Genomic DNA, 220,017 nt, shown 5'->3' on the forward strand with positions numbered 1-220,017 from the left:
TGATAATGATGATGAAAAATATATAATTACGACCAGCATCATCATTGCTAGGTGATCTATTTTGAATTTAAAATTAAGGTAAGTGTAGAATTGTTAGTTTTCCTAAAAAAACAAATATACGACCTTGGTGGCTAACATTAGAATCATGGTATTCATACCCTAAAAAGAATCTAGCCTTGTTGTTAATGATTTGAGTTGTGTTTGAGTTTTGCCGAATTGCCACCCAGATTGGTTGGAGCAATAATCTTAACAACCAAACAAATGTCAAAAAATGTAGGGATATTCTTAAACTTTTATGCCAAATTAATTGACTTTAGTGCTACTCGTAATTCAAAATTCTATAATCGTTCCAGATTCGTTGTTATATTATTACTTGTAATTCAAAACTCTATAATCGTTTCATTTACCAAAAAAAAAAAAAAAAAATCCTTCTCTATTAATAATTTTCTTGATAAATTTTTTTTGTAAGATTTGTTGATTTCAAAAGAATTTAGACTACATTTATATGCACGCGATGTGTGATTTAAGTTTCTAAATTAATACCCACCAATCATTTTATATTCCATACTACAAAATAAATAAACATATGTTAGGTATACACCATCTGTTTCAGAATAATTGACAGATTTGACTTTTTTCAATATTCATAAACTAACTTTAACCATGGATATTTTTTAACGTATTTATAACAAATTTTATCATTTAATATGTTATTAGATAGATATCAATATAACATTTCATAGTATAAACTACTCCATTATCCCGTATATAAAATTTGACTACATCAATTGTTTTGCGTTACCATTATCTATTTATTTATCTTGCATTCTTGCCCAATCAAATAAGAGCAAGATTAGCGCAGTCTCATCTTAAGACTTTAATCCATTGACACATCAATTTTTTAGATTAAGTTTAATTTTTTTTTCTAATTTATAATTATGTTAAGACTCCTTAAGGCTTGATAAAATTTATCTCTTCAATCGCTTAGACTCATTTTTTTTACATGTAAATTAAATTATTAAAGTTTTTTTTTAAAAAAAATAAATAAATTAATTGAGTGTTAAATTGAGTCTGAAGTTGAGTCTTGAGTTTTCACGACTCCACTTCAGATTTTGTTAAGACTTAGTTTCTTAAATGCATTAAAAAAGCAAAGTCTTGTCTTAAGATCACAAAATCAAAAAATGATGATGTCTTAAGACTCAGGGCTAATCTTGCACTAAGTAAAAAAATTGGCATTACAAGATTATATATATATATATATATTTGCATTACAAGTTTTTTTTTTTTTTGGTTATCCCCCTCAAAAAGAAGATAAAAAAAATGATTCGCAAACATAAAATCTTGCACCACAAAAAAGATAAAAAAGCTGGGGGAAAGCTGAAAGCTGAACTTCTTTTTTTTTTTTTGTTATCCCCCTTAGGCCATGTTTGGGGGAAAGCTGAAAGCTAAAAGCTGAAACTGATTGCATTAGTTGATTTTGACTAGCTGATATTATTAACTGATTTGACTAACTTATTACATTAGCTGATTGTATAAAAGTGTTTGGTAAATAGCTGATTTTTTAAAGCTGTGTTGAGTATGCAAAATGACCAATAAGGACATTGGCATATTTAATTTTGAAGGATTAGTTATTGCATAAAAGATAAATATTGAACAAATTTACATGTTATGTATACATATAAATATATAATTGAATGTATAATTTTATTAAGGAAGTTGTGAGATCATTTTATTATATGAACAAATGTTGTAGACTTGTAGTCCAATTTATAAGGTGGTTGTTGGAGCTATATTGGAAATTTTTTACAGATTTATGGGTGATAAGGAATTGGAAAATTTTAGTCAAGATGGAAATTATTTAGAGGAAATAAGGATTGCTAATATTTGGATTTATTTGTAAACAAATAATTTTTTACAAAAAAATAATTAACACATGTACAATTATTAAAAAAAACTTAGAAAAAAAAAATTAAAAAAAAAGGAAAGAAAATTATGGCAAAGATAATTGAGAAAGCTTACCTAGAGATCTACTATGGAGTGGGAGTGCAGGAGTAGTAGTGGTAGGGATGTCAATAGGGCGGGGCGGGGTGGATGTTGGCCTTCCCATCCCCATTCCCACCTAATATTTTCATCCCCATCCCCGCCCCACCGGGTACAACTCCAAAACCATCCCCGCCCCACCCCCACTTGGATATCCATCCCCACCTTATCCCCACCAAAGACCCGCCTAATCCCCACCCAAGACCCACCTAATCTCCGTATCTCAAATAAAAAATCTTACATAATTAATACGAATTATAAAATAAAACATTCTACACACATTTTTGTGGTATAATATAAGTGTCATACAAAGTAGATTAATATTGTACTAGTATTTCAAGTAATTATTTTATAAATAGTATAAAAGTATGTAATTTTGCTTTAAAAGATATATAGATGTAGGTATGAGGTGGGGATGGGGCGGGTATGAAGTGGGGCGGGTGGGGCGGGGCGGGGATGGGGCGGGTACAACTTAAAATCCACCCCCGCCCCATCACCCATGGCGGGTATGGTTTTTATCCCCATCCCCGCCCCACCACCCGCCAAACCGAGACCCATCCCCGCCCCACTGACATCCCTAAGTAGTGGGAAGTGAAAGAAATTAAAGTGAAATGATTTGTTTGGGTGCTTAGTATAAATAAGAGGGTAAGTTTGTCATTAAACACAACCAACCAAATCATCTTTTCAAAAATGCTGCTATCACCAACGTTTTGTAGATTAGCTTATTGAGGCAAATAAGCTTTTTCAATAAGCTTACCACCAAACACCAGAATTAGCTTATTTGACTAGTCAATCAGCTAAATTTAGTCAAATAAGCTATTTTATCCCCAATAAGCTGTTTACCAAACATGGCCTAAATATAAAAAATGACGTGTGGGAGAGAGAAAAAGCAACTGTCAGTCTGGCAACCGATGACGAGTTACGAACGCAAAAACGGTCCTACATACCACCACTCCTCCTCCTCCTATACCATCATTCATTCATTTTTGACCATTTTCTCCCAATTTTTTCCATAATAAGTCTATAATTTCCTCCGAATTCTAATCATCATACTTTCTTCCTGTTAGTTTTCCTCACTTTTCTCTAACTCTCACTTCACCCCAATATAAATTCTATTTCTCTATCCTCAATTTATTGAAATTTTATCCCAATTTCCCCTGTTTAATCCTCATTAAATACCCATAATTTCAATCTTTTAACCCCATGTTCAATCTACAACAATTACTCCCAAATTTATAATTTTTGTGAAAAAAATCCTGTCTTTTTTGGTGGGTAATTCATGTCTCGGAGATTTAAGGCAGCCAATGCTGATAAAATTAATGAAGAAGACGACAATGGTGAAGACAGTATTAATAGGAGAGAGAAAGAGATTGCTATTAATGATGATAGTAATAAGCAAAAGAGCAAGAAGAGGTTGAAATTTGGTGGGTGCGGTTGCAAAAGTGCAAAGAAGGTTGTTCTTTCTCCTTTCAACAAAGTTGATAAATTATACAAGAAAATTAATGAAAGGTCTTCTTCTGCTTCCAATAATAATTTTAGTTCCAATTATTCTTGCTGTTTATGTATGTCAAATCCTCAAAATATGGACATAGATTTAGAAGGAATTGATCCAAATGACTCTAATGTTAGTTATGATTATATGAAGTCTTTGATTGAGAATAATGATTTTTATTCTAAAGAGTGCAATACCCATATTCTATGATTTATTGATTGATTGGTTAGTTATACATCATCATATTGAATGAGGTTATTGGTTGAGGCTCAATTGTCATTGCCCTTATTGGTGATTGATTAGGTTAATTCTTGGTGTAAATTAGAAAGTGGTTTGATTGTATCCAGGAGCCGAGGCATGATTATACCCTTTTGGTTGATTGATTGGTTCATTCATGTTAAGGATGATACAGAAATGTGTTTTTGTGTTGAGGCTTAATGAAGATGGGCATGACATTAGTATGATTTGGCCTAATAAGCTTGATTATTGGTTTGTTGGGTTAAACCGATTGCCCGAGTGAAAGGAAGACCATAGTATAGGATGTTTTCCTATGGATGTAGAAAGTTGGGCTGTTGTTACTATGGAAGGGACTCATCATCTCTTGGGGTGTTGTTAGCTCCTGCGGTTCTTAATCATGAGTGGTTTCGATTGTCCTCTTTTGATCGCGGCTTCTGCATATCTTTAGAGGTCATTGTATATTGGATGCACAAGGAGGAAGATTCTACTTGTTAATTTGGTCTTAAATTTTTTGGATGTACATCATTTTTGGAGCTATGGGGACCTTGTAGGTCCAGGAGAGTAGGGCAATGTGCTCTCATTCCTCAAATGGGGTTTGTGAGTTGGTTGATATTTATCGATTAATTGATATTTTTAGTTTAGAATTTCTATTTTTTTACTGCTATACTGTATGCTTATTCTCTGCATACCGAATGTCAAATGTAAATTCAAATTTGTAAATGAAAGAAATATGTTTTAATATTCTGGGTTTGTTCTCTATTACTTTCTCTGCATATATGCACTCTGTAAGTGGTGAATATATTCTTTTCTGATCAGCTGATAAGTATTCTAGGTATATACTGTGGTGTTAATATATGAGGAAATTGTTTTGCTATCTTTACCCCAGCCATTGATAATTGGCAACTTGGTGTATATGGTCTGATTCTGTAGTTGTGAGGATCTTGGTTTGAATGATATTATTTGATGATTGATTGCTGTGCTCGTGCTACATGTTATCTTGAGAGGTCAAGCAGAGTCACACATACAGGTTTTAACCTTGATGGTGCGGTTGGTGCCATCTTCATTTGTGGTTTTACTTTATGCCTTCTGATAAAGTTGATGGCTGACTCTTTTGTTAAGTAGAAGCTCTTAGTTATTAGTTTACTTTTGCTTCTGCAGTGGACTTCAGAATTACTCTTCACCCTTAGAAACCTGAAGAATTAAAGAATATGTCACCGTCACTGCGTCTCACTTTAATCTGTAGTCGGACCGTTTATTTCCATTCTCCTATTTTTCATGAATAGAGCTCTTGATACCTTGTTGACAGTCTGGACACATTTGGAAGAGAAAGTATGAAATTGATTGGCTTTGTGGCCAAAGAGTGGAAAACTAGGTGAGAGATTATTTTTCAGCAATAGTCCCTCAGAGTTCCTCATTCTTTAGCACCAAAAAGGTTCAGTATCCATCTATGGAAGAAGACTTTCAAAATCCTGCTTGAACTCTGAAGTAATGTCCTTCTCTTTTGACTGTTCACCTGTCCAAAAGCGACTGGACTGGATTGGAAGTAGTGACAGATTACCTCTCTGCTTGGATTGAAGGAAATGGAGGGAAAAGAATGGATAGAGTATTTTTCATTTGGATAACAAAAAAGGAAGAAAGGGTATTGGAGGGATTTAACTGTAAGAAATTGATATATGCAACAATGGAGAGATTTGAAAAGAAAAGTCGTCATTTTTCCCTCCCTTCCCTTCATTTCCTTCCTCTTTTTTTTTTATCCAAACACGAACACTGTTTTGTTCATCTGAGGTCAATCACATCTTTTCATCTTATTCAATTCACTTTTGCTGTTAGCCTTAGACTGCCAGAGCGTGTGTTCTATGTTTTTGTAGCATGTAGTGGTCCTTTGACTAGCTTCCACTCCATTGTAATTATTTTATAACCTTCTATGTGCAATTTACATCCGATAGAATCAGGGAATCAGCAATCCTTGTGATGTTGAAACACTGCTGAGAATTTGATCTCGGTAGTTTGCATTTGCTTCTGTAGCTTGTGTTAATTGCTGTGGCAAGTGGCACTAACTTTGTTCGTGACCTTTGTCTATGCATGCGCGAGAATATTGAACATGTACTCTCATTGGAGCTTCAAGTTCAGCCCTGACGGAATGTTCCTGCAAGTGACTTTAAGCGCAGTCATGGTAGCTGGTACAAGAATCTTAGTATACATCTATTTCATCCCAACTCTCTGACTCACTGTCTTAAGTTAAAAGGTTTGCTGTGTCATTTCTACCCATTAATTTGCTGGATTTCTTATCATGTTAACTTTCTCAGTCTGTTCACTTGCCTTCTCCTTCTCACTGTCTTAATACTTTTGGCATCATAGTTTTCTAGAAATGACATCCTGTTCACGACGCACGCTATGTCTGAATGTCATTTGACTATGCAGTGGGACTTTTGTGAGAGTATTACTCTCTTCTTATGGAACTAATAGTCACATATACCATTAGTACAAGACTTAGCAATATCCATTATTTACTAGAAAAGTGATAACATTTTGTAAAATTTTCCATTATTGTACTAGAAAAGTGATAAGATTTTTTTTTTTTTTTTTTACTTTAGTGAGAGTAAGAGAGGATATAGATAACATTTTGTAAAATTTTGTCATATTTTTTTTATTAATACAAGTTCAAACAATGTGACAACTAATCATGAGTTACAAAAGTAGTACCAGTAGCTATGAAGTTATGCCGCGGTGATTAGCATGTCCAAATTTCCTTTAATACTATACTGAAAGCTTCCTTCCATTGTTTTCCGAATGCATTTGTCACACCTGTTTCCAACTCCTAAAGAATTTGGGAGAAGTGGACATCAAATTAATATTATGGGTATGACATTAGATTACATACAACTTCACTCAATCGACTAAAGTTGGCTTTTCTTTCAAGGGAATTAGCTTGTTGAGTTTGGAATTCTCAGGAGTTTGGACTTAGTACTGCTGATGCAAAACCTTCTGGAACACTTTTTCTAGGCTGATGGAAGCTATCTATACAATTGAATGGAAATTTCTAAGTAGATAGATGACACAAACTTAATATTGACGTGTTGGAAGTTCATTTTAGATAATATTTGGGTGTGAATTTAACTAACAGTCAAATCACCGAAATATTATTGATTATGAGGTGTTATTTAAAACATCGTCTTTTACATGTGAATTGTCCAACATTATAACCACCTTTCCAAAAACTCGAGAAATCTCTTTTGGGCTTGATGGTGGCCCAAATCCTACTGTCTATTGGGTTACTCGTGCATCCATATTATATTCTCTAAAAATTGGTCACTAAAATATTTTTGACCCTTTTCTCCCTTTCCATTTCAAGTATTTTCGTACGAGATGGGTGGGTCATTGCAATTTGGGCCAAGACAAGAAAATGACCTTACTTGCCTAACTTGGGTCTTTAGAGTGTGAAACGTGATGAATTGTTAATGCAACCTTTATAGTTTATAGTTTATGATGAATGAAAGTAAAATATTGGATGTACTTGTATTAGTCTAGATATGTCAATGGAGTAGGTGTTGTAGGTCCAACATGCTACAGTAACTAACTAACTATAAACTGATTGTCTAAGGATTTGAGAATAATTAAGAACATCTTAAAGGCGGGGCTAAAAATACCAATAATAATAATAATGACGGTATAAACTCAATGTCTAAGTATTTAATGTTTTAGAGATAAATACAGTTTATTTAAGGTAAAACGTTACTAAAGTAATAATTTTATGATAAAACTAAAGATAAAACAAGTAGGATTAGTAGTGCATCACAAAACTCAACAATTTAACTGGTGAATCATCTTTCTTTTTTCTTTGTATTTAAGTGAATTTAGAGCCCTTATTTTCAAGGGCCATGTGCGCTTGTGCGGTCATTCTTCGCGCACATGCTTAGAACCGCCCATAGAATATATACGAAGTATATAGTAGAAGGTTTTGTTAGGATTCTATTTATTACGTGATAAAATAGAATGAAAGTGATTATTTCTTACTTAAATCCATAAAATCTTTTCACTTATTTTTAAAAATAGTACATAGGTTTACTAGAGTTCTAACCAATTACTATAATTCTATAACAATAATAGGAGAACAAAAGGGATTAAGCACGCATACGTGTAATGGGGGGGGGGGGATTGAGAGAAACAACATTACTACTTTGCATTAGATAATTGGGCTCCATACAAGTGGGATGAGAATAAAGGGCTTGACATAAATAGAATAAAGCATAACAGATCAGACTTTAGGTAAAAATGGTTGAAAATCAAAAGTGAGTAAGCTTAGAAAAATAGAGGTAGCAAATATACTTTCAACACTTCTCATTTCATGTTTACCAATGCATTATTTCGATCATCATTATTAGTAATTTACATTTATAAGAGTATATGGTGAAGATAGCTAAATGTGTGTTGGAATCACATAAAATGAAGGCTCATCAATCGTGACGCAATCGACCTAAAGGATAGAATAATACAAACTTTTGGATTTGGATTATATTATTATCGTATGAAGTCTAGATTTGTCGTCAAACAAATTCAGTATGCGTCTCTATTTTACACTCGGATGTATAGAGTGTAAAAACTGTAAATGACATATTCCTATGTAGTTACTTTTCATCTTACACGATGACGATGTAGGAAGAAAATTACGGAGTATGCTAAATTGCTAATACCAACGGAACTTGTTAAGAAAATGCCAACACCCCCCTTAAATGTTGTAATCTTGTTAAAGTTTGCTTAATGTAGGGTATTTAATCACTAATTATATGCATAGGATACTTCTTTGGAGAAATCATGAAAGGTAACCCCATTGAATAGAAAGGTTTTTGGTATAAATGATTTATTTAATAGCCTCATGATTATTACTTTATAATGGAAAATTAAGATTGATGATTGTACTGAATTAAAAAGATAAAAATCTTGTCAATATGTTTGATATTCAATATTACAACTTAAAAGTACTGTACTAGATAAGGTTAGTGACTACTGATCGAATAGCAACTTTTACTAGTGATTGACTGATTGTAATGAAATTGAAACTTCCTAATATGCTCTATCAATCAAATAGTTGATTGTTAGTATTCTAATGAAAACATTTATTTATTTATTTATTTATTTATTTATTGGTGGTTAGAGAACCATAAGAACGGATTATTAGAATTGAATTCAGGTCGGATCTCCTAAATTCGAAAGGAGAGCTCTAACCATTTGAGCTATTCCTCACTCTCAGTATTCTAATGAAAATATGCAGCTATAATATTTAGTTAATACGAGTAGTTAATTTTAATAAAAATAACTTAAGAATCAGGTTTTCTCCTTGGGAGAGTTTTTTGGTTCCCTCTAGGGTTTCTCCCTTGGGAGGGTTTTTCTAGCCTCTATTGCTAGATTTTTCTTCTTTGTTTGAAGGTTTTCCTTCAATCTTCTCCTTCTCTCTCTTTCTCTTCATCTCTTTTCTTCTGATCTCAATTGTAAATTTTTGTAGGGGCTTCCATCGGTATTTTTACCGGTGGTAAGCCCCAAAAAACTTTTTAATTGCTTTCAATAAAAGATCACATCTTTATGATGGAGTTTGATCTACTATTAGGTTTAATTTATTTGTTTGTTCGTCTGTCAAAGTTTGAAGATTTAGGGTTTCACAATCTCCAAAAGTGTCTAGAAGGCCATATGAGTTTTTTCACCTAAACAACTATTCATATGTGGATCTCAAGCCGAATTAGTGCTAACTCACAGATTGTATTGCTTCAGATGAAGATTTTTATAAAGGCGATCGTTGATCAAATCTGCAATGTAACTAATTCTAAGGTGAATTGTATTTGTATTGGAATTTTAGATTTCCTCGAAATTGTTTGTAAGTGCCGTTTGGCTATCTTTCATTAATGAAATCCTTTCTCTTCTTGTCAAAAAAAAAAAAAATTATATACTCATCTTATTTGATGCTTGATACTTTGATAGTTAAGTTAACATATAAAGGCAAAAAAGAAACCCTCTTTAAAAATATTTGGTACGTAGACCATCAAGAGATGTGCTCCTAGGCTCCTAGCCATTTATAATTTATCTATTTTTATTTGAGTCATTTTCCCCTTTTTTATGCACCTCATTTTCACTTTTATTCATCTCACTATTTTACTATTTTTATTACTCCTCAAAAAATATACAAGTACTTCGTATACCTTTCTCAATTCATTTGTTGTCTTTCTTATAAAAATCGTGTGAACTTTATCTCCTCAATGATCTTTTGTTTAAGTAATTCTTTAGAATTCTCATCACTAACCTTTTATTTTCTAAACCAATGTATGTATGTATCACGCACTTGTTTTGTATATGTACTAGTTTTATTTCTAATAAAATTAAGAGCGAAGTTAGGGGGTTTTGACAAGGGTTTAGATAGGGGTGTTCATAATCGGTCCGGACAAAAAAAATGGACCGGACCACCTTAGATCGGACCGGGTTGAATTAATCGATCCGGTCTTTGGTTCTAGAAATTTATTTTTCCAATCTTCGCTCCACTCTAAAACTCTATAAAAACTGGTCTTGGACCGAACCTATTTTTATTAAAATTATGCTTGAAACCTTAAAATGGTTAAGATTATCCTTAATAAGCTTAGAAAACTTTAAATTTATGAGTTTTTTTGTACTAAATGTACAGAAAAAAAAAAAAGTTAAAATATGGATTTTTCTTTTTTCGAGTTTTGCATAAAATTATTAAAAAATTAGAATTCTTTTTAAAAAAATTCTTAAATCGGTCCAAAAGCGGTGCGGCTTTTGGACCGATTTTTTCAGTCCGTCTTGGTCTCAGCTTAATCGGTCCAGTTTTCGGTTCTTAAAATTCTAATTTTCGGTCTTTGGTCCGGTCCGATCTTGGACTAATGACTAATGAACAGTCCTAGGTCTAGTCTGATAAAGTATAAAACATATTCCTAAGTCTCAATTATTAACTTAATCTTTTAATTGAATTGGTCCACATGATATCAAGAGTTAGCGTGACACAAATATCACCAATTGAATCACATAAGTAGAATATTAAATGCAGAAGCCCATATATCAAGAAACCTTAGGGAGAAGAAACCCAATAACCAAAGAAATATATCTTGTGGAACAACAAAAAGGGTGGTCAGATGAGGAAGCTCGTGGGCTGGTGGCTCGTGGGAGTAAGGGGAGTATGGGTTGATTCACTTGATTGGGTGGGTCAGTCGACACAACCAGTGAATCAAGGGGTGTGCACGTGATTTAGGCATGGGGGGCTTATTTCTTGCTTAGTTTGCGTGGCATTATTTAATATTTATCGTTTAGTTCCACCTCCTCAATTCTATCTTTCCATTTTTAGCCCATGTTCATCACCCCATTTTTCGTCATTCCCTAATCCCTTTATTTGGATTTGTTTGTCATTATACGCTTCGAGGATACCTTTTTATGTATCCATTAAATTAAATAAAAGAGAAAGATGTTATTGAATCAAAATATTTCATATATAAAATTTGATTAATTGAACTTTATAGATCTTATTAGACTCCTTATAATATAATTAATTGAACTTTAAAAGAGAAAGATCTTATTGAATCAAAATATTTCATATATAAAATTTGATTAATTGAACTTTATAGATCTTATTAGACTCCTTATAATATGATTAATTGAACTTTAAAAGAGAAAGATCTTATTGAATCAAAATATTTCATATATAAAATTTGATTAATTGAACTTTTGCTGATGAAAATTGTAAAGAATTATCATGATACAAAGTCTTTTTTTTTCTTTTTCTTCCTCATTAATTAGACAATTTACTATCAATGATTGACTTATCTCGACTCATCCAATTATCAGGTGTAATTGATAACTACTTAACGTAATATAACCCCTATTAATCCATTTGTTCATTAAATCTTTATAAAACACTAACCAAATAAGCCAAGCTTTGTTTGATCTATATGGGTAACTTATTTACGTGTAAAATAAGATATACTCAGTATTATGTAGATGGATTTGTATAATACAATACTATTTCCTAGACAAGAAGTGACCCCACAGTAGTTGCCACTAGTAAGGATAATAGAAGCCCATTCTAGACATTATCCGTACATAAATTACTCAAGTTAGTAATGCTACCCCATGTTACAAGTTTTTTCTTTTTACAATTATTTGATGCTGCGCCTACTTCTTCAAATCTCAATACCAAAATGAAGAATAACATAATTTTCTTCTTCTCCCCATAAATTTTATACTATTAACTTATAATCTGACGCATACCCAAATCAATTTGCACACTTACACTCCCAACAATGACGAATCAAAACTCTTTTACATGTTTAGCTTTGGTTGGTGTTACTCTCTGATCATCTGATTAGCTTCTTTTGCTGAAAAATCTGCTCTTTTATCCAAAGATTTAGACCCCAAATTTTGTTTTTTTTGTTGAGATAAATTTTGGGATTTGAGTAAATTTTTCTGGGGAATTGTTGTTGGAAGCTTTGAATTTAGCATCTGGGTCAAGTGGGTTGAGTTGGGTTTGTTGAATTTAAGCTGAAAAAATTGTCCATTTTTTATTTTAAGGTGGTTTTGCTTGTTGGGTATTTTGCACTTTGCAGCTTCACTTCAGATTTTCTAGCTGGGTCTTCTTCAGTTTGAAGCTTTGCTTCTCTGAAAGGTTAGATTTTGATCCTTTCTGCTGAACTTATATATCTTCTGTTTCTGCATATTTTACTAGGTAGCTTAATTTTTTTGTTTAATACTATATGTCAAGTACATGATTTACTCCCCCCCCCCCCCCCCCCCCCCCCCCCCCCCCCCTCTGTCCGAAATTAACTAGGACGTTGACAGTGTAATTTGAATGAGTAATGTGACAACTAAAGCCGGACTTAGTAGAGGTAGTAGTGGTACTAGTTTATAGAATTTGGAAAACTTTGGAATATGTATGATTAAGTTGTGATTATCACTCTGAATCTTCTTAAAAGGGTAAGTACTAAGACTAATTTCTTTTTGATACCATCTTATTTTATGTTTATGGTGTTATGGGTTGTATATAAATGTATGTTTTTCCAGTAATTTGTTATGGGGACTTTTGCACTTGTCACATTCTGTTTCAACTGAATTATTCTGCAATTAGTAATTATTGAATTAGTTGTGTCTCAAGAATTGGGGGAAATTATTCAGCTGTTTTGGGTGACTGCCACCACCCCTTTTGTTACTTTCTAAAAATGGATTTTAGGGAGATATATTTAAAAAGATGCTACCAAGTTCAAATCAGAATTAAAAAATTGTAAGCAAGTTCAAATTGGAGAATAGTTTCTTTTGAAATGAATTTAGCTGAATTAAACTAAATAAACCGAAGTTGAACGTTTAGGATGAAGTTGACAGAAATTATGATAACTGTGGTATGCAAAATTAAGTCCAGATTTATAACTGGTATGCAAAAATTAAGTCCCAAAGTAAACCAAAATTATCAGAGTGATATGGTTTCAGATTTACAGTTATACTTGGACAAAATCCAGTAATATTTCACTAGGAGTTTTACACTGATGTTCTTGACTTCTTCCATGATAATCTTACTGTATGTCTGTATATGCTGAATGGACCGCAGTTCCTGTTGGAGGATAAGAGCTTAATCACAACTTATCTTTGTTACTGCTTGAATTTCTGAATATGGTTTTGTCCTTTTGTTTTGTTTTATTTTTTTTTTATTTCCCTTTAAGTTGCATTTTCTTGATTTTTTTTTTTTTTTTTCCTCTCTTTAAGTTGCATTTTCTTCCATCTTTCTTTGATTTGCATTTTATCTTGGATCCTATTTGTATGGCAGCTTATAACAGTTTTTATTTTTGTTATTATTAGATTTTGTCAAATAATGTCTTCGCCAGCATCAAATCAGGGTTCCAGCAGCAATGCAGGCCAATCAAAACATGGTGCTAGGATTATTGCTCAGACTATTGTTGATGCAAAGCTTCATGCAGATTTTGAGGATTCTAGTAGTGAATTTGATTACACCAGCTCAGTTCGAGCTACAAGTTCTAGTGGAGGAAACCCACCACCAAAGTCTAATAAGGCCACCTCAACTTATCTTCTTCAGATACAGAAAGGAAATCTGATTCAGCCTTTCGGATGCTTGCTTGCCCTCGATGAGAAGACTTTCAGAGTGATCGCCTTTAGTGAGAATGCGCCTGATATGCTAACTATGGTTAGTCATGCTGTCCCAAGTGTAGGTGATTATCCAGTAATTGGGATTGGAACTGATATAAGGACTATATTCACTGCTCCAAGTGCTTCTGCACTGCAGAAGGCCTTAGGATTTGCTGATGTTTCTCTTCTAAATCCTATCTTAGTTCATTGCAAGACTTCTGGAAAGCCTTTCTATGCAATCATCCATAGGGTGACTGGCTGCTTAGTCATTGATTTTGAACCAGTGAAGCCGTATGAAGTCCCAATGACAGCTGCTGGTGCCCTACAATCTTACAAGCTTGCAGCCAAAGCAATTACTCGATTGCAATCTTTGTCTAGTGGAAATTTAAATAAACTTGTCGATACCATGGTTCAAGAAGTGTTTGAATTAACAGGATATGACAGGGTAATGGCATACAAATTTCACGAGGATGATCACGGGGAGGTTATATCTGAGGTTACAAAGGCTGGCCTTGAGCCATATCTAGGCTTGCATTATCCGGCAACTGATATTCCACAAGCTGCACGGTTCTTGTTCATGAAGAATAAGGTCCGTCTGATATGTGATTGCCGTGCAAAATTTGTGCAGGTGGTGCAGGATGGGAAGCTTCCTTTTGATCTGACTCTATGTGGTTCAACTCTTAGGGCCCCACATGGTTGTCATGCTCAATACATGGAGAATATGAACTCTATTGGGTCGTTGGTTATGGCTGTTGTTGTTAATGATGAGGATGATGACAACAATAGCTCTGCTGCTCCCCAGCCCCAGAAGAGGAAAAGGCTATGGGGTTTAGTTGTATGTCATCATACCTCTCCTAGATTTGTCCCTTTTCCTTTGCGCTATGCATGTGAGTTTCTAGCTCAAGTCTTTGCCATCCATGTAAATAAAGAATTAGAGTTGGAGAACCAGTTCCTGGAGAAGAAAATCCTCCGTACTCAAACTCTCCTTTGTGATATGCTGATGAGGGATGTTCCTTTAGGTATAGTGACACAAAGTCCAAATATAATGGACCTTATTAAATGTGATGGAGCTGTCCTTTTGTACAACAATAAGATATGGAAACTTGGAGCCACACCAACAGACTACCAAATAAGAGATATAGCTATGTGGCTGTCCCTTGATCATAAGGATTCCACAGGGTTGAGCACAGATAGCTTATATGATGCTGGGTATCCAGGAGCACTTTCTCTTGCTGATACTGTTTGTGGGATGGCTGCTGTGCGAATTACTTTGAAAGACATGCTCTTTTGGTTCCGCTCCCACACTGCTGCAGAGATTAAGTGGGGTGGTGCCAAGCATCACCCAGGTGAGAAAGATGATGGAGCAAAGATGCACCCGAGATCATCATTTAAGGCATTCCTTGAGGTTGTGAAGAATAGGAGTGTGCCTTGGAAGGATTATGAGATGGATGCAATACACTCGTTGCAGCTTATTTTGAGAAATGCTTTCAAGGATAGGGAAACGTCTGACTTGAATACATCTGTCATTCATTCCAAAATAAATGATCTCAAGATTGATGGTGTCAGAGAGCTTGAAGCAGTGACTAGTGAGATGGTTCGCTTGATTGAAACAGCCACCGTCCCCATTTTTGCTGTTGATGCTGATGGACTTGTCAATGGTTGGAACACTAAAATTTCTGAGCTGACTGGTCTCTCAGTTGCAGAAGCTGTTGGGAAACATATCGGAGCACTTGTTGAAGACTCTTCAATTGATATAGTCAGAAATGTGTTGCAATTAGCTCTCCAGGGTATGTCATCCTACTTTTTATCAATTGAATTTAATTTAAGATTTATTTGGTATCTAATTTCAGCTGTCATGTCAAAAGAGTATCAGGGCTAGCTTAGCTCTTTTGAAGTTGATTATTCAACATTCTGTAAAGCATTTGAAGTCTTAAAAATGAAAACTGGAACTGAAATAACATTACTTAGATTTGCTATTAACTATGGTATATCTTGTGATTGGACTTCCTGTGTACATGTACTATGCAATAGAGTCATTTTAAGTACTGATTTTTTTTACTTTCATCAGGAAAAGAGGAAAAAAATGTTCAATTTGAGATCAGAAGACATCAGACGATAGTAGACTCTGGCCCCATCAGTTTAGTTGTAAATGCTTGTGCAAGCAAAGATGTGAATGGACATGTTATCGGGGTGTGCTTCATTGCTCAAGATATAACTGGTCAAAAAACAGTTATGGACAAGTTCACACGAATTGAAGGTGATTACAAAGCAATAGTACAGAATCCAAATCCCTTGATTCCTCCTATATTTGGAACAGATGAATTTGGATGGTGTTCAGAATGGAATCCTGCAATGTCAAAGTTAACTGGGTATAAACGTGAGGAGGTTATTGACAAGATGTTACTTGGGGAAGTTTTTGGGACTCAAAAGTCATGTTGTCGTCTTAAAAATCAGGAGGCATTTGTAAACCTCGGTGTTGTACTCAATGGTGCTATGAGTGGCCGAGATACAGAAAAAGTCCCTATTGGGTTTTCCACTCGTAGTGGGAAATATATAGAATGCCTGCTTTGTGTGAACCCGAAGTTGGACAGTGAAGGTTCAATCACTGGCGTGTTTTGCTTCTTGCAGCTTGCTAGTCAGGATTTGCAGCATGCACTCCATATACAACGATTAGCTGAGCAAGCGGCTTTAAAGAGGCTAAAAGCATTATCTTACATGAAAAGACAGATAAGAAATCCTTTGTCTGGAATTATGTTCTCAAGGAAGTTGCTTGAGGGTACAGAGTTGGGAGATGAGCAAAGGCTGCTATTGCATACAAGTGCTCAATGCCAACGCCAGCTTAACAAGATCCTTGAAGATTCAGACTTGGATAGCATCATTGATGGGTATGTATTTAACTTCTGATCATGTATCTCTTATTCAATGAGTTATTAATTTCTTTGCTTTCAATCGATAGAAAATTGAAGCATGATTTTTTAAGAACAATCCTTTGAAATAAAGTCGAGTTTATTTATGTATAAGTAAAATATCAATGTTCTATTGTGATAGTTATCTTGAACTGGAGATGTTGGAGTTCTCTATGCAAGATGTACTGGTTGCCTCAATAAGTCAGGTGATGACAAAGAGCAACGAAAAGGGAATTCAAATAGAGAACGAGTCTGCAGAAGATTACATGAAGGAGACCTTGTATGGGGATAGCTTAAGGCTACAGCAAGTCCTGGCAGATTTCCTGTTAATTTCAGTGAATTTTACACCTGCTGGAGGTCACATTGGAATTACCGTTCGTTTGGCAAAGGATAAGATAGGAGAATCTGTTCAGCTCGCTAATTTGGAATTCAGGTAATGCATCACCCAAAACTTTAGTTATTTTATACATAATTCCAGGTTTTATGGAGTTTTTGTAGTTCTGTTATTGTTGGGAAAGTAGTTGATTAATAACACCTTTACTAAAACTTCCAAAAAAAGCCATATTGAATGTGTGTATCATTCAACCCTCTTTGGCAATTGCTTTATCCTTTTTTCTAATCTTGACTAGTTAAGGGCGAGTTGCATACAACTTGACCATTTCAAAACCTGCATTAGTTGGAGTTAGAGCTAATCAAATTGCCCTGGTTCGATTTTTGCTGAGTTTGCAAAGTTTAGGCCTGGGCAATGTGCCATGCTGAAATTGGTTTTTTATTTATTTTTTTCCGTGGCTTGGCCCATGATATACTTCTAGAAATCAACGAAAGGTTAAAGGAAATCTAGTTTCAGCTGACGAAAGCTTTTGAACTGAGGTGAAAAGAAAAAAAAAAATTCAAAGTAAAGTGGGAGCTTTATCTTTGTCAGGAAAGCGAATATATTGTTGTTCGCTGTCATGATTTGTGTGATTTATGATGCAAAACCTTTTGAAAATTCTCTCTTAGGAAATTGAATTGTAATCAAACTGAATAAGATATGTGTACTTATCTTCATGAGAATACTAAAACAGTCTACATCTTATCTGCAACGAGTGATGGACCAGGAATAAAACCACTGATAGAGCTGACAGTAAAATATACAAATAACACGCCAATAACACACAATTTAAAAGTGATAAGTTCTACAGGGAGACATAATCTCCGAACTTTTATTTCTTGCAAATATAATGATATCACTAATTTTGCCATAATCATTAGCATGTTATCTGTGTGGGTATAATTTTTACTCGTGTTTCTGTCTTGATATTCTTTCTGTATCGATACAATGCTGTTAAGAATTGATCAGACTGGACCAGTCTTATTTTGGGCAGACCTGGTTTTCCAGCACTAATGATCAGGCATACTTTGCAGTACAGTCAATTTTAACATTGCATGACTAGACCTGTTTTTGCGAGGTTGGACAGGAATTTTTACTGAATCCCGATCCATGATCAGCTCTATTCTACACAATCAAGTTATATGTTCTAATTCTTTCTGTGATGATTTAAATCTTAGTCTGACGAATATCACTTGTTTTGATTCAGAATATTACATACAGGAGGAGGAATATCAGAAGAATTGCTAAGCCAAATGTTTGAGAACAACGGAGATGCAACAGAAGAGGGTATTAGTCTGCAAATAAGCAGGAAGCTAGTGAAGCTAATGAATGGAGATATCCAGTATCTGAGATCAGCTGGATCCTCGACTTTCATCATCTCTGTTGAACTTTCTGTAGCTGATGACAAACCAAGGAATTGATTTTTACAGTTCAAATTTGAGTATTTCCTGTTTACCTAACCAGTTAAAGGGAAGATGATCGTAAAGGAAAAAAAAAAAAAAAACAAAAACAAAAAAAACATACAGGAATTTACAAGTTTTGGGTAGGCAAAACGATCACTTTCCCTGAGAGTTCTCTGTTAACAATTTTCATCTGTTTTGTCTAAGAACCATCCTTCTTTAACTATGTACATATTCAATAAAACAATATCAAGTTTCTTTGGTTATCTTTGATTTGTTGTACTTCTCTTTTCTCTGATGTATTAACATTTACCATTATAATTTCGGAGATTATTCTTAGTCTTCAAGACTTTCCACATTGAACTATATATACATTAAGGTACGTACAGTTTTACAGGCATTATTGTAAAGATATCGACTTATTATGAACGTATAATCTCACGCTCTAATCCAAGTAGTACTTCGTATAAGTTATTTTTAGCAATTTAGGTGTATTTTATGATGCAATCTACTGTACTGTATTTACTAAAGTCTACTTTTGAACATTGACATTATAAGTCGGTTGTAAAAATAAGTGTGGATTATATTTCATGGGTAATTGTTTTTAGAGTGTTAGAACCCAATTTTATTTTACTTTTTTTATTTTTTTTGAGAGAAAAGTAGGTATGTAGAAATGAAACAAACAAGGTTGAAAATTAATTAGAAATAAGCATGAAGACATAACTCCAAATTTTTACACAACATAGCGTATAAATACATGACAGCAGATGTATAAGTACACATAACAAAGATAAAACTAGTACGATAACAAAGATAAAATTAGTACGGTAACAAACTAAGTTTGACCTAATGGTAAGTATTGCACCTTCCTAGACACAAGGTTAGGGTGCAATCCCCACTAGGGGGATCACACTTTGAGGGTAGAGATAGATCTCTTGCCCTTCCCCACACTCTCAAAGTGTCGTCTATTTTATTGAGGTTGCTATAGAGAAAACCAAAGCAAGAAAACAAAGCATACTAGCTAGTGAAGGCCAGTCGTGTACAACGACATAGGTTGTTCGTTAAACACATTTTCCGTTGAGTGGCCAAGTGCTGTCGCAGGTGTATCCGGGGCAACACTGATCCAAGGCACCACAAGTACCACCAGCACTAGGGCACCACTCGCACCTTGCATCTCCTTGCCACATGTAAATCTTGCAACGGTTTCCAGGGCAACACCCGTTCATATCATTTAAGCATGAAGAGCCACCTCCAATGCAAGTCAGAGTCCCTGCTGAGAGAAATGCTTCAGCCATTATGTTTGATATACGAAGCTGCTGTTGCTGCTGCTGCTGCTGCTGCCCGGGAATGTGATCACCAAATTCACGGGCAGTCGCAACGCTGCTCATCAGAGTCACCATGACAGCAACAGTAGTAAATACTAAGATAACCTCGACATATTTCATTTTTGATTAAGCAGGATTTTAGTTTGTAGATTATTATTGCTGAATGATGATGAGATGAAAGCTTGGGTGAGTGCCCCTATTTATAATACTACAATAATTTGACCTCTAATTAAATTACATGCAACGTAACATGCATTACCCTTAAACTAATTAATCAAATACATTATTAAGATTTGATTAAGATCAAGGCATCAAGGTGGAACTTATTTATTAGGATCTCCAACTCACTCTGACAGACTGTTTATTTAGTTTTAAATTACTAATGTAGATATTATTAATTATTATATCCAAACTCTTATCTTCAAATATTATTTAACAATGGAAAACTAGTTTTGTAAATATCTCCCGGAAAAATTCCAAGCTCCAAGGTACGATTCAATTAAGTTTCATTAACTTCGCTATGTTCATAACTTATTTAAGTTGATATCATTCTATTTTAGACCAATTCAGACCAGATCAAATGTTGTGTGTCTTTTTATTTCCATTCATTTATTGTTGAATTTCAGATCATGAGAAAAAGCTCAAATAAGTAAAGACGGCATTGGGGCAATTTAGGCCTTATCTTATGCCGAGTTCATGTATCTTGGGGTTGGATAAGTCCAAACCACGGCATAGCCATTCAAATACGTGTCGTGTCACAAAGTTATAATCAACCAGACCAAAACTCACGTGTCCATTCTGCCTAATAATAAGACGCGCATTAACAAGCATGAAACTCCTAACGTTGCAATTAGTATAATAGAATTACACATAAGATGACAGTGCAACTTGACTACCATGAAGAACTCGCGTGAATTCTTTAATCTTCATATCTTACTTGAATCTCCAACTCTCTGACAAACTACAATATAATACGTAGTTCAATATAATATAAATTCAAAGGCATGCATTGCGTGACACCTTCCGACGAAGACATATAGCCATTTCTGAATCTGCCTTCCGCTTAGATAGGTTAGTGTTGGTCTTGGGGGGAGTATACAGTTATAAACCATTACTACTACAATAAATTTTCTGTATTTTAGAAATTTATCTAATAAATGAATACTTTGTAAATCACGTTCTTTTCTGTCCCTTTCAAGCATACTTTAAAATTTAGGACCTGTTCTGATTGACTGAACTAAACTGAACTCAAGAGAATTGAATATTTTATGAGAGAAGGAAATTAAGAACTGAATTGAAAATAATCTGAAGAGAACAGACCTTACTCCCTCCGATTCACTTTGATCCATGTTCAAGAAAGGTAGTCCTTTAACGGGCTTATCAGGTCTAATGGAAAAGACTTGATCATATAAGCAGTGTTTGTTCTGAATGTTCACCACAGTCAACTTTCACGCGCCAATGAAAGGAACTGCAGTTGACGGTGCCGAATGCTTGGAGCCTAAAACTACACACTGCAGACTAAGGCAGCATGTTTTTCAGTCTGATAACGACTGAAAGCTGGTGATGAACGGATTCTACACCCGTTTCCTTGTTTGAAAGAGCCAAGCATGCACTTGTTTACCAGAAAGTCAACCAGTCCTTTGTGAATATGCGTTCTGAAGTTTTGAAAGTTAATCAAATGAGCGTAAATTTTGCCAAACATCTAAGGAAAATTAAAAATTATTACTATACGAAAAAAAAATACTAGTAGAAAATACTAAGGATAAAAAATTATGAAATATTGATTGATATTGATGAGAAGAAAATTATACGATGTACTTGATCTAAAATCAGGTAACTCAGAGAGTGAGGTTTGGTTCCCGTACCAGATTTAAAATGGTAAAAAAAACTCGAGCATTTGCCACCATTGCACAAAACTGAATAAATCCATAATAACTATCACAATTGCCTACAACAGTTTCACCTCTCATTTGTAAGTGATAAGTCTTTTGTCACATAACCTAAACTAGTTTAGCAAAATTGAACATAACTCTCAGTGAGTTGCAGTCTGTCTTTCTACATAGCTCGCAGTGAGTTGCGGTCTGTCTTCTCCAGCATCTTCATGTTCAACCTGCAGAAAAGGAAAACAAACAACGATTCAATGTAAAATCAGCATATGTGAGAATGACAGGTCTTAGGTGTGTATTGAAACAACTGAGCGCACAACGGGCTTTTACTGGAATGCCATGAACCTACACCAAAACACCAAACTTTGGGAAACACACAACAGTCAACAGTCTCAACACCAATGTTTTTGAGTTGGTCGAAAGAGAGAGTTGGTCGAAGGTTCCAAACAGTGACACCAGCAACAGGGACACAGCTTATGATGGGAATTATTGAGATCTCATACACCATGGTATTCAGCAACACAAAGTAATAACTTTGAAAGTAAAAATTACAGCCCCGAGTTCTTTCATAAAATATCTAATGCCCTAAGTTTCATAGAAGATATGAAAAAAACACGAGGAAACTGGAGAAAAGAGAGCTGCATTCAAATATTCAATCCACTTCATATCATTAAGGGAGGAGAATTTGAAGAAACAGGAGAGGATACAGTGAAATGATGCCAAAGCATTTCATTGTAATCAACACAAAACTAGCTTCTTTTTTGTTGCCCCTAATTTCCTCCCAGCAGAGTGCATAGATAAGATGCAGAATTTTTCAAATGTATAATTTTAACTATGGTAGATAGAGAGCATATACAGAAAAAAGATTAGTTTACACCGATTAGAAAATATCATTTAACCACAAGAAGGATGAATGCGAGTTCTGCAAGAGCTAAGCTTATACGTAGTGGTTCACAATGTACACTATGAAACCAAATAATCAAATGACTATCTTGTCAATATAAATAGGGCAATAATCATATCTACTAGTATACTCGTCCGAAAGAACCATACAAAAGTCGCAAAATATACCTCAACAAGAACCCTTGCTTTCTTCTTTGACTTGGAAACAGGCTCGTCCCTGTCCATCTTCTTCGCAGAGTATTTGGATTCTTTTCGGCTCCTCTTTTTATCAGAAACATGTGAATCTTCATCATCTTCATCCACGTTGTCTGTTCCAAAAATAACAATTATAAAAAAAAAAAATTAAAATAAATTTCCAAAAAAAAAAAAAAAAAAAAAAAAACCTTGTAGAATGTACCAACAGATTATTCATGAACAGAATTCAAAATAAAGCCAACATGCAATAAAAAAATGAACAGAGGCTTGGAAAGGCTACCTTCACCATCATCACTGAGAGGTTCATTCATTGCAAGACCAAAATCCTCCATATCATCTTCCTCTTCAAGATCTTCAAAGCCTTCTACATACTCTACCTCATTCTGATTAATCCAAAGGTCAACATAAAGTCATTTAGCAATAGAATTGGACGAAAAGCACCTTCATAATCCGCGGCTTTTTAAAATTTGGAATTTCCATTATCCACATATGAGTAAAGGGAGGAATTTCAATATTTTCTTCATCCTGAAAAGAGCATTTAAAAACATACCTCTTCATCATCTTCAAGCTCCTGTTCAGGGGGTGCGAGAACTTTTTTCCATATTTTTTCATCAACGTTGCTAATGTCATCATAGACACCTCTGTTAAGGCGTTCAAGCAATTCCTCCTCAATTTTCTGCAACAAACACCAGTTAATATAAATAACTTCGAAGACCATTACAACAAAACCCTTCTGCAGCAACACATTGTTACCTTCTCAATTGCTGCAGCTATCTCAGCCTTGTCTAATCTTCTGGCATCCCTCTTCATCTCCTTCCTAGGAGTTGTCATAATCTTTTCCCTGTAACACATAAAAACTCAAGTATTTATTACTGACCGAAGAACATGGCAAGAATCCCCCCCCAACACACACACACACACAAGGGTAAAGATAAGCAGTAAAATAAACGAAGAAAAAAATTTATCCGTTATGAGCCAAACCCAAAACATATGCCCAATAAGAAATGTTGCACAACTTTTCTTTTTTCCTACCTCTAATTTAATAGCATGCGAAGTATATAACAAAGTCCGCAATACAGAGAGGGTTGATGCTTGAATTACATCGCCGCGCATCTATGGCAATGGATAAAGAACTTACAGAGTAATGATATGTGTACATACATTCTACAAACATAGAATGTGTGGGAAAATAAATCTATCAAATATTTGTATAAGATAAAAACAGCATCACACATGAAGAAAAGAAAAGACGGCCAAAAAAAAAGTACAATCATACAACAGTGTCAGTCCAGTTAGAGCTCTATCTTTTTTTAATATGGAATTTTATTAGGTTAGAGGAACAACTAAAAAAGGCCATAACTTAATATGAATTCCATACTTTCAAAAATCACAAACTATTCTATACAATTTAAATCATTCCACCATTAGATTACCAGTATTCATTTTTACTTTTATCATCTCTCTACAAAATACTACATTATTTACATCTAAAAATTCTTGAAAAAATCTCACTGAGGTCCAGGAAGCATGATTTTCACTACCTATATAGTTATTATAAAGTTACTGAGATAGGTTAAGTCAGTATAATTACAAGAGTCATGTTGATTTGCTGGTCCTTGTCAACAAAACAGTGGCAACAGAACATAACTCAGAGTCAGAACAAGCCCAAGCCCAAAACAAATTAATAAAGCACGACATTTGATCTTGTCTGCTGGCTATTTTCAAGAACAATTGCTCTTGATAAACACAACCAAATCAAGTCACACAATATGACATCAGAAAGGTTATAAGTAACTTTAACGAAACATGAACAAATGAGAAAACAGAATCTTGTGACTATATAACGCTGAAGTTGCCAGAACTGGGGCAACAACTTCATGACTACATATGAAACCAGGCCTTATAGCCAACGAGAGTACGAGACCACAAGTATCATTAGTACAAATGTATAACAGTAACACTGGAAAACAACCAAATCACTTCCCTTGCATAGGAAACAAATAAATACAAGAGGAACCCCCATATAACTGTGAACCTACACCGGTCACAGTTCGAAAATGATTCTTAAGTATATACATCAACAGCATCATTACCACAATGCTTGTAAGAAAGCTCTCACACATATATCTTCAGCAACCATTACCATTAACCCCAATGACTCAATATAGAGGCCCTCTCCCACGAAAGAGGCCTCGGAAGCTCCACAATAAATGAAACATAAAGAAAAACTTTGAGCTTGTCAAATTAGAAAAAAGGGCACCTTGTTTTTATAGCAAGCCTCCTCATCCGTATGCGCATTTGATGCATCTTGGTCAATCGCTGCTTCACCTTATGCACGAGATATTTCGGCCAATACATCTAGAAACATCACCCCCAAAATCAACGATATATACCAAACAAATCGCGTTCAATCAATAATTCAAAGTTTCAAACTACTTAGACTAGAAAAACAGAAATTGAGTACCATATGCTTATCGATAATCTCGAACGCCTTATCATAATTTAACGGCAACTTAATCCTTTGCCACAACTTGTTAGGCATATGAGCTCTCTCTATAGTTTTCATGTACAGATAAAGTATCCCTGCATTTCCAAACCATAGCATAAATTTCATTCACATAAAAATCAACCCACCAAAAATTACAAATTAAAATCACAGAAATCAACAATAAAGCACCTGTTTCTTTATCTTCTCGAATTGTGGCATATCGACTATTAGCAAGAGGGCAAGAGCTCCGGTTACAAATACCAGTCGCATTATACGGATTTCGGCAAAATAAACCCGTTTCAATTCTAACCCATCAACAATACGCAATAATTAATAAATTAATCAAACCAATACCCAGAAAATGAAGAAAAAATTAGGGTAAAATTTGAAAATTAGGGTTCATACTTGGACATAAAACTGCAGTGATTATGACGAATAACTTGCCAAATGACCTCATCGTGCTGCATCTTCGATCAAATGCTTGTTTAAACAAGTAATAATTTACTGAAAAAGAGGGAAAATTGCAACTTTTGAAATTGAAGGAAGAAAAATTAGGGTTTAGGGTTTTGTAAACAGGTAATATATCAGAAATAAAGAGGAAAAGTTTAGTTTTCTCACACCCAAAAATATTGAAGTTTTACAGAAATTAGGTATACTGTAATGGTGGATTTGTGACAGCAAATTTTCTGAGTGCGAGGTGAGTTGGTCCGGCGGGTTGGCCAAAACAGAGGAGCGTTGTGCAACTCCAGGGTTTTGTACTGCCCAATAAACCTTAGAATCAAGTGAAACGACATCGTTTTGTGTTTTGTATTTTTTTTTAAATAATAAATTTTCTATGTACTAAGTTTATCGTAAGAATAATATGGAGTACTCCGTATCAAAAAAGTAAAATTTGTACTTGAATTTAGTAAAGGATTTAGGAATTTGCCTTTATGGGTTCGAAATCTCCAAACACATACAATGAAATCAGATATCATAATTCAATATAAAGTTTTCAATTGATTATTCGAGTGTGCACAATACATGTCAATTACAAAGATAAAAAAATGCAAGTTAAATCAAATTACAATTGAACTCAAACTCTTTTACATAATATTATGAGGAGAAAAACTTGTTAGATTATAATCGATGAGATTATGAGAGAAAGATCAAGAGAGTAAAGATGGCGATGGGGCTATTGGGTCATGTCAAGCCATGTCTTATGTCAAGTTCATGTGTCTTGGGGTTGAATAAATTTAGCGTACGGCATGGCCGTAGTCACGTTGCAATTTTCTAGCCAAGCAAACCAAACCTCAAGTGTCCATTATACCACGCCTCTTCATAAGATGTGCATTGTCAATGTGTAATTCAAAACGTTGCAATTATAACTATAGAACTGAGCACAAAATCGATTATTGATCAAGCTTACGATCTAGGCATGACAGTGGAACTTGGCTACCACGAGGAACTCACGATAATTCTTTAATCTTCATCTTACTAAAATCTCCAACTCACTTTGAATAACTAACTACTCTTGAATTCTTGATGATGCTTCTAAATTAAATGCCATGCATTGATGCATGATTGCATAACACCTTCCGACGAAGGCATATAGCCATTTCTGAATCTAGCTCCCGCTTAGATAGGTGAGAGTCGGCCTAGAAGGAATTCTTCATTACTAGGAGTACTATGTATTTTCTGTATTTTAGAAATTAAGCCTATTTTTTTTCAAAAAAAAAAAAAGAAATTAAGCATATTAAATGAATACTCTATAAATAACGTTCTTCTCTGCCCCTTTCTAGCATATCTTAAAATTTCCTCCCTCCATTCACGTAGATCTGGAGCCGTCGATCTCAGTCCTAGAAAGGCAGTCCTCTGATTGACTAACAGGATTATTAGGTCTAATGGGATAGAGTTGATCATCCCTTCTTTAATATATTAGTTTTGGAGTCAAGCCGGTAAAGGAATGACTTATCATAGGTCGATCTGGGCATCTGGCTGGGGTTAAGGTGCAAAGAAAAATGAATATGGTAGGTATAGTATAAGGTATACAAGGGAAGGTTATCCCATGTCTACACTATTTTGGTAGCTAATGTAACAGATTTAATCTGCACCTTTGATTTTAAAGATGTAATCTCGACCCTTCACTTGTTTGACAGCTTTTATGCAACACCAATGCCCTTGAGGATTGATTGAGAGAATCCCCTACAAATATGGAGCATATATCATGTCTGGCTTGAGGAAAATGACAATTTCCAATCTGGGAGCATTCAGTCCAATTCACCAGGATAAAATACCAACATGACATTTAACAGCTAATTCATTCCGTCATACAACATAAGTTTAAGTGCTAATTCAAGCTTACATGAACATGAAGCAGCACCTAACTCAACAGCAGATACAAGAAGGAAAGATACTGCATATTTTGCCAACTATCCATTTACATTTGCAGATGATCCTTCTGAGTCCTAAATTAACAACCGGGGAGAAATGTGGCCTCAATGGAATACAACCTGCCTGCAAAAGAAAACGACATGCATATAGCAAATCAAACAAAGATAACAGTATCCTAATATCGAACATGTGGTGTTTGATTTTTCTTATTGATCTGTTCTGAAACTAGAATTCTAAAATACTCTGTATAAATAAATGTATCGGAAAATTTCTACTTACATGAAAGACAGTCTTGGTATTATAGCAATTAGAATCCATGCAGAGGGAATTCTATTTCTTCTTACCACCAGCCTTCTGCTTTTTGTTTGATATATTCTTTGAGGTAGAATCCACCGTTTCCTGTATAAAAACACAACCACCCAAACAATATTACACTTAAATTACCCAGGGATTAAATTGTCAGCTTAAGGTTTTCTCATGCAAAATTAAAATGTGTTTCAATGTGCCTATGACATAGCACCCAGGAACATTTCATCTAGCAATCATCAGTTACCCAGAAGGGATATGCCTAAAAAAAAAAGGAAAATAATAAGTTTTATACAAGTATGATTATTCTGAGAGTAGCTTTACCCACAGCCAAAGTGCAAACACTGTGAAACACACACACACGCAAATAGACATACTCAGATGGTTTTACAAGCTCAAGCCTATCAAACTAGATCCGTTGTGTAGACAATATGCTGAGGGTGTAAGAGAGCACATCTTCTAAGACAACTTCGAAATAAAAAAGATTCATTATCTCAATATTCCCAAAGCCCACCTGCCTTTTACTTAGGACAACAACGTGTGTGTGTGTGTTGGGGGGGGGGGGGGGGGGGGCGGGGGAGATGATCTCAACAAGGAAAAGTTTTCAAAAGAATAATGAGAAAGGATAGAGATCGACACCACTTCAACATATCTCATCATCTCCCCAACCCCAAATTAAAAAACCTCAGAATTACAAACTCCCTTTCCCAATTGTTTTTAAGTTATTATACTTCGGAACAACTAAGACTAACATCAGTGGTTCTGAAAAGTTCAAATAGGCTTTCTGCCATGCACAGAACTCCATCCATGGATTTGACAGCAAGCTACACCAACACAGCTATAGCCATCAATCGGGATTATGATCACCAGATTCGCCAAAATCAAGCTCCAGTAACCACATACAATGAATCATCACCCACAATATTACAAATTACAAGGGACCATCTCAATCATACAACATAATGAATCTCAAGTCCTCAACTGTGGTCTAATGACCCCCAATCACAGAAAATCAAGTCCTCAACCATTGTGCGTTCTGCTCATGGCACCATCTCCGGCACAGAACATAATTTAACACTAGTTCTCAACCAGTGTTTAATGCGCTAATATTGCATGTGATGCCTTGAAATTCTACAAAACTGATGCAGAATGCCTGAATCCCTGAAAATTTATCACAAGTTCTATCCATCCAATAAAAGGTGGCTCCTCTCAGACTTCTCAATACTTATCTAAAAACAATAGGAATTCAATTTCATCTTACAATTAAAACCCAACAGAGTATCGCCAAGCATGTCACTCTGGAAATATAATAGTAATAACTCCACATTAACAGTTCTCAATATAATCAGTCCCATCAGATAACCAAATGCCAATTCCTAGGAGTTTTAACTCCATTCCGTCCCTTAAATCGCCAGGACTCTAACTTGAGCAGTTGAGCAACATGCTCCATTTTCCGTACCAGAAGCATTTAAATACTTCAAGAACATTCGCGTCCAGGAGAAACAGTAGACCTCTAAATAGGATGAATAGTAAACACAATGATACAAATCTACAATCTAATCTCCATATGCATCCATCCCAGAGCTAGGAACACAAAAATCATTTAGTGTTCAAGCTATAGTATAAGCCTATGTTAGTATCAAGAACAATTAAAGGACTGACATTGGCAGGTTTAATATTTAGCCACTACGCTTGACAAGTCTATGTAAATTATAATTCAAGCCTGAAAGTAGGTTGTCTCATAATCCAATCAGAAGATATATAACCAACTCATATAGATTGGGTAGTAGGATCTCTCACATAAATTTATCCCATAACTAATACCCAAACCAGCACAGCCCTTAGAAACAAACTGCCTACTATTTGGCCCAATATTGGTTAGCATATTAACTTCTTACTCAGCTTGATAAAATACGAAATGCGAATCTTGGTGCTACTTCGAAATATTAAGGAACAATTTATGGCTGTTCATACGTTCAGATTTTGTGCTCTTATTGTTCTCTTATCAATAATGTACAAGTCCTGTATACTCATTGCAGTTAAGATTTTTTAAGGATCTGAAATTAGAAGAATAAGCAATGTTTGTTCTGAATGTTCACCAGGGGAGTCAGCTCATGCGCCAAAGAAAGGAACTGGAATTGATGGTGCCAAATGCTTGGAGCCCAAACCTACAGACCACAAGCTAAAGGCAGCATATTTTTCAGTCTGATAATGACTAGCTGGTGATGAATGGATTCTAGACCTGTTTCCTTGTTTGAAAGAGCCAAGCATGCATTTGGTTCCCTGCCAGCCACCATACAACATTACAATTCCTGATTACATAAACATTTAATGGATGATAGTTGAAGCCTTGAAGGTTCTAGTATGTTTTTTTTCTTGCCATTGATTCTCCTGCCATTTCTATTTTATTACCCTTAAATGTTTGCCAGATGATATAAGAATAAAAAAATATGTTATCCCTGTTGAAATACAGTTTCAGACATTAAGTGTTTTTTTTAAGAAAAAAAAAATCAAAATGGTACTCCCTCTATATCAATATCATATCCACTTGGGTGAGACATAAGGGTCGACTAAATTTAATTATATCTCTCTCCAATTACTAATTTTATCTTGCTCTCTCCACCTTAATCTCATCTCAATTAACAAACAGTAAACAGCACCCAGTACGTTAATTTTGTTATTCAACTATACTCAACAAAGTCCCACCGCCATTCTCTTTCCTAAATATGTGTGCAAATGAGAAAAGGAAAGTTCATATTGGGATGAAGGGAGTAATATTAATTTAGCTTTAACTCCCCCCCCCCCCCCCCCCCCAAAAGCCTCCTAAAATTCAATAATCCACTAGGGGCAAGCATTGAGATATACAAGATCCCATTTTAGCATGATTGAAGTACAAAGATTACTTTTGTTTTACTGAAGCTGAAAGCACAGTTATAAATGTTCACTAATAGATTTACAGTCTAAGTAAAAATATTACTTTCATTCGAATCGAAAAGGATTACGAACTTTTGAAGAGAGCAGTATAAAGTAACACAAACCAAGCAATATCAGACAGTGATGAAAAAACGCAAAAAAACTAGCTAGTGCTTGTCTACCTGATACCTTAATGGTTGGATGGAAAGCATACTGGTGATTTTCTATAGTTATATGCTTATATCTTATACGTAATTCATAACTAATGCAGACATACCTTCCTTTTGATTGGAACAGAATTAGTCACAGTTGGCTTAAAGAAAGCCTCCAGCCTGCAAGCAAATAAAATGGCAATGTAAACCAGTAAAGAAACAAGAAACCAATGTAAGGATTTCACAAACTCTTTAGTAATTACTTACCGTCCCTGTGATGACTTGCTCTTAGCTGCCTTAATTTTTTCAATTGCCTGAAAAAAGAGATTAAAAAGGAATTAATCTAATACTATTTACTTTGGAATGGATCATAATTGCATGCTTAACCAGATAAATAGAAACACTCCTGGAGACAAAGATTACCTTTGTTACTCTATCGATATTAAAGCCATTCTCCTTCACTAAAAAGTTCACCAAACCCTAAAAAGAAAAAGACAACCTTATAGAGCAACTTCTTACCAAAGGAAAAAAAAAAAAAAAAAAAAAAAAAAAAAAAAAAAAAAAAAAAAAAAAAAAAAAAAAAAAACACTAATACTATAAATAAATAAAGTCAACCTCCTCGTCAGGAGAGCTCCACTTGAGCTCAGGCTCCTCGTTTCCAGGATGCACTAGAGGCTCTTTAAATAACCGTCTGGCCTCCTGATAGGGCCAATCTTCAGGTATTTGGTACCTGCACATAAATACCAAAATTTAGCATTGAATATTACCAGACCAGATCATGAAAAGAAAAACAGAGACAGCCACATTTAACAATACATAATTATGAATTATATATGATAAAGCAATCCTATTTGTAGACACCTACCAGGCAAAGTACTCTAAAAAAAGGATCTCAGGGTAATTGAAAAACCACATTAACCATATTTCAGCATATATAGCGTCTGGAAGTAACAAGTATCCATAAAAATTAAGGAAAAAAAAATCTGAGAAATTCAAAGCTTCTTTGGATGTGTTTACACTGCGATGTCTCCATGGAATTCCTATTATTTTAAAGGTTGCTTATCAGTAATCAGTGAAATAAAAGTAAGCAAGATATGGATATAACCACTATACTTTCACCAGCAGAACCAAAACATCAGGACTATTTAGCTGAATAAACTATTAAATCAAGGATCAATACAACCAAAAGGCTAGAGAGCTTGTAGTAACAACAACCCAATTAGCATAAAACATATCCGTTAAAATAATTAAACTAGAAATAAAATAATAATGAATGAGATTTTGGAAGTTCAAGGCACAGGATTCAAATGTACCTCTCTTTATTTATGTTTTCTAGTATATTCTCAATAGATCCATGTTGACGAATGAGCTTCAATGCAGTCAGTCCACCAATACCTGCAAGTTAGATTTCAATTACTAACTACAAAACGAGAAAGACTTCTAGGCAAGAAGCATTCTTTACCAAAAAAAGAAGATAAACAATCGTAATTACCATATTAAATTGTCCTCATATTCCCCGTCCCCCCCCCCCCCCCCAAAAAAAGAAAAAAAAAAAAAAAATATATATATATATATATATATATATGTTGCCTCTACGATTTCAAACTTAGCTCAATGATCCATTGTATCTTTTTCTTTTGAAGCAAAGAACACGGCTCTCAAAGCAATATGCAAGACATTACATTCCCTTCACTAGATAATCTTTGCTATGAAGGAAATTAATAATGGCCCCGATTAGGAAGATCTAGTCATTTGTCTCCAACCAAATCACACATTCACGGAGGGGAGAGGGGATAGAGGAGCCACTACTCCTTCCATCCCTCATTCCTAACAAATACTCCACAATGGCAATAGGATCAACCGATAACACCACGAATACAAACACAAACCCTCCATACTAAAGAGCTGGTTCTGTTAAAGGAAACCTCGTAAAATACAAAACTAGTGGTTGCACGTCTCATGACTCTCATCATTATCCAAACATAACACACCTCAGGCAATAGCGCTTTATTGGGTCCCCAAACCCGGGGCATACCACTAGCACTGAATTTCTCCAAGATCACTGCCCACCACTTCAGGACATTACCTTCCCTAAAGACAAAGGGAAATTATCTGTGTATTTGTGTCTTATGAAGATAAAAAAACTGCAAGAAAACTCACCACCATCAACAGCTAACTAAACTCCCTCATCAGGAAAATCTATAAGAATAATAGATTCTAGAATACTCCAAGTTTCCAAAACAAGCTTATGTAACTCATAATTCAAAAGATTTTTCCTGAATGAAACTTTACATATAGAAGTCCCACTTGCCAGTGAAACCAAGAAGAGATGGATGCATGGTATAGCACATTTTTGTTTTATTAAGGTGTCAATTTGATAACCTTTTGGTTATTTAATCCTTAATACAGAAACAACTCAAATACAAGAGTCACACATTTTATTCTACATTCATACAGCAAGACAATTTTCACTGTAATAACATATAAATGAGTTCAAAAGAGTCTCTAGTTACCTTTAATACTCTCACAGTAATCACATCCAGAAAGAATGCACAAATCAATGAATTGATCCATTGTAAGATTAAGCTCCTCCAAGACCTGAATCAGAGATACTGTAAATAGAGGACTCAGCCTAACAACTTAAAATGAACCCCAAAAGTTACATGGTCCCCAACCTTAGCTGTTTCAAATTCCATGACTGGAATTTTTTTTGAGCTTGGATCCATCAAATGACGGAGAAATTTAGGAGCTCCAAAGGTTAAAGAATCCATATCTTCAGAAGCCACAGCATAAACCTGGAAAGGCAAAAAAGAACAAAGCATTGTCCATGAGATTATGCTAATTAAAAATTTAAAACCAACAGCACTGAATATACAATAACCTATAATAACAAGGTATATATGATGCTTCTCTTCATTCAAACACAATCATTTAGGGGAAGAGGGGAAGATCATATTAAAATACGGAAGTATTGCATACTTTTCCAGATATGCAAAGCGCGGCACACTGTGCCTCTGCTTCAGAAGGAGCCTGCAAAACCAGAAAAGAAATCTTGCTCACATAAGAATGGACAAAGTATGACACAATAAGCAATTTAAAAACTAAGAGAATCACCTCAACCACAGGTACTCCCATTAATCTTAGTAATTTTTTGCAGTCATCATTGTGTTGTTTCGTCACCTGCAACAATGAAGAGGCGGTATTAAAAGTACAACAGAAAGAGGAGACTTATACGTCATTGCTGGGTGTTATTGCTGAAACAATCAAGAATAAGACAATCCTTATAGATATGCCCTCCATAATAAACTAGAGTCTAGAGATTTGCTAACCCATGCAAGTTTGGTTCAAGATAATCAATAATGAATCCTTTCTAATGGAAAGGATTGATATCTAAACTTCTAAGTAATTTCCTTATACATAGATATTAAATACTTAAATTAAGAAATTCTTCTTTGTACAGGTGATCTTTTGACAAATGACATGGATTTAAAGATAAAGTCATTATATTTTGAGTGGGTCTGATCATTTGGAGACAATGAATGATCTTACCGCTGAGAAGGAAACACAAACAAAATCAGCTACAAAGTGAAAAAGTTTGATAAACTATTTGCATTTCTGTCTACGTATTTTTCAAGTAGTCATGGAACATCTTAATACAATGCAACATAAATACCAGCCCCCACACCCCCTACTGAACTTGAACCAAATAAGAAACCACAGCAAGATCCAAAGACTTCTGATTTATTAATAACAACTATACCAACAAGTAATAAAATTGGATCCCTTATACAAAAAGTTTACATGCAGGACGCAGCTTGCACTAACAGCACTTTTAAACAGAGAAAGAGACGTACCTTCACAGTCCGTTTACTGAACTTCTCAATACTATCTTTATCGCCTTTCTGCATCAATAATTTCACCAGATTTATGGTTAAAGAAGAAATTTACAAGCCCACCAGGAAAAATAGAGGCAGTTTGTAGCAAATTTAGATGTTGAAAAATTGTTATTTGATGAATTAATAATTTGCAGCAATATACCTCAATGGCCTCTGTCAAATCCTCAGTGGCATCTGCTCGTTTGGCATAACTATCATGCAGAGTCCAATTAAAGGATTCGAATCAATAATATCACTGTGTTGAGATCTGATCAAATAACAAATAAAGAGCACCCATACCGTTTAGCAAGTTCTTGTTTCTTCAAATCAGGTGGTGATCCATCAAAGACGTAACTGGCAGGAAAAAATTTCACTCGAATCAAACAAAAGAAACATGATCATTAACAGCGCAAGCCATTTGTCACATAGCAACATTATCTTCATATCACGTTTTCAGTCTATGATTTACAGTTACATGAAACTGTATTTGCTCAAAAATATCCAAAAAGAGCACAAATGTGTGGGAGAACTTACACAGGCTTAATTCCAGCTTCAAGAAGCCTTATGGTCCGTGAAAACATCCCCTGCAAGTGACTGGGGGCAGAATCATTGAAAGCACAAATTACTTAAAGTAGAAAAATCAACACTAAATTAAAAAAAAATTATATATATATATATATATATATATATATATATATATATATATATATATATATATATATATATATAATACATTACTACTAGTATATTAGAAAACATTAAGGTGGCGTTTGGCTAGTGTATTTTTTGGAGTGGAAACGGATCCAATTAAACCGATATCGTTACCGTGTGTTTGGTTAGAAGGCATGGCAACAATTACCTAAGGGTAATGGTTACCCCTCATTCGTTACCTCTAAAAAACTTAGGATAACAAATACCCTTACCCTCAATCACAAAATTCCTATTTCTCTCCTTTCCATGGGTAAACCAAACAAATGAAAAGGTAATAGTTATTTGATTCCTTTCCCTCCTCTTATTTGTTTCCTTTCCACTCCGTTTCCATTATCCAAACCAAATGCCCCCTAAGTGAACCAATGATTCGAATCAACTATCTATTTTCAACATAGTTCGAAGAACCACTAGACGGGAACATTTTGAGCTAAAATTTCTAACGGACAACATCAAATATCACATTAAATCCAGAGTAATAGAATGGAAGCAACAATTTGATCTATCCAAGGGAGCTTTGTTTAGGCCGAACATATTCGACCCTATCAAGTTTGCTTTGGGTGAATCATGTAAAGTAGTGGCATAATTGATGCAATCATCTACAAGTACAAACTAAGGTCTATAACATGAACATCCTTATTGCCATTACTTCATCACCTTAAAAATCAAGCACAGCGCTTACCATCATACATCAGCTTTTCCGCCCCAGTCCACTCCCATACCCACATCCATACAGGCGCCAAATAAACAATACCATGATAATAATTTAATTAATTAAAAGAAAAAAGAAAACAAAAAAGGGTCATTCTTGAAATAAGATTGTAATACCTAGTAACTTCACCAGCCTCATTTGTAAGCATCTCAGTTCCAGTTCTCCCGACCACAATCTACAACAATTAACAACACAATTTATTAATTTTTTTACAAAAATATAAAAATCAATAAAACCCCCAGAAAAAAAGGAATCGAATTTAAGAGTGAAATTGAAAAAAAGTAAAAAGGAACAAACAAGGAATTGATAGATGCTCATGCTAGCATCAATAGCGATTTTCCGATTAAAATAGCTCTCAAATTTCTGCTCTTTCATACATTTGGGTGCATTATCCGCCAGCAACTTCGTTAAACCCTAATTTTAATTTTCAATTATTCACCCAAAAAACAAAACCAAAATTAGAAATTTAGGGTTCAAAATTAGGGAAAATTATGATAAAGAAGATTAAATTCAAACCTTAATTCCCATTTGAAATAAACAAAATCTATAATTGCTGAAATTTGCTTCTTCTTCGTACTTCACACTCTCCTTTTCTCTCTCCTCTTTTTGTTCCGCGGCTCAACTATACTCCGTATTTTTTTTCCCGCCTTCTTCCGAATAGTTTTTCGTACTATTGGCCTTGTATTTCGGGCTTGGGCCAAAAGCCCAATAATTCCATCAAATGGACCGAGTTTACTACTTGACTTATTGGGCCATTTTCAATTTATTTATTTTTTTTCAAAAATGATGGTGGTCTATGGTCTATGAGTAGTGCTTGGCTCAATGATCAATCACAAGTTCACAACATGAGAGTTGTGGTAGTTGTAAATTTGTAATTACAATTTTTTATTCTCCAAAAATAATACACAGTAATGATGATAATAATAATAATTATACGGAGTAATAAATTATAATACTAACAAATTATTTTATACTCCATATGAAATAGAGGGAGTGTTATTTATAAAATTTTGTCTTTTTTATTCATCCTTTGTAGTTTTCTATCAACTTCTAATATCATATCATTGTACTTGTAAATTGTTTACAATAGTGAATGTCGGTACAATTAGTAGCACCGACATTCATGATTGGTAGTGATTGTAGTGTGGTGATTGTAAGATTAGCAAATAATGGTAGGGTGGGGTGAGATATTTAGCAAATTAAAAACTTTGTCTAGGAAGGTACAATTCATTAATAAATGCCTGATCGTTTGTTCTTAATTTGATATCGCTCTTTCTTTGAAGAATGATGTGTATAATTTGGTTGATCGAAGTACAATTGAATAGATATGTCTGTGCATACGACTGTGTTCAAATAACACATACAAGTACTTAGATTAATAATGGCATTAATATATGCTCATTGAAGCAGCCAAGATACTAGGAGGCGTAGCTTAGCGCGCAGTCTCTGGTCAGAGAAATGGAATCATCCTCTTTCACAATTTAGTTTTCACTATTATACGAAGTACTACGTAATTGCCTTAAATATGTATGTAAATAGAGCGAGTCCGAAGTTTTAAAAATTAATCCTTTTCTATATTTAGGTCTAAGATGTATTACGACCTTTCCCAGGCCTAATTCTAAGGCCTTGTTTGATTGAATAAAAAAAATGAAAGAATTGAAAAATCACGGGAATTTAGAAATTGGTGGTTTGTTTGGTTGGCTATAAAAAGTGAAATATGTAGAAATTGCAAATTCATGGGAATTTCCAATTCCTACAAAATATGGGAGATAAATTACCAAGGCCCCCTTGATAACTCAAAATTTCCATAAATTGCAATTTCCTTTATAGCAACCAAACAAATTTATGCAATTCCTAGGAAATTGAATGTGGGAATTTAATTCCAATAAAATGCAATTGCCTATGGAAAATAAAATCCCATATCAATCAAACAACACGTAAATATACCAGGGTATTGGTATATGTACGTAACATCTTATCTGAAGGATGGAACAAAGTTGACAGTTGACATGGTACAAGTCATTTTACATATATAAGGAAGGCGCATAACACTTGCCTAAAGTGGGGGGTAGTACTTAGGAATCATTGCTTGCTTGTGACATTCCACCTTTAATTAAAGGGTTGAAGCTTTATGTTTTTGGCCTCAACATAGATAATTAATTAATAAGATTTGTATCAAACAATAATCACTCTTAATTTAAACAATACTCCGTAGGTTTTAAATTTTATATAAGAAAAACTACTCTATATAACATAATTTAAACCATTTTATATTTTCATGTATATTGTCATGATCTAATAAGAGAAAAAGTAAAAAAGAGTGACCATCTTGTACCACGAAAGGATATGTAAAAAGTCTGATCTAAAAAACATTAAAAGCAAAGGATTATCAATTATCACGTTATCTTTCATTCATTTTTTTAAATAACACGGATAAAAAAGAAAAAAAAAAAAAAAAAAAAAAAAGGACAACTTAATCATTCTGAATAGCGTCTATGTAGTTTTTCCGTATATGCAACTATTGTACATTAAAACAACGGGTCCATGTCCAACAAATGGGACAGGAGGATTGTAGCATATAGTACGTATTTAACTCTAAACACATGCATTATATAAATACACACCTTATAGTTAGGTTTGGTAGGTACACAAACCCTTAATTTAAGAACCTTATCAATAACTTATTGATACACTTCGCTGTAAAGTTACCCACTTTTTTTGCATCTTCACATAAATTTTCTCCATATAACCAAACATCTTTATACTTCCTTCTCAACCCATTTTTCATTTCATTTTATTAGACAACCGCCCCCCCCCCCCCCAAAAAAAAAAAAAAAAAAAAAAAAGAGAAAATTAAACAAGATTATTAATTATGTCTAATAATAGAAGATTAGGGTGGATAATTGCAGTTCCATGTACAAGTAAAAAAGCCCTAAGAACAGATTCTCAAAAGGGTATTGGAGAAATTCTCAACACCAAATTATCAACAATTGTTGAAGAGCCAGAAAATTTTTATGAAGGTATTAATCATAATCATGCAAATAATTCGAGGAATATTAACGCGAAGATTAACAACAATATTATTAACATGAAGTTATGGTTTAAGGAGAAGAAAGGTAAAGATCTCGTTCGTTCCACAAAGTTGTTTAAGAGAAGTAAACTTCAGCTTGTTTCTCGTAATTTTTGTGTTAAAGGTTCTTACATAAATTTTCTTGCTGGTTTTGTTGCTAAAGGTAGCTTAACTGGACTTCCTCGTTATTAGTCAATTAGTGTTTAATTATATGCTATGTTTATAATGTAAATGACGTAAATTTGATTTCTTTTTAATTAGTTAGTTTAATTTAATTATGTTGTAATTTTGCAGTAAGTGGTATGTATTCATAATAATGAGTACAATTTAACTATGGAATCTATGCATCCTTAGTTTTTTCCCTTACTAAACGAGTAAACTTGATCTTTGTTTATGTGATTGTTGAGTTTTAATTTTATTTATTAGTATTTTTTTATTTATCAGCTTACATGTACTAATATAGTTTCTTTTGCATAAAGTGTCTTTTTCAGTCTCTCCTAACTAACAAATTAATTCTTTGAACTCATAAGATCAACTAATTAAGTAGTGATAGGTCACCATTAGAGATTATTGTCATGTTTTGGTAGCGTATTCCATGTAAGTTTTCTGTGTTAATCAAAGGGGTATATAAAAGGAAACATACTAGACAACTAATGAGTTTTTTGAATTGAAGACGTGTTTTTTCAATTTTGACAACCAAATTGAAGATGATTAGAACCGATGTAGTGTTCACATATCTCAGTGATAAACTAGTACGTTTTATGAATCGGTTATGTCATTAAAGACAACCCAATCAAGTTATTAAATACGTTATGAAATGCATAAATAATGCATTTTATCAACTATATATCAAGTATAGTCTAGCTTGTTGTTCAAATTGCCCCTTAATTAGAAAGACCCAAAAAAAAAGCTTTTAATTAGTTACTAACTAGCAACAACTATGTATCACATATGTTTGTTTATGATTTTAAATATTCAATTCAAATTCGAATGAGCAATAACTTTAAAATTGCTTTTTACGACAAAATTATAATAAAATCAAAACAAACTACTTTTAACTAGTTTTGTATGATTGTCTGCTTCAATTATTCTTAACAAGAATCATTAAAGTTTTGTAAGGTGGGGTTTACTTTCATAGAAGCTGGTTTTGAATCAACCATTTATCGTGATTTCAAAAGTGCACGCTTTTCCTTTAATTTTAGACATTTTTTAGTTAGTCTTTAATCATGTCAATAATTTTGCAGAATCATATAATAATAATCCCTGTTAAACTAATCACTAGCTTTTTAAAACTTCTTAGCTATTCTTCTTGTATTTGATGCGAAGTTTTTATTTTTATGCTCACAATTTATAGTACATGTTGATGGATAAAACCATTTCGGTAGAAGTTAAGTTCGATCCAGTGGTTGACACATTGAGGATGAGGATCTGTCAAATTAATCACGAAGTCTTGATCTTCTCATTCATCATCAGTCAACTATTTATACAATCACTTAGAAACCTAATCAACGTAGGATTCTAATTAATCTAGTTTAGGGAAAATTCTATCCTACATAAAGATAATACAATATAATCACATAGATATATAAAATATATTCATTCCCTAAATATACTATCTTATCTTAACATCCCCCCTCAAGTTGGAGCATGAAGATCTCGAATGCCCAACTCGGCAAGTAGTGTCTCGAACTGAGCCTTCCCCAAGGCTTTGGTGAAAATGTCTGCAAGTTGCTCCTTCGTAGGAACATACGAAAGTGAAATCAATCCCTCCTGAATTGCATCTCTTACAAAATGCAAATCAATTTCAATGTGTTTCGTCCTCTCATGGAATACCGAATTTTTAGCAATGTACAAAGCTGACTGACTATCACAAAATAAATTCATATCTTGCGGATGTTGTACACCCTAAGCTCTTAGTAGTTGTTTCAACCATTTTAATTCGCATGTCACAGCCGCCATCGACCTGTATTCCGCTTCCGCAGATGATGTAGCAACAGTGGGTTGTTTCTTGGTCCTCCAAGACACTGGGGAAAAACCAAGCAACACAAACCAACCTGTCAAAGACCTCCTAGTCAAAGGGCAATTAGCCCAATCTGAGTCATACCAACCTTCAAGTTGCAATTCACTATCCGATCGAAGAAGTATCCCTTGTCCTGGATTTTTCTTCAAATAACGCACCACCCGAAGCGCGGCCTCCCAATGTGCTTCCTTCGAATTCTGCATAAACTGAGATAAAATATGAACAGGATATGCTAGATCCGGCCTAGTTACAGACAATTAATTAGACGTCCAACAAGTCGTCTATATTTTTTCACATCCTCCAATACACTGCCTTCCGCAAGAGCTAATTTATGATTTTGTTGCATCGGGAAATCTGCAGGCTTAGCTCCCAACAAACCAGTTTCAGAAATAATATCTAATGAATATTTCCGTTGACAAATATAAATTCTCTGCTTACTTCTCGCAACCTCGAGTCCTAAGAAGTATTTTATACTCCCAAGTCCTTCATCTTAAAACAATCTCCCAAGTATGCCTTAAATTTCGATAAGGCTACTTTTATTATTCCCTGCAACAATCAAGTCATCAACATATATCAACTGCATTTTTTCTTTGGTCAATGTGAACAAAGAATAATCTGAGTAGGATTGCTTAAACCCATATTTCTTCAATGTTACGGTTAATTTTGCAAACCAATATCTGGGAGCCTGTTTCAAACCATACAATGATTCTTTCATCCTGCACACATAATCAAAGTTATTTTTATTGAAACCTAGAGGAATTTTCATGTAAATTTCCTCCTCCAAGTCTCCATGTAAAAATGCATTGTGCACATCTATCTGATGTACTTCCCAATTCTTCACTGCTGCTACTGCCAGAAAAGTCCGTACTGTAGTCATCTCTGCAACTGGCGCAAATGTCTCATTGTAATCAAGCCCTTCAACTTGATGGTTCCCAATATCACTAACCGTGCTTTCAATCTCAACAAGTTTCCGTGCTCATCACTTTTCTCCGTATACACCCATTTACTTCCCAAGGCTTTCTTCCCTGGTGGAAGTTTATGAAGAACCCAAGTGCCTTGCTTTTCTATAGCTCTTATCTCTACACCCATTGCATCTCGGCAACCTGCATGTTTCATTGCCTCTTTGAAAGATCTAGGCTCATTCCCTGTTGTTATAGCTGCAATATACTTTTTATGTTTCTCGGAAAAACATGAGTAATCAACAAAATATGAAAGAGGATAAGGAGTACTTAAGGAAGATGATGTAATTGGTGTGCTTGACGATGGACTATATTTTCGAATTGTATGAGTGACAAATTCTTGTTATTTGTGTTTGGAATTTTTGTCCTTTTTCCTTTCCCAAACTCCTCCTCGGTTTCACGCATCATCACCTCCTCATGCCCCTCCTCACGCTGCTGTTGTACCTCACTCCCTACCTCATCTCTCTACTGTTGTACCTCACTCACTACCCCATCTCTTTGCTGCTCACGACTCCCCACTTTCTGTTGCTGCTCGCTACTGCTTGCCCCAGCGCCAGCTGGAATTGCTACGGGCTGAGTAGTAGCTGGTCGTGGCTGTTGGAAGTTGCTGCCAGCACCCGCTGGGGAGCCTGCGGGCTGGTCAGTGTATGGAGGTGGCTGCTGCCTGCCTCGACCAGCACTTGTTGGGTCTTTGTCGGGCTGATCAGTCCCATGCCAAGGCTGCACCCACTCATCATCATCATTAAACACGTCCCCTGCCTCCAATCTCGATTTAGAAACATTGGGCACCTTATTCACATATGTTTCAAACGAGAAAATGTCTTCAAAAAATAGTACATCACGGGAAACAAAAATTTCTTCGGTGTCCAAATCAAATACTCTCCATCCTTTCTTCCCAAATGGGTATCCCAAAAACACACACTTTCTACTCCGACTCGCAAACTTATCTCCCTTACTTCTTTGATTATGAGCATAACACAAACAACCAAATACCCGAATTACTCGTATGACGGAGGTTTGTTGAATAATACTTCAAATGATGCCTTATTGTTAAGAAATGGGGTAGGGGTCCTATTAATCAAATAACATGCAGTTAGAACACACTCCCCCCAAAATTTCAAAGGCAAATTTCCTTGGAATCTTAAAGCCCTCGCCACATTTAAAATATGTTGATGTTTTCTCTCAACTCTCCCATTTTGTTGAGGTGTTCCCACACAAGATGTTTCAAATAAAATACCATTTGTCAAAAAATAATCTCTCAAGGAATTAAATTCCGTCCCATTGTCACTTCTAACAATTTTTATTACTTGATCAAATTGGCGTTTAATCATAGCAACAAAATTCAAAAACATCAATTCAACATCCGTTTTATTCCGCAATAAATAAATCCAAACACCTCTAGAAAAATCGTCAACTATTGTTAAAAAATAATGAGCCCCACACGAAGAAGGTGTTTTATATGAACCCCACAAATCTATATGAACAAGTTTAAATATGCGACTGACTTTATTTTCACTAATCGAAAAACTACACCTAGATTGTTTTGCCCGAGGACAAATATCACATGCTTTATTATGTCTCCGAAAAGAATTACTCACAGTTGGAATCATTCGCCACACCGATTCCGAGGGATGTCCTATCCGTTGATGCCATAGGTCAAACGATGATGCTTCATCCATTGCTAGAACCTTCACTTGAGGAACACCGCGGAAAAAATACAGTCCATCTTCACGTTCACCCACACCAATCACCTTCCTCGTCTGCGGGTCCTGTATCAAACATATTTTTTTAGTAAATTGCATTGTACATCTGGATTCATCACATAATTGAGTCACAGAAATTAAATTGCAAGTTAACTGTGGCACATATAGCACATTATCAAGTTTTAATCCTTCTGGCAATATCACCATTCTCAATTGATCTGCATAAGCCGATTGCCCATCTGGCAAACCAACGGGACAATTTAGTATTCTCTTCACATTTTTTAGCACCGTAAATTCACAAGTAACATGATTTGATGCACCCGTATCCACAATCCAAGGTATCAAATTTGTCTTCCCTTGCAATTGCTTATTTTTCGGATGTAAAACATCCATAATTTGTTGAATTTGTTCTGCCGAAACACCAATTAAACTTGATGCATTATTTTTAGTGGTCAAAGACCTCTGCGTGTGCATGCTTCCTGCCACTTTATCACCCATCTTCTTCAAGATTTTCTACTCTTTTTTTCACTCAATTTACAGTAAAAATAAAATAAAATAGGGTTTCTTTAACCAGGCTAATGATACCATGTCAAATTAATCACAAAGTCTTGATCTTCTCATTCATCATCAGTAAATGTTAGGAATATTAGGAATTTATTTATCTCATATCTTTTACATATTTATTGTATATTTAGTTTCCTAGTTTATAGGTATAATTATCTTGAGATATCTTTTGATATTTCTTAGGAAACTATGTACTATATGAGATGAATGAATGAATGAGGGTCTCTGAGCTTGGATCCCTAATCGATTTAACAGTAAGCTAAGGGAGATAAATTTGCAGGTTGGAGTCGGAAATGTGTCTTTGTTGGGTATCCATTTGGGAAGAAAGGTTGGAATTTATTTGATCTTGATTCAAGAGATTTTTTTGTGTCACGTGATGTAAAGATCTTTGAAGATGTCTTCCCTTTTCTTGATCCCGTTTCATCAAATATTATTCCGGAAAATATTGTGCCAATGAATGTTGATGTGCCGTATGATTTTGATGATGTGACAATGGGGTTTCAAGAGGTTGAAATTGGTCACGATAATGTGCCACAAGACCAGCAGCAAGTGCGTGAGCAGCCTACGCAGCAGCAGCACGCTGCAGGCGCCCACGAACTGCCCCAACCAGACCAGTCCGCAGGCAGCCTGTGGTAGGAGCTGGCTGGTCGCGGGGAGGCTGCGGACTCTACTGCAGAGCTGCGGCAGCAAGCTCCTGGCAGCATGGAGCAGTCTGCAGAGCTGCAGCAGCAAGCAGATGCATTAAAGCAGCCTTTGAATGTAACAGAGTAGCCCTTGACTGCAACACAGCAGGCTACAAACACTGAACACCAAGCTCAGGTAGATTTGGGTCGTGGTATGAGACAGAAATTTCCTTCTGTCAAATTGCGAGATTATGTTACGCATACAATCATCACAAATAGTCCATCTCCTTCTACATCTACTAACACTTCGTCTCCAAAGCATCCCTCATGTACTCCTTACCTTATAGCGCATTATATTAATTGTGACAGTTTTTCTCCACATTACCGAAATTTTATTGCAGCTATTACTTTTGGAAAAGAGCCACGGTCTTTTAAGGAGGCCATGAAAGATGCAGGTTGGAGAAAATCAATGCAAAATGAAATTCAAGCTCTAGAAAAAAATGGCACATGGACAATGGAAGATCTCCCTCCCGGCAAACGACCCCTTGGCAGTCAGTGGGTGTATAAAATCAAATATAACTCCGATGGAAGTATTGAACGACTAAAATCCAGATTAGTTGTCTTCGGCAATCATCAAAAGGAGGGTATTGATTACACCGAAACATTTGCTCCGGTTGCTAAAATGGTAACAGTTAGAGCTTTTCTTGCTATTGCAGCTTCTAAAAATTGGGAGCTACATCAAATAGATGTCCACAATGCCTTTCTTCATGGTGATCTTGCAGAAGAAGTTTACATGAAACTCCCTCCAGATTTTGAATCATCTCATCCGAATAAGGTATGTCGCCTTCGGAAATCTTTGTATGGTCTAAAACAGGCTCCTCGATGTTGGTTTGCCAAACTAACATCATCTTTGAAGGCATACGGTTTTCGACAATCGTACTCTGATTATTCTCTGTTCACTTACACAAAGGGTAAAGTCCAAATCAATGTCCTTGTGTATGTTGATGATCTGATTATTTCCGGGAACAATTCCGCTGCTTTAAGGGCTTTCAAAGCATATCTTAGTGACTGTTTTCATATGAAAGATCTTGGTACTCTGAAATATTTTTTGGGAATTGAGGTCGCTCGTAGTTCTTCGGGCTTGTTCTTGTGTCAAAGAAAATATACTCTTGACATTATTTCAGAAGCAGGGTTATTGGGATCTAAACCAGTTGGCTTTCCTATGGAGCAGAATCACAAACTTGGTCTAGCTAATGGACCTCTTCTTGCCGATCCGGGGTCATATCGCAGACTTGTTGAACGGTTGATATATCTTGCCGTCACTAGGCCAGATTTAGCCTATTCGGTTCATATTTTATCGCAGTTCAGGCAGGAACCAAGAACTGAACATTGGGAGGCCGCTCTGCGAGTTGTCAGATATTTGAAGGGAACTCCCGGGCAAGGTATTCTACTCAGATCAGACAGTAAATTAACTTTGCAGGGATGGTGTGATTCTGATTGGGCCGCGTGTACCTTGACACGTAGATCTTTGACAGGTAGGGATGGCAATGGATCGGATGTGGGTCGGGTGATGCTTCATCCGCCTCCATCCGCCAAAAATCAATCCATCACCCGACCCATCCATTACCTAATTTTCCTTCATCCACATCCGATCTATCCGTCATCCATGGATGAATCGGGTGGATCGGGTGATAATTCGGGTGAAATATATATATAAATACAACTTTGCACATTAATAATTAAAATTGAGATTTGAAAAAAAATGATCAATTAATTAAAACTTTTATACATCCTTCTAATACTCGTTCCTTTTTACTAAATTAAAAACAAATGTCAATTCCTAACACTACAATAGACATTAATTTATTAAAAAAAATATTTATTTTTATTCTTTTATATATAAATTCAACGGGTGGATGGATGGGTCGGGTGATGGATCGGGTGATGGGTTGGATGTATCATCATCCGTATCCGACCCGATCCGTCACCCAACCCATCCATCATCCATCCGTCATCCGCTTAAGTTCGGGTTTCCATCCATATATTTGGATCGGGTGGATGGTTATCCATCGGGTTTGGATGATATTGCCACCCCTATTGACAGGGTGGCTAGTATTTCACGGTAAGTCACCTATTTCTTGGAAAACCAAAAAGCAGAAAACTTTAGCTACTAGCTCTGCAGATGCGGAGTATCGCTCTATGGCCATTGTTACTCATGAGTTGAAGTGGTTAAAAGGGCTTCTTAAAAGTTTGGGTGTGCAACATCCTAAGGCTATCAAGCTATTTTGTGATAGTCAGTCTGCTTTGCACATTGCAAAGAATCCGGTTTTCCATGAACGAACGAAGCGTATTGAGGTCGACTGTCACTTCGTTCGAGATGCTATTACAGAAGGGTTAATCGATCCATCCTATGTTCCTACCTATGAGCAATTGGCCGACATTTTCACAAAAGCACTCGGCAAATCGCAATTTGATCTTTTGCTTAGCAAGTTGGGCATCTTCAATCCATCCGCTCCAACTTGAGGGGGGTGTTAGGAATATTAGGAATTTATTTATATCATATCTTTTACATATTTATAGTATATTTAGTTTCCTAGTTTATAGGTATAATTATCTTGAGATATCTTTTGATATTTCTTAGGAAACTATGTATTATATAAGATGAATGAATGAATGAGGGTCTCTGAGCTTGGAGCCCTAATCGATTTAACAGTAAACTATTTATACAATCACATAGAAACCTAATCAATGTAGGATTCTAATTAATCTAGCTTAGGGAAAATTCTATCCTACATAAAGATAATACGATATAATCACATAGATATATAAAGTATATTCCCTAAAGATACTATCTTATCTTAACAGGATCCATCACTCCTCCGGCTTTCCCCACTCCTAAAAGTCCTAAAATTTCTAAAAGGCCAAGTCAAAGTCATTAATTCAAACCGAGTTAACTTATGTGTATTCTTACTAGCCAAAATAAATACTTTATACTTTGGATAGATATAATAAATAGTACTATGTTGTCTATGTAGCTATAATATATTTTAATCTATATTCGAAATAAAATTGGTTTAGATTGTTGAATATGGATTAGACATGTATTTTGAGTTAATAATAATACTGAAATCCCTCCCATTAATTAAGTTGAAGTTGAAAGAGTGTTTATAAACTCAACTAATTCATCGAAATTGTCATACCTTATTCTAACGGTAGATTAAACATGAACAACCTCTATTAGCCTTTATATGAACTTATTTATCATGAACCTATCTAAATAAATATATATAATTTGAACTTAGATCCACACTTTGAACTTTGTTTATTTATTTTTTTTAATAGCCCACACTTTGAACTTAATTACGTGAATATTGGCTATATTTTGCACACTCTCGCCGAAGAAGTAAACAATTGGTTGAAGCATTATAAGACCCTTTTTTATTTTTATTTTATTTTTTGAAGAGTAAGTTCGGTTGTGCCAAACCATGCATTACAGAATACAGACAATGATACAAACCTATTTCAAATACCAGAAATTTAAATATTGTTTGGTTTGTTTCCCTATGATTATTCATATTTATTTATACGTTTTTCTTATATTTATGATTACTCATATATGTTAATTTAATAACCAACCTTATATGGTGGAATGTGAAAATGATGGAAAACTAACTATATGACTCAAGGTTATAAATTTGAGCCACTCCTATCTATACATACTTGAGAGTAGAATAGCAGAGGGGCTTCTATTAGGGTTATTTGGGGCCAGACCCCCATAAATTATTGTAATTAATTAGTTAATAAACTTAAATAACTTATATTTACTTATAAAATACTAGGGCGGGTGATTAATTTTGAGCATGCAAGTAATAAAATATTTAAATCTCGGCCCCTCTAATATTTTCACCCAAGATCCGCCGAGTCTCTTAAAATGTGATGATTTGATCCTATTAATTACTAATAAATTATGGTAAGAATGCTAGCTTTGAAGTGCATAAAGCAGGTGGTAAAATAACAATATATCAATCAATCAATAAACTTATACTAAAGGCGAAACCATGAATGACACTTGTCATTTCCTAGTTAAAAATTTTCCCGCCTTTTTTTTCCTTTCCTTTTTAGTTTTTTGACAACATATTTAATTAATCCAATTATATTCAATTAAATTTTTTACATATATTCTATATACTAGGAAACTTTTAGTTACAAAAATACTAACATTGATTAAAACTAATGTATTGGAATATATTCTTTTCCAAATTGTTATAATATTATCAATATCAATTTTTTTTTTCTCCAACTTTTATCATTTGATAATAAAATTTGTTTTAATTAAAAAAAGAAAAATCATTTTGGTAGCATACTTTGTATTAATCTTAAAATTATACGTAACATTTATAAGAACAAAATAAGTTTGTTATAGTATACTTTGTACACAACATATATTGGAAAATTATTTAATTTTTCTAAACATTTATGTGATTATATAAAAAATAAAAACCCCTACTACTCACTAAAGATATATTTAAAAAGTTGATTATTGAATACTAATTATCCTAAAGTAAAATGAACTCAACTAAATTTTCATATTATGTCAATCAAAGTGTGTCAACAATTTAAGGACAAATGTATATGAGTTCGTATATGGGTACTAACCTAAGCTAATATTATAATTTTCTTATATAAAGCCTTATAGCTTCTAAGTTTCCATTACTATATTTATTTATTTATACAATCCAATTCAATAACCTTTACGTATTTAGTATTGGTATAAACACTACTAAAATTCGGTCAAATTACGACCGTTTTTTTACGACCGTCATTTAAACGGTCGCAAAATATAATATTTGCGACCGTTTTTAAGGCGGTCGCATATTTGCGACCGTTTTCAAGGCGGTCGCAGATTTGCGACCGTTTTTAAGCTATTTAACGGTCGCAAAAGTATTTAAAAATGTCTTAAAAATAATATACATGTTAAAAATAATTCTAAATTAAAACAATTCTATTGCGACCGTAAAAAACGGTCGCAAATTGCGACATTTACGACCATTATAGAAACGGTCGCAATTTCGACCATTTGCGACCGCTAAAAGCGGTCATAATAAAGTAATGATTTTTTTTTAATAAAATGGAGTATAAAAGTGCTGCGCAACCACCCTAACCCTATTTTTGTTGGAGCAGCCGTTTCTTCTCATTATTTTCTATCTCCTCATTTTCTCATCTTCTCCTTCCTTCTCCCTTCTCACGCCCTCCTTCCTTCTCCCTTCTCACGACCTCCTTTCTCTTCATCTCCTCTTCTCTTCTCCTCTTTCTTTCTTTCTCATCTCCTCTTTCTTTCTCTTCATCTCCTTTCTTCATTAAGCCATCACATCAAGCCCCACCGTCACAAGCAAGCAATGAATGAACGAGCCGCGCCGCCACCATCCTTTTCAAGAATTTCAGTTTTCATGGTCAAATTCGACCATGAAAACTTCAGATCTGGAGTTTTCATGGTCGAATTTGACCATATAAACCCCATGAGGAAGAAATATTAGGAAAGGTATGTTGATTTTCTGATTTTTTTAAAAAAAATTTGTTTTATTTTCGATTTTTGTTGTTTCATTTTAGTTTTTGTTCGAATTTCTGTTAGAATTTTGGTTCGAAGTTTTTTTTGAATTTTGTTGATTTGTTTTTCTAATATTGGTTCGAATTTTGTTCGAAATTTTTTGTGATTTTTGTTCGTTGTGGGTTTCAATTTTGCCGGGTTTAATTTTTTTTTGTTAAGTTTTGTGGGTTTGATTTTGTTCGATTTTTGTTAGTTTTTGTGGGTTTGATTTTGTTTGATTTTTGTTCAAATTTTAATTAGTTTTTGTGGGTTATATTTTGTTCGAATTTTGATTTAATTTTTGTTCAATTTTCGGTTTGATTTGTGTAATTTTGTTCGAAATTTTGTGGGTAATTTTTTTTTTTTGGGTTTAATTTTTTTTGATAAATTTATACAATTGTTGGGTTGAATATGGGTGGTGGTGGTGGTGGGTAAAGGTGGTTAAGGCTGGGCGGTGACTGGCGGTGTTTTAGGGTGGCCAGTGGTGGTGGGTAAAGAGGGTTTGGGTGGGAAGTTATGGGTAAAGGTGGTTTAGGTTGGCGGTGGTGGTGGGTTAGGTGGTTTCGGGTGAGCGGCGGTGGGTTTACGTGGTTAGGGTCGGCAGAAGTGGTGGGTAAAGGTGGTTTGGGTTGGCAGTGGTGGTGGGTAAAGGTGGTTTCGATGGTTGGTGAGGCTGGATGTGAAGTACAGTAGTGCGATTTTTCTTTTTTTTTTTTGTTTTTTTTTTAAAAATTTTAGCGACGGCTTATGGCGGTCGCTAATTCCAAAAATTGCGACCGCTGATATAACCAGTCGCAATTTTCAATTTTTGCGACCGTTTTCTAAACAGTCGTTGAAAATAATAAAAACGGTCGCAAAAAATCTGCGACCGTCAAACGGTCGTAATAATGATTTTCTGCGACCACGTGAATAACGACCACCACCTTACGACCGTTGACGGTCGCAATTATTAATTGCGACCGTTTTTACTATAATTTGTGACCGTCAGAGACGGTCGCAATTTGGCCGTATTTTAGTAGTGAAACTAATTAAAATTCAAGTTATTTTGTTACAAATAATTTTTTTGGATAAATTATCTTTGAATTAACACCTTTATTTATTGTTTATTTGTTGTAAAATTTAATTATGACCGTGCATGACACGGGACTTAACCTAGTTTTGTCTAAATGAGAAGAAAAAAAAATTTATATATATATATATTAAAACTCAATGGGAAGACATGAGCGTGCCACGTGTCATCATGAATGTGGTGCCATGTTATTTCTTGAATAGTTCTTTTAACCCCAATTTAAGAGCATGTTTAAGGTGATTAATCACCACAATTATTTTTCTTGATAAGTAACTCTCATAACCCCCAATTTAAGATGATGTTTAGGGTGATTATTCACCTCCCTTGATGTTTGGGATTCTTCTTTTATGTTCTTTCATGTTTCTCTATAAATAGAAGAAGTCTTTTTCTGATTTTTAAACTTGAAAAATACATCAAGCATATATAATAGTTTAAACACATTATCTATTGGGCATAAGACCGTAAGTTACTTGGCTCAAACCTTCTACTCAAAAGTGTCTTTGTGTGGAAGTGGTGTGTTAACCTTAGGGTTTGTGTCGACGAAAACAATTGAGCACCTTAGTTGCACTGGGAATTCGTTTTCAAGTCACCGATCGATATTGTTCCATTGTTTGTTAGATCATCTTTTTTATCTTACTTAAATATTTTTATATTGTTTGTACTAGACTATTTCTTTATTTACAACAAATGTAACTAAATTAATCTATATTTGTATTTTATTACATAATTTTTTATTATAAAACCTCATTTATAATATACATATAATGACCCGGGGCATTGCCCGGGCCAAAAACTAGTTAAAAGTAATACTCCGTAAGAATTTCACAAAACAATCCAAAATGAATGATACTTCCTCCGTGTTTTAATAAGTGTTACAGTTTGACTTTTTTCATTCTTCACATAATAATTTTGACTTAATTAATTTACTAATACTACCTTCGTTAAACATTAGTTGCAACTTTGGAATATTTCACAAATAATGCCCGAAAGTTACAACTAATATTTAACGGAGGTAGTGTGTGTGTGTGTGTGTGTGTGTGTAATTGTATATTACATTGTTAGATTCATTATAATGTATAATTGTATACTTTCATAATATCAAATTCTTTATAATTTTACTAACATATAAGTAGATAAATTAATAATCAAAGTCGTGTCTCATCATGCGTGTTTAGTTAAAGTAAAACACTTATTAAAAATACTTAATATTCAAGAATTGAAAGAATACTATTAAACCGATGACATCAACCTAGCAAAAACATCACAATTTGGAATTTTGGATAACGTGTCCAATGCATATACGTAATATAAATAATTAAATATCCTTATTTTGGGCCCTAAACATTTTCGATATAGCCTTATATTAAAGTCGGCTATATTTTGTTCTTAAACATGTACATAAGTCCAAATTAACTTATCTCATTATGTCATGTCCTTGATAACAAAGAAGGAGACTCAATTATATCCTTCCTTAGCGTCATGGGCCCAATGCGGGTCCACACGTTTGGACATTCAGGCCCATTTATCAGACCAGGCCATCACAATAAGGGCCTAGCGCTTTTCTTTTTGTTTCTGTCTCAAATTTGTTATTTTTCTATCATCATCCACAAATACTACTATGTGAAGTGATTTGTGAACGCAAACAAGTTATGTTGTGATTTGTCAATAAATTTTTTATTGAATCAAACCAAATAAGACTTAATAATCTTAATATGATTATGCTAAATTTTATACTTCGTTTATCGAGAGCAATTTATAAGATATTCTAATCTTTTAAATAGTGTCAAAGATTTCAAATGGAAAAAACAAAAAGAATTAGGCCCTGTTTACTTCACCTTAAAAAAAAAAATATTAAGTAAAAATAATTTCAGTCTAGTAAAATTAATTTCAATTCAGTAAAAATAATTTCAGGTCAGTGAAATAAGTTCAGTTCAGTAAAATTCATTTATCTTAAAGAAGAATTATGTTAGAAAATCAGTAAAAATAATTTCAGTTTAGCAAAAATAATTTAAGTTGAGTAAAATTAATTTAAGTTCAATAAAAATAATTTAAGTTTAGCAAATATAATTTTGTTTCAGTATAAATAATTTCAGTTCAGCAAAAATAAGATGAAGTGAATGGGGCCTCATAGGGGGTAATTTATTGAAATTTGATATACAAGATATGAGATCAAATTCAACATCACTTACCACACTCAACTCAAGTGACACTGGAATGACATGAAAACTATAAATTTGTTTATAATATAATGTTAATAGTTGAATAAAAAAGTAATCTTTATTCTGAAAAAATAATTTAAATTTAGCAAATAAGTTGAGTTGATCACAATAGAAACTACATTAATCAAAAGTTCAGCAAATGTCAAATTCATTATTGGTGCTAACAATAATTACCCAGCTAAACATGAATATATTGGGGATTGCTATGCAAAACAGTCATAATATTAGCAGTTTGTGCAATTGTGCACTCCTTTGACTGATTATCTAATCGACTAATCTTTAAATGTGTGCCTCATTGTAGACTTATTAGGAGTGACTCATAATTTTGTTTGGTGTTTAGAGAGCCACAAGGTGGATGATGATAATCGATATTAAGATCTCCTAGAACTGAAAATCAAGCTCTAACCACTTGAGTTATTCCTTACTCATAGTCGTAACTCATACATGAATAGTTGATATTTGACTACTCATGAATGTTTCATTACTATTTTGATGAACTTTTCAATAACTATATTCATTATTACATTTTTATTTCTTTTCACTTCTTAAAGGAACATTAGATTAGATTACATTGGTTTATATTCTATTGAAAACTTTCACAAAATTCCCCACTTTTGAGTTTATATTATATCCATGTCCATTTTTGAGCAACCTAGCTATTCTAGCTCGGTCCAACTAAATAAAGAAACACATTTCATGCATATTTGCATTATATTAGTAACTCAAAATTCTACATATATTACTGCAGCATGTACGTAGTACAAATCATGCAAAACAAATTTAATTTCTTCACATATTTTTCAATAGTTATGCAAAAGAATATTACATAATACGGAGCATATATGAGTATTTGAGACAATAGATCAATCATATAAAAATACAAATCCTTAATATTGCAAAATTCTCATATAGTATACACAAAAAATGTATATTGAACATAGTTAGTTTAATTTTCTCACTGATCAATCATGAATTTCATGATAAATAGATTGAATTACATATTAATGGACATGTCCTTGAAAATCCAAGTTGGAGTAGAACGTTCAAGCCATGGTCATAAACTACTATTATCAAGGTCAATCATTGTCAAGACATAATTAGATTAATTACTACTCATATTGAGCATTATATAGCCATAATTTGACATTAATATAACTGCATTTCATCAATAACCCATTTTAAAATTTCATAATAAAGAAAATAATTATTATTTTCTTTATTTTCCTAACCCAAAAAACAATTTTCAAATAATAAAATAATTTTTTTTTTGTTTGAGTTTTCTCATTTTCCATACATTACAAACAAGAAACCACAAAGAGATAATAAAATAAAAGATGGTACATAAAAAGGAAAAAAAAAAAAAAACCTTTTACAAGATTGATATCTTTGCAAATTAGATACATCTCGTGCATTAACATGAAGACAGTCTAGCTTAGTATTCTATCAACAAGAGAGACGAAGAGCAGGAATTCCCCAAGTAGTAGCAAAAATTAAGCTACTACCATCCAATTCAATCAATCTCTTTACAACTTCACTATAAATCCTAGCAATCTTTCTAGGAAAAACAACCCAACAAGAAAACCTTTTCCAATTAATTTTTCTACACCTTGAAATCTTAAAACCCTTAATAAATTTTCCATTCATTTTCTTCACCCAAAAACTTCTCCTTCTTGGTGATACTATTGCCCTATTCGTGGGAGCAATGAGCTTCTCTTTATCATCATAATCATCATCTCTTAGTAGCTTCTCGTATCGACGTCGTGCTCTTAGATCTTGAAGCTTCATTTGCTTAATCATCATATCAACTTGATGATGATAATGGTGAGAAAATGAGAGGAAAAAAGAGTTATTAATAATTTATTTTAGTAGAGATGAGAATATGTAATAATGTATGATAGATTAGGATTTTGTTGGGTTCATATATATATAAGGAAATACTACTATAAGGTGACAAAATGGTTGTCAGAAAAGGAGCTGGTTATGCAGTTATAAGCATAATAATTTATATATTATGAATTTAATAAAATTATGAATATGAAAATTTTGAATATTTTAGATTAATAGATACAGTGTATTTTTAATAACTGATGCTAGAGTTGTTGATTTTAGATTTTTTTTTCAACCATACAATATACATGAAGACAAAAAAAATAAGCATAAATTATTTTTGAAGTCCTAGAAAAGTGGATTATATTGGTAGTTTTCTAGTTGTATATACTGTTATATATACACAAGAAGAAAATAGTTTTGGTTGCTTGTTTTTATTCACAACTTCTCTTTCTATCCTACTCATAATATTCCGATTGTTTAATACGGTCCTTGTTTATTTGAGTAATAAGTTAATTCTTACCAAGAATTTCTAGAATTTATTTTAATTACTTGTATATGTTGATGTTGATGTTGATGTTGATGTTGATGTTATTGATGTTGATGTTATATCCAATGTCTAAAAAAATTAAATATAATCTTAAGACCTAATTTTATTCTTCTAACTTTATAATATAAACATTTCAAGAAGTGAGTTTTCCAAACAATGGTTAGATTAATTACAATTATGAAGATAATATACATCAGATGAATAGTAGAACAAGTTTTTGTATACGTTAATTTAATGGTGGTTTTTATAAGTTTTGCTTAGGTCTGGATAGAGCGAGAATAATAATAAAAAAATATTGTTTAATCTTCTCTCGTTGAGAATTTATCGAATATACTTGTATACTTGATCCTATCAGACATTATTATAAAGTCATTTGTATAATTCTCTCCCCGTTCTTCTATATTCTTCTTATTTGAATTCTTTTAGAGAGAAAAAAGAGAAAAATTAAAACAAAAGGTTAGATGAGTAGCTCATACACTTGAAAGAATAATATTATAACCCTAAGTCCAAACATATGAAACAAATCTATTTCATACCCTAATTAATGAGCAATAATGCACAATGACTAGATCAAGATACACTTTATAACAATCACCTTTTTAGGTATGAGTAATGAAACTAATTATGAGTTTAAGATCTATTTTACTTTAGATAACCTTGAAATATTTTATTCATTCATAGGTGACATACATAACTACATAAGTGACTATATAGTGTATACACAACATATAAGATACTTCGATATGTAATATTACCCAATATTGTACCGGGCTATATGTTCATCGATCGTTAATTATATAATTAGGATTTCCTCTTTACAATACACAACATATAATTGATATATAATTTGATCTGTAATCTTACCCATATGTACTATCCATCGTTATTTATGTTTTTCTTTCACATATAGGATAAATGACGATGTTATATACAATCACAATACATATAATAGATTCATCAAATGAGACAAAAAGAACTAATAAGCATAAGATTCTTTCTTAGGTTAACACATGGCCTTAGTCCTGTAATGTTGCAACTTGAGTATTACAAAGAGCAGACATTAGAGTAAGAATGTACGATATATAAGCATGGGAGAGGCCATGCATGTATGTATGCTGTGTTGCATGCCACACCACAGGTTGATTTATGTAATGGCATATAAGTGCTAGCCATGTGTTGTGGAGTCTCTCGATCTCTAATTATTCTTTTAATTATTATAATTGATTTTATTTATTTTATTATAATCATTAAAGAAATTATTCTTATATTATTATTTTGCCTAGTTGTGAATTTATATATATGGGAATGATTTTATTAGAAAGAAAGAGAATAATATTTGGTGGCATGTGCAATCATTGATCTTGTAAAATCATTGTGTGTATTTATGTATCTTCTAGTGAGGTTGAGATTTTTGTCTTTTTGTTTTATATTAATGTAGCAAATAAATTTATGAGCTAGCTAGGATTGCTAGTTAGTTAGCTAGCTTCTTCTAATTATTAGAAGACGAGTGTATGTTGTATATATCGTTTGATTAGCTTTTCTATGGTATAGCAATGATTGGCAAATCGTTTTAGCATATTTGATGATTAAGGTTGTGATAAACTAGGTGTTTGTCAAATTATCACCTAACTTATAGTTGAACATATAGAGGTTTTTTAGAGGTTTTTTTTTTCTTTAATTTTTTTTTTTTATCTTATATGATTATAAACAAAATATAGCTTAGGACAAATGTATTCTAATTTTACGAATTACAATGATTTGAACATAAGTTTTCTTTACAGAAGTTCGTCGATTTAAAAGTAGTAAGGGTCTGTTCTTTTTAGCTTAATTTCAGTTAATTCAGTTTAGTTTAGTTTAGTTTAGTTCCTAATTTCCTTCTCTCATAAACAATTCATTTTACCTCTATTCAGTTCAATTCAGTTCAGATCCAATAAGTTCTGTTTAATTCAATTCAGTTCAGTAAATTAGAATAGACCCTAAATCATTAATGACCATGTTCTACATTGTTCAAATAAGTGTGAAAATTGTTGAGTGGGTAAAGCATCTAGCTATAGGGAGTGCGTCGAATCGTTAAAATGTCGTTGTATGTATGACATATTAATTTCTTTTATGTATATGTGTATAAACATCAAATCAGCAACTTAAATTGCATTGTCATATATAAACATCAAATTGGCAACTTAAATTGCATTGTCAAAAAATGGTCACTTGTCACCCAGTCTTTAATCACACTATATACACCTCAAAATACAAAATTAATTTAAGCATATAAACTAGCTAGGTAGATATATTTAAAAATCTTCTCCACAAAAGTTAATTTTCTAACAAATAAAAAAAAAAAAATGCATATATATTCACAGAAGTTAGTTCCATCATTTGGTCAATTCCATGAATCAAGTAGTCTACTTTGTCTATTTTGGATCAAGACACATTAACTTGATTCCCTAATTAATAAAATTAATTTAGTAATAATAATGATAATAAAAAGGGAGATCCATCTTGCATATCCAATGAACTCGACGAAGCTAGATAAATTGGTAAGCCGCAAAAGAAACTAAATTAAATGCATCTAAGTCATCATCATTAAGGACAAACTCAAAAGATTTTTTTTAAAAAAGTTATAATATATAGTATAATATATCAAGGGTTACAAAAATAATAATGTTAGAAAAGGGATGCATATGAATATCAAGTATCAATTAGAATCGATTTTAGAGTGATACATTTTTGGACTGTATCTAAAGACGTAGCCGAAAGAATTTAAAACTGTCATTCTAAAATATATGCGGCCATAATATACCTACTCTACAGGTCTATATGACTCTACGAGTTTATCCTATTATGTAGTGATGTTGTATGCATTATTATTTTATATTTTGACGTTGGATGTTTATTGTTTAGGGTTAGCAATAGCATTGTTGTAGACTTGTAGGTAGTGAAGTGCATGACAATTTGAACATGCCTCCCAATATGAGGCTAGTAATTAAGGGAGAAAATAAGCTCTTAACATACTAAAGATTAGAGAATAATGTTAGTTAATTAAAAATTGAAAATTATTTTTTACACTCAGATGTAAGATGTGTTAAGGTTATTTTTTGTTTATTGGATTATTAAAAGAGCAATAACTATATATTTTACTTTAATCATCAAAATAAGCAATCTTGGGTGTACTGTACACTGGATGTGTATATATATATATAACAACTTTTGATTAAAGATCGGTGTAGAGAGTGTTATAGATGACAAAAAAAATATGTATATGTGAGATTTGAGCTTAACCCACTGTATAAGACAATTTCTTATACTGGAAATCCAAAAAAGCCCAAAACAATTGACAGAATCGCAGCTATTAAAAGCGCTTACAGGAGAAGGGGTTTCTGGCTACAAATCCATCGTAATCGCGGAAAGAGAAGAAAGCAACAACTTTTATTACTTAGTAGGGCTTCAAATGCTAGATGCGTCAAAGAACAACTACAAGAAAAAAACTAAAAAGCTTTTTCCTGAAGTGAAAGAAGAAAACTTCCGCGCCTCCACGAAAAAGGGAGTTGGGTCGTGGGCAAGCTCATATATAATCAACACGTGTCATTTAAATTGAATGAAAAAAGTATAACATATAATGAGTAGTATTTTCATTTAAGAAAGTGTTACACATAAAAAACGACAAAGAAAGTGTAATAAATATAAATCTAAATGTCAGATCTTGAGATCGATTCTTACCCCTACGGCCCTACCCCTGTGAGTTGTGGCTCTCTAAAAAATAAAAAAAAATAAAAACTCTAAATGTCAGGCCTCAAGTGGACTACGACGAATTGGGCTTTGGCCTTTGGGGCGATTAAAGACTGGGTCTAATAATTTGGGCTGAATGAGAGCAACTAGAATAACTTAAATATAGCATGTGCCAACTGCCAAGTACGAGCAAAGTTTTAACCAGGAGATAATGTTCTAATTATAAGCTGGTCACAAATCACAATATTACTCAAGGCATGTACAAAAGCTCTGTAAATTTATTTTGGATTTTAAGCTATGAACCATATAATTGCCGTAAGAGTAATGAGAAATTTGTTGATAGTGGAAGGAGAAATGCATTGAAATAATTGTAGGTTTTTTTTTTTAAAAAAAAAAAAAATATTTTTAAATTCAAATAGATTTGTAAAAACTAAAACTATGGAGTACTTTAGTACTTTTGCTGTTTTTTATTATTTGGCACACTTGATTTTAGCACAGGAATTAAGGAAGGAGGTGAAAATTAAGGAAATAGACTATTATACTTACCTACTCAAGAACCAAGATTGGGTGGAGGTAATAGGGGTAGTATGGGTAAAGTAGAAATTGCACATAACAAAACTTTATCATAAAAAATGTGTCATTTAAAAAGAAATTTTCCAAAAAGGAACATGGGTTAAGTTAACTAAAAAAATGGAGGATGAGGAAGTATAAATGAAAGACGAGATTGTAAAAGTTAGAAAAAGACAAAGAGGTAAAAATTTAAAAAACAAATGTTGATATAAATGAAAGGCGAGATTGTAAAAATATCATTTCACTTTGTCTGCATACTCTACTTTGACCATTATATTTGATTTTGGACCTTTTTTTTTTTTTTTTTTTTTTTGACACGGAAAATGAATGTTATTGTGTAAGAAGTTGTCGGGTTCATCCTTATTGTACATTTTTTAGTACATTAACACCTTTCAATTGTAATGATAACTGATATGAAATAATTTGTACTCGTATCGTTTATATAATTTTATATTGTACTATCACCCAGAATTTTAACTATTTCTCACCAAATATCTGAAAATTAGCCATGAATAACTATATAATGTACTTATGTACGTAGGAGGCACAAATAATGCGCATGCAGTTAGGTTATTGTAACTTACAAGTCCCCTTGATTCCGTGAACCCTTGTACTTTTCATGACTTCAGAAATTTCAGAGCAAGAATAAAAGGAGGAAATCCGTGATCTAAATTAATGAACATGAATACATGGTTTTCAGTTAAGTCAAGAGTACGTTATAAATTTCGATGCTTGGTTAGGTCAAGAATTTTGACCTTATTTTGCCAATTCTTCAGTATTGTAGGCTTAAATATTTGATCGAGCAGCCATATAATGATGGATTAATTACATATATTCTTCTATGTAACTTTTACCAAGTAATTAATCACGGTGATTTGTGTCAAAAAACAAAAATTAATCACAATGACGATTGGTGGATTGGAGACATACATTGAACTAATTTACAACATTTAATTTTATCTCTCCTGAAAGGCTGTAATTTGACAATCCAATTATTACCTTCAGTTGGCTTTTTAGCCAAGGAGAATAAATCAAGCAATTTTCATATTTGATAGGTTATTACATGATTTTATATTTTGTTTTCCTCTAGATAAAAAATGAAAATAAAAAGTGGTATAGTTATTTTGAAGCAGAACAAAACCCTAACTTGATTAAGCCCCGTTATTTTGAGCTAAATTAAGCTTTTTTTTTTTTTTTTTGCGTTAAACTGCTAGATTGAACTGAACTAAACTATATTAAATTAAAGTAGAAAAATGAATTAAGCTTAGCTAAAAATAAATCTAAAAGAATAGGATCCTACTGGACAAATTTTCTTACTTCGTATTACATGAGGACGTACACAAAGTAAAATGCAACTAGATTTCAAGTAGCCATTAATGTAAACTCTAACTTAAGGTGACTATTTGATCGAAAAAGTAATGATTTCAAATGATTTTTGGATGCAAACTGAAAAAAAGGTTAGCACATGTAATTTTTTGATTTTCACAAAATTTTAGCTAATCACCAAGTTTTGGATTCCACTCATCTTGCATAAAGGCCGACCCAATATAGCCTGAAGCCCAATCCAACTCTGCATTACAGCTCAAAGGTCTAATATATGTGTGGTTCAAGACTTCAAGTGTTCAACCAAGCCATTATTTTATTGTTAGGAAAAATAACCCTAATCTGATCTTAATCATCACGAAATTTTTGGTTCAATATCTGCGTACCAAACACGTTGAGGTAAAGGGAAGAGTAAGAGGTCCACCTCTTACATACCCAGTGGCCACTTTATGTCATGTTAAGGCACGTGTCTTACCAGATAAAATACAAAGTGAATTATATTGTTCAAACTTACTGCTCCGTAGCAGCTTAGTTTTTGGAACGTTAACTTGTCTACCAATGGTCAACGGTTCTAATCCCTTTCCCAACATTCATTTTTTTTTTTTTGTTACAAAGAAAATCTCTAACCAACTACACCAAGTCTTGATTGGTGCCTCAATCTAGCCTATAATCGACTCCAAGTCCTTGCTACAACTAACATCAAATAATGTGATGTAGGCAGGATCACAATTCACAACAATGAAAACCACAAACTATTTTTTACACGTCAAACAGCCTGGTAAACAGCAAGATACTCTAACCTTAGCAAATCATCTTTGAGCTAAAAAAAGGACATTGAAATTGAAGATTTTGGCGCAAATTCAAAGTTTTACACCCTCCAAAACAGCTAAGCCAATAATACGTGTATATTTAAAAAAATTACAAAAGTTAAAGGAAGTCGTAGTAAAAGTATGACTCACGGTTCCCTGTATGACTTTTTCTACTTTACTTACCCACCACTACTAATCAAATTTTCTCATCTTACTTTAACAAATTTAGGTACATAAATCTTTGTACACTCATTTAATTTAATTAACGGTTTAAGTATCTTGGATTATTATTATTATTATTATTATTATTATTATTATTATTATTATTATTATATTTCTTTGTATGAGTCTTTTGAGACCTATTACTCATCTAATTTTGTATCCCTAGGTTGACAATTATTACAAACTTTGCTTATATGAGTCTCTATAAATAGTGAAAAGTCACATTACACTCTATATTCATGAATCTATTTCCAAATACTACGAGTTTCTTTTGTTGCATTTTAAGTCAAATAAGATCTTATTGAACTGATAAAAAATGAATTGGACTCAAAATACAAAGATCGAATTTTTATCTAGGATTGTTTTCGAGTTGATTAGTTGAGCCAAAACCAAATAAAGTGAAAAGTAAGCCATCGATCACCCTAGTGTAGATGCCTGAAAGTTTTGTGCATATATAGTGAATTATGAAGTAAAACAAAAACAAAGAAAACTCTTGTAAATTAGGCCCCGTTCTCTTTACCTTATTTTTACTGAATTGAAATTATTTTTACTGAAACAAAATTATATTTGTCGAACTTAAATTATTTTTATTGAACTTAAATTAATTTTACTGAACTAAAATTATTTTTGCTGAACTGAAATTATTTTTACTGATTTTCTATTATAATTCTTCTTTAAGAAAACTGAATTTTACTGAACTAAACTTATTTTGACTGAACTGAAATTATTTTTACTAAACTAAAATTAATTTTACTGAACTAAACTTATCTTTATTGAATTGAAATTATTTTTACTTAATATTATTTTTTTAAGGGGATGAGAGCAGGACTTACTCCGTATTAAAATAAAAAGATCGAGAAGAAGAAAAACAAACAAAGAGGTTACAACTTAACAATTAAGCTACAAGTACTAAAAAATTTGGGAAAGCTGATTGTAAGCCTACAACTGCGTTGACCAACAGTAGTCATGATTCTAATATATTTATTGAGTTAATTAAAGAGAAATAATAGAATATAATTACTCCCAAATTTCCCAAATTTATAGGATCATAATTTCCTCAAATTTAATAAAGTAAACTCAAGTACATAAATCAACGGACCAAATTAAAACCAACCATCGAATTCATACCAAGGGTCTAACATGTAGTACTCCTTGATTAAGATAGAAAACAACATCAAAATTTAGGTAATAAATAAAATAAAATCTAAAAAAAATGCCTTGATTAATTAGAAAATGAGAATGAGATTATACTACGTATTACTCTAACTAGTACGGATTACAAAACTAGTTACTCACATAATTACATAATAACATGTTCAAAGAGGAAAATACCCATCTTCTTTTCGAGCTCGAACTTTGAATATTAATTTTCCTTCGATATTATGTAACAAACAAATTTTACTACTCCGATCCGTATTAATAAAGAAAAAAAAAATCGTCAAATTATCATATATATAGAGCTAATAAAGCTTTTTTACAAAGAAACCATAAAAAAAAAAAAAAAAAAAAAAAAAAAAAAAAGAACAAAAATTACTACTAATATTACTAAAACTACTAATAAAAAATTAATAAAAAAATCCCTCCCCAACTACAAACATATACTTAAAAAAAAAAAAAAAAAAAAAGGTCAGTCCAAATAATAATATTTCTACCAGAAACAAGGAGGAAGACTAACATTAGATCTATGAAAAAACTCATACTTAAAATTCTTACAAAATTTACTATTTTTATCATTAGTATTATTATTGTAGTAATAATACTGATTAAGGAGCTTAAACAACCTTCTTCTTTTATTATAAAGAGCAAACCGAAGACCAGACCAAACCACCTTAGGAAGTCTCCGAACCGACTTAGCGCGAACCCAAACAAGTCTTTTAACCCGAACCAATGATCTCTTGAGCCTTTCACCCAAACTTTGCTTCCTACTAAATTGGTAGCTTCTAAGGAAGAGTTGCCTTTTTTCTAAGTAGTTGGTTTGGAGTTCACAATTGGTTTGGTACCAGGTTCCGGATTCGGTTCGGAATATTGGAGCTAAATGGGTCATGGTTTTTTCTACCATGAAAATATGAGAGGAAAAATAATGGAGGTTTAATTTTTTTAGGAGAAGAAGAAAGAAGAATTTATGAAGAAGAGGAACAACATGGATTATTGGTGGGGAGGAATGGAGAGTATATATTTATTATGGGGATATGTGTCTTTTTATATGGGATAGTTGAGGAGTTATTATAATTTAAAGGAATATATTATTTTGATTTGTTTTTATTATAGAAGTAAAATCTTCAAAGTTTTTTTTTTTTTTTTAATTATTAATATTTTATACTTCCTCCATTTTTATTTAGTTGCAACACACTTCTTTGGCACGCATGTTAAGGAAGATATTAGACTAGGTAAACGGATAAATTAATTTACAAAATTTTAACACCTATAAGAAGAAAGGGATAAATTGCTACAATTTAAATTTCATAACTTAATTCATTTGTTTACTTAGTTTAATCACCTCATCGATAAGCGTGATAAAAGGTATGTTGCGAGTATATAAAAACAGAGGAAGTACTTTTTTTGTTTTTTTCATTTTCTTGCTATTTTCTGATTGTGAATTTTTCACGAAAATTAATAAAATTGAAATATTATATGAGATTAAGGGTCTGTTCTCTTTAGTTTAATTTCAATTCAGTTTCAATCAGTTCAGTTCAGTTCAGTTCAGTTCAGTTCGTAATTTCCTTTTCTCATAAACAATTCATTTTAATTCAGTTCACTTCAGTTCTGTTTGGTAAATCAGAATATACCCTAATTGATCAATATTAATTTCTATGAATAAAAATGGATTATAGTGTAAAAGTGAGTTATTATAATAATAACAAAAATATGAAAATCATTTTGGAATATACTAAGGGCTTATTCACATTTAGTGAACTGAACTAATTGGAGCTGAACTGAACTGAACTGGTTAAAGCTGAACTGAACTGAATATTTTATGAGAGAAGGAAATTAGGAGCTGAACTGAACTGAACTGATTGGAGCTGGAATGAACTGAAATTAAGTAAATGTGAACAAGCCCTAAAAGGAAAACAGGAAAAATATTACGAGTCCAGACTATAAAATATATTTTTATATATTATTTTTTTTAGTTATTGTTATTTTACAAGTATTAATTTATCTTAGAGGGGAGATGGGGTTACTTGGAAGAGAATATAAAGAGGGGTTGGGAATCGGAGAGGATTTAGGGGGTTTTAAAGACTATTTAATGGAGTTTGGAAGTGTTTTTATTCAACTTTTAATGTGGTAAGGGATGGTTGATGGTACACAATACACATGGGTAGCTAGGAGAAAATAAAGCCAAAAATTGACTTCTTTATTCATACGTTTCCCTACTTTTCTTTCATTTTTAGTTTAGAGGGTTCTTATTACTAATTTAGGTTGTAGCCACCTTTATCATGACTAACATACTCAAAGTTGTATTTCTTGATATATAAGTTAAGAGTTTTGTCAAATCATTTAGCTAATTTTGGTTATAAGTCACATAGTATGGATAATGATGCATAAAAATTAGAATTAATGTACTTCTACTATCAATTAAGTGTAAATAGATCATTTTTACGTATGGATCTGTGCTATTTTACATATTATATGACTCTCTTAGTACATATGTATATAATTAGTTACAAATTTCATATTTTAAAGTAAACTAAAGTCTCAATTTTACAGCTTTCAGCTCGCGCAATCGGCTAAATAATAATATAGGGCCTTTCCAAGTTGTATTGAAAACGACTAAAATCGATCATTAAAGTTGTACTCTCTACATACCCTAATTTAAAAGTTGGTGAAAACGCATTTCCACTCGCAACCATTTTCTTTATGGCTTTAATTATTTACATGATTTGAGATGGAGATCTCATCTTTACAAGAAGTTTTATCTTGAAAATCCACACTAAATTTATGATTTTCTTTTTTGTTGGAAAAGTGGTGTGTGATAAGATTAAATAACAACACAAGCAAATGTCATATTTTCTACGTTAATTATAACGACCATGTACGTGGGGCAAACGGAATTCACGTGCCTTACGTTGATTAGTTACAATTCTTTTTACTTTCAACCTTTTCTTTTTTACAAGAAGAAAAAAGATTTTATTAATGAAAGATAGTCAAACGGCACTTACAAACAATTTCTAGGAAATCTAAAATTTCAATACAACTACAAATCATCTTAAAACTAATTATATCGCAGATTCGATCGACGATCGCCTTAATAAAAAACTTCATTTGACATTTGAAGCAATACAATATGTGAGTTAGCTCTAATTCGGCTTGAGATCCACGGATGAGTAGTTGTTTGGGTGAAGAAACTCATATGGCCTTCTAAATACTTTCGGAGACGATAAAACCCTAAATCTTCAATTTTTAGTACACGAACAAACAAAAAATATAAGCCTAATTATATAAAGTTATAAACCCCATCATAAAGATGAGATCCATTTATTGCCTTTTGCTTTCAACCTAAATGTACAATAAATATCTTTTATTGTACATAGTAATTTACTGTACATACTTTTTGCTTTCAACCTAAATGTATAGTAAATATCTTTTATTGTACATAGTAATAATTATAATGTGACCTCCTATTTATTTAGAGGTGTTAAAACTATACCTGATTTGATTCAAAAAACGAATCCGAAAAATATTTGATTTTGATTATCATGACTCCAATTTAAAATAGATCTGATCCGACTCAATTTTACTAAACCCAACTCAGACACTCAAACTGACACCTATACTCATATTGCATGCGTCTATATATTATGTTACATACTTTTATGCAACAAAATTCCGAAAAAATTGTAGATACCTCTTGAATACAATTGGCATGTATAAACTTCATCATGTCAAATTAATTCGGTTTATTTAGATTAATTAAATTGATAATTGAGTAGCAGTACTGAAGTTCTATATAGGAAATAAATTAAAAGCTCCTTGTTTTTAGTCAAAGAGGTTACTTGCATTGTATGTACAATCAACCCATGCATAGTAGTAAAACATTTACAAATGACGAGATTGGCTTGTTAGTTTGTATCATACAAATATGCAATGAGATGTAGGAAAGAAGATGCATCTATCTTTAAGCAAACCTAGAAAAAAAACTAAAAAGTTGACTCAAATTATTAATGTTTTTTATTTGACTTAAAATTGAAGTAGAGTTAAAACTACAAGATCATTAAAACTGGAATGGAAATTACCTTAATTATATGACTAGAAAATTAAAGCAATTAAACTCAAACGGAAAATCACACGATCCATATATGCTACTCGATTGACTAATGAGCCGAATACAACCACTTATACCGTACCATCACTTAACAAACCGTATAATTCACAATCAAATAAGTCGTACAATCCAAATGACTCAATTGCCACATCTTAGCCAAATTCAATAGTTCTATCGCATAAACAACTACTAGACTAGTTTTGATAAAATTAAACGGAGTACTTTGTATTATAGAAGTTTCAATATAAAGACGACGATAATAGAAATTTCAATATGAAGACAATATGAGGATACTAGAGGTGTGGCTTGGCCACGCTTAGTCCCACCGTAGTTCCCCTTTCTCTTTTTTGTTTTGTGCTATTAGTTGTTTGCTTTCGTTTATGTTCTTTCTTTTTCTTTGGATGTATTTCCTTTAAAAAATAAAATAATAAAAAAAAAAATTAGCTTAGCTACTAACTTACTAAGTACAGTATTGTGGCGGCTGTCAAGGCTTGGCAATGAAATATACGAATTAATAATTTATTTGTGACCTGGAATTTATACGGAAAATAAAGTATAATACACTGCTTACTGCCCATAATTTGGCATGTAAGTTTTACTAAAATATAAGTTGAGCAGATCAAATGAGAACAAAGTAAGTGATGTAAATGTCTTCTTTTAATTATTGATGCCTTATCTTATTCCCAAATTATTTTAAAAATATATATTGCATCAACTAGAAAATTATTGGCCAAGAAATGTTATTGGTACAAATATTAATCTTGTATTCATAAAACAACAAAAATTGATGTATTATTTACCCATAAATTGTATCTCAATTATATTGTCAACTCGATTATAATATCTAGTGTACTCTTAGGGTCTGTTCTCATTAACTGAACTGAACTGAACTGAACTCAGCTGAACTGAACTGAACTGAACTCAGCTGAACTGAACTGAACTGAACTGAACTGAACTCAGCTGAACTGAACTGAACTGAACTGAACTCAGCTGAACTGAACTGAACTGAACTCAGCTGAACTGAACTGAACTGAACTCAGCTGAACTGAACTGAAATGAATATTTTATAAGAGAAGGAAATTAGGAGCTGAACTGAACTGAACTGAACTCAGCTGAACTGAACTGAATTTCAACGTAAGAGAACAGGCCCTTAATCAACTTAATTTGAAACCCTGTTTTGTTTATCTGATTTTTAATTTATTTATGGAGTGTTGCAAGGTATTACAATGTACTATCTACAATATCATCTTGATTTTATATAGCTAGCATCAATTAGTAGATAAGAGAATCCGTCATTATAACCTTGAAATAGAAATATTCAAATGATCCAAAAAAATGAATTTATATTGCAATTTACCCGATTTGGAAACACTTACCCTTGATGAACCAGATTCATAAATCTTTTTCACTCTAAAGCAAGAACTAAAATGGTATGAATGCTCACACTTCTAAGGGTTTATTCCTTGTATAAACATAATTTTCACTTACAATATTAGATTTTTTATTATTCTAAAATAAGTGGAAATAAGATGAACATATTAAACATAAGATAAACTTCATAATTTTATAAAAAGGAAGAGTGTTGAAAATCTATTATTAACGTGTATTATATACAAATATTGCTTTCTTTGGAAAGTATTAAGAAATTTAAAGGTATATTTTACGGGCCTGTTATTATTTATTGAACTGAACTGATTGGAGCTGAACTGAACTGATTGGAGCTGAACTGAACTGAACTGAGTTGAAATGAATTGTTTTTAAGAGAAGGAAATTAGGAATTGAACTGACCTGATTGGAGTTAAACTGAACTGAACTGAACTGAAATTAAGATGAAGAGAACAGACCCTACATCATACATCAAATGAACATATATAGGTAGTTTAAATTGGAACTAATTAAAGCTCATATTTTAATTTTTTTTATCAGGCTCTCGTAGAATTCATGTAGTACACCATAATTAAGTATAGAAAATTATAATTTTGAACATTCAATTACTTCAAAATGAGAAACATTTTAAGTAAATTAAAAGTCAAGCTCATTTATTTTCATTAATCTTTACCGCTTTTTTTCTGAAATTACCAAAATGTGTGAATGTCTGATGACTTTAAAATTTGAGAGGATTAGCATTTCTTACCTACTCAGTTAGGTTCCTATAGTCAACTCTCATTTTCTAATTATTATAATCTCCTTTGTACAACTAATATAGTACTGTACTCCGTACTTGTTTTTCAAGTTGATGCATGTGAAATAAAGAACTAACACTAACCAACCATATCATATGTACACACCTTTTATTTACTGTTGAGGATTGTGATAGTTTTTTTTTTTTTTTTTTTTTTTTTTTTTTTTTTTTTTTTTTTTTTTTTTTTATGGCTGCCACTTTTAAATTACGTTAGATTTTCGGAAAATACTAATTAGCATGTTTTGTTCAAAAAAAAAACTGTTAGAATATTCTTTCAACGATGAATATCATTATACAAATTTTTTATTAGCTGATTTTAATTTATTTTTTAAAATTCAAAATTAATTATAAATCATTTAAGGATTATAGAATTTTTATTCAATAATATAATAAGCCTTTAAAATCAAGTGATTGCTGTTTGGGCCAAGTCCATTGTCCTAAGCCCATTGACCTAGAATTACAAAAATACCCCTCCATGATCCATCTCATCATTGATCATTGCAAAGTACAGATTTACCCTCAATCTGTCCAACTAAGTACAACTTCTGACACCTGAAAATACAACTATAAATAGTTCTCCAATCATTAATGATGGTAACTTTTTCCTAATTGTCTCTCCTTCTCTCTCTACTTTCTCTCTCTAAAGTACACTCCTTCTCTATTTTCTCTCTCTAGAGGATCCCCTTGCTGACTTAAGCATCGGAGGGGCTTTCCCGGGTCATACCCCCGGGGCAGCTAACCTTCCTTGTTTTGCAGGCCGAGCTCTCGGACGTGCAAGCGGAGCGCTCTCAGACATCCCTTTGCTAGGCGGAGCCGAAGGACTCTTGAACAATCGGACAAGCTCTAGGACATCTTGATATACCTCACAATCCTAACACTCCCAGGAGCATTCTGTTTCTAGAAACAATTGCTGATTCATTGTTTCTCAAAATGCTATTAAGTAAAGGATTTATACTCCGTATATAAATTTTATTCCGATTTTAAGTAGAGTATCATGCACAGATCCACGAGATTAAGTTAAACTAGATTTGTGAGTTAGTATACGTAATGCATGGCACTTAAAAGTCCGACGAGCAAGAGAAAGTAATTAAAAGGAGAGACATAGGTAACCTTATCTAGGAAATAGATCGAATAATATGTAGATATACATACTAAGCAACTCAATTGCGTGAACGTACGAAAAACTCATGTAACTATCTTTAGTATTACGTGATAAAATCATAAAAGGGTCTTTCTTGAGATATCTTTCTTTAATTTAAAGTTGTTATGTAATTGTTTCCAACCAAACTAATAATTCAAAATACATGCAATAAGGTCATGTATATATCATTAAAAAAAGCTAAAAAAATTCATCAACAATCTATGATAAAGGCTTTTGATGTATTATTGGTAGGAAAATAAAAGTCATACATGCATGCATGGAAAAGTTTAGAAGATAAGAGACGCAAAAATCTTTTGATTTTGGGATGATAAGCATGAGTTAAAGTGACTTCAATTTGAAAGAAAATTATTTAAGTAGATGCTTAATTAAGCCATCTTAATTATTAATGATATGAAAGTCAAAATAGATATGTTTTTGACTTCTTTTGCTGTTAATAGAAGTATGAGTTGTCTATCGAACGTACATCAACACTTGTTAAACTTGCTTTTAATGAAGTATGGGTTGTCAAATGAACATACATAAACACTTGTTAAGCTTCAAGTCGCATATAAGTTTATAATACAGAATCTAACTTGACGTAACAAACTAACAAGTCCTCATAAACGTTTGCTAAATGATAAGGATATTTTAAGAAAGTTGATACTATGGGTCTGTTCTCATTTATTGAACTAAGTTGAACTGAAATGAACTGAATATTGAGAGAACGAAATTAGGAACTGAACTGAATATTTTATGAGAGAAGAAAATTAGGAATTAAACTAAACTGAACTGAAAATAAGCCGAAGAGAACAAGCTCTAAGTAACCTTTTAAAATTCCTAGGTTTTCTAATAAAAAAAAAATTAATATAATTTTAGATAAATGAGGTAAATGGGAGAAATTTCTTGAAATTTTGGTCAATGTTTTCAATTATCTTGGAAAATATCGGTAGGCACATCTAATCATCTAAATATGTTTTGACGGGAATAATGTATTTAAGAAGGACCTCAGGTATGGTTTATTCAATGAGAAATAGAAAGCATTAAACGTGTGATAGATGAAATTTTTTTAAAAAAATATATATATCAAGTAGTAAATAAATTAAGGAATGACGAAACAAGATAATAATAAAAATGTGCTCCAAATCTTTAATGTCTATGTTTGGTACATCGTTTTTGTTATTTTCCCATCGAACCTATTCTGCCAAATAGAGTTAGATTGAGTTACATAGCTCTTTTTGTATGAATGTCATTTGTATGACTATATAACGACCTTTTTGGATCCAAATGTTTAATGTCTACGTACTCGTTTCGTTGAAATAATAGTAATTTTCTCTGTTTGAATTGACTTAGTCTTTTCTTAACGATTGATTAAGTTAAGCAAAATCGATAAATTAATATTATAATTTAATTGAAAAACATACAATGCAAATTCTTGTAAGGTTAGTGTGATGGGAAAAAGTTATATAAAATACAATAAAAATTACTTCTTACAAAAAAAATTTAAAATGTTAATTATATACAAAAATAATGCTTGAGAAACTAAGAAATGAAGATTAAAAAATTTATCAGGCCGTCTAACAAAGGATAAAGAATCAACCCCTTAAAATCGAGATCTTATTGAAAAGCTTGATTAGCATCAAAGCATATGTGATTTAAATGTTTTTTTTTTTTAGTGGTGCAAATAAGAGATTTAGATGGCTGTAATGACATTCCATTGGAACTAATCTAGTAAGATCAACATGATAACATCAACCAACTAGTAATGCTTTAATGGCCATCTACGACAAGTCATGTAACCCCTCAATTCTTCAAATATGAAACAAAAATGATCCACAATTGTCAATACGACAGTAACATATACAAATATGCAGATCATCACAAATTTTGACGTGGTTGGTCACACTACGTGGCCAATTATTATGATTTTATAGGTGTTACTTTATTAGTGTTAATTATAAGGGTTATTTAGTCAGTGTTACTGAATTACTTCGTCAGTGTTATAGGAGATTAGGAGGTTACTTGATCAGTGTTAAGGGTTTACTCGATTAATATTATAAGGATTACTTGGTTAATATTATAGGGATTACTTTATCCGATCAGTCGGCCACATGATGTGACTAGTTGCACACAAACTTGCTGTGAGTAAATTTATTTGAGAAAATAAATTAATTATACACCTAATTTAGAGTCTCAAAAACAAGGCCTACAACAGGAAGAATCTAGCTCTAAGTCCACATGAAGGTTAATAAGTTATTATGAACTTTGAGAGCGGCTCAAACGAATCTATATCTATACTTAGTATTTAAAAAGACAAACCACAAATCTATACTAAGCCACATGTCACCATAATCACTCATATGCCACATGTCACCTCTCTTAATCCTTTCTTTTTAAATTCCCATTTTAATATAAAAACAAAATATATAAATAATGTTTGAGTCTTTAATCTTTATGCATTCTAAAACTTACAAATTTAAGTAAGAACATTAAGTGTTTCATATTCAATATAGTAAATTAAAGTTAACTAATTAGCGTTCATTACATTAACAATAAAATAGTTTTTTCATCTCCTTAACTTAAATATAACTTAAACCAATGTGTCATTTCATACCCTACAATATCTATGTATATATACCTAGCTAAATTCCACAACAACACCGACACTTTTCAAGAAAAATAACCTAAGTAACAAGCCGTGCATCGAACGGGTCAAAAGGCTAGTTAAATTGAAATCATGTTCAATAAGTAAGAAATGTCACTTACCATTCTTTTTAAATTTTTGATAATACCTTGACTACTACTCCCTCCGTTTCATATTAATCGCATGGATAAGGAGTGTACATAATTTAAGAAAATATAGAGTAGACTTGTAGGCTTTAATAAAAAGAAAAAAAAAATGTACTCCCTCCGATTATCATTATTAAGTGCAACAAAGGGGATTGCACAAATGCCTAGTGTAAGTGGGGTTGGTAAGAGAGAGAATTACTAAAATATTTGTGAAAGTGGGTTAGTAAGAGAGATAATAAATTAAATAATAGTGGGTTTTTACCAAATAAGAAAAGTGTTGCAATTATTATGAAACGGGCATAAAAGAAAAGTATTGCAATTATTATGAAACAGAGGGAATATCAAGTTTCAACTTCTAATCTACAACCAAAAAATATAATTTTATGTGAAAAAATCAAAGGAAAAACACATAGCGATTATACTTCTATTCAAAAAAGGGGGGAAAAATTATCCCAATTGACAAATCAATATTTTCTAACATAAAACCTTGCTGTTTCCATCCCAAATGTATGCCTTTCATATCCTTAATTAGTAAGCTTTTATGGATTAGTAGCAAAATAGAAATGATAGGTAGATTATAGACAAATTCCTATTCCAGATATTGCAGTTTTTAGCATTGCCATGTCTCTAATTGTTACGAACAAATACGAACTATTTAAATTAAGTAGTTTTTTGCTGAATCTTACATAACGTAATTTGTATTAATATCTAAGACCAATCCTTAAAAATCAACAATATCAGGAGTACAAAAAACTTTGAGATCTAAAAGGGATTTTAATACAAGTCTACCTATCATTTACACTTCACAATGTCAATTCAGAAGTCGTATGGGCAAAGACAAATGGCAATAAACCATGAAGACCTAGCGCAGTGCAAGAGATCTACATCTAACACACTGATCTGACAAACACCACAGGAGCCTCGTTGAAGAAAAGCGTGGACAAACAAAGCTCAAAGACCATAAAACACAGTAGCAGAAGGTACATGCCAGTGAAACACTCCTTTGTGACAAAGACCGTGCAAGCTTTCATGTAAATATTCACACCATTTCTGTCATTGATGATTTTTGTCTCAAAACAAAGGTGTTTACAACAAGACATTCTGGCTACCTACCTGCAGGCAGCTTCAGACATGTCACCTTTTCGTCGTCTCATCAACTGAAGGAACATTTGAAGGGTAACTGGAAAGGTCTAGATCGATAAGAGTCATATCATACGGAACTGCTACAGAATTCGAAGTATCGACAAGAAGAGAAGTGTTCATCTTCTCTGGGTTTGAATTGTGCCCAATCACAGGGTTCTCAGGACTGCTCACACCAGAGGATGACTGACTAGAAAGTTGAATATCATCCAGCTTGTTCCCAAACATGTGTTTATTTCTTCTGACAGCATCCATCTCCTGTCCGGTAGGTACAAAAGTACGTGATCTATACTTCCTTGGCCCTTCTTCACCCTCACCATGGTTATAAAGCACATACTCATGATAAGTTGGGGCAAACTGCAACATTAATTGAATACAGAAATCAGTTGCCACAGCATATGCAGAAATCACGAAAGAAAAAAGACACCCCCCTCTTACAGATAAATTTGATTTCAATCAATTTAAATCTTTGAATCCTCCAATACACATAACCTCATTGTTTGAAAATATATAGGGGTTCTGGAACTACACCAATTGATCCAAGCAGGATAAACTCGCTTAAAAGCTAAATTATACAACGTTCATCAAGTATATCAAAATTAAGGAACTTAAAAGATTGACAACATCCATCAGCTTGCATCAAGATTAATCTAAAGTGGGGAAAAGGTTTCGCTAAGTACTTCAGCAAAACCTCAGCCCTCAGGATTCCTAGCAATGCTCGATTTTGCCATTTGTTACAAAATTCTTCAGGTTTGTCACAATTAGTCGCAAAAAACACAAAAATAACTCACCTGATGAACTGTATCATGATAAAAGTCATTCAATTTCACCGCATGTGCAAGGCTTCCTGTGAGACCAGGAGAGACGCCTATATTTGCACCAGCATACTCCTTGTAAGGGAATGCATAAAAGTGACCTATGGCAGCCATGAGCATCTCAACACAAATAATGAAATTTTGGACGTCAGCAGCATCCTCAGCATTTTTTATGAATTTAGACTTGGCAGCAAGAAAAACCAAGACACCCTGCAAAAGGCATCAGTACGTAGTGAGAAAATGAACAATCATACATATATCATAATTCCAAAAAATATTAGAATTTCAAATATATATATATATATATATATACATACATATAATTTATTTATTTTTAAAAAAAAAGTCATTTGGTAAAGCTGTTTGGAGTATTGTGTAGTTAAAAAGGTGATGCCCCTTTGCATAGTAAAAAAAAAAGTCAAATCAATTTATAGAAACGGACAGACAACAAAGCATTTAGTGTATTTTATCAAATTATATCTTAGCTTTCTCCCATTTATCACACTTTTATACACCTCCATTTCCCAACAACGGTATATTAATCAAGTAGCAAAGTATAACAGAAGTACACAACCAGCACAAATGTTGAGCCTACTTCAACCATGTATTGGACCAGCTAACTATGCCGACAAGAATGCAGGTTCAATTAACAAGCAAACCAGAGCATCACATGGAGCAATACACATGATTTCCTTTTAGCCTTTTTTAAAAGTCATTGAATCCCAATCCTAATCAGCATGATCCTCAAAAACACCTTTGCAATCTATCATACAAATTTCAACAGATCCTGAGGGGAGGATCTACTTCTGTTGCATAAATCAAAGGCAGAAAATAGGTTAAATGGGCTGGACCCTCATACCTCCCCACCCCAACCCCCCAACAAAAAAATGTTGGCAGTCTAGCTCAACATCCTCATTCCACCCTTGACCAAGAAGCAAACATTTATCGAAAAAATTAGAGAATATTTCTGAGCAATTATAAAACTGTACTATCAGAGAAATAGTAATACCTGCCAATATGTTAAGAAAACAACAGACTTTATCAAAACAAATTTGGGAACAGGATTGAAAGGCTGGAGCAGATCTCGGCATGCCACGTAAAACAAGACCAGTGCATAGAGAGCAACAGAATACGAGATAGTATAAATAATGGTGAAATAGAGGTAAGATTGATTTGCACTGAAATCTCCATCTGCATATTTTCCCTTTGAATAAAGAATAAATGTGACAGCAACCAGAATTGGTTTCAAAATAACAAACTGCAGGCACCCTTGCTTACACCTTCGTATGAAACGCCTGTACAAAAACAAGTCATCAACAACACGAAATGAATCCATTTCTATCAAAACTCAACATTACAGATTATATATAACTATAAAGTCACTATAGGCAGCAATAGTGCATCATTGGCTTAAACCAGCGAAACTCTAAATGATTACAAATAAATAAGCTGTATCTTTCCTTATCTCCAGCACTGGCAGCATATACGTTAATTACATATTGCAATTAATGATACATTACTATTGTTCTTGTTCCTAAAACAAACTATCGCAATGAATAAGGAATAAAAGAAGAAACTCCATCACATAATACGATTACTCACCCATCCAACGGTATAGGTGGAAAGCAACACGTCATCAAACACATTGAGGGCTTTAAAACTCGTCCACTCAAACTTAGCACAACGGCCCCAGGTCCACCAACCCACGCCAAGCAGAGGGATAAGAAATTGTATATAACCCATGCTTCATATCTGGAACATCAAACACAAAATTTAACTTACAATCAAACAAACACAAGCTTAAATATTTGCTGGATAGCACAAAAGAAAACAAAGTGAACCATGGCACAAGTGAAGCTAGAAGCATTTAGTAAAGACTAAAGAGACTAGAAACAACAAAGTCATGCTTTGACAATCCCTAAACCGACCCGAAATTACTGTGCAAAACCCAAACCCTGAATTGAACCCGAACAACCCGAATTCGACCCGATTTGACTCAAGTATCATATTTTGTAATAATATTAACTTTTACACGATAGTTTTTAAGCACACCCCAAAATTAACCCGAATCCGACCTGCTGACCCGAATTGCCGCCTACACACATTGGTCTGGAATCTAATACTGAATCCGTATTTGTAGACTCATCCTGTATCCAGCACAGGTCAGAGGTTCTAACTAAATCCCTTGGTACGTATTAAAGAAGATTAAACTATACTGACCAGCTGAAACCTAGAACCAAAAATTTGCAATTCCTGTCTACTGACATCTTCGTGTGATAGTTTTACGTATTAGGAAAATATAGTGCAACATGTCTTGATCATTTTTTACATTTCCTCTAAGTCTTTAAAGGAAGAAGCCACAAAACCCTATCTGTTCTAACGGCTACAAATTAATCTAATACAATGACACTCATTAGACTTCCATATCAACTCTAAAAATGTTACATGTAAAAGGTTTATACTTTAATTTCACTTTGATCAAGCAAACAAAACCATAAAACGATTTAACAAGACCAGGGACATAAAACAGGTTATAGCAAAAGCAACAGAGTGAGAGCAGCACTAAGAAACCAAAAGTGGAAGATGGTATCCTCCATACTTACATTTCTCTCAGAGAATTAAAATATATGGCTCTATCACGCATGATCAAGGCCAAGAAAGACATTAATGCGTAAACCTGTGCACAAAAGTAACACAGTGATGTAAGGCTTGTACAATATTAGTATAACGAGGTAAAAAAAGGAGCAGAGAACATGGAAGTATCCATGATTAATCCAGCATTAATGCTAAGCTGAAAGGCTGGGGTTTGGGGAGAGAAGAAGAGAGGGGGGGGGGGGGGGGGGTGGTCAACTTGTAACTAATAAAACGAAAGTTCATTAGTCCACAAGGTTAACTATCCTTGGAAAAGACACATGTACATGGAAAACAGACAATACATCAACAAAAGCAAATAGCTTCAGCAGGTGTTGGTTGACCTTGGGCCATTAAACTTTAAGGAGTAAAACCAACTAAAAGCGAAAAACATGGAAATGACACCACTTATGAGAGAATTCATTAGAAAATATGGTAAATTATAATCATGACGACATATGACCTGACCTATAAGCAAAATTAGAACATTCAGAAACTACTCGCAATCCAACAATTCTATAACCCAGTCAAATTTCGCATGTAGACTATACATAAATACATCATTCTTCTTGTGAAATTAATTCTAAGACCCAAATATCAAACCTTTAATGCATTCACTGTGGCCATGCTCATGAAGTGTCAAAATCCTCCTAATTCAATATAATCTTGTTTCACACGTTTGAAATCACCAATTTATTGGCCCTTCACTAGTCAATATTCAAGTGACAATAAGTTGGGTTCAGTTCAAAATAACATATAACTGAATTTTTCTGCATTTGATCCTAAGCTAATCACGTATATTCTCCAAGGGTAATAGTAGTCAAGAAAGGGTAGAATCAACAATAAAGAAGATACTTATATTATATTGTTCTATTTTCCAATATTAGAACAGGGAGAACAAAGTACATCATTTAGAGACTAAAAATCCTACAAAAGACACAAGGCGAACTAATGATACTAAAGAACATACCAATTACCTTAAGTCCCCACAAGCAAGACCAAATGAGATATAAGGAAACGATAAGATTCCCTATGCCTATCCAGTTATCCTATCTCCAATCCAAAAGGTTGCAACATTCATTATAAACTATAATCAAAGCACGTCATCAATACAAACATCCCCCAGTTCCTCCCAAAGCCACCAAACATCACAGTGCTCCAAATAAATGCCCAGACAAATCCTCTAAACTTTTCACTTCAATCAATAGGTCCCACAACTGGGATCCCACATTGACAGAACAGATGACTCCATGTTACCAAGCACACAGAGTGTAACTCCTTTGTGAGAAGCATAATTAAGGGAATCAAAGGAAGTCCAACCAGCCACATATTGTGTAATCCGTTTTAAGAGTAGTAAAGTTTGCACTAGGTTATGTTAAGCATGACAAGCAGTTTGGATAAAAGGACAAGAATTAGTCAGCAGAAAGAACCACACTGTAATGTCAAATTGACCACCTCAAACATTAAACAAAAGTATTAGTTATTACATCAACTATATAATGAACTTTCTTTAGCCACTACATCTCAGGAGCAACGATTCACTCACAAATCCTTCCCAATTTATGTGATTGATAAACAAACTTCTAAACTCTGCATGTAACCTATCAATCTATGTGCATAATATGTTCTAAACTCTAGAGAATCTTACTACTTTACAGACATGCAGAGCATTTGTAAAAGGGTTTACAAAAAAAGCGAACATTAAAATGTGGCATGCCGGAGGACAAGCTACATTTTCGATAGTGAATAACATTACCTAATGAAAGACAGAATCCTCCAAACTCCAATGTAACAAAGAGCTTACGTCCCGTTTGGTACCGGTGTACCGGTTATAGATAGAGATAATGGGAATGAATTTAAGTAATATTTGGCAAGCGAAATAGCATGTCAAAAGTAATGCAGTTTTATCCCCAAACTTGTGTATCCTTCATACAAGTCCTTTACTACCCATTACCACAATACCACCCCAAAAAGTAGTAGATGGCAATAGAAATTAGGGGTAAAATAGCATGACAATAGTTGGACATTGAATTTTCATACAATTTAAGCACAAAGTCTCATAACCACTATTTACTAACACTTACCAAACAGAATGTAAGTATCTGAAGTTGCAATCACTATAATAAACATTGATACAATAAAAGTAGCCAAATACATTAATCAGAGAAACTTCCAAAGAAAACCATAATAAGCGTAACGTCAGTAGTTAACATTGCTACGACACTACCACGACGTCACCAATCACAAGACAAAGCTGCACAAAAAATAAAACAGAACTGTTGACACTTACCGGAACCATGAAGATGATACGAACTATATATCTTTGAAAGGTAGGTTCAGTGTAATTTGTAAGATGCCGATATATGTGAAAGATCGCGAGAGCAATCGCTCCAATTGTGCACGGCAATGCAACAATCAGATAGTATATGAGAACCATTTTTCTCTTCTCTAGCAACAATTTACACCAACTGAAAAGATTCAGTTACCAAAAAATATCAATATTGACACCTGACTTCCAATAATTAATCTAAACAAGCCAATAATGCAAAATAATTCAAAGATAATATAATAAAATACATACAAAACCTCAAATAATTCTACTCAATACTCCCGCACTTCGCATTGCTGTGCCAGTTCCCAAATCTGAAACAACACAATCAATTCAAAATCAAGCGTCGGTACTAAACCCTAGAGTTTCTGATCATAAAACTGGAAAACGAAATTAAATTACAAGCAAAATCAGATTAGGGCAAAACAAATGAAATCATCACAAATTTAAACAAACACTGAGATACCGAATTCAATACTTGATTCTAGGAAACAAAAAATTAAAAAACATACAAAATTCGCAATTAAATTAAAAAAAATGTCGCCAAAATTCACCGAAATTTAAGCAATAATATCTACGAAAAAAACTGCAATTACGAAAATCATAATTAACGACGGTTACCTAAAATGGAGGAGAGAGAAATAGTAGATCTCGAAGAAAAGGAGTAAGAAGAAGCAAAGAGCACAAAAATGGCGGCTTCTGCAGAACAATGGAGGAAATGCAGAGAGATGAAGGAAGAGAAGAGTTAGCGTTAGAGAAAGGAATGATTTTGCCAGCCTTTGAAACAATTACATAAAATAAAAAGGAAGAATGAAATAATTAAATTAATTATTATAGGCTATACTTTCTTGTAGGGTGATTAACTAATTTACAAGAAAATTTGAGATTATAGAAAGGCAATTTGAGGGTTAAAGTTAGTTAAATTAAAAGGGAAAATTTGATAAAAATAATCTCAACTTTAATCTATTCGCTTTTAATAATCCCAACTTTGAATTATTATTGAATAATCTTAATTTTAGTGGGTATTGGCTTTTATTGGTCCTAACCGGTTACATGACCTATTATAACAAGTTGTTGGACATGTGTCATTACCTAAGTGGTCCAAAAAAAAAGTCAAATAAATAATAAAAAGAAATTAAAAAAAAAAAAAAAACAATCCCAACACCCAGCCCCTGCCAATGCCGGCAACGAGTAACCCCTTTTCCCCAGTCCCCACCTTCTTCGGCACCCCTTAACTCCCAACCCTACTGTCGGCAACTCACTTTCGCTAGCCCCACCTTCTCTGACACCCCCTAACCCCCTCGAAACCACTACTCTACTCATCCAACCACCCCGAAATCACCCCTACCCAACCACCGCAAATCCGACCATCTCCCCTTCCCTAGCCCCGAAACATCATCTCATCCCCTTTCCTAGCCTCGAAACCCCATCTCATCCCCTTCCCTAGCTTGGAACCCTCCTAAAGAAGAGTTTTGGGGCCTGAAATGGGGACAATGTTGGTTTTTGTGGTGGGGGAAAAGGGAGGAGGGGTGATTTTTAGTGGCTGGGGGTGGGAATTGGGTTGATACGTGGTGGGTTGGGAAGGAGGGGCAATTGTGGACGGGTCGAGGTAGGGGAGGGGGTGGGGAAGGTGGAGCTGGTGTAGGTGGGGAGGCGAGGAGGTGGTGCCTTTTTTTATTATTATTTTTCCTTTTTTTAAAATTTTAATTTTTTAAATTTTATTTTTGGACCAATAAAATTTTTTTAAAAAAAACCTATTTAACCAGTTATCGGTCACTCGGGACCAATAAAAGCGAATACCCCCTAAAGTTGGGATTATCCAATAATAATCAAAAGTTGGGATTATTAAAAGCGAATGAGTTAAAGTTGGGATTATTTTTACCAATTTTTTTAATTAAAAATGAATTAATCGAACTGTGATTTTGTTGATACATATGCGATTGGAGGTGTGTTTTGGGTAACATTTGTGATAAATTTCTTGTTGAGGTTAGCGAATTTGTTAATAAAATTTGGTTGATATGTGCAATTGTAATTGGATATTATAAGATGTGGGTAAGGAATGGAGAACCTTTATTATGTTGTGTTTTTATTTAGGGTCGTAAATAATTTTGGCTTATGGCATTGCCAACTTCAATTAAGCGAAATTCGTTGATCAATTTTGGTAAGTTAGGTATGAAATTATTGAGATGAAAAACAACAAAATTGGAGATGAATAAAAAATAAATAAATAATAGTGTTGTGATGATGAGAACCGTTTCTTATTTGATGCTTGCACCTCCCCTGTGCTCCCATCAATCATATACTTCCTCCGTTTTTTAGTTGACACGTTTCTTTAGTCACGTTTTGTTAGTACACTTATTCAATCATTAATATCTTCTCGATAATAAAAAATTATAAAAAGTTGATATTTTAAAAGTATATAATGTAACAAATCTAAAAAGATCCCACATGACTATATTTTTCATTACATATAAAGCACAAAACACAGTCAAAAGAGCGGCGTGTGAATAGTGCTAAAGTCAAAACGTGTCAACTAAAAAAACCAAAGGTAGTATTTTAAAATTTGACATAAAGATTAAAAATTTATCTTAAAAATTAATAAACAACTCGGGTATCGCACGGGCCACAAAACTAGTTATTATTAATCTTAATGTTGAATTGTACTTGGTACTTCTATCTTTTCTTTTGCACTTGAATAACATGTTTTTTATATTAATTTTATATAAGTCTATTATAATACTCTATTTACAATTATTGTATATTAATTTTATTAAAATACACTATTTACAATTATTGTGTTTTTAAGGTTACACCCATATTTTTAGAGGATATAGATCATCAAATGGAAATTTGAATTTTATTATTTTAGTATATATTATTGTAATTTTATCAAATTTTGTTAGAGCGCTAAATAATACTCGTATAATAATATAATAAAGTAATATTTCATTACATGAGGGGCCTTTCACTGTAAAGTTTCTACTAATCTAGATATCCAATTATACATATCTAAGTAAAATAATATAATATCTATTCAATGTAGTTTCTAAAATTTATTTATTTTTAACTTAGAAGAAAGTTTTCATCATATTGCGTATGTGGTACAAGCTTAATCTTTTTTCTATGTCTGGAGCTCTTGAGACAATGGGAGAGAAATATTGCACGCACCAATGATAGAATCATTAATGTTTAGGGGGTTGAGATTTTGGGGGTAGAAGTAGAAAACAACCTAAAACTTCAAAATTATGCCTCAAAAAGATATTTTTAGGTGTTGGGTGTTAGATAGCGTAGACAATTACTAAAACAAATTCTCGAAGTTGACTAAATAGAGTTAAAGTAGGAAGAAATTAATTAGTACTTATGTCCATTTAAGTATTACTTGGTTTATTAGAGAGGCTATGTTTCTCCCATATGTCCCATTAGAAATGTAAATATGAATTATACGAAAATAAGCACTGTGTGGTTATTAATCATAAAATTGCAATATCAATGCAATTACTTTACACCCATGACCAATTTGTCACCGAGCATATTTAAACAACCTAAAAACTTGGTATTGACTCTATTTATCGGGATTTAGCCCTTTGCAATTCCATTTCTTTGTTTAAGCGGGTAAATATTTTTTTTTTATTTTTTTTTTTATTTTTTTTTTTGTGTGTGTGTGTGTGTGTCCAAACACTAAATTAAACTTAAATTTTAAAGGAGCAGCGTGCTAAATTTGATATTGACACTTAACATCTTAAGTATGTGTCATACTTGTTCTCACAAATGTCAAACTCACCACCAACGAATGGTTATGTTTTAGTTTGATTTGATTTTTTATTTGAGAAAGTGCAAGTAGAAATTGATTGTTATGTACATATATCATTGTACACCTTGTAACACCAAAAATGACCATGTGCATGTTTAAAGTTGGGCATGGACTAGGCCGACATGAGGACTTCGACATATAAATGACTTGACTGCATAAGAGACACATTTGTGGGATAAGACCATGCATGAACACCATTTTCAACAGACACAACGACCTGACCAACATTAGTTTTTTTTTTTTACTAATTAACAAATATAGATGCATTAGTAAGGAGGTTACATAAATGGCATGACCACACATGTAGGTCATGTCATGCATAAGCTCTATTCATTAAAAAAATCTACACAAGTTCAGCATAAGGCAACTTTTTCCTGTCTCATTCCAAATGACATTCGCTTGAGCACGAGACACGCTGACACAACACATGAGCCTGTACGATTCAACTCATGCCCAACTCCATACACCGTATTGTTCTATGTAATTCTCTACTATTCTAGCACTACTCCATCTAGTATTTCACACTAGATATAGTAGATATTGTAGGTAAAAACATCCCAAATTTTTGTTTGCACTTGGTACAAAAATCTCAACTTGTGTATTGTAATTGTATGCAAGTGTAAAACCCAAAACCCAACGATGTGGAGTGATGCAAAACCATACATCCATACATTATAAAGCCACTACTTTGCCTTATCACTCCAAACCCCTCTTTCTCTTTCTCTTCTCTTCCCACCCTATCTTCTTCCTCTCTCTTCCTCCCTCCATTTCTCTCCTCTTCTCCTGCAACTTCAGCAGGAAGAAGAAGAAGAACACACCCATTTTCACCCATTAACACAAAGCTTCATTCTTTATCAACAATGGCTTCTTCTTCAATTGTTGGGGTTTCTTCAGTACTTTATCAAACCCCTTCTTCTGTTCAAACCACCACTAAGTTTTGCATTTCTCCTGCGCTTTCTCTCCCGTTTTCCGCCTCGAAACCGAGGAATTTGAGGTGGGTTTCTGCTGCAATTGCTACTCCTAACTCTGTGTTGAGTGAGGAGGCTTTTAAAGGAATTGCTGGGGATTTTTCTAAGGGTTCTTTTGAAGAGGAGTTTGATGAAGGGAGTGAATTAGAGTTTGAGAGTGAAGGTGAGAGTGAAATTGAAGGTTCTGAAATTAGTGCGGATGAACTTGATGTTTCGAAATTGGGGCTTCCTCAAAGACTTGTTGATTCTCTTGCCAAACGAGGCATTACTCAACTCTTCCCAATTCAGGTTTATTATTTTTTTCTATCCCCTTTTTTTTTTTTTTTGGTTTTAAATAATAATTTATAATGTGAATTTTGAATAATTTTATGTGGGTAATTAAGCTATTTTATGCATACTTGTTGCTTGTAATGAAATTTAACTAGCTTTGTGTTATTCAGTTTACGGTGTATAGTAGGCTGAATGTAGGAGGGTTGTTGTATAGGTAGTTGCAAAGGGTAGTGATGTAGACGGGATTCAAAATTAGGTCTCGGGAGTTGTCGTCCAAGACTTTAACCTACTTAGCTGAATATCGTAGAGTAGGCTATTTTCGAGAGTTGGTTTTATAGGTTATAGGCTGTGTTTGTGCTCATTCGATTGTTGGTTGAATTGGGTTTTATATTCTGCAATATATATTTTGGGTTTGAATTGGGTTTTATATTTTGTAGAGGTCCTTTACATATGAAGGAGTGGAGCAAATTGGTGCTTTATCATTAGGTAGGAAGAACAGTAAGAAAATAAGAACAAAACTTTGGACCAACTATCGGGTGGGAAGTATATTTTCATTAATGCCTATGGAAATTTGAGCTCTTAATTGAGTGGAACTTTCATATATTTTAACTGCGAGTATATAGTAAAGGATTTACTAAGAAAAATTTAAACTCAGATGGGGTATAGTTTTTTTTTTGTTTGTCAAATTTGTTACATGTGGTAGTGCTTACTACTTAATACTTGACAATGTATTAGATAGAGTGCATCTCAGGTAGTGCATAGTATTAAAAAGGGTTAATATGCATTAGTCAGTAAACTATCATGTGGCGGCTCTTAATGCTGTGCTTCAGGTAATTAAATCTCATATTTGGCATGAAAGTGGGAAGCTTAGTCTTTACCAGTAAATCATTTACTACACACTATTTAAGTTAATGGTCTTGTACCTAATGAGACGTTTCTAATCCCGTAGTTACTTGTCATGTAGTCTTCATACTTAAATATAATATACAATTATTAGTAAAAATTAGTAACTTCTGACAAGAATAGGAATTTGTGGTTCCCTACATCTCTTAAAATTTCAATTTTATCTGTTAGTGCCCTTTGTAACATTTGTATGGTATATTATTTGTTTGTTAAATATATTTGCTTATTTTTAGCGAGCTGTGCTGGTTCCTGCTCTGGAAGGCAAAGATATCATCGCTCGAGCAAAGACTGGGACAGGAAAGACTTTGGCTTTTGGAATTCCAATACTCAAACGGATTACTGAGGAGGATGACGAAAGAGGTTCTCAAAGGTAATTATCATATAACTGACTCATCTACTTAAACATATTAATGAATTGAGATCACTGAATTTTTTATTTTTTTTGGGAATTCTAGGCGTGGACGACTTCCAAGAGTTCTAGTTCTAGCTCCAACCAGAGAGTTGGCAAGGCAAGTTGAGAAGGAAATGAAAGAATCTGCACCTTACTTGAACACTGTTTGTGTTTATGGAGGTGTTTCTTATAGTGCACAGCAAAATTCTCTTTCCCGTGGAGTTGATGTCGTGGTGGGAACTCCGGGTAGAATTATTGACTTGGTCTCCAGTAACAGCCTCAGACTGGGGGAAGTTGAATTTTTGGTTCTTGATGAAGCTGACCAAATGCTCGCTGTTGGGTTTGAGGAAGATGTGGAGGTTATATTGGAAAAACTTCCAGCTCAAAGGCAAAGCATGCTTTTCTCGGCAACTATGCCTACCTGGGTAAAAAAATTGTCCAGGAAATATTTGAACAGTCCTCTGACAATTGATTTGGTAATTTCCTTTTCCATCTTTACCTTGAAGCTACCCTGTTGTCTGGCTCTTTGTATTATGCAGTCTGCCTTTTGCTCCAATTGTATTCGACTACAAATATCAATTGTGGCATTGTGCATCTTAGTTATTGACAGCAAGAGATTTTTTCAATATAATGAAGTCTGTAGAAGTTAGTTTGTGTGAACTTTACTTGTGTTTTTGTAGATGTTTTGCATAATAATAATGTTGGAGAGATATCTATCATGATAAATTTTAGGAATTTTATTCTTGCTTTGATCTTGTACGTGGGCAATAGAGATTCATAGGATGAAATATTTTACCTTTGAGAGATTAATCTCATGAATTTTAATCTTCATTTTTGTAAATCCAACTTTGAGCATCATAGCAAATATATTATGTGTCACATATGTTTCATCTATGGGTATAGGTGTCATGGATATGGTTTAAGGGTTGAAAGACTAGTTACATTATACTGATTGTTAAAGGAGTGGGGCGTTACTGCCATGCACTTCCCTCCTCCCTTGCTCTCACACCCAAACAAAAAATAAAAGAAACATTAATTGTTTGGTCCAGGTGCTACTCTGGAAATCTATGTTTTGTTGAGTTAAAAAAAGCCAAGCCTTTAGCCATAAGTACACATAACCCATGCAATAAGTTCTGAATTATAAACTAGCATCTCTTTCTTATTTTAATATGAAGTTAAATTAAGTCATTTATTTGTCACTGAAAATTGAAATAAGACCATTGCATGTTTTTGAGTGAAGAGTTCATTTGGCTTATACCTTTTGTACATTATACATTTGTGGGTATGTTGATGCTTTCTAGTTGAGATAAATCCTGACTTGGTCTTTATGTTTTGGATAAACTTTTCTTCAGGTTGGTGAGCAGGATGAGAAGTTAGCTGAAGGGATTAAAATGTATGCAATTTCAACTACTGCAACTTCGAAGCGTACTATCCTTAGCGATGTTATCATGGTGAGATTCAAGGCGGAACTTGTTCATTTGGTCTTAGTCTGTTGGTTTCTATAGTCCCTTCTGTAAAATTTTAGCTCTCTTATATCATGTGCTGATATCAATTTATTTCCCATGGTGACACATTATTCATTTTGCAATTTTACTCTAAAGTACGGATCATATAACTGGTGAAGTCATGGTTTACTTGCTTCAGTTATGTGTTAGGTGTATTTGTGTGCCCATGGGAACATGTGTGTTTGCATCTCTGTAAAGATGTAGGCTCTGGGTACATTTTGGTAAATTTGATTTCATAAAAGCCCTAATTTTATTGCGGATCAACTTTCATGGTATATTCCATGAAGGTTCCAGATGTTCGCACTTGCTTGTGCAATATACGTGATTTCATGTTCATGGTATAATCTATGAAAAGTTTATGTAGCTGTGGTCTGGGATCGTTCCAGATCTATAATGTCTAACAGGAAGCTCTGTGGAAAGATATAATGGCAACCATGCAAGCTCTCAGTTTCCAGTTTTTGGCATTTTATATTATATTTTACAACTTATATATAAATGTTTTTTTTGTCATGTGCCTTGCAGGTGTATGCAAAGGGTGGTAAGACCATTGTGTTCACACAGACCAAACGAGATGCTGATGAAGTATCTTTGGCACTGTCAAGTATTATTTCTTCAGAAGCATTGCATGGAGATATATCTCAGCACCAACGTGAGAGGACATTGAATGGCTTTCGACAAGGAAAATTCGCTGTGCTAGTAGCGACTGATGTTGCTGCACGTGGTCTTGATATACCGAATGTTGACCTGGTTAGTTCAATGCTTTTATTTATTTATTTATTTATTATTTATTTTTTTAAGTTTTTCTGTACTAGTTGTAGCCTAACATATTGTCGCTTTTTTTATATCCTTTGGCAATTAAGCGTAGGTACACTGCTTTCTATACAATTTTTGACATTTTGCCTTGAGCAATTTGCCTGGGTTTGCATTTAGGCAACTAGACAGTTCGAAGTTTCCTACTTTTTTATATAATTTTTTGGGAATGCTCACGTGAATATGCTGTACCTTTTATAACCTTCTGGATCTCTTTAACCAATGTACCTCTCATGTTATATTCTCTCCATTTTTTTCTCAATGATAATTATTGGCTACTTTCCTCCTGTAGGTTATTCATTATGAACTGCCGAATGATTCTGAGACTTTTGTGCATCGTTCTGGTCGTACTGGGAGAGCAGGGAAGTTAGGCACAGCCATTTTAATGTACACTAGCAACCAGAGAAGAACAGTTCGATCTATTGAAAGGGATGTAGGGTGTAAGTTTGAGTATATAACCCCCCCTTCAGTTGATGAGATCCTGGCATCGTCTGTTGATCAGGTTGTAGCCACTCTGGGTGGGGTTCATACCGAATGCATTGAATTCTTTACTCCCACTGCCCAGAAATTGCTTGACGAGCAGGGAACTGTAGCTCTGGCAGCTGCATTAGCTCATATGAGTGGATTTGCCCAACCTCCATCATCAAAATCTCTTCTTAGTCATGAGCAGGTAATTGATAGACTTTGATTTGAACTAGATACGTTAATCAAAGTATGAAAAGTACAAACTTTGGCTTTCTTATGTTTAGAAAGTTAACCGCACAAATTTCAGCAAGCATGCTTGTATTTACTACCTTTGTTCTTTTGAAGGCAAGTGGGTGTAAAACTGTAAAATAAAGTAGGATTATATAAGAGTGTGTAAAATTGTGGGTGAGGGTGAATAAAGTATGAGATAGTGTGTGTAAAGGTGCAATTATAGTGGGTTAAGATTGTATGATTGAATCAAATAAAGTGGGAAGACATAAAAGAACAGACAAAATTGAAAAGTGGGTTTAACAAAAAAGAACCGAGAAAGTACAAAGTATAAAGTGAAATCAAATTTAAGAATCAAATTTATCATTCAACATTGAATTTTCTGTTTTAGGGGTGGATAACATTGCAATTGACGCGTGATCCTAGTGTTGCAAGAGGATTCATGTCTGCTAGATCTGTTATGGGATTTCTATCTGATGTTTATCCAGCTGCTGCGGATGAAATCGGAAAAATACAGTTAATTGCTGATGAGAGTGTGAGTAATACACAATATTCATTTCTTTGTAGGAATGTCCGGATAGATTTTTTTGTTGATATTGGTGTTTGTTTGTCTTTCAGGTTCAAGGCGCTGTTTTTGATCTGCCTGAGGAAATCGCAAAGCAGCTATTGAGTCAAGAATTACCTCCTGGAAATTCACTATCCAAGATTACCAAGGTTATAAAGATTTTCTAACATACTTATTGTTTACCTTTAAAGTTCCTGATAGTTAAATCAAAGGCAACCATGTTGGAATACAAAACCATGTCTTTATTCTGAAGAACGATTTTTTATTCTTATCATACTTACTGTAATTTACAGTTGCCTGCACTGCAAGATGATGGGCCTCCAAGTGACAACTACGGAAGATTTGGCAGAGATCGAGGAGGCCGTGGAGGTATGGGTGGAAGAGGATCACGAAGTCCCCGTGGTTGGGGTAAGAGTCAAGACTTCGATTTTGGTGACAATGACAACAGTTCATTTAGGCGCGGTGGTCGAAGCTCTTCCAGACCTAGCAACAACAGGTGGTCTTCAAATTCAAGAAGCGGTGGAGATGATTCTAGCAGCAGGTGGTCCTCAAACTCAAGGAGCAGTGGGGATGATTGGCTGATTGGTGGTGGTGCTAGACGATCAAACCGATCATCACCATCATCATTTGGAAGCAGGGACAGGTATATCTTCTGTAATTTTGGGATATGCATAGTTTTGTGGTCTAGTTTATGTCATTTAATTAGATGGCTCCTGTTTTTGCACTATGTATGCACAATACTTGTGAAACATGAATGCCTGTGCAAAGCCAATGCGATACTAGAGCTAAGAAAAGCAGAGCCTGTTTGGTATCCTCCAAATTACAGTGTTTCAGTTCGAAGTTCCAACAAGGATATTTTTGAAAGACAATAGTTGAACTTGGAAACCCTTGGCCATATTTCAAGTGTATAAAGAATAAAATCCTGCTTGCTATGAAGTGAACATAAATTCTGTAAAATGGAAGATTGGAAAGTAGTACTGTTGTTCTATATGTGAAAATGAAGATCAAAGATTTTAAATTTCTGCGAAAAAATTTCATTGCAACATCTGTCATTTCTGCTGATTGTACACATGTTAGTTGTTAGTTGTGTGGCCTTGTGCCTCTTTCGGTACTATGCTATTGATTTCCACTTATGTTGCCTTGGTGTTTTACCTTGACGCATTGATTTGTTCGCCTTTTTACAGGTTTGGTGGTGCGTGCTTCAATTGTGGGAAAAGTGGACACAAGGCATCAGATTGCCCCACCAAGCAATCATACTAGAAACTTTGTTTCCTAACCTTCAAGTTTCCAAGGTTTTGACGGTCTGGGGATAGATGCCTCTCACGCCTCTTACTTTTGTTCATCTATCAGATCCCGGCCCAAGTATAGTCTCTTCAAAGTTATGATCCGTTCAAGAGATGCTGTTTCAAGTGGTTTCTTGGTTTTGAAATCCGGCCTGGATCATTCGGAGCTCCACTGATATATCGTCGGTTCTTCACTGCAACAACATAGTTCACACAGGAGTTTTTACATTTTCTAATTAGTAAAAATTATTAGTAATTATATCAAGGTTATATTCGTATTTACTGTTTTCTAGCGTCTCCACGCCATAGCTTTTGCTGTAAGGTCATTGGAGTATATCCGTGCAGGAAATTCATGGTGTATATAGTGTAGTCAGATACAGTGGAAAGCTCGCCGTGGCCATTTATGGCTGTTTGTGACTTTTTTGTTGGGAAGTTTAGCAAATTATGGGTTGTATCTTGTATGAAAATGACATTAGTTTCTTGAATTCTTATTTTGATAGCTGTTTTTTAATCTTATTTTCGTCAATAGTTTGTAGTAGCTATAAAACTTATTTCTGCAAAGTGCAAACTGAGCTAGGCTGAGACTAATTATTATTGATATCGCCATAGGCTGTATATGTTGCAAATTTGTCTCCTTACAATTGATATAGGACTTTTGATATATTTTTCCAAGTATCATGTACGATTAATTTTTATTTATTTATTTAATTATAAATTGAATAGCAAAAAGGGAATGAAAAAATAAAAAAAAAATTGCAGCGAAAGTTTATTCACTAACTACTGCTTTTAACAATGTGTAAAAATATTGTCATTTCTTTTTGCATTTTGCTTCAATGTTTTTAAAGATCTTACTAACGAATGTCCTTGGATGTTAAATAAGCAGTTAAATGCTTCCTAAAGTGGTACGGAGTATTAATTAGGGTATGCTTGACAAAATTACGCATTAATTGTTGTAACTATGGCTCATTTTAATTAAATATTTTTACTTTTAGTTATCTTATCCAACGCCTCGGGGTATCCATTAGCTTTTGCCTTTTTTTAATTACAACGTGGGCTATTGAATCATTTGATTGGCGACTTCTTTTGCTTTCTCTCCTCTACCAACATACTAATATGCTATCATCCCCTGGTTTCCGGGGAGAGCGCTCTAATCATCTCCATGATAAACGAGTTTCGTTTATTAAAACCACTATTTCAAGTAATGATTTCAAGGCAAGGCAAAATCGCTACTTAGTAACTATTTACCCATTTTTACCGCGAAAAGATACACTTTTGCCCCGTGATAAAGAGATCACAAACATAAATCTCTTTGTTATTTACTTATATACAACTCCACTCATCAAATACCTTCAAAACTTCTCTTCAATGGAGGTCACCGGAGAATCACCCACCCAAGTTCAAACCCTATCACAAACCAAAACTCTCCCACCACAATACATCCAACCACCACAACTCCGCCCAACCAACCACCACAAACCACCATCTTCCACCACCCCCACAATCCCTCTCATCGACCTTTCTCTCTCCTCCCAAACTCTCCTTCCTCAATTATCCTCTGCTTGTCGTAACTGGGGTGCTTTCAATCTACTCAATCATGGCGTCCCCAATACCCTCCTTGATCAAATGCGCACTGTTGGATCATCCTTCTTTGAGGATCTAGATGTTTCTGAGAAGCTTAAGTATGGTTGTGAACAGGGTTCTGCTGCTTCTGAAGGGTATGGAAGTCGGATGCTTGTTAGTGAGAATGATGATACTGTTTTGGATTGGAGGGATTATTTTGATCATCATACTTTTCCTCTTTCTAGAAGGGATCCTTCTCGTTGGCCCATTCATCCTCCTAATTATAGGTAATTATATTGTTTATGTAATTTTGTTTGATTTTGATGAAATTTAAGTTATGTTTTAGTTTTTTCGAGAAATGATGTAGACGGGATTTGATCCTAGTTTTCGATACCAGGGCCGAGACTTTACCAGGCTAAGCTAGCTAGCATTGATGAATTGTGTTCTATGATTGGTACATTGGTATTGAAAGAAATTGTGGTTTGTGAAATTAGAGATTGAAATTTAAGGTTTAGTGAAAAAGATCATGAAATTTAAGGTGGTTGTGTGTTACTAATGCCCTTATTGTTAATGCAAAGGCAAGTTTAGTGAGGGTGTATCTTTGGCTGAACATAATTGAAGGAAATTGTGCTAGAGACTTGTAGTTAATTCGATTTATAGTCGAAAGCCCGAGACTTTTGAATCTTTTGGTTTTGTTGGGAAGATTTGAGGGAATAACATATTTTGAGACAAAAACTAATTTCTCCAAGGTCTAGACTAGTCCAAATTTATAGTGTGGCAAAGAATGAAGCTTCTGTGGACTATTGGATTATTGCTACGTCTACTAAAAGAATGAAGTTTGTAGATAGTGAATGTAACTATTAGCTCAAACTTTATGTAATATTTATTGGCATATGGTGATCATTGATCAATATTGACTTGGAAATTAATGTGTTTGGCCAGAAATGTGGTGGAAGAATACAGTGAGCAGATGAAATTGCTTGCTCAGAAGCTCATGGCTCTGATCTCCGAAAGTCTTGGTCTACCATCTTCATGCATTGAAGATGCTGTGGGCGAGTTCTACCAGAATATTACTGTCAGCTATTACCCACCTTGCCCTCAGCCAGAGCTCACGCTAGGACTGCAGGCTCATTCTGATATGGGTGCTGTAACTTTACTTATCCAGGATGATGTTGGTGGCCTGGAAGTCTTCAAAGATGGAGAATGGGTCAATGTACAACCACTATCTGATGCCATTGTTGTGATCCTAGCAGATCAAACTGAGGTACCTCTCCTTCGTCCTTCCTGATATGCTTCTGCACCTCTCGTCCATGCACTCATTTTTGTCAAGTACAGCAGTATACTTGTGGAGTGTAGACATGAGCCAAATGTATTGGGATTGTTCTGTTACCTTGTACCTGGAGACTTGTAAATAGGATATGAAATTTATGGAGTTCTTCTGAATTCTTACTTCGTATTACATTGAGAGGGGAGTTCGGGATTATGCTATTTCACTATGAGCTTTAACTGTTACATTATTGCATTGGGTTCTGGTATCATTTAATTAAGTTTAGACATGATCTAAATAACCTGCACATATGATTGCATGTAGCAAATCTTTTTCAAAATTGCAGCTTTAGGAGGGAATGGGTGGAACTAATGATAGTATAAAATTCACTAGTACAGTTGTTCTTCGCCTTCATTTCATCCCTCTTCCTCAACAAAGATTATGTCAGAGCAAAATGATCGAATTACTATTTTAGGTTGGCATATTCTAGTCTTCTTCATCTGACTGATTTGTCAAAATAGCTCTGATATCTGGTTTTTCTGACTAATATGGTTCTTGTAGGTCATTACTAATGGAGAGTACAAAAGTTCTGTACATCGAGCAGTGACCAATTCAAATAGAGCACGGTTGTCAGTGGCCACCTTTCATGACCCTGCCAAAACAAGAAGAATATCCCCTGCTCCAGAGCTTGTGGCAAAGTCTGGACCTCGGTACAAGGAAGTTCTCTATGGAGATTTTGTTAAATCATGGTACACTAAAGGCCCTGAAGGCAAACGGAACCTTGATGCACTTTTACTGTAATATTCTCATTACAATGTGTCAACGTTTGTTGTTTTAAAAACTTTAGATAGCCTTGAAAATTCTCATCAAATTGTAGGAATTATTTACACTAAATGCTCATTTTCATGTATATTTATCAAACAAAGAACACTTGTATATTGACAAGATTCTTAGGAAATGAAGAATTTGCACCGCTGACTCTGAACAGCAAAATGAACGTCACCACTTGAGTTATTTTTTTTTTTGGTAGGCATTCATGTTATACAATTCATTTTTCTTTAATGCTTGAATGACTTAATGCTTCAAGCCTTCAAATACTCAAAAATAATTTGTTACCAAAAACTTCTTCCTGGATTCCATTCAATATATATCACAATCTGATGCTAACAAAATACTATTCATCTAGTGTATACACAATGAAACAAAAGTTGCCGCTACACGTTCGGTTATACCATTGAACAACACAAAATGTACCCACAAGTCCACAACCTAGCCAATAAAAGATCAAGGACTAGAACAACAATCAGGTGGGTTTAACAAAAGATTAATTAATGGCCTTGACAGCTTCTCAGGTGTCAGAAGGTGGCCACTCAAGAAACTTCTTACCAAGGAGCGAAGGCGGTAGAAAACTCTGTGGTGCTGTAGGATTCTCAGGGGTATAAATGTATCCTTTTCCATACCCAAGGTCTCCCATTAACTTCGTTGGTGCATTCCTGAGATGCAAGGGCACCCCTTCGTTCCCCCCAACCGATTCCTTCACCACCCTCATCGCCTCATTTATCGCCTTGTAAGTAGCCACTGACTTCGGAGCCAATGCTAAATAAGCAACACATTGTGCAAGATTCAACCTGCACTCAGGCATCCCAATAATATGACAAGCCTGATGACAAGCCACAGCTTGCAAGAGAGCATTAGGGTCAGCCAATCCAACATCCTCACTCGCAAACACAACCAACCTTCTAGCAATGTAGAGTGGTTGTTCTCCTCCTTCCAACATCCTAGCAAGCCAATATATAGCTGCATTTGCGTCACTCCCTCTCATAGACTTAATCAACGCGCTAATCAAATTATAATGCTCCTCCCCTGCCTTATCATAAGCAAGATGTTTACACTGCATAACTTCCTTCACATCCTCCACATTAACAACCACCACACCATCCAAACCACAACTCCCACTCTCACTTTCCCCTGAAGATTGGACTTTCCCCGGAACACGGCCCAATGCCGCGGTAGCACAAACTTCGAGTGCATTCAAAGCCACTCTAGCATCCCCATCACACTGTGAACCCAAAAGCTCAATCGCCTCGTGCTCAACCTCAACCTTCCTCCCAACACTCAATGACAACCCTTTTTCCAAATCATCAACTGCCCTTTTCAACAACTTCTCAATATCACAACATTGCAATTGATTAAGAGTAAGTACCCTACACCTAGACAACAAAGGAGTAACCAAATGAAAAGAAGGATTCTCAGTAGTAGCCCCAATAAACACAATACTACCATCCTCAATCACAGGCAAAAATGAATCCTGCTGAGACTTATTAAACCTATGAACTTCATCAACAAAAAGAACAGTCCTTTTTCCACCACCAATTTTATCCCTCAATCTCCTAGCACCCTCAACAGCCTCCCTAACATCCTTAACACCCGAAGACACCGCCGAAAGCGAAACAAACTTATAAGAGCAAGAACAGGAGTTAACAAGAGCCTTAGCAATGGAGGTCTTCCCAGTACCAGGAGGACCCCATAACACAATAGAGGGCAAACGATTACACTTAACAGCTGAACTAAGGAACGAATTGGGTCCTAGAATATGGTCTTGGCCTACAATTTCATCAACGAATCGTGGGCGCATTCGCTCCGATAAGGGTTCAGAAGGTTTAGCGTCAATTGGGGTTGAAGAAGAAGGGGTAACAGAGAGTTTGGGGCGTTTTTGAGAGGGGGAAATTTGTGGGGTTTCTGGGGTTTGAGTAATGGGGTGTTTGGAGGAGTTTGAAAGGAAGAATTTGTTCAATTTTAGCTGCGATTGTTGCTGCGGTTGCGAAATCGATTGCGAAGGCGGGGCTTTAAGGCGAGATTGAGGTTGAGAGAGAAGCCATTCGGTGGCTTTGACGGTGGAATCGCCGCCGGTTGCGGCGAGAGCTTGGGCGGCGAGTTCTTCGGAAAACCCCATGTTAAGGAGATTTTCCATCTTACTATTGTCTGACATTTTTACTTTGTTTTTTCTCTCTCCTCCTTTGTTGTGATTGTAGATTTTGGGGGTTTATTGGGGAATTCTGCGCGCCAAATTTTTTTTTGGCCTTTTGGTTGTGGTTTAGTTTGTTGGTGAGCTAAAGTGCTGACGGTTTGAGCCAACGAGTCTAGGTGTGATTTGATTTCGGGTCATGCTCAATATATATGATTAGTGAGATGAATTACGTCGACTTTGAGTTATTCTGATTTCTCTTAATAATTTTGGATCCGTTTTAAGTACGGATGTCGATTGGATAATGGATATGTACATGATGTTAATGAGTTGTACTCTGTAGAAAACGTTTTTTTGTTAAGTTGTTGAAAAAAAATTTATCAATTAATTAATCTTAATTATAGGTGCAATTGTGCAAATGACAAAGCTCTAGTTGGGTAGCCATTATAATTATAGGTGCAAATGAGTTTTACACTGCTTGGAAAATGCAAGTACATGTTTCTTATGCATTTAAAAAACTATGAACAAAAAAATTTGAAGATGCTCCCCAGTAGTACAATTTATATTTTTGAATTGTGGGTAAGTAAGAAGATGAGCACATGACTAACAAGCTCGAGCCTTTACGACATATCTACAAATTTTATTCTCCCATTTTACAAAATTTGAGCATTTTAGATAATACAAATAAAATCAATACTAGTGATTAACTATAATTTCGAACATCTTCCTCTAAAACAAGGGAAATCCTAACATCGAATTTTACAAGGGCTTTGTGCCTTTGTCTATTCAAGTTGAACTAGCTACTAAGTTGTCATCCCTAACAAATTCCATACAAGAGTCTAGCAAATTCTGGAAAATGAGGTTTGGTGTCTCGCTCTTGGTGAGAGAAGTGTTCACCTCAGATATCAAGTGCTCAAGAGCTTCTTTCTTGAAACAATGTGCATTTTCCTTGAATAACTTTAACCATGCCTCCTTTGAGAATGACTGCTGATGACTGGAAGGATGGCAAGCAATGCTTGAAACTGCTTCAACTAGATTTTCATTCTCCATTTTTAATCTAAACCTTTCTTTGATGAGTTTTGGTGGCGGGATATGATCAGCTTGCACCAAGTGCCTCCATGTTGCTTCAACTGTTTCAACCTAAGGAATCCACAATTTGTGAAGTTAATTTGCAAGTCAAGTAGAAGAATTTATTGAGAAAGAGAGATGTGGGCTACAGATATACCTTTCCAGCAGCAGAAGCTTTTAAGACCATCCAAAGATGCCGCTTGGTATTGAAAGGATGTCGATGCAGCAGCATCTGCTCATATGCATACTCGAAATCATCCCATCTTTCCTCTCGGATACAAGCTTCTAGCATTGTATTAAATGTACTGACATCAGGAACAATCCCGCTCTTGATATTTCTGCTTTCCTTTCCACTTTGTATCATCCTTTGAAAGATCTCTTTAGCCTCATCAAACATCCCATATCCAAGATATGCTTTAAGCATAATGTTACAAGTTGCAGTATTTGGGGAACAATACTTTTGCATATAATTGAAGATGTATGTCGCATCATGAATATTTTCACTGGATAAACAGGCTTGGATTAAACCAGTAAAAGTCACCACCAGAGGTTTACTAGCAACTTTACATATCTTGTCGACCTGTGATGTATCACAAAACTTGCATGATTATTTTTGCTATCAGGGAGCCAATATAGCATAGGAGGTAGACAGTGTCTAACATCTCCATGCTGCACAAACTTGCATTATTTTTTTTGGCTATCAGGGACTTAATATATCATAGGAGTCTATATGTATGTATATGACTATATTCCTAAATTAGTACCATTATGAGAATATGTTGAGTACTCAAAAACAATTCAACCTCTTAATGCAGAATGGAGTATAGTAGAAACGAATGTGGGATGAAATATACGACGTAAACTATTACATACTTGCATCAGTGCTTCTTCACACCTTCCCACACTACAGAGACAACGGGCAAGGTCATAATAAAGACTGGCTGGACCTACTCGTCCCTGATATTCCATGTCTTGAACAACTGCAATAGCCTCATCTGGTTTACCTTCTTTCCAAAGAGTATTAACAAGAACTGCAAAGTGGTAACTAAATAAGTCATCAGGTAAAAATCCAAGAAATACTATAAAATATATGGTAGGCTATACCTCTATATGTTAAAGCACTAGGGATAGTAAATCGTTGCACTTCCTTAAAATACTCATAGACCAAGTCGTACTTTCCACATGCTAACATAACCTGGTTCAAGGTTACAGTAATCAGCTATGTTATCAATCTGAAGAAATCAAAATATCGCAGAAATATCTGTGTGCTCAACAAAGACAAATGGGAGCACATGCATGTATGGGAATAATTGCAACCCCCTTGTCATGTTTGACATGGAAAATCAGTTACATGATTTTTTTCGAAAAAAAAGACCTAAATTGTTTTACTGCCTCCACAATAACAACGAAAAGAGAAGATCCCAATCCATATGCTATTGAAACAACTATACTAGCCAAGAAAGAAAGAAAGAATTGAACTCACAGAATATTTGCACAATAGTTTAAGATATTTTCATGAGGTGAATGGGGCAAAGATATTGTACCTCCATAGCAAGTCCGTATGTTGTGCTTGTTGGCTGTTGACCAATTTCTTCCAATTTCTGCAAAACCCATACTGCTCCTTCCCATTGTTTGCTCTTTACACAACCGTTCAAAACCTGGTATTTAAATTCAAACCAAAGCAATTTAAGCTAACTTCATCTCCTTTTCATATCACGCTGTCATCAAAACTCTCTTTCTTTGCCAGTTGCCACACACCCCCTTTAATTGATAAATAACAAATCATTACTAATCTTGTTTCAACAATCAACATTTCAACATATATATCCTAGATGCCAATTTTGATGAGGATGGTCCACTACAAGTATAACAACAGAAACAAATAATTTCTACTCTTAGCTAGTGTACTTACAGCATGGTAAATAACAATGTCGGGCTCAAGCCGTGGATTCCAATCATCATTATCTTCAATCTTGAAGTTCTTTGGCATAGATCTCATGCTGTCAATTACTTCAAAAAGTTCCTTCATATGACCAACTTGCCCAAGAGTAACAGCAATTGAGCGATAAGTTACAATGTCAGGATAAGTAGTCTTGTGTCGCTGCAGTAAAATACAAGTGTCAGTCAATATTTACCCTATACTGAAGAAATTATAATTTTAAACTACAATCAAATACCACAACTGTGGGGAAGGAGGGGCGGGTACACTGGGAGCTTAATCAATAATAAAAAAAAATTACCTGCATCGTGCAAAACAGATTTAGTGCTTCCACAGGTCGTCTTGCTTTCCCAAGCACACCAAGTGCAGCTGTGTAGACATATCTAAAATTAAAAGCATGATTTAACAGAAGTAAATTTCGGTATCAGATATATGTTGTGTATATGACAAATCTGACATTAGCCACAGTATAATCTGCAAACTAATGCAGAATGCCCGTGCTTGAACAAAGAGACACCAAGGCCCAAAGAAAACATATGTTTGAAGCCTATGTCAACAAGTCATTTTGTAAAGAAGCTAGAGAAGGGAAGTAACAGAAACAAGACAAGGAAAACTAAGAGATGCTTTACCACTGTTAATTTCCTCTCACAAAGAATGGGAACATTTAGAACAGTTTTTTCAATTTCATTTTTATGACCCCTCCTCGCCGCTATGGCTATCAACTATAATTGAATTGCAGCATATTCAAAGAAGCTCTTCCATCATGTATTCTAAAAGAAAGAGGAGATTAAAGGCCCTTTCTCATGATCTCGTTCAAGAGAGAAGCTTAAATCGAAAATAATTCATGATGGACCTAAGGGACAAAATATAATTAGCTTTCCTAGCCTTTTTTGGGAAAAGAAAAGGGGTAAAACAGGGATTTTTTTTTACAATTTCCAAAATCTTTCTCATCATTGGCATCTTGCTTAACCATAACTCTTTAAATAATGGAGACTTGATGAGAAACAAACCTGATATTATTGGAGTTGTAGCGCTCTTGCATTTGAAGCCAACCAATTAATTGCAGCACCTTTCGCCAATTTCCATATTTACCCAATATCTGAATAACCTTAAACATAGAATGATCAGAATATCTAATTCTAGCACTTCTCATCGTCTTAGCAAACATCCACTCTGGCATGTCCGTATCAGCATCATTTAAACTGGTAGGAAAACAAAATATGTCATGAACTATTTCTAGATAAAGCACATATAGAGGTAATAACATAAGCAAAAAATACAACACAACCCACTACTCACTAAAACTAACTACAAAGAGCATTTGGCCAATCATGCCAGATGCCAACAAAAAATATACCTAAAAAAAACTTACTTTTGGTTTATGCTCTATTAGTTGGAAAGATATGCTGACTACTAAGGGGCATGAAATTTGAAGTTTAATGAAGTACATGATATCCCAAACTTTCCTTTATATTTTCCTTTCACTCCCCATGCTCTCCGAGTCTCTCCTCTTTGGATGGGGGATAAGAAGAGTGTCCACATATTCACATAAATGGAGGAACCCCTAGATATGATTACCAGAGATAGCATATGACTTGCATGTTGTTACCCCCCCCCCCCCCCAGAGATCACATATCTACTAATATATCTTCACATCACATGCAAAGGTCCAGGGTTTGGTTGGGGATAGGAGCATGTAGTTTTACAGAATTGTACAACTTTGACAACAAGCGATGTAAAGTATTCCCCAAGTCATAGGAAGGGCTAAGTTAAAATTGCATTTTGAGATCATTCAAGCACCTAGAATAGCACAAAAAAACTAGCATATGCATAAAAGAATATTTGTATGCCAGTATGCTGAGGTGCGAATACCAACCATTTAGCAAGATTCTCTATCCTTTCATCCATTATCATCTTTGAAACTCGCGGCCCATCCAGGTCACCATTTAACAACTCAGACTGTTGGAAGATAAAACTTTCCATTCCCAAATCATCATCAACACTCGTCTCGTTCACTGGCATGCTCTTCTCTTTAATGAATTTGGTCCTTGTAGAAGCAGTGGTGTCCACATCAAGTTTCTTGCTTAAACCAGTTTTTGATCCTACATAGCTCAACTCTTTCTGTGGTCCTACACTGCTTCGTGCTTGAAACCTTTTACCCACCTCTTTCTTTTCAGCAACTCCTTCAAACCTTTCAAAGATTTTATCTCCTTCCTTAGGATCCGACCTTTTAATCCACTTTTTTAGAACAGTCTCACCCTGTTTCTGATGCTGTGGGACATTATTACTGAATGCAACATTGCTTCTTGCTTGAACCTTACCACCCACCACTTTCTTTTTACCAACTCCTTCAAAACTTTCAGAGAATTTATCTTCTTCCTTAAAATCCGACCTTTTAAACCATGTTTTTTGAAAAGTCTCACCCTGTTTTTGAAGCTGCGGAACATCTTTACTGAATGCAACGTTGCTTCTTGCTTGAACCTTACCACCCACCTCTTTCTTTTTAGCAACTCCTTCAATACTTTCAGAGCATTTATCTCCTTCCTTAGAATCCGACCTTTTAAGCCATGTTTTTTGAACCGTCTCTCCCCGTTTCTGAAGCTGTGGAACATCTTTACTGAATTCAACATTCCTTCTTGCTTGAACCCTACCATCCACCTCTTTCTTTTCAGCAACTCCTTCAAACTTTTCAAGGAATTTATCTCCTTCCTTAGACACCGACCTTCTAAGCCATGTTTCTTGAATAGTCTCACCCCGTTTTCGTTGCTGTGGGACATCTTTACTGAATGCAACATTGCTTCTTGCTTGAACCCTACCACCCACCTTTTTCTTTACAGAAACTCCTTTAAACCTTTCAGAGCGTCTATCTCCTTCCTTAGAATCCGACTTTCTAAGCCACGTTTCTTGAACAGTCTCACCCCTTTTCCGACGCTGTGGAACATCTTTTCTGAATGCAACATCAGTATGCTTCTTTCCAGGGCCACTTTCTCCCTTAACTTTCTTCTTCTCTCTATCAGTTGTAATAGACTCCATCGCCTTCGAATACTTGTCAAATGAAGACTTAAATTTAGTGTCTTCTTCCACAATATTGTCTCTCTCTATCTGTGAAGCTGAGAGAGCATTATTAACATAACTTCGTCGTCTCGATACTAAAACCAATTTTTGCTCATTCTTTCTTCTCACATTAGAAACAACTCCAATAGCAGGTGTCTGAAATTTATAAATGACAATAATATACATAAATATACCGTATTAAGGCCAATCACAAAATGAATTGACATGAAAATTGCAACACAGATTACACACAAAAAATTATTTACTATAACTCAATTAACATAGATTTAGATATTACTCCTTAGTTTTCTTTACTATAACTCAAATTATTTCATATATTATACCCATATATTAGACAATCAACATCTCAATTACTCAATAGACAAATCATTCATACAATTTGTAGTTTTGTACTGAGAATTTTTAATTTTAGCAGGTAATTGTATAAAATAAATTTACTCATAGTTTCAAATTATACTGTCAAAAAAAAAATGCAATTTAAAACATCAAATAATTCCAAAAAAGGCAATAAAAATATATCAAGGTATTGAATAAACACCTGAAGCATGAACCCCATTGGCAATGAAATGCAACCCATTGAATTTACTGGCATTGCAGACGCTTCTCTAAGCTCACCTGAAAGCGCTACCCAAAAAAATAAATAAAACAAAATTTAATAAACCCACCAAAATTTAATCAAATTGGCAACATCCCTCTTTGTAATTATCAAAGTTTGAATGTAATTTGAACAGCAGAGAATAAAAATTGGAACTTGAAATAGTTGAAAGGTCTTACCCAAATTAAGCAAGGAGATAGAATTTTGCTGAAGGATGTACATGACACACTCAAATACTCAATTCATACAAGAAATGGGAAGCTTAATGGCATGATAGATACTCCGCAGTAGAAAGTTAAAATTCATATCTCAGAGAAGTGAGGGAAGGATAGATGTTGAAGAAGGTAGAAAGAGGACAGTTTGCCAAAACAACCTTTGATAAAATGACAGGATTTAAAAAAAATAAATAATAAATAAATAAAAATAAAAAAATACTTTGTATTTTGGTAATTGGTAAAGTCTTCGGTGTCCAAAAAAAACAAAAAAAAAATGGTAAAATCTTTGACTTCATTCATTTCAAAATAAAAAAACCTTGGTTAATGTTATACAAATTATGTGGCAAATTATGTGGCTGACTACACCATATGGTTAGCAGTAATAGAATTATTTGGTTAATATTATACCTCCCTCTGTTTCTGTTTGTCTGCCCTATTTTTCATATAAAAACTTTTGTATACATTCAATGTACGGTAATATTACTGTACATTAAGGTAACTTTGGTTGAATTTAGGGTAACTTTTACACTTTTTTAGGTAAGTTTTATCAATAAAGCATTAATAACTTTTATTATATCAGGATAACTTATATATATTGGGTAACTTTTGATCATTTTAAGGTAACTTTGTTGCGGATGTACAATATTTTATTGTACATTCGATTTTTTTAAATGTTTATGTGTTTTCATATATGGATGTCCTTTAAAGATGGTCTCATACCTTAAATGTCTATAGAAACCACCACTTTTACTCTCATAAAAACCAACTTTATGCCTCTCTACTTTTCTCTCTCATCGATTCACTCAACCAAAACTTAATAAAGTAATTAGATACGGGGCAAACAATTAGAAACAGAGGAAGTAAGGTTACTTTGTTAAGATTTTAGAGGTTATTTAAAGGTTACTCTGTTAGTGTTGTAGGAGTATTCACTAACTATAATATTATTAGTATAATAGGGGTTATTCGGTTATTATTCTAGGGATTACTCCGTTTTTTACAAGCGGGCATGCGATGTGACCAGCTGCACAGAAAAAAACGTTTGTCAAAATGAATGTTCAACTTTGACTTTGTGTCACTTTTGAATGTAATCCTCATTAGTCATAAATTACTAATTAGTACATTATTTCTTTTGTAGTTAGAGAGTATGAGGCTTGATTTGATAAATTAACACATTATTACTGGTAGTTGTGTACCATTGGAGAAGCCTATTAACACACACTAAGTTTAAAATTTAATTGAGTATATCCGACAATTTGTGTATTCATTAAGGGTATAAAGTTTCACTTTCTCAAAACAAAAGCAATCTAATTTTTTGCGATAATAAATAAACTAACAAAGCATTATGATCCCATTGATTGTTGGTGTAGTGATAATTAGGGTTGCACTTTCTAAAAAGGATCATGTGTTTGATCTTTCGCAATAAAGAGAACTAGAATTTAACCAATCCGAATCCGAATTATCCCAAAGGGTGAATCGGGTCATCAAACCCCTTCTAAAACCCACTCACTAATCACTAGACTCACTAGTCACTCCACCTAAACCCAAATCAAATGACAATCTCCAGCACCATCTACCGCCGCATAACCAATGCTCGAACCTTCTTCACCTTCAAATCCTCCACCACTCCAAAACCCACTACCACCTCAACCACCACCAAGAAACCCCGTCTTCTCTACAAACCCAACAACCCCTCAAACGATGCCGTTTCCCTGCAACTCCTCTCATGGGGTCGAGGTTCATCAGGTCAGCTCGGCAGTGGAACCGAGCAAACTCGCATTTACCCAACCCCAGTTGCTTCCCTCCTCGTCCCTCCTTCGTTTCGTCTCTCTCCATCTCCTGGGTCTCTCTCTCCTCCATTGCCGGAAAAATCGGGGTTTGAGGTCGGAATTTCATGTGGGTTGTTTCATTCTGCGGTGTTGATTGATGGGCAGTTCTGGGTTTGGGGTAAAGGTGATGGTGGTAGATTAGGGTTAGGTCATGAAGATTCTGTGTTTGTTCCTACTTTGAATCCTCATTTGACTGGTGTTAAGGGTTTGGCTCTTGGTGGGCTTCACTCTGTTGCTCTCACTTCTCTTGGACAAATCTTTACTTGGTCAGTTTTCTTTCTTTCTTGATTGTTGTTTGTTTTGTGGTTAGTTTGATAGTTTCCGTCTCTAAAAGTTCTTCCTGATTGAACGTGATTGTCCTTGACTTGTTGTTAGAGAATTGAGAGTAATTGGAACTGTTGTTGGTACTTGTATCATGATTAGCTAACTAGTGAAGTTTGTGTTGAATTTATATAATGGTTTATTGAGTTGATTAGTTTGATGAAATTCTATGTGGAGAGTGGACAAAAGATAATTGCATGAAGCCATGAAGTATTAGTATTAGTGTAGGATTATGGGGTGAAGATTATAATTCATAATGTTGGATGTTTGTGTGATGGTTACCAGGGAAATGTTCAGTTGATCATGAGATTAACATGCAAAAATAAATCAAGATTGTGCGATTGTATTGGTTAACAGTTCTAGGAAAAAAGAGAATTATAGTTATGTCAACAGTTTTTTCAATTATATATTCAGTTCTATTACAAAATATTCACTTGATTTGCATAAATTGTACATCTTTGAGATCATCTGGATGGATCAATTGGTGCCAGTTCCCCACGCATCAATAGATGGTGTAGTTCAGACAACTTTAGAGTTTAGAGGACTTTTTTTTTTTCCCAAACATGAGATCAGTTATAGGAGAGTTCTTCAACAAAATGAATATAGTTTGTTTTACTTCTCTAGTAGGTTCTTGAGTTCATCAGTTCTACCTAAGTTGGGCCCGGGGTATGGGATTGGTTGGGTACTTGGGTTAAATGTTTGCCATTTCAACCATGCAATAATAGTGAGGTTTATTTACAAATTCCAATCGATGTTGATTTGAAATGCACCATAATTTGCTACTTCACACTAAGAATTGCATGTAGTTTACTGATTAGTTTTATTTGGTCCACTGTAATATGAAGCTAAATAATACTCTTTTGCTTTGCTGAATTGTTGGATATGACTTGTAATAATCATCAAGTCCTAGGTGGGTTAAAAGGCCTAAATCATCACTAGACAAAGAGAGTGTGTTTCATAGATTATTTGGTTTTGATTCTACAAACTCTGATGAGTTTGTTTTAATTTCTGCAAAGCTTGATGGTTTTACCTTTAAATAATGAAGTTTGCAGGGGCTATGGTGGTTTTGGTGCTCTTGGTCATTCCGTTTTCACAAGGGAATTGATTCCTAGGCTAGTTGAAGGTCCTTGGACAGAAAAAATTAAACATATATCGACTAGTGGAACACATACTGCTGCTGTCTCTGAATCAGGTGTGTTGATTGCTTGCAGAAACTTTCCCTTGTGTTGCTCTATTGGGGCTATGCTGTATTTTCTCCTTTTCTATGTGTGTCTTCTGCCTTCTCATTATTTATTACAGTATTTATTTTGTTTGTTTGAGTTTTGTGGAGTGTTATATGAGGTTGTATTTTGCATGATACCTTGTCCACAAGATCTTATTTAAGTTATTGCGATAGATTCTCCTTTCTTGATTTGATAACTTTAACTTGACATGTGACCCATTTGATCTTTCAAGGTTTGCCACTTGTACGTAAAAATAGCGATGCACTTTATGTGTCTATCTTGATAATTCTCTCTAGATAGTGAATAATCTGAATTTGCTTTTCTTTGCTTCTAGCTGCAAAGAGGGCATGGTTGTGATTTAGTTTTTACTTGCTCTCCTTGATGTTCATTCTTCATTACAGGTGAGATATACACTTGGGGCCGAGAAGAAGGAGACGGTAGATTAGGTCGCGGTCCTGGACGTGGCCCTGACCAAACAGGTGGGCTTAGCATCCCAGGCAAAGTAAAAGGAATGCCGGTTCCTGCTGCTGCTGTGGCGTGTGGGGGTTTTTTCACAATGGCACTGACAGAAGAAGGGAAACTTTGGTGCTGGGGAGGTAATTTCTTTTTTCTCATCTAGATGACTTTAGGCTATTGTTATTTACATATTCTGTTATACAGAGTTGTATCTTGTATGACTTCTGATGAAAGTTACATGACATTATCTTGGACTCAGATTACTCTTTATTATGATCTAGTTTTAATGATTCACTCCACATCCACAAATTTTTTCTATTGATAGCTCTTCTATTATAGATTTCCCATCAAAGTGAAAGCATTGTCCATTCTTGATTTCATTATCTGCTCGCTCACCATTGGATTTGCTACAATGTACATAGATACATCTGTTAATTGGTTAAGGATACTTTAATATGCCTGCTTTGTATTCAACTGTCTTGCCTGTTCTTGAAGTGTTCAACTTCACTTTGCTAGTTTGCTCTCCTGTTCATTTAACTGGCTTGTATTGATGTTCTCCATCTTACTGGGTTTATAATGTGAGGTATTCAGTAGTATTACGTGCTTTTTTCATGAAAATTAGTCCAATCTCTACATAGTCGAATATTAAAGTTATTTTTATATATAAAAGGGGAACAATATAAAATATACATTTGGTATGTGACATTTAGGGCGAAAGGAAAAAGAAGAAACCTAAATGATTTTCAGATATTCTAGCTGTTGCAAATTACTGAATGCTCACTGTTTGTACTCATTGATATAATTGATGTACAATCCTATTGTGCTCAGAAGTTATGATCCTGCTGCTAGCCTGCCACTATAGCGTCATATCGTTAGATTACATGTTTTTGTTTTGTTCTGGCAGCCAATTCCAACTATGAGCTTGGAACGGGTGATAAAGTGGGTGGTTGGCAACCAAGACTTAATTCTAGCCTTGAAGACATGCATATAGTTCAAATAGCTTGTGGTGGATATCATTCTCTTGCTCTGACTGGTTAGTTCAAGAATCTTACGCTGCTATAATGTCGCTTTAATTTTTCTCTTTTTGTTTTCTAAATATTGCTTTATAGTATCTAAATACATGTAGTATTTGATCCCAGAGGGTGGTAAGGTGTTTTCATGGGGACACGGTGGACACGGTCAGCTGGGTCACGCTTCTATCCAAAATCAGAAGGTGCCTACAATGATCGAGGCTCTGGCTGACGAGTGTGTTATCTCAATTGCCTGTGGAGGCTCGGCTTCAGCAGCTGTAACAGGTTATAACTTGCATACGCTTCCTTTTTATATTACCAGGGGTCAGGGACTAAGGGAGATAAGTGGGGGGTTGCAACTTGCAAAAGAGTGGTCCTGAGCTGAATACTTTGTACAATTAAATTTTGTTGTTGTGCTTATACTGCTTAAGATGGTTGCATTTTTCCTTGGCTCCTTGCTGACAAGCGTTTCAAAGTAACTCTAATAACTCTCAAACCCTTTTGCCTCTCTGTTTTAACTCAGTATTGGAGAGGTGGAACTCCTCATTCCTCTGATACTTGCTTTTGTCCAGAAATAATAAGCAAATTTAACACTTTGGGAAGTTAGGTTTAAGTTCTTTAAGAATTGTGATCTTTGATGGGGAGAATGGGAGATCCTGGAAATGTCCCAATCAGAAATTGATCAGCGAGTCAGTGTGACTTTATATGTACTTGGTGGATTTAATTTTAGTTTTTCAAGGGAAGGTGGGTTGTGTATTTGGAGACTCCAGTTTTGAGTCATCTGTTTGCGCTTTGTAATTTTTTTAATGTTCAGCTATAGAGGCCAGAGAAAGACGCCCATTCGCTTTCATGTTTTCTGCTTCGGTGATACTGAAGCTGACATTGATGTTTTCAAACAGCGACAGGGAAGCTGTTCATGTGGGGAAACGCAAAGGATTCTCAATTAGGGGTTCCTGGATTACCTGAGATAAATCCATCTCCTGTTGAAGTGAACTTTCTGATGGAAGATGATGGCTTGGGGCCCCACAATGTTCTTTCTGTTGCCGTTGGAGCATCGCATGCCTTGTGTTTAGTTTCGAGACCAAGCTGCACAGAGTGAAATACGGACTCTGGTAGATGTTTTTTGTTCATGATGAATAGCAAAATAAGTAACAAAATGCCTCTCCAGATAATCTGTGTAGGGTCCTTGACATGAAAAGGGAAATTGTTATTGCTTAGGATAATTGAATCATCAAAGTAAGTTGAGTGGTTTTAGATTCAAGGTTGAACATGCAATTTTGCGCCCTAATCCCCACCCCCTCTCGGTCTCTCTTTTCTCCTTTTTTATGTAATCTGATTTTGGCGTATTCCCCACAATGGGCGAAAGGATAAGCAGCCAAGCCACAAGATTTTGGCGTTTTATCTGTGTAATAACATCTCCGTAAATCTTTAGCATTACTCCCAGCATACTGTTTTTTTTTTTTTTTTTTTTTTTGGGCTCCCTCTTGGTATAAGCATGTATATATTACAGTATGGAGAAGCCTCCTATAATTACACTCATCACTAATGACAATATCAAATGTCCATTTGTACTTTTAGACTTGTATTAAAATTGTACCTACATGAGGTTTTACAAATACCAAGTCTTAAGAAAAGTGTCGCCTGATTTTCTAAGCGCCACCAGGGAGGACAGGGAAAATGAGGCAGCACCTCTAGTGGCCCTGAAGAAATAAGGCAGCAAGTTTGATTGATGACTGGGCTGGTTGTTGTGTCGTGGAAGAGAGAGATCTGGACAAGAAGGCTTTTTGTGCTTAAATAACTACTTGGACGGTTAGATTTGAGATGGTTCGCCTTTCATGGTGGATTACAGATCCTCCCATGAACAGGAACAGCCATGGTAAGATTTGGAAAAGAAGTCCACGATGGTTCCATGCCTCTGAATTTCGTGTGCTAGTTGTGGGTGGGAAGTGGGCTGATGGTGGGTGGTGGAAGAGAGGACGAGTGAGGAACTGAGGAAACTGGGGTTGGGATATCTTCATCATTCACTTGCTACTTGTGGGCATTAGTAAGCAATAGCAATACACTGGCGTCGTAAGAACTCTTTAGTCTTTCCTCAAAGTATGCAAACAATTTTTTTTGAGTAAATTCCCCAAAAAAGTTGTACCGTCAAATCTCAAATCCCCGTAAAAGTTATACACCATTTGCTAAAGAATGTCTTTTTCTATGGATCATTAAAATGTCAATTTATTCAGATGTTATGGAGTCCCGAATCAAACTCACAACACCTGGTTCTGCGGGGCAAACACCCCTTTGTTTCATCTTTACAATTAAGTTGATGCCTGGGGGGTACAAAAGGTTGAAAAAGATACAGATATATGCCTGTTACTAACACAACCACGAGAAAAATTTGAGAGAACTCATATCCTTGTGAGATTCTCCTTGTCAAATTTATACCTCACAAGTGCCAATGCCAATTTATATGCAATTTTTCTCCACCAAAATTGGAGCTGACATTAAAAAAAAAAGTCATTGGAAATCATGTAGAAACCAAGTCAGACTATGGAGATCAAGAAAAACTCTCAACTGGAAGCTGCTTTCACAGCCTTTTCAGCTGCATCATCGAGGTCTTCAGCTGTAATGATGGTCATATTACTCTCCTGCAAATAAAAGTTCATTCATGATCACCCGAAAAGAATACAAATCCCCAATTGCTTCAATGTTTCAGAAAATAAAAACGAAAATATATCTAAAAAAGCAAGATCAATTTACCTTCAATATTCTCTTTCCCTGGTCAACATTTGTCCCTTCAAGCCGAACAACCAAAGGTACCTTCAACGAGACCTATTCGAATATGAGATGAAGTTAGCTTCAAATGCAAGTTTCAAGATAGCAACCTATTTGTACAGAAACAATACACTGAACAAGAAATTTTAGCATTTTTTGACCCTTCGCCAAACATTACACATATAACAGCTCTAGTCCATGATCACCAACACTAATAAAGATCAGAAAATTCATAATTTGCCGAAAATATTTCATGGAGATTTTGATGAAAATGAAAATGCATTTACAGAATAAGACGACGACATATCCTACCAGGAACAGCAACATCTTGTCCAGTTGCTCAGTATAGAGTAGTATATTATCAGAGCTTCAAAAGAAGCAGCCTTACAAAAGGCCATATATGGCCAATTCTTGTGTAACATTCTATTTGCATCGGGCAAAGACAAGACAACTAAGACCGCCAGGTACAGATCCTACCACTGTAGGGGGGGTAAACTTACCTCAAACTGGTTCAGGATCTTGTAAAAGGCTACTACATAAACTAAAAAGGATTCCAACAGTCAACTCTTGAAGTCATGCTTATTACAAACAAACCTATCTAAATCTATACACAAAGTCAACCACCTGCATTTATCCTAATGTGGTTCATTTTTACACCGACTACAAAAGATTAATATATCGTCTATGTGGTGAGTTTCAAGACCTCTATTCTACAGGCTACAGCCCATCTAATACTTGGGAATAGGGATCAGATCACAGCCATACTGGGGTAATATTAGTACTGGGCAAAATTTCTTGAATCATTACAGCTGCCAAAATGGTGTCAGATGTATCAAATATAAAAACAAAAAGGTTTTTTGTTTGAAATTTTACCTGTTTTGCAGCATTTACGATCCCACTGGCTATAACATCACACTTCATGATTCCTCCAAAAATGTTCACCATAATCGCCTTTACTCTCTCATCAGAAGTCAATATCTTAAATGCCTCAACCACCTGTTCCACACATTAGCAATTAATAACTAGCCAAAGAGTTCATGCAGTAACAACGACAGCCATCTAAACCAATTTATCCACCCTACTTCCACAAAAATAAAAAGGTAGTATGGTACCCCAAGACCTAAGATTGAATCTCATCTATTTCACTTCCCTTTGTGGTTCTTTATATATCAAACAAACCATTTACCTGATTTTCAGAAGCACTGCCACCGACATCTAAAAAGTTGGCAGGTGTTCCTCCATGCAACTTAATTATATCCATTGTGGCCATAGCCAACCCAGCTCCATTGACCATGCAACCAATCTCTCCATCCAGACCAATATAGTTCAAATCAGCTTTGGCAGCAGCAACCTGCCAATCAAGTGGAATTTATGTCGTACTGTTAGAAGCCCCCCAAAAAATAGAAAAATTAAGCTAATCAGACAATATATACGCAGAAACACTAACTGGCTTCCCCATAGTAACAAAAGATATAAGAGAAGAGTTAGTAGATGCATGGCAATGAACAGGACAACTGAACAACATAATGTAAAGACATATTTACTACGTAGTATTAAATAAAAAAATAATAAAAAAAAAGCTGCCCGTCCCACTCAAAATTAGATAATCCAGAAAAAGGAATGTGTCATTAGGATGGATAAGCACAAAACTGCAATCTAGCATGACACACAAGAAATAATGAAAGGTAGCAAACCAATGACCCTAAAAAATACATGCTTCCCCTACAATCTATAGATCCAGTGTATAACTATAAGCTTGATGGACACACTTCATTCGAAAATGAGCATATTCCAAATCTTTTAAGGGCAGTTACAATAAGGTAAATTCAGAAAGATAAACAACTGCTGAAGTAGTTTAGTCTGTTCCCACAAAGGCAAGTAGCCGACTTCTAAAAAGCACAAATCTGCATAAAAATAATTTGGAAAGGTCTTGCTATACAAGTGCAGACTGAAAGAAACATAAAAGGAAGTACATCAACAAACAGCCCGGGAATTATTCAATACTATATATTAAGCAAAATAAAAATTTTATAACATACAGTCAACTGTAGCAGTTAATTTGAAACTTCCAACATGCCATTTCATCTATGCAGCAGAAAGCACAATGAATAAATCAATAAATTATGCTGAATAGATAATAGCTAATGATTCTTGAAACAAACCTCGCGAGGATCCTCTTGTGATGTGTCGCGTAGAGCAAATATCTCTTTCTGACGAAATGCAGCATTGTCATCAAAATTGAGTTTAGCATCAGCAGCAACCAATTGGTTGTCAGAAGTTTCTGCAAGAGGATTGATCTGTCCAAGGAAAAAGAATAAGCATGTAAAGAATATAGCCTTAGAACTACAAGCAGCTATATACAAAATGTATTTGTGCACACCTCCAGCATGGTGCAATCACATTCACAGAAAAGCTTATATAAGTTCTTCACTTGTTCAATGGAAGCCTGCTTATCAGCCGACTTGAGAGCGAGACCATCAACAACCTTAGCAGCATCTTCATCCGTAATACCTTTGAAAACGTCAATAGGTACCTTAACCAGAAAAATTACAAAATTATTACAAGTTTTGGCACAAGAATAGCCATATAAAACTAAAAATAAAAATAAAACAATTGTATCAGCACCTTGATGATCATGTCAGGATACTTTTCAGCAAGGTCTTCAATACTTGTTCCTCCTTTGCTGCAAGCAATTATAAGCTACAAATAGGGAACACAAGTAGGAAAAAAAATCAAAAGGATCCCAGTTAAAATTATACAAGGAGTATAACACAAGTGCTTTAAGACATTGTATGCAACAGTGTATAACTGTATATTCTAAGGAAATGAAGAGAGTTCAGGGACATACAGGACCAAGAGTAGTACGATCAAGCGTGATGGCAAAGTACACTTCATTAGTCAGCGACATCTTTTCACACAAATAAAGCTGTTTATGCAGAAGGAGGTAAACTATGAGATCAAGTAATACAATTATCCAACTGTATAGTAGAGACCAGTAGGCTGTAGCAAAACTACATCAGAAATTTTGAAAGCATGGATATAAAATAAACAGATAGATAAATTCTTTGTAATACAGCTAATATTAGCACAAATGCAGAATAATCAACAGGAAAGTTCATCAAAACACTCATAGTTCTTGAAATGTTGTCAGCAGATAATGTTACAATTCTTATAAAACATCCGTGCTAATATACAAAAATCAGTTCATGACAGTAACAAACTAAAAGAGTGAGATGGTTTCATTCAGGTGATGAAAGAAATGAAAAATTAGTTCATGACGGTAAAAAAAACTATATGAAATGCTCGGTGAAGGACATTTCAGAGTCAGGACTGATAAAGTCATCCAAAATAATAATGACTGAATAATCAAGATTTCATAGAAATAAATCAAACTGTAAAAAATATGAACCAACTCCATCTTGTTCAAAGAACACAAAATTACTCCCTCTTTACACGCAATGAATTAGACACATATTTTAAACATATTATACCACCTGGGAGGACAAGTATACATTGGAAAATTAAATAATACTGAAGCCTGCGTATCTTTAAAGAATTAAAGCACTCTAGTGACTCTACTTTGCTTAGAGTGAAACACTGTAACAACATTAACCTATAAATCAAGAACATAGCACAGCTAGTTTATATATCCCCTAGCTTACAATATTAAAAATATCAACATAACCAAGTATATATTATGTCCCTAGATTTGGAGTAGTGCCATCAACATGTGCCACACTCTAATTAAGGCAAAAACAGAGAAAATAACAAAGAATGCATTGCCTTCAAGTTTTAAAGTTATCAAACAGTCCATAGCACAAATAAAAGAAGCATGTCCTTGTCCAAAACTGAGGATAATAAAATCGACAACAAATGTACTACTCCCTCCGTCCCTTATTTTTGCCCCATAGGGAATAAGTTTCTTTTCTTTTCTTTTTTTTTTTTTTTGGCAGGGAAGAGTTGATGAGAGAGAAAAGTTGTGGGACCAAATGTAGTTGGTGTGAGACATATAACCATTTGTGGTATGGGGCAAACTTAAAGGGACGGACCGGACCATAAAGGTAATTAAGGCAAACATATAGGGACAGAGGAAGTGAATAAATGACTTAGTTATAACCGAACAAAATTGTGCATAGTCATAAAATGAAAATCTGATGTAGAAGACAGAAAACATAGGTGAAGGAAGGGGGCAGGAGCAGAAAAAAGAGCATAAAAATTCAAAGAAATAAATGTCTGAGTCTCTGAGAATCTGAGGTAGTTTGCTAAAAATGAAATTTCAACAACCATATTAGCTTCTCATATATTTAAGAACTCCTCAGCCTATTCTAGAGACCAAGATGTAGATAAAACTTTACCTTGTTAACAGGTTTTCCCTGAGGCCCACTTTGTTTGGTGACCAATATCTGACCAAGCATCTTTCCTGGAAATAATTAGAGCATATGTAAAATATCAAAAATCAACAGAATCAATATTTGGAATTAAAGGCATAAGTAATTCCACAGATTTTCAAAAGACAAATGAAATGCCATATATCTGCAAAGAATCAATATTTAGGGGATGGGCACATTAGTCATAGTCTATTAGTAGTAACTTAGGGAATAAGATAGAGGTTTGTTAGGGAGTTTTTCTATAAATAGGCCTCATTAGGAGGAATAATGATCATGTTGAATATTATTGAGGTTATGTTATTGGGAGAGAGTGAGCCTCTCAAAAGCTCATATTAGGAGAGAATCCACCTCTCGAAAGTGGAATTATCCTTCTATTAGTGTAATTCACATATTATCAATACAATCATCATTGGTCTTCCCTAATTTCTGCCATAATTAGAGCTGTAATCTTGTCAGAAACCATGCTAATTCCTAGCAATATCCATCCAAATAAGTAAAACAGCAGATAATCTTGGTTCCCAAAGATAAGAAACACGGATGTTACCTAATCCAGCCAAACTTAAGTAAATGAAAATCATGCATCGAGCTCAAGTAGCTCCTTCAAATATATAAATAAAATGACTCCTTGCTCCAGCATGACAAACAATAGATGTTTTTAATAAGCTATAGATATGCTTTAAAATATTATATATAAAAGTATCACACAACTGGTCAATGCTATGAAATCATCCCAAACCCATAATCAAGGGATAGATGCAGTGTAAAATTCAACGGACATAAAGTTCAAATAAGTCACTTCTTCTGTGTTTACATAAAGAAACATATGAGATGCAAAAATGGCGATGTTCCAACAAACAACAAAATGCATACTAACAAGACAGAAGCACAAATAAGTAACTGGTCATGCAAATGAAAAACAAGGGGGTTAGTGTGTACCAGCTATGTCTGCAGCTTGATCTGTCTTAACAATGTGAACTCCACCTTTTAACCCATTTTTAAATGTCCCTAATCCACGTCCACCAGCAAGAATTTGACTTTTAACAACCACCTTCACCAGAATAAAGGAAATCCATTTTATTATAAAATAATTGATATCAGGGTCTCACAACCAGAATGACATGAGAGACAAAAAAAAAATTAACATAGAAATCAATCAAATAACAAAGTAACAATTCAACATCCTAAACTTCCTCAGCCTCCAAATTATGGCAAGGTTGCAAGATACTACGTACATCGCAAAAACAAGTAATTGTGATGTGCTTCAAGATTTTCTATTATTTTACAACTCCACCTACACAACAACATGCGCCTATCTATGTCACGAACTGGAATGAGCTAAGGGATCGGGGAACAGTATGTAAGAAAAGGGAAAGAAAGTGACCACAAAAAAATATAAGTCAAGTTGTGGAGGCATATACAAAAAAAAATAGGGACAAACTGAATAATGAAACTACCCTTCACCCAGTCCACAGTAGAAGCCTGTTGAGATGTATAAAAGTAATGTTGATGTCATTATAACAATGACACTACTCAAAGCGAAGATAAGAGGTTGTAAACTTCAGCCTTGCACACAACATAAATAGATGAAACCCCAAGTAGCTCAATAGCAACCTCCACCCCCAAAACCAAAGTACTATTGCATAAACATATCCAAGCAGACAAACACAAAGCATACTGAAATCAACTCTCAACTAAAAGGCTATAAAAATCATAGAACTTACCTCATCCTGGCCTGCAAAAGATTCTTTGATGGCTTTTTGAACTTCGTCAACAGAAGATACGGCAACTCCTTTAGGAACATTGACACCATACTTGCTCATGAGCTCAGCACCCTGCATTCACAATCGCGCACGTACACAAACACACAAAGGAAATAAATCATCATCATCATTGTTGTTCATAAATCGTCATCTACCCACACTCAGCACCAATAAAGCACACGGTTCAACTAAATTAGGTTTTCCCCTAGCTTATTTCGCTCAATTTGCTGAAACTAACCACATTTTTATACTTCATTTGCATTTATCCATCCAAAACAGTTACAGAAAAATCCTAAAAATTGCTAACATATACTTCGCATAACAAATTGCAAAAATAAATAGATAAAACGTCTAAAAAACAAATCAACATCAGACATTGAAGTAAACAAGCTCAAATTCAACATTCAAACCTGTATTCAACTACGCAATATATTAAATATCTTCAATTACATTTACACATCCAAACAGGTATGAAAACTCTTGAAAATTACAAAAATCTAATGCACAAAAACAAAATTAAAATCAACAAATCCTCAACAAAAACATAATAACACTGATAAAAATCATTACAAATCCAAATTAAAATTAGAAATGATTGACGAACAAAGCGATATACCTGATACTCGTGGATGTTGAGACGGCGGAGCTGCTGCTGTTGCTGCGGCCATTTTCCGGCGAAGGAGAGAGATTTAGAAAGGAGGTTTTTGAGCGATCCTCTAACCATTTTTGATAGATCGACGGCGATCTCACGAAGGAAGGAGAGAGAAAGGTGAGAGTGCGAAGAAGAATGAAATTTTTTGGGACCCTAGTTTAGTTTAGTGTTTCTTACAACGGACTTTTAAGAATGGGTTTGATTAGTCTGAGCTCCCAAATGGGTTTGATTAGTCCGAGCTTCAACACCATATTTCTCATTTTCTTATGTTTGGCGAGAGTGAGGGTGAGGGTTAAATCAAGTAGTTAAAACTTTTACTACGTAAATGGGTTTTAAATGATTTTGAGATTGCTTCTCATTACTCATTTAATCGGCCTTGTAACTTCTTAAACTCTAAAAAAAAAAAAATTAAATTATGTTTGGTTAGTAAATTTGTCATGACGAAAATTCGGTAATTTTTACCCTTACCCTTGCAGGATGTAAGGATTTGAAATCCTAGCACAATAAATTGTCTAGTTTGATAAAATATAGTATGTGACTCTATGTTATAAAAAATGTATCATATAGTTTACGATTTTTTAGATTTTAACACCACAAAAAAAAAAAAATGGTTTTTAACACTACAAAAAAAAAAAAAAAAAAAAAAAAAAAAAAAAAAAACCTTTTATTTTAACACCGCAAAGTTTTTATAAAATTTGATTTTACCACCACACAACGGTTGCCGTCCAAAAATCCATTAAGTAGGGTCCATTATGCCACGTGTCATCATATTATTCGTTTAGAAAAAAAAAGAGAAAAAAAAAACAACAAAACAAAACAAACCAAAACCCTAAACTAACCCAACCAACCCCATCCCCACCGCCGGCATGGCGGCGCCAACCGTTACCCCACCCAAACACTCCAGTTCCCAGCCCCAGCCGTCGCAAATTCCATCCCCTCCTTTTCCCCCTCCCCAAAACCAACAAAACCTCCCAACGGCCGCTTAAAATAGGCGGTCGTTTTTCAAACAACCCAAAATCGACCATCATTAACAGCCACTAAAGGTCGAAAACGACCAGCTTAGGGCCTAAGTGGTCGATCTCGACCATAAACCGGCCGTTTTCGACCCTTAGAACCCAATTTTGGTTGGCGGTTTTAGGTGGTTCGAAAAATGGCCACCCATTTTTGGTGGTCGTTGGGGTTAGGTTGCAGATTTTTAGTGAGGGGGAAAGGGAGGGGGGGAGATTCCGATGGTTGTGGCTGGAAACGAGGGTGTTTGGGTAGGGTCGTGGCTGGCGCCGCCCAGCCGGCGGTGGGGATGGGGTGGCTGGGTTAGTTTAGGGTTTTTGTTGTTTTTTTTTTATTATTATTATTATTTTCTTCCAATAATGTGCTGACATGTAAGCAATGTGGACCCTACTAACGGATTTCATCCATAAACAAGTTAAATGGTGGTAAAAACCATTTTTTTAGAAATTTTGTGGTGTTAAAATAAAAGTTTTTTCTTTTTTTGTAGTGTTAAAATCCATTTTATGTCTTTTTTGTGGTGTTAAAATCTAAAAAATCCTATAGTTTATGTTAATTTAATTGTTATTTCTGTAAAATGAAGTTAAGTCCAATCCGTCCTAACATGTATTTGTTTAAGTAATGCGGTGGTGGGATCACAACTTATATAAGTATGCATAAGAAAACTACCAATATGCCCTTGTGCAAGGAATTGGTCGTGTAGAGACAAACTCGATGGAAATAAATTCTTAAAAGCTCAGATAAGGTTATGTTCGAATCAAAATGGTTGGATTGTTTAATTTTGAATAGGAATTGGTTAATAAAAAGTGTACAATAATCATTTTTTTTATCAAAATGGGATGATCTACATGAACATAGTTTTGTGAAAGATAAGCTAGACAAAACAGTTTAAATTTTAAATATAAATGTATGTCTGATGTAGATATTAGGGTAGCCTAAAGTCAAGTTATTGTTTGCTTCTGTTAGGTTCGGTGTTGACGTGCTTAATGTGTCAATGCTACCTTTCTCCCTGGCTTCTTTGGTTTATTGTTTCTTCTCCTTTACTTCATTCTTTCTTCTTCTTAGCTTCTTTCATTCTATAGCTTCAAGCCTTCAAGGGATGTCTTTAAACTTCAATGTACACTAAAAGCCATAAAAATTCCCGTTATTAATATACAAGTAATAATGATCTAAGAAGTTGATTTCTCGCAAAATCAAGGGTCAAGATACACTCTAAAATCAAGTTGTGATTGAACGAATTATTACAAATTGGGTCGATCTTCAACATACTTGGTATTTCATACGCGAGGACAATTATTTTATTTTTGATAAAAATGGACTGGACTAGGCAGTTTGGTCCATACAAATGATAAATACTATGTATATCGGTATATCAATTGGTCTTATATGCATCCTTATGCACCTAGGATAGGTGCAACACTGGCCCAATAAAGAAGTCTAGTTGCAAAACTCGACCAAACGAAAACGCGACCCACTTCCCTAACGCTACCCACTTCCCAACCGCCATATTTTGGCTTTCAATTTATTCATTTTTTTTCAAAAAAAAAAAATCATTTTACTTCTCTCTCATTAATTTTCCAAAACTTTATGCAATTAATTTCTCTAATTTTCTCTCTCCAAACTTCATTCTCTCTCCACTACATGATTTTACTTCACTAAAACTGAAAAGTCAACAATGGATATACGAGAAGAGATACAAAATCAACAGGATTATCCCAATAAAAGGTAAATTTTCACTGATTTTTGTTCGAATTTATGTGAATTTTTCGAAACTCTGTTCTTCGAAAATTTTCTGTTAATTAGTGAAATTTTCTGTTCATATTCTTTATGCATTCACTAAGGAAAACAATTAATATGTTCATATTTTGAATGGTTATGTTCACTTTTTTAAATGCATGTGTTCATATATTTTATGCCTATGTTCACTTTTTGAAAAGCATGCCTATGTTCATATATCTATTCTAAAATGCATGTGTTCATATATTTTATGCCTATGTTCACTTTCTGAAAAGCTTATGTTCACTTTTAGGGAACCTAAGCATATGTTCATATTTTGCTTGATTATGTTCACTTTTTGAAATGCATATGTTCACTTTCTTAAATGCTTATGTTCTATTTTGAATGCTTATGTAAACTCTCTAAAATACTTTTGTAAACTTTCTGAAATGTAAATGTTCACTTACTGAAATCCATATGTTCATATTTTTTATGTATATTTTCATCTTCTGAAATGCTTATGTTAATACGCATTCAAAAAAAGAACCAATGCATATGTTCATATTTTGAATGCGTATATTCATTTTCTAAAATGCATGTATTCATATTTTTAATGCATGTTCATATTTTTAATGCATATTCATATATTTTTAATGCATGTTCATATTTTTAATCGAAATTCATACACATATCAAATTGATCGAAGCTAACAAAATGCAATTCATATGAATTCAAAAAACCAGATAAAACCTAATCAATCGAAATTAAGCACAAAATCACCACATATTAAATCGAAATTCATATATAAAAATTATGAAGAACGAAATTTACACATAATTCATACATAATAAATCAAAAGTGATCAAAGCTAACCAAAAATCAAACAAAAAAAAAAATACAATTCCAACTAACATAAAAAACCTAATTACAAATCAACAAAACAAAACACTAATCTGCATTGACGATCTCTTCGAGAATAGCAACTAATTTCATGTTGTAAAAAACAATTCCACATTGTAAGAAATAAATTCAATCAAAAAAGTGAAATAAAAGTGAAAAAAAAACAGAGGAGAGAGAAAATGAAGAACAAATTAAAGGAGAAAAACAGATGAGAAGAAAATTATATTGAAGAATTTGATGATAATTTGGATCAAAATTATTACAAGAAAGAAAACAGAAGAGAAAGAATTTGGAAGAAGGAAACAAAAAATTTTAAAAAGGAAACAAAGAGTTGTGTTGATTGATTTGAGTTTGGGATGTGTTTAATGCAGAATATCTTGCATTTAAGGGTGTTGCACCTATTCTACATGCATGATGATGCATGTAAGAATATGTCGTAAACGGCATGATGCTAGGAGGCCCAAGTTAATTTGGACAAGGACTGGTCCCCAATATTTTGGGCTTGTTGAGTGATTCTATTTATTAGGATCATACTCAACTACTCTAAAGTTATCTGTGGACACTTTCGTGCGCCTTTTGTATCCAAATTTTCTCCTGTTGTTACTTCTTGTTGTTGCATTACTCGTATATAGACATGAAAGTTGAAGTGTATGAACACTACAGAGTACAAATTAAATACTCGTAGTATAATTGTCTAGTTAAATTTTCATTCATTTTCTGGCTCATACTCGTATAATGTGATGTGATAGCACCTAACTAAGAAGATAAAATTAGGGCATATTCTTTTCAGCTTATTTTCAGTTCAGTTCAGTTTAGCTCCAATTAGTTCAATTTAGTTCAGTTTAGCTCAGTTCAATAAATAAGAATAGACCCTTAGATATAGAACCCCAATGGTGAATGATGAAATTTGTGTAGTTATTAAATAATATTCCACAAAATTACTTATTATATATAAAAGCATTTCAAAATATGTTATATATAGAAAACTCGTACATAACTACAGGAAAGAGGAACAATGACATATCGATATTATGTTGTAATTATTAGAAAGCGAGTGATCATTGATATATAGAGAAACTTCAATCATGTGATGCTCTTAAAACTCCACAATACCATAATTATCATGCTCAAATGCTCAATCAATCATACCTCAAAAGAAAAAAGTAAAACCCTAGGCTAGAAAAAGGCTAACAATATTACCTTGGCAATTCAATCATACACCCCTTGTCATTTAATTTATAGATTCTCTCACGTGAATAATAATACAAATTAACCCATAGAAAAGTCATTTACTTTTGTATTACCTTACCTTTCTCGATATATGAAACTTGTTCCATTATGCTTTTACTTATGTACCATACTACGAGTCTATGAGTACTACATTATACCTTCCTATTGCATTTTTTAAAAACCCTCACACTTAAAGGTCTAGTTTAATTCACCTTATTTTTACTTATTTTAGAAAAAATAAGTTCAGATCAGAAAAAATAAATTCAGGTCATATTATCGTTTTATGTGCAATTTTTTATTGCTAAATATCTTTAATTTCGTAATGAAAAAAATTGTTAAAATCACATATATTAATAAAATACGCATTATTACGAATTTATAACAATACTCCACTTGATATATTTTTTCCGTATAGATTATCGTATATTTAAGGTCAAAGCTTGGTCAAATCTAATATTCAGATCAGATCAGACTAGCAAAAATAAGGCGAATTGAACAAGCCTTATTATTCATGTGGCATAATAATAAAAATTTGACCATATTGGTGATTTGTATTTAAAATTTACTTCATAAATTCATGTATGTTATATATAATATGCATTAAATGTGTGATTTTGTTGAATTAGTATCAAAATGTGCTCCGATTATCATAATTTTTATGATGATCAACTAATCTGATCATAGATAAAATCCAATCCTTTCGCATACTACACGTAACTCGCCAAACCTGATAAATAATTAAAGATACAGATTGTCAATTAACCGCTCATAACACGTACTAGTGTAAAATATAACATGAAGTTTATTATTCACCAAAACTTTTATCACTTAGAAAGACATTTTTGAAAAGAAAAGAAAAGGAAAAAGAAAAAGAAAGAACTAATAAGCAGGACATTGGAATCCAGGAGGAGGAGCCTTGCCACAATCAACCAAAACTTGAAGAGCAATAGGAAGAATAACGTTAATATTCAAAAGCTTAGCCCTAATTGTGGTGCAAAGACAAACAGCAGCATCTAACCCAACTAGACCACCTAACACGGGACAACATGCATCCTTAGCACCACTTCCTATGCCAATGTGTATTAGTCCTCCTAGCACGTCAACACATGCATTCAACTTAAGGGAGTCAATGGAGCATGTTGGTTGTTTCGAAGGCGGTGGTGGGCATGGTGTTTCCGGTGTTGGTACCGGGGTTGTTGGTGTACCACTTGGTGGTGTTGGTGTGTAAGGTGGGCTACCACTTGGTGGTGTTGGTGTGTATGGTGGGCTACCACTTGGTGGTGTTGGTGTGTATGGTGGGCTACCACTTGGTGGTGTTGGCGTGTATGGTGGGCTACCACTTGGTGGTGTTGGTGTGTATGGTGGGCTACCACTTGGTGGTGTTGGTGTGTATGGTGGGCTACCACTTGGTGGTGTTGGTGTGTATGGTGGGCTACCACTTGGTGGTGTTGGCGTGTATGGTGGGCTACCACTTGGTGGTGTTGGTGTGTATGGTGGGCTACCACTTGGTGGTGTTGGTGTGTATGGTGGGCTACCACTTGGTGGTGTTGGTGTGTATGGTGGACTCACAGTTGGCGGTTTAGGTGTGTAGGGTGGACTCACAGTTGGCGGTTTAGGTGTGTAGGGTGGGCTATATGGTGGGCTCACACTCGGTGGTTTAGGTGTGTATGGTGGGCTCACACTTGGCGGTTTAGGCGTGTAGGGTGGGCTATATGGTGGGCTCACACTTGGTGGTTTAGGTGTGTATGGTGGGCTCACACTTGGCGGTTTAGGCGTGTAGGGTGGGCTATATGGTGGGCTCACACTTGGTGGTTTAGGTGTGTATGGTGGGCTCACACTTGGCGGTTTAGGCGTGTAGGGTGGGCTATATGGTGGGCTCGGTTTTGGTGTGTATGGTGGGCTCACAGTGGGGGGTTTAGGAGTGTAAGGTGGGCTGTATGGAGGGCTTACAACAGGTGGTTTCGGGTAATGCGGTGGGCTAACAGGAGGTTTAGGTGTGTAAGGTGGGGTCACAACAGGAGGTTTAGGGGTGTGAGGTGGTTTAGGAGTGTAAGGTGGGGTTACAACAGGAGGTTTAGGGGTATGATGAGGTGGTTTAGGAGTGTAAGGAGGAGACTTGGGTGGTGAACCTGTAGGAGGTTTAGGTGTGTAAGGTGGTTTGTAAGGATGGTGAGGTGGTTTCGAGGAAGGCGGCTTAGGTGGTTTGTAGGGATGATGAGGTGGTTTGTAAGGATGGTGAGGTGGTTGGTGATGAGGAGGTTTGTGAGGGTAGCTCGGCGGCTTTCCGGAGGGAGAGTGAGGTGGTTTATGGGGTTGATCATGATGAGGAGGTTTATGAGGGTAGCTCGGCGGCTTTCCGGAGGGCGAATGAGGTGGCTTCGAGTGTGGTGGATGCTCAGGAGGGGGACAAGCTGGTTTGGGTGGCTTAGGAGGTGGTTGGTATGGGCAATAAGGGCATGCTAAAGTAGTGAAAAATGTACCAAAATTAAAAAGAATGAAAAGAGTAAGTAATGAAAATGCTCCCATATTGGAGAGCTTAAGAATGACCAATGAATGATAAGAGTGAGAATAAGAGTGGCCTTCTTATAGGAAAATCCAACGTGAAATTGAGTCACAAGATGAATGAATGAGGGAGTGAGGTATAGCTGTAACTCTGTAAGTACAAAAGTTTGTCACCAATTTACAGAAATAATAAGAGAAATTTAACGTTAGTTTACTCCAACTTTCTATCTTTGCTTAAAATGATATGGTGTGTGATGTACTTTGTAATAATTTGTTTAGTTATCATGGACACTTCTTCTATCATTACTACTATTAAGAAAATAATATAAGAATTTTTTTAATAGGGGCTATTAAAAAAAGTAAGTTGAACGATTTGCTAATATTTGAACTTTACACTAATCCTATAAATAAAACTACACTTCATCCATCTCACGATTTTAGACTGGTTTTTATTCTGTAACTTTTGTATATCAAGTATTTTATATACTACTTCTGCAAATTTGTGTTACGATTAAGTGTGTAGATAGGAGGTTTACTATAATTAAGTACCTTAGGGATCTATGTAAGTAACTTGCTCTATTTATAAAACTTTTCAGAAAATTTTACGGCTTTTACCTCTCATATTTGTACCAACCAATTAATTTCACTTTCTTACAAATCCCTTGAAAACTTTTTACTTTTCTTAATACTAGTTATGTGCAGAAAACTCTTTTAATTTGGCTTTATCGTGGAAACATTAATGAGAAAAAAATATATAAACAAATATTTTTAGGTGATAAATGTCTACATACTATTCTTAAGAGTTAAAAAACAATTATAATTAATGAGGGTAAATAATAAATAAATGTTTTAAAGGACATAATTGTCCAAACATTATTTATAAAAATTATCTCATACTTTTTAAAGGAAAAAAAATAGAGATTTTAATATCAATTCAAACACTGTAAAAATGGATCCATTAGTGTGAAGCAAATTAAAATCTGGCCCTAGTTTTTGATAAATGGTTATAGTTTTCTTAGCTTTATTTGTGATGTAGGAGTACAAGTTAGAAGAAGTAAATTCCCTTTTGAGAGCCCCTTTTCTTGCCGTCATTGGATTTATATGGAACAATGATATATTGATATGATATTAATTATGCTTTGTCAATTTTATTGACTAGGGATTAGTAAGATGGGCAACAACTTGGATAATTTTTGGATTTTTTTTGCTAATGGGGTACTCTTGTTTCACCAAGTCAAGACTCACTATTTTAAAATTAACCCAATAATTAGTACGGAGTATTATTTGACAAAAGAAATACCATTTCCATCTCAATTTACTTGTCCCCTAGTCATTGCAATATATATATATATATAGATAAAAAAAAAAAAAATGAATGTATGTTGAGATTGAAAAATGGATGGATTATCACATGATCTAATTCAAGTATAATTCTTTCTTAAAAAGAAATACCGTAAGTAAATTATACACCTTAAACGAACCGTAATATCTTTAAAAGGAAAATGGGGTAAATGGATTGAGATGGAAAGAGTATGTCCCTAGTCCCAATGACTCTACGACGACCCTACCTTTAATAATTTATAAAAGTTTGGGATACCTCTTATTAATAATGTTTGGACAATTATACTCTTAAAAATAGTGTATGTGAGGACATTAATATCCCTAAAAAATATTTGTTTACATGTTTTTTCTCATTAATATAATGTCACCAATAACTAAAATTGTGACATAAGGCTAAACCGAAAGAGCTATTTAAACATGACTAAATATGCCCCATTAGCCACCTTAGTTTAATTAGTGAAATGTTCTCAATAATTGAGATATGAACTTTAGCAAGTAGTGCCTTTAATGGCATCTAAAAGACAAGAACAATAGAGTCCGTGACTTAGCATATTACTGTAGTCTTAAAGCCATGTGAAGCCACACCAATGCACACAAATATCCATGCAAATATATAAATTGAACAAAATAATAGTCACTTGACTTTCCTATAATTTTAGTGGTTGTTAGCTAAGGGGAGGTTGGATCCCCCTGTTTTTTTGTCATCTTTTGTACTCTTTTTTGAAATCGAGAGAAAAACTCTAACCACTTAATTCATCCCTCACTCTCGTACACTTAGATAATGTGGAAATCTCTATTCATCTGATCATATATGTTCATAATTTATTGTACTTTCATAATATATTGTGCGAAGTATTAATAATAATCTCACAATAGAAGTGAATTCACATAAGGGTTTATGCATGTATGGTTGTACACTTGACATGCTTGATTGTCGGCCAAAGAGAATTTTGACAAGGGTTTATGTATATAGTTCATTGTATACTAGACATGCTTGGCGAATTGCCAATTTGTCAGATGATTGATAATAAGTAGAGATAATGATAGTGAATTAACCCTTTATAATGTTCTATGTAATACAAGAATAATATAAAATATTTTGAAATTAGATTTTGTTATGCGGAGTATTTAATTGTAGGAAAGAACTCAATTTTAGACTTTCATGAGGTAAACACAACTATTATTAAGCTCAATTGATTTCGAAAATTTGCTCAAAAAGCCAAATTCTCAACTCTAGCTTGGATGTTAGCTTAGTGTAAGTGATAAAAGTTAGTCAAGCAACACCATATAATAGCTCAGCTCATCATCTACCATACTCTCTTAATAGTTCACATTTTATTTTTTATGGTCAACTGACAAATTAGAGAGAAATAGAATATAATGGCTTTTGTATTGCTTGTTTATTATTCATCAATAGGTTGAGTATTTATACAAAACCTAAGAACATAAGATAGGAAACAATCTTCCTAAAAGATATACTTAAATAATATCTTAACATATAATAAACCTAAATATATTATTCTCCTAATAAGATCAATACGGAAAATATATCACACATATATTTTCTGATATTATCTCTAACACCAACTTTTATTAAATTCTTAACCTTAGAAATTTAAAAATGAAGAACATGTATGTATCATCATTTATAGATTACGAAACATCCAATATTCTTTAAATGTAATAACTATAGTACAAAATTAAACAATACTCCATAATAATTGAACAAAACAACCCATCTCATAGTAAATGGTACGAAAATATGAAAATGAAACTCGACAACTTGACAAGGTCACATCTTAATTTAAAAGTCTTTCAATCCATTATTCCCTAATAGAATATGCATGTGCCAATATTAATAAATTTTCTAAAAATTGAAGTAAAATTGATACAAGACAAAACCCTTGATAATATTTTGTTCGCCCTTTTCTATTGACAATTGGTGCCTTGCCTCATCTTCTAGGTAGGTGGTGTTGATTGTTGAATAGTAATATAGATTGTCTCCATTTTCATAAATCAAGGATTATATTAATATACTTTTTTTTTTGTCCTTAAAATTAAAAAATAAACATTATCAATTGGACCATATATACCATGCTGTGTTATTATTTCTATCGAAGTAGGCTTGTTTTTTTGTGTGTGGATTCATTGTGAATGTCTCCTTAGCAAAACTCGATAAAAACAATTGGTTTGTCAATTGTTTAACCTACCTCTCTTATTACCTTCTTATTGCTCGTATATAGAATCGACAATATATGATTTGATTTGATATTATGATCAAAGTTATTAAGAGAAATTTAAACATATACTCCATTTGACATGAAATCAAAGAAATATAATTTTATTTGAATTGACCCATATAATTTGTATCATTAAATCTATTATTGTGTTTCTCATGTACAAATACTTCCATCACTCGCTTAAAGGATGACTGTAAACTTACAAAATAGTAAATTATATTACGCTTACATACTCTATATTGTCACACAAAACTAAACTCAAGTGCTACCAAAATACTTTGTAATAAAAATACTTAAGTACATATGAAAGTATCGGACCTTGTCATCGAACCATGTCATCAACTATTGGTCAATTATATATGAAATGACATGCATTAAAACCTGCAGAGAACATTATTTCACAAATCAAAACGCAAAACATAAAATTTATAATTTCATGTATAATACGGAGTATAATTTTAATTTAAGAATGAATTTGAGATATTTACTTGGATCGACAGTAATTAGCATAGCAGTGCCACCAAAATCACAAGTGCCACCAGCAATCTTAACCCTTTGCCAATAACTATTAAAAGCATATGAAGCATGGGCCACCAAATTGTTGGGCACAAAGCAAGGCCCATTGGGCTGAACTGACCCACAATCAGCCCCATTTCCACAAGCATAGTCCATGGCCCTTTGGAGCATGGTCTCAGGCACTGTGGGCCTTGCAACACACCAAACCGCGTATTCATGGCCCCAACCGTGTCTTGGAGGCCCAGCGGGCTGTAATGAGAGCTGAGAAGGCCCAGGGTGAAGCACGACCGGACCGCCGGGAGTTGGGCTGGCCTCGCTAACAGGCGGTCCCGACATCGGAGGAGCTGCATATGGGCTTGGACTAGGGGAGTTGTCTGGTGGGTTGGAGATTAAATTTGTGGGAGTTGGAGCTAAGGGTGAAGGTGCTAACCATGTATCATCATATGCATCAAGTGTTGGGAGGTCAAATGTATCAGACTCTGGATTTTGATAGTATGAAAATTTCAATCCTGTCATTAATTTAAATCTCTCTAGGGATCTTCCGGCATCTACAATCAATTCATCAAAATTCACAAAAAGTTAGTTACAGCTTACAAAGGTCATGCAACATCTAAGATAGTTCAGGTTTACCACGTCATCTGCTGTTTCATGATATACGAGTAATAAATTTACATTCTTACCGATGTAATAATTATATCATGTTACGTAGGAAAGGCATGGTATTCGTAGCAATTAATAAAAATAAAAAAAATAAAAAAATAAAAAAAAAATAAAAAAAAAAAATTCAATGTATTCAATAAGAATCATACCGCAAATGTTGAAGAGAGAATATACGAATATGGACACAAGTACGATGATAAAATCGAGAGTGCTGGGACGAGTTGGACGTGATCTGAACAAGACAGCCATTGTTATTAAAATCTACTTAAGGAGTGTAAGACAAATAAGCAATGGATTAGAAGACCAAGGCACTCCTTATAGAGAAAATTAAATTACTGTAATGGAGAATATTATATGTGCAAATCCTCTAGAATGGTGATTGGAATATGTGCTTGCTTGAAATGGGAGAACTTACATCTAAATTATACTAGTATTGAAATTGGCATTTTTCATTGATTCATGTATTGCTTGAATTTCACTCAATATAGGGGCATTTTTACCTTTTTCTTTTGCCTTTTCTTGTACATTAAACACATAAATAATCTCCTCTAAAGTAGTATGGTACAATATACTAGAATAAATCTAATTTGGAATATTTTGATGTTGTTTGTGAGTTATGCCTTCAGTGGGCATGACTCTTCATGAGTGTGCTATGCAGTGTATATTAAAGAATGGATTTGATTCAGAAAAGAAAATAAAAAATTACTTGTACTTCATCGCAAATCATTTATTCCGAATATCATTACACTCCATAATAGCTTTATCATTTAAAAATTAAAAAAAAAAAAAAAAAAGATTTATGATACTAGATTTCGAAATGACTTTTAAAAATTTCACATGATTATTAATTATTGTTATATGTATACATAGCTAAATATGATCAATGAGAATGTGTGAATAGTGTAAAATCTTTAATGGTACTACAAGTATATTGTAACGTATGTTATTATGAATTAATCAATTTGAATTTTTCATATTGCAAATAAGATTCATATTACTATGAAAGGAAGTTTACTTTTAAATTATATTCCCTTAACAGACAATAAAACGGTCCAATCCAGTCTAAATTCGGGCAGAACGGGTCCGATCTGACATATAACCCTACTTGGGACTAGTGGTAAATGAGGGCCTGAGGGGGAGGTGCATCTCATGCCAAGTACATATGTACTAGAATCTAGTTTATGAACTCACCGCCTTTTTAAAAATTTTAACTGCTCAATTTTGGCGTGATTCTAACGGTAACCTTTTCTCACAACTCCCCTGTTTCATCCCTCAACAACCAACTTCTCACTTCATCTTCTACCCCAATCAATTCAACGGCTAACAAAAATCAAAAAGCAGAAAAGAAAACACCCTCAAAAAAGTTAAAATTAAACACCAAAAAGCCAAAAAAAAAAAAAAAAAAAAATCATGGAAGAAGAAATAAAAGAACCCGAATTCAATGAAAAAGAAGCAGTAGTAATTCAATACTTAGATACTTCAATGTCGAACAATCTACTTAGCAAATACCCTGATTATTCCGGTTTCGGTTTCGACTACTCACAAAGCTCAATTTGGTCCCCATTAGTCCCTCGTTTTACTTCTCTTTCATGTTTGAACCCCAAGTCTCCTGATTTGAATAGAAGGCTTTCTTTTGAGAAAATTTCAATGTCAAGTAATATTAAGAAGAAGATTTGTACTTTTGGGTTGAATTTAACTGCTAAAATTCAGAAGAATAAGAAAAAGAAGAAGATGTTGAAGTGTAACAATGATTCTTCCGAGTTTCAGTCTCCTCCTTCCAAAAAGGTAAGATCTTTGATTTTGCACTTAAGCTATTTGGGTAGTATTGGAAGTCGCAAAAGGTAGTAATGTAGACGAGATTTAAACTTTAACTGTCTGAGACTCTAAGTTAGTCGAGCCGAAAGGAGAGTGTTTTATAATTGGTGTTAACTTATTATGTTTGGATGCAGGGTTGGAAGAAGGTGTTGAAGATGACATCTAAACAGTTCAAGAAAAAGAAGGATAATCATCATCGTCATCCCATTTCTAGGGTCACCCTTTCTGATTTTTTGCAGTCTCAGAATTTTTAGCCCTTTTGTTTTCTAATGCTAGCGATATGAATTACTCTGCCATACTGGTTAGTATCATTATTTTGTAGCTAGTTCAAATTCTTTATGCCAAAAAAAGAAGATTCAAGACGCTCGGTAGTTCCGTAGTAAGGTTTGGGAGTTTGAGTCTTGTATGATCCACGTATCTCCCTTCGTTTCAATTGTAATGTAAAATTGGTATCGATCCAATTCATGCTGCATTTGTTTCTTGTCTAATGCAATATGGTATTGATCCAACTCATTGCGAACATAAGGTGTCACGCTGTCACCAATACCACGGCACTATTTTCTGTGTATAAGCCAAAATCAAGATATTTCAGTATGAACTTTGAAGGGTTAACTTTACAATAACATAAATAAAGTTGTAACATCTTACAAAGTCATAATCAAAACCACCTCCTGATAGTTCTAAGTTTTAACATTGGGGTGGTATTGAGTACATCCCCATCCTCCTTATAAAAAGATAAAGATATAATGGTAAACATGCTGCTGGCCTGCTGTACCTCTCAGTTGACTGGTAACAATCCAATGATGGTGAACATGGTTCTTAAACAATAGGTGACGGATGAGTTGTGAACTTGTGATAGACTGCTTAGGGATTAGGATGATCATGGTTCTTATACAATAGCACAACTCATCCTCTGAGAACTCTAAAATCAGCTCCCTCAGCCAAAGTTTTCTCAAAGAAGATCCCATACGAAGAGTTGATTTAGACCTAACTCCTAATAACTCCTGCTTTGTCAGCCCAGTTGTAGAGCTATATCCATTTACAGACTTGCCATGTAACAATCTCCCGACTGCCTGCCTAACATAGACAATGGGAAACATTAAGGACCTCAATAGACCTCTAATAGTTCTACACTGCAACATCCCAAACTCCCAATGTCCTGTAATGATAAATATCAGTAAATGTTAAGAATGACACAAACAGAGGATTTCATTTAGTATAACTTTTCATCCATTTCATACTCCAATGTTTCTTTCACTTTTTTATTTTTATTTTTTATTTATTTTGTATGATAGATGTGAGCTAGGTGGCAACAGGGTTTGATTCATCCTTTAATATAGTTATATTATGAAATAAGCGATAATCATACATCCTTGTGAGTGTGAGGAGGGACATTGAGTTTTATTCATCCACCTAGAAAAAATAGTTTCACACTTAAAATCGCCCAAATAAATATAAGAGCAAATGGAACAGAAGAGAGGTATTTGTATTAAACCTCAAAAGTGGAACTCATCAGGTGAAGGCTGTAAAGCCATTCTGTTTCAGACTTCAAACAGAACCTTGTGGCGAAAAACCCCTCAACCTCAGCTATGACATCTAGCTTCCACCTCATTGCGCAAGCTTACGGCCAAATCTTCATTTCCATTTTGGCAAAGCCCATTGCACAACTCAGAGAGAATTTCTGGACCAGGAACCATACTTCTCCCTAGCATTTCCCTCAGAACCTGAACTGCTCCATCAAAATCACGATTCTGACAGAAAGAAGAGATCAAAATCTCAAATGTATTACTCGTTGGATAACAACCATTTTTTATCATACTCTTGTACAATTGAAATGCACGTTCAGAATTCTTTCTCGTGCACTGCCCTAAAATAAGAGCAGAATAGGTTGAGGAATTTGGGGCTAAATTCTGCTTGTCAAGTTCTTTAACCATAATGGCTGCTTTCTTAGTCTTGCCCTCCTTGCAGAATCCCAATATCAAAGCATTATACGTCACCATATCAACCTTCACCCCATCTTTCAGCATCTCTTCATAAAGTTCATATCCCGTCTCACTATTACCCCACTGGCTATATCCATTTATTAAAGTATTGTAAGTTACAGTATTTGGAGGCACACGTGCAGCTTTCATCTCACTAAAAACCTTGTTCGCGTCATGCAATTTCCCTTGCTTGCAAAATCCATTGATGAGGGTGTTATAAGTGACACTATCCGGCTTTAATCCGTTCTTTTCCATCAAGGCTTTTAGCTTCACGGAAGAAGTGAAGAGGCCCTTATTGCAATACCCAGACATAAGTATATTATGTGATGCTACAGTAGGAAAGATACCCATACTTGCCATATCCTGAAACACCTCCAAGGCCTTTTCCAAACTACCAAGCTTACAATGAGCATAAATAACCATGTTCATAGTATAAACATTTGGCATAATTCCATTTTTCCGAATCTCCTTATAAAAAGCCAATGCAATTTTTTCCTGTTTCAAACTATGCAATGAACTCATGTAAGCATTACAAGACTATTGTAGGAAGAAACCCATAATCCTTCATGTGGCAAAAGGTCGCGGTAGCATTCCTAAACTTCTTCATATGGGCTTGAGTCTTAAAAAGCGAGTCAAACACAAGAGGAGACGAATCACACAATCGATACGAGTACAATATAGCCTCAAACAACTTATGCGGCAGATCAATAGACCGCGAACTCAGTATATCCTTCATAATCGACTGAGAAGACTTAAATTTCCGGTGTTTGGTCAAAACATGGAGAATCATGGAATGAGTTTCAAGGTTATGGAACTTAGGGTTTTTGAGCTGAACCCATTTATAAAACTCATATGAAAGAACATAATCCTTCTTAATTTTCAATAATACATGCTTAAATCTAAATGGAGTAAACCCACTTGATAATTTCTCCAATTTTTCCCAATCAGAGTGTATAAGATGGCTATGTGCTACATTCACAAAATCAAGGTCTTGACCTTTTGGTTCAGGAATTGTTCCATGTGGAATCGGAATTACATTCCGTTTCTTTCTTGCTAAATTACCCAGAATTGAGGAATTGCTCAAACCAGAAACTTTCATTGCAAAATTTGAAAATTAAGCAAATTTAATAAAAGGGTGTTCTTAATTTAAACTGTTTTAGGGTTTAACCTTGTGTTTGAATGATAATACTCAGAGAAATACTTGAAAGCAGGTGAAATGAGCAAAACCTAAAGTTACCCAGAAACGAAATTGGAAAGAAAGATTTTCCCTTTAATTGATTTGAAACTGACCTGATTATGGAAACTCAGAGCTTGTTTGCTGTCGTGTTTGATAGCTCCTGCAAGTCAGAAATGGTGAGGCGCGGCCGTGCGGGGGAAGGACTTAACATTTCATAGAGCCCAAAGTGGCAAAGTACTAAAGTAGTACTAGTACTCAGTATTTGATTTCAGCACTTTTGCTAGTGGTCGTAAATGGGTTGTTCAAACACGTTCGGAATGAGTAATCTGGGGTCAATTTGGCTAAGGTTACTTTGGGTTGCACGAGATTCGGTATGTGTTGGGTATTATAGATTCGATAATCAAGTACGAGTGAATTTTGATAAATTTTCATTTAGATTATCATATTATTTCCATGTTTCAACAAGTTAATGCAAGTTTAGGTTGACCAAATCGTTAATTTTAAATTTCTAATCCCGATAAATCCAAGCTTAGGTTGGCCGTTGGCACATGTCAATTTTGACCAGGTTTTACTCAGCGGGTTACAAGTTCAAAACGAGGTATAATTTTCCAAAACTCAACAGGTTCAAGCTTGGGTTGAGTCATGAATCGAGTCGAGCAAGCCAAGTTTGTGCTTGGCTAGTTGGCTTGGCTCCCCTTCTAATCAAGTAATCAACCTTCATTATTCTTCAAATTTTCTATAGTCCCAAAATAAGAGACATTAGATTTTGGAAGGATAAGCTATTCACTCAATCCACAATCTTACACCTCTTTACTGGCTAAGGCTCACGAAGTCACAAGCTAAGAAGTAAGAAGACATCATAACCATCAATGGAGTAAGCAAATTCTCCAGAAAAATTTAAACCCAGAAACAAAAACCAGACCTCAAAACTTCATCTCCCATGTCTACTTCATCCCTACCACTTCCCTTACCACTCCCACCCAACAATCTCTCACCACACAGACAACTACCCAATTCACAATTCTCTCTCTTAGACCCACTTCTCCCTTCCCTTGATGAACCCCAAAAAGCCCTTAAAACCCCGACAATTCGTACCCGTTTAAGCCAACTTTGCAGAGATGGTCAACCCCATATTGCCCGCCAAGTGTTCGACGCATTGCCTAAACCAACTACTGTTGTTTGGAACACTATAATTATTGGGTTTATTTGTAACAATCTTCCCTTTGATGCTCTTTTGTTTTACTCTCGAATGCGGTCTAATACTTCTACTAAATGTGATTCTTATACATATTCCTCTGTTCTTAAGGCTTGTGCTGATACCCGGAATTTGAGGGTTGGTAAGGCTGTTCATTGTCATGTTATAAGGTCTCATATTCATGCTAGTAGAATTGTGTATAATTCTTTGTTGAATATGTACTCTACTTGTCTTGCTAGTACTGTTGTTTCGCAATATAGTGAGGTTGATCCTGTTCGTAGAGTGTTTAATACTATGAAGAAGAAAAATGTTGTTGCTTGGAATACTTTGATTTCTTGGTTTGTGAAAACTGAGAGGTTTGATGAGGCTGTTAGGTATTTTAGGTTGATGATGATCATGGGTATTAAACCTACCCCTGTTAGCTTTGTTAATGTGTTCCCGGCTGTTTCGGGTGTTTGTGATTACAGGCTTGCCAATGTTTTATATGGGATGCTTGTCAAGTTTGGTGGTGAATATGTTGATGACTTGTATGCTGTCAGCTCAGCAATTGTTATGTTCTCAGATATTGGTTGTCTTGATATAGCAAGGAAGTTGTTTGATGGGTGTTTGAACAAGAATGTTGAGGTATGGAATAGCATGATTGGTGGGTATCTGCAGAACAACTGTTACATTGAGGCACTTGATCTTTTCGTCGAGGCTCTTAGTTCGGAGCATGTTTCACTTGATAATGTTAGTTATATTTCAGCTTTAAACACTGTCTCGCAAATGCAGCAAATGAATATTGGCCAGCAGCTGCATGCTCTAGTATTGAAGAACCCGACAACTTTGTCTGTAACTGTACTAAATGCGGTTATTGTTATGTATTCGAGGTGTAATTATATTCACGAAGCCTTTAAGGTTTTTGAAGGGATGGCTGAAAGAGATGCTGTGTCATGGAATACTATGATTACTGCTCTTGTGCAGAATGGGTTGGATGATGAAGGACTGATGCTTGTTTATGAGATGCAGAACCAGGGGTTTGTAGTTGATGCAGTAACAGTTATTGCCATACTCTCAGCTGCATCAAATCTCAGAAGTGAGTTCATCGGGAAGCAGACTCATGCTTATCTAATAAGGAAAGGGATGGAGTTTCAGGGCATGGACAGCTATCTAATAGATATGTATGCTAAATCTGGTTTAATAGAGAAGGCACAACTACTATTTGAAATAAGTGATGAGCTAAGTAGAGATCAAGCAACATGGAATTCCATGGTGTCTAGTAACACACAGAATGGGCTAATTGAAGAGGCTTTTGCTGTATTTCGCCAGATGCTTAAGAGAAATGTTCTTCCAAATGCCGTTACCATGGCATCAATTCTTCCAGCTTGTAGTCAAATTGGGAGTATTGCATTGGGTAAGCAAATCCATGCCTTTGCTACCCGCCACACCCTAGACCAAAACGTGTTTGTTGGCACTGCTTTAGTAGACATGTATTCGAAGCTTGGGGCAATTGCTTCTGCTGAAAACATGTTTGCTTTGATTCCCACTAAGAGTCCTGTTACGTACACTAACATGATATTGGGCTACGGGCAACATGGAATGGGAGCTAGAGCTCTTGCCTTATTCGATGAAATGCAGAGTTCAGGTGTAAAACCTGATGCAGTCACTTTCATTGCAGTATTATCTGCATGCAGCTATGCTGGGTTGGTTGATGAAGGTCTTAGTATTCTGGAGTCAATGGAGATAAAATATGGACTTGAACCTTCAATTGAGCACTATGCTTGTGTGGTGGACATGTTAGGAAGAGATGGAAGATTGAGTGAGGCCTTTGAGTTGGCTGAACAATTGGGCGAGGTAGGTAGTGCAATCCAAGCTTGGGGATCACTTCTTGCAGCTTGCAAAACTCACAGACAATATGATTTGGCAAATATTGTTGCCAATAAATTACTCAATATGGAATCTAGAAATAGTAGAATTGGGTACCATGTACTGTTATCAAACTTATACTCAGATGAAGGATATTGGGACCTTGCAGATAGAGTCAGGAAAGAGATGCAAGAGAGAGGTGAGAGGAAGGAAGTTGGCTGCAGCTGGATAGAGACTTTTGGTCGTGTAAACTATTTTGTGTCTAAGGATAGGAAGCACCAAGATGGTGAGTATGTGTATGAGATGCTTGCAAAGTTAGCTTCTAATATGGAGGATGCAGGATACGCTCCCCTTTGTTACGGTGATAAACAGATGGACTAGATATCTCATGGTGATAATTGAGGAGATGGAATTGAAGGAGTTATGCAGTTTAAGTTGGTTCAGTTAGTATCTAATCATGATCCCCTGCTCCAAGACAAGCTTCTATCAAAGTAATTCTATGCCTTATGGAATTGTATGTTCTGTAATATTCCTTCCTGCAAAGTTTTGATGCCCATGACATAATTTCAGGTGCTGGTTCAAAGTAAAAGTCTCATGCAAGTAGTGTTGTAGTAAGCTGCCCACTTTTTCCTGTCTTGCTGGACTTGAAGCTGATTTTCTTTGTTGCATTGAGGGACGATCAGTGTTCATACAGCTTCTGTTACTAAGGATTTTGGGACATGGCAAGTCTTTTTCTGGCTCAGAAAAAGGGAAATTAAAAGGTAATGTCATTGTGGTCTGACCAAATATGAAAGAGTAAAAAGCTATACAGTATGCTAAAAAAGGAGGGAGGCTGGGAAACCTTCAACATGTACATTTTTTTCTCAGCTCTTAAGCTAGGCATGTTCCGAAAATCGCTTTTAAATGTTGGGTGTCTATTCGGCTGACTTTCCAGAGTCCATCCCCTATTTTTCTTGCAGCTAATCTATTTTTATTTTTATTTTTTTTTTCCTTTTTTTTGGGGGGGGGGGGGGGGGTGGAGGGTGTTGCTGGGTGCCGACTGATTATCCATATTAGTAATAAGTTGTTATGTTTTATTAATTGCTGAGTGACTACACTATTGTGACATTGGTACATAGGTGGAAGTTTGAATGCCTTGAAATGGCTTGAAAGCTGAAGAGCAATCCAGCAGATTGAAAATCCAAAATGGAACTTCTTGAAGGTTTTGACCATTCTTTGCATCTTTAGGCTTTATCTCTGTACTGCAGTTCTGTTTCCTTGCTCTCAGTGTTTTGTATAGGCCTCTATTCAGTTTTCATTCTGAAAGTCTATAGCTCATCTTTTTTGTATGAGTAGTTTAAGTTTAGTAAGCAGCTTTACGATTATTTCATTTCTGGCACCCCCCATATTCAAATTTGATTCTCTGTTTTTTTTAAAAAAAACTTTTGGGTGCTTTGAGTTTTTGAGCTTTACCATTTCTGCTTCTCTTGTCCCCAGGATTAAATAGGGGACTATTAACAAGTAGACAAATCGGTGGTGTACTTTGTGGATGTACTGTAGACCCATATATGACTTCTAGTGTCAGGACTCTGAAGCTACGTGCCTACATCTATTCTGAGGGACTTAAGGTTAAATTTTATAACTTCATGGTCCAGATGGCCCTGTTTGTGGCTGTTTGAATGTACTACTTGCCTACGTACTTAATTCAATTTTAATTTGCAATTTATAGGCAGGCATGTGTCATGGCAGGCTTGTGTACCAGCCACCAGCACTGTGGATACCTTGCGTCATTGTAAAAAGTAAGAAGAAGGATTCCTGGTTTCTTTGTGATCTCTTCAATTGTCTTTTGGCTTCTGATTTCGTTTTAAAATTGGTTGAACATACTTCCTATAATTCCTATAGTTGTTGGCACTTGAAAACTAATTTGTGGAGTTTCTGGAAGATACTTGTGGATCATTATTGTGATTTGATTGTGTTCAGTGTCTGGACTTTTGGAGTTCTATTTTCTGACTTTTTGCTGATTCTCTTCCTGCGTTGTATTCATAAAGTTTCGTTTTTATGGGATTGATAAATGCATCCAATATCTCACTCTAGTGCTTTAATTCTTCGTCTTTCTGTGATTCTTACTTGGATATATATATATATATAGTTAAGTGCAGCATGGTACTTTTAATTGCGCAAGGCTTAGGACTTGAGTAATGAAAGCTTGCAGAAAGAGAGTATTATGGTTACAATCTTGGATTTCGTATTAGATATCAGCTAATCAATCTACAATATGATCTTCTGATATGACTTTTGATGAAAGCTTATGTTATTTGCTGCCTGGCCAGGCGTCTGATTATACATTACTGTTATTCATTGCTGTTATCTGAACTGGTTTTGTAATTTGTAGTGTAGAGCCGAGATGTCTTATGCCACTCATCTTATGTGACATTCTGTGAATATTGTTCTTCCATAGTTAGTGAAAGTAATCGTCTGTATCAGCATTGTAGTGATGTTTCAGGAAGTGAAAAAGTCATCTTACATCTTTCCTCTTTTATTCTCAGGAAGTCAAGCTCCAAGTTCAGAATCTAAGTGGGAAATTGAAGATAAAAGTTAATAGAACTGAAGTCAGCTCTTTCTGCCTTGCAAAATCTGAATTGTGATGTGATTTGTGCCATTGGTTTGGCTGGTGCACAGCCAACCTAACACAACTTGGTCAAATAAAAGCAGACCAAGAAGTAACTCTGAGAAAAGAGTGCTTCTTCAGCAGTGTATGATTCTGGCTGTTATTATCTCAGTATCATTTTGATCTATTCTCATCTTCGTCCTTACATGTTTCCGTATGGAATGGCTGTTTAGATAGGGAATGATAATAACATATTTTAAATGTTAAACACCTTTCTTCAATGAAAAATAAAGGGTTTTGATTTAAGTTCATACACACAAACTAGAAAGCATCTTGTCTTTCAAAATTTATTGATAATTATGTAAAGATCCTGTAAATTCAAAAAATATATATATATCTAAATAAAAACACAAAATCATTACAGTTGTGCTTTTGTAATGACAAATTTTTGGGTATTCCGGAATTTCCTTTCTTCTGAGAGTCGTTTTGCCAGCCTGCACATGTTACCTGCTATTAGTTGACAATTTTAGATAAAAATATATAATTAAATCCCTAAATCTATGCTAAAGAATGCATGGTTAAGGTGTAATATTTTTCTATAACACGTTATAGGTGTACACGTACCAAGGTGTACACGTACCAATGATTTCTTCCTTGGTCCGAAATTAATTATCAGATGATATGAATCTCGTATGATTAGTACAAGATTTGATTTAGATAATAAAGGTTACTTTCGGTTGTCTAGTTATGAATTAATTACCAATTCAAGAAAGTTGACAACCTTATTTATTTATCCCAATTTTACTTAAAGCATGTCACTATTAGCGAACAAGAAAAGGTGGTTTATTTATCAATTTTCGTCAGTGATCTAATCTAATACAGTACAATGTACGAGTAAATAACAAGAACTAAAAATTTTCAGAATATATCTAGGGTTAAACCTTGTGAGGACTTCTGCATTGGTGCCCATGTCTTGAATAGCTTCGAGAAATCCAGTTTCAGGGTCAACTCGTGAAGCTGGTTTGTTGAGCAACTCTTGACCAATTTTTACCAGATTTTGCATGTTCTCTTTTGTTGATACATCTAGTGATGTTGCTACTCCTGTTAAGCTATTATCCTGTTTTCATAAAAAGGAATGTTATCAATGATCAAATGATGTTAAGTATGCGTGTGAATGTGTGATGCATGGTGTATGAACACATTAAATTCAAGTTACATGCATCAGAGGTGTCAAAAAATGACCCGACTCGACTAGACCAGACCAAACCCAAGTGCCTGGTGTATGGTGTATAAATATACTAGTATACCAGCAAGCACGTGATCATCCGTGTGTACACGAGTGCCTCTCATGGTGCATAATGCTATTACTGACTTACTGAGAAAGTGTAATGCGTCGATCTGCTTACTTGAATACGAATGTAGTTGTCTTGAGTTTGAGTAGCCTGAAAAAGAACACTATTGTGAAGATCAACCATATCAGCTCCAGATTCAAAGAGACAATCTATAATAGGAGTTGATCCACCATTCATAATCCAAGAAAGAGGCCCCCATTTTGCTGTCATTTTAGCATTATATTTTTCCTCATTCTTTGCTGATCCACTTCCTATTGAAATCACTAGCAACCTTCCATCATGCATTCGGTGAGCATTTGGGTTTTCCTTTATCATTTGTTTGCTCACTTCAATCATAGCTATCAAAGTCTGGACGAAGAAAACGACAATATTTGTTAATTGTCAAAATCTTATATTGTCGACTTACACTAATTAACTTTTAATGTTTCACAATAAGTTATTGTAAGTCTGTCTCACCTAATGCATTCTAGTTATTGTGCATAATATTATAATGTTAAACTACTCTATATGTATGTGATTGCAACCTAAATCATTAGTATAACGTACAATAAGTCGAGATTGATATGAAAAAGATTTGTTTTTATACCGGATTATTGTCCACAATTCCACCATCAATAAGGTTAAATTCCCTAACACTTGGATCTCCAAATTGATATGAGGGGAGAAATGTTGGGGCAGCCGATCCACCAATGCATATATCAGATAGCTTTGCATCAATAGAATGTTGAGCTGGTATCTAAAGGATCACACAATATCGTTATTTGTGCACTCAAGGGCACAACACCGAAAGCATGACGTGCATTATGCTCATGAACAATACAATAGTAGCAAAAATATTCTGATAAACGAAAAATAAAGCCAACCTTGAAAGAAGAAAATATAACTGGTTGGAGCAACTTAATATCAAAAGCTGGAATAATGAGATTTGTTAAAGTCTGATGAAGCTTCATTTCTTTTAAATCTCTTCTCAACAAATTATGCAGATAATTGCCATCATATTTAGGCCCTGTCATTGATTTGAAAAAGCTAAATACTCCGCTGTAATGCATCCAAAGGAAAACCAATCAATATGACACATACAAATAGTGCGAGCATACATAAGACTATGAGAGTAGCATCTGAATAGTGTAAAATTTCAAACGTTCAACAAATTTTATAACGCGCACCTTTCTTGTGGAAATATCTTAGGGGAGTGTTCTAGATAAAAAGGGACGATATCCTTGGCAGCATAAAGAGGGCGATTATTTTCATCTGGTGCTGTTAACATAGCACCTACTATACCACCAGTACTTGTTCCAGCAATCACATCAAAATAATCTGCTAATCTTGCATCTTCACCGTCCAATTTCTTAAAAAATAAATAAATTAATAAAATCATATTCCCTCCGTCCCTAAATTAAAAGCTTCTTTCTCTATATTATGTGAGTAATAAATGATAAAAAGAGGTTTTGTATTAAGTGACGGAGTATTTCAGTGTGAATATATTCCCTTTTTGGTGAGACCGATTTCTATCAAAATAATTGTAAGTACATTTATTCTAATACATTTTCTAAAAGTAGTAGGCATGCATATATTAATAAAATTATATTCCATTTCCTTGTCTAATGAATTGCCTTATAAATTAATTATTGTAGCTAAACATTAAAATTATTTTCTGCTGATTAAATTGTTGTTCAAAGACTAAGGGTCTGTTCACATTTTCTGAACTAAATTGCACTAAACTGATTGGAGTTGAACTGAACTAAACTGAACTGATTGGAGCTGAACTGAACTGAGGTGAAATGAATATTTTATGAGAGAGGGAAATTAGGAGCTGAACTGAACTGAACTGCTTGGAGCTGAGCTGAATTGAAGTGAAATTAAGCTGAAGTGAACAGGCCCTAAACCAATTCTTATCAATCACAATGATTTATGTTGACTTATGCCTTTAATATCGATAACTAAAGTTGACTTATAATGCTTTTAACATCGCGACAACTAAAATACATTTATCAAAACAAAATTTTATCTACCAAAATTGACAGTATTTTATTACATCTGAATTTTTTTCATCAACACTTTCTTTTTGATTTCATGCAAATTAATTAAAATTGTTTTTTTTTTTAACTTTTTTTTTTTTTTTTTTTACTGAAATAAGATAAATTATTATACGGAGTATATATGAAAGAAAAGCGTAATTATGGACATAAAATCTGCAAGAGAATAAATCAATAGCAATGTAGTAAAATGGATCACAATAACTTTCTACTTAGCCTTTGTTTTTTTTCTTTTTTTTTAATTGAACTTTCTCTTTCGCATAACTCTATGAGTGGACGTGTGACATACATACATACATACATACATACATACATTTAAAAGTGCAAAATAGACGACATACTTGAAGTTGTTGCTCGAGAAAACTAGCAATAATAGCAGGTATAAGACCGCGAACTCCACCACCATCCATGCTAAGGATGGTAATAAGCTTCTTGTTTTTGTTGTTGAATTTGATCACTGAAGGAGGATCTTGTGCTTGAGGCATTGCCGCCATTTTCGAATAAACGTTTCTTCAACACAATAAAAACAGATTGAAATTGGAGATGAAGATAATGAAGAAGATGCAAGAAATTATGCTTTAATTATGGAAACTAATAATAACAAGTTACATGCATTTATATATGAAATTTCAAATGGCTTGGTTAACAATTTGACTCTAATAAACTAAAGCTACTAGCTGTTCATAATTAATTGTACAATTATTATAAAAACAAGTTCATCTTATGCATAATTAGTCAGATTATATTATATAGTTCTGTTTAATTAAATTATACTCCATAAGGGTAATTGTTTATATTATCAAAACAAAAAAGGAATAATAATTGCTTAGAAAAGGTCTAATTTGGTGGTGGCTTTGTGCACGTTTAATTTGTAAGTGCTGTTCTATACTAGCTAAAGACCAGGTTTTATTTAAACTTTAGAATGTTACGTTACTTACGCGCGTAGACTTGGAGGATATAGATAACATTATATATTAAGGGTATGTCCTCTTCAGCTTATTTTCAGTTTAGTTCCGTTCAGCTCCAATAAGTTCAATTCAGTTCTTATTTTAATTTCTTTCTCTCATAAAATATTTAGTTCAGTTTAGCTCAGCTCAGTCCAGTCAATCAGAAAAGACCCTAAGTGGTTTATTGATAATAAATTAATATGATAAACATACAAGTATTTTTGGAAAAGAATTAATCGTAAGTCAATGTACATATGTTGACAAATATAAATCCATCTCCAAATATGTGATATCCTTTATAATTTATCTATCATGTATACGTATTAGTGTATCACTTACGGTTAAGTGGAGATGAAATTTAAGAGGAAGATTGAAACAATGCATGGCCCCAATCATGGACAAGGGATAAATGGATGTTAAGTATTATTGAAAGTGAATCAAATTATTGTTAACATTGAACCTTCCTTCATGTAATTAAATTAATACCTAATAAAATTAAACGTGAAAAACTAATTATAAATTCATCGCCATTATCTTCCATAATTACTACCAACCGAATATGTCAATTAAAACTCTCAACTTTATATCTTAACTCAACACTAATATTCTCAAGTCTCAGCTATTGGTGGTTTTCTAACTAATTTTGGCTATTGAGTAATCCAGGTTAAGGAAGCATTTAGCCTACAGCACCTAACATCAAACCATAAAGTCGATAATACAAGCACTCGTATTTATATTTTTCAATGAAGCTACACAAATTACGAGGTCCATAAAACATTAAAATTTCCTCTGTCCCTTAATTACAAGCCTGTATTCCTATTTTGTTGATGTGCTTTCTAAAAATATCACATAATCAATATAAACTAATAAAATTTTAAAAATTAATATATAATTAATGAAATAATTGGTAAAAATATCTCCTCGGAGATAACATAATAAACTTTCCTTTTTTAAAACTTTTCGTATTTGTATAGATATAAGAATTAGATTCCTACCCGTATATAGATTAGTCTACAATCTTTACCCATATAAAAACACGCGGCACTCGACAGACAAAATGTAAAACATTTCGGCTTCTTTCAGTTTCTTGGTAATTTCGCATCCTCTTCCTCCTCCTTATTTGTAGGTTATTAATCTTCACCCGAGGAGGATTAATCATTTTAGAGTTTTCACCCAAACTCACTACTCCCTCCGTCCTTTTATTATATGCCTATTTCTCATTTTGCACGGAAATTAAGAAAGTTAAAGATTCCTTAAAACTAAAAATTGGGAGTACAAATATGCATGTGGGATTAGAGAGAGATAGAGAGAAAGAAAAAGGTGGTTGAGAATTAGGAGAGAGAAAGTATTGGGAATTGATGTAAAGTACAAAAAAAAAAAAAAAAAAAATGATAACAACTCATCAAAACAAGAATAATATTGGCAAAAAGTACAACCTATAAATAGAAACATGCACTTAATTTTGGTCACCCCAAAAAAGAATACAGGTATGTAATAAAGGGACGGAGGGAAACTAATTTAGTATCTTTTTCTCTTTTAAATATTATAGTATTTTTTTTTCTTTTTAGGTTCTCATTCAAATCCACTACTACTTTTTATTTTATTTTATTGTTATTCCTTTTCACTTTATTACTTTTCAATAAGCTATTACCCCACTATCTTATTTTATAATTTTTAATACTCCAATTCCCTCACTAACCTTATTTAAATCCATTAAATTGCCTAAAACATATAAACTTTCATATTTCCTGCACCAGTATGTTTATTCGACCTAATAGAAAGATTTGCATATTAGAAAGTTCTAGGCCTTGTAGCATGTGGGATTGTGGGATCAAATAGGTTTTCCTTTATTGTTATTTTTACTTTTCTTTTTCGATAACTTGCTCTTTAAAATCTCTATCGATCAACTAGTAAAAATTTATAATTAACAAGACTTGTAAGAATTAAATAATGATTCGTTGTGACCAGAATAACAATTCAATTAGAATGGAGTATGAACTTGAATCATACCGGTTTTCAATTACATGAAAATCCCCAAAACAATAACAAATAATTATAGCAAATTAAACTAATTAAAACAAATAACCTCTGATTTTGATTTGTTCATGGTTTCTTCTTCGAATTTTGAAGACGGTGTAGTTTTTCCCTTCGTGTTGTTTTTTTGCTTTTTTTGATCATAAGATACGCATCCTAACGAAGCCATAATTCTATGTAGAATATCCTTGACTTTTTGAGATCAATGGAATCAACTCTTTATTCTTAAGAACGTGAAGACACTCTTTATTATTTAACAACGTGAAGAACAATAACCCTAATAGCAGGCTAATAGAGCAATATATAGTACTCCGTATAATCTTTTTATTTTCGAAGAAACCTAAAACAATCCTATCAGTTAATTAGTTATAGATAGCTGTAAAGTTGGCCTACTCAAAAATTATCCTGATTCAACTAGTTAACTTGAAAGATATAGGACTTTAGGAGTGTATAGAAGTCAAATTCTCTATTTGTGATGTTAATTTTACATCAATTAGAAATATATATATATATATATATACACGTATATATTATTTCGTAAATATGACGGATAAAGTGTAACACTTATTATTAAGAGGGAGTATTGCTCTTTACTAGAGAAAAATTAATCCTATTGACCTCTAAGGTTGTAAAGAGCTTAGCAATGCGGTTTACAATCATCCCATAACAATGTTAAGTTGTACCAAGATAAATAAAAGTTATTGTGGTATTATTTTTTATTTTTTTTATTTTTTTTGTGCAAAAGAGGAGCAAGCCATTGTGGTATATATAATAGTTACGAATTACGAATACAACAAAAGGAATGATTATATATATAGAGCATTAGTAACGTAGAACAAAGGATGACTAATTTGCATATTGTTTTCTCAAAAATTAAATAAAATGCAATATCCAATTTGATGTGTATTAGGCTATTAGCATATTCATAAACACTGTCTCAACGGGGTCTTCAAATCAAATCAACATTAAAAAGCTCACGACTCATAATATCCAGCTAGAAGGAATCCTTGGAAAAAAATCAAGAAGAAATTAAATTAAACTTTATTTTTTGAAGATATTAAACTAATTAAAGCTGCTTTTAACGTCATTTGTCCAATTTCCTTCAAAAAAAGTCACTAATCTATACTATATACTAAAGTAATCACCGGAGGGACACTTGACATGATTTTGTGAAAAAATTTCCCTCCAAAATGCTCTACTTAAAAAAAAAAAAAAAAAAAAAAAAAAAAAAAAAAAAATCTATTAAAAAAATTAAAATTCTTTTAAAAGATAGACATTAATAAATTCAACTTTAAAAAAAAAAAAAAAAGTGTTACAAAAGTCATTTAATTTCAAAAAACTTTATTTCAATTAAGTATTATTATTATTATTATTAGTAAATCATACTTTATAAATCCGTGCATTGCACGGGCCAAAAGTAGTTAATCCAATAATAATCCCAAAACCTACAACGTAACGAGCAAGATATAATCCCAAAATGGATGATAACTCTAGGAATACGAAAGATACTAAACTTTGTAATACTTATAATAGATACTCCTATGAGGCTATGATATGCGTATTCCTATATTCTTATTCAATATATTAATTAAATTTTTTCTTTCCGATTTTGTTATAAATTGTTTAATTAGATTAGTGGTATGTACATGAAATTTTTTTGATCTTGCAATTAAATTAGAGAATGCGAAATTAGCTACTCGTAATAAGAATTTTGGAGGGATTACTCACCAAGCGCTCCATAGGTCATTACAAAATAGCATATGTAGAGTTTCCTCAAACAAAAATCTAAAATTAATTACTCCGTATTAATTAAATATAAAAAATACGTAGGATATCTTTTCAAAAAAAAAAAATTAAATAAATAAATAAATAACGTAGAATAGAATAGGATAAGGAATAGAATCATAGATATACTTATGTGATTGTGTACTGCTCATATGACTAATATATAAAGCTAAACTTTTAGCCAGGTCATGAGACAGCGACACTCGACGTTTTAACTTTTTGCCAAGTGTCGTGCCATGTTGGATAGATTTAAATGGACTTCACAAGATAAAAAAAAAATAAAAAAGGTTAGTTTAGAATTCTATTTGTCTAGAATTTTAGGATAATATTGTTGGTTTAGAATTTTATTTTCGATAAAATACTAATATTTCAAATGTACAAATTGAATTATAATTCTATTCAAAAAAATTATTAGATTATAATTCTAAAAAATTATCATATAAATTTATTTTTTATATCATAATATATTTTGTAGCTAAGGAAGTAGTTCAAAGTGTAAAAATCCATAATCTAATAGAATTTTATTACTATGTAGACCTGTCAATTAGGGTCAGGTCATGAGTCATCTCGGATTGGGTCACTTCAAGTTACGAGTCAAGAAATATTCAACCCTTACCCAAAGTTTTGGGTTCGGGTCAACCCAACGGGTTTTGAACATTTATTTAATTTAATTTATTTTTGCTATTTTTTTATTTTTTAATGTAATTAAATCGAATATTTCCACCAATATTATTATTAGTCATTATATGCCTACTAGATAACAAATCGTCACAAAAGCACGTCAATCTAATATATATATATATAGAGGGGAGTTTTTTCCAGAGATTTTAGAGAGCCACGTAGGATTTTGTTATTTAAAAAAAAATAGAGTGTCACATATTTATGTGTGCCACGTAGGATGAAATAAAAACAATAAAATTAAAAATTAAAATTATCATACTAATATAATGATTTATCTAAGTATTTCAAATAAAATATGTTAATCCTTTAAAAATTTATTAATTCTATCCTACCATTATCTTTCTACGATTCAAAGAACTATACAAAAAAAAAATGAAAAATTAAAATTATCATACTAATCTAATGATTTATCTAATTATTTCAAATAAAATATGTTAATCCTTTTAACAAGTTTCACGGACTTTCAAAAAAGTGATATTAAAAAAAAAAACATAATTACAAAAAATCATAATGTATGATTATTATAATCCCCAATATCCAAAATCACGTAAAAAATGTAGTATGTATTAAAAAAATAAAAAAAATTATTCATATAGATAATAACTAAAAAAATGATAAAATTTTAAATTAACAAGATAAATTACCATGGCATATTCATTTGATTGGTGTCGTTAATAAAAACAACATTGATATGGATAACAATTAAAAAGGATTTTATAAAGAATGATAAGATTTATGTAGAGAAGATATGATGTATTGTACTTCCTTATAAATAGGCCTTAATTTAATTCACAATACATAGAAAAATATTAATTGTTTCTTTTCATAGTCGGAGATCCCAAGATTCATGGCTATACAAAGTGAAATTTATAATACAATTTATAATACCTTCGAGGATGCAATGGTAAACAAAGATACAACTAAGGTTGGAAATGGAAAAAAATTAATTTTATCACCGTCATTGATCGGAGGCACAAGAAATATGTACCAGAATTACAAAGAAACGATATACTCTACACACTACATATTTAGGGCTGAAAAAGGGAGTAGGATAATCCTGTCAACGTCATTCACAGGAGACACAAGATACATAAATCAAAACTACAAAAAAAGAATAGAGTATTCTGCATAGATGTGTAGAAGAGAGAATTCTATTTGAAGCACACATTGGTTTTTTTTTATAATTTTTGTTAATATAATAATAATAATAATAATAATAATAATAATAATAAATGTCGAAACAAATCTAAAATAATATTAAAAATAAAGCCGTGCAACGCACGGGCTTCACACCTAGTTACTAACTAATTTTGTATCAATGATCTTTTTTAAAATTAGACATATAGATTAAAAAATTTATCTTAAAATTCAATAAAAAAAACCCGGGCATCGCACGAGCACAAAACTAGTTTACATATATTTACGGAGTAAATATGGAAAGCTCAATTACTAGCATAATACGAGTACAAAATCAATTAGCATAGACTACTTACAAAATTAATAACGACAGCTCATGAAATTCTTAGCTAATACATTGTAATTAGGATTAATTTAAGAAGCAATAAATCATTGACCTCCCTTGATGAACAAGTTAAGGATAAGATATACGGAGTATCCTCTTAAATTATGAAAATCTTGACCTTCTATATGTAGACTTCTATTGAAGGGCCACGGATTGACTATTTTAATTTATACTTGCACTTAATTGGTAAATCTCTCTTCCCTCAAAAAAAATAAAAAAAGGTTAATCTCTTAATTAATTTTCGATTTGAAGATTAAAGAAAAAATAAATAATGAACTGTTATGAATTATAATTACAATAAAATATGGGCCCTATTTGGCAGTTCATAATTAAGGGAATAATGAGTATAAATAGTCAAAATAGATAGTGTAATGTACAATCATAGAAATGGATAACTCGAAGACTTAGACATTGACCAAACCTGGACGATATTGACTTGATAGATGTTTAATCATTCTGATCTTAGTGGTATACTGGCATGTTCCATTTATTTGAGTTTGTCATTAATTAACTAATTTAAATTTAACTTATATTCCTAACAAATTTTTATTAGAGCAATTCCTATTATTGTAGCTAGGGACATGCTTGTAATTTCAACAGTTTTCTAGTTACTAGCTTGAGACTCCAGCTAGAGCCTGCCTGACACCAAGTTAGAGTCCAATTTTTGGAGCTCCAATAGAGTCCTTATGACACCAAGTTTAGTTTTTTTTTTTTAAGAGAAACCAAAATTTCCATATTTATAAAGTTAAAGCCAAACAAACTAATCCGCTAACATGTTGTATTTGATTGGATAACATAATCCTACACCGGAAAGAATAATATTTATCCTTTTTCTGAATAAAAATAAATATTACCATATACATTTAATCAATTATTACAATTTTAAAATATATTTGTTTCAATTCCAGATAATTAAGGTAATTTGATTAGGAGTATAAAACGTGTTTTCCTAAGCCAATTTAACTTAGTATGACTTGTAAAAGAAATTTAACTTCACCAACATTGTGTCATCCAAAGCCCTATAAATACATATGCTCATCGACCATAAGGCCATAATCTAAACACACAATATTTCAATCTTTGAAATTCAGAAATTCTCAAAAAACAATTCGTAGAGTCTAGTAAGCTCTCTTTTCTCTCGTTCAATTATGTAATTGCAACTTCTCTTTTTGTTCTTCATCACTTAGAACTTTCGATAATATCATTAGTTATTACGTAGTGTAGTATTTCCTCTCAATTTTTCGTAAGCATTATGATTTCTTGTTTCAATGTTGTAATTACGAATTGTAGTTTTTTCTCTCAATCGTTCATAGAAAAAAAATAATCTATATTTGAGTTTGAGACCTAAAAAAGACTATTGGTATTTTTTCATGCTATCAAAGTAAGAAAATTTTGATGTAGTTTGTGGTTTGTATACAAGTAAAAGCATGTTCTTGTAATTAATCTTGGTAATCTTGTTTCAATTTGATTTTTTCACATAGAATAATCATCATACTATTTGTTTATCTGGTACAAAAATTATATTTTTTTTCTGGTGCAAACAAAAATTGTATTATGAATTATGTGTTTTTTTTATATGCAATATTTTTTTTTTGAAAATACAAATATTTTCATTTTTTTTTACTTTTAAAGAAACATATATCCATTAAAAAGAATTAGTTTTTTTGAGGCAATTAAAAAGAATTAGTTTGTTATTAATTAATTATTCTTCTCGTCAAAAAAAAAAAAAAAATTCTTATTCTTATTGACTTGACCTAATTGAAACTTGAAATTGGACGTGTTTGACTTAATCATAATTAGAAAGATATATTTTCTTTCTTAATAAACAATTGTAATTTATAATTATATTTGAGTGATAATTTTCTAGTACTACCTTGTACAATCCGATGAAAAAGTCACTATACTTGGATTTCAAGAGAATAACAAGTGGCTATGCTACCTCGTACAGTACGGATCCCAAGAATAAAATATTAACATTAACATATTTAAGTAATAATTTCCTACTAATTCTTGCTATAATTTTCACTTAACTGCCAATCCCACTAATAACTAAGAAAAATATATAACCCAAATAAGTTATTTATTAGATAAAATGCACAGTCATTATTCACTAATTCAATCAGTTTTTAGCATAATCAATTCTATGATTTATTGCTTGATACGTGAAAAGTCTCAATACAATTGATATTTTCTAATTCACAAAAGTGAATTAAAGATAATTCAACCTTATTTTTTTTGTATCATAAAAATCTCTTCTAATTGTGATTTTGATTCAGAGCAAGTGCTGAAATTACTACAAAATGGTGAGCCCTAATGCAATCAGAAACACCCTTGGAGTTATAGGTATATATATTCTCTTTTCTACCCTTTTTTCCTTCAATTTCATTCAACAATTATACTAATATTACTTGATCTTTTTTTACCAAATTTTTTGTGTTTCGCTTAAATCTAACAAAACAACACTATCTACTTTGTATTGCAGGAAACGTCATCTCTTTTGGACTGTTCCTTTCTCCTGTGTAAGTTTTTTTTGTCTATTTTGAATTGTCTATAATTAATATTCTTCTTCAAAACATAGATTAGGAAGCTAAAAAAAAAAATACTTCTCTTTTTTTTTTTACACAAAAAAAAGTTACTTCTCACACATTAACGTTTCACACTTAAAACTCTTTATGTGTTTGAATAATTTTAGTTTATTTAATTTTAAAACTTTTATAATTATTATACTCGTATGATATTTATGTGTTTGAATAATCAATTGCAGGCCTACATTTTTGCGAATTATCAAGAATAAATCCGTGGAAGAGTTCAAGCCAGATCCATACCTATGCACGGTCATAAACTGTTTATTTTGGTGTCTATATGGTCTTCCCTTCGTCCATCCAAATAACATCCTTGTAACTACTATCAATGGCATTGGCTTGGGCATTGAGCTCATCTACCTTGCCATCTTTCTCAGTTATGCCTCTAGTTCTAAAAGGGTAAAACTTCTTATATCTTTTTTCCGTTTGATTAAATAATATATTTGAACTATTAATGTGATAATAAAATTCGTACATAGTAATGTATTGTAACATATTTGTATATTGCAGAAATTTATCTCTTTGGTTTTGCTTGGAGAGGCCGTCTTTTTTGGGGTAATATTGCTTTTAACATTACTGATATTCCACAACACTGATAAGAGGACTATCTTTGTTGGAGCCTTTTGCGTCGTCTTCAATGTTTCAATGTATTTCTCACCATTGACAATCATGGTACGTTTTCTAATCCATCCTTTAAGATTTATAATGTTTTCAAACAATTAAAGTATTTTAAAGATTTTGTAACGTTTATGAAATGAGACTAATACATGATTTTTTTAATTACAGAAAAAAGTGGTGAGAACTAAAAGTGTGGAATACATGCCCTTTTTTCTAACCCTAGCGGGTTTCTTGAATGGTGTTTGCTGGACCGCCTATGCATTCATCCACATCGACCTTTGGATGGTGGTATGTTATCAGCCTTTCTTCGCCTTTTATTAAATTTTGTAACACCCCATATTTTTAATTTTTTATAGGTGGTAACATTGCAAGTTATGTTCATCTACTAGCAAGTTAAATTTTATTTGTTTACGCGATAATTACTATACTCTATAATTAATTAATTAATTACTTTTGCGATTATATTGGCAGGTTCCAAATGGTTTGGGAGCAATTGCTGGAATAATTCAGCTAATATTGTACGGAACTTACTACAAGACTACACCAAAACCAAGCAAATTGGATGTTGTGAAGCCTTCACAAGTTGAACTCCCACCAAGCAAGCCAGTTGAAGAAGTTTAAGTTTAATGTCATCAATTTTCGTCTTAATTTTACTGCTTTAGAAATACAATTGTAGTTTATTAGAAAAGAGTTTTGCAGAGGATGATTTAGGGAATTCTTAAATTTATGCAAGTTTTCAATACAATTTATTTTAGTACTCAATTATGTTATTAATATTCAAGCATTTGTTATTTATGCATGAGATGTTTCAAGGATACAAATAGAATTATTTTTTTTTGTAGTTAAATTTGGTTGAAAATTTTGGTACCACACTACTACAGTACCACATAAAATTAATTAGAAAAGTTAGCATTATATTTTTAATTGAACTACTTGGATAAGTTTTTATTTTTCATTAACTCATCAAAACTTAGGCCTTTATATATATAATCATTCCATTTTAGGTAGACCATATATCTAATGGAGACACTTGTAATTTTTTTTATAAACACCATATGTCGTCTAATAAAATCTCAAATGGTTTCACAAAAAAAAGAAATAAATAAAATCTCAAATCATAGAGTGTGCAATTTAATATCTCTATATAGCTCTATTCTCCTTTTGTTCCTGAAAAAAATATTTATCTTATTCTAATAAAAGAAAAAGAGTGCTTTCCCTCAATAATGCTCTAAATTGTAACAATTCCAAAAATACAGCTCTTCTTTTATAATTTTCCAAATTACTGTCCACGTCATCATCTAAAGCATAAAATCGCTTTTTTTTTTTTTACGGTTCAGTATAAAACTGCGGTTTTCAATCAAGAGAAAACCGCTAATTGAGGGCTTGTTTGGCTTTTGTTTTCAATTTTTTGTTTTTTTTAAACAAAAAACCAAAAACAGAAAACAAGAAAAAGGTGTTTTCACTTTTCTGTTGTCAGTTTCAAATTTATCATGATTTTAATAAGTTTGTCTAATTTTTATTTTATTATATGACATATATCATATGAGTTTGAAATCCAAAAAACCAAAAAACAGAAAACCAATGCCAAACGAACCCTGAGGTGGCGGTTTTCCATTTTATTAAAGAAAAGTTGAACGAAATCATCAAAATTAAGTGATCATACGGAGTTCAAATCAAAGGGTGAAATACTGTGAATTGAGAAGATGAAGGCAAGGTTGATAATAATCCAAAGTCCAAATCAATATATATAAAAAAGCTCAAATCTTAATTTAGTTAGATCTAAATTACATACTTTCTAAAAAAAAAAAAAAAAAAAAGTATCTGAATTACATAATTACAATAGTTGACACAAAGTTAAATTAACCCAGTGGCGAAAAAATTGTGACGAAAAGGTAGCGGAGATGGTAGTGATGGCGGCCGTGGCGGTGGTGGTGATGGCGGAAGCTCGACGACGACGTGATCTATAATCCCAAACAATTTGAATAAAAATTTTTTCAGATTCCCAAACCTAATTTATCCACCCCAAATTGAATAAGAAATCCACCCACCATAGCTTTGACTCTTTGAGAATGATGAGCAATGAAAAATGAAATTAGAAGAAGAATGAGAGGAATTTGATTGAAATATAAAGCTTGAGTGTGAATTAACAATGGAGAAAGGGGGCTTTGGTTTGAACGACAATACCGAGGAAAAGAAGAGAGAGAAAGTTAAGAAAGTCAGGTTTTTTTTTTAAACATATATATTAAGAAACCGCTACTTCTAATAGCGGTTTTGCCTAAAAAAATCAAAACAAAAAAGTAAATGATGATATGGACGGTAAATTAGGAATTTATAAAAAAATAGCGGTAATTATGAAATTGCAACTCTTTCCAACATTATTTAGGGAAAGCACTCAAAAAAAAAAAAAAAGGATGGTAGGTTTTTTTTTTTTTTTTTTTTTTTTTTTTTTTTTTTTTTTTTTTTTTCTTTTTGTGAAGATGGTAGTTATATAAATTTTTTTAAAAATGAATTTTTTTTTTTATTTTTTTATTTTTTGTAAGATAAGAAAATAAAATATAAAAGGGGTAATTTGGAAAAATAAAATTTATCATCCAAAACCCCAAACACTTTATATATTACTATAGATAATTATAACTTTAAAACTCTTAGATAAAGAAATATAAAATTGAATAATTAACCAAACAAAACTGATGATATGACTATAATTAAGTAACACAAACTTTCATATGTGGCTGGCCACACAGTATGACCAGCCACATATTTTTTATTTTTATTTATTATTTTTTTTTAAGAATTTTCGGGGTTATTTGGTCATGGGTTACTCAATCATTTAGGGGTTATTCACCCGGTCAGGAGTTACTCGAACAATCAAGCTAGGTTACTTGGTCGGGGCTTACTCGTTTGCTAGTTGGCCACACGATTTGACTGATGATATGTTTCTTTAGTTGGCCACACGATGTTATCATCTCAAGTCTCAACCGACTTTTAATAATGTTTCAAATTTCATATAATATCATATATTTCTTTTATTTATTAAGTAAATTAGAGGTAATAAAATTCATTTATTTTTCACAAGACTAGAATATAAATACATATATTCAAATAGTTAAATATAATTATCAAATTAAAGAAATAAATAAAGTAGCAACCTGGGGTATTGCCCGGAGCACACACTAATTTTCTATGAATCAGAGGTCGGACATAGTAGTTGAAATGAGGAGAGAGAAACTGTGGTGTGATGAGGCTATGGTTATATTGCAATTGCAAGTGAGAGAAACCTAGTTGCCGCACAAAGCACACCCGATAATTTGTGTTTTATTTTTCAGGGACGGGAAGCAGTTGTAGGAGGAGAAGAATCAAGGATCATGCGTAGCAAAATTTGAGTAATGGACATCAATATATATATATATATATATATATATATATATATATATATATTATATATATATTTATTTGAAGGTTTTTATTTTGATAAGTAAAGATGATAGCTCGCTAGAATAAGACAATGGATAATTTATTAACAAAAAAATTGGTAGTTGTGGAGCATCAATTTTTTAGTAGTTATTGTATTTTTTTTTTATTCTCGGTAATTGAAACTACTAGATTGTACCCGTGCTAATGCACGAGACATATGTAAATTTAGGAAAAAGATAGTATAAGTAGGGATGGCAGTGGGTCAGGTTAAATGGGAGACCCGCCCCATCCCCGCCCAAGTGGGGCGGGGATGGAGGGTGTTTTGGCGGGTGATAGGGCGGGGATGGGGATAAAATGTGTAGCCGTCATGGGTGATGGGGAGGGTATGGATTTTAGAGTAGACCCGCCCCGTCCTGTCCTGTACCCGCCTTATATCTGCACCATTTTTCCCTTTAAAAGAGTTTAGAATTTATGAAACGTAATACCCCCTAACGCTCAAATAGCTTGAATGGTAAAGTCCCATTTTTTTTAACCTAATTTGATATAATTGTCATTAACATGATACAATACAGCACCATGACAATGGATTTAGGACGGTTTTGGGGCGAGTTTAAGGTGGGTATGGATATCCAAGTGGGTGATGGGCGAGGATGAATCCTATCTTGTACCCGATGGGGCGGGTATGGATATGGATATTGTACCCGCCACGGGTGGTGGGACATGGATGGATATAAGATTTTTAGGCGGGTATGGGTATGGAGGTATCATCATCCACATCCGACCCGCCCCATTGTCATCCCTAAATATAAGGGGAAGTTATAGAGTGTTTTTTTTTTTGGAAAGGAAATTATGGATTTTTTTTCATGTTAATTTGAAATTGTAGTGGTTAATTTGTAAGTTATTTCCAAAAAAAGTGTGAGAATGCATGAGAATTGAGAGTTGTGGTGAATTTACTCCACAATTATAAAAGATATATTATTTTTTTAACAAATATTTTTCTTGAAAAATAAGTATTTTTTTTTTCTTCTAAGAGCCCTTTAAATATTAACATAGATTTTTTTTGTGGGTGAATAAAGATTAACATAGATAGATAGATTTTTATTTGACGCAACATAGATAGATAGATATGGAAAGTCTGTGTCAAAAAAAAAAAAAAAAAAAAAAGAAGGAAAGTATAGTATTATTTGGGGTCAGAGTGCATATGTGGGGTTATTAGCTGATGCTCCAACAACCAGCTTTGCTGACCGTCTTATGTGGATGGCCGACAGGATTGGTAAAAAAGAGATAAGCAAATTCTGTATGCTTGCTTGGGCAGCCTGGTTCTGCAGGAATGAACGTTTGCATAATGGCCCTGTATCTGATCCTATACAAATTGCTGTATGCTACTCAAAGCTCTTAGCTGATTATGTGAATTATGCAAAACGAGTGTTCAGGCCTACCATGGTAGATATTGCAGCAGAAAATAGCTGGAAACCACCTCCTGCAAGCACCATAACAGTGAATACAGACGCACATATGGCTGCTAGTAACTACGTGGGGCTGGGGGCTGTTTTGAGGGATGATAAGGGCTGCATTGTTGCTGCTGCTACCCAAAAGGTGAAGGCAAATTGGGTGGTGGAACAAGCAGAAGTTGCTGCTGCAAGGTTGGGTATTCAGGTTGCAAGACAATTGGGATGCTTGAAAATTGAGCTACAATGTGATGCACTAAACATAGTGCAAACAATCATCCACGAGCCCCTAGGATACTCTCCACTAATGTTATATTATGATGATATCAAGAAGATGAAAGCTGATTTTAGTTACTCTAAGTGTAGTCATGTTCGTCGGGTGGGTAATACTCTAGCACATTTAGTGGCTAGATATAGTGTTAGCGAATCAACTCATGTATGGCTTGACAATTTCCCTCAAAGTTTCACCACTTTGGCGGATCTTGATTTGATTTAATATATTACCCGGCTAACGTTTCTTCAAAAAAAAAAAAAAAAAAAAAAAATAGGAAATGAATATTGGATTAAAAAAAAAAAAAAAAAACCATCCTATAGCCCCTCTCTTTATATAAAAAATAAAAATAAAACAACGCGGTAGTCCGTAATTCCGACAATTCCGTAAAACGTAAGTTCGTCTCTCTCTTTCTCTCTCTTTCTCTCTCTTTACTTATTTAATTTATTTGCTCATTAAAAAAAAAATTTTAATTTTATGTTACAAATTTATGAGATTTGTAGTAGATCATTGAATATTGAGTTTGAATTGTCTAGGGTTCAATTTTATTCAATTTGTAACGGTTTATTGATTTGATTTTGCAGATTTGTTTTTGTATAATTAGGGTTTGAAATTAGGGTTTAGATTAGCGATGTTAGAACAATTATTGATTTTCAGTAGAGGAGGATTGATCTTATGGACCTGCAAAGAGCTCGGCAATGCTCTTAAAGGCTCTCCGATCGATACTTTGATTCGATCGTGTTTATTGGAGGAGCGATCTGGGTTAGCGTCGTTCGTTTACGACGCTCCGGGTGCGTCTTACACCCTTAAATGGACTTTCCACAATGAATTGGGATTGGTTTTTGTTGCTGTGTATCAAAAGATTCTGCATTTGTTGTATGTTGATGATTTGCTTTCGATGGTTAAGCGCGAATTCTCGGTTGTTTATGATCCGACTAGGACGTATTACGGCGATTTCGATGATGTTTATAGGCAGTTAAGGTTGGAAGCTGAGGCTAGAGCTGAGGAGATCAAGAAATCGTCGAAAGTGGGGGCGAGGATTGTTGGGAAGAAGCAGGAATTGGTTCAGAAGGTGAAGTTTGATCAGGGTGGGAAGAAGAATGGTGGTGGGAATTTGAAGAGTGAGAATGGTGGGGATGGTGCTGATGATAAGTTGATGAATGGGTTTGTAAATGGGGGTGAGGAGGTTAAAAATCGCGGTAGTGTAAATGATAAAGAGAATTTGAGTTCTAATAATGGAGCATTTGATGTAAATAAGCTTCAGAAGTTACGATCAAAGGCCGGGAAGAAGAATGATAGTGCTGCTGTAGTTAGTAAGGGTTCCAAACCGGAATCTAAGAAAAAGGTTACGAAAAAGAATAGAGTGTGGGATGATAATAAACCTAAAGATGTGAAGCTGGATTATACTGACCCTGTGACTGAGAATGGGGATGAACATGTGAATTACGTCGCAGCAGAGATTGAGGGTGAGAGTATGATGGATAAAGAAGAGGTTATCAGCAGTGACAGTGAGGAGGAAGAAGATGATCGAGTTGTGGATGGCTCTAAATCTGTGACAAAATCAAAGGGGTGGTTTTCTTCAATGTTTCAGAGGTTTGTTTCTTTACACCTTTTGGTTGAATTACCTTTATACAGATTTTTGATTTATAATTTTGCCCTAGATATTAGCGAATAAGATTAATGCTATATGTGTATTATCGAGATCATGGTAGTATGGCTTTATGGTAGCTCAATTTGACAAGGTAGTTTTGGAAATTGTTTAACATGAGACACTGTATGGTTAGCCATTCTGAAATTTTAATTCAGGATGCAAAGTACTACCTGAGAAAATTTTCGTTTTTGCTATGTTACTTGTGGAAAACCATGATACTAAGTCCAACATTTTTGATACATCATTATTCTTGCACCTCTTTTTTTGGAAATATGATATTATAACGGAAACATAACTTTGCAAATTTTGGATCTCAGTATTGCAGGCAAGGCCAATCTGGAGAGGGCTGATCTTGAGCCGGCTTTGAAAGGTCTGAAGGATAGGCTTATGACTAAGAATGTGGTATGTTAGTTTTTTCCAAAGTTGTTTGTGCTTATTTGTTTATTACATTATGGCAATGTGTCTCAAGAACCATGTGGGCGAATCCCATGATATTGATGATTATAGATTTTTATGCTCTTTATTTGGTATTTTTGTTTCTTATGTGCTTCTGATAACGGCAGGCTGAGGAGATAGCAGAGAAACTTTGTGAATCAGTTGCAACAAGCCTCGAAGGTAAAAAGATGGAAAAATTTACGCTGATATCATCAACAGTTAAGGTATGTGTGAATTATTAGTAGTAATTATCTTGTAAAATTAATATTCATTATTAGTTTTCATCTATTTATCATCTTCTTTTGTGCAATTTCAGGCTGCTATGGAAGATGCCCTTGTTCGCATCCTTACTCCTAAACGCTCTATTGACATACTTAGGGATGTTCATGCTGCCAAAGAACAAGGGAAGCCATATGTTGTTGTATTTGTCGGTGTCAATGGAGTAGGAAAGTCTACCAACCTTGCCAAGGTGATCCATACTTAAAGTTCTTGTACTTTTTCCTCCCTTTTTTTTTTTCTCCAGATTATCTGTTCTCCTAAGGCCTTTACTTGTTTTTATTACCTATTATCTCACTTAAAATCTCAAGGCACTTTTACTTGTTGGCTAAGAACCAAGTTAAGATATCTTGTCAATACAATATGAATGCAGTAAATCAGTAATTAACAACTCTTTAATTTCTGTCAATAGCATTAAAATCTTTCTTTTAGAAAAAGGGATCATATTTCTTAGATTTTCAGATGTTGTATTACTCATGTTCTTTCTGTTAATGGACAGGTTGCATACTGGCTGTTGCAACACAAAGTAAGTGTCATGATGGCTGCCTGTGATACATTTCGTTCTGGAGCTGTTGAGCAGCTTCGTACGCATGCACGCAAACTTCAGGTATGGGCATCTGCATAAAATTGTCAGTGCTAAAAATATATAAGCAATTGCCTGAAAACTGAACTTACTGGTATTTCAGATTCCAATCTTTGAGAAAGGTTATGAGAAGGATCCTGCTATTGTGGCAAAGGAAGCAATCCAAGAGGCCACCCGCAATGGTTCGGATGTGGTTCTTGTTGATACAGCTGGTCGAATGCAGGTATTCCTTCTTTAGCTCTTCCTTTTTTTTATATAAAAAAAATGTTAGTGTAAATTTGCTTTTTTCGTGTATCGTGTTTGACAATTATCTTGTTTTGTTTACTCTCTTGTGTTCTATCTTAAACATTTGGGGTTTGTCTTGCAGGACAATGAACCTTTGATGCGTGCACTCTCAAAGCTTATCAACCTTAACAATCCAGATCTTGTCCTTTTTGTTGGTGAAGCGCTTGTTGGTAATGATGCTGTGGACCAGCTCTCAAAATTCAATCAGGTTTGTACTGGGATTTAATTGTCAGCCCATTATTTTGCCTTCTATATCCTTTACTTTTTTGTTTGGATTTTCCTTGAAAGGTTATTTTGATCATCATCTGTTACTTTGATGCAGAAACTTGCTGATCTTTCAAACTCACCAAATCCAAGATTGATTGATGGCATCCTCCTTACCAAGTTTGACACCATCGATGACAAGGTAGGCCCTTTATCATCCTCTGACATCTCACTGTGCCAATCATACTGCATATATACTTGCGCACACTCCCTTCGGCTGTATTTAGAGTCACATTGCTGAAAAAATTGTCATCCTGTATCATAAGAATAGAATTTGTTATATACACCCGGGTGTGCCGTACACCTAACTAACTCAAGGTTAGTTTTTGTTCTTCATTTGATGATTAAATGAAAAACAATCATCAAAATGAGAATAAAATACTCATGAGTGTATATAACGACCTCCCTCATAAGAATGGATATTTATTATTGGAATTAATAATATGCCACGACTAAGACTAAGTGATGGGAAGAGCCAAAGAGGATAGAAATGACTTGACTAATAAAGGATCTTTTGTCAAAGCATGTCATATAGCGTTTGGTCGGGGCATTGGACTATTCGGAACAGAATGAGTTGAATTGGATTGACTCCATTCCAGTGTTTTGGGGGTATCAATATTATCCCCAATTATGTCCTACCTCCCTGCCAAAGCTGTAGACTACCCCTTTTAAGAATCAAGCCCTTTGCACCAAAAAAATAAAAAAAAAAAAGAGAATTGAACCCTAACTCACCCTAACCCGAAATTTGTGTTCCTCTCTCCGATTTCTCTACCTTCCCCTTGGCAAAGAGATGATTTATCTTAAATAATGGGCAATTAATTTATACAGTTTGAAACTGGGTGATTAAATTTGATTAATCTAAGATTCTCTCTCTGTTCCCTAATTGAAGCTGTAGTCACATTTTCACCTTATTTATATTTCCTTTAAAAAAAAAAATAAAATTGAAGAAAGATATTTATATTTTCTTTTAATTAATCAAATCACACATTTTTTTAAAAATCATTTTTAATCACTTGTAATCAAATAAACCTCTCCCTCAAAAACAAAATATACCTCAGTATATAACTTAATTTGGGATTGTGGGGAGTTGTGATTTTGCTTCGTTTTATTTTGGACTCGTATTTTGTATGTATTGTGACTAATTCCATTTCCTGACATGGTTAATTGATGGAATTTATTAGGTTGGGGCTGCTTTGTCCATGGTTTACATCTCTGGAGCTCCTGTGATGTTTGTTGGCTGTGGGCAGTCTTACACTGACTTGATGAAATTGAACGTGAAGACCATCGTGAAGACGCTCCTCAAGTGAGCCAACATAATATGCCACATCGTTTGACGTTTGTACTGTGTGATATACTCTTTCTGGCATCCTCAAACTTACTGTCATCCTCTGTTTGATTTTAGATATTAATCCAGTTGTGTTGTTTCTGAGAAGAATTTTAAAAATAAAGATGTATTTGTTTGTGGCTCTAAATAATCAATACTCCATACTTCTATTTTATAGGTTTTGACTAGGCTGAATGTCAACATATTTTAAGTCAACATATATTATTCCAAATAAACTAGACTAAGTGGCAAAACTGTACAATAGAATAGAGTTAGTTTGAACTTTGAATTTGGGAATCAGCATTTTTGCGTAAAAACTACAAATTACAATCCTAAAAATGTTGGAAATTGACGTCTAAATTTATTTATCAGCTGATAAACATGGGAAAAAACACAAGTAAATATGCCTGAAGATTATAAGAAAATACAGACCATATCAAAGTGGGGTACCCTGGACATTGTCTTAATTTTAGAGGGTTAAAATTGTCTATTGATGTTGGCTGACATGGATATTGCTCCATGTAACCAGGGTTATAAATTACCCACATACAAATTGCGTCTAAACAAAACATGTTAATTAGTCATATAAACAAAACATGTTAATCAGTAAGATCGATATTATTATTCTAGCAATGCAATCAATTGTGAATACCAATTGTCCGGTGTGTACTTATCAATGTTCCTTTTATTTACCCATTTGCCATTAGATAAACAAAACATGTTGAGAGCTTCTTGTATATACGTGGGTGTACCGTACACCCATGAGTATTTTGTTCTCATTTTGATAATTGGCTTGCACGGTATTACAAAAGAATTACAATGATCTTATAGTTGAACCACTCATTAAAAAGTAAATGTAATTTTAGGAAATCAAATAGCTTAGTCAAATTTAATTAGTCGTATATTCCCTCCGTTCTCTTTTATTTGCACCATATGACTTGTAAAATTCTACAAAAAGTGGGCCTATGGTGCAAAAAAAAAAGGGATCGAGGGAGTAGCTCATGATATATTTAATCTATACTTTTGCAAATAAAAATTGACACAAATCACAATGATAGTAAAATTTAAATTTTAATTATAGAGCAATACTATAGTTGAAACAATCACAAAAGAAATAATAAGAAATAACTAGATTCTAACCACACATAATAGAAACTTTCCTAGAAAATAGCTAAAATAAATATAAAAAATAAAAAATAATATATGAAGTAAAAATCAAAACATGTCATTTTTTTTATATCTGTTTTAATAGTAGGAGGATATTAGTAAAAACGAAGGTGTGTGGGATAAAAACAATATAAATTTATGGCAATTACTCGTACTAAAAAAGGATTTTGCATTTTTTTTTTTGGAGTCGCATAAGTTTAATGTTAATTTAGCAATTACCAAATAATTAATGTAATCTAAACTTTGGTATTAAAAGAAAATTTTAAATAGTATATTGTTTGACAATTACCGTACCAATTGTATATTAAAATTGTATGTTATTTGTGATCGGCTTATACATATATGTTCATTTAAAAAATTTGGTAATGACCAAACATAACTTAATGAAAATTAATTTCTTATTTAGTTTTGCCAAACACATCAACCAAATAGTAATTTTTGACATAAAAAAAAATTTAGAATTTTGTTTTATTAGTGAAAAACTTGGTTTTAATATTGTCAACTTACTTTATACGGTTGTCTTTTGTAGAAAAATATTGTACTTTCTTCGTCAAAAGTCGTCAAATTACGGAGTAAGCAACATTGTATAATCTCATACATGTACTTAGTGATAAAAGATTAAAAACAAAATAAAATGAAAGATTAATTTAGAATTTTGTTTTATTAATGAAAAACTTGGTTTTAATATTGTCAACTTACTTTATACGGTTGTCTTTTGTAGAAAAATATTGTACTTTCTTCGTCAAAAGTCGTCAAATTACGGAGTAAGCAACATTGTATAATCTCATACATGTACTTAGTGATAAAAGATTAAAAAAATAAAATAAAATGAAAGATTAAAATAAAAAAAATAACCGGCCAAATAATACGTCATAGAAAGTGATATTAGAAGTGACAATCTCCTGAAATGAGGACTACGTAGTAAAATATATTCCACGTAAACTTATACCGGTGACACATCAAGCACAGCTACTCTTCTATAATTTACAAAACTCATAATCGGGTAGTATTAAAGTGAAACTAAATTCAAAGTAATTGTTTTTACCAATATTTGATTTTAGCATGCAATTTTCAGATTTTACATCATAAAGATTAGTCAATTTTATACCTCTATAATGCATGATCTTAAATTATTATTATTATTATTATTATTATTATTATTATTATTATTATTATTTATTTTATTATTATTATTATTTATTATCAAATTAAATAGAATTAAAGCTAAAGCAATGTCAAATTATTGGACCGACTATATCAACGCAAAATCCAAAATTCTCAGCTAACATCAACTTTCAGTTTAGTATAAAATCCAAAATTCTAAGCATTAATGCATCACAGCTCAACCTCTACTTCATTAGGAACCAACTCATCATCACTAGATTGTAATTTGGCCCATTGTAGCTCGGGATCAGAACTATCGACTCTCTTTGGATCTACAAAACATTTGGAGTCAAGATCATATATGAACTTAACTTCATATATCTTGGCTCTTTTATCCCCTTTAACTTGAACAGATTTAAAGTAGGCATTGCAATTTCATCAAACTTCTGAATCAGAATATCACCCTTAAGATGATTTCAAGGCTGACCATATTTGTTAAAATGCGCATTTCTTTGTAAATCACATTGTTGACGAATAATGTATAAACAGGTGATGAAATAATAAAGGGAATTCCATCTTTATCCAACACAAATAGGGCAAAGAATGTTATGATTTATTTAATAAAAAAATAATATGAAAATTGTGAGTAATTTGTAAATGATCTGCATGTAATATATATATATATATATATATATATATATATATATATATATATATATATATATATATATATATTCATGTAATTTATTAATTGTAAAGTTTCATGTAATTTGTTATTCTATATAAATCCTTAGTATTTAAAAAACACAAATTGAAAATGCCACATGTCCTTTTCTGTGTTACCTTTTACTAGAAGTTTCATTCTTTTTCGTTATATTTACATATAACTTATTCATTTTTATGCATATATGGTTAATATATTTAGGCTAAGTTTTTGAAATCCTTTTTCCTTATATTTACATGGAATTTAGTCTTTTCAGTTTTATTATTATTTTATTTTAACTATTAACTGTTTCTCAAAATTTATTAATTTTAACCTATATTAAAAATAAATCCTTCTACAACACTTGTCATAACCTTATGAAAAATTTTCCCGCCTTTTTCGCTCAAATGAAATATTTTTGAATATCTTTTATATACTTTATATTTTGTAATATTGTCAAAAATATTTAATAATAGTGCATTGCACGGGATTTTAACCTAGTTAAAGATATTTGCGATTAACTATTAATTCATGTACGTAAATGAGAATGATATCATGAAACGGAATGAGTAATAATTACAAGACATTGTTTTAGATAGTAAAATATCTTCCTATATAGGCTGCATTATACCATATTTACCGTGAGCATGTATACATGTATATTAATGAAGGTAGTGCCATGATCTAAAAGTGCTGGAATGTTGAGATTTAGAAGATGAACACACTAGCAAGCCAATATGCTAAAAATCAAACTTGCTATTTCAATTTCGATTTCCAGCAACAAAATCCATGATCTTATGATAGTAAAATAGTAAATAGCAAGACTATGGTGTACACTACTTTTACAAACTATCTCACTAGAAGGTCCAAGGTGCATTATATGGGTCGTTACTTGAAATTTATTGTACATTAGCTCTCTTTCTCAGTTTGCACCAAAGTCCATTCTTGGTGTGAATTGTTGCCCCTGTCACAAGTTCCACTGCATCTGGCAAACCTTTCAATTCAACATCAAACTTCTGAAGCAACATGGCCAAAGCAATTGTAGATTCCATTAGAGCAAACTGGTCTCCCACACACTTTCTCGGTCCACCACCAAAAGGCAAGAACGCAAAATCTGCTACAATCTGATATTTGCAAGCGCAAACGATAAATTAGTGATGCTCTAGAGAAAAATGAATGGACTTGACAATCCAGCAACATCAAGTTACCTCATTAGGATACAGAGCTCCAAGACTCCGAGATGGATCAAAGCCATTCCATCCTTCTATATCTTCACTTTTTCTCTGGACTAAAAATCTCTCCGGTTCAAATTGATCAGGTTTATCCCAGAAATATGGAGATCTATGAAGATTATATACCTACATGGAAAGTTTTTGTGCATATATGGTTAATATATTTAGGTTAAGTTTAAATTCATTAGGTCCCTTAATATATTTTACTAGTAGTTAAGTTTCATTGAGTAAAGAGGTAGAGATAGAGAGTGAAAGGTACTGAGAAAATTTGGGCAGGTACTTTGTGAGACATTTAAGTAATATATGCAAGTTATCTAACCCTTGACGAAGAGAGTAAAAGTCTGCTGTGCTAAAGACGGGCAGCCACTAATATGATCAGGTAAAGAAGTATTGACGTTTGTTAAGCCTAACCTACATTTGTAGATTAGCAATTATAGCATATGATTAACTAGTAACGATTAACTTCATACCAGCTATAGAGACTTCAAAAGGTTTTAAGCTATCGAAACTTCCATGTAAAGACATTTCATATTTCACAAATATTATGAAGATAAGTTGACCCACTTACGGAAATAAAGATATCAGTCCCAGTGGGAATCTTGTATCCATCTTTTTGACCCTTGTAGCCTCCTGCACAACCAGAAATTGTTTTCAGTACAGCCAAATTCAATAATTTGAGGCCTTTCTTAGCTTCTTTTCAAAGAGATACTCTAGAACCTGGGGCGATAATCATCTAAGCCACATTCCCAAAGCAGGGTAAATTACATGCTTTTACTAAATGTGATTATCCGTAGCAGCAATGTTAGAACAGAATAGTGGCTAGAAGATTATACTTCACTAGTATCTATTTGATAATACATAATATGTATTGGACACTACAACCTATACCTCATCAGTGACAAGAATTGGGAAAAGTAAAATTTTTGGGAGCTAGCTACTTCACTTTTCATACAAGCACTTAACAGAAGTACCTGGTAATGTATCTGGTTTAAGAGATCGTCTGATGAGCAAAGGAGGTTGAGGATACAACCGAAGAGATTCTACAACAATAAGTCTGATGTACCTGATGTCATAGAACACAGTAAACTGTATCAAGTTCCAATCACCCAGGTGGGACACGTATAAGAGGGTGACTTGGTACATACTCCAATTTTTTAAGGGAGTCAAAGGTTACTCTTCCCTTGCCTAATACTGCATCTATTTCAGCTTGAGCCTTCTTCATTTTGGAAGGATTCTGCACCAAAACCAAAATTAAGACCAGCACCAATGGCAAAGAAAAGGAACAAAAACAAGACTAGGATCCAGTTTCAAATTTTTTTTACCCCTGGAAGATTATATAAGTTAATCATACCTGAGAAAGAAGGAAAATAGACCAAGTAAGAACAGCAGCTGTAGTTTCATGTCCAGCGATTAGCATCGTCATCAGGTCATCCCTAAGCTGTGAAAACAGATAAAGCAAACATGTACTGAAGGATTCCTCAAACCTACTTTCCTGAACTAAATATTTGTAGGATCCTAAGATTAACAGATGATATTGATCTTAAGCTATCAGCAATATCAAAAAAATGCTCATTCAAGGAACAGTGCACAGACATAAATAGGTCATATGCCAGTTTTGGTTGCATAAATGCATGGGCCTTGGATTGATTCAAATTTTGAAAATTGAGAAATTAAGAAATAATAAATAATCAAGCTTTAAAATTACCTGGCGGTCATCAACATCAGCACCTCGCATGTCAACGAAAAAGCGCAAAAGACTAGCATCCTGCCAATTTTAGTGTTCATTTTAAATCTTGTAAAGAACAAATATAGTTTACAATTCAAAGCGCATTAAATTAAGAAGAAAACAGAATTCATGTAATCTAACTAACACCATTCAACCCACCTTAAGATTTGCATAATCCCTTTGCTGCAGTTTCTCAACATCTGTCTCCTGCCACACCAAACAATCCCAATGTCAAGGGTGAGTATGTTTAATTTATTCACAGAGATCATATATAATGCCTGACTGCAGGTTACATTAAAGCAGGCAAACGGCAGAAGCATTTATCCCAAACAGCCTACATCACAAAGCAGATCTGCAGAAGTGTTTCATTCTCTTGCAGAATTTTAGATGGATTATTAAATTTCACCTTCTATATCAAAGTAATTAAAAAGAAAACAAAAAAAAAAAAACAAAAACAAAAACAAAAACACAGGAAAAAAAAAATAAAAAAAAAATAGAAGAGACAGGAAATAAAGGATTTGACAAAACAGCACTTTTGATCTGCAGCTTCATTTTTACCTGTCTAGTCTCTTTGGCATTTTTTATGAGTCCATCAAGACAGTCATTGATGACCTTTAGGTCATATTGGAACTTCCGCTGCCTTGGTACTATCCAGCTTGCAAGAGGAAACTTCCAGTAAGGAATGTAGAAAGTTGATCTATGCTCAGCTTCAAAAAGTGTCCCATAGACTGCCTGGGGTAAACAAGCTGAAAGTTAGTCTGGATCACATGAAGTCAAAACATCCAAAAAGAAAATTTTTTCTCTCTTCGCGTATCATTATAACCTACATAGGGAGAGAAAGCGGAATCAATATAGGGAGAGAATAGCCGAACTTCATTGTTTTTACAATTTTAAAAGAGGTTAAGATTAACAAAAATTGCTCATCGAAATCAATCAATTTATAGTATAACACATGTAAATACTATTTACTATCTTAAAATACAAAGGCTTCCAATATTATAGTTATACAACATGTGTATATAATATTCATGTTATTGAGATAAAAGGGATGTTGACCATGCAGTTATACACTTTCCATCTTGAGATTAAAAAACTATTGTTCCAATAATGTTATGGTTTAATATTAAATCAACATCATGATGGAATGTTATCATAAGTAATAAATTTGGGAATAATCAACAGCACCAATGAAGATGAAGGACTCCATAGATTTTAAAAGAACCCCAGGAGGCCATGTTTGTTATTATTAGAACCATCTCTTGCAAGTGTTGCAACTTTTCACTACCAATGCAACATAATCCTAAAATAGCCATGTAATTGAACCAAACTCATATTTGGGACTTTATAGACTTATTGATAGGCCTCTTATGGTTCCAAACCTAACTTATATGGCCCCCCATGCATTCACTTCAAATTTGGAAAAAATTCTCCATAAATGGCTTGAAAGCGTGGAACTGCTTCAATTTTGAACATATTCGACCTCTTAGGCCCGGAAAGGAAACCAATCGGGGTGCTTCCTATTGTTCCCAAGACACCTAGGGAGTCCATTTGGATGGTTGCAACTGTCCATTTTTCCTTTAAACTATCAATTTATCTGTTTACAACTTATTCCCCCTTCATTAACTTAAGGCTACCACGGGACTTTATATGACCGACTAGTGGTCATATATGGATCCAAACAATATTATATGACACCGATATACATCCCTTACAATCCCGATATTTTTCGCCACCGGGTCCCAAATTCTCTAAATTTGGTCCTAAGGTGTAAATAATAACCTTCAGTTTTGAACAATTTTGGATTTTGGGGTTCTTTGCATGGACCCTAGGACACCCCGTGAGGTCATTTAGGTGGTTGAAATTATCCACTTAGCCTTTAAACTGTCAATATCATATTGGAACCTCTAGTGATAGCCACAGAAACTTAAAGATTCTCCAGTTTCCAAGATTGACCAGGCACAGTAGAGACTCTGAACCAAATTTACTGCGTCTTCACTCCAGAACACAACAGATAGTTCAAAGAGACAATATCATATGCCACACAAATGTCAAGCATACATGAAACACCCTCTTAACTTAGTTTCAGATACACATCAATGGTTGCAGCCAAGACCACTCCAAAATCTAATAACCAGGACTGAGATTTTTTTTTTGAAGAACTACCAGGACTGAGATTGACGGCCATTCACATACTCTAATAATCAAATTAAACATTTGTAAATTCACAATATGTTGAGTCAACCAAACAGTTATATTTTACATAATGAATTAACTTTTTGTAAACATGCAAACAAATTTTAACCACAATCATCGGTCATTAGATACCTATAAATGTTACTTTACAAGAGAAACATTAATGTTAAGATGTTAAATCTAGATTATTCGGCAGTGCATTTCACATTGTAACATGTTCTAACAAATTAACATAGAAGTTTGTGACTTTTTCTAATTAAAACCAGCTAAGTGCAAAATGTTTTTATGGTAAAAGATTTTCCCAATTTTTCTCATTTTCCTTTGTTTGGTTTGTGGAGGGGTGGAGAACAATTTTCCCAATGGTGGAAAATTATATCCTTTACGGTGGAAAACATTTTCCTTTATAAAACAAGGGAAGCCACATTTTACTTCCCTCCTACTTACCTCCTTTTTTACTTTCCTCTCGTCCATCCTCACATTTCCACCCCTATTTTTAATTTCTCTAAAACTTTTCTTGATGGAACCAAACAAAGGAAAACTAATTTGCAATTGTGGTTTTCCTTGAATATGTTTCCATGAAAACTAATTTTTCATTGGAAGTGTTTTACATCAAACCAAACAAGGCCTAAAGCAATTAAAAGCATTACAAACCTTTATGACTGGAGACTCTTTGGATATTGAACCGAAGTCATAGTTGAAGACACCAAGTCCAATAATATCAAGTGCCAAACTTGAAAATTCTGCTTCAAGATCCAGCTCAATTGTATCCTGCGCTTGTACATCTTCAAGCAATTTTTCAAATTTCAATGTTGTTCTCTCAGAGCAGTCAGTGAAAACCTTAACCATGGCTTCCAGGTATAAGGCATGAAACCCAGGAGCAATGACTGCAAAATGTTAAAAGTAAACTTTGAAGAGATCGATCACAAAATAATACTATACTTTCACAAACGACCACCAGAGGTTCTTCCCAATCTTTCCGCTTATAGTTCATTAGAGAGGTCATAAGGATAAGAGAATGCATTGAATCACAAAGAACAAAGTTTACATACATTTTTTTTTTTTTTATCCAAATTGCATAAATATATATTACATGTCAACATCCATCCTGAACTCAAAATTGAAAACACAAGTATCTTGTAAGAATAGTTATAAGTGTAATTAATCCTGTCATTTCATATTTATTCGATCAACAACAAAGCAGCCTTAGTCCCTCATTTCATATTATTCGATCATTCAGCCAAATCTGTACATTCAATATTATCTGTCACTCACTATTTCAATTTTTCAATGCAATGAAAAAAAAAAAAAAAAAACAGAAAAAGAAATGAAGAGGTGTGTAGAATTCATTTCAGAAATATGCCAATAATATCAAAACCACCTAAATTCTTGTATATAACCTTAGACGACAACTAAAAGCTAAAACAGGCAGTCTTATGCAATGAATTTGCTAATAATGCTAGTTGATGGTACATGAAACAAACTTAAAAGGAAAGAAGATGCAGAAAAACTATAAGTCATTTTCTGAACATAATTTTAGACCAAGCAAGCTACTCATTGTGTCACAGGTATCATATGGTGCCTTTATCCACACCATTACTCACTCGGGCATGGTAGTTAAGTATAAAATGAATATAGCCGCTTCTTGTTCCCTAAAAAGTTCTTTCAGCTTTTTGTTAAATGGACAATCCAGCCCCCCTAAAAAGGTGTGTTACAATACTATTGCTGCATTTCCTCTAAAATATTGCTATGCAAACAGGCACCAATAACTATACAAGTCTGAGGCTATTGATATCCTATTATTATGTACATGGCTGAATATTTTGATCCATGAATTCTTTCGCATTAGACATCTCCAAATATTTAATTGCATACATGCCATTCAAAACGATTATCTTAAAAGTGCCCACACATGCACATACCCATATGCCAAGGCATTTTTTTCAAGAATCACAATATCACATGGCCTGAAATTCCGAAAACCTTAAACAGTAACGAAAAGTCTAAAACTCTACATTGCCAGACTAATGAAGGTAATAGCAGAGCAGGTTTACCTATGCTATCAAGGCCATAAATGAAACCTCAATATCAATTACCAATAGCTGCTGAAAGATTTATATGAATCTATACAAAGTTTCTATTACTGCCACACAATTATACAAATCAACCAAGCTCTACATTTACCATTCAAACCATAGATGCTAATCATGCTACAGAACACATAAGACCCTAAGGCCTGAACGTAATATGATGATGAAAATTAAGAGAGATAAAAGTTGAATACTTGCCTCTTCTTCTTTGCTTCCAAGTATCAAGGTCAGCAGGTATTAATCCTTTACCCATTATTGGTTCAAGAATTTCAGCAAGAACTCCCTATGGATAGTTGGGGTTAAAGCAAAGAAATCAGAAAGACAAAGTCAATGAGTTAAATACTTATATTAACACTAATCTAATGGAACTTCTTTCAAGTTTCATATCAATCAGAGCAAATCCAGAAGCAGGAAACAAAAGAAAAAAAAAATCAGGCGCATGGTTATACATCCAACTCAGGTGAACTGGTGAACTACAGAAGCAAAAAAATAGATATCCTCATAAATTCAATGGTCATTCTACAATGACAGAATTTACCTCTTCATATATACTAAAGATACAAATTACAAGAGCATGTGGAAGATAACAAAACTAGTAGACTTGGATCAAAACTGAAATTTTAGTATAATTTTCACTTCCTTCACCATGCCAAAGCTAATCTTGGATGTCCACATTAAGAAACTGAATGCAGGCTTTCCTGCTATTAACTTTCTTATGATCCTGCTTCAGGAGTACATATTTTTCATTCACAAATATTTCTTCTTTATGTCAAAGGCAAAGAACTATCTATTTTGCCAGAGCTGTTTAAGTCAAGAATGATAATGACAAATAGGTTTGAGTCATTGAAGTGTTCAGTTCTTGTTATAAGACAGAATTGTCAAGCTCAGAATTGTTTCGTGATTGCTTCCCTTCATAGTTTCTCATGTCTGTAATGATTCCAAGATCTAGTTTTCTACAATATCAATTCTTGCTTCCAGAGTTGTAATTCTGTAATCTGTATAGTAATTATCATAAATCTTTGTTCCAGTAACGGCCAATAAGCAAAGAATTTTTGAGAGGAAAGGTGATGAGAAACATTAAATAAGCAATCAAACTATAATTCAAGGTTGTTAACTGGAAGCAGCAAATTGCTAAACCACATTCTTATGTGGGTTGCTTGATCACCTATACAGAGACATATTTGAAGTTGTATGTCAAAAGACATACAGTTAAGATCCATTCTACAATCTTCTTAAGAAGACTCAAACCCATTCTTGCAACAAATCTAATCCTAGCTGCATGAACACAATGCAAATATTAAAGGCTCAAGGACACGAAGCCTTATTTACCTTGTCATAAGAAAATGCATTCTCTCTAAGAATATGCCTTGCCACAATAGGATCTGACACGACGACAAAGGCTTTTGGTCCGAAAGCAAGTTTATATACAGATCCATGCTGCATGGTTAAATAACACAGATGAAGAAACGAGCATAAGAGAGTAATTATAATAGTACAAAGATTTGTACAATTAAAATGAAGATCAATCTCAATGAGCAACCATAAGATCCTAACCAATATTTCATATTAGCCCTCACACTGACCAACCAAATCACAGCGCCAAGCATTTATTTAAAATCATGTGTTCACATGTGCCATGTGTCCAACCTTACCCTTTAGTCTATGTACTACCACTAAGAACCTCAAGGAGATTAAAACACTTACAAACCTAATAAAGCTTCTAGTATCAATTGGTTTATCCTTCAATTCATGTAAGTCCTAGCAAAGGATATTCAGAGCACAAAATCCACATGCACTCTTATCATTGTGGTATCACACCACACTCAAATTAAGTTTTTTTAGACAAACTCTTTGCAAATCCAAGTAGCAAAGTATATACACATTATGTAATGCATGAAACAAAACATATCATAATGCAATGAGGGAAGTACCTCTAAGAACCAATCATACAGAGAAAAAAAGAGAGGCCGACCGAACAAATCTGAGACAGCTCCTTCAGCTGTTGGCATAGACCCGAGGTTTCCTCCACTCAAGAAATTTGTCAATAAGTTGCTTGCATTATCCAAAACGTTCCTTGACTTGGGTTTTTCAGTACTAGTGGATTGGCATCTACATTTCAAGCAGAGTCCCCTTATAAAGTTGCTAGAATCCCAAAAATATGTACCAAGTTCTGATAAGCACATTAATAAAACTAATTACATTCTTGATTTCGAAACCCTTTATGATACAGGTCAAAACCACATTCCCCAATCACCAATTATTTAAGATATGATCATATAAAATACTCTTAACATCAAAGGGCAACAACGCATATGCAGCATACTCCATGCATTTCAATCAATTACCTACTTACTTTCTCGCAAGGCTTAAAACTGACTGTCCTAACAGATTATTACTACACTGTGCAATCCAAGCACAACACCACTAATATATGCCAATATTGGCCATTTTAAATTCTCCTTAATATCCCCTCAAAAAAAAAAAAAAAATTCTCCTTAATATGGTTGAGAATTTCTAAGATATCACACTTAATATTTGTGATGGTAGAATTAAATAACACAAATACCATAAAAGGGTATATTAGAGAAATAAAATTTCTCTTCTTTTGGAAAATTTGTCAGAGTAATCACTGTTTCCAGGAAATTGAGAAGGGTATCAGATAGATTTCTTCTTGTAAACATACTCCATATGAAGTAAATTGAGGTGACATTACGCCGACACAATTCATTATACACCCGGATGTACCTAAAGCGACAGTCTTATGCATGAGCTAAAAAAATTAATCTACGGCATAAAATGAATCATGCATGAAACACCAATCAACATTCAAAGATTACAAACTATTCAAATTAACAAATATCATCAAACAATTTGCATATAAACATCTAATTCTATCAAAAAAAAAAAAAATTATCAATAACAAAATTCCAAGTAGTAAAAAATTAATAATCCCATAACAAAAAGTAAACCAAATAATAATAAAGCAATATTAAAAGGGTGAAGGAGGAGAGAGAAAAGGCAAAAGAAGTACATGAAACGACGACGTTTGTAAGTGGAAGTAGGCGAAGAAGTGAGAGGAGAGAGAAAAGGTTTGAGCTTTGAACACAAATCGGAATTAAACTCCACCACTGAGGCGACGGCGGTGGTGGAAGCCATTAGCAACCCCACCCGCAAAAAATAAAAATAAAATTAATCCAATCCCAAAAAATAAAAATAATAATAAGATGTGGAAATTTTTGGAGTATTTGTGAGTGTTTATATTTTATTTATTTTGGTGTGTTAAATAGAGTTTTTGGAAGGAAGTGGGAAGTGTATTAATTGGTGAAATGCTTGTTTAATTGACGATTAAAGAAGATTTTGAGCATGATTATGGAGTAACCGTTGGAAATGGAGGGAAATTATGAAGATGTGATTATGTAAACCACAATTAAGGGACGATGTCATGCCACGTGTTGTCCATTATTTTATTTTTTTAATACTCGTAAAATTATTGTTATAAGGTATGGATAATACGTAGTAATTGAATTTGATAATTAGATTTGCTGATTTAATATTTTAAAAGCAGTATGTAATTTACAGGGTTTATAATTTGACGGTGTAATCTGCAATGCCGCTAATTCTTTATTCTCTTACTTGTATTACTTCCTCCTCCTCCTTATTTTTGCCCCATAGTGTATATTCACTTTATAAAATTTTGGTTGTATAAAGTTGATGAGAGAGACTAAAAATGGTCCCTTTAGCTATAAATGGTATGGAGCAAAATAAAAGAGACACCCTAAAAAGAAAAAATAAAAAAGACACCCCAAAAAGAAAAGTGGAGCAATAATTAAGGGACAGAGAGAGTAGATACTAAAAATTGAACAAGAACTTAAATGAAAACCTTAACAGGTTTCTCAAGAGTCATATAATGGTGGTAGTTGGTCAAGCTCATAACTACCTTCAGCTCACCCCTCTCGCTTCTGGTGACCAGCCCTGCCCAACGAGCACCTCATCTTGAATATGAGTATCTGTACTCACCTCACAACCAGCAGAGAGGAATTTCCACATACTACTAGAATCAATAAACCATAAGAAGAGGAAGCAGCAGGAAGCATTCCTGGTCACACAGAGCAGCATTCATTTACCAGCTGTATATCGCCAATATTATTTTACATTTAACATAAAAATATCTGACCTGAACATATACTTGTAATTAACTAATTAGTCAAGCATACAAATGAAAGGCAAATTGGAACACAAAGATACTCCAAAAATTTTACATACACAATCCAAGAAGCTACAGAGAAATCCATCTGTAATCGAAGTATGAATCACCATCTTTGCAGCAAAGAGCCAAAGATACATCCTTAACAACAATTCAACCAGCCATTATCACAAGTGTTAAACTAAAAGTTGACACTAGTCTTCATCATTTGGACTGAGACTATATCTCTTAATGTAGTCACCTCATAAGTCGTCATAGAAATTTTCCTGGCACTTCAATGCCCAAGTATATTCTGCAGATCCAAGCTTCTGATGCTTCAAGGCCAAAAAGCTTCCACTCAGGTAAGAGATTTCCATTATGCAATCTACAAGTATATTGAAAATCTGGGATCATTTATATTTTGATACGACCACTGCTGCCTAAGAAAACCACTTCTTGGAAATTAAGAATTCCACAGTAGATCAGAAAACTTTGATCCATGCAAAATTTGCTTTTGCACAAGCAGTAGAACCCATACAGCCCACCTTATCAGCCATTCCTGTAGCTTCAAGCTAGCATTCAAAACTTGCTACAGTGAAGTACCGCCATTAAGTCTGAAATAATATAGCAGACATCAATGATTGAAACAGAACGTTCAACAAATACTGAGGACAAAAAAACCTCCAACTGATAGCTAAGTGCAAGCATTTCAGACATTACAAGCAGAACATATTAAAGGCCCAGGTCGGTTAATAACATGCAAGAAGGTGAGCACACACTTTCTGTACCAAAGCAATCACAGACAACTGAAAACAATAAAAATGATGCTAGAACTCACACATCATTAATTAGTTAGAAAATTTATACAGTATAAAAAAATTAGACGATGAAACTTTTAAGGATTTTGAAATACAAAAAAAAAAAAAAAAAAAAAAAAAAAAAAAAAAAAAAAAAAATTGGAGCACTCATATCATAAAATTGACTTTGCAAAGTTCGGGTTCAGTAGAATAGATGGACCAGTGACATTCAAATCAGCATGAGATAGGCGCAAAAAGATGAGTACTACATGCTTAGGAATACAATTTCCATCTATAACCAACATCAGACAGTGTTGATCATCAAATCACCTTCTTCGCTACAAGGATGCCTACTTAACAATAGAACACGACAGAACTATTACCTTGAAGTTAATAAGACAAAATTATAGACTGAGACTATATCTCCAGCTAAGTTGCTTCATATATTGTCTGTGGATGATTTCAAGGTATTTCAATGCCAATAGAAATTACTAGAGTCAAACTTCTGATGCCACTTGCATTTAGCCATAACGGAAAAAAAAAGAAAGGAAAAAAAAAAAAAAAAAGTGGTCTATCTCTCAGAAATTTGAAATGATTTATCTTGCAAAATTGCATCACATGGTCACACACCTATTACTGACTATGAAACCCTGTTCCACAGGAGAAACCGAGAAAGGAATAAAGAGTTACATAGAGATCAGAAAACTTCTGTAACACAAGTAGCTGTCATACACAATCATTGAAACACATATAGCCCACATCAGCCTAATTTAATACTCCCTCCCCGTCCAGGCGTCCACATAAAATCTTCTTGTATTCCTTTTCAGGATGTCTACAAATATTCCTCCACTTAAAATGGATAGACTCAACCCCTATGATGTGGACCCCACCATTAACTTTCTCTCACACTCTAACCCCAGCCTACTAAATTCCTAAATATGCATGTCCAAACTTTACAAACTTGAAGCTTGTGCTCACAAATCACAATTTGCTACAGTAAAGTGTTGACATTAATAAAGAGATTAAGCTATCACATGTCTTCAACCAATTTTGAAAGTCGACGCACAACGAGCAACACATAATAGGAGGGACAATAATTCAAGAAAAATCTCCGACAGCAAAGTGTACACCTTTAAGGTACAGAAGCATAACAAGTTGCCACAGTAGGTCAATTGAGTCATATGCAAGAGATGCAAACAAGTGCTATTTGCTCCAGTAGCAATCACAAAAGAGGTGGGGAGGGGCTAGAGCTTTAGTAAGGAACACAATAGCTTATTAGGCTCTCCTAAATATATCACAAAAGTATTTTTGCGAATTTGAGGACTTAGTGTTTAAAGGGGTATGGTTTGGGTTTTTTGGGGCTGTGTTATCCAGTAAACACACTAATGATTTAGAGTTTCTCCATACTTTATAAATCTAGAGCTGGTTAATCATTAAAAGAAGTAGATCTCTATATCATAAACACAAAAACCTGGGCAAATGTGTTCATTAAATCATCCACCTCAATTTCAGGCATTCCAGAATAATTCACAAATATGCTCTAAAACTCTGGCTAAGAACCTTAATCAAATCCAAACTAAGCCCTGACATGGTTAAAGACAGAAGTTCATTTTAACTTTTTATTCAAAATAATACTTGTCTTCACTAGAAATTGGAAAGAAATTGATTTGTCTTCCATCTTTGGTTCTAAATTTCTAATCTTCCTCTAATTTCTCTAGGAATTTTCTATTTAAGTACTGCAGCTATCCATCGACAGTGTTTTCTCTAATCTCCCAATAATGTTTTGGTGATTACCAAACGTTCCATTATTTCACCATCTCATTCTTAAAAATAACATTCTCACCAATCCTACTCAATAAGTCAATAAGTAACCATAACTACATATCAAAGCACTAAGACCTTGACCCTCACCACCATAAATAATGATAATTTCACAATTATAAAGGTCCACGATAGCAGCAACCTCCACCATTTGATAAAGTCAAAGATCAGAATGACCCCATAGTAAAACAAATAAGGAAGATAACCCAGTAGACCGGAAAGCTATCAAACAAGTGATAGAATATGTATTCTGTATACAATAAAAAGAACTATACTAGCCATAGGGCATAATAAATTGACAGATATAGTTCACAGGAGATCAGCACTGAAAATAATTCCTTTAGCACATTATTCAGAAGACTAGGATGAAGCACGATAGAATTACTCCGTGATAGACAAGCCTATTCAATTATCAAGATTTGATGCCCTACTTGCGAAACCAGCAAAAGAAGCTAAACAATAAATCTAACCATCATGCAAATGTAATGAATCAAACGTCCTGTAAAAAATTTAATGATACTAAGTTACTAGCAACCAACATAATAACACATCATACAAGTACATAATCAACTACAGATTGAAAATCAACAACAAAATCAAGAACAAATAGAACCCAATATCAAGGTCTAAGTAACAACAGAATGCAAATTACAAGTAAGCAAATCACCAACAGTTTAATCTAATCTTTCAATGGAAATCAAGGGAACATACAGCACATAGATTACGGTTCAGCATCTTCGCCATCCTTGGGACCAAAGGGATCATGGTTAGGATCAACTTCTTCACCAATGGTACGTTGTACAAGCCTCTTCAAATCAGTCATAACCTTAGACTCACGTTTAGCCTTCTCTTCATAGTTAAACATAGCCAAAGCCCTCTTATCCTCAGCACTATAAACCTGGTTTTCTTTCCTAATACGAATGGCATTCATCCTTTGATGTCTACTACCACTCATCACATACCCAAGTGTCTCAAATTTCGATATCTCATCAGCCGAAAGCCCCACTTCTCCACGACGTGGGATACGCTTCCCTTGTTGAACATACTGTGCAATGGCATCACCTTCACCAGGCCTAAGTGCACCTCCATAACTAATATGCCCTTCAGCTTTCGGCAATGGCTGTGGCCCCACCGGTGGCTCATTAACCAAAGCCGCGGCCGCCTTCTTCGATTCCAACATCTCTTTCAACATCAATGCCTCAGGATTTGATTCATTCAAATTTGCTTCATCCAATTCAATCTTCTCCTCTTTCTCTGATTCACTACTGCTACTACCCTCATCACTCTTCTTCTTACTGCCCCTCTTCTTCTTGCTACCCCTCTTCGATTTCGCCTTCCCTCCATTATCACTCTCCTCACCTCCACTTTCACTCTCACTCTCACTCTCACTCTCACTCTCACTCTCACTCTCAGAATCACTCTCTCTCCTCCTCCTCTTGCTACTCCTTCCCCTCTTCCTCCTACTCCTCGACTTCGATTTCCCCCTTCTTCTCTTCCTCCCCTCATCTTCACTGCTTGAATAATCATCCTCACTCTCTTCCTTACCAGAATCAGAATCATCAGATTTCCTACTCCTCTTTCGCCTGGAACTCGAGCTCGAACTCTTCCTCTTACCTTTACTCACCCTTTTCCCTCTCTTCCTCCTCCTCCTCTCCCTATCCGATTCCTCCGATTCAGAACTCGATTCGGAACCCGAACCCGAAGAACTCCTCTTCTCTCTCCTTAAACCACCATCACCATCACCACCACCATCAACATCACCATTTTCTCTCTCCTCTTCAACCTCCTCGCGATCGTCGTTTTCATTGGGAGGAGGACTAGGCGTAACCTTCCAGAAGAAATTCCTCAACGATTTCCTCAATTTCTGCCTCTTCAACCTCCGATACTCCTCCTTACTCAACCCTCGCAATTCCTCATCCGATTCCTCTTCCGGAACCCTACCATTACTCTCTCTCCTATAATCCTCCCTCCTATACTCCCGATACTCCGGGCTTCGCCGGAGCACAGGACTCCGACTTCTCCGGAGAACAGGACTGCGGTTTCTCCGGTAAACAGGACTACGACTTCGCCGGAAAACAGGGCTTCTGCTTCTCCGTGGTACAGGACTTCGACTTCGCCGGAAAACAGGGCTGCGACTTCTCCGGCGACGGTAACGGTCTCTGGAATCGCCGGAATCCGGCGAATAACGGTGGTTTCGGGGCTCCGGGATTTCGATTACGGATGAAGGTCGACCCATTTTTTCAATTTTTGGGGGAAATCTGATTGTTTGCGAATTGAAAGGAGGAAAAAGAAATATGAATATAGTTTGTCAAAAAAAAAAAGAAATATGAATATAGAATTACAGAGATCTTTTGTTTTATTTGGGCCGAAATGTTGTATTAGGCCCAGTCCAGTTGGGAAGATAAAGCCCAATCCAGTAGTTGTACTGCTTGTACATCATGGATAGGGTTTAATTATATATTATTTATGTGAATAATTGTGATTCCTTTCAAATTGAAGATGGCAACTTCGAAATTATGAAGCATTTCTCAAAGGCTGCTACTAAACTATGTGGAATTTTATTTTTTTGATCAATGAAATGACATCCGTTGTTTGATCGCTTTTGATAGGTTGAATTCAATGATGTTTATTGAGAAACAAATTAGATGGCAGAAGACTGTCGGATTGGTTTGACTTTTCAGTTTTGGATGTATTCAAATTTAAAGATACTTCTTTGATTTGTATCTTTCTCTTTATATGTCTTTTGTACTAAGTTACTACACCAAAAAATATATATATATATATATTGATTATCCCTTGTCTCATCAACCTTGATTAAATTTACAGTTTATTTTAACCATGAAGTATACTGAATATTCTAATTTTGAAAAAGATTTGGGTGTGAGTATGTGGGGTAAAGAGAAGCAATCTTACTAAATCGAAACCTCTCATATATCAATCAAACTAGCTACATAGGTTAATGTTTGAAATTAGAGAAAGAAGTTAAACAAGAACAAAGAATCTCTTACCCCCAAGCAAATGTAGATGGTGGAGTTTGCACTATTTACCTTAAATTTACAAGTTGTATTCCACACAACCTCTACCAATTAAGCATGCTTGGTTATGCAAGCAAATATATGTTGTCTCACTTGTTCGCCTGTAATAATCCAAACTAGGGATGGCAGTGGGTCGGGTTAAATGGGAGACTCGCCCCATCCCCGCCCAACTTGGGCGGGGATGGAGGAAAGTTTGGCGGGTGATGGGACGAGGATGGGTATAAAATGTGTACTCGCCATGGGTGATGGGGCGGGTATGGATTTTAGAGTAGACCCGCCCCATATCCGCCCCGCCCCGTACCCACCTTATACTCGCATCATATTTATTTTAGAAGAGTTTAGAATTTATGAAAATTGATACCCCCTAAGACCCAATAAGCTTTAATAGTGAAAGACCCAACTTTCTTAACCTAATTTGATATAATTGTCATTAGTATGATACAATAGAGCATCATGGCAATGCATTTGGTTTAAACTTTTTATTTTTTATTTTTTATTTTTAAACATACTTGGATTTATTTGTCTAACTTTATTATTATTGAAATTACATTTTTTTCTTATTTTATCGAACTTATGTGTAACTTTTTTTTTAGAATATATGTAAATAAATTTTATTTTTTTTAAGAATATATGTAAATAATTAAGTTGAATCAATAAACCAGTCAAACCTTATTTGTTTTTTGTTAATAACCATGCGACATCCATACATACGAAGCAATTATTATTTAGCTAGCTAATTAATTACGTGGTGCATACAAACAACTAATAAAAGCATATTAATCTTAAAAGTGATAGCCTAAGGGGTGGGGGAAATCTCACCTAGAATAATTAAGCTTCTAATATAAGTTTTCAATCTAGCTCATCATGCACTTATCAAACAAAATCTCATAGGTTAAGTTTTAGGTTTATTTGTGTGTAAGTATGTTTTACACCTTAATTAATCAATCTATAAGAGTAATTAACTTACAAAAGTAACAAATGATTAACTTTCAAATTAAGTAATCATGAAAGAATAGAAAAACCAAGATTAATTTTGAAAATTAATACAAAACTCATGGAGTTATAAATAAACACAAATAAAAGTGTGAAAATATGAAAGTAATATCATGAGATCGATAAGTTTGAGAAGTCAAATTCTAACTTTCATGATGAATTAAAAATATGGTCCCCATAAATTTAGGCCATTAGATTTACATTCAACCCCTATTTCCATCCCAAATCTCACTCAAAATAAATCACTTTCACTCATAATTCAATGCTGACAAATTATCACGTGCTTTGGCCATCAGAAAGTTCAATTCTACAAAGACAACCCAACAAATTATATCAAACATACTTTTATAAAATATATTGTCACATTATATATTATATTATATATTATATTATATAGCTAAATATGGAACATTGGAAAATTCGGAATGTAATGTAATAATAAGGGTCTGGTCAATTTTTGTTCAATTCTTTCACTCTCAATCAATTTTTATTTTCCTCGTGCCTATGGGAATTTGTAAAGTAATCTATTCACCGGGAAATAATAGGCTCGTATACTTTGTTGAGGTGTCTAGAATAACTAATATCATTTTTCAAAAGAGAAATCGATCGATTATAATTTATTATTTTGTATATTTAACATAGTAAAAAAGTGTAATAGAGGTAAGTACCTTAAATATGTACCCTTGTAAAAATTAGGAGAATGTGATAATTAATTGTGGGACGGAAAATATTAGACACAATAGTCGATAGATATATACAAGTATAAAGAAAAAGAAAGAAGAAAGAAGAAATTCTTTCAAAAAATAAAAGAAAGAAGAAATAAAAGCAAAGGTGTTTACTGCTTTTTTTTTTTTTTTTTTTTTTTTTAATTCCTGTTATATTTGACTGTTTCAATTAATCAAACATGTTTAATTTGCACGTTATGTTTGTAAATCGGTCATACTGAAGCATTATTCAAAGTTAATATCTTAAAGTGGTGATAACTTTACAATTGAATTATGACTGAACAATGAAACATTAAAATTGAAACTTTGCTTCAATTGACCTTACTTCGTTCAAACTATAATAGAAAGTTGATCTATTTCTACTTGAACACGTACGGAACAAGTAGAATTTATTAAGTAAAATTAATTTAGTGGATAATTAATTTGTGTTACATTATATTATTCTTCCATATACGAGTATATGATTACACAATATGGTATAGTTTTCAATTCTATAGCTATCTTTGAAAATTCAATTCTTCAACACATTAAGGAATAGCTAGCTAGTGGCTAAATGCAAGCATGGCGTGGAATCGTGGATTGCTTGCTATATTGCCTATACATGGAGTAATTATTTACTTAATTAACCGAGTGAACTCATTACATAATTACGTGACATATCTAATTTGCAAAGAAAGATATATCCTTGCGTTTTTGCCAGCAAATGTGAAAGTTATAAAATGTAATAAGACGTGTTCTTTAAATTATTTTTTTAAAGTTGGAGTGCATATAATTGTTTCATTGACAATTTGGAGAGTAGTCAACAAAAGAGACTCCTTCATTTTTGTGTTTGAATAATATTAATATTCAAATTTTTTTAAGGTAAATATAATATTATTATTTTTATAGACTAGCTTATAAGGTTATAGCAACTGGTACTATAGTTAGTAGTTAGGCCACCAAACCTCCAACTTAAACACCCTTCTATGTTTGTTGAAATTTACTTGAATGTATAATTAAGTTTGAACTTTCTAATTCATAGTGCCCTCTTTAAATTAAACCCTAAAACTTTATTAGTCTCCTTGATTAGGCTTTCATTTGGAGCTATTTGCCTTTTGAAATGTCTTTAATGACGGTTTCTTATCATATGACATCTATTTTATGTAAATTTTTCCTTTCTTATGCAACCAAATCATGAAATGATATAGATTCATGGTAAGACAAAGATGTAGTTTTATTTGTATATTGAATTTTATGTTCAACTTATTTTGATCCAAATTTGGTAAGATCAACATTACAGTAGTGATCACTTCTGTAAGGCCAGAAAATATACCATTCCAATGTATGGTCACCTAAATTAGACGCAAAAATAGACATGATGTTGTGTATATGTAATACGTATATTTTGTTGTTAATAAGGAATCTAAGACCACTAAACAACACAAAATCATGCATGATGTCATAATTTCAAGAACCTTAGATTAATATAATTCAGTAATATAACTTTGTTGAATGGATCACATATGATCTTCATACAAAGTCATATATGATTCTGTCATTTATACACTGAACTAATGCTATCCAAAATTTCATGACTAATAGAGTAACAGCATCTTTCCATTCTCGGCCTCTTGAATGGGTTGTGGATAAAGACAGCGGCGCTAGTCCGCTAGGACAAGTTGGCTGCATGATAAAGACTGCGGTGCTAGGCCGCTAGGACAATGTTGTGTGTGTCAAATTGTGGGATGTGACTTCCTAGTTCCGATCCCAAATTTAGTTAGAAAACCATGTAAACATGGTAAGATGGACATGTAGCTAGGCTCAAGCTTAGGCCAAGGGCGTCTTTTGAAAAACTGTAATAGTTTAAGTGTTTAGCACATAGCTAGATAGTGGTCTGGTAAGATTGGACATCCCAAAACAAGTGGCCACACGTCACAATCCAAAGTTATATCCGAAAATTATTGTACCCATCTTGGTATATTTTTATTGTAATTGAACTGAACTAATGAAACATAAATTCTACGCACTCATAGAAAACACATATGAATGAAACATATAGCAAAATATGAAGCAGAAACAAAAGATTCCATATTACATATAGGAAAGCAAAGTGAGTACAAACTTGGGCAATAACCCAAAAAATTAACAAAGGAACCCCCAAAAAAAAAAAAAAAAAAAAAAAAAAAAAAAAAAAAAAAAAAAAAAAAAGAAGAGGCATTTTTAATTAGCCATTTGATTGTCCTATGTAAACCTTGTAAATGCAAATCCATCCCCTTAACAAAACCTCATAGGGAAGGGAAAAAAAGGATGAAGAATATCAAGAGATAATCAAAATTAAAAGGGAAAAAAAAAAAAAGAAAAAGGGTAAAATAACTGTACATAAAAAGGAAGATAACAAATAAACAACTTCCTAGTATAGTAACAGTATTGTATACTAGTCAATATTAGTATGTTTCTAAGATTCTTCCATAAATTTTTTTTTTTTTTTCCAAAAAGTCAGCTCACCAATACTACACCAACCTCACCTCACAACACTTTCCTCAATTGCTTCTACACTTAGCTTGATCATGCTTTGTGTTAATCTGATCCTAATGTTAAAAATGGAAACTGTCCATGCTTCGGTTCTCGCTCGACGACGATCCGCCACCAGTTCCGGTTCCAGTTCCGGTCAATCCCATGTTCATGTTAATGTTGCTACCGTGATCATGTGTTGTATAATTTTCTCCCATTCTTTGCATGAACATAATGTTGTTATTAGATGAAATGGAGTATTGTAGTGGGCTTAATACTTGTTGTTGTTGTAATTGGGCCATTGGATTATGAAGCCCATACCCACGGCCCATTCCATTCCCAAACATTTGTGGGCCCGGCCCGGGGATGTCGAAGTTGCTGCTTGGGCCGCCTGTGAACTGTTGCACCATGGCACGGAAGTTGGAGGTGTCAGTGTTGAGGAGTGTGGTTGGGGTTCGCCGGGATGCTCGAGTCCGCTTGCGAGCGGGCTTGGAGACCCGGCTCTGAGTCGGGCCTAGTTGGGCCTGGCCCGAGGGGGGGGGGCTGGTGTTAGGGCTCATGTTGGTTGAGACTACCGTGGCATCGGATACCCGGCCCGGAAAGAAGAGATCAGCGGAGGTGGTTGTGGTGGCGTAAGGTGTTTGGGTTGCAGCCGAGGGGTTACTTTGGTGGAAGTGTAGCCAGTCACTTGTGCTAGTCATGCTGCCTGAATAGAGGGCAAAAAAAGATTGGCAAAAAAGAAAAGAATGAAGTTGGGAAAGGAGATTAGGAGAAGTAAAGAAGTAGATGATGGGGTGTATTTATTTGTGGAGAGATACCTATAATTGGTCAAAGTCAGATGTATTAGGTGATCTTGACAATGACCTAAATGTCTCTTTCAACTTATGTTTCATAGTTTTTGCCTCTTAATAAGAAATTGAAGTGTTTATGTGTAAAAATAACACTTTTAAAGGAAAAGATGACTACAAAAGTACAATTTAGCATGTGATGGAATTTTTAAAATTTGTGAACAACAACTAATTATACATTAGCACACAATCCTCTAAACAATATGAAATTAAAATATACATCACACATTCACACTCTAGGATACATCATTAGCTCATACTATTTTTAATCTTAACAAGCAAGAATATTATAGTCTAACCCTTTTTTTTTTTTTTTTTTTTTTTTTTGTTGTTTAGAGAGCCATAAGAGCAGAGAGAGAATCGATCCCACATCTCCTGAAGCCGGGAGAAAAGCTTTAACCACTTGAGCTATCCCTCACTCTCTAACTTACTTTGTAGTAATGCTTTTATTTTTTTTATTTTTATTTTTTTTTGAATAACCGTAGTAATGCTTTTGTAGTATAATTCTAAATTTGAAGTGAATTTTTTATACATCGTACCACCCAAATTAGCAAAGGTAATAAGAATATATCTTTGACAATTCTTACTGGTTAAAGTAAAAAAAGTGCATGGTTAAAAATACAAAAATAGATAAAGTTGATTAAAATAAAAACAGTAGGAAATTAGGAATGGAGGCAGGAAGGTGGGGTCGGATGGCGTAGCAATTAGCATAAAGAGCAGGGTATTATCTTCGTTTCTAGAATGTCTGTAAAAAAGAACTCCCCAATTTCACCGTTATTTCCAGGAAACAACGGTTTAATGGATGACGTCATGATTTTACTGCGGATGACGTAATCTCTTACCCTGTCTTATTCTCTTCTACTTGTTCCTCAGTGGGGTGGTTTTAACATAATCCATAGACCATGTAGTTGCATAGTGTATCTTTAATCTATCCATTGACCAATAATGACTAATGAGTAGTTCACCAACATCAATATTAAATCCAACTAACACGATCCATCGGTAAAATTTGGTTATCAATAATGTATTTGGGATTGCTATTGCTCGAAAGAATTAATGATCAAATCTCGTCTATAATATAGTCATTATTTTATACGTAGTACTCCATATAAGTTTCTCAAGAAACAAAAATAAATGTTCATTATCTTAATTGTGACAAATACGGAGTATAAGAACAAGATCAAGATTGAGTATGAAACGGGTTCGAGATAATATGACAATCAAAGAGAAAATTGATTTAGATAATGGAGATTGGAATGACAGTATGAATGATATCTTGAGTAATCTCTAAGCTAATGGGTGATTAGTTTTGATGGGATTGGAGTGTTGGACGACCTTTACACGAATTATGATTTACTTGGGATCATCTTTTTTGACATCATCAAAATAATGATATAATTATCTATCTACCATATGTCCATATTTGAAGATGATCCATCTTTCAAAAGTTAATAGCTGAAATTATAAAACAATTAGGCTATATACCAAAAGCTTTTTAGTCCACATAAACAGTACATTCCTACAAGATCAAAACATGAGAAGATTCAACAACCCGCCCTCGGGTTTGTTGTTCATCTTCTTCAATCTTTACATTTGTCCTTCAAGCTAAGAAAACGAGAGGGGGGAGGGGGTGTAATGCGGTAGCAAGTAAATCTTTTGAACTAATCAACAACTTGGGTCCTGCAAACCTGTACTATCTCCGTAATAGCTACAAATACAATGGAAAACACGCTACTATGTCTGTCACACTTTACATAGACCCCTTGAAAATCATCTCTGATAGTACGTATCAATCTATAGTGACAAGCAAAACTCCCAACTGTCTAATTCTTTTCTTCTATTTTCTCAGGTTCGTTCTTTTTCTCATCAGTATTTTCCTGTTTCTTCGATTTCTCATCATTTTTTTCCTGTTTGTTCGTATCCTTGTCTTGCTTATCCTTTTCTTCATCCTCTTCATTATCATAGTACTCATCTTCATCATAATAGTACTCATCTTCATCATCATAGTAAGGATCATCGTCAAAGTATTCTTCACTTTCTCCATCATCTACCATTCCATTAGGCAGCAAACCTCTAGACTGCTGCCCCATCAAACTCTCTTGAATTCGGTCCCTAATCGCTGTTCCCTGATGAATGTCGACAATGTAGGAATTAGTATAGTTGTAGTTGTTTTCAAATGTAAAAGTTCCTACTTTTAAGCACATATAAGCATGTATACCATTTTATGACATCCTTCCTCAAACATCTCAAGGAATCCAGCTACCCAGCGATCAGCATTTTCCACCCATTCATTACGAGTCATTTCAGCGGTTTTAGCCACTGTTTGGATCTGCAAACAAGTAATGCTGTAAGTAAAGGTAACAAGAATAGGTAATATATAAAAACAATCACTATCCTAAAATCCATAATAACTCCAAAGAAATTGGGAAACAATCACTATTCAGCATTTTCTACACATTCGTTATGAGTCAAACAATCACTATTCCCACAATCCCACATCCACATACATCAACGGATCAACCACACGGTGATACCTGTGTCAGCATAAAATGTAATATTATAAGAGCTTAGAGTAGCCTTGTACACATATCTATTAAGAGTTGGGAGCATTTTAATACAATTTAAGAGTAGATGCAAAGGTAATTTCAGAAGCCATGAAAAAAGTAGGGCTAAGTTTTAAGGAGAAAAAGGGGCGAGACAGAGGATAGATGATAGCCTAACACTATTGCCAAGATTTGAATGCTTTGAAATAAGGACTGACACTTGAAATGTGTCCAAGTAATCTTTTAATCAGTCATAACAATAACTTGCCCAATCAACAGAAGTTCATAAAAACAGTCAGATATATAGAGCGATGCAGAAAAACTAAAGATTATGAGCTAGACTTCCCTATACAGCAAACACTAGTATCACCAAGATTCTCAATTGCCTAAGCCAACCATGTCCATAAAAGCAGATAATTAGTAATGAATTGACTTCCTGGCACTGAAAACAGAGTGCACCCTTTGCCAGCTCTATTTTCAGGGCTTTGTATAACAGTCATCACACCATTATCACTAGTTGCTACTTTCAAAATTCAAGAAAAAAAACGTGTTCCTAACAAGTTAGTTAATTACTACATCTGTTCCAAATGAGGCTACAGTTACTATAGATACAGAAATCAACAAGGGGAGGAAAAAAGAATTTACAAAATAGAGCAAGTGTAATAAAGTAGTAGATATAAGTGGTCATAGTGTAAGATTAAGTTAAAAAGTAGGATTGTGAGTGGGGTTTGGGTAAGAAAATGTCAGCCAAAATGTTCACATAGCCTCTACAACTTGCAAATCAAAATATCTAAGATTCCCATGACAGTTTAATGGACATGTTACATAAATTTGATTAAATAAAAACCACCTATATTAGCGATCACACTTAAAACCCTCAACTTTTTCAGATGTCAAAAAAGCACTTCCAAAATATCTTAGCACCCTACTACCCCAAAGAAAAATATTCATGTTAACTCAATCAACTTGCCAATCATACTCCAAAATCGGCAAGATGCCCATGGGAGTTTTAGGTGCCGCTTGTTCTAAAACAGCACATAATACATAGTTGGGCAAATTCAAGTTTAAACTGTGAAGTAATTTTATAAATACTCAGTACATAAACAATATAAGGTATTATAATCAACTCTTATCATATAAACATTGTCAGATGCTTAAAAACACTGAAACAAAGTACTCCTGCTATCCTGAATTGACTGTCTCATATTAACGTTGACTAGTCTATGTCAATCTTTGACCATTTGTAAATTATAACTAACGTAATCTATTTGCTTAAATATAAATACCATGTGTCCAAAAACCAGTTTCAAAGATGAATCATATGAGTATATGTAGTTGTACAATTTATATCAACATAGTGTTTATTATCAGGCAACAAGAAAGGGAGTAGAGCATTCAGCATATTCATTTTACCCACTTGATACATGCCAAATCAGCAGCGGGAAAATTAATTATAAGGAAAAAAAAAAAAGGTGATTCTAAAACTCCTAAATACAAGTACCATCATTTTCCTTAATTAACATATAATTCTGAACTAGAGTTTGGACCACTCAGTCCACCAAATATCCTATTCATCAAGAAAAAGGGTAACACGCATGCAAGGCATCAAGGGAATTGACTTTGGTCACAATTTCCCTCATCTTAAGCTTTCTACAGATGTGATAAGCAGAATTTTATATAAGCAAGAGGTAGATGGTGCATATAAACCATTATGTATAAACAGTAAAGTTAAATAGGGTGTCGGCCAGGATAGAGGCATCCCACAAGGCCACAACTCACAAGGCACAAGCTATAACCTAATTGACAATAATAATAAGTTAAAAACCATATCTACATAAAAAAGAACTATTCCATAGAAGCTCAGACTATGATAACAACCAGGTAAGCTTGAGTTTAGGCACTAAAATGTAACTCTGTTCAAGTTGATATATTACATTGGAAAGAAAGCCAAAGTGATACTCCATACATCATACAGGAAGAATAATAGATAAAAGCAGCTATAAAGCATAAAAAAATAAATTAACCTCCTCTTTACCTTTTCTTGCTGCTCCTTCACTTTCTCATGGAGTTTCTTTAACCTCATATTGACTCTTAAACGCTTCTCCTGTAACAACAAAACATAAAAAAACATGTGAGAATACTATCAATTAAGGGACATACACCAAAACCGGTTAACCACCACTAGTCCTCAAAAGCATCATAATTTGACATGAAAAAAGTAATAAGGGAAGAGTTTACACCTTCACATAGCTAAGATTTAGCTCCTTTCTCGTATATCCACGATCCAAGTTACGCATCACATATTGATTATAGTCTTTAACAATTCTCATAATGATGTCTGAAGTAGAAATTCCATCTGTCCGTTGGGTTTCCTTAAACTTTCCAGCAAGTTTGACCTGCCACAAAGAAATTGACTTAACCAAAAAATATCCAATAGCTACTTCTAGGATATAGCAAAATTGATTTTAAAGCGGCTAATCTACAAGATTTTAAAACAAACTCACAAATTCATAGACATCGTTGCAAGATCCACTGGTATCAGCATAACTGTAAGAAATCACGGATAATTTGACTAGTTATAAATTGACACATTAAAAATTTAAAATACATAGTAGATTGGATAGAAAAGTGAAGAACCGAAATCAACAGAAAGCAGACTACAGAAAAAGAACACATCTAAAATTCATAGTTTCCAATGTTAGGTACAAAGGTTCATATTACACTTACGGAAGAGCATCATGGGCAACATAATCAATCTTATGCGCGTCAAGAAATTCTTGATCTACCACCCAAGGCGCATCAGGAATAACTTCGTCAACCCATCTGCACAAGATTATCATAAAATTTGATAAAAGGGGAAAACCACATGATCTTTCAATAAAATTAGTTGAGCACGACAAGTCGACAATATTCAAGGAAAAAGACTTGACCAAGAGACACCAATCTTCATAGATCCGTTATCAAGAGATATGACCAACTCATGACAATAAGGCTCAAAACTTAAAACTAAGTAGTTTGTAACTAGGATGAAAGCCATTTTCTATACGGATCTAATAACCATGTTTGCCAAATATCTATAACACATATCCAACATGTATTCCTGCTTTAATTTAAAAGAGGAAAGAAAGCATACTTGCAATGACGAAGAGATTCATAGCGCTCAGCTTCATTCATAACAGTTTTCCCCTTGTATTTATGGGTTATTGCATCACTGCAGCATCCCACAAGCAAATATGTGTTTGGAAATCTATATAGAACATCCACAATTAGAAAGAAATTCAACCGAAAACGGTATCCCAGGTTAATATGCATAACAACAAAGACAAACTTTCAGAGTACATAATAAACCACATATATATGAATCATAATCAGACAAATCAAAGAATGCAGAGGCAAAACCCCATTTAATTTGACCAAACCATACAAAATATTATCACAATATGATGCCACAATATATAACCATATAATATGAATAGATTCATAAACCTCTGTAATTTTTAAAACAGAATCATGTAAATATACATTAAACTCACTTGGAAGACACGATTTACAAACCGCCTATAGAAAACAATAGGAAGAAATTACATTATTGAAAACTTATTAATAATGATCCAATCAACTTACATCTAAAGAGCATTAAATTCCCACCAAAAACTGCAATATGATAAAATTAAAACCAACAGAATAAAAAATACCCAGAAAACCCACATCATATTCAAATACAAACACACAATTCCTGAACCGCCAAAAACATATAATCTAAGGAAATACCCAGAAAAAACCCATCATTCAAATAAACTTCATTTTGTTACAATTCAGTGATTTACCTATAATACAGCATCAAAATCCCACAAAATTGACAAACAAAGATCTCACATTCAAAACCATATTACATAAAAAATCACTAATAAACTACAAAAATTAAGAATTCAAACAATACCCAGAAAAATTCAAAGATCAAAAAGATGAAAAAGTTGAAAATCGTACGATTTTTTGGCTTGTTCAAGGGATCGAGCATGACCAAAATGAAAGAGATCGTAAATTCCGTCTGCATAAACACGAACAGGGCGGTCAGTAGGAGGGTCAGCACACCTAGTAGATTTGGGGTTTGAAGAATTTGACATTTTTGTTGAATAAAAATTGATTTGGGAAAATAAATTTGGAAGGCGTAAATTTTTTGATAATTGATGTATTTGATACTATGCTGCTTGTATCGATCTCTCTCGATTTGCCATATTTCTCTCTCAATTGCAAAAACTGGTGCTACGTTTTCTTTCTCTACCCCTCGTTAAGCGCAAAGAGGGGCCCTTTTCCTCTTTTAAAGAATATCCGGTTTACATGTTATTATAACGGATCGATGCAATGGAACGATTTGGGAAGTCACCCTCAACACAATGTAAAATAAATAGCAAAAACACGATAATAAAAAAGACAAGTGTTTATGAGGAAATCTATCTATAATAAATATAATTAAAGAAATAACCGCTAAAATCATCATTTACAAGTGTCAACTTCTCATACAAAATTTTCCCTCTAAAATTTTGGAACATTATCTTTTTTTTTTCAAGATAAAAAAAATGTTTGGAATTAGTAATTAATTGTACATTTCCTAAAATATTTTATGCTAAAATTGACTAACTACACAATTTTTCCATGGATTAAAATTAAAAGTCACTGGCTGGACTATTTCATTTTTCTAGAAACATTTTATCTCCCCTTACTTGATACATTTTATAGTGTTGTTTTTGGTGTTTCCATTCCTTATTAGTTCTTAAAAAAAATAAAAAAAATAAAAAAAATGAAAGATAACCCAGTGAATTAATGCTAACATCTTATAAATAAGTTTTAAATTTTATTTAAATTACGAAGCATATAGGATAATATATGATTATAATACTCTATATATAACATAATATCTTTCGTAATAGCTCAATTTTATCTAATAAGAAGGCACACAATTCATTAGTGAGTTTTTCTTAAATATGTATTACATACAAATAAATAAGTAAGTAAAACAAATATTAAATCGTGCATCGCACGAAACTAACATAGTATATACTAAAATAACAACCGTTGATGTCATCATTTCCTACGTGTCACTTTTTTTATTTAATTTATTCCCTCCAAAATGCAAGGATGATGTCATTTTTTTTTCCTTTTTAAGCTAAAGTCTTTAACATATCTTTCAAAATATATTCCGTTTGAATTTTTAAATTTTAAATTTTGGGTTTTCTACACATATTATGCTTTTTAGTTATTTACGAGTTGTTAATAATATAATTCAACTAGATGAAGCCCGTGCAATACACGGTTTGTTTGAATTTTTTAAAATAATTTTTTAATAAATATATTTATGTGCTAAAATTTGTTATATATGTAGATAAAATTCCTGATATTAAAAGATAATATTTTATATTTAATTAATTTAAACTGGAAAATCTCATTCGCCAATTTTACTTACGTGTCATTTAAATTATTTAATTCTAAAAGAAATTAATAATCTCGTATTTAATTGGCTACCACTAAAATTTATTATCCTACGTGGCGCGCTGAAAAAATTAAATTCTACGTGGCTCTCTAAAACCTCGGGAAAAAAACTCCACCGTTCCTAGCACGGTGATCTGTAGTTATATATAGTTATAGATTATTGATTGATAAGTATTATAATCATAAAATAGTCGAGGAATAATAAAAGTATATGATATGTGGATTTGGTATTTGTATTTTTAAATCTTCTAATACACACATCTATAACAAAAATTGGCAAAAAATATGAGCAATATATTTTTTTTAGGTCTTAAATCTTGTTAAGAATATGATTTTTGGTTTATAGTTGTCCAATTTTTTAAGAAAGATTATAGAAATCTTTTATTTTAAATATAATTATTAAATAATATGTACTAATATGGAGAATATGGAGAACATATAAAAATAATATATTATTTTTGTAAACGAATTGTTTCCTTGATTAATAGATTTTCTTTAAAAAATATTTATATAAAAAAAAAAAAAAAAAACTAAGAACACAGAGATGATACATGTCATTACCGGTGTGGATTTTAATATATTATTATTATTATTATTGATTGATTGATGATTTATTACACATTAAATATATAGATATTGATTGTATAAAATGTGAAAAAGAGAATCATGTAATTTTGAAATCAAATAAACAAAAATTACCCATTAATAAATATATAAACAATGAAAAAAATTATCATACTGGAAATGCAATCAATTATTTAGAATCTATTAAAGTCAATAAAATATATTTTGAAATTAATATAATTTATATAATGGAAACTAAAAAAATATGAAATAATATATGTTAAGCTTTTTTAGAGATAATATTACATATATAAGACAAACAACAAATCATAGTGGGACATTTGTCAACTCCACGTTGATTCAATTTGCTTGTGTTATAGTCTAATATATTGGTTGACTAGATAAAGCCCGTGCGATGCACATTTTGTTTGAATTTTTTAAAATATATATATTTTTTTGTATTTATGTACTAAAAATTGATACATGTTTAGATAAAATTTCTAATATCAAAATATAATATTTTATATTTAATTAATTAAAACTTAAAAATATCATTCGCCAATTTTTGTTGCGTGGCATTTGAAATATTTAATTTTAAAAGAAATTAATAATCTCTTATTTAATTGGCTACAAGTTAAATTTATAAGCTAAGAAAATTAAATCCTACGTGGCTCTCTAAAATCTCGGGAAAAACTACCCTTTATATATATATATATATATATTAGATTGAAATTTCTTAATTAATTATGAAAATTATGCACTTTCGGGAATTGTATATTCATATTTAATTAGAAATCAGTTGGGAAAAATGAGAAAGTTATTTTCTTTCATTACGTGTTAAAAGTCTATAATTCAATTCTTATTTTAAAATCGTGCATCGCACGGGGTTAATCTAGTTTTTCTAGTAAGCCTAAATCCTCTTATATAGGCTAACCTAGAAACCCACATCATATCTTTTCCCAAAATAAATCTCGTTGGTATTTGGTAAGTTTAGTTTATTTCCTAACATATGTCTCTCGATAGACCGTCTTACACTAATTTGTCGGATGTTATTATAATTTATAAAATAAATCACTTTAGTAACCTGATACGATAAAGTGTACAAAATATATCATAAATCTATGAAAAATGTTATATTATGATATTTATCAAAATCTTAAAGAGACTAATTGTCAATTAATTTAATTATAAAAAAGCTAACAAACGTTATTTAATCTTTATTAGATCTCATAATAAGTTAATACTAGAGATTGATGCACACGAGATGTTATTGGGGATTAATTAGACATTTTATATTTGTGTGGTTACAAATTCATAAAGGGACAGGGTGGAGTAGGCTCCTTCTTTGTGTAGTTTAATTTATTGTCACGTCACTTCATACTTGTATTTTTTATGAGCTAAACATTCTATGATTGTTGTCAATAATGCAAGGGTGACAAGAGATAAAAGGGTCAAACATTAAGCCTACCCAACACAGAAGTAATCCGATTCAAATTTTGTCTTGTATGAACATAATGATTTTAGCATGACTTAAACCTGATCCGACTTTACCTAACCCGATTCAATTATCTGAATTGACAAATCATAGAAGCAAATATATATTTCTAGTTGTTTCTCAATAGACATGTTTAATTTTGAAGATGTTGCAAGAAAGCTTAATAAATCGAAAATACAGTAGTTCGTTGACCACCCCTTAAATTTGTTTAATTTTAAAAAGTTTCTAAACTCTTCTAATATGGTTGAGTTTTTAAACTCCTCTTCTAATATTGTTGAATTTTTCAAGGCCGAGTATGATTTCGGGCTTGTTCACTTTAACTTAATTTCAGTTCAGTTTCCTTCTCTTATAAAATAATCATTTCAACGTAGCTTTGCTCCAATCAGTTTAGTAAATGTGAACAGACCCTTAATATAATAATCTCGATCTTTAATATTGTATTTTCCCAACATCTTAATTTTATTTTTTCTTATTATTAAAAAAATAAAGACGTTATGTACACTAGGCAAATAATCAAATATTATTATCTACACTACTAGTTTGGTGCCCCATGCGATGCCCGGCTAGTTTATTGAATTTAAGATAATTTTTTTATTTAAATTATGTAGTAGGCATGTAATGACAATTAATAATAATATTGTGAAAATATACGATATAAAAAATTATAAAAAAATAGAAAAATAAACTTGAAATATTAGAAATTTCTAAAAATTAGCCAAAATTAATTAAACAAAAAAAATTGTTTAAAGCCCGTTTTGTTGACCGACTCGTAATGTCCCGTGACCCAACCCGATTGACAGGTCTACAAACAGTAATAAAATCATATTTGATTGTGAATTATTGTTTTCAATTGATTAGAATAAATTATAAAAGAACGTTGTACGTTTTGAACTATTTCCTTCGCTCCAAAAAAATTATAACATAAAAATAAATTTATATGATAAATTATTTAATTGTTGTCTATATAGCGCAATATTTGGTGAAAAGTTGAAATGACAGGTGTAGCTGTCTCGTGGTTTCGCTAAACTTATAATTTATTTTTGTACGTATGAAATAGTGGTATTTTATCGGAAATAAAACTCTAAACCAACAATTTTATCCTATAAACCTATCAAAATTTTATTGAAAATAAAATTCTAAACTTAGATTTTTTATCCTACAAAATCTATCCAAGTTTTTATCCTAATAAAAAAATACAAATTTTTATTTATAAAAAACATATCCAAATAAATCTTCACTTGGCGAAAAGTTAGAACGCCAAATGTTACTGTCTCGTAACCTAGCTAAACATTTAGCTTTATATTTTAGTTATATGATAAAGATTCAATCTAAATTTTTTTGATCTGAAGCAATTTGACAAAATTTTTAAACAATAATGAGTACTATAAATACGATATCAATAATTTCTTAATATCAGGTGAAGAAAACAAAACCTAAGTCTCGAATATTAGCCTGTGAGTGATGAGACACTCAACTTCTCCAGTCTCAACTCTCAATTGCCCAAGGATTTGTAAGCATCAATTATTAACATAAACATGACACTCAATAAACCTCCAAAAGATAAATTTTTGCAGGCTTGTTCAGCTCTGTTACTCTGTATACTACCAGATACTCTGTATATTCAATTGTTGATCTTCACACATACCAATACTGTCAGTAAACAACATTTGCATAATCAGGAAACACTCTGAGTACCTTACACATAACCCGAACAAAAAAAAAAAAGAAAAAAGATTACTTCACTAAAAAAATAGGAAGACATTCAAAACATTTCAACATAATACAAGGGACAAAACCATCAAAAGAATATAATTTACTCTTTTAAACTGAAACTAACAGCAGTTACATTTGACCAGCAGCTCCTGAATCTCTAGATGAAATGGTTCTCCAGTTGATGCCTTAAATCGAGCAGGCCGAAGGGTTAAAAATGTCATTTGGTCTTGAAAAATTGTCATTGTCAGACAAGTGAACTACATAAATGACTAGTTGTAATAATCAGATAGTATTACACTGAAGGAATCCTCTGCCTAAAGAATCTAGTATCTGTCCTGCTAATCTAGGGCACAATTCCGGCAAAAGAAAGCTTTCATTTCTGACCCGATTTATATCTACTTCAGATAATTCGACCAGTTTTGTGCTGGAGATTGTATTGAATGTGCTATACTCAAAAACGAACGACAGGATCAATGGAAAGACCATCCACTTGCGACCTCAATCCCACTCAAAAAGCAAGCTTCCACTGCATGTAAATGTAGTTGCTCCTTTTATTCACGCCTAAAAAGCCATTCTACCCGCGAGTCTGCTCTCAGATATTCTTCTATCAATGGCAGCATCTATTGAGTTCATCTGAAAATTCAAAAGAAAAAAATAGCTTAAAACTCATGCCAGCAAAAGCTTCTGAATAGGGGGATAAGCTTCTACACAATACATTGATAACCAAAAATTAGACAGAAGCTGACCTGGAAAGCACTGCAAAGTCATAAAAGATAATAAGAAACGATACAAATGGCAAAAGCCTGTTGGCATGCTCGCCTTCCACTCAAAAGTCAAAACCCCATATTTCGCAGTCATGCATGGGGGAAAATAATTAACAGGTAGCAAATTCAAATCTAAACCAGCAAAATACATACACTTTTAGTGTGGAAGGCTGGTGCAAGATGCAGGGAACCTTGAACCGCTCACAACATGCTTGTCAGATTTTACATAACTAACCATTCAATAGTAGAGCACATTTAAATACCTACTTGGACCTTTTTGATGCCCACAAAAGCAGCAGAATTTCTGTGGAAACTGGATAATGGCACTTAGAAATAGTGCTAAGTCGAAGCTATTGGCAATAAAATGTTACAATATTTCACACTGTATTTGAAATCAAGCACGTTCAAAACTTGACCAGTTGACCTCACTTAGTCTCTCCATAAAATATAAACCAAGATGGCAATAAAACAAAAGTGTTACCTTTATGCCAAATACATAGGGAAGAGTTGTATCAAGTCCCAGATAACCATCAAAAAACCAGACTGAAATCTCAGAATTACATGGAAAAGAACAGGGTAGTTCCAACTTACCTGGCTGGTTTCGTCGTGAACCTGATGCTTTGGCAACGATGCCCTTCTCTCCTCCTGCAAATATTTACATGCCAGTCATAAAGTGCTCTAAAATAAAGGTTCTGAAAATTTACAACAGTTGACATAACAGTTGAAGAAGCAAAATCATCAAAAGAAGCCTACCATTGACATGGCTTCGTCATCCCACACCAAGTAAACCTCATTACCGGCTGGCTGGTTTGCTGGAGCTTTATTAGCGATGACAGGAGGAGGACCAATCGACGGACCACCAGTGTTTGGGCCAGATGCATATGAATGTGAATTAATTGCTGCTCCTATAATCACAAAAATGAGCAAAGAGAAACTTAATTTTACTTTGACTTCACCAATAAAAACAAAGTACAAACCTAAAATGAGTCTCACATTTGATGAAATCTAGCATCTCAAGCATAAGAAGCAACGAACAGTTTCCTGTCATCCATGACTATACTACCCTACTATTCTGACTATCCCAAATACAGTGGAAAAAATCACTGCCGCTGGAGGAAGCATAGAGCTGGATACAGCAAACTTCTAAAGGTATTGAAAGACTAGGATACATACCTTGACCATTTGGTAAATGGTAATTGTTTACCACATTAGGAGGTGCATTAGAATATGTGGCTGCAGAAGCTTTCATGTCTGTGGACATAGATGGAAGAAGTCCTGGAGCAGGAACTGCTGAAGTTTGATTTGGCATATTGGCGGTAGCTCCAACAGGAAATAGAGGCTGTGAAACAGGGATAGGAGCTGGAGAAGAATGGACACCAGGTGGATAAGGAGGTTGAGACACAGGAGCTACAGTAGAAGACAATTGTGGGGCAATGCTTTGAACAGGAAAAAGAGGCTGCTGTGGAGGAACGGAAGCTCCTGGAGGTACTGAAACTGCAGGAGGCATTGACATCGCCATAGGCGGTGGATACCATGCCGGTGGACGGGGGAGTTGCCAACCAAGGGGTCCGGGAACAGCTGGGTTGTACCTGCCTCCAGCAATTCCAGAGATAGAAGTAAATTAGAATCAGCATGTTCAGTAAGGCATAAATTAGGAAGAAAAATGAAGCCAAGTCTATAAAATCAGCATAAGAAAGGCAATTCTAGGAAACTATACATCAACTCAGATTCTAGCAAAAAGGTTTATGTAAGGCAGGATGCAGGGGGTAGAATCCAGATATTTGAATGTTACACCATTCTCCTTATTTTTAATTGCTCCACTTCGACTTGTGCACCATTCATAAAACCCAGTTTGACCATATTTATTAAAAATGTTTTTTAAAAAAGTTAGTATTATATAAAATGTTGTTAGATTTGTCTCGAAATATATTTTCAAAATATCAACTTTAATTTTATATACATCCATTTCTTTAAAATTGCAAAACTTCAACTTTTGCATTATTCATAACTTTGACCACATTTTTAAAAATGATATACAATAAGTTATTGTGTACAATGTTGTCCAAAAATTTCAATAAGAAAAACAAAGTAAATAACGATATCGATGGCCAAATCAGCTTGTAAGAGTAATGCAATTTTTAAGGATACAAAAGGAAGTCAAAGATATTGATGGTCAAAGTTGGTGTTGTGGAAAGCAAGTCAGTGTTACAACCAAAATGGGGAATTGTAGCCAAGAGTGTACAAAAATTGACTAACGCCACATGTAATAAAAAAAAATAGAGAAGAGTCACTAAAACATCTGACAAGAACTATTATGCCCTCCTTCACAATTAAATTCCAACAACATTGAAGATCTAAAGATTTCAAGGTGGACCAGAATTTGGTGCAGAGGAATTGTATTCCAAAATAATACATGAATTAGCTTAAAAATTGATAAGAGACCAATAGGTCATTTATTAACAACCTTTTATCATCTAGTTTGATACTGACCATGACACTTCTGAAAGGCCATATCAGGACAAATATAGGACTTATAGGTAGACTTCTTTTACTCCCAAGAAAAGGAAACAAACTTGATCTCACTCCTACTGTCCTACACGGCTACACCAACCCTTACCCTTCTCCTCATCACCAGCTCCCTGCTGCTTAGGCAGCTCTTGATGGTGACTTACAAAAGGCAAAGCCAGTGTGGATTTCACAGGTTTCCAATGATGGCTTGTTAAGGACTGACAGCCTTGCAACAGACCTCCAACACTATCTCTTGTGTTTCTCTCTTAACTGGGCTACAAACCTCATCATCACTTATATCAGGTATGCCCAAGTCCACATTACCATATTCACCAAACAAGACAGAATTTTTTCCAGGTGCCCATCAATGCCCCAAATTTCACTTGCCTCTCCCTCCCTAATAACCTCCTTTCCTCCCTCACAGATACAACAAGGCCACCAATCTACCTAAATAGATTGGGAATGCAGCACTTTTGTTCGGGGTAAATGAAAGCAAAATTTGGTACAAATTCATGCCATAGGCAGCAAAAAAAAAAAAAAAATCAACTAAGGTAATATAAACTTAACATAGAAACGAAGTTCAAAATACACACATGGGTCGCTGCATCATTCCATAAGTTCCAGGTGGAGCAAAACCAACTGCTCCTGGCATCATACCACCAACAATATTTGTAGTCGGAATATCAACTTTTGCAGATTTTGAAGGTGTATCATCCTCTGCATGAAAATACAAAGAAAAATACTTTTAAAAGTGCACAGATAACAGACCAAGTCAATCACCAGATATTAGTACATTTAACAAGCTTGCCAAAAAAAGAAAAAAAAATTATAAAGCAACAAAAGGCCTTGATTATATTCTACTATTTCAAAAGAAAAAAAAAAAAAAATGACTCGTTAATCACTACATGTTCCAAACTTTGCTTTACATTCCTGTGAAGGGAATCCCATCCCCAGGAAATATGATAACAGATACAAGTGTTTGATTGACATAACACACATCATAATCTCAATTGTTCGGCTTAAGGCTAGCTCAGATCTCTCAAATTACAGCTTACAATCCATCCCTAATTCTCCAGTAGATTTATCTGACATATATACGCAGCATTTCTCCATCAGGAATCTTCTCCAGCAACAGAATCGGAAAAGAGTAATTCCAGCTCTCAATCCCTAAGAAAACTGAAGAATCAATACTTCAATCACTACATAGATACTCCCTCCATTTTATTTTTTTTAACTGGCACACTTTCCTTAAACTTCCTTTTTTTAAGTAAGACACATCCCTTGTCTTGAAAACATTCTACTATTTTTAACTATACATATCTGATTTGGTCACCACTCTTACATATTTTATTATTTCTCTCATCTCACAATCTAATAATTATTTCTCCAACAAATCACCTTACCCATACACCCTATAAACTTCTCCTAAAACTCCACGCGGAAGCTAGTGTGTCACATAAAAAGGCAAAGGGAGTAAAATCTATAACAGGGTTATGGCCCAGATTGCGATAAGCAAATTACCCCCTCTGTTTTTGTAGTTAAACAACTATGACTTACACGATTCCCAATGCAAAACTTTTACAATTAGCATCTTTAATACTGCCTCCATTTTTTTAAAGTTGCAACACACACTTTTTCACGGTATTTAAGAAATGTGGGGTTTACATGATATAATACACTTTAAAATGAGATGGGTAGTTGTTAGGAGTGTAATTTAGTGGGTCATGTGCTTTAAATTAGGGAAATAGTACATCTTTTCCCAAAAAAACTTTCTATTTATAATGTGTTGCAAGTATTGTGATATTTTCATTTTAGAGAAGTGTTGCAAGTGTTAAAAAACGGAGGAAGTAATTTTTAAGAATAGATTATAAATAACTACTCCCTCTGTCCCTTATTGTTTGCTCCATTTGACTGAAAGAGCTCTCACAAAAAGTGGGTCCATGGTGCAAACAAAAAGAGACTAAGGACTTGAGGAGTAATAGGTTAAGATAAATGTGGGTACATGATAATATTTAATACTATTATTAATATATATTATGGTCAAAGTGAGATTTGAGAATAGTTTAGTACATAACTTTGGCTTCCCTTAGCATATAATATTGCTTTGTTGATATTCTACTAATCTGTATTTAATGCATAATAGTATTGAGTGGGCCAGTTTGAGAAAATACACATAATCACTCACCATACCTTCCCACAGATTTTCCTCAAATATAACAGTGTTTGACCATTACGGGTAGTCGGGTAAAAATACAAAAGTATCCTAATTTAATGGCCAACCCTCCAAAACCTTCACTGGACTTTCTGTGTTGCATACTTGCTTAAGCTTCAATTATCCTGCTCTTATGTTACTTAATTAAAAGACAGTTCTTGGCAAGAAAGACAACCCCTTTTCTAGCTCTTATGCACAACTCACTCTACTCTTCATCTAAAAGTGAGGACACACAGTCACACTACTGCAAGTTCACCACTGATACAATCAAACACAATTGAGCTGTTTGATCAACCGAGTTACAGTTGGACAACCCCCTTCCCCCTTGACCAGTCTTTAAAACGATATAAAAGCAAAGAATTCTGCAATTCCTTAGGATGATCATTGCATAAATCAAACAGCATTGTAAAGAACCTTCTAAATATCACACTTAATTATAAATCACCATAAAAATTAGCTTAAAATCACAATAAAAAAAAAGTTCCAATTTTATGACCAGTCCTTATGTATCCTACAACTTGTATATATGCTCAATATTTGCAATCTAGCTGCAGTTATTATAAAAAATTTCTGAGGAAGTACTAGCAAAAAAACAAGACAATACTACCTTGCTCCCCGTAATGAGCGACCAAAACATCAGGCGGGATCCCTTGCATTCCATATATTTCAATATCAGTTGCTTCCCTTTCAGGTTTTGCATTAGGCACCCTGCAAAAATTACAAAAAATGAAATCATAAATAAAGTTCTTAACATGATACCCATATGTTCAAGATAAAGCAGCTGAACAAGGATTGCATACGGATCTAACTCAATGCCAAACTAGGATACTATCTATGCATTTAGTAAATAAGCTAATTAAAAATTACTACTCACTATACTCGATGCTTCATAAACAACTCAAGACCTTGATGGCCCAAAGAGGAGATGGTAATAATTGCGGGTAATGGGAAGAAAAGTGAACTTTTTCCAGGCTGTATCCTCCTAATGCTCATTGTCACCCAGCAACACCGCTCAAGAGATAATAAATAGTAATGAATATTGATGAAGAAAAACAGACTTGGGGTGAGCTAGCATTACTATGGGCATTTCCATAAGAATTTCCATACCAACTTACAAACATTGCATTGTCATTACCATTTATTACCCCCACCATACGGTCCATGAATGTAAATTTTACAGGAGTTTTTTTGTCCAATCAGAGCATCTCAGAAGAATTTTCCAAAACTTTATAGTAACATAGCTTTATACACTAGGGGGTGGGATATTCATGGTAAAACTTTTTACATGGCCCTTGTAAATGGAATGAGTAGTAATGCACGTGTAAAATTGTATTAATATGAGATGCTCGATGTAATAGTCCATGACGATACGCATCCAAAGCAAAGTATAATGCAAAAATTGTGCCTTTATTCATAATTATTAACACTCAAGAATCAAGATCAACCTTTTAAATGGAAGTGATAGAAAAAGGTAATACATAAAAAAGCCAATGGGTGGAGATACATTGCCCTAGATAATCACACAAGACATTATGAATTCACCATGTCTTAATTTTTGACCTTGTACAAAGAAACCATATATGTCTAACCAAGACTGATCTGCCACACTACCAACAATTCGAGGAACACCACATACAAGAATCTAACAGCACCTTCCAAATAGACAAGATTCACAAGTTTTTGGCCCTAATAAGTTAATGTTGACCCCTCCACCATGGGCAAACCAACACTCTCCCCAACTCCCTGATCCATACCTAGCGTGCTGGCAACATAACATGAATACCGCTGAGACTCATTCCTATTTGGTTTCGCCAACATAGCTAAAACCAATTAGTTCCAAATTGCGTCCAAAGACCATAATATTCCCTCATAAATTGCTTCCAAAGACCATAATATTCCCTCATCAATTGCTTCCAAAGACCATAATATTCAAGTAAAGATCGCAAGTTTCAGCATACAAGTATAAACCCTAATACACAAATTATTACCCTTTCCCCTAAATTACCACCAATAAAAATAAAAAAAATAAAAAAAAACCACATCAACTATATTCCCTTAAAAACAAGCTCTATGCCTCCATTAATCAAATCAAACCTAACCTTTGAAAATAACAAAAATAAAACACTTTTCCCTCAAGTATCACAACACTAATTAAACCCAGTAGAAATAGAATCTAAATTTCCAATTCTAATTCTAATACACCACAAAGCAGTAGAATCAACGAAACAAGAACCACTAAAAACGGAAAATTAATTACAACGATCTGATGAAAACGACATAGAAAGTCAAAACCTAATCAATGCAAAAATATCGGAAAAATCAAAATTAAATTAAAAAGAAAAATAAAAGAAAGGGATGAAGAGAGAGAAAATATACTTGGTGACATTCTCCTTATGAACTTGAAGAACATGAATAACCATACCACCAGCAGTAGAAAGCTTCTTGTTACAAACATGGCATTTAAAATGCTTAGCTTTTTGATGTTGCAACAATATCTTCTCATCGTCAAATTCTCTGTCACAATAGTAGCAGAATACCTTATCAATTTGTCTCTTCTTCTTCTTCCCCATTAATTCTTCTCAAACAAACACAGAAAATTCGCTCTTTTTCTTTGTTGTTTTCAACAATTGGATCAATTCAATGAAATTGCAGAAAACTGGGAGTTAAATAAGAGGGGAAATTCGAGAAGAACTTGAATTGAATCGATTGAATTTGTTGTGAGAAAAACCTCAAATTGGGGGAGGAGGAGGAAGGTAGGAGGAGAGCGTGAGAAGAAACTTCGGTTATTGGTGGAATTTTGGGTTTCAATTTCTCCTTTGATTTGATGAGATAGTCCAACTATCTTTATACTTGCGATGTTCGGCCCGTTTTGTCATTACCAACGCAACTCGTGATCTATACGAATGTACTTATAGGATCCCTACTTGTCTATCTGATCGGTCGGGTCGCTTTGACGTGGTTATGATATATAGGTTGTTTATGGACAGAGATAGTACTAAATCAATTATTTTAGATACTTAAGTTTTTTTAAACAGTGTCTTTACGTTTCCTAAATAAATAGTCCCGTGTCTCATGGGTCATGAACTCATGTACATAGAAATATAGGACTATCCTAGTATGAAGAAGTAAGAAATAAATTGAAGGTATCTTTTTATATTATCACAAAGTATCAATGTTTTTTTTATCCCCCATGGGAAAATTTAGAATGAAAAGAGAAGTACAATTCTTCCCTTTCCATAAGGCTCATCTCTAGTTCTCTTCCATTACTACTCCCCTCATATACACCGTACAAATCAAGCACTTAGGAGTGGCCCGATTTCAGTTCACCACAAGCCTGGTGCAATTTTAGTTTCGCAGAGTGAGACTTAAACACGTTCATAATGGAGTGGCCCGATGTAGACTTCATACAATAAGACACTTGAAGTGAGTACAATATTTTCTAGGGATGGAAACTAGATAGATGGGTGATTGATTATCCCGTACAGTTAACCTTCAATATCAAGGGGTCTTTTAGCAAGTGTCCTTGCAGCACAACGTGTCCACACTCTTGGATAACTGATTATGAATATCGGAGTTGTGACGCCTCTGTCGCCTCAGGATCAGTCTACAACATTGCAGATGGAAGCAACCTGATCCAATGACTTTACTAAGAAAACAGCACCAATAGAAAAGCATGAAACCTTACTTTGCTTTCAAAAATCATAATGGCTGCAAATTACACTTATTATAAATACATGCATGTATAATATACAAGTTACAACAGGTTGTACACTTAAAATCTAATGCTAGAATTACATGAGTGATTGCAAAGCCCCAAGTCTACTTTCACATGAAACTAAAGCAATATCATTGTCTCCCATATTTCAGACATCAGGATGGAGCACGCCATTCTGTGCATCTTTCACATTGCACAACATCAAGAGGAGCTTCAATCTTCAACAACTCCAGATAAGCACATTTTCCAATTTCCACAAGTCCCTTCATGCTACAATCTCCAGAATGAGCTATTTTGATGGGGATATCTTTTAAGAATGTCTAGCTCCATCGTCATGCAACTGCGCAGGCCTGACATTGGCCTCTTCCTGCAAAAAAAACAAATAAATGTAAATGAAGCTGCCATAGGAGTTACCTTCAGAATTTCAGATACTTGTGTCATACAGATGAACTAACCCGAATACCATAAGGGAAACCAGTTGGTGTGCGGAAGAAATCCATCTGCCCCTGCAACACAGAAGGCCTAAATATTATAATTTCGAAAGGTGATCCAACTTTTATGAATGAAAGAACAGGTAGTGGAATGTAATCATCCACCACGATTTACAAGCATGATAATCAGTAAACCTAGATTTGAACCCAGAACTTGTCAATTCTGCAGAGATTTATTAAATCGTAGGCTGTCTTTTGCAGCAACAAAGCAACCTTTCAAGCAAAATGATATGAACGTATAGCTGCCAGAAATTCCAGTATTTCAAGCAGCACTCAAGTAATTGCTATATAAAATGTGCATCAGTTTCAAACATACCAGCCCATGCATGCTTTGTTGACCATAGTAACCCTCATGGCTAGGTGCTATTGAGTTCAATTGTCCCTAGAAAGAAGAGAAAAATAAACATTAAAGACTTCAACAGTTATGCTTTGAGAGCAAATGGAAAATCATTGTTGCACAATCTAACTTACAAGTCCTTGAATAGCAGCTGGATTTCCATAGTAATTCTCACGTGTTGGAGCCATCAAATTCAGTTGCACCTTCAAGAAGCAAGAACAAAGGCAAAATTTTACCATCTATTGAGATGAAGTAAACATGTTCTGATAACATTGCATTTCTTACCATTCCTTGCACACCCGGCTGTGTGCCATAGAATCCATCAAGAGTGGTAACTGGTCTGGAGCCTAATTTATCCTGCAAGTGCCAGAAACCACTTAGAATATACATTACAAAAAGTTTAGGCAGGCCTCATATATGGTTTATTACTCAATGTCATCACATCCAAGTAAAAGCCGCTGAAGGCTATCCACTCTATTTAAATCAATAACTTGCAAAGGAAACAAAGTGCGAGAACTACACCATTTGTTGCAAGCCATCCTGTGACCCAATAGCCATAGCCTCTGCTTCAGTGTTCATCTGTTACACAAGACAAATACAGCTTAGCATGACAAACGGATAACAGAAGAAAGCAACTCACAACTATACAATAATACCATCCTACTAAAGACTATACTCCAATATACCTTCCGTTTTTTGGTCGGATTCTTTTTTTTTGTGGCCTTGCTAAAACTTCTGCTAGGACTGCCATCCTCAATGCTGAGAAGCCCATGAGTAGCTGATGTTCCAACTTCCATATGTGTCTTGCAAGCATCATTCACACCAATGCAATTGGTAAATGCTTCATCTAGAGCACGGAGGGCGAGATTGTAACTCTCTTGGGATAATGACCCTTCTTCACTTAATTTCATTGCCCGATTACACAAGTGATTATACCGTTGGACTCGAGACGGTACTTGTTCCATCACTTCTCCAATCAAATGCCTCTCTTTGGCATCTTTTGTCCACCGCTTCAATATGTATTGAGGTGGAATCATGGAAAGTCCACATATTTGGAGAACAATCATTGCATGTCTACAAAGGAAACCTTTGTACTCAAACAAATGGCATATGCAAGAAACTTCTGATTTCATTTCATTCCATGTAACCACAAAGTCTTGATTCTTTTCAAAATCTTGAACCTTGAAAGTTATGATCAGCTCATCTTGTCTTTCTCTCTTAGGATGACAGGCAACAGCACCCAATACCTCAACTTGAAATTTCTTGAACATTGCATGTGTATATAAAGTTGACATATGCTTCTCAAACGGAGATGGAGATTTTAAAGCTGGCTGTTTATTCAATGTATCAGAATCTGCTCTGGCTTCCTCTTCATACCTATCTTGAATGATGGTGTCATATTGCTTTATAAAATCTGACACCGTAGTCTTTTTATGTACATACTTGTCAAAATAAGAATTAACACTCTCGGATCGCTGGACAACTGACATGCCAGCTAAGAAGGAATCCTTCATGTACGTTGGAACCCATAATTTACGGTCATCATAAAGTGAGTGAATCCACTCATCATCCTTATTGAGTTCAAATCTTACAACAAGCTTCTCCCACCTCTTCTCAAATTCTTCATCACTCCATGACCTATAAATACATTTGTCAAACTTAGCCATAAAATTCTCATGCCTCTTAATAATATGACCAAGATTCTCTGAAACCTTTCCCAGAATATGCCACAAATGAAAGCAATGGCGAGTATTTGGAAAATTTTCAGAAACAGCTGATTTAATAGCATCATCTTGATCAGTAATGATTACTTTGGGAGCTTGTCCACCCATTGCTTTCAACCAAGTCTGCAGTATCCATGAATATGTTGCTGGGGTTTCATCAGAAACAATAGCACATCCAAGCAGCATGAACTGATAGTGTTGATTGACCCCAACAAAAAGAGCAAGAGGCATTTTATACTTGTTTCTAATGTAGGTCGTATCAAAGGAGACCACATCACTAAAACTTACGTAGTCATGCCTACTTTTGGCATCAATCCATAATAAACTCTTCAATCGCAAATCATCACTCAGCTCTACAGCATAAAAGAAGTTAAAATTCACATTTTGCATCTGGGTGAAGAAGTCAAGCAACAGCTTAGCATCCCCTGCTTCTAGTAACAAATTACGGTTTTTATCAAAGGGGATCTTTGCGTCATTTTTTAGCCCAACCACATTTTTATATTCGGCGTAGTTTCTAGCCATAGCAGCGTACATCTTTCTTGTTTGCTCACTGACCGCTTGAGCAGGTAAAAGTTCATGGTTGTGCTCCTTGATAAAACTATGAATCACCCACCTTCCATCTGGCCTCCTTTTTACATGCATGCTTGCTTTGCAGTTCGTCTTACCACATGATCGACGGCCAGTAGCACTTTCAGGTTCTTGCTTATTACATTGTCGAATACGGGGCCGATTGCCTTTGTCATACTCCCTTTTGGTCCCATACCTAGAACATGCAAACTTTGCATCTATGAACTCTCTTGATGTCTTTGAACGACGACTATTTTGAATGGCTGTGTTAAATCCCATTGACCTGGCATATTCCTGGTAAAAAGCATATGCTTCCTGATGAGATACAAATTCCATACCATGTAGAGGCTCTAGATTCACATCTTCCTTATATTCAACCAGATCTGGTGTGATAGAATTCAGAGCTAGTTCCTCTTCAGCATGCACCTCTGGAACAACTAGAACAGTCTCTGCATCCCCGCTGTTATCTAATCTGTCTTCTCTGTCCAACAAATTACTATCAGTGGTTTGATCTTCATCTTGCCGATCTTCTTCTTCCCCAGATGGTAGCCTAAGATCTATATCCATGACACCAAACTGCTTCCAACAATAAGCTTCCTGCAATTACATCAATATGTAAAAGGCCAAACCAAAAGGATACAACTTGAACTGCTGAATGTTGATGAGAATTAAAGAGTAAACCCAATCCAACCCTACCTCCAAAAATAAGGATGTGAGACCCCCAGGCCTCCACACTAACAGTGCATTAAAATATCAAGGGGAAGTGAGGGACATTGAGAGAGAAATGAGCTTATGTTTTCTCTTCAAATCTTTTGAGCTTTGTAACATTTGGTTTAGTAAAAGGCAAAGGTTATTGGCTCTCTCCATTTCCCTTCCCCTCTCTTCACCAATTCATATCCAGATATAGTAATATGGATCCCATTACTTTCCCTCCCTTTTGTCTCCCTTATAATTCTCTCACCCAAACACATTGTAAGGGTATCCAAAAGGCATTAAGTTAGCATGAAAGCATCTGTTAACAGCGAAACAGGGTCACAGATAGCTTGCAGTTCACAACAGATTGGTAAGACAGTTCAAATATTCATTCAAAATTTTATCACAACTTGCTGCAGTGGGAAGGGATAACTTGCTAGATACCCTCGGAACACCATAGCTAAGACACCATACATATTCGGACTCTCTTACACATGTCAGCGGATCAAAAATTAAAAGCCAGAAATTGCATTGGGAAGGAGGGTGTTCAACCAAAATCAATCAAGCAGACACCATAAAAAGACTATCAAAAAAGCATGTCCTCTACAAAAAGTGATAGAATTACACCATCACTATAGATAAAAACTAACAGATTCAGATACAAAATTGACAGAAGTACACCATTACTACAGATAAAATCAAACAAATTCAGCTGGGCAATTGGGCATACGTTCAAATTTCCTTGTTCGAATCATACATCCATGAATCAAAATGGCATACTAACTGCATGAAGCCTCCATAAACAAATTAAAGCTCATAAATGCACCAACATGATTAAGATTGCACACAAATACATGTTCATCATTAGATTCTTCGAAGCTATTTTCCGGATTACAATCATCTCATCACTACACAACAATTACTATTACCGAAATTTCTCCTACCAAAACCTCCAACGTACAAACGATTTCATTTTCAGATGATCCAATAGTAAAACACAAGCATAACAATACAATGAAATGTCAAAAGTTAACGACTTTTCAGTTTAGTCCCAAATTTTGTAAATGTGAATGTCAACTAACTTAATTGTGTGAATGCCAAGTAATGGTTAAATTCGTGATAGATACCCAAATATTGATATTGAATCCCGTCTACATCAACGCTATTATATTCATAGCTCATTTCGAAGTTCATCAGTTTGTTCAGTCAGTAGTAATTCCAGTTTAGTAAAACTTCAATTGAATCCCCAAAATCACAATTAACATTACAAACACCAAATCACGAACAAATTCAACAACTAGGTTAAACTTAGTTCAATAATTCCCCTTAAATCCTGATCATAAACCTAAACCTAACCAATCAAAATCCAAAAATCAACACAATTCCTCAAATCAAAACCACCATTAATGGATTAAAACACAATTAAGTTGTAATAAATCAGCATAATTAGAAGAGAGAGAAAGAGGAGAGAGAAAATTAAAAAGAAAGTAGTCAGGAAAAAGAGGGATTTTGTAAGAAAAAAAGAAAAGAGTACCTGAAAAAATTAAAGAGTGAGAAGTGATCTTCTGCAACGGAGTCACGCGAGGGGAGGGAGCGAGTGGAGAGAGAAAATGATTCTGGGGAGTATTTTTTTTTCAGAGCAAATTTTTTGGGGGAATTGAATGAATGATTAGCGCGTGGTCGGTGTATTTGTTGAAGAAGACCTTGCCTTGTTTTTGCGGTGGTGCTCACGGTTTGCTTCTTACGTGTGATTTTTTTATGGCGCGTGTTTTACTTTCTTCTTTTTTTTTTTTTTTTTTTTTTTTTTTTTTTGAAACATACTTTCTTCTTTTCTTTTCTCTTTACTATTTTTCTTCTTTTTTTTTTTGGTTATTTAAAATTAACAAAAAAAAAAAAAAAAGTTTTAAAAAAGAATACTTCTTTTGAAAACGTTTCTTTATTTATGGGATGTTTTTTGTTTTTTTTAACAACAGTCCAAAAAGGAGATTAGCTCTCAATTGACTCGACACTACAAATAAAACGAGAGAGTTTACCTCTCTTAGCTATACTAACACAAGACCTAAAGTGGGATTGGGGGTACAATAAACATGGTCTACTTGACAATGCAAAACAAAACAATGACAATCACGAACATGAGTCATAAGATGCTCCGAACTTGATCATTTGTGCTTCTTTGACCTGCAAAAATGGAAACTGAGATATGGTTTACCTTTCTTTTTCTTCACCCTTGGCATGTGCGGCCTTCCTTGCAATTTAGTTCAGCTCCAATCAGTTCACTTTCTAATTTCCTTCTTTCATAAACAATTCATTTAAGCTTTATTCAGTTCAGTTTAGCCCCAATCAGTTCACTTCATCAGTTGTTTTCAGTAAATCGAACAGGCCCTAAGTCTGACGTGAATTAATGTAATCACGACCACATGTAGCAAGGTTTTTTCTGTTTTTGAAAGATTTTCTTCTTTTATCTCTATTTTGTCTCCATATCTGCCTTTTTTTCCTCTTTGTCTCGGTTGTGAATATTTGTGTGGGCTTCCACTGGTGTTTTTACTAGTGGTAAGCCCCAATAACCTTTTAATTGTTTTCAATAAATAGATCGATCTTATCCTTATGATGATGATTTTTCTGTTGTATTTATTTTCTTTTTCTGTTTATATTGCGAGAATTGAAAATCCTGGGTTTCATAATCTCCGTAAGAATTTAGAGGACCACATAAGTATTTTCACGCAAACGATTATGTATCAGTAGATTTCAAGCCGAATAAGTACTAACTTACAGATTTTATTGCTTCAAATGAAGTTTTTGATTAAAGTGATTGTTGATCAAATCTGCGATGTATTTGGTTTTAAGGTATTTATGTACTTGTATTGGAATTCTTGATTTCTTAGGAATTATATGTAAGTGTCGTTTGACTATATTATACTTCATGTGTTCTTTTTTACTTGATCTGTTTCTTTTATCACGTTTGTTAATGCAAAACTTTAATGATCAATAACCTTAATCCTCCATAAGTTAAAATTATAAAAGTTATATATTATGATGGTACTTATTGAGACGAAATCAAAAAGATAGCACATGACTATGTTTTTTGTTACATATTATTCACAAAAGACGGTCAAAGGAAGGGTCGTGAATAGTGTAAAAGTCAAAAGCGGGAAAGTAAAAGAGAACGGAAGAAGTATTAATGAAATCCTTTTTCTTCATGCCAAAAAAAAAATGTATTTCTTTCTCACAGTATGCTAATTGTCAATAGACTTAAAGTCGACATAACTTGTATTCGAATTTTTTTTTTTACTAAGGGCCTGTTCTCTTCACCTTATTTTCAGTTTAGTTGAGTTCAGTTCACTTAAGCTCCAATCAATTCAGTTCAGTTCCTAATTTCCTTCTCTCATGAAATATTCAGTTCAGTTCAATTCAATTCAGTTCCAATCAAGTTCAGTTCAATAAATCAGAACAGGTTCTAAAACCCAATTTGTACTCCAATGCTCCCAGCACAAAGTCTCATCACGAGTCTAACTACATATGAATAACTCATTTATCACCTTTTTTTTTTTTTTTTTTTTTTTTTTTTTTTTTACCTTAATCCAATGAATACAATGGGTATATGTGACAAAAAATTGGTACTTAAAACATAACTTTTCTTTGATGTTAAACAATAAACCTACACAAAATCATTACATTCTAAGGGCCTGTTCATATTTACTGAACTGAGCTGAAGTGAACTGAACTGATTGGAGCTGAACTGAACTAAACTGATTGGAACTGAACTGAACTGAATTGAGCTGAAATGAATATTTTATGTGAGAGGGAAATTAAGAGCTGAACTGAACTGAACTGGTTGGAACTGAACTGAACTGAATTGAGCTGAAATGAATATTTTATGTGAGAGGGAAATTAAGAGCTGAACTGAACTGAACTGATTGGAACTGAACTGAACTGAACTGAACTGATTGGAGCTGAATTGAACTGAAATTAAGTAAATATGAACTGGCCCTAAGAAATGATACAAAAGGTCTTGTTCCATTACGTTATATTTGGCGATTCTCTATTGTATTTTTTCTTTAATGTTTCTTATTTTT

General features: G+C 33.9%; 24 protein-coding genes, 1 long non-coding RNA gene and 2 pseudogenes across 34 annotated transcripts; 9 read left to right on the forward strand and 18 right to left on the reverse strand.

The window, feature by feature from the left end:
• Positions 1–11,922: 11,922 nt before the first annotated feature.
• Positions 11,923–18,909, forward strand: LOC145562045 (phytochrome A-like). The gene is made up of 5 exons (XM_081622201.1): positions 11,923–12,425; positions 13,607–15,678; positions 15,960–16,776; positions 16,940–17,230; positions 18,375–18,909. Exons 2-5 carry the CDS (start codon positions 13,620–13,622, stop codon positions 18,586–18,588), a joined length of 3,381 nt encoding a protein of 1,126 aa, XP_081478327.1. The 5' UTR covers positions 11,923–12,425; positions 13,607–13,619; the 3' UTR covers positions 18,589–18,909.
• A 2,859-nt stretch (positions 18,910–21,768) lies between these two features.
• On the reverse strand, positions 21,769–26,084 carry LOC145563281 (protein mak16-like). Its single transcript, XM_081623727.1, has 9 exons — positions 25,770–26,084; positions 25,554–25,669; positions 25,341–25,459; positions 25,137–25,234; positions 23,630–23,717; positions 23,427–23,552; positions 23,157–23,259; positions 22,850–22,989; positions 21,769–22,002 (listed from the first exon to the last, which is right to left on the reverse strand). Exons 1-9 carry the CDS (start codon positions 25,829–25,831, stop codon positions 21,925–21,927), a joined length of 930 nt encoding a protein of 309 aa, XP_081479853.1. The 5' UTR covers positions 25,832–26,084; the 3' UTR covers positions 21,769–21,924.
• Positions 26,085–27,630: 1,546 nt separating this feature from the next.
• Positions 27,631–37,045, reverse strand: LOC145563282 (flap endonuclease 1-like). Of its 2 annotated transcripts, none has more exons than XR_014094518.1 (18): positions 36,920–37,045; positions 36,701–36,817; positions 36,520–36,578; positions 35,518–35,577; positions 35,284–35,337; positions 35,147–35,195; positions 34,963–35,010; positions 34,223–34,288; positions 34,088–34,138; positions 33,784–33,903; positions 33,622–33,706; positions 32,422–32,503; positions 31,724–31,838; positions 31,532–31,588; positions 31,376–31,422; positions 31,234–31,288; positions 28,017–28,136; positions 27,631–27,860 (listed from the first exon to the last, which is right to left on the reverse strand). XR_014094518.1 is itself a non-coding variant. In XM_081623728.1 (18 exons), the coding sequence occupies exons 1-17, from the start codon at positions 36,929–36,931 to the stop codon at positions 30,156–30,158; spliced, it is 1,248 nt and encodes a 415-aa protein (XP_081479854.1). In that variant the 5' UTR covers positions 36,932–37,045; the 3' UTR covers positions 28,017–28,136; positions 30,143–30,155. The 2 variants fall into 2 exon arrangements, 1 of the variants encoding a protein (XP_081479854.1); XM_081623728.1 differs by lacking the exon at positions 27,631–27,860 and adding an exon at positions 30,143–30,326.
• A 5,321-nt stretch (positions 37,046–42,366) lies between these two features.
• Positions 42,367–44,653, reverse strand: LOC145564641 (uncharacterized). The gene is made up of 3 exons (XM_081624901.1): positions 43,760–44,653; positions 42,930–43,241; positions 42,367–42,672 (listed from the first exon to the last, which is right to left on the reverse strand). Exons 1-3 carry the CDS (start codon positions 44,651–44,653, stop codon positions 42,367–42,369), a joined length of 1,512 nt encoding a protein of 503 aa, XP_081481027.1.
• Positions 44,654–75,244: 30,591 nt separating this feature from the next.
• LOC145563283 (uncharacterized) lies at positions 75,245–82,315 on the reverse strand. 2 transcript variants are annotated; one of them, XM_081623730.1, is made up of 8 exons: positions 82,148–82,315; positions 81,784–81,840; positions 81,488–81,665; positions 79,170–79,243; positions 78,169–78,318; positions 77,576–77,861; positions 76,543–76,776; positions 75,245–76,108 (listed from the first exon to the last, which is right to left on the reverse strand). In XM_081623730.1, the coding sequence occupies exons 3-8, from the start codon at positions 81,632–81,634 to the stop codon at positions 75,746–75,748; spliced, it is 1,254 nt and encodes a 417-aa protein (XP_081479856.1). In that variant the 5' UTR covers positions 81,635–81,665; positions 81,784–81,840; positions 82,148–82,315; the 3' UTR covers positions 75,245–75,745. The 2 variants fall into 2 exon arrangements, with proteins under 2 accessions (XP_081479856.1, XP_081479855.1); XM_081623729.1 differs by having other exon boundaries at positions 81,779–81,840; positions 82,148–82,314.
• Positions 82,316–86,034: 3,719 nt separating this feature from the next.
• Positions 86,035–93,216, forward strand: LOC145562046 (DEAD-box ATP-dependent RNA helicase 3, chloroplastic-like). The gene is made up of 10 exons (XM_081622203.1): positions 86,035–86,593; positions 87,712–87,848; positions 87,934–88,345; positions 89,222–89,320; positions 89,897–90,121; positions 90,477–90,854; positions 91,269–91,412; positions 91,496–91,591; positions 91,736–92,085; positions 92,627–93,216. Exons 1-10 carry the CDS (start codon positions 86,198–86,200, stop codon positions 92,700–92,702), a joined length of 2,313 nt encoding a protein of 770 aa, XP_081478329.1. The 5' UTR covers positions 86,035–86,197; the 3' UTR covers positions 92,703–93,216.
• Positions 93,217–94,034: 818 nt separating this feature from the next.
• On the forward strand, positions 94,035–96,554 carry LOC145563285 (jasmonate-induced oxygenase 4-like). The gene is made up of 3 exons (XM_081623731.1): positions 94,035–94,572; positions 95,228–95,549; positions 96,114–96,554. The coding sequence occupies exons 1-3, from the start codon at positions 94,091–94,093 to the stop codon at positions 96,351–96,353; spliced, it is 1,044 nt and encodes a 347-aa protein (XP_081479857.1). The 5' UTR covers positions 94,035–94,090; the 3' UTR covers positions 96,354–96,554.
• Positions 96,555–96,769: 215 nt separating this feature from the next.
• On the reverse strand, positions 96,770–98,569 carry LOC145563286 (uncharacterized). Its single transcript, XM_081623732.1, has one exon. The coding sequence runs from the start codon at positions 98,539–98,541 to the stop codon at positions 96,901–96,903; it is 1,641 nt and encodes a 546-aa protein (XP_081479858.1). The 5' UTR covers positions 98,542–98,569; the 3' UTR covers positions 96,770–96,900.
• Positions 98,570–99,117: 548 nt separating this feature from the next.
• Positions 99,118–105,825, reverse strand: LOC145563287 (pentatricopeptide repeat-containing protein At1g30610, chloroplastic-like). Of its 2 annotated transcripts, none has more exons than XM_081623735.1 (11): positions 105,374–105,825; positions 105,138–105,214; positions 103,401–104,734; positions 102,535–102,726; positions 101,826–101,907; positions 101,498–101,686; positions 101,130–101,243; positions 100,690–100,780; positions 100,459–100,616; positions 99,743–100,165; positions 99,118–99,657 (listed from the first exon to the last, which is right to left on the reverse strand). In XM_081623735.1, the coding sequence occupies exons 1-11, from the start codon at positions 105,414–105,416 to the stop codon at positions 99,304–99,306; spliced, it is 3,057 nt and encodes a 1,018-aa protein (XP_081479861.1). In that variant the 5' UTR covers positions 105,417–105,825; the 3' UTR covers positions 99,118–99,303. The 2 variants fall into 2 exon arrangements, with proteins under 2 accessions (XP_081479861.1, XP_081479859.1); XM_081623733.1 differs by having other exon boundaries at positions 105,138–105,223.
• A 1,124-nt stretch (positions 105,826–106,949) lies between these two features.
• On the forward strand, positions 106,950–111,696 carry LOC145562047 (RCC1 domain-containing protein RUG3, mitochondrial-like). Of its 2 annotated transcripts, none has more exons than XM_081622204.1 (6): positions 106,950–107,501; positions 108,609–108,748; positions 109,181–109,375; positions 110,140–110,268; positions 110,375–110,530; positions 111,145–111,696. In XM_081622204.1, exons 1-6 carry the CDS (start codon positions 106,960–106,962, stop codon positions 111,342–111,344), a joined length of 1,362 nt encoding a protein of 453 aa, XP_081478330.1. In that variant the 5' UTR covers positions 106,950–106,959; the 3' UTR covers positions 111,345–111,696. The 2 variants fall into 2 exon arrangements, with proteins under 2 accessions (XP_081478330.1, XP_081478331.1); XM_081622205.1 differs by having other exon boundaries at positions 111,060–111,345.
• A 744-nt stretch (positions 111,697–112,440) lies between these two features.
• On the reverse strand, positions 112,441–119,966 carry LOC145562048 (succinate--CoA ligase [ADP-forming] subunit beta, mitochondrial). Its single transcript, XM_081622206.1, has 12 exons — positions 119,773–119,966; positions 119,118–119,228; positions 118,333–118,444; positions 117,364–117,428; positions 115,857–115,934; positions 115,634–115,708; positions 115,389–115,541; positions 115,171–115,305; positions 114,195–114,359; positions 113,882–114,004; positions 112,994–113,065; positions 112,441–112,881 (listed from the first exon to the last, which is right to left on the reverse strand). Exons 1-12 carry the CDS (start codon positions 119,878–119,880, stop codon positions 112,804–112,806), a joined length of 1,275 nt encoding a protein of 424 aa, XP_081478332.1. The 5' UTR covers positions 119,881–119,966; the 3' UTR covers positions 112,441–112,803.
• A 5,430-nt stretch (positions 119,967–125,396) lies between these two features.
• LOC145562049 (uncharacterized) lies at positions 125,397–127,198 on the reverse strand. Its single transcript, XM_081622207.1, has one exon. The coding sequence runs from the start codon at positions 127,183–127,185 to the stop codon at positions 125,539–125,541; it is 1,647 nt and encodes a 548-aa protein (XP_081478333.1). The 5' UTR covers positions 127,186–127,198; the 3' UTR covers positions 125,397–125,538.
• Positions 127,199–130,867: 3,669 nt separating this feature from the next.
• Positions 130,868–132,282, reverse strand: LOC145563288 (uncharacterized). Its single transcript, XM_081623736.1, has 3 exons — positions 132,068–132,282; positions 131,231–131,806; positions 130,868–131,123 (listed from the first exon to the last, which is right to left on the reverse strand). Exons 1-3 carry the CDS (start codon positions 132,165–132,167, stop codon positions 131,092–131,094), a joined length of 708 nt encoding a protein of 235 aa, XP_081479862.1. The 5' UTR covers positions 132,168–132,282; the 3' UTR covers positions 130,868–131,091.
• Positions 132,283–133,333: 1,051 nt separating this feature from the next.
• LOC145563289 (uncharacterized) lies at positions 133,334–134,161 on the forward strand. Its single transcript, XM_081623737.1, has 2 exons — positions 133,334–133,703; positions 133,868–134,161. Exons 1-2 carry the CDS (start codon positions 133,401–133,403, stop codon positions 133,985–133,987), a joined length of 423 nt encoding a protein of 140 aa, XP_081479863.1. The 5' UTR covers positions 133,334–133,400; the 3' UTR covers positions 133,988–134,161.
• Positions 134,162–134,329: 168 nt separating this feature from the next.
• Positions 134,330–136,997, reverse strand: LOC145563290 (uncharacterized; annotated as a pseudogene). The gene is made up of 2 exons (XR_014094519.1): positions 135,229–136,997; positions 134,330–134,810 (listed from the first exon to the last, which is right to left on the reverse strand). The product of XR_014094519.1 is annotated as an uncharacterized LOC145563290 (transcript).
• Positions 134,330–137,228, reverse strand: LOC145563291 (uncharacterized). Its single transcript, XR_014094520.1, has 2 exons — positions 137,006–137,228; positions 134,330–134,892 (listed from the first exon to the last, which is right to left on the reverse strand). It is a non-coding gene; the product is annotated as an uncharacterized LOC145563291 (long non-coding RNA).
• Positions 137,229–137,652: 424 nt separating this feature from the next.
• LOC145563292 (pentatricopeptide repeat-containing protein At3g22150, chloroplastic pseudogene) lies at positions 137,653–141,133 on the forward strand (annotated as a pseudogene). The gene is made up of 3 exons (XR_014094521.1): positions 137,653–140,423; positions 140,503–140,693; positions 141,051–141,133. The product of XR_014094521.1 is annotated as a pentatricopeptide repeat-containing protein At3g22150, chloroplastic pseudogene (transcript).
• A 1,804-nt stretch (positions 141,134–142,937) lies between these two features.
• Positions 142,938–146,401, reverse strand: LOC145564642 (patatin-like protein 1). The gene is made up of 7 exons (XM_081624902.1): positions 146,249–146,401; positions 145,038–145,219; positions 144,735–144,909; positions 144,458–144,607; positions 143,926–144,219; positions 143,461–143,636; positions 142,938–143,013 (listed from the first exon to the last, which is right to left on the reverse strand). Exons 1-7 carry the CDS (start codon positions 146,399–146,401, stop codon positions 142,938–142,940), a joined length of 1,206 nt encoding a protein of 401 aa, XP_081481028.1.
• An 8,775-nt stretch (positions 146,402–155,176) lies between these two features.
• LOC145564644 (bidirectional sugar transporter SWEET6b-like) lies at positions 155,177–156,697 on the forward strand. Its single transcript, XM_081624903.1, has 6 exons — positions 155,177–155,219; positions 155,359–155,395; positions 155,641–155,857; positions 155,969–156,130; positions 156,245–156,364; positions 156,548–156,697. Exons 1-6 carry the CDS (start codon positions 155,177–155,179, stop codon positions 156,695–156,697), a joined length of 729 nt encoding a protein of 242 aa, XP_081481029.1.
• Positions 156,698–160,130: 3,433 nt separating this feature from the next.
• LOC145564645 (uncharacterized) lies at positions 160,131–161,434 on the forward strand. The gene is made up of 2 exons (XM_081624904.1): positions 160,131–160,251; positions 160,707–161,434. Exons 1-2 carry the CDS (start codon positions 160,131–160,133, stop codon positions 161,432–161,434), a joined length of 849 nt encoding a protein of 282 aa, XP_081481030.1.
• A 72-nt stretch (positions 161,435–161,506) lies between these two features.
• Positions 161,507–166,215, forward strand: LOC145562050 (uncharacterized). The gene is made up of 10 exons (XM_081622208.1): positions 161,507–161,602; positions 161,794–162,802; positions 163,178–163,262; positions 163,424–163,519; positions 163,612–163,764; positions 164,071–164,178; positions 164,258–164,377; positions 164,522–164,647; positions 164,762–164,845; positions 165,885–166,215. Exons 2-10 carry the CDS (start codon positions 161,841–161,843, stop codon positions 166,008–166,010), a joined length of 1,860 nt encoding a protein of 619 aa, XP_081478334.1. The 5' UTR covers positions 161,507–161,602; positions 161,794–161,840; the 3' UTR covers positions 166,011–166,215.
• A 3,524-nt stretch (positions 166,216–169,739) lies between these two features.
• On the reverse strand, positions 169,740–179,502 carry LOC145562051 (cytochrome P450 97B2, chloroplastic). Of its 2 annotated transcripts, none has more exons than XM_081622209.1 (14): positions 179,271–179,502; positions 178,171–178,348; positions 177,569–177,676; positions 176,438–176,522; positions 174,804–175,036; positions 172,518–172,691; positions 172,119–172,166; positions 171,939–171,998; positions 171,585–171,671; positions 171,379–171,467; positions 171,205–171,296; positions 170,802–170,863; positions 170,210–170,359; positions 169,740–170,125 (listed from the first exon to the last, which is right to left on the reverse strand). In XM_081622209.1, exons 1-14 carry the CDS (start codon positions 179,393–179,395, stop codon positions 169,901–169,903), a joined length of 1,716 nt encoding a protein of 571 aa, XP_081478335.1. In that variant the 5' UTR covers positions 179,396–179,502; the 3' UTR covers positions 169,740–169,900. The 2 variants fall into 2 exon arrangements, with proteins under 2 accessions (XP_081478335.1, XP_081478336.1); XM_081622210.1 differs by having other exon boundaries at positions 178,171–178,409; positions 179,271–179,402.
• A 948-nt stretch (positions 179,503–180,450) lies between these two features.
• LOC145562053 (uncharacterized) lies at positions 180,451–185,338 on the reverse strand. Its single transcript, XM_081622211.1, has 2 exons — positions 183,752–185,338; positions 180,451–181,036 (listed from the first exon to the last, which is right to left on the reverse strand). The coding sequence occupies exon 1, from the start codon at positions 185,274–185,276 to the stop codon at positions 183,762–183,764; it is 1,515 nt and encodes a 504-aa protein (XP_081478337.1). The 5' UTR covers positions 185,277–185,338; the 3' UTR covers positions 180,451–181,036; positions 183,752–183,761.
• A 4,640-nt stretch (positions 185,339–189,978) lies between these two features.
• Positions 189,979–191,039, reverse strand: LOC145563293 (uncharacterized). Its single transcript, XM_081623738.1, has one exon. The coding sequence runs from the start codon at positions 190,982–190,984 to the stop codon at positions 190,367–190,369; it is 618 nt and encodes a 205-aa protein (XP_081479864.1). The 5' UTR covers positions 190,985–191,039; the 3' UTR covers positions 189,979–190,366.
• A 1,553-nt stretch (positions 191,040–192,592) lies between these two features.
• Positions 192,593–198,000, reverse strand: LOC145562054 (choline-phosphate cytidylyltransferase 2-like). The gene is made up of 8 exons (XM_081622212.1): positions 197,662–198,000; positions 196,808–196,921; positions 196,402–196,497; positions 196,179–196,221; positions 195,915–196,070; positions 195,710–195,778; positions 193,350–193,460; positions 192,593–193,257 (listed from the first exon to the last, which is right to left on the reverse strand). Exons 1-8 carry the CDS (start codon positions 197,796–197,798, stop codon positions 192,955–192,957), a joined length of 1,029 nt encoding a protein of 342 aa, XP_081478338.1. The 5' UTR covers positions 197,799–198,000; the 3' UTR covers positions 192,593–192,954.
• Positions 198,001–202,939: 4,939 nt separating this feature from the next.
• On the reverse strand, positions 202,940–211,259 carry LOC145562055 (protein SUPPRESSOR OF FRI 4-like). 2 transcript variants are annotated; one of them, XM_081622215.1, is made up of 7 exons: positions 210,794–211,257; positions 209,025–209,125; positions 206,799–206,922; positions 204,871–205,286; positions 204,451–204,602; positions 204,289–204,342; positions 202,940–203,566 (listed from the first exon to the last, which is right to left on the reverse strand). In XM_081622215.1, the coding sequence occupies exons 1-7, from the start codon at positions 210,985–210,987 to the stop codon at positions 203,495–203,497; spliced, it is 1,113 nt and encodes a 370-aa protein (XP_081478341.1). In that variant the 5' UTR covers positions 210,988–211,257; the 3' UTR covers positions 202,940–203,494. The 2 variants fall into 2 exon arrangements, with proteins under 2 accessions (XP_081478341.1, XP_081478339.1); XM_081622213.1 differs by having other exon boundaries at positions 202,940–204,342; positions 210,794–211,259.
• An 863-nt stretch (positions 211,260–212,122) lies between these two features.
• Positions 212,123–217,602, reverse strand: LOC145562056 (protein FAR-RED ELONGATED HYPOCOTYL 3-like). 2 transcript variants are annotated; one of them, XM_081622217.1, is made up of 9 exons: positions 217,479–217,592; positions 215,948–216,263; positions 213,647–215,848; positions 213,483–213,539; positions 213,246–213,317; positions 213,095–213,163; positions 212,940–213,005; positions 212,588–212,638; positions 212,123–212,499 (listed from the first exon to the last, which is right to left on the reverse strand). In XM_081622217.1, the coding sequence occupies exons 3-9, from the start codon at positions 215,816–215,818 to the stop codon at positions 212,443–212,445; spliced, it is 2,544 nt and encodes an 847-aa protein (XP_081478343.1). In that variant the 5' UTR covers positions 215,819–215,848; positions 215,948–216,263; positions 217,479–217,592; the 3' UTR covers positions 212,123–212,442. The 2 variants fall into 2 exon arrangements, with proteins under 2 accessions (XP_081478343.1, XP_081478342.1); XM_081622216.1 differs by lacking the exon at positions 215,948–216,263 and having other exon boundaries at positions 217,479–217,602.
• Positions 217,603–220,017: the final 2,415 nt, after the last annotated feature.

Source organism: Chenopodium album, chromosome 10 (assembly GCF_948465745.1).
Source record: "Chenopodium album chromosome 10, dcCheAlbu1.1, whole genome shotgun sequence".
NCBI classification, from domain to species: domain Eukaryota; kingdom Viridiplantae; phylum Streptophyta; class Magnoliopsida; order Caryophyllales; family Amaranthaceae; genus Chenopodium; species Chenopodium album.

Excerpts from the sequence above, each read along its gene's own strand:
- LOC145563282 (XM_081623728.1), bottom strand. Across the intron at positions 35,338-35,517 it reads GAAGCTGGAATTAAGCCTGT|TTACGTCTTTGATGGATCAC; the intron begins GTAAGTTCTCCC and ends TTTTCCTGCCAG. Across the intron at positions 31,589-31,723 it reads GGAGCTCTCCTGACGAGGAG|GGTTTGGTGAACTTTTTAGT; the intron begins GTTGACTTTATT and ends TTTTCTTTTTAG.
- LOC145562047 (XM_081622204.1), top strand. The coding sequence starts at position 106,960 with ATGACAATCTCCAGCACCATCTACCGCCGCATAACCAATGCTCGAACC. Across the intron at positions 107,502-108,608 it reads CTTGGACAAATCTTTACTTG|GGGCTATGGTGGTTTTGGTG; the intron begins GTCAGTTTTCTT and ends TGAAGTTTGCAG. Across the intron at positions 108,749-109,180 it reads TGCTGCTGTCTCTGAATCAG|GTGAGATATACACTTGGGGC; the intron begins GTGTGTTGATTG and ends TCTTCATTACAG.
- LOC145562048 (XM_081622206.1), bottom strand. The coding sequence starts at position 119,880 with ATGGTTAGAGGATCGCTCAAAAACCTCCTTTCTAAATCTCTCTCCTTC. Across the intron at positions 115,935-117,363 it reads AGGGAAAACCTGTTAACAAG|CTTTATTTGTGTGAAAAGAT; the intron begins GTAAAGTTTTAT and ends CTGCATAAACAG. Across the intron at positions 115,306-115,388 it reads GTGATTGCACCATGCTGGAG|ATCAATCCTCTTGCAGAAAC; the intron begins GTGTGCACAAAT and ends TTCCTTGGACAG.
- LOC145562046 (XM_081622203.1), top strand. The coding sequence starts at position 86,198 with ATGGCTTCTTCTTCAATTGTTGGGGTTTCTTCAGTACTTTATCAAACC. Across the intron at positions 87,849-87,933 it reads GACGAAAGAGGTTCTCAAAG|GCGTGGACGACTTCCAAGAG; the intron begins GTAATTATCATA and ends TGGGAATTCTAG. Across the intron at positions 92,086-92,626 it reads TCATTTGGAAGCAGGGACAG|GTTTGGTGGTGCGTGCTTCA; the intron begins GTATATCTTCTG and ends GCCTTTTTACAG.
- LOC145562054 (XM_081622212.1), bottom strand. The coding sequence starts at position 197,798 with ATGTCAAATTCTTCAAACCCCAAATCTACTAGGTGTGCTGACCCTCCT. Across the intron at positions 196,922-197,661 it reads CTTGAACAAGCCAAAAAATC|ATTTCCAAACACATATTTGC; the intron begins GTACGATTTTCA and ends TGTTCTATATAG. Across the intron at positions 196,071-196,178 it reads GCAACGATGTCTATGAATTT|GTCAAACTTGCTGGAAAGTT; the intron begins GTGAGTTTGTTT and ends TCTTTGTGGCAG.
- LOC145563287 (XM_081623733.1), bottom strand. The coding sequence starts at position 105,416 with ATGTACATCCTTCAGCAAAATTCTATCTCCTTGCTTAATTTGG. Across the intron at positions 101,908-102,534 it reads TACAACTCCAATAATATCAG|ATATGTCTACACAGCTGCAC; the intron begins GTTTGTTTCTCA and ends TTTTAATTTTAG. Across the intron at positions 100,166-100,458 it reads GTGAAGAAGCACTGATGCAA|GTCGACAAGATATGTAAAGT; the intron begins GTATGTAATAGT and ends GATACATCACAG.
- LOC145564642 (XM_081624902.1), bottom strand. The coding sequence starts at position 146,401 with ATGGCGGCAATGCCTCAAGCACAAGATCCTCCTTCAGTGATCAAATTC. Across the intron at positions 145,220-146,248 it reads TTCTCGAGCAACAACTTCAA|AAATTGGACGGTGAAGATGC; the intron begins GTATGTCGTCTA and ends TTATTTTTTAAG. Across the intron at positions 144,220-144,457 it reads GAATTGTGGACAATAATCCG|ACTTTGATAGCTATGATTGA; the intron begins GTATAAAAACAA and ends TTCTTCGTCCAG.
- LOC145562051 (XM_081622209.1), bottom strand. The coding sequence starts at position 179,395 with ATGGCTTCCACCACCGCCGTCGCCTCAGTGGTGGAGTTTAATTCCGAT. Across the intron at positions 176,523-177,568 it reads ATGCATTTTCTTATGACAAG|GGAGTTCTTGCTGAAATTCT; the intron begins GTAAATAAGGCT and ends AACTATCCATAG. Across the intron at positions 170,864-171,204 it reads TAAACCAGATACATTACCAG|GAGGCTACAAGGGTCAAAAA; the intron begins GTACTTCTGTTA and ends CTGGTTGTGCAG.
- LOC145563289 (XM_081623737.1), top strand. The coding sequence starts at position 133,401 with ATGTCGAACAATCTACTTAGCAAATACCCTGATTATTCCGGTTTCGGT. Across the intron at positions 133,704-133,867 it reads AGTCTCCTCCTTCCAAAAAG|GGTTGGAAGAAGGTGTTGAA; the intron begins GTAAGATCTTTG and ends GTTTGGATGCAG.
- LOC145562049 (XM_081622207.1), bottom strand. The coding sequence starts at position 127,185 with ATGGGAGCATTTTCATTACTTACTCTTTTCATTCTTTTTAATTTTGGT.
- LOC145562053 (XM_081622211.1), bottom strand. The coding sequence starts at position 185,276 with ATGGGTCGACCTTCATCCGTAATCGAAATCCCGGAGCCCCGAAACCAC.
- LOC145563283 (XM_081623730.1), bottom strand. The coding sequence starts at position 81,634 with ATGGTTCTCATATACTATCTGATTGTTGCATTGCCGTGCACAATTGGA. Across the intron at positions 76,777-77,575 it reads TTTTCTTAACATATTGGCAG|GGTGTCTTGGTTTTTCTTGC; the intron begins GTATTACTATTT and ends TGCCTTTTGCAG. Across the intron at positions 76,109-76,542 it reads ATCATGATACAGTTCATCAG|TTTGCCCCAACTTATCATGA; the intron begins GTGAGTTATTTT and ends TTAATGTTGCAG.
- LOC145562056 (XM_081622216.1), bottom strand. The coding sequence starts at position 215,818 with ATGGATATAGATCTTAGGCTACCATCTGGGGAAGAAGAAGATCGGCAA. Across the intron at positions 213,164-213,245 it reads AGCCGGGTGTGCAAGGAATG|GTGCAACTGAATTTGATGGC; the intron begins GTAAGAAATGCA and ends TGCTTCTTGAAG. Across the intron at positions 212,639-212,939 it reads AACAAAGCATGCATGGGCTG|GGGCAGATGGATTTCTTCCG; the intron begins GTATGTTTGAAA and ends TCTGTGTTGCAG.
- LOC145563286 (XM_081623732.1), bottom strand. The coding sequence starts at position 98,541 with ATGTCAGACAATAGTAAGATGGAAAATCTCCTTAACATGGGGTTTTCC.
- LOC145564644 (XM_081624903.1), top strand. The coding sequence starts at position 155,177 with ATGGTGAGCCCTAATGCAATCAGAAACACCCTTGGAGTTATAG. Across the intron at positions 155,396-155,640 it reads GGACTGTTCCTTTCTCCTGT|GCCTACATTTTTGCGAATTA; the intron begins GTAAGTTTTTTT and ends AATCAATTGCAG. Across the intron at positions 156,131-156,244 it reads TCTCACCATTGACAATCATG|AAAAAAGTGGTGAGAACTAA; the intron begins GTACGTTTTCTA and ends TTTTAATTACAG.
- LOC145562045 (XM_081622201.1), top strand. The coding sequence starts at position 13,620 with ATGTCTTCGCCAGCATCAAATCAGGGTTCCAGCAGCAATGCAGGCCAA. Across the intron at positions 15,679-15,959 it reads GTTGCAATTAGCTCTCCAGG|GAAAAGAGGAAAAAAATGTT; the intron begins GTATGTCATCCT and ends TACTTTCATCAG. Across the intron at positions 16,777-16,939 it reads TTGGATAGCATCATTGATGG|TTATCTTGAACTGGAGATGT; the intron begins GTATGTATTTAA and ends CTATTGTGATAG.
- LOC145564645 (XM_081624904.1), top strand. The coding sequence starts at position 160,131 with ATGGGCGAGGATGAATCCTATCTTGTACCCGATGGGGCGGGTATGGAT. Across the intron at positions 160,252-160,706 it reads AGGCGGGTATGGGTATGGAG|CTGATGCTCCAACAACCAGC; the intron begins GTATCATCATCC and ends TGGGGTTATTAG.
- LOC145562055 (XM_081622213.1), bottom strand. The coding sequence starts at position 210,987 with ATGGGGAAGAAGAAGAAGAGACAAATTGATAAGGTATTCTGCTACTAT. Across the intron at positions 209,126-210,793 it reads CATAAGGAGAATGTCACCAA|GGTGCCTAATGCAAAACCTG; the intron begins GTATATTTTCTC and ends TAATTTTTGCAG. Across the intron at positions 206,923-209,024 it reads CGCTCATTACGGGGAGCAAG|AGGATGATACACCTTCAAAA; the intron begins GTAGTATTGTCT and ends ATTTTCATGCAG.
- LOC145563285 (XM_081623731.1), top strand. The coding sequence starts at position 94,091 with ATGGAGGTCACCGGAGAATCACCCACCCAAGTTCAAACCCTATCACAA. Across the intron at positions 94,573-95,227 it reads ATTCATCCTCCTAATTATAG|AAATGTGGTGGAAGAATACA; the intron begins GTAATTATATTG and ends GTGTTTGGCCAG. Across the intron at positions 95,550-96,113 it reads TCCTAGCAGATCAAACTGAG|GTCATTACTAATGGAGAGTA; the intron begins GTACCTCTCCTT and ends TGGTTCTTGTAG.
- LOC145564641 (XM_081624901.1), bottom strand. The coding sequence starts at position 44,653 with ATGGGTGATAAAGTGGCAGGAAGCATGCACACGCAGAGGTCTTTGACC. Across the intron at positions 43,242-43,759 it reads TTAAACGCCAATTTGATCAA|GTGCCCAATGTTTCTAAATC; the intron begins GTAATAAAAATT and ends TATGTGAATAAG. Across the intron at positions 42,673-42,929 it reads GAGATGGGGTAGTGAGTGAG|AAACATAAAAAGTATATTGC; the intron begins GTACAACAGTAG and ends TGTTTTTCCGAG.
- LOC145562050 (XM_081622208.1), top strand. The coding sequence starts at position 161,841 with ATGTTAGAACAATTATTGATTTTCAGTAGAGGAGGATTGATCTTATGG. Across the intron at positions 164,179-164,257 it reads CGCATGCACGCAAACTTCAG|ATTCCAATCTTTGAGAAAGG; the intron begins GTATGGGCATCT and ends CTGGTATTTCAG. Across the intron at positions 164,648-164,761 it reads AGCTCTCAAAATTCAATCAG|AAACTTGCTGATCTTTCAAA; the intron begins GTTTGTACTGGG and ends ACTTTGATGCAG.
- LOC145563281 (XM_081623727.1), bottom strand. The coding sequence starts at position 25,831 with ATGCAGCACGATGAGGTCATTTGGCAAGTTATTCGTCATAATCACTGC. Across the intron at positions 25,235-25,340 it reads AGATTATCGATAAGCATATG|ATGTATTGGCCGAAATATCT; the intron begins GTACTCAATTTC and ends TGATGTTTCTAG. Across the intron at positions 22,990-23,156 it reads TCTCAGTGATGATGGTGAAG|ACAACGTGGATGAAGATGAT; the intron begins GTAGCCTTTCCA and ends TTTTTGGAACAG.
- LOC145563288 (XM_081623736.1), bottom strand. The coding sequence starts at position 132,167 with ATGGCTGTCTTGTTCAGATCACGTCCAACTCGTCCCAGCACTCTCGAT. Across the intron at positions 131,807-132,067 it reads TTCTCTCTTCAACATTTGCG|ATGCCGGAAGATCCCTAGAG; the intron begins GTATGATTCTTA and ends AATTGATTGTAG. Across the intron at positions 131,124-131,230 it reads GCTAATTACTGTCGATCCAA|GTTTTAATGCATGTCATTTC; the intron begins GTAAATATCTCA and ends TGTTCTCTGCAG.
- LOC145563293 (XM_081623738.1), bottom strand. The coding sequence starts at position 190,984 with ATGACTAGCACAAGTGACTGGCTACACTTCCACCAAAGTAACCCCTCG.